Below are 266,455 nucleotides of genomic sequence, written 5' to 3' on the forward strand. Positions count from 1 at the left end.
TGTATAGTAAGCTGTTTTTAGCCGAAAAAAACGACCATGTGTAGTAAGGCGTTTTCAGCCGAAAAAAACCACCATGTATATAGTCAGCCGTTTTTAGCCAAAAAACATGACCATGTATATTAAGGCGTTTTAACCCGAAAAAAAGACTATGTATAGTAAGGCGTTTTTAGCCGGAAAAAAAACGACCATGGACAGTAAGGCGTTTGAACCGCAAAAAACGACCATGTATAGTAAGGCGTTTTTCAACGAAAAAAAACATGTATAGAAAGACGTTTTTAGCCGAAAAAACGACCATGTGTAGTAAGGCATCTTGAGCCCAAAAAAATGACCATGTATAGTAAGGCGTTTTTAGCCGAAAAAAACGACCATGTATAGTAAGGCGTTTTAACCCGCGAAAAAAACGATCATGTATAGAAAGGCGTTTTTAGACGTAAAAAATGACCATGTGTAGTAAGGTGTTTTGAGCCGAAAGAAAACGACCATGAATAGTAAGGCGTTTTAACAAAATAAAACAAAACGACCATGAATAGTAGGTGTTTGTAGCCGAAAACCCCCCAACCATGGATAGTAAGGTGTTTTTAATTGAAAAAGAAAACCGACCATGTATCGACCATACATGGGCATTTTTGGGGCTAAAAATGCCTTACTATACATGGTCTTTTTTTCAGCTAAAAACGCCGTGCTATACATGGTCGTTTTTTTCGGCTAAACGCGCCTTACTATACATGGTCGTTTTTTTTTCTGCCAAAAATGCCTGACTATACATGGTCTTTTTTTTCGGCTTAAAACGCCTGACTATAAATGGTCTTTTTTTTAGGTTAATAATGCCTGACTATACATGGTCGTTTTTGACGCTAAACATTCCTTACTATACACGGTCGTTTTCTGGGGGCTAAAAATGCCTTACTATACGTGGTCGTTTTCTTCGACTAAAAACGACTTACGATACACGGTCGTTTTTTTGGGGGGCCAAAAACGCAAAAATCCTGTTGTGACTTAGATGGCTGATGACATTTCAGGAAATGTCCTGTTGTGATTGAGATGGTCAGATGACATATCCTCTTTCTCCGACAGGAACAGGTGGAGAAGATCGAAGCCAAGAAAGCTGCACAAGAGCAAGAAACGACAACACAGAGAATTAAGAGTATCATGACTTTTAATGTGTTGTATTGAAATATATTTTTAAAGTGTTTTATGCTTTCACTTATACATTTGAGTGTAACGTTGGGCTGGCTCCGTGGCCCATTGGTTCGTGCGTTGGAGTGCGAAAGCAGAGGTCAAGGGTTCAAATCCAGCTCCGGCCTGTTGCTCTTTTGTGTTCTCTTCTTGCTGGCATGGCCGTTATCCGTCCACCCTCCCATCCAATTGCTCATCCCCTTATACTCACAAGGGCCGGGGTCAGGCTGTCTTCGGGCCATCGGCAGAGGGGAGGGGGCACCCTCAATCAAGAAAACCATTTCCACCGGGGGGGGGGGGGGGGGGGGGGGGGGGGGGGGGGTTTCGGCTCAAAACGCCGTACGATACATGGTCTTTTTTTTCGGCTAAAAACGCCTTACTATCCCTGGTCTTTTTTTTTTCCGGCCAAAATCACCTAACTATACATGGTCGTTTTTTCCGGCCAAAAATGCCTTACTGTATACATGGTCGTTTTTTTCAGCTAAAAACGCCTTACTATACATGGTCATTTTTTTCCGGCTAAAAACGCCTTAAGTTTCTCAAGTTCTTGGCCTTGGCCTCGGGTTGCCGATCCTTGGACACAACACTGGTGTACAGTACGTGTATATACGCCTGAGCTTGCTTCCTTACAGTGCGTTGTTTGGTATGCATCGTCATGAAATCTACCACCATTTTTTTTAATCAGCCGACTCACAGATGAAATAAACGAGTGGAAATTTCTCTTTGGTTTGTGTTTCTGAGTCACTCCGAATGGTGTTAATATTAATGTTTGAATCTTAAAATAATTTCGAAATGTCCAGCTGAGAGGTGCAAAGCTAAGGTCGGCAATCACAAAACAAGCCTACAGACATTTATTGGCTCCCCGCTTGATGAATGCCACATTTCATTGTACTGCTAGTAGACAGCTTCTACACAACGCTGCTTTACAAAAGAATCACTTGATAAAAATTAAATATTTTCCATATTCCTCTGTACACGTAAAAATAAAAAAAGGGGGGGGGAAGAAGAAAGCCATCTAACATACATAAACACATAGATATTTACAAGGAGGTGAAGAAGTAAATGCTAATGTGCTTGTGGATGACGAGCTGCCGGTTTGGCCAACAGGCCGAGGATGGTGGAGAGGCAGTGCAGCTTCTCCTTGACATGCTCAGGAAGTTTATCGTTCTCCTTGTACCTAGAATCAACACACACATGCGGTTAAGTAGTTTTACTTTGTCCGTGTGTATTTAGCACATACTGCAGTCTAAGTACACGTGCATCTCAATCAAAGTTCATGTTAGTTGATGTCAGTTACATAACATCGATGAGTCCTTGGCCCACCCCTCAAACATTTATAAGGAAACCAGTTGTGATGTTTCTACTCCACTAAAATGGGAAAGAAACAACTTCCTTGGCAGAGGTAATTAATAATGCTCAGTTTGAGAGACACTGTCACAGATGTACTGTGCAGTGGGGACCTCCAAAGTGGGATGCCCCGAAAGTGGTACCGTTTAGAATTCAAACCGACGTGCAAGCCTGTGAGGTTTCAGCACGCCACATTTGGTTTTATTTCATCGAGATATCAGACAGAGGGGCCAGACCCGAAATGGCCCTTATTTTAAAATACATACATAAAATAACAAGTTATTCTTATAATTCATTCATTCATCTACCCAACCGCTTGATCCTCACTAGGGTCGCGGGGGGTGCTGGAGCCTATCCCAGCTGTCTCCGGGCAGTAGGCGGGGGACACCCTGAATCGGTTGCCAGCCAATCGCAGGGCACACAGAAACGAACAACCATTCGCACTCACACTCACACCTAGGGACAATTTAGAGTGTTCAATCAGCCTGCCATGCATATTTTTGGAATGTGGGAGGAAACCGGAGCACCCGGAGAAAACCCACGCAGGCCCGGGGAGAACATGCAAACTGCACACAGGGAGGCCGGAGCTGGAATCGAACCTCTGCACTGTGAAGCCGACGTGCTAACCACTGGACTACCGGGCCGCCCCTATTCTTATAATTATAATAAATTATAATTTATAATAAAAATTATTATATTATAATTAATTCAAAATAACCAATTACTTAGCGTGATGGTGTTTTTTTTTGTTTTCACATAGACTAAATCAACCATAAAAATGATATGATGAGATAAATTGATTACCAAAAAAATGCATTCATATATTTAGCTTTATGATTGTGTACATGCAAGAAGGATGTTGGTTTTTTTTGCCTTACAATGCTGCCTGTTTGATCATCTCCGCCAAGAGCGGTGGTTCACGATTTTAGTTGGTGGTGAAATAGAGAAAATGCCGTTTATCACCTGGTGACGCATCCCTCAGGAGAAGTGTAAAAGATCCAGGAAACTCCGGCCTGGACCACCAGCTGAGAGCCATCGTTGAACTGCACCCACACTTCGCCACCCGTCAGCTGAGGTGACAACACGGAGCATCTGGATGACCGGCTCTGACGCATAGTCCATTCTAACGGCTCGGGGCGTCAATTACCTGCGAGGCCCAGCCCACGTTGGGCACAAAAATGGACTTGACCACTTTGCTGGTGTTCTGCAGCTCTTCCTGACACGCGGGGGAGCTTTTTTTACTCAGGCTGGGCGAGTTGAAATCAGAGCCGTCGTAGGAGATCATCTGCTCAAACGGCGTTTTATCTTTAGAGATACGGTTGTTCGGGATAAAACGCGATTGGATAGAAATGCTATCGGAGACTCACCGGAGGAGTGATTTTTGGAGGCCGAGGAGGCGAAACATGATCGGGAGGAGCAGGTTGCGAGGGAGGCGATGTCAAGATTGGAGAGTCGGGGATGACGGGCCTCCTAAAAATGATTATATGTATGCGTGTGTAGATTTGTATGAGCGTATATCCGTGCGTATGCGCCTACACGCACACATAAAACGATCGATCACGCATCGGTCCGTGACATGAACTAGTCTCCAAAGTTTACCTTCCAATGATGATGGGGAAGAAGGGCCCTTTCTGTGTGTTTCGTTCCTCCACCTCGATGGCGGCCTCCAGCGACAGACACACGCGGTGGCCCTCGTCCGACAGCTCGGCGTACATGCGGCTCTCGGCGCTCAGGCCGCTCAGGCCCACCTCGCCCTTCACCGTGTACGACTTGCCGCTCTTCTCCACGACTCGCAACAGCTCTGACGTCTTGTGGCTCTTTGCCCCTGTGATGCGCATATTTTTTTAAAAATGTTATTTGTAATATTTAGTGAGATACGATTCTGAATGCTCAATCACACACAATAATGTTGCACATGAGGCCACATTAAAATGCCATCAGACAGTTTAAGTGAGCCAGAGTGGAGCGCTGATGCCTTACCATCATAGAAGCAGACCTCCAGGTCAGCGTTGGGTGAGTTCTCCATCAACATGACCTTTGCATACTTGGTGTAAAGGGTCACTTTGGGGGTCTTGGACTTGACCAGCTGCACAAACTTGGAGGCATACTGGTACTTCTTCCAGTATTTTTCTGACGCAACACAATGGATGGGATTGAGTTTAAAATCCCAGTCAGGTGGTGGTTAACGTGCGCCGAGAGCAGGTTTCTCACCCGGAAGATCGTCATAGCTGCAAATGAGGATATCTTCAGGGGGCGCAGGCGGGCAGTCCAGCACAGGAAAGCCTTTGCCACCATTGGGCTGGTAGATCGTCACCTGCAAGAAATAACACATGACACCAGTGAGTGATTGACATTTCTGGGGAGTTTTTTTTGTTTAACTTTGTGCCATGCAATGTTTGTGCCAGGGAAAACTGCCTCGATCATCAAAAGAATTTTGCGCATGATCTGAAGGGCTCACCATTGAACCGTCAGAGGAAATCCGAAGGACTTCCTTGACCCTCTCTTGTCCATTTTGGCACTTTAAGAGCTCCATGCACACCTCGCCCGTATCCAAGATGCTCACCTGTGAAGAAGACGCGCTTCCTTTCAATAAGTCAACTCAGCTAAATCTGGCGCCGTGATGCCTGGAAGCACATACAACAGTGTTTTTGGTTTTCTGTCTGATGGGCTTCAGCCTGGAGGCGCACAGAGGCGGGACGAGATCTCTCAGCGTCTTCTTCTCCTTGTCAACGGCGGCTTTGGCTGAGGGCTGCTGTGAGGAGGAGGAGGAGGAGGAGGAGAAGGACGGCGAGCAATGAGGAGGCTGGAGGTGGGGTCCAGGTATATTCTCTCTCTGGTAGACGTCCAAGCCGGAGGGGTGGGGGCAATGCAGGCCACGGTGGGGGTCGGCGGACCGGTTTACGGGCTTTTCCGTCCAAGAGCCGTGTCCTCTGTCGCTGTGGAAACTGCCGCCGCTGCTGTGAGCGCTTCTGTCGAGGGGCCTCAGACCACATCCTGAGAAGAGAAAAAGACAATATTTGTCAGGATCTACTTGAGCCGCGGCTTTCATCCGTGTTTGGAGTATTTCAAGCGATTGTTTTGCGATACCTTCTGTCATGCCGCAGGCTTAAGGTGAGCGGAGCTCAGATTATGCCGCTAGCAAAAGGGCAATGGAAGCAAAACATTAGCGGGCTAACGTGACGTTCAGAACACACAAACCGCACTGAGGATAGTGTGACGTGTCAAAAATGCTCTCCGTTCCTCATTTGTTTCGTGCCCGTTATCATGACTCCATTCCCAAAAACATTTTTTTTCCAAAGTGTAATGGAACATTGATAATTAATTGGTTGATTTCGCCAGGCTTGTGGTCGTCAGGGTGGCTGACACATCGTTATTCGCTTCCTAGCCTGGCAAAATTACATGTTTGTTCATGTAATATTAAAGCTTTTAATATTATAGGACTTCATTCAGGTGAGATTAGTATCATTCTCGGACATTTGGTCGTAAACAACAACTTCATTCTAATTCTATTTGACGTTACGATTTTACGGTACTTACAATATGATTTATTTGTTGTTTTAACACTTTCACAGGCAGTGGTTACTGCAATGGACACCTTATCGAGTTAGCATTATTAGTGCATGAAAGGGTTCAATTGCAGCTTTCTTTGGCCATAATATGAGAACACTTTGTCAGAATTGTTCAGAGAGTCAACCTAATCTTGCAATTACTGTCACATTTTCAAATCGAAATAGAATATATTACCATCATTGTTGAGCCAGTTAGTGACTCCTCCCTCCATGTCTTGATATTGAAGGTTTGGTGGATGTGCCGTGTGAGTGGAGAACAAGTACTCCGAGCTAGAAAACAAAAGGAGTCGAATGAAAAAAAGAAACCCGAGTGCTTCGGGTCAATAAGAACTCATCGAAAGCAAGAGCTTACTTTGAAGACTGCTTGACAGGAGGTGAAGGAAACTGCCCATGTTCCGAGAATGGATGAGGAGTCGAGGACGAGGGAAAAGGTGCTCTTCCGATAACTGGCAGCGATTCTTCTGAGTAACACCGACCTTGCTCGGCTTGATCGGGCCCATGGAGTGGTCCGGAGGAGCCGAAGCGATCGGAGGAGTGAGCTCGACGTAGGTAGTGGGGGTTGTCACTCCCTCCCCCGTGAGGCGGCCTGCCCCTTCCATCGTGGTAAAACCTGTCCGGTGGATGCTGCTGCCGCCGCCACTGGTCTGTGTCCTCAAAACAGGCCCGACTGGGTTGGAGCGGGTGACTGGGCACGGCCGCCATGCGGTTGGGCAGGGCCAAGCCAACGACGTGCCTCGTCCTCCTCTGGAGGCGGCTCCCGCCGCTGCCCGACGTGGAAGAGGCGCAGCCCGTGAAGGTGGTGGCGATCCCGCTGTCCATGGAGATGTCGTCACCCGGGCCCAGCTCCTTGGTCCTGCCTGGCTGGCTCCGGGTCATAAAAGGATGGTCCAGCACGGCGGACAGGCTGGGCCGATGGGCGGGATCCCTTTGCAGTAGCTGATGGATCAGATCCTTGGCTTGTGGAGAAATGTGGTCGGGCATCTCGTAATCCCCCAGTACCACCTTGGAGAGCGTGTGCTTGACCGTGTCCGTGTCAAACGGGGGGCGGCCCATCAGGAAGGCGAAGAACATGCAGCCCAGGGACCAGACGTCCGACTCCAGGCCGTGAGCGCTGCGGGTGGCCACCTCGGGGGAGATGTAGTTGGGTGTCCCGCACATGGTGAAGTGTTTCTCGTTGGGGAGCTTGAGCTGGGTGGCCAGGCCGAAGTCTGCGATCTTAATGTTCATGTTGCTGGTGAGCAGCAGGTTGGGCAAGGTGAGATCCCGATGCAAGATGCCGTGCGTGTGCAAGTAGAGCATCCCTTTCACGATTTGATGCATGAAGTTTCTCGCTGTAGACAAGCATATAAGACACATTTGAAGTACAGTGAAACTCCTCTACAATGAAACCTACATGGGCGAAAGTGTGAAAAAATCTTCATGCATTAACACCATTCCCACTTTCCTGCCCCCCATACAATGAAAAAAAAAAACCCTGTTGCGTTATACGAAATCTTTTTCTCTGCTCTTGCCTCACGATGAGAATAACTACAACAAAGTCTAATCCAACAGTGACCTCAACTGCTTCATTCGGAAACCACAACAGCAACCACCACACTGGTTTACACATGCGCAATAGTCCAGGAAGTATTTGTTATTGTTAGTTTCTGACGTAGCAAGAATGTTGCATTGCTAAAATGGCTAAAACACGGGCCTTTGGATGTCAAGCAGTTGTCTACACTTAATCTTGAAACACCAAATATAAAACAGCAATCCACAACAGCATTCGGAACCTTCCAAACGTGCACCATTTGCCCTGCTTATTCTCACACAGCTGCGCAAACTGTTCACAGCAATCAATGCGTATCCCATGTCCTGTTGTGAACCAAATATGGATGCATGATATAAAATGAAATCTTCTGACCTTCCTCCTCAGAAAAGGGCACCTTGCGCTCTTTCAGGTAGCGCCCCATCTCCCCGTTATGGCACATCTCCAACACCAGGTACACGTAGTTCTTGTCTTCAAAGTAATTGTACAGCTGAGAAACAGATAGCAAGTGCAATTGAGCTAAAATGATTGAGCACAGGAAAAAGTGAGCACATGAAATGAAAACTGAAAAGAGAGGGATTGGACCTCTACTGCAATCATGTAAGCTCGAAAGATTTTGAAAATGCTTCTTTGACACCATTGCTATTTTTATAAATGTATTTATTTATTTTGTGTCATGACGCAACACCGAGAATGCCTGCCGGTCAAAAACATAATCATCATAAGGAAGTCTTTGAAAGAAAAAAAAAGTCAACTGTTGAAAAGAAGACAATAGTGACTGAGCATTAAGCAGCCTAGAGGGCAGTTTGTGTGATGTAACCATGGCGACACTAAGAAAAGGCACTGTGTGTTTTGTGGGTGTGTGTGTGTGGGGGGGGGGGGTGTCCTCTGTGTTTACCTCGAGTATCGAAGGGTGCTTTAAGCGGCAGTGAATCTCGACCTCGTTTGTCACACGCTGGACCATCCCAGCTTTGTGCATCATTTTCTTGTCAATCTGAAAAGGGAGACCGAAGAAGATGAGGTTGCTACCGAACATGTGTTATGGGAGTCAATCTGTCGCATGGAAAGACAATGAAGCACCGAGTCCCGCGGGGAGCCAGAATGTCCTAATTGTACCTCAGCAGTCTCTGATGACAGCTGTGTGGGCGGGACTTATTGTCGGCTCCACTTTCCCTGGCAGGTAACGCCAATTACCTGTCATTAGCCAGGTCGTGCTTACCGTTTTGATGGCAACCTCCAGACCTGTCTTGATGGATTTTGCCCGGTAAACACAGGCAAAGGAGCCTTTGCCGAGGAGGGTGAGGACTTTAAAATCCTGAATAGAAAACAAACAGGAGGGAGGAAAAACAGGTAGATGATTTAAAAGGGCGCTTCTTCAGAACTTCTTGCCAAACAATTTAGGCAAAAGAAAAATCCAACACTTTTTCCATATCCTCATTAAGGCCGCAAGTGAGCTTGAGCCAATCACAGCCGCCTTTGGTTGAAAGACGGGAAAAGATTCAAACCCGTCAGCACTGAAAAGAAGACACGCTAAACCTACCTCCTGGCCCTCCTCAAGAACCACATGACTAAAATGCAGCGTGTATTGGCAAAAGGGTGTTACTGTGCATATCCAATTATCATGATGAATGACAATGGCCAAAAGTCAATGAAATTGTGTGCCCGTTGATTAGAGCTGTCAAAATGAACCAAATCATCAGACACTAATCCATCCATCCATTCCATCCTCTAATCCACTTTATCCTCACAAGGGTCACGGGGGGTGCTGGAGCCTATCTCAGCTGTCTTCCGGCAGTAGGCAGGGGGACACCCTGAACCGGTTACCAGTCAATCGCAGGGCACAAATTGACAAACAACCAATCACACTCTCAATCACACCTCGGGACAATTTTGAGTGTTCCGTTAACATCCCACGCATGTTTTTAGAAGGTGGAAGGAAACCGGAATACCCAGAGAAAACCCACACTAGCGCGGGGTGAACATGCAATGGGCACTAAGGAAGGCCGGAGCCGGGCTCGAACCCTGCACCGCTGCACTGTGAGGCGGATGTGCTAACCAGCCAACCAGGTTGCATCTCTACAACTAATCAATTATCAAATTAAACAACAGCTATTTTGATCATTGAGCTGTCATTTGGAGGCACTCTGTGATTTCGGTCGCCCTTCATGAAAGCAGATTTTTTTGTTGTTGATCAAAACAAGACATTTGTTCTGCCTTGACTTTGGAAACTATGGCCAAACCAGTAACTGAATCAAAATTGTAATTGCTTTTTTACTTCAGGTTCCAGGGGAGTAATTCAGAATGTTTTTTGGGATGCAAGAGGAACATGCATAATTCACACAGGAAGGTCAAATCTGGGATTTGGGATCCCTCCCAAACACAGACATGAAGGGTTAATGAGCACAAATAATAAACACACTGTAAAACAAATACCGGCGCCTCTCTGACAGTGTCAATCAAGACAGCTTCCACTTTAGTACAAATTGAACTTTGATCCGGAGTAGATCACAAACATGGTACCTCAATGGTGAGCTCCCGAGTATAACACAATATCTCCTCTTCATCTTCACTCCAGCTGAGATTTCGGAAGTAATTGAGTACACTGTGGTACATGCTGCTTCCGTTAAGAACGGGAGGTGAGATCAGACGCCAACAAGTGTTGTCAGCCGAGACAAACGCTTAACGGCCGCACAAGCCAAGAACACCTGACGTCCGTCAGATGGCCAACCACAACCTGTAATTATCCCGGCGCGCTTCCCGCGAACCAAGCCACTTGGAGCCGTCTCCAAGCAGCAGACGCAGTGTCAACACACTCAGACAACAACAAAGCAGAGAATAATAAAAGCCATCATAACAATTATTTTATAAAATAAACTTATTATTGACCCATCTATAAAGAAACTTTTTTTTACATTACACGCCAAAATTCTATATTCGGGATGTACAAATAATAGTATCAAAATACACTCATAAAATAGTTATAATGTTAATATGTATAAGTAAGTGAACACGTACTGTAATTTCACAAATAACTAAAAGAGTGTAATCAGTAGCCTTTTTTGGACAGCCAATTCGTGGATATATTAGGCATAAAAGATAAATAGTTGTATCATTTAACAACAATAAAACATACAAATTTCATATAATAATTAAGAGTGTATTTGTATGTTTAAACACTGACAATAATAAAGTCGGTTTAAGTACGGTCAGAAGAAATAGCAAAAGTAAAATTCATGACTACTTTTCTGTGCATACCGTATCAAATATTGAGAAAAAAACGCATAGCAAAAAATAAAAAAAACAACACACTAATTGGAATTAGAATGCAACCCGATTTTACGTCACGTTAGGTTTACAACTAAACAACGACACAATGATCGTGAACAACAGTGCAGTAGTTCCGTTTCCAAAATCATTTTGGATTGGAAGAGGCAAGCATTTTTGGTGGTGGATGTTGAAAACTCTACGAACAATAATTGTCTCCAAGTCAAACCTAATAGTCGGAATATACGTGTTAGCACAAATGTGATTTTAGTATGCGTCTTTTTGACACGGTAAACAACAAGGAACAACAAAAGCATTTCGGTTACCGAATGCCCCTGCTAGCTATAGCCAGTCTATGCTCGCGTGAACACTCACCTCAATTCTTTCGCCGATTGAAACACTCATCGTGAGTTCTTTCGTCGTTGTCGATGCATGTAGAAAATGTGCAAAAGTAATCCGTTCATCGATATCCGTCCAAGCGGTTCTCAGAGGGCAAACGCTGGGTGTTGTTGTATTCCCTTCCAAAACGTTGCCATCGACTCCATTTTTGAAAATAAGCGCCCTTTAGTCTGCGTGCTTACGTCAGGTTTCGTCATTCAGACGCGCCAGTGACCACACCCCCAAGCGACACAGCGAAATAGGTTGCAGTCATTTTGCATCTCGTCAGCCTAAATCATTTTCACTGTTTTGTCATTTTCAAACAATATAATTCCTACCTTTTTGAAAGAAAAGCATAAAATATTTTTAGAAAATTGTTGACGAAACCGTCAACTCTGCTAAACGTTATTTAAATGTTGAGCTCCGGTCAAAGAGAAATTGCATATATCGTTATGCCAAAAATGTAATTTTGGAACATAATGGAAAACATATTATTTCGTATAGAATGGAGCACATATGAAACATCACCATCTTAAATCTTTTTAGGAAAAGTTTGTGGTATTTTAGGTAACACAAACAATCGTTTGAACAATATGAATTATTTTGCCAGTAAAAATAAATAAAAACTATGATGGCATTTGTTCTGCTTCGTCTCCACTTGATGAGGCCATAAGATTAAATTCCACTGGACAATGCATTAGTGTCACACCACTTTTTTTCTGAACTGCACTGTGTTGGTTATTCATGTGGTTTAAGCATGTTACATTTCTTGTCCCTTCCACAATGTGTTCGACATGGGAACTCCAATAATCGCCCCTGCAAGCCTTTGCACACCACGTGAGATGACTAGAAGGCACAGACCTGGCACATAGGCCTTGAGTTTGACATTCCACCTCATAACTTTTTCTTAGTAGAAAATGTTTGACAGATATTTAGCAGACTTAACACTTTGGAATATTTCATACAATTTGCCATAATAATAATAAATGCCATAAGTGTCAGCAACAGCTTGTATTTTCTTTACAACATAATATATATTTGTTAAGAATATGCACAAAAGATGACTCTTGTTTTTACAGCTGAATGTGTTTATTTTCCAACTAAAATCCTAAATGGAAACTTGCATGAAAATCAACATGGAAATAGGGAAATCCCATCATCTCCAACAGTGACTCGAGGTTAGGCGATGGGAATCTGTCCTTATGTACCTTAAATATGATGGCTTGTATTAAATATTAAAATAGATTTGATGTCCCAAATGTATTACATACAAATATATACCGTAGAATTACTACTACTGCATACAAACTAACAGTTTGGTAGAAGCTGTTGTCTACTGTAGCTCTCTGGGTCTCTGGAGGAGGGGGGTTCACACGTTACAAATAGATGACACAGAAGGCAAATGCTTCCTTTAAGGGAATGTTGAAACATTTCAATCTATTGGGTCTCTTTTAATAGTCAAACGCGTTTGAGAGCAGGAGCACACCACAGTCACACTTGAGGATGGACAGAAGAGTGCAAACTGACAAAATGGAAATGAGCAAAGCCACTAAATCCACCTGTGTGGCTGGTGAGGATTGAGAAGTGGTCCCAGTTACTGTAACGCTATCCTTACTGTCTACATGGTCGCTGATGGTCGTCATGGAGATGGAGGCATAGAGATCAGACAATCTTCTTAGTCTACTTCCATTTCCTTTGCCGAATGTTTTGATTGTTGGTTTCCCTTGGCGTCGCCAGCCCCCTCTTGGCCTTGCTTAGCGGTCGGGCCGTTATTAGGAGCGTCGTTGTTATGTTCAATCACCTCCTGCGTCTCTTCCACTATGGGCTTGGACCTGTTGATCACTGCAGCACACACATCCTGCAGCTCCTGCATGAGTGTCACAAGTTTTGAGTGCGTTGAAGTCCGAGCATATATAGCAAGACTCAGAATTGGGGGCGGGGGGCAACATGGCATACCTGGATTTTGGAAATGATATCCGTTACTTTGACAACGGGATCTTGAGTGACGGCCAGTTTACTCTGCGCATTAATCTTGCTGTTCATCCACACCATGCTGTCATTCAAGCATTTCTCCACGGTGTTGACATCCTCTGCAGCCACATGGAGATAACGCTCATCCTGTAGAGAATTTGCAATCACATTCATCATCCTGGAATGCACGTTTTAGGTTATTGACATCCATCCGTCCAATTTCTGAGCCGCTTTATCCTCACAAGGGTCGCGGGGCGTGCTGGAGCCCATCGCAGCCGTCTTCGGGCAGTAACCAATCGCAGGTCACACAGAGACGAAGAACCATTCACACTCACACCTCGGGACAATTTTGTGTATTCAATGAGCCTGCCCTGCATGTTTTTGGAATGTGGGAGGAAACCGGAGTCCCCGGAGAAAACCCACACAGGCCCGTGGAGAACTCTCCACCGGGAGGCCAGAGCTGAGATCGAACCCACAACTGCTGCATTGTGAGGTTGACGCGCTAGGTTATTTACACTCTAGCTAAAAATTATGAATACCCTGACAAAATATGAGTTCCCAACTATATAAGACACAAAACTGTTGCAAACAAAATAAAATATCTTTCAGAGACAGCGGTTACTACAGTGGACAGCTTATCATGTGATCAGGTTACAGGGTGCAGGGTGCATAAAAGTGTTCATGACTAACATGAGATATTCCACAGGATCAACCTATTTTGCCACACGGCACTTTCACATTGAGATAGTAAATGCAGTGAATCGTCCGTTTTGAAGAAATGCTCACCTTCTGTTTGTAAGAGTCCACAAACTTCATGTAGAATTGTAGCCTCTTGCCAAGCTCCTCAAAAGCCTTTGGCCGGTCCTCGTGCTCTCTGTACCGGTCTTGAATAGGCTGACCCAGACTCTAAGCATGCATATACACATCAGCACCACACGATCAAATTCCGATTGTATGTCAAATGCAAAGTGATAGAAAACAAACCCTGAGTGCATCCAGCTTTTCCACATAGATGTCTTTGGATTGGTCCTCCCCTTCCTCATACAGCCAGTTTTCAGTGTCCTCCAGGAGCAACGTCAAACGGTTGCTGTCCTATTCATCACAAATGTTAAAAATCAACATCCATCAGCTGATTCTTCCAAAAATGCAACACAATAAAATAAAAACAACACTTACTTCCTCCGTGATATACTTTCCATAGATACCACACAGTTTGTTACGGAGATCATAAACATATTCTTCCACAGCGTTTTTAGCATCATTTGCCTCTTTCACTTGTTTGTCTTGCACGATCATTTGATGCTGTGACCCAGGAAAAAAAAGAAAAGATTACAGTTTTTCAAGGAAAGAGTTGAAAGGTTGATTTGATTTGTGATGCGAGCTACAAATATGTCATTGCTTGAGTGAAGTAAAAAAATAAAATAAATTGAGCAACTAAGGTACTTTAATGCCTTGCTTGTGGGCAAGAAAAGCCTCACTCTCGGCTACTTATTAAACGGCTCAAACACACAACATGAGATCACTCTCAAGGAGCTGATGTCTCACGCCAAGACGCTTACATGCACTGCACCAAAGCCCAACACCAGTTACTGGTGTCACTCACTAGGCCGCGTTTCTAAAACGCAACATACGAATACTAAAGTATGCACAGTAATTACACTTTATCAAATCAGCTTCTTGCTTTACCTTGACTTTTATGACGCTGATTTGACATTCAAGTAAATTGACAGTGAAATGTCCTCAATGTCTCGTAAATAACTGAAACCAGGAGCGATCAAGAATACTTAGTGGACAAATGTTGACCGTTTTAGAGGCTCACCTCAAACTGGATAAAGTTGCAGAGCACCTCGCTGTCAAGCTGTCTGATATTTTTGGCCACAATGGGCAGGTCGGCGCTCTTCACCTTCACTTTGGCCTTGCTCACTGCTACTGCTGCTGGGTCCTGCTTGTCACCTGCACCACCAGTACCCCCCTGCACCACAAAACACACTTAGCTGCTCTCGTGACAATATATCCTATCGGACTCATTACGACATCCATCCATCCATTTTCTGATCCGCTTATCCTCACGAGGATCGCGGGGCGTGCTGGAGCACATCCCAGGTGAATTCGGGCATGAGGCTGGGGAACACTCTGAACTGGTTGCCAGCCAATCGCAGGTCAAACAGAGACAAACAACCATCTGCGCTCACACTCACACCGTGGGACAATTTAGAGTGCTCCATTAACCTGCCATGCATGTTTTTGGAATGTGGGAGAAAACCAGAGTACCCAAAGAAAACCCACGCAGGCAAGGGGGGGGACATGCAAGCTCCAAACAGGAAGGCCGCAGCCGGTATCGAACCCTGCAATTCTGCAATGCGAGGCCGAACGTGCTGACCAGTCGCCCATAGGGCCGCTCATTTCGACATAAAGAAGCAAATGTCATTTTTTATACAAGGGAGGGGTGATTTTGGTCAATCTGTTCGATGCTTTCTTTTTGTTTTGGTCTCCTTCTATAAGAGCTATATTAATCATGATATACCAAAATAGAACTAAAAAAAAAAAGGGTGTGTGCAAAGGTGCATGAAAAATAAGGTAATTGTGTTTTTTGTTGTTGTTTTTTTTAAGGAAGAATTGATCCGTTTCTTATTCGCTGGGAATATTTAATCAAGAGTAGAATTGAGGGACTTTATCGGCATGGTTGTGTTTATTATGAGGAAAGGACAACACAGGACATGGTGATCTGTCCCACTGACCTTAGTGGTGCAAGTGTTGTCTTCATTTGGCTGCTCGCTCTGGCTTTGGACTTCCTGGTCAACCTGCATTTTGGTCTGACAAATATTTACAGTGAAATGAAAAATATTGTCGATGCCTGATAAATCACATTTGGTAGCTGCGTTAAAATCTGAAATTCAAATGCCTCTACCTGCTCCTCTGCTCTGCCTTCATTTTGCACAAGTGGCTCTGCGTCGATCTGCATGTCCTCCACCTCTCCTTTCTGGTTCTCAATCAAAGACGCACTGGACACACTGAAGATGCCATGGACATTAAAGCGCACCTTGACCTTCACTTTGGAGCTTTCTCCATCTGGCTGGGGCACCACATTCTGGACTGAAAAGCACCCTGGCAACAGAAGAGGGGAAAACAGATTCTGATCATTAAATCGAGAGCCTCAAAACTGAAAGTTTCAGGACTGACTGGTTCATTATCCTTCAGCGTGATCTTCCCGGATGGACATGAAGCAGAGAATAAAACCTTACCTATCCTACAATCTGGATGAGGAAGCTCTTGAGGGCAGCTGTAAAAGGCTTCAAGGTCAAAAGGCTCTTTCTTATGGAAGGTGATGACTTTGGAAAAAGGAGCAGCATGATTCTTACTGAACACCTCACACTCTCTAAAACAAAAAAGAAAAGGGAATGACAGTTAGAATTTGGACATTTGAGTTGAAGACCGATACTGTCGTGGCAAATATGAGAAGTGCGATGATAGCCAGACATCCGGAAATTGATCTTGGTGTGACGACTCCGGCATGTATTAAAACATCAATGTAAACAAACCGCTTCATATACTGTATCTGAATATGATTCAACATTCTCTTTTGTGGAACAAAAAAATAATATTCAAAAAAATAATAAAATAAAATATAATATTAAAAAAATATATTCAGCATGAAACTTGTATATTTTAACAACCTGATGCTGAATTTGTTCTCATAAAGAACAACTGCATGTACAAATAAAGAGTTTTGCCCAAGGCTTAAAAATTCTTTGTCAAAAATATCAGCCGGTCTACATGCTGTGTGGCAGCAAGAGGCAGTTCTGTGCGTGCTCTCAAGCGACCTCTTTCAATAACAACGCATGCACATCCATTTGTGCGCAAAACGTGCATAAGAATAATAAGTCATTCTTTGAGCATGAGGAGATTTATGATAAAATGTTTGAATAAATTAAGCAGCAACACCGCTTTGGTCTGTCCCACTACCTTGCATGGCAGCCACCTCTGTTGATTTCGTTCATGATATCGATTCAATCGATCATTAACTTATAAATGTGTGGCCAGCATCAATGTAAACTAGTCCAGCGCCGATCAATGTATTGTATGGCAGGGCAGACACATCGATACATCAATTAAATGTATGATGAATCGTTCCACCCCAATAGATGCCATCACTCGTATGTGATAACTGTCAATAGATTTTCTAAATGGACTTGTATTAAAACAAAGCGAAAACAGCAACTCATCATTATTTATGCGAATTATCCGACAATTTTACCGGTCCAGTTCGCTTGAGATCAAATTAGACTGTGTCGCCCCTGAACGAAATGAGTTCCGACACCCCTAGACTGGACTGTAAGATGTGACGTGCCCTGACCCGAGGCCATCTTCTGTTGCTGATTTCCAGCGCAGAGTAATCGGGAAGGGAACAGCATCGGTGATCGAGAATTCACGCACTTTAAACGCCGGAGACAAGATTGCACACTACAAAAGAATGAGACAAATATCAAAACATTATTGACACAGAGCAGGTTGTAGTCCAAAGAGAAGGAAAGACAGAAAGAAAATGGGAACCTGAAGAGCAGCGCCTCTGGCGACAGCCTCGTCAGCGTTGAGCGTGGTGCTAACGTCTTTGCCAAAAAACATGGCGATCCGGTCTTTGACGGCCGGCATTCTCGTCGCTCCTCCCACGATCTCCACGGAGTAGATGTCGTCCCGGCTCAGCTCTGCCACACAACAAGTTAACTTTACATTACCCGACATACCCGAGTGAATTAAATTATAGGGACGTACTTGAATGTTCGAGGGCGGCCTTCAGCGGCATCTCTACCCGCATTAAATACCGCGCACACAACTCTTCGAAATGGGCCCTGCGGGTTGGAGAACAAAAATCGAAATCTTGTTCCATGCTATACACACACACATGTGTCTTTATTCGGACCTGTTCATCCTGCTGGAAACGTCAATGTCATTCATGAAGCACTCGATGTTGAGAGGCAGGTCTGAAGAGTTGGCACTCATGAGCTTCTTGAGCTTCTCGCACTCCTGATGCAGACAGAGCACAGCCCTGGGGTTGTCTCGCACGTGCAGCTTGTACTTCACTTTGAACTCTTCGCAGAAATAATTCACCAAGGCCTCGTCAAAATTACGCCCGCCCAGATTGGGGTCAAACGCTGTGGCGAGGACCTGGAGACCAAGCACGACACCGACGGAGCTCAGTGAGAAAAAGGTTCAGCGTGAGAATTGAAAGGAGACCAAAAAAAATAAAAAATTGGAAGGCAACTGACCTTGAGTTTGCCTTTGTTGAAAGACGTGATTGCAACTTGGTAAGATGAATGTCCCATGTCCACAAAGACAACATTGCGCGGTTTCTCCTCTGGAGTGGGAAGGTCCTGTTTGTAGATTCCATAGGCTAATGCCACTGTCAAATTGAAATGGAATTGGTTTTGAACCTTTATGCATTTTTAAATACTGAAGAATTATCCAATCTTATGTGCCTGCCTTTAGAAATGATTATATTACAAACATGTTTGCATTCCAATTCATATAGAATACTTACAAAACTGCAGCCTACGGTGGCATCCATAATTAGCAGCAACAATGGTTCAGATGGGTAAAAAGCCTTAAAATAGGGTTGTCAAATTCATTTGTATCGCGGGTCACATTGCGATGTCGGGGAATTGTTCTTCACGGCGACCATTTTTCGGCACATATTACAATGGTATTTTCTAACCCAGAATCATTTCCAGGTGAGGGACGTGAACTTGCTATTAAATTACGTCGCTGAGATGGGACACTCCTCCATATTTGAGACAATCTTGTTTTCCCTTGGCCGAGTCACATGACTGAATTCTAGCCGCAGATTCACAGAATGAATAAGAATATTCACAGAGTATCAATCAGACAACTTTATATCTGCTCTGGCCTTTCTATGAGGAGTTTCCATGTTCTCAAATTTGATTTCCGCTCCCATGAATGGCTGCACAACCGAACAACGTAACCTTGAGCAGGAAGGTAGCGGACTTATCTTACAATTCTACTGACCTGCAGTGGTGTCATTTATGAGCCGTAAACAGTTGAGCCCTGCTATTTGCGTAGCCTGCAACACGGAGCGTCGCTCAGCATCAGTAAAAAAGCACGGCACCTGTGGAATACAGAGCGCAAACATTCATGGTTGAGTTTGGGAAGGCTCGGCAGTAAAACCAGCAGAAACGTTTGCATCGCGCACAGACACCACACAGTCCACCACGGGCTTCTTCAGCGCGCCCTCTGACGTCTCCTTCAGCTTGCTGAGCAGCATGCCTGTGATCTGCTGCACGGTGAACACCTTGTCCTCATCCAAATAGCGCACCTGGAAAACACAGTTTGCCATTAATCTAAGAGGTTACGTGTTGCTTTCTCAATCAGGAATTTCTTTTGAAAGTAGGTGAGACATTGTAGCTTCTGACCCCTGCATACACAAAGGAATTAGGATTTCTTTAAATAGCATTCTGGGAAGAATGGACAATGTGATTGTTTTTGAGGCCATTGCAGGAGATGTGGACTGCTTTTTTATTTTTATTTTTTTTGAATGAATCCTCCTTGGAAGAATGAATGCACCCTTTTAAAATTGGTGATAACAGTAACAATGTCATGCTATTCAGGGACAAATGTTTAGTACATAGGCTGAGATACTGTAGATATATAAAATGATGGATGAAAATGCACCTCCCCACCCCGAAAAAAAAACCAATCAGAATTAAATTTTGTAGACAATTCACCTTCAGCCCAGTGGTTTCATCAGGTAGTTTATGCAAACTGTAAGGTAGTTTGTTTTTTTCTGCTTGCACAAAGGGGTCATCAAATGCTCTGCCATGGAACCTTTTGAAGCTATGGACTGTATTTTTGAAGTTTGTTATCATCTGGAGGGGGAAAAAAAAGCATCATGTGCACATTTAAGTCATTTCAGTTGAGAGTCACTTTCAATACGGTAAGTGGACAGTATGGGAGTGTCCTTACTTGACTCTTGGCTGCATTTCCAATGATGCGGTTTTTGGCGGCAAAAGACACACAAGCCCTTGATGAAGATGAGGAGAGACAAATGCATCAGCAGATAAAGTAAACTACGGAGAAATAATCAAGACAAGATAAGTGACCACCAGAGAGAAAATATAATTTGACTGTGAGTGAGAGCAGAAAGTCACTTTTCAATTATGGAATTTTCACAAGGTGGTCTGATGACACATATGCAGGCGGGTTTGTTCACCTTCAAAAACCTCTGTTCATTTTCAGCCATTTGTCATCATTATCCTTTACAGGATTAAGAAGATATTTAGAGAAGGAGGGGTGAGCTTTAGACTGCGTGTCGCAACTGACTTTGGCGGGATACTCCTTGAACTGTTCGCTAGCCAATGCACAGGGCACAACCATTCACACTCACATTTACAACTTTAATGAATCCTAACATGCATGCATGTTTTTGGAATGTGGGTTAAAGCTGGAGAAAACCCATGCAAACTCTACACAGGAAAACGGTGATTCAAACCCAGACCTCAAACTTGTGAGTGACACATACTCACCACGAGGTTACCGCATTGCCTCGTTTTGCTATTTTTATGCAAAATTTTTATGCATCCGAGATGACAGCGTGCATGCAAGGCTGCACCTCGTGAGCTATGTGATGGCTCAAAGGTACATCGACAGGTGTCAAGAAAGAGGCTAGAATCTATCCAACAACTAGTTGCCATTTCACATTCGGTCACAATGGGACTCAAACTGTCACCCTCCAGTTCCAAAGCCCAAGTTCATCCAGATGACATACCCCCCAGCAAACATTTTTGTGCCTGACTGGCGGGCTGTACAACTTTCTTCCTTTGTAGTGCCATTTCAGTATTATAGTTGTAGGTTTCCCACTCTTGTTTGACAGCATGTGGGAAGTAACACACCACGTTAACAAATAGAGGGCAAGTTGCTTTCTAGATGTTTTCGTGCACATTTTAACAGAAGCACACAACGCAACACGATGATGCAAATTATCATGTCACTTTTACTGCTAAGTTTTTTTAAATTGATTGTGAAATTGTGAGTAAATTTGACCTTTGCTGAGGTGAAAAGGCCTTCCTCCCATCCAGAGCCAGCAGCATCCCTGGCTGCAGTTTGCACCAGCATCGCTCGTCAAAGCGTCACAATAGCGGCACACATTGCGTAATAAACTCGCAACGGGACCGCTTTTCCCCGCGATGACGCCTGTCTTTTATTCCTGTATTCATTTCATTAGGTTTATACTTACGGCGTGCATCGGTCACTGTATTCGTTGGCGACGGTTTCAATGCCACCGCTCCTGGCTACGGCGATGTAGCAGTTTAGGAAACCCACGTCAATGCCGACCACTGACATGATGAAATCTCTTTTTTACCCTCCTGAGAAACTTATCCTTTTGCACTTGTCACCTTGTGAAGAAAAGAGTATTACACAATTCTATTCGAATAAAGAGAAATTTTGTACTCCTCTGGAAATCAACACGTCCCCTAACTACAGGTGCAATTACGCGCTGTTATGTAATTCGGGTTGTTTATAGCCAACTCATCCGGCGTAATCCCGAGGACAACGATGACCAGAGTGGATTCTCCTACTCCCAGGCGACCGTAAACATCACCAAAGGATCCTGATGCATTTAAGACCCGCCTCCACGCGTCACTGATTGGTATGTCATCCTCACAACCTTTACGTGATTGGCGCGTGCAGCGGTCGATCGCAGAACGATCTAGAACTCGCTGGAAATGTGAACCTTTGAAAACGTCATAACAGCGCTACGATGACGTAGACAATTAGTGATGTTAAATGTAATATACATATATATCTCCCCCCAATATATTATACGTATATTTTCTCACTTGGAGCGCAGGACCAGTGTTTGTTGATTTCATTATAAATGTTATTCATTATAAATGGAGCTTGGTATGTCGGTACTGTTTGACTTGTAACCGACAGGTGTGGTCTCCTTGACAAACCTCATTAAAATAAACCTAAAATTAAATCAGTGAATACGTTTAATCATTGTAAATGAAATACATTAGCAACGCAATTGATAAATTCATATACTACCATGAAAATGCACATTGGCCTCTGGTTACATTCGTTCATTCAGATTAATTAAGTTCGTTTTTTTTCCTGTGCTGACCTGTAGGCGGATAAACAACCCTAAGAGTACCAACGTCATTATAATTCTGTATTTATTCGCTAGCTTTGGATTGAACGGGAACCCTCTGCAAAATTGCTCGATTAAAGCACAGACTGTTCCTTCTAATAAGCGCACAGAGCAGACCGAACGAAAACAGGAAGTGTAAATCGTGTATTGTTTCCAGGTAGCCATCTACTTTCAGCAAGTAAGTCAGATATCAACTTGATTTTCAAGATATTTTGGCACAATGGGACTGTTCGGTCGAACACCGGAGAAACCGCCAAAAGAGCTGGTAAGCACCGATCACTCGAAAACCTGCCGACAGTCTTAAACAGCCTCTGATAAAAGTCAAACGTGATAGCGCTAACTTTGCTAACGTTAGCATTCAGTAAACCACGGTGACAGCCTTTTCGCACACATTGATGGCTGAATAGCGACCCCACGTCTGCTTGAATTCATTTGTAATTTGCGTTTGTGTCCCAATGAACGGACCCGCTGGTCATAAATAACGCGGTTTAGATGGAGCACAAGTTAGCCAAGCTAACATCGAAGCTCTCTGCTGTCAATCACCTCTATGTAAACATGTCATACACTGGTCGAAAGGGGCTACGAGGTCAACACCCCCTCACTTGAAACCCCGACATCGGCCTTAAAACTAATCAGAAACCTTAACCGTTGGCGACAACCCTAACCCTGGCTAGAAACCAGGATTTGAAACCTTGAATACCAATCCAAACCCTGGATTGAACTCGAACCCGAGCTAGAAAACCCTACTTCGAAACCCTAATACTGTCTTGAAACCCCAACAAAACTGTAATCGATGCTTGATCCAACAATAAGATAAGAAAAGATGAGAAACCCTTTATTTGTCTCACAATGGAGAAATTCCCAATTTACAGCAGTAAAAATTATGAAAGGGAGAAGCATAAGAACAAAAACTATATAAGTAAATATAAATGCTAAAATATAAATATAAGCATATTCAGAATGGGTGAGTCTTGGTCTCGGGAAGTTTTTATTGGAAGTCAAGTTTAATTTTATTTTTTTTACAATAATAAAGAATTATCTAAGGGCGGCCCGGTAGTCCAGTGGTTAGCATGTCGGCTTCACAGTGCAGAGGTACCGGGTTCGATTCCAGCTCCGGCCTCCCTGTGTGGAGTTTGCATGTTCTCCCCGGGCCTGCGTGGGTTTTCTCCGGGTGCTCCGGTTTCCTCCCACATTCCAAAAATATGCATGGCAGGCTGATTGAACACTCTAAATTGTCCCTAGGTGTGAGTGTGAGTGCGAATGGTTGTTCGTCTCTGTGTGCCCTGCAATTGGCTGGCAACCGATTCAGGGTGTCCCCCGCCTACTGCCCGGAGACAGCTGGGATAGGCTCCAGCACCCCCCGCGACCCTAGTGAGGATCAAGCGGTGAGGAAGATGAATGAATGAATGAATAATTATCTATACGCTCTTACTGGTCTAAACACCCAACTGTATTTATAGAGCACTTTAAAACTGCCATCGCTGTACATGGAGAAAATATATATAGAACAGTAAAACAAGAATTTAATAACGAAGACAGTAGAAAGCACAAAACAGTAAATCTAAGATCAAGTCTGAGTCATGCCGAGTCAAATGCCAAAGAAATACAAATGAGTTTTGAGACAAGTTTTAAAGATGGGCAGCGAGGGGGCTTGCCAAATGTTCAGTGGGATGTCATTCCAAAGAGAAACAAGACATTCCCATTAATAATGTGTTTGTTGAATATGAATTAAGACGCAAAATCCACGCATTTTTAATTCATCTCGGGAGGCCATTTTGCCACCTGCTGTCGACTGAAAATGACATCACAGTTGGTCAAGGGCTCAGGCAATGACCAATCAGAGCTCACCTGTTGACTGCGTTTGGTCTTGTTTTGCAATCTGACCCCTTAGGTACAGCGATGCCATTTTTAGTCGACAGTAAGTGGGAAAATGGCCACCTCCTTAAATGGATGAACACGGATTGGTTTTGCTGCTTAACTCATGTTCCACAAATACAATATTAATCCAAATACCCTGTTCAGACTTGTAGGGCTGCATGAGAACATAGAATTGTAAAGAACATTTTTGGCTTGACTTCCATTTTAAAGGTGAACGGTTGTATAATTGTAACAAATAGAGGTGTAATAAAATGAATCCAATTTAAAGTGCATACCTACTTTTTAGATAACTGAGTGGACCCAGAAAATCAGGAAGGAATCAAGAGCAATCGACAGGCAAATTAGAGGTAAGTAAATGGCACCACTTACCCACTATTAATCCTGTATTACAACATTATTTTGATTGTTTGTAGAATGTAGATGTACACAAGGGGGGAAATTCTTGGAACCCATCGTTGAATGAAACACAAAAACACTGTTGTCACTGAAATAACTTGAATCTGACAAAAATATTAGCAAATCAAAATGCATTAAAATTACCAATAAAAATCAGACGTTGGTTTTGAACAGATTCAACAGAATTATAAAAAACAAACAAAAACACAACCATGAAACAGGTCTGGACAAAAATGTTGATGCCTTTGAAAAGATTGAAAATAATTTGACAATAGGGATTATGTTCAAACAAGGTGTGTTCTCTAATTAGCGTCGTAGGTATCTTCAAACTTATGGTCAGTCGGCCTATTTAAAGGGTGACAAGTAGTCACTGCTGTTTTGTGTCACGGTGTGTACCACACGTGGACCAGAAGAAGCAAAGGAGAGACTCGTCTCAGGAGATTAGAAAGAAAATTATGAACACACAAGAGCAAAACATTGGACTATTCCTTAAATTTGTATCTCACTGAGCAGTGACTGTTTGCAAGTGTGTGTGTGCATAGTGAATGTTGCTGTTATTTTATTTATTTATTTATTTATTTATTTATTTATTTATTTATTTATTTATTTGAACATTTTTGGAAGGAACCGTAGCATGCCTTTTGGAGAAAACACCCTTCAAACATGAGACGACCCAATCAGTTCGCCTATGTAGACATGTATTTTTTTTCTTCTTTCTTCTTCCGACCCACAATCTTGCTGCTGTAGACTGTAAATTTCCCCAGTGTGGGACAAATAAAGGATGTCTTAGACTAAGCCAAATAAGCTCTGAGTGGTGCAGAAATCTCTTTGAAAGTGACCAAAATCGTTTGATTAGAATGTGAGATTTTCATTGGTACATTTCCTTTAAATGTTTTGTCACGGTCCAAGTTATTTCTGTGATCACTCTGGGTTTTTCTTTCATTAACAGGGGTACCAACTACATTGTCCACGTTTGCAATCACATGGATAATTTGTCATCTCACTATGAAACGACAAGCAAATGAGGTCATGGCAGTTTTTTTTTTCTTGCTTGACCCAAAATTGAATTGGACGATTTGCAGAGTCACAGTAATATATGATGATCTAGTTCAACGACTTAAAAATTAGAGTTAACACACATCTCACATCTCATGTTGTTTACAGTGGGTGTTAATAAGTCACCGGTCAGTGCCTGTCGATGATGTAAAGCTTGCATTCATGAGATACATCTATATGTTTTACACTGTATTCGCATCGGAAGATTTTAATGCACAACAGGAAGTGACCCGATTTCGATCTGAAGATATCTGATTCCATTTACGCTGCCATAAGATGTTTTTTTTGTATCAGATATACAAAGGGAACAGGAAAAAGTGAAGAAATCCATCAAAGATGCTGCCAAAAAGGGCCAGAGGGATGTTTGTGTGATTCTCGCAAAGGAGATGGTTCAGTCAAAACGAGCAGTCACAAAGCTCTACTCCTCCAAAGCCCACCTCAACTCGGTGACACTCAGCATGAAGAATCAGCTTTGTGAGTTGTGCATCGCAATTCAACTTTATTTAGATTGTATTAATGACTGCATCTAGGATTTATTTTCTCGTTTATTTTTTTCTTTTTTAATAGCTTTACTCCGTGTGGCCGGTTCCATGCAGAAGAGCACAGAGGTGATGAAAGCCATGCAGAATCTGATCAAGGTCCCGGAGATACAGGCCACCATGCGAGAGCTATCAAAGGAGATGATGAAGGTCTACAGCCATATTTACTAAGACGTGCAGTGGCTTGGCAAACTGCCAGTATTCAGACATTGAACCCTTTGACCTTTTTGCCACGTTTAGCATTTCAAACATAAAGATATCCATCCATTCGTTATCTGATCCGCTTTATCCTCACAAGGGTCGCAGGCATGCTGGAGCCTCTCTCAGCTGTCTTTCGGCAGTAGTACACCATTGCCTGGGAGAACATTGAAACTCTACACAGGAAGATCGGGGCTGGAATTGAACCCCTGACCTGTGCACTATGAGGTCGATATGCTAACCAGTGGACCACCGTGCCACCTCTAATTGACCCACTTGTCTAAATTATTTGCCTACTTTACTCATTCAGTACCAGCCAATTCTGGACTAAGTCTGAAAAGACGTTTAAAAAACGTCTTTGGGAGTGAATGAGTCAATAAACACATTTCCCCTAAAAGGATAGCTCCACCGATACACAAGCATTTTTACAAGATGCCTTAGCAAATAAATACCCAGTGCCTTCTTGCGCCGCATGACGACATTCTTGAAAGCGCTTGCGTCACGAGCATCGTAAATAACCGAGGGCCCTCTTGTATTTGAGTGGAACTCCCTGTTGATGAGTGAGAAAGTTTGTCAAATAGAACGGCGTATGTCTTACGTTTCCAGGCCGGGATCATTGAAGAAATGCTAGAGGACACGTTTGAGAGCATGGAAGATGGAGAGGACATGGAAGAGGCGGTTGAGGAGGAAGTTGACAAGATTCTCTTTGAGATCACAGCAGGTGATGACATGTCTGGTCTTCACATGTACTTTTTTGGAGTAGCAGCGTGACATACACGTGACAAAGGTCTGATTTACAAACGTAGTTCAAGTGACAGGTGTGCTAGCTTAGTGCTAATCAGTAAAGTAAAATGTCATAGTGGTTGATAGCGCAGTGTTGAGGTAATGTTAAACGTTCAAAAACTGCGAGTGCAGCACACATGCAGGAACAACACGTACAAATAGACCATCCAACAATACTCACATGCATGTATTCTCTGCTGTAGAACGACATTTACATTCGTGATATGACAAGGATGCAAACCATAACAGATATGTACCTCTTGAATTATACATGGAAATTAAAAAAACATGGTTATTAAATAAGATAAATCAAATAGTTCAACTAGAAGTAAAAAGTGACATAAAAGGACCGGTGAAAGTTCTAATCAAGACTTTTCAATGAACTTGTACCTGAAGTGTCAATCCAACCTAAATCTTCTGTTTGGATGCTTGACTTTGTGTCTAGGTGCCCTCGGCAAAGCGCCCAGCAAAGTCACAGACGCCCTGCCCGAGATGCCATCGGGAGCCACCGCGGCCTCAGATGATGAGTCCGAGGAAGACATTGAAGAAATGCAGTCCAGACTGGCCGCTCTTCGGAGCTAAGTTGGTGTTTGTTTGAGGCAATACAGGTTGAGCTGTCGAAGTACTGAACTCCTGTCCACGACTTGCTCTAACTTCGCTTGCGCGCAATCATCTGGGGTTGTATTTGGGCTCGGGGTCATTCATGTCACTTTTAATGTGGTCTTTTTTTTTCTTTTTTTAAATCAGTGGTAATCTTGGTATGTTTACTATCCAAAGTCAAAGAGAAAGTTTGAGAAAGTGTAAATATTGTAAGTATGAAAAGCCTACTGTGCCTATAGTGCTTCATCTTACTCCTCTTGTGTCTTATGTTATGGAAACCACGGTATTTAAGACTATTTGTTTTCAACTCCCCATTGACAAACTGGTCACTAAAATATTCGCATCACTAACAAGTCCTTGTTAACTAAAACACTACAGTTGTTGTGTGCATTTCTTTTGAAAAAGACTTCTGTACAGTTGGTGTGTCTTCTGTACAATATGAATTATGCTTACATCATCAAAATGCACGCATACTCCCCCCAACTAATTTGTTGAGTGTTAACACTCCACCTGTCCAAATTTTGTGTCATGAATGAGTAAGAAACTAAGTGCAAAGGCACAGCAATGAGTGGCTGGTTAGTTGTGAGAATCTGTATTGTGGAAGTGCAATTGGTGTATATTTTTTCTATATACATAGGGTGAAATGATAAAAAAATAAAATTTTAAGGACACCAGGACTGTTTGTGAAATGAGCAATATTTTATCCCTTTTCTATTTCCTCAATGATAATTTACAGCAGAACGTTTTGCAGCTCACATACAGTAGAAACTACAGATTTGAGTGTCTTACACAACTTAACCTGCGTTTTATCGTGTTTTGCTTCAAACAGCAACAAGTAAATCCGATCAAATTTCATTTTCGGTGCCCTTGTGTGTTTTTTAAAGCTAATCCTTTGCCTCTTATTGTGGACAGGATACTCTTTCCAGTCACTGCTTTTGTTTGAGTGTAACAAAACCTTGCCTGTTTTGTGGCTCCTCCTGTCAGCTGGAGGGCCAGCAGAGCAATGGCAGCAACTCTCAAAGCATACTGTAGGCACCATTTAAAATAAAATGCTTGAAGAATGTGTTTTGAACAGGCGTAGACATACGAGTGCAGTATACTACAAAATGAAAAATGTTTGTTTATAATTGCACCTGTACGGGCAAAGAACTTTTTTTCCCAAACTATATTCAATGAAGTATTATTGTAGTTTTATGGGGTGTTAACAAAAAAAATCAAACTATTGTAGTTTGCAGTGCTGTAAAAACAAGTCACATTAATTACAGAATTTTAATTGTAGTTTGCAATGATTTTTCATTACATCCGATCAAGTTAGGAGGTTTTTGTAATATTTTGGTTACCTTCTTTAGCAATGAAAATACGAAGATGGCATTGACTGTTTGAGAAGCCGTGCCTCATGTTGTCGTGCGTTGCAGCAGTGCCTCTTGCGGCCACTTGTGGCATTGCGTGACGTCGCGTCGTTGTGTGCTGGTGCTGGGCGCCTTGACTCGCCTGTCACCATCAGCAACAGCAGGAGGAACCTCCTCCTTAGCAGCAAGACAGTCCGTTCTGTCGCCTCTCCGGCGCAATGGTCTCTTGGATTATCTCCAGACTTGTGGTGTGAGTCATTAATTTGTTATTCATCATTTCAAACGTGAGCGTGACGATAATTGCGAAACTGCTTCATTTTGTCGCTTTTTTTGAAGGCGTCGCTCGATAGGCGTTTTTCTCCCTCGGTTCTTCCAGCACAGGACGGCATGTATTGTGTGTGTGACAAAATGTAACACGAATGTCACTAAATAGTATGAACCAGCTTGAAAGGAATGCTTGAGGTGGGCCTGTTTATTTTTACCAGGCGTTTAGTTGCTGCCTAGCGCTCTGCCTGACGCGTTTTGTTATTGTTATCATTAGGATACATTTGCCAAATAAGCGAAGCACCAATGTGACTGGGCGTTTACTCAATAATAATGTGGAGATGTCATACATTGGAGGGTGGGAAAACAAACAAAAAAGGGATGGGTCAGCCTTCTCAGGTTACAAGGAGTCATGTTATTGAAAGCACTAAAAGAATAAAAAAAACAGACATGTTCATAAAAAATACACACCCTTCACTAACCCCCACAAATTAAATAAGATCTCTATTCTTACAAGTGAAGCTTATTTTTTTTTCCTGCTGTGAGTGAACGCCATGACACAGTGCTGCCTGGGCCAAGCCTGACACAACAAGCCAATTAAATTTACATGAGTTTTCATTCACAATGGCCGAGCCCAAACTAAAGATCATGTGTATGTACAGTACACGAAATGGTGATCATTCCATTTGTGCTGAGTGCATTCGGGTCCGTAACTTGATCGGCTCGCCCTCAGCTGTTGGCCGGGCCACGGTGCTCCTTTAGCCGGGCCGCAGGTGTCTGCACGCAGGCTAACTTTGTCTCACTCGGATGGGTGAGGGGGGAGAAAAAAACCCGACACGCCTACAGAAGTCTGACTAATATTGGGACCTTTATCATAAGCAGTGATAGCTAAGGTGACATCATTATGACATAGAGACATTGTCATGAATAATGCCTCATAAAGTCAAAATATTGAGATGTCAATGTAAATAGTTCCTCTTTAGGTTTTACTCCGGTGGGATAAACGCTAACTACAATGTTCACCTTTGCACAGTTAATACATGTTTCGTTCACGTATGTGGTTTCATATCTTATCAATATTGTCCTAATGAAAATTTCCCACATTAACATTGATAACATGTTCTTTCAGACTTGTGTTTGGTACGCTGTATCCTGCCTACTCATCTTATAAAGCCGTCAAGTCCAAAGACGTAAAGGAATATGTAAGTGCATTATGGTTTTACTTGGCAATCCCTTGCTTATTGAGAGTTCAGTATACACAGATTCACCGATGTTTTTGTGCTCTCTCTTAAATGAAACAAGATGGCGCCAAAGACCGGTCTCATAGGAAAGTAAGAATAACGATAATAATGCATTTATTAATTGTAAGTAGTTATACGTATTAGTCGTATTATTCAAAGTAGTACATTGGTGTCAAAAAACGTATGTTTAAATCCTGGCTCTTGATTGAGACCAGCTTCGTATGCTGGATCTATAGGACAAAGTATCAATATGATGATATACGCCAGTGGTCACCAACATGGTGCCCGCGGGCACCAGGTAGCCCGTGAAGACCACTTGAGTAGCCCGCCAGTGCCTGGACATTGTGATTTGCTAGTAGAAATTATGATTTAAAAATGCAAACATTGGCAGTACTGTGAGACATTTCGAAACACGATCAAAGTCTGACAATTTAAATCATCAAGTATTAAAAATAACACATCCTCATATTATTGAAGGTATTTTGGACAAATATGTTATTTCAGACGTGTATCAATTTGGTAGCCCTTCACACAATCGGTACACATGAAGTTGCTCTCACCCTCAAAAATGTTGGTGACACCTGATATACGCCATTGTTTTTTCCAAATCGCCCCTAGTGACTGTAAATGTGAGCATGAGTATTAATATCCACGTGAGCTCCAAATTTTATCTATCTATCTATCTATCTATCTATCTATCTATCTATCTATCTATCTATCTATCTATCTATCTATCTATCTATCTATCTATCTATCTATCTATCTATCTATCTATCTATCTATCTATCTATCTATCTATCTATCTATCTATCTATCTATCTATCTATCTATCTATCTATCTATCTATCTATCTATCTATCTATCTATCTATCTATCTATCTATCTATCTATCGTTTTCCCTGTGTTGTAGGTGAAATGGATGATGTACTGGATAATATTTGCCCTATTTACATCAGTGGAAGTATTCACCGATATGTTTCTTTGCTGGTAAGTAGTTTTATGCTGGAATTTAAATCAAAGCATGTTCATTGGTTACACCTACAGACTAATGTTAATAGTGTGGCTTGATGCCCACCCAACCACATTTATAAACGTGTTGTTAAATCAATACAATTGAAAGCGATTGTGACCAGTAAGCCCCTCGACTGTGTTTGTTTGTCATCACCTTCACTCCAGGCTTCCTTTCTACTATGAACTGAAGATAGCCTTTGTGGTGTGGTTATTGTCGCCTTACACTAAAGGCTCCAGTGTGCTCTACAGGAAGTTTGTCCACCCCACTCTTTCCTCTAAAGAAAAGGTGAACATTCCCCACTTATTTTTCCACTTCCTCTTGTGCAGTCCAAGCAAACGCAAAAGGGGAAAACACCATCCTTGGATTTAATATGTGCTGTTGATTCCTTTAATCAATAACATTTGAGCTTCTCGGCTGTGCAGGGAACAAGATTGGTTTTGTGGCATTTCGCGTTCGCTGTGTTGCTATGTGTCCTTTTCCCTGCATCTGTGATGGAATGAATTGGGTGTGATCAGAGTTGACTCAGTCACGAAGCTACAGTCGTCTCTCAAAAGAGCCACAACATGTTTTTGTTTTGTGGCTTGTCCCAGGATATTGATGACTATATCTGCCAAGCCAAGGACAAAAGCTATGACACGCTGGTGCATTATGGGAGAAAGGGGCTAAATGTGGCCGCCACCGCTGCTGTCATGGCTGCAACAAAGGTATTGCCGACGCTGAACATTTTTTTTCTGTTTTGTTCTGACCCAAGAAGTTAAGTCAGGGTATCACCCATTTGCGGTGGGAGAAAATATTGATATCGCTGATATCGCTTACAACACTTATACACTTGAATCCAGTATTAATACTGTTGTCTGTATTGCAGTGTGTCGCACACTTTATGTCAGGGGTGGACAAACATTTGGGCCAGGTTATTTGTAGGGAAAAACAGTCACGAGTAATCAATTTGTTGATTCTTTTGTTGATGAATCGGATAAAAAAACAACAACATTCTTTTCTTTTACTGTCATTGCAGAAAATGCACAAACATATTCAGTCCCTGATTTGGTCCGTATCATGTCAGAAAATATTGATTGTTGCTCCCCAAAGTAAAGGCAAATGTTGTTGTTGTTTAGTTTTTTTTTCAACTCAGAGATAATCAGTCTGCATTAATGTAGGACTACAGAAATCGGAGAATATGTAGTGTTGAGAAGCTGAAATTTTGAGCATTTAGTTGAATTCAAGGGGAATATAAAGGATTTTTTTAGTTTAACCAATTAAAAGCTTTCGCAATGTGGATTTTACCATGCGTTGTAATTTATAGCGACAATATTTTAAAAATTCTACTTGTTGCTGAATCTAACCCCTAATTCATAAATATTGCTTATTATTATTATTAAAAAATCTGTTTAGAGCACTTTCCTCCTTTGGGTCGTGAGTGTGATGGAGCCTGGAGACGAATGTTTGAGTCTTCAATAAACCTAACATGCATGTTTTTGGAATGTTAAAGGAGCCCAGAATATATGAAGATTAACCACGCAAGCACATGGAACACCATATTAACACCACAGGAGGGACAGTGTCAAGATTTGGTTTTGAACTTAGAACCAGGGTTGTAATCGTTATGGATTTTCTTTAAAGTTAGTTTTTAATTTGTTTTGACCTTTGATTTTTAAATTCAGCAGGTTTTAATTCGTTTTGAGAGCAGTTTTTTTTATTAATTGTTTTTTTCTGTCATGCTCTGTTTTAGTTTCGTTTTTAGTCATTTTAGTTTTAGTATTAGTTTTTTTTTTTAAATATGTGGTGTATTTGTTGAGTGCAAGGTAAAAGAAAAGCCCACTAAGTATTGTGCAATAAAGTAAACACAATTTTCAAACAACTGTTTGACCTTCCTTCCTCTGAACAGACGTATAGCAATATGAATAAGAACTAATGATGTTTTCGCTGTAATTATTGGTACTTTTATAGATTTTATAGATCTTTTTTTAAAGACTTTTTTTCAGTTTGTTTCTACTAGGTATGCCAAGGATTGTACAACCCATTACTAGGGTCAGGGGGCAATTACTTTTTCACATAGGGACAGGCAGTTTGGGATTTTATTTATTTATTTATTTATTTATTTGTGCGCCTTTATAAATTAAATTTGAAACTGCATTTTGCATTTCCGTGGGTAGTCTCTGTGATAGTAATCCTTTCATGCAGCCTGTAACCTGATAACACGATAAGCTGTCCACTGGTGTGACCGCTGTCCCTGAAAGGGTTCAAATTGGTTTGATGAACTGAAACCTTAGTATGTGAGGAATATGCAAAGGACACAGAAATCAGTAAGGGGGAGTAAATACTTTAAATAATTTGGATTGATTTTCCTTTAAATTTTATGGCTGTTTCAGCTCAACTTTCAAGGTTCCATTGGATTTTCCTGGCAACTCAAATGAAACAAATTGCACACACATTTTGGATAGACGTTCCGGTGTCCTGAAGTACACATGATGTATGTGTCTCCAACTACTTCCTATTGAATAGCTGCTCTGTCGTGTCTCAGGGCCAAGGAGTTCTGACGGACAGATTGAGGAGCTTCAGCATGCAAGATCTGTCGGGATACGACTCGGACACGGCCAGCTCTACCCAGCCAACGAGAACGGAAGCAGCAGCTCAGCACCGGGCTCGCACCATGATGCGGAGCAAGTCTGAAAGCTACAACAAAGGTGAGCGCTGACACTTGGATCACTAAATGTCACTAAATGCAAGGGTAGGTAACCTGTGGCCTGTGGGACTTTCATGACCCGAAAGAGCATTTCAACTAATTCTGTAAACTAATAAACGTTCAGAGGAACTGTTATTCAAATCTCAGAAAATATGCAACCCATTGATGCACATAATATTAAGCCTACGTTACATTGTTACGTCATATTCTTTTTCATAAGTTTTATATGGTCATTGGAGGACTTCAATGCATTTAAGCTTAAATGGCCCCCGATAGGAATAAGATTCCCCACGCCTAAAGAAACATTAAAATAGTACAAAATGTAATATAGAGAATCTCCATTTATCACAGGGCCCTATCCACAATAGGTGAAAATCTGCAATATCAAAAGCAAACTTTTTATTTTTGTAGTTTATTTATTTATTCAAGCACACAAACCTATTAAAACACCTTAGAAAAAAGACTAATATAACTAAAATTAGCATCCTGTGCGGGCTAGTGTAAATTAGCATCGATTTTAAAGGTTTATTATTATTTTATTTTATCAGGTGGAATCCTCATACCTTCAAAATCCTCATTCAAGAAAGCATTTTTCCAACCACTGACTTTGCATCATCAAAAGAGCAAGCCTATTCAAACACTTTAGCTTGGTCAATAAATCGTAAAAGTAACACGCGTCTATATGTGTGTGTGTGTGTGTGTGTGTGTGTGTCCTGACCAATAGTCAAGATTTGTGCAAAAATATTACATTTAGCAGAAATTCACATTGGAGGTGCTTCGGCCGATGTCAGTGATGAGCGGGATAGGTCTGCCTCTTCTTCGTGTTTTCCTTCTACTATTTGGCTATGCTCAATGTCTTCCAGTAGACCTCAGTGCTGCCCGGTATGTTGCCGAACAACTCTTTGGACTTGCCTGTATACTGTGAAAGCCATCCACACAGTCACCTACAAATTGGTGATACAGCAGAGGCACGAAACGTGAACCGCAAAGTAGCAGGGCTGTACTGTGTTGTGTGCCTGCTCTATGATAGCGGTCCCAAAACAATGTGGCTAATTATCATGTCAATTTCTTGCTCAAAGAGGCTGAAGGCCGTAGATATTGTTCAGTTCACTCTTCTTTCCTGAATTCCCCCTTTGCGATTTCCCTGACACCCCCGTCCTGTCTTCCTGTTTGGAATGGACATAGCTACTTTTTACACCTTGGCAAAACATTAGCTACCTCATCATAAAGGTCCTTCACTCTCACCTACCTGTGTAGACTTTGTATGTTCGCTTCTCCCTGGGCTTGTATGTTTTGCTTTTTTTCCCCCTGCGGGCTAAAATTAGCTCCTTCTTGGCATACATAGTTTTCTCTCTCATCTGAGATGTATCAATTCAACATACTGTTTATACTTGACACCCATTACTACATTCAGAGCTTTAGCTGTATTGTTGTTATTGGAGCAAACCTGCGGTTGTGTTACACGGATTGCTGGAAGAGTTTTATAACATCTGGCTTGTCTTTGTTTTGTCGTTTAGGCTGTTTGTAAGCTAGCGTTCCCAATGCCCTTTCAAATGGACGAGCGAGCACTTTTGCTTTTCGTGTCGTTGGGGATAGCGTATTTTGCGAGTGACTGTACTATTGCTCTCATTTTGAGTCAAATATTTTTTAACGTTTGACGCAGCGCTGCTAGTTTTCTGCGCCAACCGGGCCGACCAGCTGTTAAATGTACTTTGTGGTTGTCTTCTGGCCTCTCTAGTTGACTTTGTATTGCTCTTGTGCTTATTTACATGAGATGAAGCAAGCGTACAAATTGGAGACATTTTGGAAAATTGTTTTTTTTTTTTCAGGAAGCATTTCAGTGTCCATGCTGACAGGATATTTTTATGGGATTAGCTGTCCATCAGAAAGTTACTTCCACACGTCCTCAAAGGCTATTCTTAGTTTGCCATAAATGTCAGCAGTGGGTTCACTGCTTGAGCTCAATGTCATGCATATTGAAAATCATTTACACTGCCGCTTTTTGATATTCACTTGTCATAACTTTCTATCTGGCCTGTGCTTTGTTGTTTCAACGGAATATAATATCCATTTTTGTCCCTAATGGCTAAAATTAGATCAAGCAATTACACACATCAGTATCCTTAGTCAGCCAGTCACGGGAAAGTCGATGGCAGAGTTGATGATTCACTTCCGCCCCTTTTATAGATTTTGACATGACTGACTATGAGGTGTTGGCACTAGACCAAAGGGTACCAGAGGAGTCGCTGACACCTGATTCCTCGCCACCCTCCACGCCTTCTCCCACTCCTCCAGCTCTGGGGGAGCCAGAGGAGGGAACGAAGGTTGTACGGGGGGCTCAGCTCGGGTTCGTGAAAAGAAAACCTCCCGAGGTACCCAACTCTGCCTGGTTGCGATGAGTGCTCAGCTGCTGCCTGCCTCTAACTTGCTCCTCTGTCCCCCCCCCAAGAGTGCTCATTCACTCAACCAGTGGCTCTTTTTTTAATTGTTTTAAAAGGCCGTCACTAAATGATCTTCATGCTTGAGTGAACCCGCAGCTGTTGACACTTTTATCGCTTGTCGTGAATGAGGTCAAATTGGCCTTGTTGTGTGTCTGCCTTTGGAAATGTGGCATGTCAAGGCCAAAAAAAGAAAGAATGCATTGATGTGGATCGACTAAGCGCATATCACCACTTCATTGCTTCAAGCATTGTGTTTTTTTTAAACAATTCTACAGAATGAATTACCTGTAAAGCAAACCACTTGTAAGTATCTTCGCTTGTAAAAGATTCAAGAGTCATCTGGCAATTTATAAATAAAAATGTTAACCCTATAATTTAGAACAGGGGTGCCCGTTAGGTAGATCATCAGCCACTCGAGAAGGGAGTGTCTGAAAATGCAAATACAATAAAATTGGTCAAATCAAATACAACTTGATTGGTTGAAGGTTGAAGAGGGAATTTGCGTGTTCTTAATTTTGGGAGAAAACACATTGATGGATACTACTTGTGTGCGTGTATATAGGATTTTCTAAAAAGCAATTTTACCCATCAGAACTATTGATGAAGATGTGCCATTGAAGGAAATGTGGGGCCTTAAGTTTATTTAATGCTCTTTTTGGAAATGTACATCACTACATGGTAAGAATAAGCTTTGTGAGCTGAAGTGAAAACAATACTGTGGATAAAAAATGAAAAAGAATCATAAAGTGATCATGTGGATGATGTTCGAACTTTCTCCCCCGTAGCCTCCTCTTAGAGTCTTAAGGCCTCTCACGAGATCCAGGAGCGCTGTGTGTTCCAACAGCGAAGCCATGTGAAGCGCGTGGGCCGTGCACATCGACGCCTCCAGCTGCCTCCAGCTTGCTGCAACACGTAATTTTTCTTTTTTTTTTTTTGAAAGGAACCTTACGTGTCTGAAGCGGCACTGCTTTGGAATTCTGTATTACCAAAGTGACCTGTGACAACCTGTCTAGATGATATCTTATGATACAGCAAGGACAAGTGAGAGCCCTGTGCTGATCAGATGTGTTAGACGTAATTATATGTACAGTGTTTTGGTTTTTGTTTTTTCCTCTGTCAGGTTTGGTGGGACACTTGCATGTGTGTCTGGCCATGCATTTTTAGTTGTTTGTGCTACAGAATGTACTGCTGCTCGCTTGTCAATAGTATGTGTAAGTCGCCATGGTTCAAATGCATGGCTGCTGGAGTGAACGTTTTAAAAAAAAAAGGGGGGGGGGGGTCTGATGTGAATCCTAAAACAGCAGGTCTTGAAAAGTCAAGCAGCTGTGGCTGAATTATTTACCTCTAGTAAAGCCTTAATGAGGGACACATCTCACACGGCACTAAGTACAGTTAGACCACAAGTATTAGGACAATTTTCAGCGTGATTGAAGTGTCTGAAGGCTTTGTCGAGTCAGATTTTTAGCTTTGACAGGTTTCAGGAAAATATGGTATTTTACCATTAAGGAATTCGCCCTTCTATGCAGGGAAAACAAAAGTGATTGTCCTAATATTTCTGGACCTAACTATTTCTAAATATTGTGTTCATATTAATTTATCTTGCACCATGTAGTGAATATCAATCACTGCCTCCAATTGTAGATATTGACCCCACAAAAGTATCATGCAAAGATGCATCTTAATAACTTAGAATATTGTTTCAAAAAATAATCTCTGGTTACAGTCAAAGCCACATACACTTTTTGCCTTTTCGTTTCAAGTATCAATAGGTAGATATCAGACCATTCGAATTTGATAGGGTTTGCAAATTTATCTAGAGGGCTGCACCGGAACCCTGCAGTAACAAAACCTCAATTCAGTGGATGTTACAGGATCGAAAAAGCTTCACCTGTACCAACTTCAGGCTGTTGAGGATCATAATCTCAAATGAAGGGGGAATCGTTGCCGACAAAAGCTGCAATGCCCAAGATGTTAAACGCCGATGGCCTTGCATCTATCCGATTCCTGAAACTAAATAGGTATTACTTAATATCAAGTGGCCATCTGAAGTGTTTTCAATGAACCTATGACTACTTTCCTATGACATGGTGATTCATTGAGATGCACCTGTACAATATCTTCTGAGCAGCCCAGCGTCTTCCATAGTGAGCGTCATGGTTGTAATAGTCACTTTCACAGAACGGTTCCTGATTTTGACAATCTACTCACCGCAACCGATTATTTGGTCCTTTATTAGCCCATTTGATGCAAACCAAAATATCACGTATGTTATAGCGTAAAGGTTGTATTTTTAATTCCTGAGCTTCTCGACTGTGGAATTCTTGAGGGAGATTTTGCAGATTCCCAAAGTCGTCATGTATCCTGTGCGTTTCATGAGGGGCTGCCCGGGACAGAGTCCTGTATTACTGATCACATTATTAAAAGCTCACACAAGTGAAATTCTTAAACCACTTATTCATTATATTAGCGTGCTCTAAGAAATTCTACTGAAATAAGCATTTCAAGAGTGAGAGAGCATTTCCCGTATGCCGGAGGTAATGTTGAATTATGACCCCGTTGGGCCCTTACAAGTGTTTTGTCTTCATTTTCTTCACGTTACTGAGCCTTGAGCAGCATTTGAGTATCACTCGGTTTTTGATGGGTGTGCACTGTAGTGTCATCACAGCATCATTTATGCTGAAACAATTAGCTTCTCAGGTACAATTGTCTTGTTTACACACCGTTCACAAGGAGGTTGTAGATACACTCGCTGTACACATTGAGTATCCTTTTAATGGACGCGATTTTAAAAAAAAGAATCGTGTTTCAGCATTAGAGATAATTTATTTCCTCCTATAGGAAGTGGGGATTTATCACATGCCTTGATCACAAAAGTCACCATTGCATAATTATTATTCTAGGTCAGGTTTAGGAAATGTAACATACGCCGCCCACTCAAGCTTTTCATCTGTCCGACCACTTAGATCAAAAACAAATAAAACCTCAGAGGAACTCTTTAAAAAAAAAGGCCAAAACATTTAACCCACAAATGCTGAAATTATACAATAAATGTCTTTCATCCTTAGATTATACTTGTAAGTCAGACATCCCTGGGAAAACCTAATAAGACCGGAAATGGCCACCGATTGGAAGGTTCCCCAGCCCTGCTTTAGATGGAATTCTGAAGTGAATTAATGTGAATCTGTCAATGATTTTTAAATGCTTCCACTATGTAGGGCTACCATAAGACTTTGTTCTGGCAGGCCAGAATGATTTCAAATTGATGTGCGCTACATGTAAAAGTAGCAGCGATGACATGATCCCATGGTTTATTGTTGTTTAAAAATCACTTTACAGTCATTAAACATCAAGCAAACATTTTCTGTGACTGACTACTGTTTCTGCTTGCGTATTTAAAATGGAACACTCCAAATGGTCCTTAGGTGTGATTGAGAGCGCGAATGGTTGTTGCTTTGTATGCCCCGCGATTGACTGACTACCCTGCCTACATCCTGAAGATTGCTGGGATCGTCTCCCAAACATTCATGACCCGTGTGAGGCTAAGCGGCTGCGATAATGGATGGATGGATGGATGCAATGCCGATCTTGTTTGCAGGCTTATATTATCACAAGACGTCAATACATCAATTACAACTTGAGGTTAACTCTGTCGTGATACTTCAGGTATGGATCGTCCACAAACCAGTTCCTCCTTTTCCAAAACGATGATGTCATTTTATCTAACAGTTTACACTGTGTTTTATTACAAAAGACGTGCTCCCTCAGTCGCTTTCGTCTGGCAGGTTTCTTCTTCCACAGTTTCTTCTTGTATCCAGCCTGTGTACAGGAGAGTGGGGGAAACAAGATTAACACCTTTTATTGAATTAAAACAAAAAATAGAATCATACCTTGCGTCGAATCCAAAGACCGCAATGCAGCCTCATGAACCGCTGTGTCACAGACTTTACAGACTTTTTCTTTCCCTTCCTTAAACTGCAGTATGTCAGAGTTCTGCTGGGCTGCTGACTCCCAGGGGGGATAAGAGCCGATACCCTGCAAAAGGGGATTTGGAAACCATTTTATACTCCCTGTATAAAGATCTTTATATGGTGGACTATATAGTTCACATCAGACAAATCTAAAATTCTTTTCAGGCAAAAAGTTAATGTCATTGCTGCTTCCGTAATAAAAAGTTAACAAACAAAATGACATTGCTGAGTGCAAATTATTTCAAACAAAGCACTTTGTTGGCCTCTGGTGTTGTATTTATACTGTATTAAAGATATTTTCGCGCCACAACACATGCATTGGTCTTGTATCGAAAATCAAGCCTCATCCCGGTAAATGCTACACCAAGTCATATTAGCAATATTTGCCCAAGACTACTACTGGATTCAGACATCCTTTTTCTGTAGCACCAAGTTGGATCCTATCCCAGCTGAAGGGGTGAGAAAAGCGGGACTGTATATAAGCCACCATTCACAATTCTGCCTCCACCACCTGAAGAATTTTGTTCGGTATCGTTTTCAATAAGGGCCAGTACTTTTTTAATTACCACTGTGCTGCCAAAAATGCATTAAATGTAGTGCTCCGCTGTTGTTTTGGAGAGACAGGTGCCACAAATGACAAAAATCCTTGAGTAATTATACACTGACCCAAAAGATGTTTACAATTACCTAGAGTCCATCTTGTGGATGTTTGCCTGCTAAGGAACAGGGACCGTTAGGGTTATATGTACCTTGAGGTACATCAGGCTAATGACAACTCTGCATACAAAAGAAGGCGAGGGCAGAGCTGGCAACCTGTATATTATTTTCATAATTGTATTTAAATTCTGCCAGGAAATTGTGATCATGATAACCGTTCCCCGAGTGACTTGTCTGCAAGCAACAGTGGTTCGATAATTTTTACCTTTGGAGGAGGCCGCACCGGGATAATTGACAGAATGCAGCAGGCGCCGGAGCAAGTTTGGCCGGGGCCGAACCGACATAAAAGGAGTGACCAGCTTGGATGACGCCGGACAGCCGAGCCACGTTCGTGGTCCGGGTGCACAGAGACACGGATAGCGGCGACCTCAGCAACCCTGTTCGAGCACAAGGACAGTGTAGTGTGCATAAGGGAAAGACAACTCGCTCCGGCAATATAGCGCAAATTCAATTTCCTTTCAAAGACAGGTATTGCCTCACTCACATTTCGAGACAGCATGATTAAGTAATATATCTCGTGAAATTTATAAGATTTAAGAAGAAAAAACGCATACCCGACAGGGTCCTCGTCAGGAAAGCCGCCATGTTTTCCTCTGATGAAATACGTCACTACTGGGTTCTCTATGGACAAAAGTCAATCTGAAGCTACAATGCTACCATCTAGCGGTAGATGTTTTGCTCGATCTAGTGTCGTGCTTCTTGGTTATCAAAACGTTTCGATATCGGGCCATCGATACAAAAAAGAAAGGATGCAAGGTTTCCACTTTATTACACCCGCTAAAATATCAAGAAAGAATCTTGCAGTCAATAATTAATTTTGGTGTACCTGTATTGGGTTTATATTATTTTATTAATATTTAAGCTTTTTACAATGCTTGTGTCAGGTTGAAGCAATTCTGATATATGCTGCTGATCTGTGGGAAACTAAAAATATTAAGCCAGGCATGTCCAAAGTCCGGCCCGCGGGCCAAATCCGGCCCGCGGTCGAATTTCATCCGGCCCTCGGCCCCTGTCATAAAATCAGTGCCGTCTGGCCCGCAGGTTGGGCGCAATGGAACACGTGTTGCATTGACTGAGGTCTCGTAGACTGGTGAGTGATGTTTCATAGAGTACTGCTTCCCTCTAGTGGCCAAATGAGTAATAGCATTCACTAAATGAGTAATAGCATTTAGACACTAGAGGGCATCACTCACGAGTTAACAAGACATCACTCCGTGTTTATATTGACTGATATGTCATATTTCAAATGATCCTTGCAGTTGTGGATATGTGTATTGCTTGTTTATTTCCCTGTTGTTCGAGTCAAAGGTTTTGTGACTATTGAAAAGTCATGGTGATACATTTTATGTTTCAAATCAATCAATTTGCACTCAGGAGACTTCTGTTTAAGAAAAAGTCAAGTGAATAAGCAGTTGCATGTGATATACCTGTTTCAAATGAACCAAAAGAAATTCTTAAGATTGTTGAAATTAAAATAAAAATGGAAATGTGAAACAGACTGGCTTACTAAAATTTGTTGAACAATATTGTTGTTCAATGTAAAGAATGTCAGCCAAGGCCGGCCCCCCGACATTTTACCACATAAAATCTGGCCCCCTTGGCAAAAAGTTTGGACACCCCTGTATTAAGCGGTAGATGCTAGACAAATGTAGTCTTTTTAATTTGCCTGGAGTACAGTAAAATACTACTCTAGTACTCTATGAAAGTGACTGTGTGCCAGTGTGACGGTGCTACACTGGCACTAAGGGGTGCGATAGCCCTGTCAGAAATTGGTGAACTAGCCTCAGTTAAACCTTTCAAGCATGTCATTTGATATTCTGAAATGTATTTTAAATTATTATGTCAACTCCTCACATGTATTGGTCAAGCCCGCCTTTTAGAAACGGGAGAAAAAAAATCCTGAAGGCGTGCTTGTAGATATGCCGGCAACATACAGTACTGTCACAGCCAGGCTGAACAATTAAATGCTTTTCCACTAGATGGCAGAAGGTGCAAAAGACTTGTGTATGCACCTGTTGCCCTTCATACTTGGTACAACAAAGTGGCTTCCTGCATATGTATCTTCTTTGCGCTCAATTAAACAGACACAGGTTTCAAACTGGGTTAGTAAATTGAGAGTTTGACCATTATTCCAACATATTGTCTGGTGGTGTGCCATGAGATTTTATTTTAATGCAAAACGGTGTGCTTTGACTCATTATTGTCGGGGAAATACAGTAATGACCTCGCCACTAAATTCTCGTGGTGCAAATACAATGTGTTCTTGTAACTAATGGGAGTAATAAATATCACGCTGTTGAGGCTTTAACACGATCATGTCGGAATCAATTTTATCAGCAGTCACATGGGATTAAAAAAATCTGCCATGAAAAAAAACAACATTGCAGTAAAACTGTGTGCTGCCACTGAAATGGTTGCAATTACAAAATCCTTAGTTAATCTGGATCAAATGTATGTGTTTCAAGCATCACATTATCACTTCTCGACATTTTGCAAAAAATTTAGATGCAGTTGTTCTGGCCATGAGCCATCCATCAATTCTGTATACTGCTTATCATCTTTAGGGTTGAACCTTGCAGGTGAGTTGGAGCAGATCCCAGCTGACTGGGCAAGGGGCATGTACAAGGTGAGAAGAATTGATCTTTGATGCATGCTTTTGGAATGTGGGGAAGAAGGCGGTGAAAACCCACACAAGCACAAGGAGCACATGCAAATTCCACAGGAAAGCCAGGACCCGAGTTCATGCTCCCAAAGTCTGAGCAGTTAGGTAGATGTATTCACTTGTCCACCATATTGCTGCAATCTTTTTAAGCAACATGAAAGATCATGAAAATATATATTTTGATTAGGCTAAAGATAATGCCTTACATTCATGAGGACCTTTACCATTGGTAACCCTCCCGACTAGATAAACAGACTTAAATGTTCGGTTGTAAGTTATTTATTTTTCTTTAAAACATACAAACATAAATTGACATGTATTAAAAATGAGCCATCATGTTTCATGTGCTGTCTTTCGGCATCTAGCTGGTGATTGCACCTACAAGTCTACAAACACATGACTGCAAAAGAAGGCAATTATTTCATTAAAAAGTTTTTTGTTTTTTTTTTAACTAAGAAATGTTCCCAACAAGTCATGCATCTGCTTTTGCAGCATGACGCTCCTAATCCAATAATCTCACTCACAAAAGGACAGTGTTCGACAACTGTGAATGTATCCAACAAGAATGCCTCACACGAGTGCCAACACGTGTTTCAGGAACTTCAGTATGTCCACTTTTGTTTTCTCCTTTTGGTTCACCAGCCAGCATACACAGGCTCTGCATCACAGGGAATTCCATAATAGCGACCTTGAGGCCTCTCTTTGCGTAACAGCGGCGCACGGGACACACTCAGCTCCCCATCGGTGTCTCTCATTTTGCGTATGGCCATTACAATAATGAAGAGTAGAGCCACTAGAAGCGAAAAAGAAAAAAAAAAGATGCAATGAAAATCCATTAAAGGCTAATGAGGGCTTGATGCACATACTGTACAGTACACATGAAAGTGATTTAGGAATATCAGATGACTGGATGCCTTATAAGGCATCTGCCTTGTTACTTTCAGGGTGATTCCTTACCCCCTCCCACAATTACTAATAAAGCAATGGTGACTGGGGCCAGTTCACAGGTGTCTCCCGCTTTGCGAAAGAAAGTCTCCATGCAGTAGCCTGGAGCTGAGCTGCCCTCTGGACAGAAGGCATCGCTGGGACAATGAATGGGGTTCACGTCTGGACTCTGGACACAGGACAAAGCCTTTCAGTAAACCTTCATTCGTACACATCCTTAGGACCACTAGTTCAGTTTCTGAGACCGAATTTCTGGGACAGCTGTCGTATTGGTTCTCGTTAAAGTGTGCAAGTGGTCATCATATTTTGGTGTGTCTGTGCGTAGTCAATGATTTTGTGGTAATTCCAAAGGGAGAATGAGAAGTACTGACTGGACAGTAGTGGTTTTCTGGGCAGATATCGCAGCTCTCTTGGCCCCAGTTGATCTGGAAGGAGCCACTACTGCAGATCTGACACATTGTGTGATGAGGAGCCTTATACATGCCTGTCCAAAATCAGAAAATCATGTCAACTATTAAAGCTACCTATTGTCTATACTGGAAAAAAAATCTGTGGGGTTTAGACTTTACACAATTTTATTTTGTCCAGTGGTTGCACAAAATAATCATCTGGATCCAGATACATTTTTAAGTCGATGTATACTTGGATTAAAATATGTTTCTGTATGCAGATAATTACATTTGACTAAATAAAATTGAGTAAATTCAACAAAACTTTTTTTCAATGTATTGAAATGTATTGCAATTCTCATAGACACAACCAAACCTGGTCGACACGGAGTGCAATCTTTTGCCGCAGACTGCAGTGCCTCTGACCCCCCGGGACACGTCTGGCATTGGGAGCAACCAGAGGAGCTTTCAGAGAAAAATATGTTTTGACTGAAGTTTGACTGAATTCTACAGTTGACTGAGCTGTGAGCAGAACTCAAGCCACCTTTGCATGATTCCCAGAGAAGCTACTGCACATTAGAAGCATGTGATGTCACGTTGTGCCCGAAGCGATAGAATGATCGCTCCGTGCACAACAAAATAAGGAAGAGGATCCCGAAATAGCAGACACAGAAATATGTTTGTCAAAGAACAAAAGGAGTCTTTAATATGAACACAAAATAACCCAACAGGGAGAATAACAAAAAACGCTGGTCAAAATAGGGACCAGGGATCAAATAAAAGGACAACAGAAAACGCTTGCGGAAAAAGATAGCAAGGAGGGTCAGATTAGACAATGAATATAAATTTCATTCGCAAGAGGAACAACAACGCGTAATAACAGCCACAAGGCTAAGAGGCAACGAATCAAATGCAAGTAGAAATAGGGCGAGAGAAATTTTGGCACGGCGTGGAATTCTCCGGCAGTGAGTAGACTGCCAGAGCGTTCAAATAAAGGCTGAGCAATTACTCCGCAATGGGTGACAGGTGTGTAAACGGCGGGCAGAAAGCCCGCCCCTGCTGGCAACCCCGGGACGTGACATGTGATGCTCCAAATAATTTGTCAAAGACTAACAATGGGAGCAAATCTTCACATCGTTGAAACCGTAAATGTCTTGCATTTATAAGGCAGGTGTTTCATGCAAGAGACTTACTTGCAAAAACTCCCTCGTGAACACGGCGCACACGACGTGGAACTGTGCAGAGAGGAGAAGAAACCTGCAAGCAGCACAATCACGCAAATTTCTTCACATTACAGTTCCTCTAATGCATGGGCCAAGGAAGAAATCTTTTCAAAATCCTTCATTTGAAGTAGGCGGCTGTCTGTCTAAACAATTTGGTGGTGATCCAAATGAAAAGATTTTAACTTGAGCGAGTACTGAGTCTCATTCTTGTTAATAAACGATTCACATCAGATCTGATATAATTTGGAACTTTATGAGTGCAAATCTAGATATTGACTGTGATTTCAATATAATGCTCGAGGTCCTAATGTGTGTGCACAAAAAATAGCTAATTAATAGTTCTGTAGTGATTTTAACTATGTGGCTTTCGTTCCAAAAACCCACCTGGAGAGCAACTTGCACAGCTGTCTTCACCAGTGTTGTTGTTGAAGGAACCAGATGGGCACGGCTGACACAATGGGCTCCCAGTAAAACTGACATAAAATGAATCAGGTCACTTGTATTTATTTTGTTTTCCTTACTTAGGTAAAAATTCATCCTATTCAACAGTGTTTTTATATGAAAAAAGGTAGATTACAGACACCCTCAACAATTCCGGCAAAGTGAAGAAAAATGGCACAATCAAGGGGCAAGTTTGCTTCTCTAAAAAATAAAATCCCTTTACATGCCCCCCCCCCCCCAACATATACTAATTGGGTTCGCAAACTAAGCTTTACGACATCCACACGGAACACTCACTTGTGCTACTGTAAGCCTGGGCCCAAAAATTGGGTCACTGACCCGTTTTGGGTAAATCGTGATCAGCTCGTAAAAAAAAAAAAAGACAATACATGTATTTTTTTTTGTATTTGTCCTTTTTATCAGTGCAATAGGGAAACTGTGGGTTAATGTGACAATGAAAAATGTCAACAATAATCATTTTATTTAGATGATGTTGTCAGAGAGATTCAAGTCATTTATTTGATTGTGCTTTGAATAACAGATGTCCTGCTCTGCTTGTTTTGTATCATTACTCTGGATTGAAAACAAATAGTGAATTGAAAAGAAAGCAAAACCACACCATCATGCTCGTCGCCGATGATCTTACTTTGCGTAGAAGCCTCGTCCACAGGGCAGGCACTGCTGTTGTCCAGCCAGTGGCTGGTAAAAGCCAACGGTGCAGGGCAGACAAGCTCCAGGAAATAGACACGACCCAAGCTCCGAGCAGCACGCGCAAAGCAGGGTGCCTAGGCAAAGAAAGTCAAATAGCATTAATCAGCTCTTCAAAACCCAATCCCCCCAAAAAAAGAGTTCAACTGTTAGACTCACCATTGTCGTACTGCGATCCGGGTGCACAAGGCTCACAGTTGGAAATGTTGAACGCAGAGCAGCTGGGAGTGGTGCTGCTGACAGGAGCAGAAGTTGGCGTCAAAAGAGTTGCGTTCTCAACGGGAATGGCGGTGAGGACAGCAGGCGCGGGTGTGGTCTGACTCATCACCATGCCTGCAACACAAATATGCTGGGAATGTGATTTTGTGTGTGTAAGAGCTTGACTCAGTGCCATAACAAGCCAAAGTACTAAATTGGGGATGTCACTTGTTTTCATCGCCAGCCAGTTTGTTGTCATGCTAGCCCTTAGGGCCGGTCAAATATTTAGAAAAATATATTACAAAAAATTGTATTTGCTAGGGGAGTAATGATAAGCCAAAATAATAATTTGGTATTCTGCCTATTTAGGTCCACACTGGTTACAATACACAAGCAACACGCAACTGGAACTTTTTTTGTGCAAACAAACACACGCGAGCCTTTCTTTAAAATGAAACATCAGCATCTCAAATCTTTTATTTTTAAGAATGAGCATAAATATTGATTTCCCGGAGAGGCTATTTAAATTCTACTGCAAGTTGTCTGTGTAGCACCCAAGTTGATCTTGTTCATTTCCCCCCAAAAAACTAAAACAAAAACACAGTTGTTACACGTTCAGAATGACTTGGCATTGTCTTGCTGAAATAAAAAAGGTATCGCTAGGATTGGGGTACATCAATGGTCAAAATGCAAATCCCCCTATCTGACAGAGGTGTGAAATCTAGGTCCAGAATGTAAACGCTGCCAGTTTGTCTTTAGCTACAGGTGCTTCTACTCAACCGGCAGGTAAATGAAGATGTGCCAGGTGTTACCATGAGCACATGTGCACCTGTCTACAAAAAGAGGACCCAATGAACAGGTATGCTTAAAACGCAGTTTCGTCACATTCTTGTCCGAAACGTGTCGTTTTCTGTTTATAGCTTTATCTGTGCGAGAAGTGGGGCCAGCAGGTATAAGATTAAGATTAAGATATCCTTTATTTGTCCCGCAATGGGGAAATTACGATCAGAATTCCAAAAGGAATACGCTGGTTAGGGAGAGGGGGAAAAAAACCACGCTCGAACTATCCTCTTCTGAGGATAATTTCAAAATGAATCAAATGAATCCGGTTTAAATTGGGGGTTGAATGTACAGGTGCTTCTCAATCAAATCAGAATATTGTGGAAAACTTAGTATATTTCAATAGCTCAATCGAAGCGCATCAGCGAGACAAGAAGGCACATTGTGTGAGTAATCACATTAGCCATGTGCTTGAGTGGGAGCCATCTTCCTCAAGAAAAGCAGAGCAGTTATTCAGAGGAGAGGGGGCGGGGGATCATGTGATTTTGAGCAGCCAGAACAGGATTGGCAACAATTCCCAAAATATGAATATATATTCATTATAAACAGAAAGAAATTAGCCAATTTAAAAGAACATCAAAGTATTTCACTTTTCATTGTTTGACTGTTCCTAAGTACGGTATATCATAAGGATGTAAGAAATTGTAAAGCCTTAAACGTTTACTGATTTCCATAGCAAGAACTTTAACTAAATCAACAAAGCAGTATGGAACGATCATGCCCTGGAAATAGAAACAAAAACAAGTATGCAGTTTTGCATTGCACATGTTTACAATTCTTGCATATACAACTCACCAATGAAGCAAAAGGTGGAGATCAGGGGCAGAGGTGCCCAACGGTCCATCCTCCCCCTCTTGATGGTCCACAACTCTTCTCCTCTTCAAAGTTCATCTAAAGCATCATCTGCCCCCTAACAAATCACTGACAACTGTTTTTCCCCCTAGTGAAGCTCAATTGAGGTGGGAGTAGTCTCATTGGCGTCATATGACGAAATACACATCATGTGATTTTGCTTTAGAAGGGAAAAAGGGGGGAGGAGACCCGGTTGAATGTTTTTTCCACGAGGCTTCCAGAAGGAGCGCTAATGTGCAAGATAAATCCATTTGAGGCGCCTTCACAACACCTCATTCTTTCTTAGCAGTTGAACGATCATCTAAGAATATTCAAGATCTCATTCGATCCAAACAACACATACAGGCGTGATTTATTTTGTGTGGAAAACATGACGCATGGATGATGGTGAAACAAGTGGTGACAAACTTTCTGTTTATGGTTAAGCAATCCTGATACAAACCCATTAAATAGCCCGACTGTTTTTTTTTTCAGAGCACTCAGAATGCTTCATCTTCCATTGTAAATGACGTGCAAAATGTAGACGGCCGTGTTTGCTGAGATATTGAAAAAAAGTTCTTGTTTTCTTGGTTCATTGCAAACCACTTGGAAGTTTGTCAAGGTTGCAAATGAATCCGATTTACATTGGGGGTTGAACGTACAGGTGCTTCTCAATCAAATCAGAATATTATAATTTCATCCATCCATCCATCCATTTTCCGAACCGCTTGATCCTCATTAGGGTCGCGGGGGGTGCTGTAGCCTATCCCAGCTGTCTCCGGGCAGAAGGCGGGGGACACCCTGAATCAGTTGCCAGCCAATCGCAGGACACACAGAAACGAACAACCATTCACACTCACGCCCACACCTAGGGACAATTTAGAGAGTTCAATCAGCCTGCCACGCATGTTTTTGGAATGTGGGAGGAAACCGGTGCACCCGGAGAAAACCCATGCAGGCCCGGGGAGAACATGCAAACTCCACACAGGGATCGCGGAGCTGGAATCAAACCCAGTACCTCTGCACCGTGAAGCCGATGTGCTAACCACTGGACTACCGGGCCGCCCCTTAGTATATTTCAATAGTTCAATTTAGAAAAGTATAGCTCATCTATAGAGTCAACGCAGAAGACAATATGAGATGACTTTGTATAATTTTGCTGAATGAATTTTACAGCTAGAGAAAACCTTTAAGATAGAAATTTGGTAGGAATTTACCTTACGTAAAGTATTTTACTATGCGTTTAATGTGTCACACATTAGCACAGTAATAAACACTTGAAAATTGATAACTTGAACAGTAGAAACAGTCAGAAACATTTTATTTTCTTTTTTAAGTGGCTTCTTATGCAGTAACTAGTGTGATAAGGCTCTATACCTGGGGCGTCAAACTCATTTTTGTCGTGGGCCACATTATAATTACTAATTCTCTTGGAGGGCCGTGAATACTGAAACTATGTAAAGAAGTCAAGAATAATGTTTGATTCAACGATTGTTTAAGTAACCATTATGAGAGATTTGGTAACAAAAAAAAATGCGAACAATATGTCACTGATTTATTGCATGAAAATTTGCATATGAAAATGTGAACTTTTGGTACAGATCATAGCAAGCATCATGGAAGTTGTCATTTTTGATTTGCTTTCGCGGGCCACTCAAAATGATGTGGTGGGCCACATCTGGCCAATGGCCCTTGAGTTTGACACCTGTGTTCTATACATATAAAATTCAGTTGAATACATTTCTTGAGGAACCTCCTCTCTGACAATTAATATGAGCTTCTTTCCTCTGGATGTGCTGCTCTAAGCACTGCTCCATGTCCTCCCAATTGATTTTCTTCAATCCATCCTTTCAAAACATAACAAAGAAAAAAAGGCATTATTTGCAGTGACCATGACAATCTTAACACCAACACCAAGCAATGACAAGACCTCATTTATTGTTGTGGATTTCACACTCACTTTGCTGTGAGTCTGTATTATTCCATCGGGGTGTGTAGCTGCCTGCTTGGATGGTTTGGCCTTGTTGCTGTCATTTCTCTTCAGTTTTTGATAGTCCTTCTTCACCTCTTCAATCTTCTTTTGCAAAGCCAAAACCTTTTTGTTCTGTACTACCGTCTTCTGCAATTCCAGCTCGGCTTTCTTTTCTTCTTCTTTCCTGCAGCACACCAAATGTGCCTTGTTTTCCATCAACAAGCCATTTATTTACTCAACCGCAGAGAGCATGAAGCGTTTATATATTTTATTTTGTGTTTATTATTTGTTTAACTGATATTACATCTATTCCAATCATCAAGAAGCAATCATAAAAATAAAACTGTCAGTAGAACCTGAAAGCATAGTACAAGAGTGTAATGAGCTGTCGGAAAAAAATATCAGCCCTCTCTGGCACCTCTAATTTGATTTTGATTATCGCACCTGAAGAAAAACAACAAATCAGAGACAGCACTAACTAGTTACCTTGGTCTTCAAGAGCTTGGCTGAAACTATGGCGGAAAATCCACCTTAGAAAAAACCCAACTCTTTTTGGTTTGCCAACAATTCACAAATGCAATATTAATCAGAACGCCGTGTTTAAACGAGTGGAGCCGCGCAGAACATATTTTTGACAAGAACATTTTTGACCTGACTTTCCCTTGAATTAAGAAGGATGGGAGAAGGCGTCACATTTAGCTGACCTGAGCAAAGTGGCCATTGCCATGGCTCTGCTGTGGAGGTTGATATTCTCCATGTCCTCCAACAGTACTTTCTTCTTCTTCTGCTTCTCCCTCTGGATGTAGTCTCGTTTCTTCTGCTGCTCAATCACCGCTGCTTCTTTCATGAGGAAGAGACGCTCCTTCAGCTCGGCGTGAGACATCTCAGCCAGCAGCTCATGACCTGCAATCTGACACGAGAGGTCAACTGTGACACGTTTAGAATCAATCTTCGCTCTGACTTACCTCTGTGTTATCAAACATGTTGCAACGAACGTGAGGGAAGCATTCCATGGCGTGGATTTCACTGATGATTTCCAACTTCTTGGTAAGCGCTACCTTTGCTTCCTCTTGTGCTTGGCGAACAATCTCTTGATTGTGCGCTACAAAATCTTTGACTATGGTGTCACAATAAGAAGGATCCGTTATCAGCGGAAATCAGGAATAAATGGTGTGATGTGAAGGTGCGTACCAGAACTCTGCTTGGATTTCTTCACCCTCTCTGTAGCTCTTTGTGAGTTGCTGTGACTCTCTGCCACTTGTTGCACTAAGTCTTTCTTTTCTTTTTCTTCTTCCAGCCTTTTCTGGGCATTTTGCTGAGTCCGCTTAACTGTCTACAAGAAGCGAAAAATGTTCACTGCAAAATTGGAATCTACGATTTTTTTTTATACCTTTACTGACCAAGCATTTAAGAACAATCACACTGCATGTACAAACAAAAATATCATCAGTTGTATCTAATTTAAATCTCATTTCAATCAAATATGGATTTATGCCAGTGTGAAATCTGGGCCTGTTTATATACAACGCAATAATGCTGTTATCTGAATGGCAACACGTTGATACACAGATATGTACCTTCTTCCATCTTGTTAAAGAGAGTTCAATAGCTCTACATATCATGATACATCGCTAGTACATACATTACATACAGTACATACATTATTTTTCCCCATTCTTTAAAAAAAAAGGCTCAATGGTTTTGCTTCTACCGAGTGTACAATGAAAAGAACACTGTACCTATGCTATGAAAAACATAGTGGGCTCAGTTATGTTCCAGGACACCTTGGATCAATCTGGCACAATGTTTGAAAACCGTGGAGGCTCCAATAAAATTTCAAGACGGGCAAGGTAATGTGGATTGAAATGATGCTGCACAGTGTCAGAAGGCTTGGTTGCAGTTGCATGTCATGGTTCCTCCAACAGCATAAAGACCCAATCCCACGGCGAATAAAAAGTAGTACGTTTTTATTCCCCTTTGACAGTGTGTATTGCTGTTCTTCGACTGCTTGTTTACCCACCTCATCTCTTTTGACTCGAGCAGCCTTCTTGTTACGTTCTAATGTTTGAGCGCGGGCCAAAACGGCCTCCCAATGGCTAAGAATGACACTGGCGTGCTTCTGCTCGATCTTTGCCAATGTCTCCTGATGGTCTTTCTCTCGCATTTCCCTCTCCTTCTGTAGAAAAACTGAAGGCTCATTTGCCCCTTCCACCAGATTCTCTATTCTATATAAACCAATATAAATAACAAGTTATTCCTGACAAAAATTGAACGTCGGATGAAATAATACGTGAGACAACTGGTATGATATGATGTTGCGCTTAATTCATCTAGCGATAACCCGTGTTCCCAACTCACCTCTGCAGCTTATCCTCCACGTGACGGTCGTGTAGCACTCGCCGCCTCAGCATCGCTGCCGTATTGAGTTTGACAGGGTGGGCGTCCTGAGAAGGTGGGAAATGTGTGAAGCAAATTAATATTGCACTGAATCCTTCCACAAATACTTCAAAATGCTGAAAAACTATAAAAATGACAACCAACTTCTAACCTGAGGAATGGGAGGGGGAGGTGGCTTTGTATGAAAAGAGTCGAATCGCAGTGTTGAGTCCAAACCTTCTGTTAACTGGTACATCAGTCGCTGCATTCCACATGTACATATTGAGAATGATGAATAATGCAAAAAAAAAAAAAGCATTGAGACTTGTTCAGGAATACTTTTACTGTCATTAAATGGACATGTATTTTATAATATTCCCAACATGGAAATGGGCCCATACCTGTGTGCATTCAGTTTTTCTCGGCCTTGCAAATCCAAACTGTTTTGTATTAACCTCATGCAGCAGCTCCTTCAGCCAACCACAGACAGGGTCAGTACAATGAATGAATGAATGCCTTAAATGTTTCTATATTTTATACATTTTTAGTGGTTGTACCTCAGCCATTTGATGGTTCCTTTGCTTTATTTCTTCTAAGATCTGGATCAATTTGGGAGTCCTGTAAGTGCTGCTGGGTATCTGCATGGAACACAGATCACAAAATATCACTATGAAACTCAGTAACATGTCCTAGTTGGTTTATAGACAATGTACATGTACTATACAGCCATGGAAGTTTACACAAATTAAATTGTATTAATAACTGCAAATGGTGTTGACTTGTTTGTGTTTGTCCGGCAGAGGGCTGAGTTGAGGCTGACGTGAAGATGATGGTTTTTGTTTGACAAAGGAGAACTCCATAAGGTCGGTAGTTTTGGGTGGAGCTTTCCGTAACCGCATCCCTTCAGACACTTTGGCAGCAAGCTTCCCCATGAGGGACTCAATCTCAGAGCGCTTCCTACAGAAAAAAAAAGAAGTTCTAAACAGTTTTGCCTGTAATGCCTCGAAACATTCCCAAAATGTTTTCACTGATTCTTTTTATCACCTGAGCAGAGGGTCAATCCAGTGGTCTTTCACATAAGCAACATCATAGACACGATTCCACTCATCTTGAATCCAAGTGGTGAGGTTCATAAAGAAGAAACTCAGGAACTATCATCAAGGACATTACAAAATAACCCACTGTACATATTGGGATACACCAGATTATCATTTCAATGCAATTTTTCTTACGTTGTGCATGCTTTTAATATCCAGAGATCTGACAATGTTGCTGAAAGCCTTAAGTCCAAGGTCATCAAAGTGGAATATGGTGAGATAACAGATGACTACAAACAACATAAATATACCAACAATGAGGTTAAAAAAAAATTAAACTGTAAAAATAAGTAAATGCATAGTTGTTTAGAAAACTTACCAACAAAGTGGTTGTGATAACGTTTGGATATAAGTTTGCCACCCTGGCCAAAGAAAGGATTGATGACTATGTCCAGTAACTTCTTGTACTCGATGCATCCGGAGACGAGATCAAGAATGTATTTCATAGAATCGGGTTCCATGTCCTATAAAATGTATCCAGCAAAAATGATATCAATAGCTCAATAGTGTTACAGCCTTTTTGTACTTCATGTTTATGAGTATGTTTATGGCAGCCACGATTAATGACGATGTGTTGTTGTTACTTGATTGCAGTATCATATTTCTTTACCTGGAGATCCTTAGCTGCCTCTTCCATAAAGTCATCCAAACTCATTCTCCCTGCAGTGAACTTGTCAAGGAGAAAAATTGCCTCCTTGACAAGTTCTCCATAGCTTTTCGCCATTTCACATAATCAGCACAGCATCAACACAAACTTGTGATGAATTCCCCAACAGTTAGAACGGCACACAATGTCGAAACATACAGTATATATTTGACATGAAACACGTAACGACGAAACGAGAAAAAAAATGCGGGTCATATTACGTATTAATTGTGACGTATTCGTAAAACTTTGCGCTGGTTTCGTGTTCAATTCGAAATTCGTCTACTCGCCATCGCTAATGTTTGAACATTTGTTACAGTCGGGGCAACATAAAAATTTCAAACGGAGTATATGTGTTTGCCATTGTCAAAACTTGGGGTTTTGTTTTATTTTTGTTAAATAATCCGGAGTGCAGGGGCCGGACGCCATCGTAACAGCACCACGCGAATGCGTCATCATCAAGACATTAGAAAGTTGGACGTGCATGTCGTCAACTATACAAGTGCCCGGTCGGTGGTCGTTTTAGACAGGTAGAAGCAGTAAAGATATGAATGCGTCACTATGAACAGTAAAATCTAACAGCTATATTGAGAGACGTTTTAGGACAACTGTTCATCGTGCGCATCCAATCTACGAGTTAGCAGACAGTTCCGTCTGAAGGTAAATGCATCCAAAGCAGATTTTCTTGGTCATATTTTTGGCACGGCGATCGACTGTTTAGCACGTCGGCCTCACAGTGCAGAGGTGCAGGTTTCGATTCTGGCTGCGACTTTCCTGTGTGGAGTTTGCATGTTCTCTCCGTGCCTGCGTTTCATCCCCACCCCCCTCCCCAAAAAAGCATGGTGGGTGAACGGAACACTTTAAATGGGCCCTAAGTGTGATTGTGGTTGAATGGTTGTTCGTCTATGTCAGGATGTCAAACTCAAGGTGTGGGGGCCAGATCTGGCCCGTCATATCATTTTTGTGGCCCATCATAGCAAACCAAGCATGTCAACTTTTCCATGATGCTTACTAAAGTCTGAACCAAACATTTTAATTGTCATATGTAATATTAGATATTGCAAGCATTACGTAATTACGTACTTATTACATTAATGTAAACAATGGCTGAACTTTTTTCTCTTTCTCCTTTCTTCTTTCTACATACATTCTTGCTGCTGGAGGCTGTAAATTTCCCCATTATGGGACGAATAAAGGATATCTTATCTTAACTAACAATTATTCTTGACTTCTGATTTCAAAAGTAGTTATCCACCAAATTGTTGTGCACTGTATATGTATATGTCGGGTTTCCTCCCACATTCCAAAAACATGCGTGGCAGGCTGATTGAACACTCTAAATTGTCCCTAGGTGTGAGTGTGAGTGCGAATGGTTGTTTGTTTCTGTGTGCCCTGCGATTGGCTGGCAACCGATTCAGGGTGTCCCCCGCCTACTGCCCGGAGACGGCTGGGATGGGCTCCGGCACCCCCCGCGACCCTAGTGAGGATCAAGCGGTACGGAAGATGAATGAATGAATGAATGTATATGTAATCTATGGAGGTGATCAAACATTGATAGTTTCACAAATTTCACAAGTCATAAATCAAAATGGCCTGCTCAGGTAAACCGTACCTACAATGTGGCCCACGACAAAAATGAGTTTGAGACCCTGGTCTATGTGTTCCAATTAGCCAGCAACCAGTTGAGCGTGTATCCCGCCTCCTTGTCAGGTTCTGAAACGAACCTAATGGTTTGGATTCCAGAAAAACAAGGTCAAACAGAGAGCCATAACAAAAATATAAGCGCACTGACAAAGTACAAACTGAAATCGCTGGTCGCATGGAGCCACTGATGTAGTTAAATTATTTTTATTTTCAGGTGACTGTGGTTCAATTACTGTCCAGTACTGTTGTATGTTTGTATTCATAAAATGACACAAGGCACAATAACAGTGTAATCCTTTCACGGCCAGCGCTCCCAGTTACAATGTATTATTGACACCTATAATAATAATAATAATAATAATACATTTTATTTATAAGCGCCTTTCAAGACACCCAAGGACACTTTACAATAACAAAAAACACAAAACAATACGGGTTGAGCAGCGGCAACCAAAACGTGCCAGCGTTCACTCAACCCGCTATATGCATCAATAGCAGTGAATTATTTTAATGACAATAGAATTTTGCTCACATCAAATCCATTGGAACATAAAACATCCAGTCGTTACATTTCCATCTCTTTTCCCAGTTGTGAATGATGACCACAGAGCTTATACTGTTCGTCGTGTATGTTCATTGAACAGTCCAGAGGGAATAAAGAAGACTGAGATGTCAGTTGGAGGCCGATAGTTTTCAAAGTAGAAAAAAAAAATCTGTCCAACCTAATGGCTTTGAGAATGAATTAGTCTAGGTTGGAGCTGAAGACCCAAATATTGAATTTGCATTTTGCACACATTTACTTTTTGATTATTTTTCTCTGAGATACATCTTAAGACCCTTTCCTCTCGATGTATTCTTCTAAACTCTGCTCCATATCCTCCCAGTGTACCTCCTTCAATCTAGCCTAGCAAAACAAGATACACAAAAACAATCAGAAGATCGTAGGAAACAACGAGAACTAGCCATTTGCTGATGGGGATGTTTTATACTCACTTTCCTGTGGATTTTGAAGTTTTTAAGAGTGTTTTCTGCTGCCTGCTTTGATGGTGTGGCCTCGTGGCCTAGCTTTTTCTTCAGTTTTTGATATTCTTGCTTTTTTTCTTCCAACTTCTTTTGTAGTGCTACGACTGTCTCCTCTCGAGTCTGCTGCAGTCTGAGCTTGGCTTCTCTTTCTTCTTCTTTTCTGGAACATAACAAATCTACACTTTAAGCATACATCTCTAGTAGTGACCATTCTGTATGTCCATGTCCGAGTGTGCCCACTTTTCCTCAAAATCTGTCTTTTTAAGTGGGGTGGCTCAGTCAAAGCGTCCCAGTTGGCTGACCTGAGGGTTGAGGCCATTTCCATGACTTGACTGTGGAGGTTGATGTTGTCCATTTCCTCCAAAAGCAGCTGGTGCTTTTTCTGTTTCCCCTCGAGGATGCAGTCTCGCTTCTTCTGCTGCTCAATCATGTGTGCTTCCCTCATGAAGAACAGACGCTCCTTCAGCTCGGCGTGGGACATCTCATCAAGTAGCTTATGACCTGCAGTCTGATACAAGAGGTGACCTGTGACACATGATTGACTTTGATTGACTTTTTTAGCCTGTTTCACACAGAATTCCTACAAAATCACCACATTGCAGTTGTAATGATTCATCGGGCATTTACTCTACTCGGCTCTATGTTTACAACCCCTCCTGCCCCCAAAATATGGTTGCCAGGTGCCAGGCCAGATAAGTGACTTTTGTTTATTTTCAATTTTTTTTCAGGAATCTTTTCAGAATTACCCTATTTTCCATAGGGAACGTATAATTGATGTTTATCTGCATTTTCCGTAGAATTTTAATGTTTGTTAAATAATTTTTGGTGGGTGGGAGATTACTCAAAGGTCCTGCGATAGCGTTGGCCACCCCATAGCCCATCCCAAGGGTGTAAAAGTCTAGGTCCGCCACTGCTCACACTCACCTCTGTGTCATCAAAATATTTGAGCCGAACGAGAGGACAGTATTCAATCGTGTGGAGTTCACTGATGGCTTTAGACTTCCTGTCAAGCTCGGCTTGTGCCTCCTCTTGGGCTTGACGAAGGAGCTCTTGACAATGTTCTGAGACTTGCTTCACTGTTGTGAGGGAATAAAATAGGTTGTCTTGAATCGGAAATACTATTCAATTGATCAATGTGCTTTGCACTTTATGTGAAGGTGCTTACCAACAGTTTGCTTGAATTTCTTCACCTTCTCTTTTGCTTTTTGGGGGTTCTTCTTACAGTTCTCTGACACTTGCTGAACCAAGTCTTTCTTTTCATTTATCTCTTGCATTCTTTTCTGTGCAGTTTTCAGTTTCATTTGAGACGCCTGCAAGAAAGCCATGAGAATAGAGATGGAAACATTGACAATATAAAAGCATCGTGTAATCTTGAATCTTTTGTGATGTACATCCACCTCATCTTTTTTGAGTCGAGCAGCCTTCTTTTTACTCTCTGTTCCTTTTGTGCGGTTCATTGCAATCTCAAGACGATTGATTAGTGTGTCCGCATGCCTCTGATCACTCATTGCGATCTTCTCTTGATGGTCTTTGTCACGCATTTCTTTTTGCCACTGAAGAAAATAAAGGGACTCATAACCCCCTTCCACCAGATTCTCGACTCTGCCAACAAAGAGAGAAGTATGTAGTTTTTTTGTAATTAATATAATGAATAAAATGATTTATCATTGTACTGTTGCCTTGGAATGTGCGACGTAAATCCAGTTTAAAAGCCTTTTTTCCAACTCTTTTTCCAACTTTTTTTTCCAGCTTTTGTGGAGTCCATTGTATGAAAATGAATGTAAATATCTGTTTCTCTATTAGGGCCCTGTGATTGATATTACGGCATGTGCCCAGCCTCTTGCTCAGAGTCAGCTGGTATAGGCAAAAGCTCGACTGTAACTCTGATGACGACGTGTAATTAAAAAAAAAAAAAAAAAGAGTGGTGGGTTGCGGAGTTTTTGTTCAAGTTGACCACACGTCCTGCAGTTCTTGAGCCATGGCATGTTTTTGAGTTGAGGTCTCGATTAGAAGCGCAGTGTTTTTAATAGGTTAATTTGGTACCAGATATCAGTAAAGGCAAAGCTTTGTTTTGTATTGTGATGTTTACTTCGTTTGCAACCACATTGGTAACTCTGCTTGATCCAAACAAATCAAATCATAACCTTGGGAAGTTGGAGGGGGGCGGGGGGGAATGCCTACCGTTGAAACTCTTCCTCCACTTTGCGGTCATAGAGCGCCCTCTGTCGTAGGATTGTGGCACTGTTGAGTTTCACAGGCCACGTTTTCTAACAAGTGTACAAAGTAGAGAAAATATTCATTATTTAGATTCGATTTTTAACCACTAATGCAGCCGTTCCCAGTTCTCACCTTATTATTTGGAGAAGGCTGACCTTTAAAAACTGAATTGAACTTGAGTTTCGAGTCTAGCTCTTCTTTTATCTTGGCCATCATCCTCTGCATTAAATATTTTAATGTAAGTTATACTCGGTAGTTCCACACACACACAAACTTCTGAAATCAGAAGCTAGTCCATACCTTTGTCTGTTCCGACTTTTGTGGTTTTGCACATTTGAATGCTGTCAAATTAGCCTCGTGCAGCTGCTCCTTTAGTGACGAACAAAACAGATTTGAAGACAATATGTGTCAATGACTGAATGCATTCTTATGATATTATCAAAATGTGTATTACCTCTGTCATTTGATGGTTCCTTTGCTTGAGTTCATCTAATATCTGAACTTCTTTTGGAATTGTGTATGTGCTGTTTGGTACCTACAAAAGTCACAGGACTGGTTAATACATCACAAAGTCATCCCTGTGAAATTCAAAAAGCTGTTTTAATTGTTTTTATTTGTTAATTGTTATTATAAAAACCTACAAGTGAATACAGTGAATTCAGTCATACACTTCTTACTGGTATATATTTTTCTGGCACAGAGCTGGGCTCAGAGTGAGGTCGAGGTGGTGGTTTGCGATTATAAAAAGAGAACTCTACAGGCTCAGTGGTTCTGGATGGAGTCTTCGGCATATCCCCAGCTCCAAGCTTCTTTATGAACATCTCAATCTCGGAGCGCCTCCTAAACGACAAAATACTTTCAAAAACTGCCTAAATACTGTATTTTTTTTAATTAAGTTTTAATCGACTGCTTTTAGCACCTCAGCAGTGGGTCAATCCAGTGATCCTTCACATATGGAGCATCATAGATGCTATTCAACTCATCTTCTATCCAAGTGGTGAGGTTTCTAAAGAAGAAATTCAGGAACTACAAACACAGTACATGTTACGAAATACACATTGGTGATTGGATGTAGCTCTGGTATCATATTCTTACATTGTGCATGTTCTCATCATTGTTCAGAGATCTGACAATGTTGTTGAAAGCCTGAAGTCCAAGGTCATCAAAGTGGAATACAGTGAGATAACAGATCACTGAAGACAAAACACACACACACACACACACACACATTTTATTTATATATATTTTTTTGTAATTTCAAACACAAACAAATCACTACTTGAATGAACTTACCAACAAACTGGGTGCGAAAATATTTTGGTAGGTGTTTCCCATCATGGCCATAGAAGGTATTGACGATTATATCCAGTATCTTCTTTTGCTCAATACAACCCGAAAAAACAACAATCACAAACTCCTGATGCTGAGGTGCCATATCCTGGAAAACATGATCAGTGAAATGATCATTTTAAAGTCAATTCTGTGACATTGTACTGTCAATCCTTTGTAAAAAAAAAACATTGGCGTCTTGATTTGCATTTTTATCCATCTTCTATAACCATTAATAATGCATCATCAATTAGATCGATTTGTAAAAATAGCGCGCACACACGTGTGGCCGGGCCAATATTATAGATTTGTGAACAAAATTGCCGATAATTCATTATGATCATGTTGGCTGACCTTTAGACTTTTGAAAGCATCTTCAATAAAGTTGTCCAGAGTATTTTTGCTCGCAGGGAACTGATCAATCAGCACAACAGCCTTCTTGACAAGTGGTCCATAGCGTTTTGCCATTTTACTCCACCCCAAAGAACTGGAAAGAACGTAACGATTGGGAGGTTCACTAAATCACGAGATGTCAATGCATTCATTCATTGTCCGAATATTTCCATTAAATACAACCGCGCCTTAAAAACTAGCACTGGGTTTGAAAGCAGTTCATTATGCTTGTTTTCCTCTCGTTGACATGGTGACGGGTTGCATAGCGACAAACATGTAAACAGATGAACCTCAGAAAACACGTGAAAGACATTTTATTTTATTATACAAAAAAAGACCGGTTGAAGTGGTTATAATATATGATGGTCATTTCACAAGTTTAATGTTTCAGTTTTTGAATTTGCAAGATGTGAATATTCTGATCCTTTGTTAGCTGCATAATAAAAATGACGTCAATTGTTGTGACGTATGTCGTAAGTCATGTGTTGCCTTCACTTTCCATGGAATTTACGACGCCCGAATTAACCTCAAACACGCCACATAGCCCCATTTAAACAAAGGAATTAATGAGCAAGTGGATACAATATTATTCCAATTTGATTTTTAAAAACGCCAAATTACTAAGGTTTACTGGGTCTTTATGAGAGAAAATCTGATTACTTATAACACATGCAACCGGGTTTTGACCACAAAGTCTCACAATGTGTCGTCTGTCGAACTAAATCTGATTAAACTAATCAGATTTGCTTTAAGACTATCCTGTAAACAAAACACTGTGGCGTTGTAGTGTTGTTATATCGTATAAAATATATATTTAATTCACTTATTTTAAAAAGGTATGGATTTCACCACACTTCACCAAATTTTAACCTCCTTCCATGGGCTATTGTTCGCACAAACATGCATTTGAATTGTTTTTCAAATCAAGAATGATTTCCCCTGTCGAAATTAAAAGCATATAAAATAGATTAGAACAGGGACGTTTGTGAGTTCCGATATTTGGACAGAAGTACATGAACGCATCACTTGCTGAGAAAGTGGGAGGTGAATGTTGTCAACGTGACTGTCGTCAAATAACGTCGGACGTGCAGCGAGCGGCGCAGACGTCGGACTGTGCATTCGAGACTTTGGAAGTGGCAGGACGGGACGAGACAGGCGGCAAACCCCGCAGGACAACAACATGCGGAAATAAGTCGTTGTCTCATTTTGTAGCATTTAGGACAACTTACCTTATGTTGTCTTATTTGATTTCTTTTAGCGTATTTTAAGCCACCACCGCGAGCTAGCTTAGCAGCCGAACGAGGCTGTCAGGCACACAGGTACCGCCGGAGAACGGACTAGAGCTTGGTGACAAAAAGAAGGTGGCGAGGTAACGATGAACCGCTTTCGGAAGTGGCTCTACAAGCCCAAGGTAAGTTACCTGGAATCCACACATAATGTCAGCCTATCGTTGAGTCATTTTGTTTTGTATTTCCCGGGCGGGGGTGAGCGGCGTCAGTGGGGCTGCTTCGGTTCGGTTCGGCTCGGCTAGCCCGCAACCAACGTCACACAGCTGCTAATGTTAGCCGGCCGGCCGGCTTTTGGGTCTTCACGTTGTCATATGTATCCCAAGCTGAGCCCCCCCTCCCCCTCCCCTTTGTTTTTGTTGACCCCTTTTGTTCAAGAGCCACACTGGGAAAAACATGTTTGCTTGAATGCCCAATCCCCACCTATACGTGCGCGCGCGCGCACCCACACGTTTTATTGTCACACGCATTACTGCACTGTGATAAATAACATCCATGCTTTGAAAACCTTTAGCACAGGGCTGGGAAAATGGTGCATTGTACCACTTAAACATCAAGTTGATAACTTCTTCCTCTATGGTACAATGAGTAATGTTTAAGCTTTGGTAGATTTAAATCCTGTGTTGGTGGCTGAACTCTCGTGACATCTCTCTTTGTGAGAAGCGAGTGCTGAGATAATTTTGCCGTTCTCAGGACCAGTCATTTCTTTTGGAGTTGGGGGGGGGGGGGTTTATTGGATTTGCTGCAATTCTTCAGATCAAGCAAGCGGATCAGGTCACGGGTAACCTGTTAAATATTCCTTTTTGGTAAGTGAAGGAACATTTCAACTGTTTTTGTATTTAAACCCTTTAGGTGTAGGGAATGCGAAATACTTAATGCAACTTTTTGACTCTATAGGCATGTAGTAGTTGTATCAATAATACAATATATTGTTTTTCCCAGAGTGAAAGCAGCGTGTTTCTTCGCCAGAAGTCGTAGAATGATGCATGTGTTCTACTGCTTGGCAGTAATTCTGTACTTGTTCTATTTATAGTGACCATTGTGAGTAACTGTTCTATTGAAAGTGTTGTGCAACACTTGTATTGTACAATATTGTAATGTGTCTTCTTTTGAACCACCGATGAACATTTGTATGAAACGATTAAATCAAACTAATTAATTGGTTATGTTTAGCTATCTAGCTGTGTGTGTGTAATATTCAGTCAACACTATCATTTGTGACTGCTACTGTAGCCTGCAAGTCGAAGGAGTGAGGGCAGACGAAGCAATTAGCAGCCGCTCTCTGCTCTGCAGAGCAGCTTCTGTTGGCACACAATCGCTGGAGGAGGCAATCGCAAACTGCTGAGCAGTGGCTAGCTTGGCTTCATATTTAGGCCTCTTTCTGTGGATGTCTCATTCTGCTTAGTCACTAATTGATTTGGTGTCACTTTCCTGGATTTAGGGTGCTCACCTTTGGTCAGAGGCGATGAGACTTAAAAAAAATCATCCCAGGTTCTGAACTAGGTGTGGATAGAAAAAAATAAGGGAAGTGGCCATGACAGATGTGACATTTAAAGGTAGAACACAGATGCTGCTTTCCACCAGGGAGGCCGCTCTCATTAGCAGTAATTAGGTAGAACCCCTAATCAAAAGATTTTTAAAAATTATACTATTCAATGTCATGAGCAACAAGACGTGTTCCCTTTTCTAATTCTAGTTTCTTTCTAATAGCAATTTTAGCGGTGGGGAGTTGACATCGCCGAGGTCATGCTCTTCTTCAGACTGCGAATTAGATGTGACTGAATTAACCAAGTATTCATGATGCACTTAATACAAAGACGAGACAGATAACCTGTGAATAACCAGAAATCCACAACTGAAATTCTCTTATTAGTTACATCAGAATCAACTGATTTGTTGCCAGGCAGAGTTTCATCAATACTGCACTCTAGGCCACAGAGAACATTTTTAAATGCCATGTGAAGGCTTAACACTAACTTTTCCACTGATAGCACTGGTGATACCAACTTTCTCATTTGGTCGAACAGGCACATGACACTGTTTTATTTGTTTGTTTTTTTCTTCTGAATTGATGTTTAACCTCAATGTAGCTTGTGAGAATATTAGAACATCTTTCACCCACAATAGTTGGGCCATAGACAATTTCACACTCTTTTGCAGAGACGTGGGTGTCTCCATCGATCATAAAAAATATGTAGGTGGAGGAAGTGATTTTTAAACACTCCTGTTCATTCTGCGTGGACTCAATGCAATTCACGGAGCGTGTTTATGGTCAGGGATGTGTAAACCAATGCGCATGCATGGAACCAATACTGATGTAAATCTTGACATCTTGTATGAATATGAATGGAACTGCACATCTGCGGTCTATGAGCAAGTCCACAGGGGTCGGCCTACGCACTGTGCGAAAACTTTCTGAGACTGAAAGAGAGGGAAATTTATTTATTTATAACCACAATTTCCAATACGGTGCTTGTGTTAGAGGAGCATTAAAGCATATACACGCGCACAAACAAGACCAGATAACATTCTTACTTGCACACAGGAAAAGAATGTTGCATATGCGACCATTTTGGTCACAGTCTCGAACCCTGCATGTCCTGCTCATGCAGCAGATTTTCAAAAACAAACTTTGAGTTAATGACGCTGTGCCCCCAAACAGACACGAACAAACACACGAAAAAAACAAGTACTGTAGCAAGCCAGTTAGTCAGAAAGTTGTTGTCTACTGTCGTCTTTAAAGAAACCTGAGCTGGGCTTCTCCTGGCCAGTTTGAATCAAATAGATCTTATGCCGCTGCAAGCTCTTGGGTCACGGCTGTTGTCATGTGTCATTTGCAGCAGCTTGTTTTAGTGTCTTCACTCTGTCACGGTTTATAAGGGTGAGAGGAATTTGAATAGATTTGGCCTCAATGTGAGCTATGCACATCCTCTAAGATGGCAGAGTGGCTGTTGGTCATTCACACCCATAGTAATCATTGCAGCATAAAAGTGCATTTGGCGGAGTTATTATTATACGCAGAATGCTACGAAGGTAATTAATGTCTTTTCATTGTCAGCCTGGATAGTGGTGATTTTGGAAATTTACTTTGCAGGGCCGAGCTCCTAGCCTCCAGCAGAAATGGGGAGTTTGGTGCGTTGTTTATAACTCCAGAACAGGCCCATAGATATATCAATTCAGTGTGTCGTCATCTGCTCCAACTGATAAGTGGCAACACGAGAGGCAGTTTATCAGATTTCTTACCACTCGCCGAAGCAACAGAAAGGCTTAGAAAAATTTTAAGATCTGTAAATACGAATTTGATATCTAATTCCACACAAGTTGTCACTTATTTTAGGTTGGCACTTTTCCTACTTTTGGAGGGAACCTGCAATCGCGACGATTCATATTCACAGGACTTGTGACTACATACAGTATGTCTAAAATGTAGCTTCTCCATTGTCGCTGCAAATCAGACAAAGCAGTCAGTTCTGGATTGTATAACCAGATTATTTGTTGTATAAGAGGTTCCAGTCGGATGCTGGCAAACAGGATGTCTCCACGTGACACGAGTGAACTGACAGGGGGCCCGGGACATGAACCAAATCCTCTCCCCTATGTCTGCTGTCCCGATAGAGGTTAGTGCCAAACACATTCAGAGGTCACGGCCTAGTCCAAATGTCACATCAGGGCGATCTGCGTTGAAGTAGCACACATGAAGCCATCATTCCAAATGAGTCAGTGGACTGAGATAAGTCTAGTCGTCTGATGTGGATCCAAATCTTCATCCTCCCGATAAGAATAGATTTGAACGGTGGTGATATTCCTCAGCGTTCTATAGTTGGACAACGCCAATGTGAATCATGCAGCAGCTCAGAGGCAATCAACCAACACGACTGAATCCAGTTAGCCCACCACGACATTCCACTAAAGTATTTTTTTTAGTTTGTGTCTAGAACCATAGGCTCACTCTTGCTTTCGAGTCGTAAATAATAAATGAGTTGATGAACCAATGTCCCCCTAAAACATTTGCATGGGATCTTTGGATGGCCTCAGAAGCCAGCAAATGGGGCTTTAAATAGAATACGGAGGGTAAAAGTAAGGTCTCTTTTCAAGTCCTTAAGTGGGTTCCGTGTGCACACGCCGGTGGCATTGATCACATTCGAGTGTCTGGGTAGCTCTTCATCAGCTGCATGCTTTGAATGGAAATGAAGTGTCGAGTTTGAAGACCTTGGAGAGTGCAGAAATGACAAAAATGCTGATGCTGTGCAGTGGCAGCCACTCAATTGGAACAGAACCTAACGTTGACTAATTTATGTTTCACAAAGTACACAATCCTTGTATTGGTCTGAAATAATTGTTGCGCCACTGTGGACCGCATCAACATCAGAGCAGTTGAGAGAGGCTGATAGTGGGAGTATCACTTGCGTATGTCACACCACATGGGATGAGAGTCTGCTGAATCATGTCCGTACTTGACGCAAGGTAGAGCTGTCATTGGTGGTGATAACGTAATTTTGACGTCATATACATGAACACAGCCTCACTGTATGTGGTCCAAAGATTGTCTGGCTCGTAATGACAGGGAATATCTAATGTGTGACGTTTGCGATGTGTTTCCTCTGAAATGATCAAGTACGGCTTCAGATATGTGGATATCTAATTCCCTGCATTTTTTCTTTACATTGTCATCACGGAATAGTGTCACTCGAATCGTGAAGTGTGAATCCAGCCTAAATGAAGCCGATATCTTGGCTGTCCAAATGACTTTGTATTTTGGCAACAGCAGAAATGCGTCGGCTAGAGGGCAATAGCTCTGTCAGCTACTTGAATATAGTGACGCCAATCTAATGCAACCCACAAAGATTCCCACACAGAAGAATGTAACAATGAGCCAGCCTCATTTTATTTAGTCTTTGTCTAGTTTTCCTGGCATGTGGCTGTTTCCTCCAAGAATTGACTTTCTTTGTGGAGATTAAAAATATGGATCAACGTAATTCATATCTTCGTATTGTCCAAATGTTCTGCTGCGTGATTGACACGCGTTTATTGCCAATCCATGGCAGAAGTCAAAGACATGGTTGCCCTCTCACATTCCTTATTATTTTATGCTATTTTATTGATGCAACAGCTTAACTGTTTTTAAGTAACAGTGCCTGCCTCTTACTTCGTTTCTGCCATGGTGGTGTGCTGCAGGAATCTTCCCTCTTGTATGAGGAATGTAGAAGGAGGAGGCTTCAGAATGACATCCATTTTAGACACCTCTTTTCTTTCTGGCTGCACACAGGCTCACATGCTTCAGAAAAAAAATCTTTCAGTTTCTCCTGTTCGTTCCTTTGTGGTCATGTTGACATTTGTGTCACAGACCACCACGTTATTCTCAAGTGTCGTCAACTAAAGCCTGTCTAGTGGTAGCTGGCGTCATAACTGGCAAATATTAGATTGGCATAATGAACCCCAATCTGCCCTTTAAGCACATATATTTTACCAAATGCAAGACTTTTGAACAGCTTTTCATTAAAAAAAAAATACTGTATATATATTTCTTCTCACAGTACGGATGCGACAAGCATCCCCACTGCAGCTTATATCTCTGTACACTTGCTGTTTGTTTCATTATTAATGAGCGTGAGTGAGGGAACAGCGTTGTGTATCATATTCAGCGAGAAAGGTCCACAAGGGAGCGGATCACGCACCAGGAAGAGCACTGCAAACTTGAGGGGGAAAGCACCTGTGAGAGATTTCTCCATTAGAGAAAACCTCCATTACAGGAACACTAATGTTCCATTTGATATCATAAAAAACACTTTGACTTACACCGCAGGCAAAAAGACAAGTGGCTCTCCCAGTCCGCCCAGTCCCGCCGCCCTATTAGCGCCTGCGCCGCTGCACGCTCATTTGGTTTCTCGCGGTGAGTGTGAGATGATGCGTGTCGGCATGTGGTCGAAATTTTCAAATCCATTAACCTTTCGATCTATCTGAGCCCCTTCCTTGACTCTGAGCCTGTGTGCGCTTAGTTTATTTTGTATTCAGAATTTGAGCATATCTATGTATATTTTCTTTTAAAGTACAAGCACAGTTAAGTGATTATATTATTTCGTTTTTTTCTTTTCTTGAGCCATACCTTGTGCATTGTGTTTTCACTCAACCGATACGTGCTTTGCTTCCACTGTGCTGTTGGTCCCAACACCTCCAGTGCATGGTTGGAGATAATGACACAAATGCTCTTCCAGGGAGATAATGAGACAAATGCTCTTCCAGGGTTAGGCTCACTAATTACGCCTACTCTTCTGGGAGCTTTCACTGTATTAAAGCCTTTGTTAACTCTCCTAGTGACAATGAATACTAAATATGTCATTTCCGTCACCCTAGAAAACCTCAAAATACATTCACTTGTGTTGTCTAGAATTTGCACATCAGCGACAAAATGACTGGTGATCAATGTGTCCTATATAACCGGTTTTAATTTAACTCCCAGACATCAGTTTTATTCAGCCGATGTGTGGAATCAAAGCATAGAATTAGCCCATAATAGCCAATGCGTCATTTGTAAATTAGCATATTGCCCAGTTCTGCTGAAGAATGGGGATGAGTGTGGCTCTATCTGACTGACAGTGTCATTATTTTTGTGGCAAACCTCTTAATGGTGGTGGAGGAAGACAGCAGCCATGAGCTCTTCCATGCGGACTCAATAGTGTAGTTGTGGTGTATGAACGCCGCCGCAATCCCTGTGTTGTATAAGAAAAATGTTGATATTGATATGCACCGGATGGAAAATCATGGTTTTAATTGGGTGGAAAGAAAGAATGCCCCAAAATGTTTTTGTCAGTTTGTTGTTGTGCTTCTTTTCAGAGGACGGACCCACAACTTCTGGCCCAGTTCTACTATGCAGACGATGAGCTGAACCAGGTGGCCGCTGAGCTCGACAGCCTCGACGGAAGGAAGGACCCTCAAAGATGTACGCTGCTGGTCAACCAGTTCCGCTCCTGCCAGGTGAGCTGGGTGAAGCGCGTAGCAGCAGGATCACGCTGCATTTAATTTGAAATCGCAACATCCAACGGGAATATGTTGGATATCTGGTCCTTTTTGTGAGATTTTCTTTTCTATTCAGAGCACATTGACAGTTTAAAAAAACTAACATTTTGTATCTTTATTATTTCTCCATCGTGAGACAAATAAATGTTTTCTTATCTTGTATTTGTATGACACAAACCAGGACATTGATTTTTTTAGATGACAAGCTGAAAATAGACGCGGCGCTTATCAGCCTCGGTCTAAAAATTGGCGAGGCGGTCTCATTGTTACCTTATCTAGGTCGAATTTCCACATCAAGCACATTGAGCTGATAACATGCGATAAGTACAGAGTTTTGTAAGTGTTTAAGGATCTTTGAAAACAAGGGAAGACACTCATTTTTAGTAGTTACCAAAGGGCTTTGGGTCATGTGTTTAGTTAATGAACGTCCAACAGTGGCTTATTTGTGGAGAAATACCTTACAAGTGTGGAACACAACTGTTCTACACGCATTTCTTTCTAACTGGACGCAGTTACCGGTACTTGATTGAAGAAAAAAAAAATCACCTACCCATTTTCTATAGTGCTTGTTCTCATAAGGGTCTGGAACTTTTCCCACCTGAAGGTATACACTGGACTGGTTCCACTGAGTCAAAGAACACGACTTAAAACAAGATGCTTGCTTTTGGAACGTGGGAAGAAGCCAGAGCACCCGCGAAAACCCACCACGGGACGAACATGCAAACTCCATGCAGAAAGGCCAGAGCCAAAGTCTAAACCCTAAACCTCAGAATTGTATGTGTATAAAAAGTATTTCATTGTGTTGTCAAATGTACATGATTGTGGTAATGGTTCGAGTAGTCTGAGAGGCGCTTGGAGGGCAAAGCTGTTCATGAGTGATGGATACGAAGCTGCATCATACTGAGAAAGCTGCCGGTGGTATTGGGAGGTCGTCCTGTGGGCTGTTGCGCTCCAGCAGCCCCCCCTGAGCACCACCGCACACCGGGCAATGGTTAATAAGGTCACCACTTGACCACCAACTGTTATTTTCCCTTCTTCCTTTAGGCAGTGTGCTTGTTTTTGTTGTGCCGCAGCGCACTTTATTTTATTTTGCATGGCCTTATGTTACGATAGATGTTTTTCAAACAGTCCTCCTGAAAGATTTTGAAGTATAAATTAGGCAGTGATACCCAACAGTCTGGGGCACCAATAATAGCAGATGAGCCCACTCGGGCCAACAATTTACACTTGAACCGACTACCCCAGCCTTCAGCTACCGTTCATGGGCCTCTCTGGGGGGGCCTTCTGGCTCGCTGCTTATGTCATGTCGCCCTGAGCGTTCTATCATGGTTGTGGTTTCATATTTTGGTCAGGTTGAATTTGCATACGTGAGAGACAGGTGAGGTAGAAAGTTGAAAGATCAATAGGGACAGAAATAGCACTTGAATGAAGAATGGCAATAAAATAAAATAAATAAAATCTGGATTTGCAGCCTGTCATAAGAAACGGTTATCACCGGTGTCCCCTCTTATTAGCAGCTTCTGGATACACGAACGTCTCATAACGGTAAAAGAATTAGTGGCCCAGCTTTCCATCGCAAAGCTTTTTAATCTTCCTCTGGGTGTGCTGAGAAAGACGCAGTGCTGCGCCTGACAAGATTACAGTTAACAGTGCCGCCACAGTTGAGTGAAAAGCTTATTGTAAGTCATTGTTATGGCTCTTGTTCATGCCAGCGGCACATAAGCTCTTGATTAGCTCTCGCGGTGTGTGACACAGTATTTTCACAGCTTGAATTATGGGACTCATTTTAGTGTTTTTAATTGAATGCCGGCAACCTTAATGGTGTAATACTTTCTGGTTGAAGTGCCTTCATTCACTTCCCAATCAATAATCTCCAAAAGCTACAGCGGCTGTCTCGAAAAAGGTGTCATTTGCACTCATGTTTTTGTTCATTATGCTTTTGTGAACGCTTCATTCCGCAGGACAATGTGCTGAACATCATCAATCAGATTATGGATGAATGTATTCCCTGTGACCGAGCCAACAGAGACTTCTCTGTCAAGTTCCCAGAGGAGATTCGTCATGACAACCTGGCGGGGCAGCTCTGGTTCGGAGCGGAGGTACAGTATTCCCTCAGCATCAGTCTGGAGGAAAACAGGCCTCCGTGAAGACTGTAAAATACTGTTTAGTTCAACAAGGGCAAGCTTCCCACGTGGGATTGTTAAAAGATGCTCCCACTCTTGCGTAGTGTTTAGCTGCAGGCTCCATCATCATGAACAGGGAGATTGAGAGCATAGCGATGAGACCCTTGGCAAAAGACCTGACTCGCAGCCTTGAGGAGGTGCGCAACATAACACGAGATCAGGCCCTGCGAGACCTCAATTTCTACACAGACCGCATGAAGGACGCACTGCGACATTTCGACGGCCTTTTTGCTGAGTTTGAACTCAGGTAAATTAGGAGCAGACCTTCTTGGCAGTCATAGCGCAAATAGAAAATCACATTTGCCAACAGCAAACCTTTGACTCAACCGCAAATGTCATCGCTTCCATCTCTTTGCATTGCAGCTACGTGTCAGCCATGGTGCCTGTCAAGTCTCCCAAAGAATACTATGTGCAGCAGGAGGTGATCATTCTCTTCTGTGAGACGGTGGAAAGGTGACTCCCCCCCACCCCCACCCCAAAAACAAAAAAACTTAAGTTGTTCAACTTCATATGAAATATGCCACATGAATGTATCGTGTTGACCACTTTTTTTTCCAAATACTACCTAAATAATTCTTAGCTCTTCAAGTACCATCATCATGACAACATTAAAATACAGTAGCATAGTAGGGCTAAGTGTTCATAAGGAATGATTGTATTCCTTAGCCACTGGAACAATATGCAGTTTGAACATTAACACTGTGCTTGCATATAAAAGGAAAAACTGTCCTCATAATGATTCAATTAAATTATATTGCATACAACAATGCAAGTGATTTGCTCTAAAAAATTTAATGCAAATGAGCAGTACTCGGGCAGTGGTTCATAAACTTTTAAAAGAATGGCAATAGACTAAATACTGATCTTGTTTGTGCCTTCTGTACCAGGGCGCTCAGACTGGGCTACCTCACACAAGACATGATTGATGACTACGAGCCTGCGCTGATGTTTACAATTCCCAGACTAGCCATTGTATGGTAAGTCTTCACCACACTTCCGGCCCTCCTTCTCCTCCCGGTCCTCATAAAGGATTCTGAATCTATTTTTAGTGGGTTGGTCGTGTACTCAGAAGGACCGCTCGACCTTGACCGAAAAGCAGAGGACATGTCTGAGCTCTTCCGACCTTTTCGTACTTTACTGAAGAAAATCAGGTACAGTTAACGAGTGTCATCATGAATTTAGGTTCTTTCCCACCAAATATGTTGTGATGTTACACCGACCTTTTGTCACCTTTTCAGAGACCTGTTGCAGACTCTGACTGAGGAAGAGTTACTAATGCTGGAGAAGAACCTCTGTATTTCTCAGGATGGAGATTTCCCCACAGGTCAGGAGGAGGCCACCAGCAAGACACCAGCGCCTATCCAAGATAATCGCTCCTCCCGCAGCCCCACGGATGTCACCTCCAAGGCGGGTGGTGATGAGGAGGAAAAGCATCTGTCTCTGTTTGTCTCACCCAGCCACGAGGAGGAGTTGGCAGAAGTGGAAAAAGGCTGGGAAGAGCTGGAATCCGAGAAAGGGGAACAGGCAGAAGACATGCAGTGTGAGGAGGCAGAAGAGGCTGAACTTGCTTGTTCCATGCAATACGATGAGGAAGAACTGGAACAGCTCAACATGATGGTGTACCGCGTAGGAGATGAAATGTCAACTCTGCTGTCGCCACCTAGCCAGGGTCAGTCCCCGGCACACCGCCCCAACAGAGGTGAGGTACAGGGCGCCAGTGGCGCTTCCAGCACTGAGGCCTCCCCTCTCAGGGTATTGAGGGCCCAAGGGAGGACAGGTATCTATTTAGAGGAGGAAGACAGGGTCTTCTTCTTGGAAGATCTAGACCCAGCAGGAGACGGCATTACCAGTATTTCAAGAGAGGTACAAAGTTGCGTTGCCTCGCCTTCTAAAACTCCAAAGTCTGCTCATCCATTGCAACGTAGTCCAGGTGTGCAGTCAGACGCGGTTCGCAACAGTTGGCTCTCCGAGGGACCTTCGGAGCAGCCTCGTCCACAACTACGCAGTAAGAACGCACAGTGTCTCAATGCAATGCGACGTCCATCGCGCACATCTGCTCCCCGCTCTGAACCGCTGCCCTACACCAACGGCTGGGAGATGGGCTTAGAGGGCATGGTGAATGAAACCGCAGAGGTCATTGCCCATCGCATGGGCGGCATGAAACTCTCGGCCACGGTCATATTCAACCCTCGCTCCCCCAGCTTGACGGAGCTGGCGGTGGACAAGATGCTGCTGCCTCGGCCCTCTCCCTCTGAAATTGAAGCCTGTGGCCCGCTGGTGGCCACTCACTGCTTGCTCAACTCTTGTGTGTGCTGCGCCAGCTGTGAAGACGCCCACGAGGATGCAATCACCTCAGAGACCGCAGGGCTCGGGTTAGGCCTTACTCTAAGGACGGATAAGCAGTGTAAAAGCGTAGCCCCCGGTGCTGTCATCCAGTCCTCCGCTTGCCGGCTGGCCCCACGAGGCCGTGAGTGCTTCAGCCGAACGGAACTTTGCCAGCTGTCTCACGCTTCTTCCCGCTGCGTGAACCAGCCCCTGGAAGAGGAAGGGAGAGCTGAACTTGGCGGGAAGTGCCTGGCGGGCGATCCACAACCGGGGCATCACACTCAGAACTGTGGCAGCAACATCGGGCAGGAACCTTCGATATGTAACTTCCAGCAGAGGACTGAAACAACGCAACACACAACTGGAAGCCCGCTGAGGGACAAGGACAAGCAAGGAATTAAGGAATCCAAGAGGGGCACCAAAGAGGAGAGCAGGAAGGGCTCCAGGTAAGTTGTCCTTTTGATGTCATTCAGCAAATGTAACGTTGCCGAGCATTTGGGTTTGACTTATTTCATTATATGCAGTACTCCCATCATTTGTAAATTGGACTTGCAGTATTTGTTTTTTACTTCTTGTTCCTTGACTGCACTTTTGAGGGGGAAAAAAACTTGACACTATCAATTTGGTATTCCATTGACCTTGTATTTTTATTTTTCAATTTCACAGTTTGTGCTTTTGTTTCCTCCTTCCTAATGTTTTCAATATTTCCTCTTCTTTCTGTACTGTTGTTTTTAGTCTTCACAACTCCCCCCTCAGCTCTGTGTCAGGTAGTGACTGTGAGAGTGTGTCGGTCACCACATGTAGTCTATCCAGCAGTGTTTACACTCCCAGGTAACTATAAGTAGCATCATATGGTAGCATAATACTATCTGGGCCAAAGCCAAAGCAGAAGAAGATGATGTTTTCTTTCAGTCTTCAATTTTGGTATACAGTTGCTGTCTTAAATCTCAACATCTTCACTCAATGAAATATGGATGGAAGGTGTGAATAATGTAGGGACACTTGAGGGGTATAAACGGCGTCTCCCATTCTGTCTTCCATTACTTCCTTCAGTCCCGTCAGCAGCCTCACTCCCAGCTCAGGCACGTCAGAGGACCTGGACCATGAGGACATCCGGCTTGCTCTTCAAGATGTCAAGATGGCTGCCCGAAAAAAGATTCGCTCACGTTTCCACAGCAGCAGCGACCTCATTCACCGACTCTTTGTTTGTATATCAGGTAAGGCCTTGCACACTGTGCCTGTTTCTCCTAGTGATAGTTTCTTTTCATGATGAACACTTCACTGTTATTTGTAATTCTATTTGCAATAATTAATTATAATTAATGATAGTTAATTCATTATTGAATCCATCCATTTTCCGAACCGCTTGATCCTCACAAGGGTCGCGGGGGGTGCTGGAGCCTATCCCAGCTGTCTTTGGACAGTAGGTGAGGGACACCCTGAATCGGTTGCCAGCCAATCGCAGGGCACACAGAGACAAACAACCATCCACGCTCACAATCACACCTAGGGACAATTCAGAGTGTTCAATCCGCCTACCACGCATGTTTTTTGGAGTGTGGGAGGAAACCGGAGTACCCGGAGAAAACCCACGTAGGCCCGGGGAGAACATGCAAACTCCACACAGTGAGGCCGGAGCTGGAATTGAACCCGGTACCTCTGCACTGTGAAGTCGACGTGCTAACCCCTTGACTACCGGGCCGCCACTCACTATTGAATAAAATAATTTTTTAAAATGCATTACTATTCGGTTTTATTTTATTATTTACACCATATCATTTGCCCAATTAATTAATGATCTAAATAAATACAAAATGAATACAATTTAATCAACCTCTTTTAAGAATGAAAATAAAAATCAAGTTTTACAGCCGTCTTAAAGAATGAAGCAGGCCATACTTTGACCCTTCATTATTCAAACGCTCAACAAACATTTGTGTCTGACTGCAGTGTGAGCTTTCGAATTGGCTATCGTCCCATTTGCTTCACTGTCAATGGAGTCTGTCGCTCGGCCCAACTCGTGTTGACCTCACATATTAGCAGCCATCAAATATTGAACAATTTGAACATTTACGATTACCATCCCGACTATTTTCTGAGCACACGCAAAAGAAAAAAAAACCTTCTCAACAAAACCTACACATCAGGGTAATTGCTCCGGATACATTTTCAGTCACATCTGAGAATTGGATTGCAGGAAAACGGAAATGTTGCCCGATTCTCGAGATGCATGTACCCTACTTTACCTGCCCCGTCATCTCATTATTTCAATTTCGCCTGCCATGGGATTCAGGTGTTGCTGATCAGCTGCAGACCAACTACGCCAGTGACCTTCGCAGCATTCTCAAGACGTTGTTTGAGGTTATGGCAACAAAGTTAGAGCAGGGAGAAAACGATAAGCAAAAGAAAGGTAAGGATCAGGCGTGCTGGACAGACAGCATTCAACTGTAACGGGGTAGGGAATCAATTAATTATACAGAGCTTGGTTTTAGTTTGTTTCTCTGTGGTGCCCAGCAGGCCCTGTTCTGCGAAGTGCAGTACTAGAGGACTGCGCTCTCTGTCAGGAGACCATTTCCTCATCAGAATTGGCAGCCAAGGCCCGCGAGGGCCAGTTTGAAGGTCAGCACTAACACACTGAATGTATTTTAAATGTCAGCCCTTCCTCCTTGGATGCGTCTGTACGGGAGACCCTCTTTGTGGAAAGCTAACCACACACCCAGCGATGTGACCGAATGCCATTGAAGAGTTTAGTCACATCACCCAGCGTATGTGATTCTGCCGCTAGTTTGGATGAGTTGCAACTTTTGCCTATGATTCCAAATGTTGATTCACAAAGGAATGGCATTGCAATAGCACCGACTTTTTCAGCCAAGTTATATCGCATGATCTTTCACACCAAAATTTCCTGGTACCCTGCACCATCCAGCAAAATTTGGTGCTCATGTAACCATCATGATGTTAACATTTTGAACTCATGATGTCATCAGCACGTTGTCATCAGCAGGTTGCAACAGCGATACAAGAGTAACTGAGTCATAAAAAGCCAAGGAAATGGACTGACTGCTTTGGAAATGTATTGGTCAATTCATGGCTCAAACACCTGTAGTGATTTTGTCTGTTTCAGTTCCTTTTTTAGAAAAGTTATTTTTGCCATCTGTATAGGATCACTTTCGAAAACTGTGAAACCCAGCACTTTTATGCCATTTTTTAATGAAAATGAAAACTTTAACCCATTCCTGTTTTTTCCAGATCCTCCTGACTGGGTTCCAGATGAAGTGTGCAGCTCCTGCATCGCCTGCAAGGCTCCTTTCACCGTCATCCGCAGGAAGCATCACTGCAGGAGCTGTGGAAAGGTACAATTCCTCTCTTCAATGTGTTGATCCCACAAACCCCTAACGTATGTCACGCTTCCTCCTCTCAGATCTTCTGCTCCCGCTGCTCCTCCCACTCAGCCCCATTACCTCGATACGGGCAGATGAAACCCGTACGAGTGTGCACGCACTGCTACATGTTTCACGTCACGCCTTTCTACAGCGACAAGGCCAACATTTGAAGCACAGGTCGCCATTGCGAGAGCAAAGACCATGCGAAAATGCCTTCGCAGTTCACACGTACCTGCTTGGAGAGTGACAGGATGGGGCAGAATCCAAGGGAAGGTCTGACCTGTTTCTGCTGTAGTTTGCAGGAACAGGAGGCAAATGCGCACTGTATTCTAACACATGACTGTGAAGGTGTAAAAGAGGGAGGATGATGAGGCAATGGCAGACTTTGAACCGCACAACATGAAAACAGGCCACTGTAGGAGTTTTATTGCTTCTCATGTACAAAAGAATGGATTTCCTATTCTACAGCGAGCTTCCAACCTTTGTGCCAGAGCTCCCACGGGACTCGGATTAGTCAAAGAATGTAAGTCACGATTAGTATGTAAATAAGGATCATTCTGGTCATAATCATCCACAATGTCGGCTGTTGCTATTCACTCGGGAACTGGTCAGAAATCCTCTCCATGCTTCCACTCGCATTTACACGAAAGTGGTAAGAGAGAGTTTTTGTATTGGGATTTTGTCACACTTTCGATGGTCGTGAATGTTAAGGGGGAAAAACTTTATGGGCTGTGCTCATTGTGCACTGCGGGTGCTTCTTTGCTTATTCTATGGATAAAAGGGAGCTCATAGGCTGTGTACAAATTCACAGGCTGGGTTCCTCCGAAGGCTGCATTTTCAGCCGCATGACGTCACTTCTGGCGCAACTCGACCCAAGCGGCATCCGAATTCTGATTCACCCTGTCCAAATTCACCACAGTTTATGCGGTCCTCTGAGGCAACATGAGGTGCAGGACCCCAGCCTGTGAACTGTCTTTTATCAAATTTGGGAACCACGTGCGGTCGAGTCGAGACGGAAGTGACTGCCAAGCGGCTGAAAATGCGGCCTTCTGACACAGCCTGTGAATTTGGACACAACCTTAGTTATCACCGTCTGGTCTTGAAGGCCCTCTAGTGGAGAGTTGACCTCTCTACAAAGTGACGCGGAAGCCTTCTTCACAGGTGCTGACTTGCAGACTGCAGGGTCATTCATTGCTTTTCCTCTCATTGTGGTGCAATATTCTGACTACTCTGATCAAACAAGCCATTTTATGTAAGTACGTTGCTGTTGATTAGCTAAGTGATTTACATTACGACTTTAGCTTAAGGTACGTCACACTGGACACCCACTGGTCTCATTTGCATATGAAGTGCTCTGTACTAAATATCCTTGCTTCCTTTTGCAGTGACAAACAATCTTCCACTCTGAACATCATCGTCATGTCGTTCTAGAACATTGAGGACATGAGAGTGGGCATTGTGTCATTCCGCTGTAACTCAAAGCAGCTTCTCAGGCATTTCATAATCAGGAACACACTCTACTGTTGGATCGGGCTTATGGTCCCTAATATTCAACCTCACTTTGGAAGAGTTGCTTTTTCTTTTATAAAGAATAAAAATGGCATATAGAACTACAGTATATCAATTTTATGTATACAACAGGGAATCATGCAGTAATTTAAAGGAGGAATAATCTATGATTTCAAACCTTTGTCTTATTTTGTAAAATGACACTACATTTCCTTGATAGGAGTGGTGTGATTTTTTTATGTATAGTTTTAAATGCAATGTCAATTGAAATAAATGATTTTTTCGGTTTAAATCTGTTGATCCTTTGTGCTTGTTTGTTTTTCTCGGATAACAGTTTGAAGATAGATTACTACAATAATAGATATAGCTCTTGCTATATCTTTTATTTTAGTGATCTCTGTTGCTCCCATATCTTTATAAAACGGACCATATTGGTACTAATTTGCGTGAAACTTCAAACATGCACGTGTGGAGAGCAGTAACAGGTTTCATTCAAAGTGGATAATGTCGCCTGTTTTTGTGCAGGGCGAACTTTTCAAACACACGCAGCGTCAGCGGGTAAGTGGAGATGCTGACACTTATCATTACCTAATACAAAAAAGTTGGATGTCAACACAAACGTTTCAATTCCACATGTTGGTTGACACAATCCCCTTCTAAGGAAGTAGTTTATACTTTCAACCACATTTGAATTTGAAACATTTTCATCGCCACTGCTGCTTTGAACGAACCACATTAAGTTCCTTAATTGCAAGAGGAAGCAGGAATACATAACCCTGCCTTCTGAACAATTGCTGAGAACACTAGCTCAGCAAATAAACTTAACGCATGACCCGGCTCCCAATAACATTGGGGATATCAGATGTCACTAGTATAATCACTAACTTTCTGCATATGCCTGCAGAATAATAAACAGCTATGTTATGTTGGGATGGAATTTTCATCAAACGCTATATAAATCAGCATGTATTATATTGTATTGTAAATGCGATAACAAGCTATGAATGGAGTGTTCATATATGGACAAGAGGTGGCAGCATTTCGTTGATTGATCGAAAGCATTTCCCAACAGCATCGTACGTTTAGCCAGCTGGTCAATCCTTCGCGAATTGTATATGGACAGTAAGTGCTTCAACTTTAATATAAATATTGTGCTACGCGTGTAAAGACTAGTTGCCCCTCTCGGGTGGATACGCACGCTCTTGCCCGCACCCTCTGCACGTCCCTGATTTGGAACTTTTTTTTTTGGAAACATCTTAATTTGAAAACCTAACCCAAGTTTGAAACTCTACTATGGCAAACTTTACGACCTTAACCCTAGTTTTATACCATACTTTGGAGACCCACCCCGAGTTTTAAAAACCCTACTTTGTAATCCTAACCCAGGTTTGAAATCCTACTTGGAAACCCGAACCCTAGTTTAAAATCATACTTTTAAACATTAACCCTAGATTTAAAACCCAAACTTGGAAATCTTAACCCATGTTTAAAACCCTGCTTCGAACCCCGAGCCTTAGATTTTAAAGCCACCATTATTGTGACCAATGACCTGTACAACACAGTTGAATAAAAAAAAGAGGTCTTTTCATGAGAGAAGCGAACTATGAACACTTGTGAGGTCTTTTCATGAGAGAAGCGAACTATGAACACTTGTAAATAGAAGTCAATGTGTGTCGAATTTTAATACATCAAATCAAACTTTAAACTTCTAGAGCACTTTTCATACATGATGTCACGTTCTGCCCGAAGCGATAACGATCGCTCCGTGCAGAACAAGAAAATAAAGAGTTGGATCCCCGGAAAACAGACAACGAAAGAATCTTGTCAAAGCAAAGAGTGTCTTTAATGACAAAAACAGAAAGAGCCCGACAGGGAAAAAACGGTAACACGAAACGCTGGTCAAATAAGGACCAGGAATGACAAAGAAGGAGACTACAACTGAAAACGCTCGCGGAAAACAAGACGACGCGAGGAGGGCCTGAAATGGCGGAAATACGATTAATACAAAATCTTAGAAGCTAAACGCGAATAACAAGAGTAATCGGCCGTAAGGCAAAAAGGCAATGGGTCAAATGACAAATAGCGAAATCGAGCGCGAGAGCAATATGGCACGGCGTGGAATTCTCCGGCAGCGAGATGACTGTCGGAGTCTCTTAATAAAAGAGGGTAATCAGCCCGAAATTACGGACAGGTGTGCAGATGGCGGGGGAGAAAACCCGCCACCTGCTGGCGGACACGCGACGTGACACATGATCATGTAACTCAAATGTGCTTCACATTGTTAAACACCCAGAGGAGAAGGCTCAATGACTTGCTAAAATATGATAAACAATTAAAAAAGTATGAAACATTATGAACACAAAAGACCTATTACTCAATCTATCCATCCATTTTCTAATCCGTTTATCCTCACAAGGGTCGCGGGCGTGCTGGAGTTCATCCCAGCTGTCTTCAGGCAGTAGACGAGGACACCCTCAACCAGTTGCCAGCCAATCGCAGGGCTCGCACATAGATGAACAACGATCCACACTCACACCTCGGGACAATTGTGAGTATTCCATTAACATGCCATCCATGTTTTTGGAATGTGGAAGGAAAACAGTTTACCCGGAGAAAACCTACGCAGGCACGGGGCGAACATGCAAACTCCACACAGGGAGGCCGGAGACGGAATCGAACCATGGACCTCTGCACTGTGAAGTTGAAGCACTAACCACTGGACCCACCAAGCCTTAAAAAAAAGAAAAAAACAAACAAACAAATACATACAATTTAAATATAAACTCCATAAAATAAACACTAATCAACGATTGAAACTGCTCAATATAAGTAAAAGCAAGTAAATAAATATTAAAAGCGCTTTACAACAGGATACCCCGCGAGAAACGGGGGCTTACTTGACTGCAATTGTGCGCGAGGGTGGTGGGAATTAACGGGTTAACGCATACGTGGCCACTGATTGGTCAGAAGCCTCTGCGCGCGCACACGTTGGCCGAGCTCGCGCACGGCACGAGTCACTCGTCACTTGTTGGTCAGGGGCAGAGAGGCACGAAAGAGGCACGCTGGGTTCGCTCTACATATTGGCGCACGGTGCCCTTTTGGGGGTGGGGGCGAGGGGTTGGCGAGACTTGTGTTTCCTTCTGAGTTCTTCTGCGATGTTTTTTGAATGTCAACGACAAGGCTGAGTGTGTTACGTGAGTGTTAAAAAAGTACGAGAAGTGGCATTTTTGATTCATGGACTCGGCGCGGACTTTCGCTGAAACTGTCAGGAGGCTGGTTGGAGCTTGACGTGATTCAGTCAGGTTTGTCATCGACATTTTTAAAAAAATAATTACTTATATCTTTCTATCAGGTTAACTCTGGGGTAATGGTGGCAGTTTAACTGTAGTCGGGACTGCATGAGTGAAAACCTCACTGCGAAGATGTAACTGTATTATCACTGGAAATTCATTGTGGAAAGTATTTAACCACGTTTATATACGAGAAGACTAACACTGATAGATTCCTGCACTTAAATTCAGGAGGTAAAAAGTCTGAAAAGTTGCTCTAAGATTGAAGATGATGATTCATTTGATGAATACAGTCTTTTATGACCATTGTCTACAGGAAAAATGGGACTAATTTCCCCCAAAACATACATCACAGTAAATCAGTGTTTCCCTGTCTTTACCGAGCTGAAAAGTACGTTATGTATTTTATGGCCTCCCCATAAAAGTCACAAAAGGGCATATCACTTTTGTCATCTAATGGAAAAGTATACATCATGATACATTACTGGCATGGATATATTATCACCACTACATGATTTGTAGTCAATAAACAATAATTTTCGAGCCATTAAATTGTACTGGAGAACTTCCCGCGGCACAGTCGGTGATCTCTCATAACACTCTAATGTGCCGTGACACAGCAGTTGGGAATCATGAGTCGAGCATCTTTTTGCACTCGTAGTAATATTTTCCATTTACAATGTCACATTGTGTCCATGTGTGTTTCAGTTTGAGAGCGCATGAAGTTGTATTTGGATGCTATGGCGGCACTGAAGATTGTGCTGTTCTTCTTGGAGGCTGTCTTACTGGTCCACTGTGCGCGAGGTGAGATGAACGTGAACTGTCTTTTGTTTATTGTGGGACTGGAACTTTTGTGTTCATGGCTCATTATAACTCAAGCGCGGGAGGGGGGGGGGTGAAAAAGTCTCGGTTAATGTTTTCACACAGAGTAGTAAGAGACGGAAAAGTAAGTAAAAAAAAACTAAAAGGAGCCCAAAATCAACATGGGCTGGGGAATGAGAGAAGGGCAAACTTGCTTCTACTCAAATGTGTGCGTGTGTGTGCGCACATTCTCCAGAGCTAAACCAAACAAACATCATCCATCAGCTTCCCAGAGTGAAAGAACACAAGTCTGTGTAGAGAAGGCAGCTCTCCTGCGGCTGGCTGGCCGAGGAATTGACCACAATTCACAGTTTCCAGTGCCAGGGTCAGTACATTGCTTTTAAGAGAACACGCTGGGCGCTTGTCAACGGATCCCCCAATAACACGCGGATGCCATTTCTGTGATTTCACCCAGCATCACTGGCCCGCTCAAGCATGTCTGATGCAACCCGAGGGCCACCAGAAAAGGCCGATGCAAAAAAAAAAAAAAGATGTAGGGATGAGTGAGATTTGAGATCCAGACATATCAACTCCATTTGAGGACATCCAGACGCTAGCAAAACAAACTCCAGAGGGACGTCTGATAGGTACAATACCTGCATGTGGCAGATATGCAGGAAAGGGAGTCGCTTTGGTTTAGAAGGTTAGAGGTGGGCGGACTAGATCTGACAATGCCTCATTCACAGCGAGGCAGCCGTGCCTTCACGGCACGACTAAACCAAAAGTAAACAAGTCGTGAAGGCTAAATACGATTAGAGGCCATTTTGTGTGTTTACAGATGAACAGATGGGAGACGTACAATAAATCCCGGTCCTCATCATTTTTCTGTCAAAGCTCCTCGTGCAGATGTGCCGACTGATAGGGAGTTGGCAGACACTCCTCGATGATCCTGAATGATCATGTGGAAGCAAAGTAAATACAAGTTCCTGCGGTTCTGACACACTGAGCTGCGTGTTACAGTCCAACTACAACAGCACCGCTCTGACAGCATGTGAAATACTGGCTGCGGCTCCGACTCAAACCCGCTTTTGCAGCGAGGCGAAGCTCACAGAGACTGTAAAACGGCCCCTGTAAAATTTAACAATGCATGATGACATTTGTGACAAATGTAAATTAAATCATGAAGGCCGGGGCTCCGTCTCAACCCCCCCCCCGCCCTTTCACCCTCCACCTCTTTTGACTTTTGCACGGAAACAGCCAAACCGCGTCGGACGTGTCGCTTTCCCGCTGTTAGCCCAACAATGCAGCCAAGGAGGAGGCAGTAAGTTTGAGCGAAAACATTTTAAGCCTGTTGCTGTCAGTCATCAGGTGACATCTGATCCCCGCACACCCCCTGTCCTTGTGGCACACAAACATATGGAACCCACCCCGCTCCCTCTCCCCAACCCCCTCCCTCTACATCGGAAAGACTTTGCGCCTGGCCAAGCGAGAATTGGCCCCCCTCGCACTTCCTCCTCTCTGGTGCCCCAACCACCCCCAGCAGTCAGAGGAGGTGCCCAGTGATGTGTCCCAGCGCAGTCTCTAATGTGGTGACAGGATCAGAGACCACTGGAACTTTTTGGGCCCCGTTTTTTTGCATCAACAAAAGCTGGTCCGCCGGAATTCCAGGCATGCACAAACGATGTTGTACAAGGATGATGTAAATTATGGATAGGCATTTTATTGACTTTGTTGATGGTGTGAAATTGATTGACGAATGGCGTCTTGAAGCCGTTGAGGCAAACTGGAGTCTGTTGCTCGGCCACAAGCAGAAAGAGGCGCCGCTAATTCCGTCTCAACGAGTTTACCACTGAGAGTGGTCTTTCTTAGTCGGCACGTTTTACATTCGAAAAATCTCCCGACGCACCACCAAACCCATCACATGTCACAAAAGTTATAGTTGGCCTGTATATACGCAATATTCACAATATTCACCGAAAATGGTGATGATGATGATGATGATGACGAAGGCTGTTTCAATTCCAACTCCATTTGAATCTGGAAAACCATTGTTTTGGCGACACCTGTTTTACAAAAAGTGCTAAAACCATGAACAGTTGGACACACGACCATTGAAAAGTTGACAAAAGGTCAAGTAAATATTAACTGTTAAGCTTAGAGTGAATTTTAGATTCATCCTGTCATTTCATCTGAAAGCCCAATACCCCTAATTTTTCTGGAAGTAGTGCATACAGAATATTTTACAAATGATTGGTAGACTGGGGATACATTGCACCTTAAATGTTCCTTCTGCTGTCTTCTAGAAGCGTATTTAATCGCTGAACAAAGAATAATTTTTCAACCAATCGTGTTCAATTGGATCATGACGATCTCTCAGTATAAATTCATGTGCCGCTGCACGTGGGTGGGGAATCGCTGGTCGAGCGAATGCCACTGTGCTCATCAGCAATGTTGTTAGCATGATTTAGTTCTTAGTATCGTCATAGAAACAGGAGTCCAGAACATTCTGAGCGATCTTTTTCTAAACCGTTGAAAATAACAGTTGAAGTATTGCGTCTCCACTTTGCTCCAGCAGTCCATTTTCTTTTGTCCCTCAATCTCCTCTCCCAAAAATGTTTATCTCTCATTGCCCACGATGCTATTTTGAATTGGGACGACGGGCCTCTCTGAAGCCAAGCGAGCTGGAAAAAGTAGCCGCGGTGTTCTGTACAAATTAGAATAAAAGGAAAACCAGGTGTCTCCTCTGGCAAACAACACAACGCATCGTTTCCTTGCATTTCAGCAATCAACAGACAATTTGCTGCATCACAACCATGTGCGCACACGCACACACACACACACCCACACGCACGCACGCACGCCCGCTCACATTTGTTCTACCTTTTTAGCCATCTGGACAAACTTAGCGCACACTCTGCAACCCTGATGGAAAAATATACATTTTACAGCACCGTTACATCACGCTCTCATAACAAGGAGGTATTGTGATGCACGGTGCGCCAGTGGCTGTTAAAATCACGAGGCCATTTGGCAGCATCCGCAGAGTTTTCCATTTCCTTTTGCGCATAATGAAGTGAGATTCAAAAGTAACTCAATGCCCCAAAGTCTTTGTCGTTTCGGAATATCTCCTGACCAGCAAGGGCCAAGGTAGAGACTCTCCGGAGGGGTTGGTTGGACAGAAAGAATACCTTGCCTTGTGTATTATTTTTAAATATTCCATTTGAGGATTCGGGAAGGTCAACATCGTTAATTTTCTGGTTGAGCTCCATCTGTAGGACTGAGAGATCATCGCACTAAGCAGACAGTCAGTCCTGCCTGCGAGTCACTGCATTTCCTCCCCTTTATTACCGCCGTAAAGCTGGAGGAAGTAAGTTAACTTAATGTGCTGTTGTTCAAACAAGGCATGGACTGACCTTTACTCACCCCATCGCCTTCAGTCTTTCTCGGATCATCTTAGCTCCTATTTACTGAGCCGAGGCCCATTTGCGACAAACAATAGGTGGATTATGATGTGGCCGTCCCCCTCCCAGGTTGGAACGGGGCAGATTAATTTTAAACACTCGTAGTAGACCGCGCCGATTGCTCCAAGCTCCTGAGGCGCCGCGGTTGAGGTGTGCGTGAGAACTCAGCATTGGACGTCTGCTGTTTTGTTTTAGTTTTTGGTCTTATTAAGCAAATTACCCATTGAAAAAGAGACGACCGGGGCGATTTTTCAAGCCCACCCGACATCACCCGGAGGTGGGAATAATGCACGTGTTTTCCCTCCGCTTCACCACGAAAACAATCCGCGCACCCTACCGACCCCGGCAGTTGGCAGGGGGAGGAATGTGTCAGACTTCACCCCTCGGGGGGGGGGAAGAAAGGAAAGGGCTGTAGCTGTGATAAGTAGTCGTAATGGAGGTCACTTGGTGTTTACTTAAGAGGGGTCATATAATCCCCGTTAGCAACAGTCCCTCATTGACTGATTTAAATGACCACTCCAATTAGCATTCATGTGGAGTTTCAACAAGGCATTGTCCACTCTTCATGTTTATCTCTGTCAGCTGTATGCTAATGCTTCCAAATGTGTATTTTGGGGAGTCCAGAGGCTGCATCCACAGCTCATTAGTTTGTTTGGGTTTTGGGATGCTTTCGGACCACACACGCTCCTCCCGTTGTGAATCTGAAAACCTCCAGTTAACCCCACACAATCACATGTCAGACGATCACAATTCAGATGCTAACCGTGTTTACGCGCTTCCCCGCTTCAACTTCCATGAGCTACCAGATGTAGTGTACGCACGAAGTGTGTTCTTTGGCAGCCGCTTGGTTTGGCGTCAGATGACAGCGGACTTGACCGTGCGTCAGGCCAACGGGAGAGCGGTCCGAGTGGCTGGAGGCGAACCTGGATGTGGGAGCAGGGGTCGACCCGTACATGGGACTTGACAATAACTCTGCAGCTCCACAGCGGGAAATGTTTGTCTTGCTCAACCCCTCTTGCTGTGCCTCCTCCACTGGCCCAAAACCCCATTTGTTTTTTTTTCTTCTTTCTCTTGCTGTGGCAGGGCCTTCTCTTGCCCACCACTTCTCCTTCTCCAAGTTTTGAGGGTTCCCGACATTGTTGGATTGGAAACCCATTGAACGACAAAAGCAGTCGTTGTGTTGATTCATTTCACAGTTTCAATTTACTCTGGTTTAGTTTTGTTGGAGCATTTAAGAAATCGGTCAAATGTGTAAATTATTAAATCAACAAAGAAAGAATTAGTCATTATCTCATCTCAAGGCTCAAAATAAGTGGATATGCTTTGCAGCTCGCAAGTCCAAATTTGGATTTTATGCCTCATTTAAACAAACAGAAAAATCTGTTTTTCTCTCACACTGTAACAGGACTGGAACCAGAAATGACTTGGTGTACGTTATAACGTATGTCAGCTGGGAGGTGCGGCCTATCAGGTTTATTAATTAATACAATATATTGAATTTGTATTATGCCAGTAATATCATTTGTTATTTGTATTTTTCAATAAAACTTTTGCATCAAGTCCCTGGGACTAAACTGCCAAAAAAAAAAAAATTGCCCTGAAAATTAGAAAGTTGCTCCACAGATGAAGTCATTGATTAGCAAAACTGTTCCGCAAAGAAAAAAAGTTATTTTGATAATAAGTCAAATGTATTTCATAATTTTCCTTCTTTAATATGCACTGGTATTTTGAGGTTTTCTTTCTTTCTTTCTTTTTTTTTTTTTGGGGGGGGGGGGGTTTTGCTTTGTGTTGCAAGCCCAAATCGGACCCATAACCAAGCTTCAGATACGTCGTCACCTGAGTTAATTGAAAAATATGGGGCAATTAACTCATTCAGTGCCAGCCAATTCTGGACCAAGTCTGAAAAGACGTTTAAAAACGTCTTTGGGAGTGAATGAATTAAAGTACTGCACTGTGATGCCCTTGCATGTGGCAAGGAAAGCCGCAGTCGTCTGGGCTTTCAGCCGTTTATTGAATGGGACAAACATGCTCACGCGCAGACTAACCGGCCAACCTGACTACGGGTCTGGATGTCACTTACTAGGCCATGTCTTTTTAAGGTACACAAACAAAAATAGGAGCACATGAACACACGGGTAGGGCCAAACTGGATTAATGGATGAATTAAATTTCACTTCTTTTCAGGTTGGGAGAATTGATTTGATATGTGAATAAATGGAGTTCCGAGCTTGGTTGCAGAACAAATTCAACTTGTAAGTCAAGGTACCACAATAACTATATTGAGTAGAAAAACGTATAGTCCGCCATAATATACGGTTAGCTCTGAGTGAACACATTTAAGGAATGTGCAAGACATCAAAACTTTTTTGGGGGGGCGGAGAAATACATTCAACAGATTTCTCTCAAGGTTGCTTTTTCATGCATGGTTTATTTAATGACTTCAGATGCACAATATGTTTGGTTTGGGGGTTTCTTTACCACAGTAGCCTTCAGACACTTGTAAAGGGGTTTTTGCCATGCCGCAAAAGGCGCATGTCCCCCAAAGTGATCTGTTTCACCCATCAAGAAGAGGATCTGCTATTTCAAAATTTGTTTTACAGATTCAACTGTGTCTTTGACTTGGCTTTTTCTCACAATGTTTTGCCAGCATACAACCCCCCCCCCCCCCCCAAAAAAAAGAAAAAACAAACCATGACAACCTTTTGTTTTCTTGAGAAAAGATGCCCATGTTGAATGATGGCAGCCTTCAGGACGTCGCCTCTGCTCCGCAGGTTCTGTCCTGCAGTCATTGTGCTGCTATTCAGCGCGGTTGATTTGAAGTGCAGAATCATCGGTTGCCAACTCCTGTGGTTGTTTGTTTGCTGGACTTGGCATTGCCAGCTGTGCCACTTTATCGTCTCATGATCAATCTTGATCTACATCAGGCTTAGAAAATATCCTAAAAGTGTTTCTTGCCGGGTGCAGTTTGCCTCTTCGCTTTGACGCTTTCATCACTTGTTGCCCGAGCAACTATTTCACACATTTGTCCTCTGTGTCTTGAACACACACTCGCACACACACAAACCCCTGTTGTGCAGTTAATGGTTGATTGAAAGTTATGGCCGTGGAATCAGCGATGGCTTGGCCTGAAGAAAGCCGCGGCGAGCTAACGTTCGGGATAAGAAGGTTTGAATGAGGCCTCGACAGACTTCCACACAGCCTCCTCCCAGTTTGCTTCCTCCTCTGCAAACTCCTTTCGGTTCACCTCTGATGGGCTTCAATGAAACCCCACATAGCTTTTTGGGGCTTTTTCTTTTCCAATCCCATTTTCTTCTTCATTAGCGATTCTTTTGAGTGACCTCAGAAAGTCTTGACTGCATTGTTCCCCTTTGATTGAGTTTCTATGCGGTTCGGGCCAATGCTTGTCACACTTCATCAAAACAGGAGTTTTTCACCGCTGAAGCGCAAGCTGTCACGCTGACTCCCATTTCCCCCCTAAAACACTCCGGCGAGGACGGGACCGATTCATCTGCGATGAATGGAAAATGTGTCCTTGCTCTCACTTGGAACGGCGCGGAATAGGATGACAAGGAATAATCATTTCAGGAGCAAAGAGCATAATCTTTTATCCTTCACAGTGAGGCAGCGGCACAATCCCAGACTGCACCATGCGGTGATATAGATTGCATTTCCTCATGTACAAGGATATGACTTTTTGGAGCGGCCCCGGTTTCGATGTATTTGGCGCATGTGGCCTCCATTCATACTCGATCAACATATGTACATGATTCATGTGTCTGTTTAAAGGCATTTAAGCATGGATGATGAATAGAAGAGATGAGCATGTCACGATGTTTACAGTGGCGCATCTGTTATGATCTTTAGCTGCCTGTTTTTCGGCAGGCCAAAAGACCGCTATAATATGAAGAAAAGTATTTTTCTTTGTTTTGTCCTTCTCTTTTTCAACACATACAAGACCGTTACAGCTTAGCTCTTTATCTGACCAAGACAATTTGGACAACTTTCCGGGAACAGTTTGAAGAGGGGCCTATTCGTTTCCATCTTGACCAAGTAAGGTTCAGGAGGACGTGCTTAGAAGAATTTGGCGTGTAAGCAAAAAGAACCCAAGTCTCAAATGCATCAAACACCTTTAGGATAAACTAAAACGCATATGCGCCAGGGTCTTGAATCGACACTTAAGAGTAGAAGCTCTGTTAGTTGCAAAAAAGAGGTGAGGATGTTTTCCATATCCATCGAGTCTAACATTAAGTTGATAAATGTGGTAAAAACACCGAGCACATGTTTTTTCAATAATGAACAGAGCTTCTGTGTGCAAAGGCAAAACAGTCATCTTAGACGGTGCCTTGCTGACGTCGTTTCGATACAGTTTAGTGATCTCCGGTACCTCGCAACGTTCCACTGGGTCAGTTCAAGTGAGCAGATGTGACTTCTAAGGTTCAACTCTGTTCCTTTTATTCTCAGTTCGGCCGATACTCTTGTCCATATTGTGAATATCACACCGGAACTGATATACAGTGGACCCTCTTCAATTTGAACTCTTTGTTAACCCAACTCTCGAATGAACCTTAAAATGTCAATGAAAATATTGCCATGATATCGAATTGAACCAACAAATTGAAAAGATGAGACAAAAAGTATTTGTCCTAAGCTAATTGCAGTTGCTCCGTTACCATCCTTTCTTGTTTTGTACATCCTTTCACTAAGATATCAATAATGATAAACCAAACGGGGTCACCTACAAAATAAGTGTTGTAAGTGGAACTATGGTCAAACGTTGAGGGTCCACTCTACAACAAAATAATACAGCCATAACTCGGTTTTCGACCATAATCCGTTCCAGAAGGCTGTTTGAAAACCGATTTGTTCAAAAACCAAAACCACCCTTAAAAAAATACAAAACTTTATTGAACGCGTCTGCTCACAATGGAACGCTACACGAGGAAGCGTCACTTCCTCGTGTAAGGAAGGCGAGAGGAGTCAAGTGGCGCATTCAAGAGCGCTCAGTTTGGTCGAGAACCGATTTTCGGTCGTAATCCGAGGCATAAAACAATCGAAATTTTTGGTCGAAAACCGATTTGGTGGAGAACAGAGACGTTCGAAAACCAAGGTTTGACTGTAGTTTCTTGTTCGGTTTGTCTCTCTGGCCGACCAACCAAAAAAAGATTGTCCTTACCGCTTATCCTGTGCAGGGTCGTGAGTGAGTCGGGGCCTTTCCCGGCTGATTAAGAAGCAACTCGCAAACATCTTCATGGGTATCTGTATTGCGGACGGTTGACGAATAAAGAGGGAGACATCAAAAGATTAAAAAGTGGGTAGTGAACTTGGATTTCTTGGAGTGGCAAGTGAAACCGGGTAACAAATTGTCACAGTGACAGGGTGAGCGGCACATGCTCACGACAGGCTCAGCAGCGCCACGATGACGGATTAATTCGACGCGATATTCCTGGATTGTGGGGAGGCCCCATTGCTGTCAGTGGGAGCTTTGCCGGTGCGCCAGCAACTTGCCTCTCGTCTGAATCTCACAATACTACTGGCGCGTTCTCCTGGAAAGTTCTAGTGCTCCCCAGTATCCTGGAGTATGGCTGCCCTTCAATTTCTAAACTTGGAGACAACGCTGATGGAAATCTCAAAAGCGTTGCGCTGCCATCCTGTGATCACACGAACGTGGCCATCTCAACACAAACCGTGTCTGGCCACTCTCCGGCATCACATCAAAGCGGCGTGACAGCGACCAAACTATGCGGACCATCTGCAGCTCATTGCGTCTCCGTACTGTACCCCCGACTGTGACCGGAGTGCTGATGAAAAGTCTGCTTCGCCTTGTGGAATGCAGCAAAAAGATGGGAGAAGGGAGCGGCAGGATGCACCTCGCTGTTGATGGCCCTCTTAAAATGGGGCGCATGTTTTTACATGATGTGGCTTGGAAGGAAGAGGTGGGCAGAAATGTACAGAATTTACGCAACCCCATTTTCAAAAGAAAGCCGGAAGTTCCACCAGAGTTTGTCTTATTCTTTGATTTAGTTCCTAAGCTCTTTCGGAGTCTGAAACAACAACAGATTTGGAAAACATGTTTCATCTGTTCAAAGAATATGATTCCCACGACATGACATAATATGGCATGCTTTTTATCAGCATTTTCTGGCGAAGTCTTATCTGGTATTCTTGATTTCACTTGATGCGGTCATGAGCTTTTTCTTCCTCAAGGAGCGGATACTTGACTTGCTCTGCGCGCTTTTGGGCCTTTTGCTGGTGTTCCTTTCTGTCTTCAGATGAATGTACGAATAATAATCACTCCAGAGTTGAACGGTGTTGTTTTTAGGGTCCTCTTTCATTTGCATTCCGAGCTGCTTAAAGTTCATATACTGTCGATTACTGCGGTCAAACATGCTGAAAAATGACCACGTAATATCCGATATCCACTTCTTATTTTTTTTTCCTGTATCTTTGCATTTTGTCTTGAAAGAACAGTAGGGTGGTCTGCACCTTTATAGTTAACGTCTTGCGAGTCATTGGTTAAACGGGACCCTTGAACTCATTCACTCCCAAAGACGTTTCTGAACGTCTTTTCAGACTTGGTCCAGAATTGGCTAGTACTGAATGAGTTTTAAGTGAAAGCTTTTGAATTCAAGCTGAAAGGACACACTCATCACAGACTTTTATTTCAAAACCATTGTGGCGTGTTTAAAGGCCGACGATTAAAACTGTACCTTATTTTTCTCTGTTATAACCCGAGGTCCGAACAGCTGCATCGGCATACGTAGTCTTAAAGTCTCTCCACCTTGTATGTTAATAAATCTGATTTGAGCGGGACGATGCTCCAAACTGATGAGCTCCCACACGATGTCCCACTCCGAGTTGTCCATCCATCATCAAATTGAGAGATGGACACTCATAAACAGGTGCTGGTCTGTAGCCTCCACTGGGCTACAGAAAGAAAGCCGTCTGTTAGAGAGGGTCATGTGGCTGCGCCCAGGCCCAGGATCTGGGTGTGAGATTGTTGAGATTCCTGGTTACCGCCGCCTCAGCCAGCCTAATCCTCTTTCACCGGCCCATGCGGCCCGCGTCTCCCTATGAGCGGTGTTAAAGGAGACCACTTTGCCATCTTAGCTCCTGTGCCTCCCTGGAACCACCCCTCTTTGGCTTCAAGTTCATTTATCCACCCTGACCCCCCCGGCCCCAACCTCACTGCCGGGACCCCTCGCCCTGTCCTTCAGTCTGTTTGTCACTCTATCTGGCCTTTCTCTCCATTCCCAGACGCCCCGCACCCTCGCCCTCCCTGTGCCTCTTCCCAGATAAGTAGCCCAAAGCACACACTCAGTCCTGGTGTGCACAACAGTCCTCAGCCTAATGGAGTGAGATAAAGCCTGCAGAGTGCTACTCACTGTGGCCCCTTTGTGACAGAGCATGTCTGGCCAAAGGCAGGCCTACATTTCAAAGGTATGCCCTATGTACATTCATGGGCTCCTGTTTCAAATTTAAGACTTAACATTTAAGATCAACAATATTTTTTTTCTTTTAATGCTGACGATAGGAATCTTGACAGCAAATTGTGTCCTATGAACGATTTGTCTGTGAGCTGCTATTTGCATTTGTTTGTCAATGATGATACAATACAGGAGAGGCCCTTTTAGCGTGTGATCAGATCATATGAGATCAGTTTTAAATCCACATGCTCTGCTCCTGGTCACTGTCATATTTTCAAGTGCATATTTTTATTTTATTTTTTTTTCTTAGCTAAGACAGCTTTTGATTGGCATGAAATACAAAAAGTATATCATACTGTCATTGTCACGCTCCTCCCATTTGGATCTGTTGCAGTTCATTAGCAATTGTGACACGTTCATTTTTGGGGACGTGAGGAAATGAGCGAACGGGATAACATAATACGAGAGTTAAAAAAATAGTTTAATCTATATTGAGTTCTTTAGTTCATTTAAGTTTGAAAATAAAACGGGCACTTTCCTAAAGATGTGCTTTAATGTTGTCGTATGTCATAACAGATTAGAAAAAGTTGAATCTGAACTAATGCATCTCAACATAAACTTCTAACATAGAGGAAAGACCTCCTTTAATTACGGTCTAGGAATTTCCAAAAAGGACTCTGCAGTATACTTCCAAGGCAGCAAAACAACTTCTACCCTGCATTAAAAGAAGCCTTTCATATCATCAGAAGTGCTGCTCTGAGGTAGCAGCCGGCCTCGACTTGTGATCATTTTGAATGGTGGACGATACTTTCAAGAGGCTCCTTTTCCCCAAGAATGCTCTCAATGGTGTGTGGAGTTGCACCTCTGCTTGTTTCCACGGCCAAAACGGTTTAAAAGTGTCATTATGATGTAAACAGAGGTGGTCTTTGTTGAAACACTGCGGGGACCCCAACCCGATAAAGCCGTTTATGTCTCGTTGATTTATTGTGGAGGGTGGATTTGGGCCTTGTCGTAACTTCAGACGACAGTCGTGCTCGCTGCCTTTTGCCAAAAAAACAAAAAAAAAACACATACCTACTCACACACACATGCTGGGGTCCACCGACGACGGCAGCCCGGGCCGGCAGAGGGCCGTCAAGTTTAATGAAATATAGCAGCTTAGAGTTCAAAGGCGCCACAGTAGGCCCCGTTATGGGCAGGCCGCGTGATGGAGATGTTTCTAGAAGCTTTATGACGCCATCGTCATTTCTTCTTTTTCTTTTTCTTTTTCTTTTGATGGAGGCTGCCCCGTTGTTTTGGAGAAAGGTTTGACTGAGAACAAGAAGGCGATGTTCTTCCAGGGAGCATCTGCCTACCTCTTTCTCGGCGTTTGGCCCTCTCCTCCTGCTGCTGCTGCTGCTCAAGTCACCTAATCGCTCGGTGGCGAGTATTCCCAACGCGGATGCTGTTGCTATTGAGCCCGCATCAAGATGGTGCTGCAGAAAGAACCATTGTCTCGGCTGGTCTTACTCAAGCTCTTACCTATTGATTGGAAAGCAAAGTGAGGGAGAATAAACGGGTTTTGATTTTCTCTCGGTCTTTGGGTTGGTGAAGAAAAAGCGGCATTCTTTCAGCCTCCCGGGCCGCCTCGCTGCTGTCAGAAGAGCTTCCAATCCCCACACCGCCATCACCTCCTATCTTTCTCCCACTCGCTTTTTTTTTTTAATGCTGATTCGTATCTGCACTTGTGAAATGTATAGCCAGCTCCTCACAAAAAAACTTGTGGCCTTTCACACACTCCCCAAGCTGCAACCTTCTCCTCACCTTTTCACTTTCCAGTCTCAGACCGTGGATTTGGTTTCTAGCTCGCATTGCTCGCCCTGAACTTCCTGCTCTCCGTTTCATTTTGTTGATGTGCATTATACAATTGAGCCCGAGGTTGGAAGAGAAGCAAAATGGAATAGGGCCCTGACAGACTAGGCTCCATTAGCCCGTGCTCCTCTGTGCTGTCTGTCTGCATTTGTACGGTCCGTTGGCCTAACACAGTGCGACTGAGAAGGAGGACGAAGAGGAGGAAGCACTCTCTAGTTAACTGTCTCTGCTTCTTCGCCTTAAACTACCTACGGTGGTACCTTGACTTGAGCTTTTAAGGTTAAAAGATATTCGTGGTTCCATTTTTTTTTTGTCCTACAAGTAACCTTCAGATATGCCACTGGTCAAGTGAGGTGGAAAAGAATAAAAAAGAGCCAGTCGCCAATGCACTTGAGGTGTTTATTGAAGCGATAAGCAGTCCAAAACACAGATGTAAAATTAAAACGCTTGCTGGGAACTACAGTTAAACCAAAAACTCAAGTCCAGATCCTCACAAGGGGTCTCACCGCCCACGTTGCTGATGTCACTTGGTTGGCTGAAGTGGTCAAGGACTTGCCATGACCAGTTCTGTACTTCAGGGGGAAGTGCTTCTCCTTCATCTTCTTTAAAATGTGTTAGCCTTTTCATACATATCTAATGTTTCAGTGATTTAATTGATTCCAGGCTCTAACTGTGACCATCGTGAAATGTTGATTAACTGTCCGGGCTACCTTTGATGTCGCATTTTAACTTTAACTGTCACTGTAAAAATAAGTTGCCTAGTTTTTGGTCTACATTCTTCTCTTCTTTTTTTTCTTTTTTTTGGCCAATGTTTACTGACAGCAATTTGTGTACCATTTTCCTAACTTTCATTTTCTTTTCAGTTCTATCGTGTTTTTCCTGTTTGCCAACGCTGTTACCATTTTGCGGTGTTAAACAGAAATAATCAGTGAGGCAGAGAACTCACCCATGTTGGTTTGCCAATGTTTTGTGAGACTTTGAGAGTCGTATCTTTTTTGTTTGAATTTCATATTGCACAACTTCGGAAACATTCGACATTGGAGGTTCCACCGCACTTTGTCTTAGCGAAATCGCTCACGCATACCGTAGCAGTATTCATCATCGTAATGAATCACCGCGGCTTGTGTGTGGATACAAAGCGCTTGGATGCACAACAAATTCTTGCGCTTGGCTGCAGATTAAGGAGCAAATTGTTTTTTGTTTTTTTACGAGACAATGTTTACAGATGTTGTTTGAGTAACCACGTCCTGGATGGTGCAAGCAGTTTTGCAAGTCTTATATCAGTTGTTGACGCTCCAGGTGTTAGTTATTAAAGTGGTTGTCATCGGCCAAGCCTACCCTTTATTGACATGTTTGCAGTGATTAGAAGAACGATTTGGGAGGTGGCATCTGCCCGTCATTACAGATCCACACGTGTTCATAAATAAGAATCCTCTATAATGTTGACTTCCCCCCCCCCCCTCCCTCTTTTATTTGCATTTCCGAACACGCTTCCTATGACATGTTCCCGGACTTCCAATCTCTGCATGTCATGAGCCCTTCGTGACTCTATTTTTAGTCTGTCACAAAAATGCAACTTATTGAATGTGGACCTTTCTCTTAAAATAATCTATCAGCAAACTGAGCAAAGACAAACAGCTAATTCTGTGAATCGTGAGGCCTCTTCCTCCTCCTCCTCCTTCTCCTCTTCCTGCACTATGAAAGATTCCATTCAGACATGGAGCCCGGCTATAATAAGGCGCTCCATACCAGCGCCGCCAGACGGGGAAGCCCATATGTTCGCGTGTATCGTTTTCGATACAGAGAGTGGCGAGTAATTCTAACAATTTGAGCGAGCAGCCACTTTTGACATGAAGCTGGCACGTTGTCAATCATTACAACTTCAGTGCGTGGTTTGCCGTATGCTCAGGAGGCAGCCTGGTGACACAGGAAGGAGAGTGCGGCTCCGGTTCATTTTTCAGCAAAATGGTACGATTAAATGTTGCATCTTTCAATCATGCAGATAAAGAAGTTATTCCATTCTGCACAGAGAGCCTCTGTGGTCTCGGCGCTTTCAACTTCAGGGTTAAGAGAACCTGTCCTTGAGAGGGAGGAGGCGGAGGAGAGACCCTGCTGAAGAAAGGATAGCGGTCATGCAGACAAGCGCAAATTCTTATTACATGATGCAGACCACGTCCTTGATTTCGGCACCTCTCTTTTCAGAAGAGAGTTCAAAAGATTTTTTTTTTTTTAGAGCACAGATTGAGGGAGGAAATAATTTGTTGCACATTCCAAACACTTGGAGCAGCAGCCAAAAAGCTTCTCGTGCATTAGGCTCATTTATAAACGTCTGGAGCCAGAGGGGTCCCAAATAACATTCCATATCATTTACCATATCTTCGCCACAGTAAGGATGACAGTGATGAAATACAGTAAATGAAAGTGGAAACACATGTTTAAGAAATATTACAGTGTGCTACAGTAGTCACAATGTATCAGTGAGGATTAGATGCCAGATTTGTGTTGGATGATTGCAGTGTAGCATTGCTTTAGCATTGGTTAAACTCACAGATTTTGATAGATAAGATAAGTAAACCTTTATTTGCCTCACAATGGAGAAATTCCCAATTTACAGCAGCAAAATTATGAAAGGGAGAAAGTAGAAGAAAAAAAGTATATCAATAAATATAAATTTAAAAATATTAAAATAGGGGGCGGTTTCAAAGCAGTACTGTATTTCCTCAAAGAATTTATCCTTCCATCACTATTCTATGCCACTTATCCTCATTGGGGTCGCGGGTGAGCTGGAGCCACGTGTAGACAGGCAGCCTTTCACACTCATATTGACACCTATAGACAATTTGGCACCCAATGAACCTAACATGTATGTTTCTGGAGTGTGGGAAGAAGCTGGAGTACGTGGAGAAAACCCTGGCAAGCACGCACGGGCAAACATGAAAACTCCACACAGGAAGGCCGGAGCTGACGTTCAAATCACAATTCTCAGAATTGTGAGTCTGATCAACCGTGCAGGCCACATTTAATAATAAATATAATAAAATAATTGGGATAGGCTCCAGCACCCCCCGCGACCCTAGTGAGGATCAAGCGGTTCGGAAGATGAATGAATGAATATATATCTATAATTAATAATAATAGTTTTTATTTAGAGCACACTTAACATACTGTAAATAACAATCTTAGACTATACTAACTTCTGTACTTATACCAGTGTAAAAATGCTGAAGCTATGATAACATTTTATTATAGCACGGTGTTTTAATGGTTTTGTGTCGCAGTTGTGGCATCTCATTTTATGGACAAATGAACAAGTGTAAAACATTAATCCAAATAAATATTCAACCTTTGATTAGTGGTGGGATAAAAAGATCTTGCTTGTGGTTAGCTTAGCAGGCGGAATTCAGATGCTCAACAATCACTTTTTTTTTCTTACCTTCGCTTTACTCATTTCTGGGTATATTTGTCGCAAAAAACCCCCCCACAAAAAGTCCAAGAAAAAAAAAGTTTCATGTTGACCCCCAGAGATTTGATGAAGTCTCGCGTGATGTCACATGAGATGATTTGTGGAACTGTTCAAGGGACGCTTGACTAATTTGACAATTTTCAGCAAAAGTTCAGATTGAATTTGATCACTTCATTATTTTGTGTGTATAGTTAACAGCGCTTTAAAAACTAATTTTGCCACTTGCTGTCAACTGAAAATGACATCAAATGTACTCAGGGGTCATGTAAACATCCATCACGGCTTTGCTAGCGAACGTCACACAAGTTGTTTTCCAACTTTTAGAAACAAATGTGCTTTGATTAGACTTGGCGCAATGATCAGTCACTGTGCATTGGTGCATTAATCAGAGGTTTTTTTTTTTTGCTCTTTCACGCCCTGTCATTAATCGGCACCGAACACCGACTCTAGTGGCCTCCTGGTTTGAGAAAACGTGAGTCCCATTTGCTGAGATTTGGAAAGAATTGTATATTTAGTTTTTTTTTTTAATGGACTTCTAACTCATTCATTTAGGATCAAATCATGAACTGCCTAAGTTCAGTTCACCGACACTGTGACCCAATTGTGGTTTTAAAGAAGACAGCAGCGCATCTGTTCTGTTGTGGTAAAAAAAGGGTGAGATATGGGCCAACTGACGACAGCCCAAAAAAACTGTGGTTGCATTCTCTCCACAGACGTAAACAAATGACATTTCCAATTTCCTGTATACCGGCGCGATAGAGTGCGTGGCTGCAAATGAACATGCTTTTCAGTTTAGTGTCTATACGGTACAGTATGTGACTCACCGCTGGGGCGGAAAAAAAAAAATCCACAACCCAGCTCACCCAGATGTACGCGAAGCTCCTATCCATCTGTCGGCAATGTGACGGATGAAACAACCAGATGGAGTTACCTGGCTCGCCTCCCCCCTTTTTTGTAGCCCCATCAATAAAGTTCTTGTTTACCATTATGTGTGAAATGCACCAGAGGAATGTGACTGTGTGTTTGTTTGAGCGTGTGTGTGTGTGTGTGTGTGTGTATGCATTGGGAGAAGCCATGTGTACATACCCTCGCCATTGTTTTTACTGCAACTAGAGCGGGCCATTTGTTCAGAGGCCCAGACTTGCGATAGGGTTTGGTTGCATTTGATTGGCTGTCTGGTCCGCTCAGTGTTTCAGGGCTTTGTTTAGCTTTCAGGAGGCGGGGTTGGGGATCGGGGCTCGCTGAGTGCCCGGTGTTGTGCGAGCAGTGGTGCGAGCCTCCTAACACTATCACAGGGTGTTTCAGACCGCTTCACTACACCAGATCTGAGGGAGCAGACCCTAGCCAATTAAGAGCCGCTGCTGTCCGCAGAAGTGCGACCCGCCCCGCGCGCCCCGCCGTTGCACCCACCCAACCGCCCCCCCAACAGCTTTGATCTCTTGCACGCTACACAAAAAGTTGAGCCAGAACACTTTGCCCTCTCTGTGCTGGCTGCGGACGACAGGCCCTGTCCAATTATTACAATCTGGTTTCAGCATTTCTGGGTAATCAGACAAGAAAATGACAAATTACCTCGTTCTCTTTCCATCTGCCCCTGCCCAACGTGTTATTTTTTTTCATTTGCTCAACTTGTGTTTCAACAGTGAACTTTTGTACTCAAGCAAATCTGTAAAGCTGAGGGGGGTTTTCGGTTAAGAAAATAAATTTCATAAATTGAATGATTTTCCGAAACGAAAGCCTTAATTATCCATAAATGTGTCCTTATTAAATCTGTCAACTGTCTTAAAAAAATACGACAGATGCAATAAAAGGTGCTATGTCATGTTGAATTTGCAAGTCGCATTTTCCATTTCACTAAAGTTGTGGTCATAAAAGTTTTACAGCCGCGGCAGAATTTGTGAAATGTTGACTTTTTGGGGGGCTATGACAAAAGACTGAGTCATGACCATCCATTTTCTGATCTGCTTATCCTCACAAGGGTGGTGCTGGGGGGTGCTGAAGCCTATCCCAGCCATCTTCAGGCAGTAGGCGGGGCACATAATCTCAGACAAACAATCATTTGCGCTCACAGTCAGACCCAGGGACAATTTAGAGTGTTCCGTTAACCTGCCATGCATGTTTTTGGAATGTGGCAATCGAACCTTGCACTTCTGCACTGCGAGGCCGGCGTGCTAACTGGTCGCCCGGCGTGCTAACCGGTCGCTCGGCGTGCTAACCGGTCGCCCACCTTGCCGCTTAGTTTAATCACGTTTTAGAAAAATAAGCAGTTTTTGCCATATGCCTAGTGTTTGTCACGCCTTTCAAGAATGGTACACATCCTACAGAAACCTTGTCTTTCAAAAGTGAAGATAAATGCAACTTTGGTCATATTTTCTGCCAAAATGAAAAGGGCAAATCCCTGTCTTAAACTAATTTTTGATTTGCGGTAGTGGGCCACAAATGCTTTGGCGGGCCAGATCTTGCCCTGATGTGGATATTGAGAAACAAACAGTCACCCTCAGATTTATATCAATGGACAATATAGAGTTTTTAATTATCCTAACAGGGTTGTCTTTGAAATGCGGGTGCGAGCCTTGTGTTGTGTGTCCTATGGCATCTCAGCTTGTCATTTTGATGCCTCGGTGCAGCTTGTGGAACTTGGTCAGATCTGAAGTTATGTAAACTTGTAATTAAAAGTCACTGCTTTGTTTGAAGGGGGCATAGGTGAAAAAAAAAAGATCCATCTGCGATGCTTTTAATTTCAGCTCATATGACGTGCAAAGTTTTATGCTGCATATCTAAGCATGTAAGTTGTTGTGCTTATTTGAAGCTATGTTTATTTTGCAGAGCAAGCCTTCAAGCATTACTTTTGGTTAATGTGTGCGTGTGTGTGTTTGTGTCCATCCTCAGGACCTCCGCGGGTGTCTGAAAAAGTTGCTCACCGTCAGACGGTCCGCCTTGGGAGTGCCATCAAGCTGCCTTGCCCGGTGGAAGGAGACCCTCCGCCACTCATTATGTGGACCAAAGATGGACGCAACATCCACAGCGGCTGGATCCGTTTTCGTATCCTCCGCATAGGCCTGAAGATCAAGGAGGTGGAGGCAGACGACACGGGCACGTACATCTGTAAAGCCACCAACGGTTTTGGCAGCGTTAACGTCAACTACACCCTCATCGTCATCGGTAAGTACGGCACATGAAGCGAAACCTGCACTGGTCCAGATCATGTTTTTAAAAATGCTGATTGTACATTTCGATTGTTGGATCACATGTTGAAAGACAACAATCCCCCCCCCCCTGAGGTGATGGTCGAAAGCAAGGGGAGTTACAGAGGTTTAGTGGTGAATCCATTCCCAGTTGAGTGTGTTACAGCCGCGACCTCTCATTGCCCAAAGTCAACAGCAGCCCGGGATATTGTTTCATACTACTTCATCCTTGATGAATCAAATGGATCTGGAGCGTTTCCTCCTCCGTAGGCTACTCTCTTTGGCAACAGGAGGGCCACCGAAAGAAACGCAATCCCTTTAAATGGGTGTCTTGCTTTTGAGACTGTCACACAGCTCATCAATGAGGCAGAATGGGTGAAATGTGGCCGGTAACTGCCTTTTTTGTGTGTGTGTGTGTGTGTGTGTGTGTGTGTGTGTGTGTGCATGTGTGTGTGTGCGTATTTCCTCTTGGGCTGGAGAGGGAGCTTGATGAATGAGCGAAGCTGAGCGTGAAGGCTATGTTTAGTCTAATTACTCTAAGATGCCTAATTAGGGCCAGAGAATGTGCACTGTCGCTCGCCTCCGAAGAAGAACCATAATCAGGCAGACGTGGAAGCGTGTCAGAAAAAAAAGGTGCTTTTACTGTAATAAAGAGGCTTGTGTGTTGGGAATAGTGGGGACGCATTTTATTTCCAGTCTCCCTCAGGAGTTCAAAGGGGTGTCTGCTGATTGTGCTAAAATGAAAGGTTGCGGTGGAGGCATGCAGCCAGCTTTAATGCCAAGGTTCGATGCGCACTTGCGCTACGCCGCATATCATCAAAGTTGCCCGTGTTTCCGTCATCACATCAAGGCCATTCAGTTTTTTTGCAAACACTTTTAAGTGGAGCTCATTCTAGAATCGCTCACACGACACCGGCGGGGTGGCATTTTAAGCCTACTTGAAGTTGCCTCTGGTTGGCCCGCGACAATTTTTGGCTTTTTTTTTTTTGTTGTTTATCTTTTTTTTAAATGTGAGGGCAACCTTTCCAGGGTTAATATAGATGCTTTCTAATGGTGCGCTAATCTTCAGGAGAAACCCCAGTGGAGTCGATGCACTTTTATAGGGCTTTATCTGCACCATATGGTACCTTAAAAAAAAAAAGAAAAAAAAGAGAGTAGTCATAGATCAAGATGTAGCGTCTATTAGTCATTTGTTTGATGTTTTTGGAATAAATGGATCGCTTGGTATTACTCCTATAGTCATATATATGGATAGTATGGCAATATATCATGACCTGGATATTTTTCACGTTGAGCTGAGTCCTACGATTTCTCCCACCCACCATTCAGTGCCCGCTGTCTCTGCTCCATTCGCATTCTTTGAAATTGAATTGTTTCTTATGGGTTGCACGCCATTACACACAGCAGGTTTCATTCATGTCGAGGAAAAAAATACGGGCTTTGAATCAGATCATTGTGAACCCTTTTAATTCATCAGCATGCATTTAGCAACAGTTGTAGAATATAGTTGACCATCTATGGTTGAACCAAGTCCATTTACAATCAATTACTTTCTTCCCCCCCACTGAACCCCCCCAAAACTGATTTTTTTCATAGTAGCTTTCATAACATTTTTTGTAAAATGTATAAAAGGAAGAATAACTACTTTACAATAACACTAAATACTTAAATGAAACAGAAACGTGTTTGACTTTTTAGGACGTCCCTGAAAATATTGATTGAATTCCAAATTGTACGATTTGCCGTTTCAGGTTGCCCAGTCAGTAGCCGATGTATCAGTTTGTTATCATCACAGGATAAAACAACTAAGAGTGAATGAAATCCTAGCAGCTGCTCGATGACCTAAAAAATACATTCAAGCGATCCTGCGTCAAAACCATGCAAGGGTAAATGAAGATGCTGTACATTGGCTCATCGTTATGGATGTTTGAGGGGAGATGTGAGCGGTGGATGGTGGGGGGTGGTGAGGTGGGTCCGTTCCCCATCTGCCGCGGACAGCCTGTCCTCCCTAAAGCTATCTGAAGAATCTGGTCAGTCGGTGCAACATGGCGCCTCCTCAATCCTTCCAGCTGGCTGTTTAGGCCTGTTTAGGGTGGTCTCCTGACAACTGGCCCCATCGCTTCCAGGCTCCCCCTCCAGGCTCAAGCCATGCCTGCGGCAACCTCCAGGAAGACACATAAACATTGGACCGTCGTGTTTATGTGTGGATTTTATTAGCAATAAACTTGGGAATAATTGCGAACTGATAGTGTTCCTATTGTCTGCTCCGGCCGGGGTGATGATTTCAGGCTAAACGGCGTGTCCCGCGTGTCTCCGATCACCTGAGGAAGCGGAGAGTGATGAACTTTCCCCTTACATTATATTGTCGCCGTCAACATCTGGAGCTCATTGTGGCCCCAAATCATTCGGGCTTTTTCCTGTGATTCAGCTGGCACAGGAGGCCAGGGACCTGTTTCCTGTAGCTGGATTTGTGAATGAAGTGGGAGCGGATGGCGTCAGCCCCCCCAAACACTGTAACAAGAGCATGCAAGGATTTGGGGCGGATTGCATTTTAAGCTTTTTTTTTTCCCTACGCGTACTCATGTTCTTGATTCATGACTCCTGGACTTTCACATATTATCTAGCGCTTATAGTGTAAACCTATTTGTCGGCTCCTTAAATTCAAGTTACGGCTTGTCTTCACTTTGCCGTTTGTTTTCGATTTGCCGTATACAAGCTATTGCTATTAAATTAGATGCATCTTTGCTAAAATAACAATGAATGGGGAGCCGTGTCATGTCCAACCTCACCCCTGTCTACAGCCTGCATTGTATCAAAACAATAATGGCATGGTTAGCGACAAACCGTGCATGAAGGGCACCGTTGTGTCCGAAAATCCGCCAAAACGTTGAAAGGAAATGGAATCGTATTGCGGGGGACGGTCAAAAGAAACCCCGGCAATGAGGGTGCACGGTCTGTTTGGATTGGGAGGTTCAAGAACCGTGAGGAATGTCGAGTGCCTAAGTGAGCGACAGAGGGAGATTTCTTCCAGTGCAGAATGTTTTTTAAAGGAATGGGTTATTATAGTTGGCCAGTTGAGGGCCCTTCAAATAGCCGTGACATCATGGCTAGGCCTGGTGCTGCCGGGGACAAACAAAGGAGGGTTTGTACCTAGAACCCTCCGGAGCTTTCAGGGTTTTAGGGGGTGGAGGGACGAGGGGGGTTAGAAGTCACATCTGCTCTCTTTACCTGACCCGGTGGAACCTTGCAAGGTACTGCAGCCTGCCAAACTGTATCTAAACAATTTCAGCATGTGGCGAAACGACGTCGGAAATGTTTGTAAAGCACGGACTGTGCCGATCGTTTTGCCTTGACAGGCAGTTCATGTGTGGTGCAAAAACCTGAGCTCCAAATGCTATCGCCTCAGGGTTGCACAAAATGGTTGATAAAATGGTTGAAAATGGTTGATGGTTGTTAAAGAAAAAAAATGTCCTTCGGAAAGATGATAGAAAACTGGAGCTTTTTGGCAAGTCACAGAGGCGGTCTGTTTTCAGATGCAAAAATAAAGCATACGAAAGAAAAGCGTCATCTACTGTGGAACAATGAAAGAGTCTCTGTTATGTTCTGGGGCTGCTTTGCTACGTCCGGCATAGCGTGTCGTCAATCTGTGAAAAATCTCAAAACCTTTAAGGCATTCTTGAGCAACGTATGCCTGTAGTGCCTTGTCAGAAATCTTGGTCGCAGGATAAAGAAGACCTTGAACCGGCCTCAAAAAACACCCGAGAAAAGTTAAGAACAAAACATCGGACATTTCCAAAGTGGCATTTGAATGAGCCAAGATTGAAATCTTAGTCTGTGGAATGAACTGGAACTGGCAGTTTTAAACCTGAGACAGCTAAAGTAGTTTTCTCCAAGCAAAATACTGAACTGGCGCACAAGTTTCTCCGAGAGAGGGCAAATCAAATCCAACAAGTTGGAAGCGTAAAATTGTGCAAAAGGTTTCTGTAAGCATTGCGCGTATCTCAATCCTCTCCTTTCCTTGAACAATCATCTACTTAGCATCCATTTCAGATGGAGATTGTCGACGGCCCTCTCCTTTTAATTCATCACCGCCTAATTTAAAAGGTCGATACGCATCACAAACGCTCGATTGGGTTTCAGTCATTATACTTTGCGTAAGCTGCGTCTTAACTGCGCCGCATGATGTCACTCGGTGACATAAACTCCACAGCTGTCTCTCCTGGAATTGTGCTCATGAAAAAAGGCATCATATTGCTTCCAAATGCTTCACAGTCTGACCCGAGCGTGCTCCTCGCTATCTGATTAAATGCTGAATTTACAGAGATGGCGCCGAGAACATGCTTTTGAGTGATATTGCTGGAGCGTCATTTTTATGGCAAATGTGGCGCCTTCTTGACTTTCACGGTACTCCGCTTTCCGGAGTTGCCTCATTAACGGGCCGATGGCGGGGCAGGGGGGGAGGTTGCCATGTGAGGTGCCAACAGGCTCCTTGGGGGGGAAAACTTCGAGGTCTTGCTCAAGGTCACGCAGGGCCTCTTTTTCCATCTCATGCAAAGCGGACTCAGATTTTGTGTGTCTTGGATGTTTGTAAATGCACATACAGCTTCGCTATTTGTGGTGGGTCCAAGCGCCGATGGAAATTGACATTTGCAAATGTTTCGAATGACCTGCATAAATCGTTTAAACCCTTAATATGCCGCCAAACCAGAATCCCCGAGCACTTTTTTAACCCTTTCATGTACCCAGTAACTTGATAACATGATAAACTGTCCACTGTAGTGACCGCTGTGCCTGAAAGGGTTTCAGTCATCTTAAAACATTACCACATTAAAAAATAAAAATAAAAATTCTACATGATTTTAATTGGGGAATTTTTTTTTCCAGTGTCAGGATAGTCGCATGAACTTTCCTAATTCATTTCATTTCGATTTTTTCAACCGCACTCAAGTATTTCTTCAGTACACTCACCACAACTGCAGCTGTAACAAAGTTCTGAAACATCCAACATGAAAGAATTAAAATCATATAAGAGCAATCATAAATAGTTGAATTCATAAATGGTTTGAGTCCCTCTTGTTGCACATTTTGTGTGAAATGGTTTGTCGATGAGAGCGAGGAGCAAGACCAAAGTCTCCATTGGCCAATATTGATACGCGGCAATTTCCGTTTTTCGGAAATCTCCCAAATTTCCTGATGGTGTCCACGTTCCTGAATCTAGTTAGCCCTATGGGGCCCCTGTGGGATGAAAAATTGGATCCCCCTCCATCATTTAGGTTGTCCATCTATTGTATAAAACACAAAAAGGTTTACTGCAAATTGACTGTCTACTGTCATCAAATCAAACTCGCCCATAATCTGCGCCTTCACTTCATGCTTTCTTGTCGTTTCACCAGATGACTCGGGTTCTGACAGGACTAGACTCGCCGTTTTTGATGGCGCACATTCAGAGCAGGGTTCTGATGGCTTGACGGAAAAGCTCGGTAAGTCTTGCGCCATGCCAACTCAATGGCAGCGGCACTGGCTGCAATGACAGGATAAGTTGTGATTAATTGGACAAATGAGAAATTCCTTTTATTTTGTGGTCACTAGTGCGCCCCCGCTTTACCCAGCCCGCTAAAATGAGGAAGAGGGTGATCGCCCGACCGGTGGGCAGCTCGGTGCGACTCAAATGCACGGCCAGCGGGACGCCGCGGCCGGACATCGTATGGCTGAAGGACGACCAGCCTCTGACCGAGCGGGAGGTCGGCGAGGGCCGGCAGAACAGGTGGACCCTGACCCTGAAGAACCTGACGCCTGCGCACAGCGGCAGATACACCTGCAGGGTGTCCAATCAGGCGGGGGAAATCAACGCCACGTATAAAGTGGAGGTCATACGTGAGTACTGCAGCAAAGTTGAAACGGCATGAACTTCTCAATGTTTTAATTTCTTTTTGGGAACTTTACAGAGTTTCTCAAAGGGCTGTTTTAAACAGTGCATTCATATCAAACTTATTTAGTTGCAATCCGACAAATTTGTGACAATATCTCATCTCCTTAGAGCGCAGATCCCCGCCAAGGTTTAACGGTTCACACCAGTTTATAAAAAAAAAAAAAAAGTGAAGTAACGCGTTATATTTATTAGAGAACGTTGTTCTGATTTGTGCTTTGATCTTGTCATGCAAAATAAACATCCTTATATGAGGGCATGTTGACAGAATAATTACAGATGTGCCAAGCGCCCATTAAGCACTTCAATATGACAAGGAAGTCAATGTTGCTCAGTTGGAAGCTACCATTTTCAGTATGATGAGAGAAGGGGGCGGCTCCACTCAAAAATAGAAAACCAATCCCTTTATCCACAGTTTTTTTTTCAAGATGTGCCAAGCCCACCCGAAAAATGTCACGAGCGCGTTGTGGATTTTTTGTGTGTGTGTGTGCAAAGATGAACGTAAATCGTATACACGAGCACTTCATGCTCATAATTGCTCTAATGGCAGGTCTGATTTTTTTTTTTTTTTTTAAACGGCGGAAGTACTATAACATTTCAAACATTCTCTGATCTACCGTACCCACTCCTGACTTGTGATCACATCTTTGCCCCATGCTGGATGAATGTGCGTAATCACATCTATGAGAAGCACATTGAGGAAGCAGGCAGGGAGAGCGAGGCCTTGTCCCACGGCGCTCGCTCAGAGGACTTGGGGGGGGGGGGGGGTACAAGAGCCACTTTAACTCAAAGGCCCTCCACCCAATCTGGATCTGATTAAAGGCCAGCTGCTTGCACTGTACAACCGGGAGCAGAGAAAGAGAGGAAACTAATCATCCTTATGGTGTTACACGTGCTTCTCCATCCTCCCTGTCTGTTAGAGTTGTGAGCCCGAGGCCAAGCGCCGTGTGGACAGCCTCTCCCATCCACAGAAGCGCTGTCGCAATAAAAGCATGTCTCTATTTCTGGTGTCTGCAGAGAGGACCAACTCCAAGCCCGTTCTGACCGGCACTCACCCTCTCAACACGACGGTGGACTACGGAGGCACCACGTCCTTCCAGTGCAAAGTGAGGAGCGACGTCAAGCCGGTTATCCAGTGGCTGAAGCGCGTGGAGACGAATGAGGAGAGCCGCTACAACTCCACCATTGAAGTGGGAGACCACCGCTTCGTGGTGCTGCCCACAGGGGACGTGTGGTCGCGACCCGACGGCTCCTACCTCAACAAGCTGCTCATTACCCGGGCTAAGGAGGAAGACGCCGGCATGTACATCTGCTTAGGTGCCAACACCATGGGATACAGCTTCCGCAGCGCCTTCCTCACGGTGCTGCCAGGTGAGGGAGCGGAAATGCCTCTTTCGAGCAGCTTCATTCTTCTTCACTCAATGAAGTACACTTATATCAATACAAAGGAAGTATCTACATGTACAAAAACGGCTTCGTCAGAGAGGTATTTCTAGGTTACTGTACTTTGCACTTAGGCCCCCCGCCCACACAGTGAACCATGAGACCCAATGCGACTAAACTGGACCATCGCAAATAAATTACTGTCGGTGACTCACACTCGCACACCTGGTGATTGACCCTCGCACACAAACCAACTTGCTGCAAAGGAAAAATGTGTTCTTATCGGGGAAACACATTTTGAGGTGCCACATACGGCGCCATGAGAAAGCGTTGCCCCCTTTTGAAATACTGTACTCATTTATTTGCCTACAATGCCCATTTTAAGGTTTAATATGATCAAACAAATATAAATATAAGGTTAAGATAACCCAAGTAAACAAAATGTAGTTTTTAAAAATTGATCTGATTCATGAGGGAAAAAAAAAAATCAAAGCTACCTGGCCTTTTGTGAAAATGTACCGGTACTTGAAATTAATTTACTGTGTCAAATCACATTTTCCCAAATTGACCACATCCAAGCCATATTACATCCAGATAGGTTGACTCAGGAAATGGCCTAAATAGAACCTGTCTGACAAAACGAGGTCGTCCGAAAGAGCTCAAAAAGCTGTAACAAAAAGCCATGATCCACAGAAATTCAAGAACAAATGACAAATAAAGTAATTGATATGTGTCAGTCTGAAAAGGCTTACGAAAGTATTCCTAAAGACAACTTCAGCGAATCACAGTGAGATCCATTATCCACAAATTGAGAAAGCACGAAACAGGCTCCCTTGCCCCAATCAAGGTCAGTGTTCTTGAAAGACCAAGAGACTCGGCAAAAAAGACATCCAAGCCAAATGCAAAATACACTGCTGACCAAAAAGAACATTAAGGCTCGTCTTACTTTTGCAAAACACATCTAAGTGATTCCTGAGGGTTTTGGGAGAATATTCTATGGGCTCTTGGGTTGCAAGTGGAACTTTTTGGAATGTGTGTGTTGGCGTAAGTGTAACAGAAAATTAACATCATCATCAATCAACATGGTGGTAGTGTGATGGTCTGGGGTTACTTTGCTACAAGACGACATATACCCAATGAAACCTAATTTGTATGTTGTCTTAAAACAACTCATACAGGTACGATTTATCCAAAACGTTACTTAAAATAGCTTACGGTAGGTCTTTATTGATCAATCAGCGTTTTCTGTGTGATGGCCTCTTTTGTAGACACCAAGCCCCCCATCATGCCTGTCTTTCCGGCGGCCTCCAGCTCCCTGCCCTGGCCCGTCATCATCGGCATCCCCGCCGGAATCGTCTTCATCTTTGGCACCGTGCTGCTCTGGTTCTGCCAGAGTAGAAAGCAATGCCCCCCTCCCGGCAGCCCCGCCGCCGCCATCCCCCACCGGGTCCCGCCGTGTCGCGAGCGGGAGCGAAGCTGCGCCGCGCCGTCGTCTGGCTCGTCCAGCCCGGACAAAGACTGCGTGAGTGCACTGAACTACGAGGAGTATCTGGCACAGCAGCAGCAGCTACTTCTCAACCACGGAGGCGCTGCCATGTCGGCCAAGATCTATCCCAAAATCTACACTGACATTCACACGCACACACACTCCCACGTGGACGGGAAAGTTCATCAACATCAACACATTCATTTCCAGTGTTAGCGGAGCAGAAAAGGAATTTAAAAACAACGCTTCATGGTGGGACGTTGTCAGGGGGCGGTGGGAGGACAACCCCAAATTGGCCAGTCATAAGACACCATGATGACATCACAACATTTGGTGCTGTCACTTTTATTTTGAATTTTTTTGCGTGTGTCCAAGTTGTCAGACTCTCACGCCACTAAAGAGCCGCCAGTCCTTGCCTGTGCACTTAATTTAAAAAAGGACGAGGAGTTGTGGTTGGTGGGAGTGTGAATGCAGCTGTTGCAGCCTCATGAAAAAGGTCTTTGCAACGAAACGGTCGGAGCTCCCGTTTCGCCTTCTGGTTCCTCAGCTGTTCAAAATGGTACTGGAGGTGTACAAAAGGGCTTGACACGTCCTACTCAGGTTGACGCTTTGTGTTTTAGAAAGCTGACCACTATCTTATTTTTAATCACATGAAGTAGCCAAAATATTAGGTACACCAGCACAATCTAAGAAATTCCAAATAAACATTTCTGTCTGTGAGGGCAATAATGCTCAGTTAATTGACACTGTCAGAGAAATATTCAATTCACAGTTGAACACTTCCCGGTCTAATTCAATGTAGAGGACAAGTAACAAATGTCACTTGGTATGTCATGTCGAGATGAAGATTAGAAATCACAAAAATAATTTGTGGATTAAAAAAAAACAAAATGTCTTTTGGTTCTCATGTAAGGCCATAATGCCATGAATAATTCCAAATCTAGCCCACATGAAAACGTTTTGTTTCAAGTGTGACTTGGCAGGCTAATGTGTGACCTGGTCAACTTTGGCACGTGGTGCTGACCCTACAGGTCAAGTCCGATAGCTGAGTGGTGTCAATCAATACTGCCAAGGCAATAAATAAATAAATCAATAAACATTGAAAAATAATACATTTATTGTGCCATAATGTGTACCTAGTGAAGTGTCTGACAAGTGTACCATCGCTGTCCAAGACTGCAAGGGATAAGCGGAGTATGTTTCAGTGTTACATGATGGTGGTGGTAGGGGGTGTTCTAGCCAAATTGCTACCGTTAGTTTGAGTTTGAGTTCTCAACCAATAACAGTTTGTGAAGCTCCGTTCATTTTGAATCAAACTGAGTCATGAATACTTAATTTATTTTGATTTTTTTTAATGTATCAAAAGAAGTTTATTTTTCTGGATAAGGCATTTTGCATTTCTGTCGTGTAATTATAAGTATTCTTTGTGTTGTTGTGTTTAGTATATTTGAAATGCAGTTTATTCACATGTAGTTGATTTAGTTAATAGTGTATGCAAATGGTTCTATTTTTGACAATCCCAGATGTTCTCTTATGAAATCATCTCATTTGGTGGTTTGAATAAATGAACGAAACGTGTTATCGTGTGTGTTTCATGTGTGATAGAGTATGTTTGTGTTCGCATGTTCATGTGTGTTCAGCACAGTGTTGAGCAAACTAGAGAAACATAGTAGGCTCAGGTAGTTACTCTACTTTAAAGTCAAACTTACGAACGTTGTATGGCCAAAACCAGAAAACAGGTGAGCCCTGATGGTCCGTCACCTGAGTCCTTACTGTGATGTTACATCAAAGTCTCAATACTTTTGGCCAACTCTGATGTCATTTTCAGAGAACAACAAGTGGGTGTGCAAAACAAAATGGCTGTCCCCTGACATGATAAAACCAGATTGACGTCATCCCTAATTTACACACATGCGCGCAAACACCCACACACTTCCAAAACATTGGCAATACCACTTACAAATATACAGAGAAAATATTTAACAGCTACAATGTAAATAATAATAACAATAATCAAATATATTGTTTTTTTATCGTTAGAAACCACTCCGAATGTCTGTTATCTGTTAGCATGTGCGTGTGTGTATCTTTTGATGGGTGACGAGGAGGGCAGCCAATAACACACACTTTTCTTTTTCCTCCTTTGCTTTTTTTTCTAGTCGAGTGATGGGCTCAGCTTAGAGAGCGCGAGACGACCATTTGAGCGAGTCTAATGTTCCCTTTGGAGCTAAGATTTCCTTTCAGTATTTTGGAAGCGCATTGTCCCGCTGTGGGAGTGAAGTGAGCAGAATTTGCGGTGACTCCAAGAAGAAGGGCCGCATTGTAGACCTGCTTTTGTCCTGAGTGTTTGCACGATGACTACGAGGACGGCGATGAGGAGGGTTGTCTCCCTCGGCCACAGGTGCATTCAAAGGTTGTTTTGTAATTTACTTTTGAATACATGTATGGAGGTAAATAGTTGGGTCTCCGATACAGTGCGACCTTAATTGACAGCCGACCTCATCAAACTGTATTGTTTCTTTCATGAACTATTTGGTATTTAATTCTGTCATTGAGGTCTTAAAGTGTTTGTCTCATTGCGCTATTTTAGAACCATCCCTTGGGACTACGTTCTGAAAACTAGCATTTATGCTAAATCCGGAACATTTACATTTCATTCTTGTGTTGATTAATGTGCACTGTCCCAAAGAAATAAATAACATAAAAATAAATAATAATGAAAAGAGATGTAAAGCGCTCGCTTTAGAAATGTGCATGTGCCCTTGTCCCAGCAGTTTTTGCGGCATGATGAGTGCTGGCAAAATTGCACCAGATGACAAGAAGTAGGCTGGAAAAACGTCTCATTCCTGACCCTTGGGATATTTATTATTGTTTTACAAAAGAATCCAGAATATATATTAAGACACTCAGATTCAGTTTGAAAACGATGACGTCTCTGTTAAGTAGAACATAAAGTATTTTACACGAAGGCATTGGAAAAACCTTAAATTGGAAACGAATGTTAGCACATACTGCCTTCTAGTGCGTTGTTCTGTAAATTACAAGCAGACGAAAACGCGTTCATTCATTAAAAAATGTAGGTTGATCTAAAGTTGATTCAATATATTTTATCCATACGTTTATTGAATCCAACACAAATATGATTGTTCGGATTTGTTTGTTTTTAACGTGTTCATCATGTCTGAAAATATTAGACGAGCCACGTATTTTTCTGTTGGAATTACGGAATTACGAATGACGATACAAAATACGGAATTATATTAAATTAACTTTTAATTTATGTCCATAAATGCAAGACAATATAGTGTATTTGTTTAACTTGAATTACATTAACTGAAATAAATGCAGTTTGAATTTAATGCAAGTCTTCTTTGTGATCGATAAATAAAGCAATAAACTATGTAACTGAATTTAATGTAAGTCATCTTTGTGATCGATAAATAAAGCAATAAACTATGTTGCGTAAAACAAGGGGTCATATCCTACCTGATCTAGTTGATACACACCAAATTGCCTTTTATTAGTTTGATGTTGCTAATTTGGCCTTTAAATTTAAGCAACTGGAAGATTTTGCGCTTTGGCGAGATTTTACGTTACTTTTTAATTCTCTTGACCACAGCTACCGCCGTACCAAATCAAATTCACTCGTAATCCCGCTGACTCAAACCAAATCTTGCCACTTAAAAATGATCCTTTTTGAGTCGGTTCATACTCCATCGGATATACAGAACACATCGAATCATCTTTTAATGGAGAGAGGCACATCCCTTACTGTTGAATTGGATTATTTTATTAACATTACAGCATTTTTTCCCACTCATTCGTAATCTAGAGAAAATACAAGTTTTTCAAATCGAGATGTTTTTCAAAAAGTTTTAACAAAAATACAAACACAACGACACATTTCTCTCACACTCCTCAGTGTTTCCCCCAATCAAAGCGAAGGCCCATTTTGCTTTTGAGAAAACTATCACAGCACACCACCGAGCAAAATGTCAGAAAAAAAGTGGAATGTACATGTGTCTTGTACTTTCTGCCACAAGTTGAAGGCAGTTTGATGAACAAAAATACAGTTTGAGGAATTACATAATTCCCATTGGGACACCTGATTTTGCCTGAGACAAAGTGCCAGTGCATCTCTAATGCAGTATACGGCAAAAACATTTTACACTGTGGCGGCCATTTGCAGCCCACTGGTCAGCAATACAAACAAACAAAAAAAAAAAAGGTCAAAAGTGCAGCAGGTGAGGAGTATCTTTTTCTATTATTACATTTCAATAATGTTGTGCTGTCGTTAAATTAAGCCTCATGCATGAAGAACACAGATTTTCTGTCTTGTACTATAATTTCTTCTGGGTTGACAAAAATTAGCACACTTTGTACAAGTTAATCGTCTTTATTACTATTTTAAAGTATTGTAAAAACATTGACAAAAGAACAAATTGTACCCAAACAAGAGAATGAAAGTGATGAGACCAAAAGGGGACAGACAACGAAATATGTACAAGTGCAAGTCAATCAACCCTTCTGGACGTTGCTGATGAGCTCATCACAGAGTTTGGTCAGCTCTTCAGCCTCCTTCACCTACGACAATAAATAGAAGCATTTTTGAGTCACTTGCCATGAAAAATAATAAAAATAGCTCATCAGTGATTGGACATTGTGATTTCCTTGGAATGTTGTCGAAATGATCATTTGAAAATCAACACTTGCAGAGATGTTTAGAGATAAAAGGTGCATATTGATATTGCATTTCCTACCATGTTCAATCTATGAGAAATCAACAACACGATCATTGTCTTCATATTGAGGAATATTAATTATTAACATAAAGGTGGAAGGATGCTTCAATGTTGGAGGACATTGAATTGAATATTTGGAAATGTAAATAGGGTAAAAAAGTAATCAACGCATTTGGCCCAGGCTGTATATTTTATTCAAATGTGTTCGAGTGCATTCACCTTCTGCTCCAGGTTCTTCTCCAGTGAGTGCACCTTCATCTGCTCGCGCCGTAGCTGGACTTGCAGCGCCGACATCTCTGCCTTGTTCTTGGAGCGCACCTCAGCGATTTCCTCATTGGCCCTATTGGACAGGACAAGTGTTGAGGTGAGCGAGGAAAGCTTCATGTAGATTTACTCTAACTACACAAGCGTGTTTTTTAAAATATTTTTTACTGGCTAATTTTTTCCTCGGCGTGGGCTTTAAGGGTCTGGTAGCGCTTCTCGTCCTTCTTGATCCTCTCCAGGTAGTCCTGAGCACAAGCCTTCAGGGTTTCCTCATTCTGCAAGGGGTAATGCAATCGGTCCACTGTCAAATTGCACCAACGCTGTGAATGTTATTCACCTGAGAAAGCGGTTTGGACCTTTTTGTAACCCTCGACGATTTCCTTGTACTTCTCCAGTCGTCTAAAAAGGTCAGAGAGTGATCTCTCCATGGCGTTGAGGTCACTGGAGACCTGCTCCTTCTCCAGCAGGACCTCGTTCAGCTTGGCCAGCGAAGCCTCGCGCTCCTTCTCTTGGTCCGCTAAACAACAGCCGTAGAGTCTTACATATTAGCGACAATGCTTGATAACATGGCAATTTATTTTAAAACTCACCCATCATTTTTGCAATGATGAGCTCAAATTCTGCAATTATTTTCCTGTTGGAAAAGGGGAAATGTCAGCTTATATTTATAAACAGCGCTATGTCTTGAAAAAGATGCCCCCCCCACCCCGCCCCCGACCTCCTACCTCATTTCTTGACCATCGCCTTGTAACTGGTTGTACTTTGCGCACATTTGGTCCTCTTTTGTCTTGGCCTGTAGAAAAAGACATATTTACTACACTGACAACAGCACTCTTGCTAGGTACTAAAATATACACATTTTATTGCTGGCGTCGTCGTACAGACGACATAAATCTGTTTCCAATTAGGAGCAGCACAACACAATTTGGCCATAATGGTAAATTAGGATTAAAGTGTTAAATTTTTGAAAAAAATATTTAATTTGGTGTTCACTGAACATATAGGAGTCATTTAATGTACAAGTCATCGTTTTCCAAAGAAGAAAAGGGTTATTGGGTTCTCCAGGGATAATTTTTTTTCTTTGTTTCTTTCGGGAAGACACTGCAGCATGCCTTTTCACAGGTGGACATGGACCACAGTAGACTTGAAGGCTGCTTCAAATAATCTCTGGTTGTCTCAAACAAAAGTGGCCCCACCACACATGCGATGATCCCATCATTCTTCTATGCAAGTTTTAATAAATGAATGCTTTAACATGAGAATAGTCATGTTCTTATTGGAACTCTTACAGTATGTTTCTTATAAAAGAAAGCGAGTCTGTTGAATTTATAGAACACGTGTGCCATGACGCACGATCAGGATGGTACTACCTCTGCCTCAATTCGAGCCAGGAAAAAGATAAGAAAACCTCGATTATGATTGGTAAAAGACGGTGATGCTCCTTTTGGTTATTGGTTTTAGTTTGGTTCAAAAAAATTTTTAAAAAGGTGCAGGTCATACCTCAGCCTGGATTTTGGCAATGGCTTCATCCATGTCTTTCTGACTGTACTTGAGCACGTCAATGATGTCTTCTGTGTTTGCAGGCTGCGAGAAAGCTGGGGTGAGGCTCTCGAGTATTTGGGGAGTCTGCAAGACAAGTCACCAAAACACAGTAAGCATTTGATCACCACTTCCCAATGGAAAAGGAAAGAATCCATCTTTTTTAAATGTTCTCAACCCCTGTTCGTTAGCATTACAAAAACATTTTCCCGCGCTTCTTCGAGTTGCTGCCACCATTGGCTTGCTATCAGAAGCCCTCCAGTGGCTGCCCCCAAGCCGCCACACTCGAAGGTGGTGGCAACTATCTTTATGTTTCATTATCAGATGTTTGAGCCAACCCTTATTCCAGTACAACCAACAATTGGTAACAGTCAGTGGATGGACTAAACAACAAACAAACGGTGACTCACGGGAGCTGCGGTAGAGTCTTCAGCCATCGGTAGAGTTTCAAACCTAAATCGGACAGAACAAAATGCCATCGTTGAGATTTTAAAACGTGACATTATTATTTGCCGTCCGGGAGGTGCACGCCAATATTCATACCGTGAAACGAGAGAAGTCGTGCAAGGACCCTGTGGTGGAAACCCAGGACCTCCTCCACAATTTTTCGGGCTCTCCCTCAGCAGGGGGTCGAACTTGAGGTACAAGGACTGTTTGCGCAATGCAGACTCCTTGAACTTTTTGCATAAAAAAAAAACAAAAAAGTCCAATATTTAAACAAATAAAACGTTTGAGATTGTGTATTATTGCTCACAGAAATACTAAACCACTCACACTGCTTGAGCCAAACTGTTCAAGGTAGTCGATTTGCCCCTCAAAGTTGTTGGACATGACTAAGGAAAATTAAAACACATAAATGAGCTAGCTTGAACTAGAAAAAGGTCTTTATAAGACCAATGTGAAAATAGAATGAAAGTAAACTTTACAGGAGGTGGTTGTGATCCCCCCCCCCCAAAAAAAAAGAAGAAAAAAAGAATCAAAGTAACAAAATTCCTGCATACACATACACAATGAGACACCAAAGAACTCCTTCCATATAATTTCATTACTTTTAGCATTTTTGTTCTTGAATTTCAATTATTTTCTCAGAATATTATACATACGGGATATATCTTAAGTGAGGCCCTCCTTACTCAATCATCCCAATGAATTTCAAATCATGGTAAAAATACCAATTGAAAAAAAAAAGCTCAATGGAAAGTAGCTACATATGGTACCAAGTTGAAATAAAAGATGATAAAACAATCTGACCATTATAGAAAAATCTACTTACACTCAGTGCCAGGCACAAACACTTCAGTAAAGTTTGACAGGCTAGTCTGTGGTTGTTCGGCTAAATTGTCTGCAGCCTTGTCAGCTTTAGGGGGAGAACCCTGCTCATCGACACAAGCCGACTCCTCAACTTTCTGTGAGTCAAAGAAAGAAAATGTAATTAAAGAAGAAATAACACAGTATCGTCCTTCATATGACTGGCTTGTGTACTGTAGCTCCCACTAAACTATGGAAGAGAACCATTTCCCAAACAATTCAAATTCAGTTGGGTTTTTTTTATACCTCAAACTAGCACAGACAAAAATCCTTTGTGTGTGTGTGTTTTTTTTAAAGATTCTTCACCATAAAAAAAAAGATGATTGTTGCGATTACAATAAATCCTTGCTATTCACAGGCGATAGGAACCAAGACACAATGTGACTTCTTGCGTCAGGAGAGATCTCGTCACTACACGATAGTAGCTAATCAAATATTCATTTGTAAAAGCAAACCACAACTAGGCAATGGTTCATGGTACCTGCTCTTGTAGCACTTCAGTGGTGGCTTCCACTGTGGATGCGCTCTCATTGGCCCTACAAACGACAAAGACGCATATTTCAAGGTCAACCGCATGACAAAACACCAAGGGAGATTCCTTTCGGTGTTGGCATACTGAGCAGGTGTCTCGTGTGTAGAGTTGTGCTCGGGGCTGGTGTGCAGACTGCTCTTGGGAGAGTTGCTGATGTCGGATTTTGTGCCAAAGGGGTTAAAGTTGGGGTCATCCAACTTTTCAAAGTCAAAAGAGTACAAGGCTTTGGGGGCACTCGCATCTGCATCGTCACTGGCCGATGACTTGTCCGCGTCGCTTGCTGGCGCCTTGGTGTCGGGCAAAGACTTTCCCTCTTTGGGCTTGTGGGCAGGTGGTTTTCTGCCAAACCTCTTGGGCGGGGGTTTCTGTTTGACCTCGCCACCATCCAAGTTGAACTCCAGCTTGATCGGACCTGCCGCGGTGGGCGGGGCCGCCAACAGGGTCCCCGAATCAACCCCTTGAGCACACGATGGAGTAGGGGTCACGGTGGCGATGAGGTCGACGTCAACTTGTACGGGGACCCCCTGGAGCACCTCTTCATCTGCAGGCTTAATCGGGGCTTCCTCTGTGGGGGTGTTACTATCTGGTGCCTTCCTCGACAGGACAGGGGAATTCTGGATTTTGGAGCCCCTGGTTATAAATGGATCCACCATGTCACAACTGTCAAAATCAAAGTTGTAAGTTCCTTTTGCCAAAAGGGGCGCCTCTTCACCAAAATCCGGTGAGGGTTTGTTTTCGTCGCCTCTGGTGGGCGTCTTCGCGGGGACATGGTCAGGCGTTGCGCTGCACGACTCTTGCTCCACGGTTGCAACCTTCAGCACTGTGACCACGCTGCTGTCTGCAGAGCTGACCTCGGCGGAGACGTTGACGAGGGAGTTCTCCACAGAGCGGGTGAACGGAAGAGTCTCATCCAATGCCAAATCCGACTTGTTGGTGGGCTCCTCACACCGACTGTCTGGTTGTTTGGGAGAAGGGTTCTCAACCACAGTCCTCGGGGGAGAGAGAACCATCTTATTAGACCCCTCGAAAGGGTTCATGTTGTCCAGATTGTCAAAGTCCAACTGATAACCTCCTTTGCTTTGGATCGGCATATCATCATCAGGATAGGAAGACAGTTCTGTGGCAAAATAAAGAAAATTATCCTCTTTATGATCTGCTTTTGTATTTGGAAATCAACCAAACCATTTTGAAAAAAAAGGAAAAAAACCCCAAAAAACTTCAGCTCAGTGAGCACCCAAATTAAATCAACAAATGTGACCGCCACAGGGCATTACTCAAGATGTGAAACTTTAACACAAGCTTCTGCATTAAGACGCCACAATAGAGCTCCGAAGCCTTATCGGCTAGAAAAGTAGGCCTAGTACTCAATTTAGGCACGGTGCTATCAGTAAAGCTGCACCCATTTGATAAGAAACATTTGTAAGTTTGTCCAAAATGAGAACAAGTGAGAGCCAGATAGTTCGCTTGAGAAGATGACCCCCAAAAAAGGCTAAAAATGATAATTTTTAAAGAATAACAAGACCACTTTTCCACTAGACAGGGCTTCGGGGGCATCTGAGAGTGGTTAAATGCATACATTGTTTTTGTCACATGGTATGTTGTTACGTCGTGTGGACCTGATGTGGATTGTTTTCAGCATTTTTGGCCACAACATTCGTCAAAGAAGAATCTGTGCTTGGTGGTTGCGCCTTATTGGCGACACGCGTGAACCGGCACTGATTTTGATCGTGAGGAATGTCGGCGCCATTTGACTGTCGCTGCCGGACAGTTCTGGGGCGCTTGTCTCTTGCGCCTGAAGTAGGCAGCATTTTTCACAGCCAGGCTTTGTTTAGCGGAAAGGTTGGTGCTGATGGACAGACTACGGCTGGATGGATGCATGGCTTGAGGAGCCGACGACGAGAAGAAAGGAACGTCAGCGCGGAGCGCCAATGCGGATGTGGAACTGGGAGTCGCGGCTTGGAATTGTAGCGGATTTACATGGGACAGGAGAAGAGTGAAAAGGATACTTTCATTCGCTCATCTTTCATCTATAACTGCTTCAGACAACCAAGTGTATGCAGGCAAGTGGTTAAGATTGCACGATTGTCTGTGTCTAATCTGTTTTCTTTTATTATTTTGTCATTTTATGTTAACTTTATTTTTGATGGCGCCATGGGCATCCACAGCGGCTCCTCTTGTTGTATGTTGTGAGAGGGAAGAAATTTCATCTGTGTTGCACAGCACATTTGACAATAAAGTTGTACTTGAATACAACAAAACTGCAAATAGTTGACTTCTTAACCAAATAACACAGGATAGTATTCGAAAAGTGCTCTGTTTTACTGTTTATTGTATATGTTGAATTGCTCCATGTACAGCACTTTGCATGCAGCGATGGCTGTTTGAAAGTGCTCTATAAATACAGTTGAGTTGAGAAAAACTACCTTGTGCGGGACCATCTTGTTGCTTTGACGTCTCTTGTGGCATAGTGCTGTAAGGAAGAGCACATTTTTTTCTTTTAAATGGTTCATTACACCATAGACGCATTGTAACCAAGTGACTGCACATACTTTGTCATGTTCAAATTCAGGGACTCCATAGCTTTTATGCACTTATCCACACTTGTCATTTTAAGCAAATTTGGAGGAGATAGAATCCTTTTAGTAACTGGATCCCTTCGCGGCGTCTGGAAACAAACCTAAACAGCAAAAAAAGGTTTGGTGATAAGTAGAAAGTAGAAAAAAAAACCTAAAGAGAAGAGATTGTGATGGGGTGATTGGGTACCTTCACGTCCTTCGGCATTGTCTTGTTGGGGAGGTTCTCCATCTGCCGCAGGATGGACGGCCTCCCGGTCGGCTGGTCTAGCTCAAAAATGTCCCCACTTGTGCTGCTGTGCTTTCCTCTGGGGCAGATGCCACGGTTCTCATCATTCACCTCAACAGAGCTCATCCTGTGTACACAGAGGAACACGGTTATCCACAACTCACTGGCAGCCCTCAAAAACAAACCGAGGGGAGGGGGGCTTTGGTAAGGCTGCATCCAGTTGATAAGAAAAATGTCAAACGTGGTACCAAAATGAGGATGAGTGAAAGCCAAAGCTTCTGCTTCAGAAGTTGAGATTTTGTTGTCTGAACTCCACTTTTCTGAATAAAATGGCACAAAGAAAGGGCTAAAATTTTGACTATTGGCACAAGAATGGGGGCCCAAAATAACACGCTTTCGTGTGCACATTATCATTGCGTTTAAAATTTTATACAGTACTTAAAAAATGTTTTGAGCAGCCCGCCCCTATGTGGCCAATATTATTACATACACTAGAAAAAGACGCCCTTAAGAAATTGTACATCACGTGACATTCTCGCGAGTTGAACCCTGTCAAATTTTCACACAGCATTGTCACCGACAAAACAAAACAACGTCATTTGGTCATCATTTGAGACCGAAATATACGTCTTTGTCACATTACGAAATTTGGACACCCATGTCGTTTCAATTTATTGCAGTCGACGCACGATGAAACGCAAGGAAAAGCTAAGTGCTCGATTGTACATGAAAAGAGATTCAAACGTCAAAAAGCTAATTTATGTGATCCTGGAACCTTTTTAACGCTCACGTTCGTTTGTGCACACATTTTAGAATAACGGAACGGCAACGGTCAATGGTAGACAACTTTCGTTAAACTGTCCCGATAAAATAGCCAAACAATGATACCAAACAGTAATTAGTTAATAAAAACAATAACTCACAAACCTGTTCTGGTAGGTACCTCAGATCAAACTCCCAAAAGGAAAATCCAGAATGTAAAAAGACAAGAATGGCGTGCTTTCGTAAACCGTTCGCCTTCCCGGTGAGAGAAGACGGTTTGGATTTTAAACGCATTGGAATGGACCAGTACGGCCCTTTGGAACATTCGAAGGAGCCAATCACGTGAAACCCGGAAATGACACATCTACGACTGTCCCCCATGAAATACTGTGTAACAATGTCCAAATTATTCATAGTTCAGACCAGGGTATATAATTAAAAAAAATATGTATTGAAAATTGGTTAATTGATTCTTTGTATACTTTGTACAATCAACAATTGTAGTTTATTACAGAATGACATTTTTAAAATGCTGATTCTTATACAGCGTTCTCTTTAAGATTAATTCATTTACATGGTCATTGTTTTGTTTTCTCTGTATTTAATTAAAGAAGTGGTTAATTGTTATGACTTGGATTATAGATTTATATGATAAGAATACCAAACAATATAACACGAGGACTTTATTATGCTATCATTAAAATAAGCTATTTCACATATTTTTAAATTGACATTCGAACTTTTTTCTTAATTATTATTTTATTATTAAACCTCACCAATTTCGAATATACCAGTTATAATTAAAAAAAAAATCTAATTTGGCCACTGAGTACAATCCTGCGAAGCCCCTCCAGAGGGTGGCAGTACGCAACGATACCGAGACCAGCTCGCTAAATTATCAACGAAGAAAAACAGCAGGACGAACAGGCGAGCTACCCGCCAAATTTGCTTGTAAACAAAGTCGGACCCGTTTCAGTCCAACAAACTATGACGAATTTGGACTTTTCCACATAACATCGAATTATTTTAGCCGGTCAACAATGAATTTAGTCGGAAAAGGTAATACATATTAACTCCTTAAAGTTAGGATGGACTGAATGGACTCTGCCAGTTAAGCGACTGACGTTACTTAAATGCCACTACGATTTTTGGAATAGAGTTTTTCTGGCACGTGAATTGTCAACTTCTGTGTGTCGTCGTAAAGATTAATAATTATCTCAAATGCATTTAACTCGTTAAGTTTGATCGTGAACGTTATACACAATAAATTCATGTGCTTCATTTCCAGGAGGTGGAGATTCCAACCAGTTCGCTGGCAGGTAACGAATGGCACGAGACGCGGCACTAAACCATAGCCTTATTCCTTGTCACAGTCAAATCAAACATATTGTCAACCACATCGATAGCCATAAAAACATATAATGGTCATTATTATTTACAAATTTCACGTCCACGCATCGACAACGAGGTTACAGTTTAAAGCAAACGTCAGGATGTAAATATACAGTACAGTTACACCAATATAAGCACAAGAAAAACACATATTTACCCCGCCCCCCCCCCCCCCCCAAAAAAAACACACACACACACAAAAGGCAACTACAACAAATATTACATTGTGGTCTTCTAGTGGTGACAGCGATTCAATCAAAGTTTTCGTCCGAGTACGACCTCTGACCAAGGGCAGCGGACTAACCACAGATGGAGATCAGCGCTTGTGTCTCAAAGTCACCTCACCAAACACCATACGTCTGCTTGCCAAACCGGAACCGCGAACCTTCACCTATGACCATGTTGCTGACATGGACACGTCACAGGTTTGGGGGAATTTTTGTGATGTTACTGTTCCCATACTGGACTGTCTTTGTGTAGTGAACCTTGTACGATATTCTTCAACAGGACTCTGTTTTCTCCAGCGTGGCCAAGAATATTGTGGAGTCATGTATGAATGGATACAATGGAACCATTTTTGCCTAGTAAGTTGATGAAATTGTCAAATGGATAGATTACACTGTGGTTCATCGCTGATGTGTTTAAAGGACACTTTTTTTCTTTTTAAAACAGTGGACAGGTGTCTTAGAAAGATGTCTGTCACATTCTTTTGTCAAAAATACCAGAGGGATTCAGAAAAAAAAATCCTGCACGCTTCAAACTGCATATATTGTACCGTTGATATTAGCTCCATTAAAGTGGATTTCCTTCCCATATTGAGCGCATGGACACATAATTATTAAACTCAAGCAACCCACTAACTCAACAACTTCACTGTTCAAGTCAAGTCAACTTTATCGTCAAATGTGCTCTATGTGCAACATACAGCACAGATGAAATTTCTTTCCTCAATCACAGGAGAGATGTTCTGCTGCGGGTACCCACGCCGCCATCAACAGAACAGTTGCCAAAATAATAACACATAACACATAACACATAAAACACAGACAGTCATTCAATCCTACCCACTTTTTCTGCATACACTGCAAATCCCAGTTCCACATACGCATCTGCGCTCTGCGCTGATGCTCCTTTCTTCTCATCATCGGTACAACAGAAAAGAACAACAACAAAAGCAAGGCTCTTGAAGAGCACTTGCTGACGACTGCTTGATTGGGGACCATCCTGGAGGGAAAAAAGGAGGGAGATGTGCCACTTACAGTATGACATATCTAACACTGTTAGCTAATGCCAATCTGTACCTCCCATGATAGCACTGGTGTTAGATCCTTGGGGGATGTGATGTATCTGTATGTTAGTGGCGCTGCATGATCGTATTTCAGACAATGTAGTCCGACTGCCAACGGAAAGTGGTTCTAGGTCTTTGCACAACTTCGATGATCAGGTCACGGGCAATTATGTGAATAGAGCAAAGGGTTCGCTCACTGGCACATTTTCAGAAATGGGCAGATAACTAAGCATGAAGTACATTATGGCTGACACTCCAGAGAGTCCCAATTGTTTGGCCTAGTTTGCTCATTACCTATTCTATTTCTTCTGCAGCGGGCAAACAGGATCAGGAAAAACGTTCACAATGCTCGGTGAGAATTCAGGTTCAATTCAGTGTACTGTTGGTGTTGTACACATGGTAATAAAGCCAATATATTCCACTACTAGGGCCCTCGGAGTTGGACAACTTTACAGATGAATTGCGGGGTGTTATTCCTCGCAGTTTTGAGTACCTTTTCTTTCTCATCAACAATGAAATGGTAAAGTTGAGCGGCGCCATTTCATCACCATAAACAGAAAGTCCAGACCTTGGCTTGTTACATGTTTCTTCAATCATTTTCCCTTTCAGTCTCAGTCCAAAAGTTTTCTCTGTAAATGTTCATTCATCGAGATTTACAATGAACAAATCTTTGACCTCCTGGACACGGCCTCCGCCAGCCTCTTTGTCAGAGAGAACATCAAGAAGGGTGTGTTTGTGGAGGGGGCGCTGGAGAGGTTTGTCAGCTCTGCTGCTGAAGCGTACCAGGTAGGAATTTGTAATCAGAGGAAAATGAACCTCATAATTGCCTGTTTTGTGTGTTAGGTTATTATGGTCTGTGACTTGTAGGTGTTGTCTCATGGCTGGCGTAATCGAAGAGTGGCCTCCACTTCCATGAACCGCGAGTCTTCCAGGTCCCATGCTGTGTTCACCATGACTCTGGAGTCCAAGGAATCCATCAATGAGGTGGTGAACATTCGAACGTCTCAGCTGAACCTTGTTGACCTGGCTGGCTCAGAGAGGCAGAAAGACACACACACTGAAGGCTCCAGGCTCAAGGTGACAATTCTTGTTTGTTTCTACAATTGATTAGTTGAACAATTATCCCCTCGATTAATTTAATAATTGGATAAGAACAATGTCATTGAAGTTCACAGAAAAATATTTTTTACCCTTTATGATTTATTAAATTATTATCCTGGTTAATGATTAAAGACAACATTTTACCAACATAATACTGGTTCAACTGATAGTTTCAAATGAAAAACATTTTCAGACACTGATGTACATTGCTGTATCAAATGGCCTACGGGCCGATAGCGGTCCACATCTCTGTGAAAGGGGGCCGCTATCGTAACCGAATGCTTTTTTGTGGTCCGCTTCGATTACAGGAGGCCAGCAGCATCAATCGCTCCCTCATGTGCCTTGGTCAGGTGATCATGGCTTTGGTCGATGTCTCCAATGGGAAGAACCGCCACATTTGCTATCGAGATTCCAAATTAACTTTCCTGTTGCGAGTGAGTCGCTTAAGAAGCAAAACACAGTTTAGGAACAATTATTGTAGCTGTGTGTTTTCAAACATTGGGAAGATGTATTGAAATATGTACAATGGGTCTTTGGTTTATGACAGAATTCATTTCTTTCAGCGGTGACATCATCCAAATTTGTACATAAATTAAAATGGGCTGCAGACTGTCACTAAGCTACACTCACATCGTGGTAAAGTCATAATTACGGCAAATGTTTGTATAAAATACATTTTTAGGCCCTAAAAACAAAGCAAACCAACCAACCTTCTTGTGCCATGTTTAGTTCTACTTGCACAGACGTTACATGCCATCTCTAACATGTAAAATGTTCTATCCTGTATCTGAGCTCTCATCATCATGACATGACATAGCGTTCAAGACTTTCTGACATTTCAGGATTCTCTTGGAGGAAATGCAAAGACTTACATCATAGCCAATGTTCACCCTGGATCGAAATGTTTTGGAGAAACATTATCAACGTTACAATTTGCCCAGAGAGCAAAGCTGATCAAGAACAAGGTATGGCTGTTATTTAAAAAAAAAAAAGACCATCTTGTCGGGTTATTTTGCAATTACTTTATAGTACTTTGTAGCATATTGTTATGATTTTTACAGGCCATTGTCAACGAGGACACCCAAGGAAATGTAAGACAGCTGCAGGCTGAGGTGAAGAAGCTGAAGGAGCAGCTTATGCAGGTTCTCTCATCTCAGCAAGTGGATTATGGGAAAGATGTTGCACCTGGAGGACAACTCAACTCAAGTAATACTCACGGCACACTTGTGCACAATGCAATTCATAATTTTGTGGTGTTTGTGTCAAAATATTAAATGTTCTTGTCTCACCAGAGGTCTTCGTGGATGCTAAACATGGCTCCTTGTACAAAACCAAGTTTATGGCTGCTGTTCGTTTGTGGAAGAAACGAGAGGAAGAGAAGAAGGTATTGCACATTTTCTCTTATTTTTTTTTTTTAAAGCTTCATGTTGTTTCAGGGATACTGTTATGACTGGGGTAGCTTTATACAATCAACATAACCAATTTTCATCAAGCTTTGTGAAGGGGTTGCACATATGGGTGAAGTTTTGGATAAAGGTGGGGATGTATGAAATGTTGGTGCTGTTTATTGTGTTGAGAGAGTTTGGGAATTTTGTCCTTGAAAAAAAAATTAAGCCACCAAAGAGTCAACAAAACTGCCCACAGTGTCCGCAATGAAAAATTACATCGGTCTATACTTTTTGTAAAAAAAAAAAAAAAAAAAACCTCCATCAAAAACGTGCAATATCAGAACCGCAAACCTGAAACCTGCGATGGAGGGGGAAGTTTACTGTGTTTGTGTGACTGTGCATGCAGGTTCTGCTTAAGAAGGCATCTCAGCTGGAGGAGGCCTGGACTCAGAAGGACAAGTTCATCCACTCCAGTCGCCTGATCATCAAATTCCGAGAGGATCATATTAGTCGCCTGGAGAAAAAAATCAAGGCAGAATGTGGCACAGTTGCAGACGTGGAGTCGCAGGCTCTCATTGACCAGCTAAAAGAAGAGATTAGTATTTTACGATACCAGGTAGAACTTTATCTCGAACGTAACGAGTACATTCCACTCCATAGTCACATCTACCCACACTACATCTTTCTGTACGTTTGCCCTCAAGATTGAACATCACCCCAAGATGACCCGCTATGCAGCAGAGAACTACGGCCTCAGAGAGGAGAATCGTCAGCTCCGTTCTCTTGAGTCAGTGAAGAAAGCCGAAGAGGATGAAGCACAAGTTGCACAAGAGCTCGAAGAAGATTTCCAGAGGGCCATGGAGGTGGAGAGGAACATGGAAAGTAAGTTGTAAAATATAAAATATTTTATATTTTTGTAAGTATATAAAATATAGATCAGAGCCTATTTTCAGTGTTGGTGACAAATCTCTCGCCGTGTCACAGCTCCAGCCGGTGCTTCAGCCTCCTCGGCGACGGATCCTCTTGGTACACCTGCAGTGGAGAAGCTGAAAGCTCGGCTGCTTCAAAAACAGTCAGACCTTACAGCAGTTCTACAGGCCTTTGAGGAGTACAAGGAAATCACTACGTAAGATGTCAATTTTATTATACAAACTAAAGCACTCCCTGTGTCTATGATGATAAAAGCTAAGCGTTTTGTGAATAATGCCTTCACATAGGACAGAAACCGTAGTGAACAGCAGTTCATCAACATTAATCGTTATTTAGTGGATGTCGGGACTGAGGCGTGCAGCAAATAATAAAAACGTGCAAGTAATTAATGCCACCGCTCCTCACCGTACTCCTCGACCCTATCCCCCCAATTGTTTTGCAATGGCTTATATTCAGTTTAAACCCTAAATATTCCTCAAAATATGATGGCTAACAATTTAGCATAATCTTAAACTCATTACATTGCCCTTAATAATTATTGTTTATTAATTTAACTAATTAATTTAATTTACTTAATAATTTTGACAATCCTGTACAAAAACGTGAATGTAGACTTTTTTTATTCGTGTTTTTTTTTTCTCAGGAAGCAGATGTCTCAGTTAGAGTCAGACAAACGATACCTTGATAAGTCCAACAGGCATTTGGAGAACATTTTGGAAGCCACAAATGCCTACAAAAAGCAAGAAGTCTCTGAATTGAACAGAATTCATGTTGAAACTCTCAAGGTGAGGTGTGGATCCTTTAAGTCATCAGTAGTATTTTCTGCTGCCACAATAATTTTTCTTATATATCGCCTTCTTCAAACACCAGATTCTCACTACACCCACCAAAGCATACAACCTGCGCTCCCGTCTCATACCAATGTCCAGCCCAGAACATTTGAACAGCAGCATCAACGATCCAAATGACATTTTGGCCGACCCATCCCCTTCACACACAACCGAGATGGCTCTGACTGAAGAACTGCGTCAAGTGCAGGTAATCAAAATTGATGCGTGGACTAGTATGCTTATTTTGAAATTCACCACGTTGTTTTGTGTTTCCTCAGGAGCAAGCGAGTCGGGTTCGGGCCCAGCTGGGGGAGGAGGAACTGAAGAACAGCAAGCTGATGCAGAAAATTGCAAAACTAGAGGAGCAGATCCACGTCATGTCACTGGAGTCTGGGCAAAAGGAAGAGGTGAGGCATTTCCTCAGTTTTGGGTACGACGTGATTTTTATCCAATTTGGCTGGATTCCAATTTTTATTGGTCCTATTTCCCTGTATACTGCAGAGACATATATCCAGTATGGCTGTTTTGCATTGATAAAACACATGTGCAGACACTCAAACTTCATGTACCGGTACTTATAACAATCCTTCTCAAATAGGGGGGCGCGGCGTGATGCCATTTGGGCCCGTGTGATCTCAGGAAATGTTTTATTTTTTTCGTACTAGAATTAAGCGCCACACATTTACAGTGAGTGTTAGTTCCTCTGCTGAGGTGTACTTACAGTAATTTTATAAACGAAAAGGATTTATAGTTGTGCCGGAAAGTTGGGGCGGTGGCAAAATATTTTGTTCTTTCTGGAGGGCGTAACAAAAAATAACAAAGAAGCACTGACCTATAAGCAATACAGAACAGCATGGACCTGTCTCAGATTTGGACGTTATGATCACCTCGAGCAAAAATGTTGGGGTTTCACAGGACAGTGTTGCAATTACAACTCTAAAATATATTATTTTGAAATGTTTTGGAAAATGACTTTTTTTTCAATGGAATGTAACCAATTGTATTTTGAAACAACATATGGAATAATTGGTAGATTAGTAAGCATGAAAACAAAATAGGCAATTGAATGTTTTTGAATGAAATCAAAAAGTAGTACAATAATAATAAATATTGGATCTACATTTGGAAGAAGCCTCAGTCTAATCTTCCTCATTTCTGTTTCCATTCGTTTTTATCCATTTCTGCTTCAAAAACACATCCCAATTGTGCGACTTGAGAATAAATATTCATAATTGTGTCACTTCAACGAGTTTTAATATTGGCTTACTTTTGTCCTGATGCAGCAACTTTCAACTGAGCGCACTAACAAGAACAGAGATCATCTCAAACTACAGGAGATGATCAACAGCCTGCAACAGAAACATCATTGCGAACAGGAGACTGCAGAAGGTGCCGTTTCGGCCAAGTGTTTTCAAAACATTTTCGAAATGGTGATTGAAAGTGTGCTTTCCGACTTTCAGTATTAAAAAGTGAGATCCGAGATCTACGTCTGGTGCTGCAGTCATCCGACAAAGAACTGGCCATCGTGAAGGAGGAGCTCAGAGACAAGCAAAGTGAGCAGCAGAGACAGGCGAGCCAGCTCTCCAGCAGTCTGATCACCACGCAGCTCCAGCTTGACAAAGTCCAGTAAGGAGCCATCGGTGTTGATGTGTTGTCCAATACTGTTGCCCAACAATCTCCGGTTGAGCAATGTTGTCATGTCAGGCTGGATTGGGAGCAGCTTCTGGAGCAGCACCACACTTTGCAGGATTCTTTCGACCAGCTGCAAGCCGAGGCAAAGTTTGATGCGGATCATGCGAGACAGCAGATGCAGGACAGACAGCAGGAGATCAGCCAACTGAGAGCTCAGATTGCCGTCAGTGAACTTGTAAACTGCAACCATGTCTTCCCGACTGAAGCTGTCATATAAGTTACATCATGCAGATGTTTGTTTGTTTGTTTGCGATAGGAGTTAAACAACTCTCTGGAAACAGAGCAAGAGCACACTCGCACCCTGACCTACCAGTTAAGCGAGAGCAGAGAAAATACATCGAAGTGAGTTCTAGCTGTTGTCTTGATTCGAACATTATTTGGAAAAACCCTTCAAATATTTTCTGGTATACTTTCAGAGAACTTAGTGAAACGGCTGAGGAGAACGCACGGCTGAGCAAGCAAGTCTTGGACATGACCGTGCAAATCCAACAGCAGGTCAGCCCATGACTGTATTGTGATGTCTCGAGAACACCCACCACCCCCAATTCTTCCAAGTTGTTCTAATTTCAAAACAGTTTTTTCCAAAACAGAAAATAATATAAATTAGTTTTTTTTTTTTACCGGCACAACTGAATGCATCATATATTCAGCAAACAAAGTTATATTTTACCGTCATTAACTTTTATAATAGTACAAGAGTAATTAAAATTTTAAATAAAACTCGAAGTAGAACGACTCAAAGCTGCTTGAGTGAACGGGGAGTTTGTAAGACAACACTGCCAACTAGTGGCACTTAGGGTTATTGCTGGAATTGGTATTGCATTTACTTACTTATTTTTTTAATATGATTGATATTTTGTTTTAATTGACCACTCCGACTGCTCATTATACTGTATTGTCAACCTTTCATATGTCGTTAGTTCCACAAAAGCGTTCACAAAAAAGCCAAAGACAAGGCAAAACGCAACATCCATTTTGATGCGCAATTAGCTGAAGATATTTAGATTCTGAGTTGTCTTTGTATACTGTATTGCCTTTCACCGTGTCATTTTCATTTCAAAGGTCTCCAAACTTGATCACCAAGAGCAAAATCTCTGTACTGCCAATGAAACCATAAAAGGCCTGGAGCAGAAGGTTGAACAGGACAAAGTAGGACCCAGTGAATTATAGTCCTTTTCTACATGCTTCCAGCTCATCTGTCTAAATAAAATCTCTTTTCTTTTTTTGTCAGGGTGTCGTCCTAGATCTGATCAACCAAACCCGAGACCTCCGCAGTGAGCTCAATCACAAGGAACAGACCATTGCACATCTATCAGGAGACATCAGCGATATCACTGTACTTGAAACCTTACTCTATTTCACCTTTTATGTCTACAACTATGTCAGAGTATTGCTTTGATCACAACTAGTTAATGGGTTGTGCTAAAAAGTGGTGGGTTTGATACCTTACTGTACCATTGCGTTTGTCATATATGAATCAAGAAGTGGTTTGCATTCAATTTCCAGTTATTGAAAACATTTTTTGGAGCACTGCAACCAAAATTTCCCCACGTTTTGTTTCCAAGGTGGTGACGTATACCTGATTTTTATGTAGTCCATCACTAACCTAGGCTTACGCAGCTTTTAAGTCCTAATACTGGAGACATTTATTTGACAAACACTTTTAGCTCATACAGTTGTTATAAAACAATCCCCTTAATGCCCCCCCACCCCCATAAAAATTAGTATGACGGTAATCGAGCCTGACCATTATATTATTACGCCACTGCATTCCTTGCTTGCAGACAGATTTCTGGTTTGATCCCATGCTAGTGGAATTTTTAAATTATGAGGTGAAGAAATTAACACAAGTATTGACACAACCTTGATTTCCCTTCCGTAACTCACAATGCTCAAAATTTAATATACCGCGTCTTGATATTGCTCCTCCAGGCCAAGTACAATGCTGCCAGCTTGGAACTAAAAGGCGTCGGACAGCAAAACACCAAGATGCAAGCTGAAATCACAGACCTAAAAGAAGCCCTGGAAAGGAGTAGTGCATCTAACAAAATGGAGGTTAGTGTGACTGTATTTCACACCACTGCCATCATGTGTAAGAGATAATTTAAAAAAACAACAAAAAAACATGTGTGTGTGTGTGTGTGTGTCAGATTGAAATACTGCAGGACGAGCTCATTTACGCAAACGAGGAGGTTGAAAGACTAACAAAGGTTTTAGATGAGCACAACAACCTCCTCGAAGCTGCTCAAGAGCAAGCTGCTCAGAAGGACATTGTGATCCAGAATCTTCAGCAGAAGGTAATAGATCCCCATGGTGGCATTGACCCTAACATTCAAATTTCACTTCATAATTCAGATACACATTGAAAACAAAACTGTGTGTGGCCCAGGTCCAACAGCAGCATGAAGCTGTGGAAAAAACAATAAGAAACGGAGCTCTCAAAAACATCGAGTCAACTTGCACTCCTAAAGCAATACCGAAGGTAACAGTACTTTCTTTAATGCTCTCTACATGGACATGGCTTCATAATTTGTTGTGACTATTTTCTGCCCGTTCAAGAGCCCCTGCACACCAGGAAGCTTCAGCCGGGACTTAACCCAGGTCCTCGAGAGTCAGGAGAAGGAATTGGAGAATCGCCGGTCCTCAATGATGACCATGGAGATTCTCTTGGCAGAGCTCAATGCTGAGAGAGCTGCCAAGAATGAGGAGATTCAACGGCTCAAAGTATGTACAGTAGAGATGTAACGATTAATCAACAACCAAATCATTATCACATTGATAATACAGTACTTTAAACTTATTCTTCTTGCAAACGTTTGAACTTTGAATGTGTTTAAACAAGAGAGAAATGTGTAAAAATGTTAATGGTGAAGTTTATAGCCTCAACACATATAGTATCATGTATCCTAAATTTTAAAAAAAAGTTTCCTACTTCGTGGATTTCACCTACTTCGGGTTATTTTTGGAATGTAAACCCTGCGATAAACGCTGGAGTGAAAGATTCTTCACAAATAGGTTTTAAGCTGTTTAATGCTGCACTCTGTTGATGTGTACTAATTCCGATTCTGATTCCAATTTAGGCAACGACATTTTAACACGCACTGTGGAGTAACTCATGTAGACAGACTACAACAATACTCACAGGCATATATTTTCATATTATTTTATCTTCATCTGTGGTAAAGTGACCATTACCAAAGCCCATGAGGAGTTTTATAAGTGCCATAATAGTGTTATTTTCCTAATTATGAAACACCGTACAAAGACTTTTGGAGGGTTTTCCTAGGAGGGTGGAACGGATTATGGCACTTTCATTTATTTCAGTGGGGAAGGATGATTTGAGTGCAAGTTTTTGAAACGGCATGAAAGTGGTCACTTCAGAAATTAGACTCGTATCTCAAGGCACTACTGTAGTTTTTTTTTTTTTTTTTTTTGCCTGCAAGAATTCTAATGTGTTTTCTTTGCCCTCAGACCCAGCTGACTGAGAAAGAGGTAGTCCGCATGGAGATTCAGGGCTTGCTTGACCAGTTTTATAATAAAAAGCCCCAGGGTGGAACTACAAACAGGTTGAGTTGAATCAGCCATACAGCACACAGTGGCAGAGCGACATGAATAGGGCCGTTCACACGGCACACATTTGCTCCGGTGCTGCACCGAGATATTTTGTTGCGGGATATTTTGCACCGCAGCAAATTGTGTGGAGCGTTCACACGTACAAAGCCGCTGAGCGGGGCAGCCCCGGTACAGTGTCGGGGCTGCCCCACTTTTGTTCACACGGCAGTTTCTGCAGCGGGGCAAAACGACAGAAAACAAACGAGCTGTCGTGTTGGTTCTTTTTAAAACGTACTGTATATACACAACTCAAGCGACTACTGTACCGGCACGTCCTTCTCCTTCTCGGTTTCCGTGCCTTCTGCTCGAGTGACCGCCCAAGAAAACGTAAATGAACGATGACTTCAATGACACTCAGAAAAGCAAACACTAATGCGCCAAACAGAAAATCAAGAGAGGAAATCACAAAATAAATTCTATGGGGGCGGGGGGTTGTGAACAAACAACAAAGGAACAAACAACTCCGAGACAGTCCAGTCTCCTACAAAAGGAAAGATGTTACTAGCCAAGTCTTGTGTCGTTATGAATCAACACATTACGGAAGTCCGACAGAGCACGAAAGCAACGCATTCTCGCCATACGTACTCTTCACAAGCATTTGCTCTGGAGCTAATTTAACCCAGTTGCGTTCACACGTGCAAATTTACACCGGTGCTGCTTCGCAAACGAGCATTTGCTGCGGAGCAAATATTTGACCCACCGGTCAAATTTGGTCCGGTATAAGCTCTTTTCCGGGGCTACGCTGAGCTAATTTGCACGTGTGAACGCTCTACTGGGGCAGCCCCGGTGCAGCACCGGACCAAATCTTGCCATGTGAACAGCCCTAATGATGTTTTATTTTCCAACTTTCAGTGAGGAGCTCATTGAAAGCATCAAACAGTCTCTTCTGAAGGAGCTGCAAGAGGAACGAGAAGAGAAGGTTTGCATTTTTTGTTCTTCTTGATGTGAAAGTTTTTAAATGTCTTCACTGTTGCTTTGTTTGTCTTGTACAGGAAAAAGTGATACAAAGGCTCTCTGACACTCAAAAAAAGTAAGCCCTCAACGGTGTACATGTACATGACTCATTGACTTCGCGATATGTGCTCAAGATTGAACAAGTTTATTCCATCTGTTGCTTAGAATGCAGACCCAGGAGTCCATGTTGGCACGGTCTCAGACTTGTGTCCAGGAGCTGACCACAGAACTGAGAAATCGCTGTCTCGAACTGAGAGAGTTGAGTCACAGGGTTCAGGATGAGGACAGACTCGTCAAGGTCAGAGCCCCTCAGTGATTTATGTATTTATTTAGCTCAAAATGATGTGAATATTATTTAGCACATTGCTCTCATAATTGAAAGTGACTCCTCTTCCAGGAGAATGAGCTTCTCCGTAAACAGAATGTTCAGCTGTCTGAGGAGAATGGAAAACTGGTGGGGCACAAGAACCACAAACAGAGGATTGAATATTTGGTCAAGTTAAAGAAGGACAACACCAGACTGCAGGCGGTGAGTATCATTTGTGTCCGGAATGTTAAACACTAATGTTAACATTAATGTGTTTTATTTTGGGTATATTTTTCAGGAAAATGAAAAGCTTCGATCAGAGATGAGCATTATGCAAGACAACAGTGAACCTTTGCTGTGATGCTTTTTATACTTGCCCCTGTAAAAAATTTCAGTGGTCAAGTGTCTTTACAGTCATTTGAAGTGATTTTTTTTTCAATTACCTTTTTTTAAATCATTTTTGTATGTTTGTTTACATGTGAAAAATAGAATAAAACAAAACTATTTTAGAGCAAATGAAGGAGTTACTGGCCTTTCTTTTTCACAAGTCCTAAAATTATTATAATCTATGCTAATATACAGTACAGACTAGTGAAAGGTGTGTGGTTTGACTTCAGAAATGTGGAAAAATAACATGACTTTGCAGCTAGCAAATGGGCCGTGTGTTTTTTCTAACTGCAACAGAAAAAAAGAGAAACGCGTGCACTTCAACCTTCGAGTAACTTCTAAAATAAAGTTTCCAAACAAACAGCTAAATATTTGCGACGTGCTTTTCCACGGAGAAATTGCTAACAGTAGCTGCCATTTTTAATTTGCATCCACCCAGTTCGCCCCTCGACACCTCGCGGCTACTTGGAGTCAAAGCCACAGTAACCAATTGCACCTGACAACTTAGGACAGACAACAGGCCGCACCATGGCGGAGGGATTCACGGCCGAGCAAATTTCTAATTGGTTCATCTCTGGGTCCGCGTTTGCCAACATTAAGCTCACAGAAGAAGCTGTCGAAAATAAATTGTCTGGGCCGTCGAAAGAGACGAGGTAGGATCATTTTTCAGAATCGAAAAGGTGAACTTGAGCATAGCAAGCTCGGTTAGCCTTTACACCCGCACGTGTGCTCGTTTTGGTTTATCAGTATTGTGTGACACGTTTTTTGTAACAAACGCATGAAAAATAAAAACGAAATATGAATCGCAGACACTGCTTTTTGCCGTCACGTTGTCGAGCTATGAGCTGGTGGCAAACTAGTAGCCCCTCCGAACATGGGGCCGTACACGGAGCAGCACGTTTGGGCGCCAACTTAAAAGTAAAAGAAAGTCGCGACACAAAAATACACGACAAGCCACGAATATGTGCAAGTTTTAGAGTACAATTTATGATGTAAAGGAAGTTTTATAAATGATTTTCAAATCAAATTTACTGAATCTTTGGAGTGGCACATATATAGAGCTTTTGCCACTGATGTACCTGTACATGGTGGTGGCTTTTTTTTTTTGCCATGATTATTTTTCTGTTTATTTAGTATAAATATATACAACCAACTTGAATCAACGTGCATATATTTGAAATGGATGTAAAGGAAGTTTTATAAATGATTTTCAAATCAAATTTACTGAATCTTTGGAGTGGCACATATATAGAGCTTTTGCCACTGATGTACCTGTACATGGTGGTGGCTTTTTTTTTTTGCCATGATTATTTTTCTGTTTATTTAGTATAAATATATACAACCAACTTGAATCAACGTGCATATATTTGAAATGGATGTAAAGGAAGTTTTATAAATGATTTTCAAATCAAATTTACTGAATCTTTGGAGTGGCACATATATAGAGCTTTTGCCACTGATGTACCTGTACATGGTGGTCATTTTTTTTTTGCCATGATTATTTTTCTGTTTATTTAGTATAAATATATACAACCAACTTGAATCAACGTGCATATATTTGAAATGAAGTGCAGTTTGTATTTTGTACTTTGAAGATATAAATTACAAATTAATGGTGGATTCATTGACAACAGCGTCCTCTCGGTGTGTTACATGCCTCCGTTGACCTCATGGGAACTGGACAGTAATATGGAAGTTCCCACTCCCTTTTTGCCGTGAGGCAGTTGGTGTACCGCACGACTCTGTCCACATATCCAGAAACAGTTGGGATCTCCTCCCTGAGCCTTTCATCACTACTGCTTGCTTTGACAATGTTATGCTCCAATTTATTGCGGCTTGTCCAAAACCCCATTTTTGGGAACTCCTTCACCTTCCCTGAGGGGCTGTGCTCTTCACCACACCTTTGGTCGACGTCTCTCAGGACCAACTTGAAGACAGAGACTAGCTCCCATGGCATCACTTTGCTGGCTGCAAGCACCTCACGAAACCTGTGGAATCGCACAACCAACAAGTCGTTACTGAAATTTCAAGTTCTTTCAACTTTATCATTAAGTCGTACTTTAAGTTGACAGGTTTGAAGAGTAGGTTTGTTAATATCCTGCTAAATATGTCATTATATCTTTTCCGCATTGAAGTTTGATTTGTATTGGAAAAAATGCTAATGCGAGTGAAGTGTAAACGCACGAATGAGATGTACAGTACCATGTGAATGACATTTGAACTGCTCCGAAGTCACGCAGCCGTGCAAATGATTTTTTAATGGACAATTTTCAACTGTACAAAAATATTGGCTCAATGAGTACTGGATCAAAATTTGGGTGGAAACTTTTTTTAAAATGATAAATTTGCTGTAACATTGTTGACCGATGACTCCGATTTTGAATCGCAGCAAAACTAGTGGCCGACTGTTGGCCACTCATGAAAAGTATTTACTGAACTCGGCCCAACGCGTTACAGTTCAGTTGATTTCAGTTGCCTCGCTTGTTACACGGCGGGCTTTCTGAATGTAAATGTAAAAAGTCAATTGGATGTTGGCTTTAATTTAGGGGTCAAACATTGCCATAGATAATTGCTCAGAGAAATGCTATTGAATCTGTTCTCATGTCATTAAGGCAATTTTTCACCTTCACCTCATATTCACGTGACCTGACAGTGTGATATTAACACGCAGTGGCTTTGTTGGCAGCGAGCTCTGCCTTCCTTCTTGCTCTTTGGCCTGTGTGCGCTTTCCTGCTGTCAGGTTTCATTTTGATGGCGAAGCTATGTGCTGCTGACTGCATGCTAATGTGAGGATCTGAGAAGATGGTATGGTGTCTACAAAACACCTGGAGAGCACTGCTGCAGAGTGGACAGGCGGGATGCCAGCGCACAGTAGTTCCAGTTGGTCTAGCTCTGTTGTGGGGATGAGGGTCCTCCATCTTGGGTAGCTCTGAAAACATGGGTGATCCACGGTGCTGTGGACAAGCCTGTGCTCCAGGTCCAGGACCCTGGCTGTGCACTCGCGCTCCTGCACATGCCATAGAAGCTCTCGGATCAACTCGTGCTGTGGTCGGTCCCTAGGGCATCTCAGAGATGAGTTTTTAGCCTGCGCGGATGTGTCATGGATCCATTTCGGCCAGCTGAAGAGTGGCATGGCAAGGATAGCCCACAGGCACTGAAGAATATGAGAGGATTAGCCTGTCATGTCATTTGTAAAAAACGCAGTATTCTACCGTTTAGACATCCTTGAATGTCAATCCTTTCAAAATAGAGGTGTGAAAATTCATCAGCAACACGTCAATGATCAAATTAATCAACAACTATATTAATAATCCAGTGATTATATAAGAGCCAATGTTTTTTACACTTGACTTAACCAACCTAAAATTGTCCAAATCCACCCAATCTCAGGCTCTCAGCAGTACGTATTATCTGATTTCTGTAGTCTTTTATGAAGGCAGACTGATTATTATTTTGTTTAATAAAAATCAGACATAAGCAAACATATGCCTTTACGTTGGAAAACAGAGTAGTAACCGAATCATTTTCGAAATGTTTGCTAAGTACAACGTCGGTCTCTCTCGGATAATATTGTTCTTGATTTGATTGTTATCACTAAACAATGCCAAATAAATAATTGAAAATGGTTCTGTAATAGACTTCAATGCAAAATCAAATTGTATCAGATTAATTGATGGAATAATTAATCGAATAGTCAAATCTAAAAATATGCTTTAATGACAGCCATACTTTTAAACCGAACTTCAACAGAGTCAAAGAATGCTTCAAACATTGACATAGAACTTAGAAAGTTGGGCTTAATGTATAAAACAACTGCTTTCTTACAACATACAATAAAAAGAAGGGAAGATCAACACTTACAAACCACGCTTGATGCAAACCAGTTCTCGCAGAATAAAAGCTCCTCGATCAGTCCATTACATATTTTGGTGGTCGAGTACGGTCCGAGCTTTTATGTGGTGGTATCTGGTCTTTGTGTTGTAGTTGTGTTCTTGCCATCATCAATGTTGTCTTGTAGTCTTCCAGGAGAATTACTCACACTGCAGCTTGTGAGAGCTGTCACCTCTCTTCTTCTTCTTCTCTGCTCGGTCAGCTGCTTTGTGCTCGCACCGGCGAGGAAAGAAAGAGGGCGAATGTGTGGCGTGTGCATGTTGTGGTACCATCAGGATTTGTACCTCCCCTTGCTTGGGGCAAGTGAGGGCAAAGGCCACAGCTCTGGCTAAAGCAAAGAGATTCAGCTGATCTTTCGAATATCTTTCGCATTTTGATTGTTGGCTGGCTTTTACTATTGGATTGCTTCACACAGCAATGGAGTGGACAGTAGACTGGTGCACGTCCAACTGCCCCACAGCGCAATTCTTTTTTTCTGGGGGGGGGGGGGGTGCTAAATGCCAATGTGATTTTGCTTTGTTCCGTCACTTCCCAAATGTCATGACCACAAGTGTGCGCTGGAGCATTAAATGGCGTTTAAATTCCTGTGCCACGCTAAAGCATGTTTTCTGGGCATGCTAATCATGGATTCACTCGCGACACAATGTTTCCGATATTTTGCTCAGGACCAACATCAAGGTTATGCAACATTGGCCTCTTCATACTCAAGACTTTTAACTTTAGGGTAATGTGGCATCTAAACTCGGCAACGATGACAGCATAAAACTTATCAAAGCTTATTTGCTGTCTGATAATGTAATTTCTACATTTATTCAAGTTATGGTAACGTGATCGAAGAATCCATGAGCTATGACAGAAGTAAAGTATGACAGAAAATAAATACAGAAAATAATATATCTAGTATATTCACTCCCTCGGCTGTCGACAATAATGCTCAAGCATCCATCATTTGACTTGTGCAATTATAATCACAATTACAGGTAACTGCCAAGTGCTTCTGAACATGGCAGATTTCCAGTATGTGAGTGTACCCTAAGAAACTAAAGTGAAAGTCTGTAAAGATGACATTGTCTTAAATGTTTTGTAGCAGCCCAGTAAAAGTTCCTGATGAAGACGACTTGGAAAGTGTGAACAAGACAAAAGATGACCGGTCAAGTGAGTATGAAAATTTCAATGCAGTTGTCAATTCACATTATTCAATGCGCCATTTTTTTCACTTCAGCATAAGTAATAACAAGTGCCCTGCTCTAGTTTCTGAATCCTTAGGAAGCAGCCGTGCTCCACTTGCAAGCTCCAAGTATCCCACCTTCCCCATTACCAAAAGCAGACAGGAGGTAAAAGTCCATTTTCTGATAGCACAGAGCTGCTGCTCGTGCGTGCGTGAATGCGTATGCGTGACCTCATTCATGTTTGCAGTTTTTATCCTCTGGATTTAAGCGTCGCTAAAGAATAAAAGATGTTGTTTGCGACAGCAATTCAAATTCCTTGGTTTAATACTGCAATTTCTTTAGTGGCCTGGCATTTCCAGAATAAGCGCACCAATTTGCTTTGCAATATGACTTTTTCAATTGAGTCTACTGAAGCCTTGTGTGTGCATGCTTGTGTGCCCCTCCAGCTGATTTCTCTGATAGAAAACAACTCTGTCGTGATTATTCGAGGAGCCACAGGCAGTGGCAAGACCACCCAGCTGCCACAATACATTCTGGACCACTACAATGACAAAAATGCCCCTTGCAACATTGCAGTCACGCAACCACGCAAAATTGGTGCTACCAGTATTGCTCGCTGGGTTGCCAGTCAGAGAAACTGTACCTGCGGGAGTATAGTTGGATATCAGGTTGGTTCAGCTTTTATAGAGACTTTTTTCTGCTATAATCTGATCTACAAGGGGGAATGATTCCACTCAGGGCTGGAGAACTACGTTTTTTACTAGTGCACCTGATTTTTTTAGTTTTTATTTTTTTTTCTCCAGTGCACCAACACAAAACATAGGCGCAACCCACATGTTTGACTTGAAGTTTTGGTCTTAGCCTTATCTGACTGAAGCACACGCTTCTCCAAATGCACACACACAGACTTCCTCGCCCCTTCCCTCAAAAGGTTGATTGTACCGGTGCATCCATTTTATTTTATTTTTGTAGATGTACCTTTGAGAAATTAGGCTGCCTGGGTGCCCAAATTCTACAGTGCTGCCACTAGGCATCGTGATCTCAAGACACGAATGTTCAATTTGTGCACTCCTCCAACAAAATAATTTGGCTTGAAGGAGTTTTCCCTCCATTCCTTCCTTTTTTTGTTTGGTTCAAGTCATGCTTTTTCTTGAATGGAAAGCACTCTTTCCCTGCAGCGGTGGATTTGTTCTCAAGTCACTCTGACATTTATTTCATCCCAGTTTGTGTGCCGAGCACAAAAGTTTCCTCTGTGCGTCACTTTGGGCTGGCGTATGTACTGTACGCCTGGTTAAATTAACGCCACAATCTATGATATAGGAATTATTTATTATAGATATCCCATAGTGCCGTATTATATAATAGTCCCTTCATTCTGTTTGTTGATTCCATATTTCTGTGCAGTGTTTTACTGTATTGCTTTGCTATTTGCGCTTGGATCATGACCATTTTTACCTGCATTGTGATCAATATAAACTTGTTGAGTGACCATCGTTGGTCACTATTTTTCCATGTGCATTGTGGGCAATTTTGAGTGCCGTGCATTCTTTTTTTTTTCTTTTCAACATTCGGACACCCCCACAAAATGGCGTACCCCTTTAATAGTGCAGTACAGGAATATATGGAATAAATTGCACACTTGGGCACAGCCATTGTGTCTATAGCTGCTGTTGAGGAAGTTGAATGAAACCTTATTGATAAGCAATGTCTGTGATTTCATATTTTCATTTTAGGTTGGACTGGAGAAGATGGCTACTGAGCACACCCGGCTAATCTACATGACAACAGGAGTGCTGCTGGAAAAACTGGTTGTTGCCAAGACCCTCACAGAGTACTCACATATTTTTATTGATGAGGTGCATAAACGTAGCGTTTCAAAATTGAAATGAGTAGAATCTTTGAAAATATCGGTTGACTACATTTAATTTGGACAAATAACACTTGCTCAAGGTTCATGAACGTACTGTGGAGATGGACTTTGTCTTGCTGATTGTGAAGAGACTTCTTAACAGCAACTCTCGTTATGTGAAGGTAAAAAAAAAGACGTCTGTGGTATTCTGTCCTGATTGAGTGTTCCTTAACAGTAGCCATGTTGTCCTAGGTAATTCTCATGTCAGCCACCATTAACTGCAGACAATTTGCAGAGTATTTCAGCACCCTTGTTCGTGGAAAGATAAGTCCAGCCTATGTGTTTGAGGTGGAGGGTGCACCTTATACCATTGAGGACTTTTACCTGGATGACCTTCAGGACATCTGTCAATATAATGTACAGTACATAATGAGTTATTTGCTGCTGCTTTTAGTGGATATTGTTTCCTATCATGTTTTCATGTTTGTCCTTCCCAGCTGGATTCAGTACATTTAGATGATGCTTACATCTCAACTGCGATGTACAAACTTGCTATCTGCCTCATTGAGAGCTTTGACAAAATGGAGGGTGATAGGAGCAGGTGAAGACTCTTTGTGCAAGCATTACAAACTGCATTTTGGTAGCATTATATAACAAATTAAGTGGTGGAGTCTGTTTGTGTGTTAACAGTGATGCAGTAACAGAAGGCTGTGGGAACCTCTCGGAGAGGGGCAGCGTCCTTGTTTTCCTCCCTGGACTATATGAGATAAGATATATGCAACAAGCCCTGTCCACGCTGGTCCACAAGAGGTCTTTTTTTTTTTACATGGTCAAATGAAGTATTATGTTCTAATTTCATTTTATGTTCTACAAGTTAATCACTTTTTGAGATGATCACGTGCACCAAATTAATGGTCTTTCAAGACCTTTTTGTCTTGTCAACCCAGACCATGGCTAAGTACGACCCATGGGCCACATCAGGTCCGCCCACAAACTCTGACCGGCCGTCTCCGTGACCACGACAAATTTCTTATCTAATGAAAGAAATAATTTGTTTCATACTGGAAAATATAAATGCATTCTTATCTAATTAAGTTTAGTTTTAGTGATGCCTCTAGATACCGTTCTCCAAATGTGATAGTGATGCGCTTTTTAAGGTTGCATCTGATTGGTCAAAGTTAGATTAAAACATATTCTCAGTCCACTGACTTCAACCACAATGGTGAAATAGAGAGGAAAGAACAGAATGTCGGATTGCTTGCTCATTCACCCGGGGCTTTATTCCATCCCTTTTCAGCAGCAAACAGTTGGCACTCACGCTTGTACCTGAGCGCACCTGCTCCATACACTTATTCTAACTGGCGCTAATTGCCTTCTCTTCGGAATTCTACCTGCCCAGCCAGTGTTCTTATCCCACACACCAATAACTGGGCACTGCCCGTCTCATTTGGAAAGGGGAAAAAAAAAAAACTTAGTTTGTCGTGCAAAACATCAGTCCAATTAAACATGTGCTAATTGGTCCCGTGAAAACCAAATAAAGCCAGAAATGTTAATCAATTTATATAAACCCTCCCGGATAGGCCGATAGGGTGTAAAAAAAAATTTGGACATGTCCAAAAGAGAATGTTTGTTCACCTTACTTTAACCCAATTTAAGAAGCTTTGATGCCCTTTTCCTTTTAGGTTGCAGGTTTTTGCCCTCCACTCCACTGTAACAATGGAGGAACAATATGGTGTTTTCTTGTCTCCTGTGCCCGGATACAGGAAGGTAAAAGTTTCATGCTTCTTATTTCTTGACAGTTAATTATTCTAATGTTGTTCTAACCATTTCAGGTCATTCTTTCAACGAACATTGCAGAAAGTTCAGTGACTGTACCCGATGTCAAATATGGCAGGTTATCTTATTTCTCTTCCCCACTTTGGTCTCACCCTCAAAATGTGTATCTAATCTCCCTTTATCTTTGATACAACCACAAGGATTCCTTTATAAAATTAATTTCCATACCTCTTTTCCCTTTTTGTGCAGTTATTGATTTCTGCTTGGCCCGTCAGCTGATTTGTGACAAAGAAACCAATTATCAATCTCTGCATCTCACATGGGCGTCAAAGAACAACTGCAACCAACGTAGAGGTACCGCACAAATATTTCAAATACTGTACAGCAAAGTATGTCATCACTTCCGCTGACACTCACCTTCTACTCTGCCAGGAAGGGCAGGTCGAGTTTCCAAGGGCTACTGCTACCGCCTAGTCACCAAAGCCTTCTGGCGGAATGAAATCCCAGACTACATGATCCCTGAAATGTTGGTATGTGCCTACATTGAATCAGTCATGACGCCTTCATGGTATTCATTTTAATTCCCCCTGTGTGTCCTCTCAGCTTTCCCCACTGTCCAACATAGTGTTGAAGGTGAAGCTGCTGGGCATGGGAGACCCTCGATCCCTCCTTTCGACAGCTCCCTCACCTCCCAACCTCAAGGATATTATGAGAACCGTGCTCCAACTGAAAGAGGTGGGTGCTGGTGAATAACTACGGTGAGCACACTGTGATCCAAAGTATTACGCATATAAGATTGAAGTCAAGTCAAGGTTTGGGTTTTCATTCGTCCTGACCACTTGGGATAATATTCTCTTTTGTTCTGTAGATGGGGGCCCTGTCTGCTAAACAGAATGATGAATATGAAATTGATGGTGAGCTGACATTCCTGGGTCGAGTGCTGGCCCACTTACCTGTGGACCTTTACCGTGGCAAGATGATTGTCCTGGGCCACATCTTCGGTTGTCTCGATGAGTGTCTCATCATAGGTCGGCTTTCTACATTACAGTATTAGCGATATCAATTATCAGTAGTAAGTCTGCTTTTTGACTTACTTTTTACACAAGCTACATTAATTAACAACCACTTCAATCTTCAGCTGCCTGCAACTCGATGAAGAGTTTCTTTGCCATACCTTCAATGCAACAGCTTGCCGGTCACAGGTGAGTCACATCCGAAGGCTGTTTTCGTCGTCTTTGGTGCCCCTATGTTGCCCTGTATGTTTAAAAAAACAAAAACAAAACAAACAGCTAAATGAATAAAGTTCGTGAAGATGGTCTAATTCAGGGTGTCGCCGACCCACGGCTCTTTTATCCTAATGTTGCGGCTCTGCGTGCCTCAAGATAATAAATTATGAGTGCCCAATTGTATGTTATTTGTCTCAAAAACCAAAACATGTATCACTTCTGTTATGTTCTCTGACTGTACGCTAGGTGACAGTGTTGCTATAAAAATACTGTCGGGATGAAAAAGGAAGGAGAGGAATTCTGTAATGGCGACTATCGTGAGTTGTACGAACTCGTGTTGTGCTGTTAATAGCTTGTTAAGAAAATAGTGTTTGGCTACACTCTGGCCTTGTTATTTTGTCTCCCAACACCACAACTTATTTCTTCAGACCGTGTGCAATTTCGGTGATCAGCGTTCGCCTTCTTCTACCTATGCAAGTTTTGTGGTCGATCTGGAAATAGCCAGATTTATTGTATTTAATTGAAAGATGTTTGTTGTTTTTCTTTTCACTTTCTCCTTTCTTCTTTCTACATACATTCTTGCTGCTGGAGGCTGTAAATTTCCCCATTGTGGGACGAATAAAGGATATCTTATCTTATGAGAATCCGTTCACAGAAGGAGAACATATGAAAGATTTCATAAGAAACGCACTGTTTTACAAGCTAACATTGTCTTTTTAGATGTGATAAAGTATTTGCAGCTCCCGGTGTTGTCTTTTCTGTGGAAAACGGGTCGAAATATTTTTTTGTGTAGAAAGGGTTGTCGACCCCCGGTCTAATTCATACATGCAGGTTAACCCTTTCTGATCACACTTTTGTCCACATAAGGCGAAACCACGTTTCCATTTCCACCAAAAGGTTTGAAATGTTCAGGCAGCCAAATAGCCCCAAACAAATGACCACATAATAAGAAATCAGATAGAAATCTTAGTGTCACTTCACTTTATTTTTTCTTTTAAATCTGAAAAACATTCCTTCCGCCACAGATTGAGCCTGAATTTAATATTTTGTCTTCTGAATATTTGCTTTCTAGGAGCAAGATGGCATTTGCCCAAGGCAGCCAAAGTGATTCCATTGCATCTGTCAACACCTTTAAGGTAATGCTAAGCCCCCCCAACCCCCCACCTGCAAAAAAAACATATTTTAAGGGATTTGCTCAGTGCAACTCTTTTCACTTTCCTTCCCTGTTGTTAGGCATGGCTCTCCTTCAAAAAGCAAGGACAGCTGAGAAGCATGAAGGTGCCCGAAACAACTGAACATGAACCAACATCTATCATTGTCGATTTTTTTATTTTAACTGAGGTCACCTGTTTTCTCCATTGTATAACTATGGAACAGTTGTCAGAAGTTATCCTTTGTTCACATACTGTGATGACAAGGTGTCCTTGACTATGCAGACTTGTAAAAACATTAAGAAAACTGTCTGTTTTTCTCGATCTTAGGATGAACTGGTTTGGGGCAAAGAGAACTTCATTCAGGTCAAGAGGATCCGAGAGGTACCTTTTTGAAAGGATTCACTTCTTCGGAGTGTAATCTTATCCCGACGTACAAGGCAGAGTGCTGCGACATCACAGTTGCCAGCAACTGGCCGTAACAGAGACAGGCATTTCAGAATTAATTGATCAAGTGACAACTAATCGATTATCAAATTAATCACATATTTTGATAATCGATTAATCATTTAAAGACCCTTTTTAATACCTAAAATGAATTCTAATACGTTTTGTTTGCTGGCATGCATAAAAACTGTGGTAAATCACGTGAGAGTTTCCCTGTTGCAACCTTTGATGGGATAAGCTGTAAGTCTCAACAAATTGGCCATTCTCTCTCTATCCAGGTTGCAGAATTGTATTTAGATCTGAAAGAACGTGTGAAACAGTTCAACATGTGTGTGCCAGAAAATACCCAACCCTCAGACTACAAAAGCATCCACACACAGAAGTTCATTCTTCAGGTTTGTGATGAATTTGATCGCTTGGGCCTGTATTCTCCCCTGTACGGAAGTGGTTACATGCATTCTCCCGTCAATTCATTCTCCCGTCATTTATACACCTTTTTGCCTGGTTGGCCCTTTCAACACATTCTTTGAACGTCAAAGTATCATATGCTAAAAAAATACCAGTGCCAACTTTCTTTCTACCTGCGAGGAGCTGCTTAGTGTTACAAGTAATTAACGGCTCAATGGTGAGTTAGATTCTGAATCATTTGTTGGTTATACGTTTTACGTGACGCGCTGCGGTCTGTGGCACTGCTGATTTTAAATATAAATAAACAAATATTTAGATACATGGCAGACTCACCTTTTTTCTATTGATAAACCTCCAAACATACATTCAGTCATAAGCACAGTATTCTGATTAAATTTCTTTTATGGTATTTATTCCATCCAGAATTGGAAAAAACCAAAGGCAAAACAGACATGCTCCTTAAAAGGAGTATGTTGGATGACGATGGTGAAGAAATATCCGTTATGGAAGTTCATTCCAGATTTATAGTGTGTTACATTTTCCAAATACATTTCCATGGCACACTTAAGTCACACGAAAGCTCCATGATTTAAAATCGACCTCAAACTTCAGTGAGTCAGGCCTTCTTGGTGATTGCGCTCACATGAGCCGCTAATGTACACAAGGTAGGCCAGAAGTCATTACGAGGGAATGCGCGTACATCGAAGGTCTGCGGGGGTCCAGACCTGCACACAAATGATAGAGTATGACCCTTACTGTCTGGTGTAAAAGCTTTCACTTATTCACGGACCTCTCTTCCACAGGTAGTCATTGCTGGTGCCTACTACCCTAACTACTTTGTACAGGGAGAGATTGATGATGATCTGGCTTCCAGAGAGTTGAGTGGCTTCAACCCGAACACAACAGTCATGGTAGGTAATCAACTATTATTTACTTCTTGAGCAGACCAATATTCCAGCTATTAATGTATGAAGTGTCAGTGGTCAATGTGTCGTGCTATTCACACATTCTCATGGATATTTGTTGCTTTATTTACCGATGCACAAGCCACAAATCACACTTGGGTATGCGAGTTGACTGGTGACGTCGCTGGCTCAGGCGAGGGTCATTGCTGGTAATTTGCGGCCCAAGGCAAACACAGCAGAAATATAGAAGAAAAAAAAAGGTTTCATACTTATAGCATGAACCTCAGTTATCACAAAGGCTCGAGATGAAACCCCTGATATACCATTTACAAACATTTGTGAATGACAAACTGGATCTGTTCCAGTTTTCATATAAAACAGATGACTTCAACACAGATGATTGCCGTTCATTCTCAGATAATCAATTTGTAATAAAGGAAATGGGCGGACCTGTAAATTGTCAAAATCTGCATATAATTGACAATTGTTCTGGATTACATCGATCACAGTTCTCAAGTTCGGGGAAATCACCTCGGTACTCAGGTTATTATGAAAGCATGGTCTATCATAGAGACGGGTGTTTTACTGTTGTGATATTTTTTAAATGTGAGTTAGTTGTTTTTTCCCCAGCAATTACAGTCTCTGATACAGCAAAGTTTAGCTGAATGTGCTGTATGTTACATAAGGTTAATACCAAGACATGTCCTTCCCAGATGAGAAACCTCCCCGCCTACAGTTTTCTTTATTACAAGCAGCTGCTGTCTCTCTTCCGCCAATGTGGACAGGTCAAAGCCATTGCCTTTGAGAGCTCCAGGTAGTGAACTATAACATTTCTTCCTCATGCAGACGAGCCAAAACTATCACGACAGATATTGTGTATTTTTCGTGTGCGCAGAGCATATGTGGAATTCTACAAGACATCACAGGACTCTGAAACCCTGCCTGAGGTCTCACTCGCCCTCCTCCTGAACCAGCAGAAACCTGCCCTGGAGCTTTCCATCTACTCAACAGAACAAATAGAAGCCTGTGCCGGGGGCCGACAAATAGCTCATTTGAAATATGCACGGTATAGTTCTGTTCATGTGTTTGAGGAAATAACCTCTCCTCAAATGTACCATACTGCACCTTTGAGGAAATAACCTCTTTGTATTGATGAAATTGTGATTATAACAAAAGCAATGCATGTTTGGCAGTTTTACAACAGACATTTTGTGCAAGTAACAGCATATTGACACAGTTTGTGTGATGCTGCTGTGTAGGGTGAATGTTGACTTACAAAGCCAGTCAGTCCTTCCAGTGGGAGTGGTGAGCAGTACCCTTGACCCAGACAAACTGCCTCCCAACCTCTTTTTTGTGGTGAACATCACAACGGTCTGCATTCTACCTAATCCTGATATTTCAACCACGCTGCGTTGTCTCAATACATTGATGCGTTTGCTGCAGGTGGTGGACGTGGGTCATTTCTGGGGATTCCAGGCAGATGAAGCCAGTTTGGAGAAGCAGCGGCAATTGACAGGAGAGATCAACATGCGCACCCTTGAGCCTGTGACTGTGTCGCTCTATCCCAATTTTCTTTGCCTGGCACCTTACTCCGATGGAGATGGACAGGGCCTCTACTACCGGGCCAAGATCCTGCACATCTGTGGAGACACAGTGGAGGTGGCTGCGGGTGATATTTTCTCCTCAGGCAGTGGCCGAGTGGCATTGCACCCTCCGTGCCCACACAGGCTTCCGCTCCCATTTCAAAAGCATGCATCTTAGGTTCATTGAATTGTACAAATTGTCTACAGGCGTGAATGTGGCTACGAAAGAATGCTTGTCTGTCTATGTGTGCCATGCGGTTGGTTGGTGACCGCTCACCAGTGACCTTAATGAGTATAAGTGGCATAGAAAATGGATTTATGGCTCGCCTCATCATATCACACTTATATCGTTTTAAGTTGACTTATTTTAGATTGTGGTCATGTAATATACAGTTTATCATGCTAATCCGTGAAGTAGTCAAATCAATCTTTTACACGCTCCACATGAAATTATACCCAAGCAAAGGATGTTTTTATTCTGCAGGTGTTCTTCTTGGACTTTGGTAACACAGTGTCTGTCCAGTGCAACAGCCTGAGGGAGCTCCCATCTGACCTCCAGTCTCACCCCTTCCAGGTACCAACAGTTTGATTTTCCACTCAACTCCTTCTCACTTTCTATTGTGTCAATTAACAGACAAATGCACTTCTCCTTTTCCAAGGCTCGGGAGTTTAAAGTGATTGAAATGCGTCCGTCAGCAGAGTCCATCATATTTGGCAACCGCTGGAGCAGCCGTGCCCGTCATCGATTCATGGCACTGGTGAAAGGCCACTCTGTCATTGTGTCGCTGTACTCTGTTCTCCACAATGTGATGCGTGTGCAGCTGCTCATCAGCAGTGATACCACAAACAGAAGCATAGTCGACATCTTTGTGGAAGAGGGCCACGCCATCCATGCTGAAGAAAGCTTTGACTCCAAGGTAACCCGTCAATTAGAAGTCAACTAGAAAGCACATATTGCTTTCTATTCATTCAAACAACATGATTAATAAAATAATGTGGTGCTTGTTCACTGAAATATATTCACACATGGACAAAATGATTGGTACTCCTGTTAAAAACCCACAATGTTGACAAAAATAAGTTGAACAAGGTAAAAAAGTAATAAATACTAAAAAACACAAACAAATTTAAATCCGACATTACTTTTGCATCAACAAAATGATGGTACTCTTAACTTAATATTTTTGTTGCACAACTTTCTCTGCTTTCTGCGGCTCAGTGTGATATCACTACATTCAAATTATTCCTGTAACGGCCAGTGGGACCTCTACAACAGTATCAACAGTACCGGTATTTTGACTCAGTCCTTACGAGCAAACTTCTCCAGTTTGAAGGATGTCTTCTCGGTATGTTTTAGAGGCTAAATGGATTTTTATATACATTTTATTCTTCATGGGTCATCTTTGCCCTGCAGCAAAACCATGAGGTGCTGGTTTCTCTGTACAAAGACATCGAAACAGGCATGTATGTCCCCAATGCTGCCAGCAACTCCTGGACGGATCGCAAGAAAGAGGAGAAGCAGCTCATCGACTGCCTCCTCTCCCAGTTTTCCAAGAGCTGCCCGCCTTATTCCAGGACAAAGGCAAGATACAGTATGATTAAAGGGCAACTAAAACTAAAATGTCATAACATTTATTTTATTAAGTCAGTTCCATGGCTATAGTTCATGTATTTGATCATTTTAATGCAACCCCCCCCCCCAGAGTTTCAGTTAAAAAATAATTACCGGTACATGAAAAAAACGAGTTTGAGATGGACCAGTACACATTTTGAGTTGTCTTGTATATGTATCACGGAATGTGCTGAAAAAAAGAAAGGAAAACATGTAGAACCATGAGTTTATTTGGAATGTTAGAGAGAGCAGTTGCCACTGATTTGGTGTCGTGCAATTTGGGTGAGGGTTTGCAAGTAGGATTAGGGTTTTGGGTTTGCAAGTTGGGTCAGTTTTCCAAGTTATTTATTGTTTATAATGCTGTAATACTGTTCTCCGATTGGATGATGATGTACACAGGTTCGTTTGCATGGACCAAGCAGTCCTTATAAAATCCAATTCCACTGCTTGTTCCATGATGCGTACATCAAGTAAGTCGCTCATATCGCTGGGCACAATACTACTGATAGTCAAGAGGTCTTTGCCTTTGCTCATCAATGCATTGTGTCTTTTCCCCAGGCACGTGTACATAGATCAATACAGCATCAATACCATGGCTGTGAATGAAAATCCTCACTACAAGCACCAGAGAATGCTGGTGGCGGGGAGTGTGTTCATCAATTCTTCAGGTGCCAGGGAACTGCAAGCATGCCTCAAAAATACAGTGACGGTGATCAGTTATTCCCAAACAGTTTGCCATGAACTTTTGCATGCTATTAGAGATTAGCATGTGTGATGCGTGAAATTATCTAGTTTCAATTAATTTGACTGAAAATCATTTGGTTACAACAAATTGAAAATTATCTTTCTTTATGCGAGTGGCGGCATGGTGGGTGACTGGTTAGCACGTCGACCTCACTGTGCAGAGATGCAGGGTTGGATTTTGACTCCGGCCTTTCTGGGTGCATGTTCTTCCCATACCTGTGTGGAATTTCTCCGGGTACTCCCGTTTCCTCCCTCATTCCAAAAACATGCATGGCAGGTGAATGGAACACTCTAACTTGTCCCTAAGTGTGAGTGTGAGCGCATTGTTCGTCTATGTGTGCCCTGCCATTGGCTGGCAACCAGTTCAGGGTGTCCCCCGCCTACTGCCCGAAGACAGCTGGGATAGGCTCCAGCAAACCCCCGACCCTTGTGAGGATAAGCGGATTAGAAAATCAATGAATGGATGGATGTTAATGCGAGTGACTTGTAGCGACAGACAGAGGAATTAAATCCTTATCCACTTGAAGACGCACGGTACAATTTTTTTTTTCTCATGTAAAATACGTGCCTCAGCCGACTAATGTTTGGGAAACACTGTTCGACCACCAGATCATATGGCAGATTGAATGTGAAGTTTCATCCTTGAGTAAGGCGCTTCATGACTATAGATGAACTAAAATTATCGCCCCCAAATTTTTTTTTTTAAACTTTCATACCTCCTTTGGCAAGAAATGTACATCATGCCACCTAAATAATGTACGGGATGCAAATGTGTACGTCATGGCTTTAAAACTGCCTTTTGTTTAAGAAAGTAATTGCAGTGTTGTGTTGCAGGCAACATTCTTCCAAAGGACACCTCACTAATGCCAGACATACCTGGACTCCCTGCCATTGTTACCATGCTCTTCACCCCCATTATGGAATTACGGTTAGTGTCACATGGACATAACCATGACACAGACAGCAATATATCTGTGATCGCCCTCCATTGCGGCGGTTACGTTCCACACCACCCCTGCAATGGGTGAAAGCCACAACCCAGAAAAATCATAGTGAAATACTCCCTCTGCATGTTTTCATACCATTTATGTACCTGTGGTGGTCAGAAGCAAAATGTTATCCATAAAAACTGCATCCAAATGTGTCTTTGGTTACACTGGTTGTAGTAACGCAAGCTTATCGTCAGTATCTAGTGAAAAACACTGCTGTAAATTTTTCTCTTTTGTATATATGAGTTATGTGCCACCATCTAGTGGGTTAGAAAAGAATTACACCCAGGATATAGTAGATTCGGAATGACGTAAGCGCTATTAACTGACAAAAAGATTTCCACAAAATAGCTGGGTCACAAACCCTGAAACCCGCGTGGAGGGGGGTTTACTGTACCTGTTTTTTTTCTTCCTCTCTTTGTTTCAGCACCAACGAAGAGAAAACTCGCTACATCGGTGCACTCTGTGGTTTGGGCTGGAACAGCGAAACACAAAAAGGCGTCCTTCCGGACCATGACATTGAACTGGTCTTTGATGTCAAGTTTGATTTTGAAGACATCACTGAGGTAATGGCAAAGATTTATGAGGCCTATGTAATGAAATCCAATTCAAAATCTGTATCAAAAAATCTGCCTTTGCAAAGGCAACAATGCTCAGTTTTTGTTGGCACACAGAAAAAGTTTTGCTCCTCCGGTGTAGTCTAATAATAGTAATTATTATTATCATCATTATTATTACAGTTGTGCAGATAGCACTGGGGATGGATGGAGTCATGTAAGGCTACTATATATAGAGAGAAAGGTATAAAATGCTTGTTGTATGCTTGGTACACATCCCTCAGTGTAACCCTGACAGCCGTGATAGATGAAATTAAAAAAAATTTACGGACTTGAATCTTACTTGCAAGAGGTAGTGATTATGTTCGTACTATAGAAACCTTCTACAGTGGTGTCCCCTTGTCAGCTCTCTGACTGCTTTGTCTTCAGATAAATGCTTTGCGAGTGGCAATCAACCACCTGGTGTGTGAAGGGCCGAGGGGCACCGTGCACTTGCCGTCTGACAAGATCGCGAAGTTCCAGGAGGACTGTCGTGAACGTCTCATTAGGTTACACCCACATTCCTGCAGACTTGTTAGAAGCTTATTTGAATGAAAATAGAGATTGATTATGTTTTCTACAGATTGTTCACAAAGTCTCCTCCAAGGGAAAATGTCGCTTCAGTGTACTTTGATAAAGCAGGGAAATGGAACCAGGTATTGTGGCCATGACGTATTCATTTAACTTTTGAGATGGATTGTTTAGCCTGTTGTCTTGCTCTATTCGTGCTTTGCGTGCTCTGTTTCGACAGGTTGAGCCTTCACTCAAGATGGACGTCACCGAGGCTGGAACTGGAAAACCAAGAGGACATCTCTTTGAGCTGCATCCGCTCATCCTCCTCAACAACTAAGATACGTTCCGCAATTGAACACATTTTTTGTTTTATGTTTTAATTCAACTTAATTCAGCGTTTGATTTATTTTATCCTCCAGTGGGACTGTGGCTTTCACGTTGCCTTAAAAAAATTCACTCGAATTTCTTGGGTGGTACATGTTTGTTGTAACCTACATTTTGTCCTGTAAAAGTATGTGGGTTCATCTCTGTTTGGGTTTATTTTAGAAATATGTTGTGAAAATATGTTATCTTGTTGAAAGAGTTCCTCGGCAGTGGGACAATAAAAATAATCCGTTGCAACAGATGACACTTGACAGTCATTCTCAGCCCTGTCACCCACTTGTCACCATGCACAGACTCACGCACACACACAGTATTATCTTGGATGATTTGTTTGTATTCAGAGCCCTCTGCTGTCAATAACTAAACATATAGGTTCCCTGTACACTGTTAAGATATTGTCTTCACCGATGAGAAAATGCGACCTAATCACTCAGTCAACTAAGGAAATGTTATACATCACAGTACATTTATTTTGTCATGTTCTTGTAATTAAATACATAGTGTAAGTGCAAAGAGTTAAGAGTCCAGGGTCTAGAGAACTACACAGTATAGTAGAACATAGTACAAAGTTGGACAGTTATTCAAACAAGCTCGATATCACCAGATACTCCTTGTCTTCATAGTAGTTGTACAACAGTACCCACAACATTACCGTGTGTATTGTTCCTTATTGGGATACAAAAGCAAAAACCTACAAATACCACATCTAAGACGCATATTTTTAAATTACTTTGCGCTTGGAAACACCAAAAGGAAATTGTGTGAGAGAAGCCCCATCTGCTTACTTGAACATGAAGTAGCGAACATTGGCAGCAGAGCAAGACTGGCCACTGAGCTGTATGTTTTTTGTGTTTTGTTTTTTTTTTTGGTGCCACATCATACAGTTTGTGGTAATGTGGTAAGCACTGCAAAAGCAAAAATGTAGCGTGGTATTCAAAACGGCACCAAAGATATCAAATATTTACTCATGGCTCCACTTCATGCTTTTTACTTTAGAATAATAGACACAAAAAAGTCCTGTCTCTTTAGCTTTTTGAGTTGTGAACTTGTCTATCTAGAGGCATTATGAATGTGTGGTTGTGTGTTGTTCGTGTTTACACTGCTCTAGACAGGGTGAAGGCTTCTCTAGTGGATGCTTTTTGAGAATGCCAAGATGACAAAGCGTGACGCCCCTCTGATGATGACCGGGCTCTTTTAAGGGTGAGTGAGCCTCCTGTGTGAGATGTGCAGATCTACTCCTCCTTTCTCTTCGCCCCGGGGATCTTTGCTTGGATCCTGGATACAGAGAACAAGTAGGAGTTGCATGTTTCCAATAGGATTAAGTCGCTGTTGGACAGCAAAGCACCTGCTGCTCCTTTCTCTCTTTTTATGGTGCTCAATTGAGATATCTTAGCTTTTACCAAATAAGGAGACTGCTGTCGGTCAGTCACAAAAGAGCTCTTGTAACTATTGTCTTTTTTTTTTTTTTTTTTTTTTTTTGGGACACCTGCACATTGTCCAATGGATCACAGTTATTTAAAATTATGTTTTAATACAAAAGAGACTGTTCTTTAATGCAAAGATAATGTACTGTAAGAAATGTCTGAATGAGCACTCACTTTCCCACCACAGAGTTGACATGGGTCCGTATTAGTCCCACATATTGATCTATCTGTGCCTACAAGCAGGGGGGTGGGGACAACAACAAATGATGTAAAAACTTATTTTTGTTTAATTAACTTTTTGATGGTTTAAGTTGGAAAATCTTTACCTGGTGTTTCTCATAGACCACAGGCATAGTGAACATGGAAACCACAGCTGCAGGAACAGAGAATAAAGAGGAGTCAAAATATTCTCACTCAATGCAGGAACAAAACCACTTGTCTTGGGCAAACTGTGTAAATACCTAGACAACACAATTATAGCTCCTAACACGCTGACACAGACATGCTGCCCCACTTGCGATTACATAAAAGCTAAGAATAACCTGAGTATATCCAGTACACACCAACATGTATTGCTCTCAATGTGTAATGTTAAAGAAAGGTCTCTAAAGTCAACATCGAGTGGAGTTGGGTAAGTTCGGGTGACCTCACCTAGGATGAGCAGTGTCAAGCCGTTGAAGAGAGCGCCCACATAGGTCAGAAGCCACATCAGCACAGCAAACTGAACAGAAAATCCAGTTTTAACAGTTGTCCTTTCAAAGTTGATCATGGATGAGATGTTTCCACCAAACATGGTCTGCTCGTCACGGTACAGTGAGGAATGGTACAATCTCGCTAACCGGTGTGGAACATTAAATGCAGACCTTGGGGGTGGAACAGCTCACAAAATGCATCCCTTTTTTTTTTTTTTTTTTTTTTTGCTTTGATATTCATTAACTCAAAAAGATATACCGGTATATACATCAATTGCCTTGCATAGGAGATGTAAAGACTTGAACAGTGTCCAAGTTCAGGCTATGTCCTCTGAAGGATTTCGCAGACAACCTTTCCTTTGGACAGATTTGAGGGCTGGATTCAAATGTTGCATGCATTTGGACACCAGCATGTAGTGAAGGCGTGCCAGAAGTTACATCATGTGGCCTTCACATTAGGCCTTTGGAAGATGCAGCCCTGGTCGCCGGACTTAAGATGGTGAGGCTAGCGATGTACTGCCCTGGAATATTTTTGACCGCATAACTGTTTGGAGAAGACACGCTTGTAGTGTCCTGCCAAGCAGTCAATTGTGAACCAGATGTGCTGCCCATCTTCTTTTTTTATTGATTTTATTTGGCTTTTATATCCTTTATAACTTCACTGGCATGTTATGTCAATTTGTTGAAGATGTAGACTACTGTTATAAGCATTTTTTTTATATGCATGTACACATCCATCCATTTTCAACAACTATCCCAGCTGACTTCCAGCGGAAGGCAGACTACACCCTGAACTGGTTGCCAGTCAGTCACCGGGCACATAGAGACGGAAGTAACTTTCACACCCACATTCACACAGTTTCTATGTGGGAATTGATCCCACGCTGCCCGCACACAAGTCCGGCATGTGCACCACTTCACTATCACTGTCTCGATGTGTATATTGTTTAGTTAGTTTAAAATAATCTCTTGATGCGTCTTGGTTTAGTGCTCACGAGGGGGTTGGGGCAAAGTTGCTCGAATGGAACGCAGACGAACCAAACTAAAACCGTTGAACTGAGGAGTTTAGTCTGGATGGTTTTCAAGCACCTTTCCACCACAGGTAGGCCTACACAAAAAAATCATTGGAGCACATACTGTACATTGTTCTTTTGTTGTCTTATAGCTTTCAATTTCTTTGTTGCACCGGTAATTTAGTTAGCAAACTACAATATGTCTAGCACCAGCTTTTTTTTTTTTTTTTTTTTTGCACATGGTACCAAAGCTGTTGATATTTAAATGGGAAGATGCCAAAATGTATGGCAGTTCACATTTGTAATTTTAGCACACAAAGCCACTTTTCCATTGGAAATCCTAAACAATTGTATATGGTTAGCAAACGGTCTTGCTCGGTGGAAACGGATCAGATACAAACCTTCAAAGAGTCGATTAGATCTTGAACGAGGAAAAGCCTGCGCAGCTCCCTCATGCAGGTGTTGGTGTAGATGAGGATTTTGTCAGCATATTTGCTAATTTGGTCCTGGGATAGAGAAATTTCCATCTCCAGGTAGCCTCTGTATGAATGCAAGTACAGAAATGGAGTTGATCAATATGCAGTGGATTGTAATATTTAGTGAGGTCATGGTTAACTCACTTGAAAGGATGCCCCTCATCAGTTTTCTGAACAGCCTGGAGCACAGATTTGTAGATACGGTAGCTGATGGTGGCAGAGAGAGCAGCCAGGGCTAAGTAGGCTCCAACGCTGACCACGCTGAACTGGGTCAGGGAGAAGAGGAGCAGAAGCACACTGCTGAACACGGCCCCCGACTGCTTCACATTCCTCCAGTAGAGCAGGTCAATAGCTGGCGAGTGAGGACAGAGACGAACACGGTTACGACCCACAAAAAGCGTTCAGCCGCTACACTTTTTGTTAGTTTCTTTAGGTACCCGAAGGAATCATGAAAGACGTTTTTGCAACCCCTTACAAGAGTAAACCAATATGCTGCTTTGGTCGTGGAAGCTTCATCGCACAGCTGGAATAGTTAGCTTCAGCACCCCCTTGGTTTTTATTCTAACCTAGCTTCTTCATCCAGCTATGCATCCTAGTGCCAGGTGGATATGTCGCTGTACATCCATAGAGACCCCGTTGCTGGGCTGAGGGCATTTATCAGCGCTAACACCTGGTTCGCTCTCATACGTACACACATACATCCCGTCCAAAATAACCAAACAGCAGGTCCCATACTGTAGAAGTTCCCTGAGGAGAATTAATGATTGACAAAAATGGGAGCACAATCAGCATTTTTAGAGATAACGGTTCTGTGTGACATGGTCATGCTGATAAGCAGTGATGAAAGATGGCGATGATTCATGGAGAAACTTACTCCAACACTGACCATGCCTTTCTGTGGCTTTTCTGGGCAAGCTCCAGATTTGGTCAAGTTGCCCTTCTCTGCCGGTCACCTGGAAACCCAAACCCGTTTCCATGGTAACAGTTTCCCTTTAATACCATCATTTCTATCCCTGCTGAGCTGCTATTGATGCCCAACCAGACCTTATCATGCTTGTCTGCTGGGACTAGTAGAATCGCTCCTGAGAAGGATCCCTCTGGTGCCTTTCTCTTCCCTGAATAGTCCAACTGCTTTTTTGTCGGCTCTAATTTTAGCCATAGAGCTGTGAATGGCACAGTGATTACGGCCATCTTTGCTTGACTCTGACTCGGCATCTGTGGAGTCCTTAGAAGAGGCCTGGATAACCCTCGGACCTCTTTGAACTCATTTTAATAACGTCAGCGTGTGCTGTAACTGTCATCCTTATTTTCTAATGTAAATTTATGCATGGTCTCTTGTCAGGAAGCAACCATGCGTCACATCTATCAAGCGAATGTCATCAGGGGGAGTTTAAAACCCGATCGACATGCTTTGCCATCCCTCTCTGTGACGACAGCTGGATCAGTTGGAGATGCTGTGAGAATAACCCACACATGCACTGGTGTGTAGCTCAGTTGTATGCACACACACACACCCACGCGCACACAGAAGCCAAAGCAGCTTGACTTTAGAGATGGGGTCAGTGCCGCGCAGCCGTACTGTAGGGGTTAGAGCATTAACTTAGTGCAGTAGAAGCGGATACTGACCTGCGGGTCCCATGGCTGAACAGAGAAAGAGGCAGCTGCTTTATTCACAACAAAAGGAGAGCGTTGGTGGGTGTTCCCTCCCCCACCACAACCACCACACACACACACTGCACAGGAAAGGAGTGACTACAGCCACACTAGCCAATCAGCAGCTGTCTGATGAGTGACGGGACTTTAAGGGGGGCCTCTATTTAGTACGGTTGGCAAAGAAGCACAGTGCAATCCAGCACACACTCAGAGCTTATATGATGTTCAAAGCTAGGGGCAGCATCACGGTTTCGTGGCTTGATGCGTTTGCATTTAAATGGTATCACTTCCACAGATGCATATACGGTGGCCATTTTCAGGTGCTCTATCACAATGGCCTGGTCGCAAGAGTCTGCTGAATACCTGCCTGATGCAGTTGCCATAGCTACGGCGAATGCTCCCTTTTATCACCGAGAGATTGGAGGAAGGGAGGGGAAAGAGTGTTCCTCTGGGAACAGGGAGAGATTAATTTGGTCCAATTTGGGGACGCACGGGAACATAAGGAGTGTGTGCACCCCTGTAAAGATCAAGACTGCCACTCCCTTTTTACCGTGGAAAACAAAGAGACAAAAGCGTGTCAACAGCGGCCTCTAAGCCGTCAAATGGCTAAGCAGACGTGCACACAGTTTCAACATGACGTATCAGGCATGTATGGAAGGTTGGATGAAAAGTAGTCACCCTTGGATTCGGTCTGATTTATTATGTACAAACAACCGAATTGCATAGACATCAGTTTCATTCCGTCAAGAATGTTGTGTTTCAGAGTCGGTGGCTGTTTATTGTGAGGTCCTTCCATCCACAATATACATTAAAAAAAGCAGTGCTAATGATTATCATCTGTGACAAGAAAATGGTTCTCGCTCTCCCTCCTCTTTTTTTCTGCAGTGAAACTAGTTTAGCATGACCTCATTAAATCACTGAAGACATCCTTGTGGCCTCAAACCAGTCACCAGCCCGTGTGCGCAAACATGCAATGGGAATTCTGCTTCAAAGAAGTTTCAAATGTAAGACTTGAGCACTAGTGCATGTTACCATTTTAAAACCACTTTTTTAATGACATACAGTAGGTCTATGAGCAAATAAAGTCTTAAAATAATCTTTGCCGTACGATGTTCTAAAACACTGTTAATTCATTTTTTAATATTGTGTTTTAGCTGCTGTGTTTGGTTAGCTTTCTTAACATTGACAATACAACTAAAAAATTTCGTCACTGATGGAACAGATGGCAAGCAGTGTGCACAGAAAGGCCAGCGATGCACAACAGCAGGTAATCTGTGTTTTCACATTTTTGTGTCATCTATCGTTATTCCCTCCTGCCATCTTGGCATCATTTCTGACTTGTCAGGAGTGGCTGCACCATGTCATGTCATTATATCTAAACATCTTAATTATAAATACACAATCCCTGAATACTTTGGATACATCCTGCACGGAGGCAGCAAAAACAATCGAGATTTCACTCCCATATTTAAGGCAATAATATATGTATGTATATGTATATATGCACACACACGTGACCCACAGTGCATGTACAGTATGTTAAATCCCATCATTATGTAAAAGTGGCTGTAGCTCTTTCACTTTTAACATTTGCTCGATTTGATATCAGTGAGTCCATTGCAGCACGTCAGTGATGTAACGTCATCATCGAGATTGATTTCCCCAACTGCTGTGATTAACTGAGGCACCGTTTCTATTGGAGCAGAGGCGACTATTTGAAATGCAGAAATCAACCTTTTCTACGGTTGTGACTGCATCCTATCAGATAACAGCACATAGACATCTATGTGGTTACATAATCAAATAGCTCACGCAGCCAGAGGGCAAATGACAAAGTTGTATTCTGACATTGGAACCACCAAAAATCTCAGGCCAGCCGGAAGGTGACATGAAAGGAAGGAGGAAAGGGCGCCATTTTCTTTCCACAAGCTCCCCCGGCTGGATGCAGACAGACAGAGGATGCTCCCTCTCCCCTCCGAGCATTTTCTCTACAAGGTACCATCGCGGTAGAGCAGATAGGGCTGACGTAATCAAGATGGGTGTGCCCTGGTCACCATGGCGACACTCTGTCAGTGCTGGCAGGATGCTTGTCGCATACAATAAAAACCATCATACGCCATGTAAAATCAGCACCATTGCACGCTTTCTAAATATTAGATGTCTTTGCATGCATGTCCACAAGAGCGGCATTCCTCCATGTATGCAAGTTATTCTCATCACTCCTCCATGCTCCTCCCTGTTTTGTCCCCGCACATGTAACACAATTGATTGTGCCATCTGGGTGTGTCTGTGGAAAAGGAAGCGAGGTGATGTTGTTCTGTTCCCCAACATTTCACTGATACAGTGACTAAGACGCATACACAAGTCACGCTCAAGAATACACATTTAAATATATTTGAGATATTGAGGTACATTCAAGTTAGACCTATAACATCTCCGCATGCACACACACAACACAAATCCAAGCAAGTACCCTGGCCCTTCCAGCCGCTCCAGGAGCTTTCCTTCTTCGTCACGGCCGCAGTGGTCTGCATGCTGTTGATCGTTTTATCCCTTTTCTTTCGCTTGCTCTCTCTCTCTTAAAAAAAAAATCCTTGTCTTCTTTGTGCACCTCTTCTGCCGCTCGTGCTCATGCGCTCATCGCCAAGAATGCATGAATGGTTGAAAAAAAATGATGTAGGCGCGTGGCACAGATAACAGTGAGGGAGGGAGGGAGTATTGGGGAGAGGGGAGCGAGGATGGATGGAGAGGCTTCCTAGATGCTGCGGGCTGGCGGAGCTCACACTGATGCTGTGGATCGTCAAATGTGTGTGTTTGTTGGTTGGAAAAGGGGGGAGGGGTGCATTTTGTAAACATCACAGTTGCTCTTGCAGCAAGCCAGCCATGCGATGATTAGTAGCTAACGGGGAAGATGGGGTCGGGAGGCTTTTGTCGTGAAAGGAGTGGTAGTTTAGCTTTTCATAACAAAAGCCTAACCAGTGCCGCCAACTGACTGTGGGAGGCAAAGCAGGCTGATCCATCATGAGACAGTAACGTCGACTTTTAAGTTTTAGTTTGTCCAGTAGTTCTGTTTATGTTGTCATACCAATTCTTTCCATTTAAATAAATTGATAAAAAAAAAAAAACTCATGTAGATTGGGGGCACTAAGGCAAGGGTGTACTTGTACTTTCAAATAATTATAGTAAATGTATAATGTTAATATATTTGAGATTATTATTGTCTTGACAGACCACTTTTGCTGATAGTATTTATGGTTGCGCTAGATTATTATAATAGCCAGTTTCCACTATGACTCACTGAGTGCTTCTACTTTAATAATACATATGGAGACGCATGCAATGTGCATGCGAGCTTAAGCACAATATTCCTTGATTATTGCCTCGAGGAGGTGTCTGTGTTCCTGACTTTCTCTCCCCGAATGAGTGCAACTGCAAATGCAAACGGAACAAGACCAGTGTACCCGAATACAAGCGAAACTGCACAGTCACCATGATGTCAGCAGTGAGAGAAAAACACTCCTTGATGGAGACTAAGTAATTCTCAAAGAGCCCACCCCTGCAGGCGACCACACCTCACACATTCTGTTCACTGCAGCCTCCACACTGCCATCACCCACTATCAAGTAGGGGAGAAAAAAAAAGATTCTCTGAGCCAGACGGAACAAACGTGCTGCCCATCAGTGTTTCCATGGAAACTGGGGTTGAAGCACCAGCCTCCCCTAGCCGAAAAAGGACTCATAGCGCCTCCAAGTGGTGTACAAACAGACATGTGACCTGTTTTTTTGTATGTTTTGTTTTGTGCAGTATTTCCAGAACCTTCTCACAGTAAATAAAAAGAATGCGCTATATCAGAAGGAATAACCTTGAATTGGCCCTTCATGTATTGTTAGCACCCATTCCTGACACATATTCACCATTTGTTTGAAGATGATGATGCATCCAAATAAAACATTTCCTTCACCGTCAAACAATATGACGTGCAGATGCAATCCCTCAAGGCACCTTAAATCTGCTCCTCTTTTCAGATCATCAGATTATGTAAACGGGGAGAGAGAGAAAGACCACAAGCAGGCAAAATACACATTGTACACTTCACTCTGGCTGCCATGTCTGTTTTACTTAATCCCAGGATTTAAAATAGCCACACAAACAAGGATCCAGACGCTGCTCAATGTACCATCTCTGCAAGTCTAAATTACACTTGATGCAGTCTAACAGCCACATTACCGGTTGAGTAGTCTGACACGTACAGTTTGATATCTTCTCTCTTTTTTTTTTTTGCATCGTCAAGATTTGAATTGATGCAGTGCCACTCTGCTTTTTCTATTTTAAATTCACCACTAGAGGGAAGCAGACTCACAACAAGGACTTCACACACTTGGCACAGACAAGGAGAGCATCTGGGTAAAATTGTACCTCTGTAAACAAACCTGTTTAATTTGTGGCCTTTTTTTAACAAAACAACACAACATGCAGCAGCTTGCACTACACAAACCAAGTCAGGGAAAATATTCCTCGTACTAACAGGGCTGTTTAAATGGCTGTCTATTTGACTGAAAAATTGATCAACTTTGTATCAAGGTGGAGGTTTTTGAAAATATGATTGATTAGGAATGCACGCTAAAAACACTGGCTGTGTTCTGTTTTTATTTAGGTCCAACCCATAAAAATAAATTCCCTGCATTTTGGCATTACATTTAAGCTGAGTCATGTCTGTACAATCAGTTGTTTTGTTCAAAGAAAGAGACAAATTTTGCTTCTCCTAAATTTTTCAAAAGCTTTCCCGCAACAACCTTTGCAAGGAGTTTCATGCTTCAAATTCTTTTGGATTATTAATTTTTTACTGAGAGGCACAGTTTTTTTAAATAGCTTCAAGTGAGAAGCTGCTTAGTTTTATTGTCAACAATCACTTCATCAATGACAGCAAGCATAAATTTTTTTTATGACTCTGTAAATGGTCTCTTCTGTCTGGTTAGCATCCATGCTCCATGCAGAAACGCTATGGAGCATGGTGGCTGTCTCCTTCACTGTACAAGAGCGACTAATGGGCATCTGACTTAGTTGAAGATGCAAACAGGCTTTTGTGGTTTACTTTCCCAAACTCGCAAGCTCTCAGGAAAAGTGTGTAGATCATTGGTATGAAAAAGGTGGTTTGAAACAAATTTCTAACAACATTCATTCTGGGTAGCTAATCCTCCATCTTGTGGCATATTCGCAAAATTGAAGCCACCGTGACTATGAGAAAAAACTAGCTTTGGTAAATCACAACTCAGCAAAGAGAAAGTAAAGTTTGAGGTTGAAGATGATGAAGAAGAAATACGCAATAATCATACTCACCTTTTTGTTTGTTCAAACCTTCCAGTAGGAAGGCAGCAGTCGATTTCCCAAGATCCACTTTGCCCTCGTTGAGCTTCTTATCCTCCAGACTGAACTTGTCCAGACGCACCTCTGGGGGCACAGTAGCAGTTGGAGGCTTGGGCCTGCTCAGGCGCTCCTCTTCGGCGTTGACCTTCTCCATGGGCGAGGGCTCGGCTGATGAAGCTTGAGGCGTGCTGCGGGCAATAGGGACACTGGAAACCAAGGGAGAGCGAGGGCCAGGTCCCACATTAGGGCCTCCGACGCCTTGCTCTCTTTTGGGACTTTCTTCCGATGCGGACTCAATGAAGAGGTCACTGTCGAGCTCCGCCTCTCTCTCCTCACGCAGAATGCTGTAGGCTGCAGGTGGGGCGTGGTTGCCAGCCAGCCCGCTACCAACCTTGGAAACAACTGGGGGACTGTCAAAGGGGCTGCTGGACTGATTGAAGGGGCCCTTACTTTTAGGTGGCTCGGCAAATGGGTTGCTACTGGCCTTGGGGGGCTCCTCGGACACCAGCTCAATCTCGGAGTCTCCAGACTCTGCACTGCTGCCATCTTGGTCTCTGCTCCCAAATTGTGGGCCTGGACTATATTTGGGAGCTGCAGACTTAACTTCGTCAGCCTTGAACACATCACGGGAAGGGAAATCTCTCTCTGGGAAAAAGGAAATAAATCATAATTTACCAATTTAGTAAAATGTAGTCATAAAATACTGCAAATATTTTTTCATTTGAAGTAAAGTATTTTTTGTGGAACAAAAAACATAATGTGGAAGTTTGGAGGCCAGATTAGACTGAAACCTGTCACCTTTTGCCCACCATTACAGTTTATGGACAGAAGGATTGAAACACTTGGTCATTGTCAACAACCGGAACAAACAATTTTTCAGATATAAAAGCTTCCCATCTTGATGGAAGACTTTCTACATTTACCGAGTGTGTTTTGTTCATGTAATAGAACATTTGTGTGGTCAGAGGTCCTGAGAAGGTCTTTATCGCAATCTGTTATACCAAAAGGTATTACCGGTACTATGTTTTCTTCCACATCAAAGTCATCCAAGTACTTCATGATGAATGTTGCTTTCTGCATTGGTGAACAGACAAACCGGGACGCATTCCTGGACGTGTCCGTTTTGTGACCACCGATCAATTTAACATTTGTGCGCTGTGCTTACGTGTAGGTGAAGCGTTGGGAGTGGAGGTGGGGCTCTCATCCTCCGGTTCTGACAGGGTGACAGTGGGGACGCCCTGCAGGCCCACACTGAGCACATTTTCACGGTCACACCCTGTGGCTGGAAGGGGACGCTGCTGAGGTTCGGCCTTGGCTGCCGGAGCCTGCGACTCGGTCAGGGTGATCTTCACAGGGCTGGCTGACTGTGGAGTGCCACCGAGGTTTCGGTAGGAGCGGTAGTCTGGCAGCTCCTCATCAGAGGGCTCCTCCACGTAGGGGAAGGAGTGGGAGCCCAGGGCTGGACCTAGATTCTCATCTTCATCCTCGTCTTCTATTCCAGGGTTCTTATCAATAAAACTACCCAGTGAGTCACGACCGGTCAACCCTGTGTCCACCAGGCTGTTCAGCGCTCTCTGCTGTTGATCATGGTGATCATCCCCATGGCTTATGTCCATGTAGTTGTAGGATTCTGTCTTTTCTAAGCCCATCAGGGACTTGGGCATGTCGTTGGACAGGTCAGACAGGGTCTTGGTGCTGGAGCTCAAGCCATACGGGTCAGTGGAGAAGTGGTCCAAGCCGGAGGATGCAGAGGAAGCCTCCATGCTGTCAGACAGGTAGGAAGATTCTTGACCTGATGTAAAGCTCTGATTGGACAGCAAGGAGGTGTACACGTCACCATCATCATTCATAGGCTTCCTAAATAGGCCTGTCATTGGGTCACCTTTGTGTCCAACGTGAACATGTGGGAGAAAAAGAAGTGAATATACTGTAATTAGAGTTAGAGCGACTAAAATGAAGATGGCAAAAAAAAAAGACAAATCTGACAGCACTCTTTGTCACATGGTTCTTAATGTCATAATGCGCTCTCGTCAGGCTGGATGCATGGAGCCACGCTTTTGCAGCCCAGCGAGGCGGCACTAACAGAGGCTACTTGTGTCCATGCAATAGACAAAGGCAGATTGTTCAACCACCAGAGCCACAAATAGGGTCTGTTCTAAATCATGCTGCATCTCCTCTGCCACAAAAATAAGTGCGTGGCTCCCAAAAGTTGTGGACCTGATAAGTGAGGGTAAGAATGTACAAAACTCTTTGAAAGACTTAAAAATCGATGCCGGAAATGCCACGTGTTCCGAGGTCCCTGTATTTTGTTATGAGTAGTTACCATGTGTACCACAGTTAAGAACAAGTAAAAGATGTTTTCCGGAGAGGAAAATTTGCATGCCAAGTTCACTACTTTGGCCCATTAAGATTGTGTTCCAAATTAGAAAATATTCATCATGTTCCTGAGATGTGATGATAAGGTGTTGGCATCTCTCCAAATCAACAGTTAGAAATGGAAAAGAAGACTGGTTACCTGATTGTATCTTTTACAAAAATAAATGTGTATAAACAGTATAGGTCATATATCAACAGTACTAAAGCAATACATCTCTGGGTACCACACCACTGACAAGTCACTGTATCCCTTCATGGTCAGTGGGTTTCTTTTTGCATCTACTGTAAATTGATGTTGATTAGTGTTCGGATCAAGGCAGGTGACACACACAATCCTGCCACCGAGACTTCTTTGTACATGTGCTTAATAATTAGAATTGTTAAAATGTTCCATTGAAAACCATTGTTTATACTTGGTAAAGGTGTCATGATGTGACATTTTGACAGTTTTTTTTCCCTGATGTATTGAAATGCTTCAGGTGTTCAGAAAGTGACGGTGCACTTAGTTTGTTTTATTAACATACATGTTTGATTAATAAGATTCAATGCCTCCTGTATTCTATTATGTAGGTGCACAGTGACTTTCCCTATTACCCTGTATTATGTCCAATACTTGACTGGTTATGCACAGGAACAACAGGCACTAGCCATGCTCATAGCATATACAAACCCAGCACCCACACATAATAATAATATTTGTGTTGTCCTGTGCACAATTCTCAATGGCCCCTCCTTCTGTCCTCTAGCCCCCGTTTCTACCCGTGCAGGGGTGGCACTATAAATAGCCTGGCTCCAGCTGCTGGGCTTGGATGAGGGGGGAAAAGATTTAAAACTGTAGCCTTTGGGTGCGCACTGGAGGAAGGATGGAGACTGAAATGACATAGGAGACAACAATTCAAGACGTCCCTCCTTTTGCTTCCTCTCCAAATGCCTCTCCGCCCTTCCTTTCTTCCTTTGTCATGAACAATCCACCACGGCGCGTGCAGCACAGTCATAAGTCACGCTATAGGTGCCCAAGCTAAGACGCAAAGGAGGCAGTAGAGAATAGACCGTATCATCAAAATATGAGACAATTACACAACTTTCGATCAAAAGTCGACCATGGTAATCTTTTCCTGCACAATTATAGTTACCACTCTCTTGACTCTCATTAACTGTGTTAATGTACATGATGTTGTGTCTGGTCATCGTCAACTCGATGCCGTTTGTTCAAATTGAGCCCAGTGACATGAACATCCTTGATATGATGCTAAAGTGAATCAACACATAATCCCCTTTATTCCAGTACTAGCGTATAGATCCCCTCAGCCATCACCCTGGCAACGCCTTCATAATCCAGCAATCACTGATTCAAAACACTGACAAATTCCTCCTCCTCCTTGTTGGCAGATGTTGGAAGCACTTGGGGCCGCTACACTGCGAGAAGAGACGTAATTCTGTGATGCTCTGAACGGCCACAAATCTAAGTCAGGATAACTGGGGGTAAGACACGCACCTCCTCCCCCTCTGCTGTTCGCAACACCTAGCACAACAGATCAGCGGGTGTTGCATAAGTGATCTGCATCAGTGACGAGGTAGAATGTTGGTCTTCACCGGCCATGAGGACAGCAGCTTAGTTGACAACTTTGCAGTGTCGAGTCTGGGAGCATTTTTGGTCTGTAGGGACCCACAAGGCTCTGACAAAAGCTTTGCCACACTCACATGGGATTAGAAGCGACAACAGAGGAATTCTCAAACCGATGCCAACACAATTATGTCACTGAAAGGACGACAGGGTGAGATAAAATAAAAAACAAAGTCCTGGCGGATGCTCGGTGAAGGGGCTTTTGTCATCCTGAATTGAATGCAGCCTGACAATCTGTGCTAGGTCATACTCGGGCATCTCATATGCAAAGTAGAGAGCATAGCAAAAGTCCCCTGTTGTAAATTTAATGCAGGGGAACTTTTCAACGCGACCCCAAATTTCCCCACAGGGTTTTAACTTTCCAAAGAGCAGTAAGTGTGCTGCTCAGGGACGATTCAATTACTCCTTCTCAACTATGGTGTTGGCTTTCAGCAGTTTGATTTCACTCAACGACCTTGTGGAAAGTAATCTATCCAGCCCCTGTTCAATCTCATGGAGGCTGTCAGCTAATATGCCAGGAATTTGTGACTCTTGTTTACATGGCTTTCAATGAAAAATGTAGAAAATGTGTCATTTTGGCATTTAAACCTTTGAAATTCAACCTCAAATGCCACTGCGCGAGCCCCCGTTCAACAAAGTTCTATTCACCACCACCATGCTCTTTTATTGACAAAAGCAAGCACTATTTCCAGTACCTAGTCAACTACCCTGCCAAGTGCAAAGATGTAATCCAGTACAGTACAGTACAGTACAGTACAGTGCAGACCACCTAATGGTCAGTGAGATGACTTTAGTTGACCGTGTTACTGAACCGTGCTGTGTAGAGTTCAGTCACAGGTCACATGTTTTCTGAACCCGAGCTGCGATTGGTCATTACCCGAGCCCTGAGCAACTGTGATGTCATTTTCTGTCGACGGCAAGTGGCAAAATGGCCAACCCTTGAGATGGATAAAAATGGGTGAATTTTGCTGCTTAACTCATCTACTACAAACACAATATGAATCAAAACGCTGTGTTTAGACTGTGGCCTGTATGTGACATATTGTAAATTACATTTCTAATTTGGCTTCTCCTTAAAACAAGTTTTAACACTTAAAAGTCAAAGAAAATCATACAGTAAAAATAGGACAAGATGAGCTATGATGTGATTGTGCCAGGAGGTGATGGAGTATAGGATTCCCATACAGTCATCGTGTTATTTGTAATTATTTCTTGTTTAGCATGATGTGACCACTTACTATCACGAATAAATGTCTATTGAAGGAACAGAAAATGGCGATGACAAAGGTGGTATAAGGGGGAGAGCAAGTACATGGTACAAAAAGGACTTGTAGAGGTCAATAGGGGCCTTGGGGGGTACAATGCTGAAAATCATGGACTGCTCTGAGTTGTATCGATTCAAAACAACAGAAGCATACAATTATCGCAAGAAGCAACATTGCATCCCGCGCAAGTGTTATTATTCCATTGGCTTAAGGTAAATCAATGATGAGGCAGTTTGAATAAAAGCTATTTGGAGTCTGTGGCTGTGATGCTATATTGATTTTTATGGGTGGTGGTGGGGGGGGGGGGGGGGGGCGGGGATGTAGGAGACTGTCTGCTCCAAGCTGTCAATTTAGTGTTGCTTATGATTTCGCTTGCATCACAAAGTAAAATATGGATAAAAGTGGACAGATTCCTGCATTCACTGAAATAACCACCATGACGAGCAATGCAGATGTAGTTTTGTGTGCAATAATCAATCTAATCCCATGAAAAGTGTTGCACTACGCTGCTCTGGGATCATACATTGGCCACCGGAATGAGAGATGATGGACACAGACAGAAGTGTCGTATTTCACATCCTGGCTCTTAACCATTCTTGGAGTAAACACAAGGGACAGTAGCACATCCAATAGTCAGACAAGGATTTACTGACACAAACAAAGCAGCAACACTCACTGATTGTCCGCCGCAAGAGTAAACTGAAACAGAAACAAAGTGATTGAAATCTATGTCAGTCTTAAAAAGGTTACCAATCCATTTCCAAGGCTGAGGGACTCCAGTGAAGCATGGTCACAATACTTTCACAAATGGAAACAACTGGGTGGTGGACCATCTTAGGAGTGGTCAGCCAGAATTGTAGAAATATTCTGGTGATTGACGAGACCAAAGTAACTTTATGGATGTTGTGCTGTCCATCACATCTGGCATAATAGCACACAGCATAATGCTTTTTTTCCTATTTACATATTGCACAGGCTTTTAAAGACAAGGTAAAAAAAAATCGTTTAGACAATGAAGACCAATAACTCTCAGTCGGGAAATTGACTTACAAGTTGTAAAAGTAGTCTTTGATTTTGCGCCACAAAAAAGTGTTATTTTTTTTCACCGATTCCCCCAAGCCACTTGTACATGGCCATATGCTAACACCAAATATTCAACAAACTTCAAGTCTCTTTTTAAGCAGTGCGAAATGGATGATTAGAACTGTCTTGCTAAATGCTTGCATCACTCACCAAATTCCCACCCCACCTGATGACTTGCACTGTTCTTTGTTTCATCTTCAAAACAAAGATTGAGGAGACCTCACACTGTCCCCCTTGGGAGGATGAGCCAAGATCTTGAAGTACAGCTAAAAAGCACAGTGTTGCCTCATGCGAGACCACTAAGTGCTTTGTGCACCCGGGACATACAGAAAGGAGCCAGAGAGACGTGCAACAGCCTCACCTTTGTTGTCCCTGTTGGCATGCTGACACCAATGTCTGATTCATGGAGTCGGCTGATGTGTTGTATATTTTATAGTTGATACAGAGCAATAGTTATATTGTGTAATATGTATGCACGGTCTCACAAATAGTACTCACAGTCCTGTTTGAACATGACTGTAATTTTCTGTTTGTGTTTTCCTCGGCCTGTGTCACTTACGCCTGACGCTGTCAGCCGTCAGTACTAGCAAATATTCAAGGGACCAGGGATTGTAGAGTGAACCCTATGAACCCTGCCTCGGAACATCCATTTTCTGATCCACTTATCCTCACAAGGGTCGCGGGGCCTGCTGTAGCCTATCCCAGCTGTCTTCCGGCAGTAGGCAGGGTACACCCTGAACTGGTTGCCAGCCAATCGCAGGGCACACATAGACAAACAACCATCCGCGCTCACACTCACACCTTGGGACAATTTAGAGTGTTCAGTCAGCCTGCCATGCATGTTTTTGGAATGTGGGAGGAACCGGAGTACCTGGAGAAAACCCACACAGGCACAGGGGGAACATGCAAACTCCACACAGGGAGGCCGGAGCCGAATTCGAACCCTGCACCTTCTGCGCTGTGAAGGCGACGGGCTAACCATTCGACCACTGCATATGTATTTTTCTTTTTTTTTATCATTCATGTAAGTTAAGGAGAGAACAACCACAACTCGCTCTTGGCATGAAGAGGCATTCAACATGCTACTTGTTTTAGATGGCTTTTAGCTCGTCATTAAGATCATGTTGGCAAATAGATTTCATGATTGTTGGGGTGGACTGAAGATTTGGGTCAGGCATGGATCAATTATTTAGATGGCCAATTCCAGACATCTGGAAAGGATAAAGTTCCATTTAGGCCAACCTTCTTCACCCTGACATGTTATTTGAACCTAAAGTAATTCTCTGGACACGTAGGTAACAAAAACTTGAACTCCTGACCATTTGTTTGCTCTATTTATCACTTACCAATGATCCAGGTCATCATTTCTCTGTATTTTACTTTTATTCCAAATACTGAATGGCAATGTATGCACCTTAAATGATCATATAAATTTGACAAAACCCGTCCTTGTATTTGATGAATATGAAGCACGACATGTCTGTTTGGTCTTTGCGACAGCCAGTGAAATGAAAGTGACAGGAGCAGCAGAGGCAAGAAGCCAGTCTTTTTTTTAACTTCTCATGAATTTTTCAGTGAATTCGTGAATGAAAAGTGCCCGGCACCAGTTTCACTTGCCAGCCCTGACAATGAGTCCCGGATTGAAAATAGAATACGCAATGGGCTGAGGAGAAGGATAAACTTAGAAGGAACATCTTGATGTGCAACTATAATATGGCATTTATTTCTTTATTACTTTGCCTTTGATAAAAAGTTAGGTTTTTTTTAACTGACAATGTCAGGTAATGATTTTCTCAGCGATGTTGTTGTTGTTTACTTTCTCAAAAAGCTTGAATGTCTTGTGCTAGCACCGATTGCTGTTTTTAACTGACCATAATCCCTCCTCATTGATAAAGGTTCCAGCTGATGAAAAACATATTCAAGTTACCCATCACCACCTTTACCCATGCTTATGTTTGCACCAAATGTACCTTTTGGAATTACGGCCAAAAAGTTCAATCCTGCTTTCAAATGACTATAACAAAATGTCAAGAAAATCCTACAAAAACATCAGAACTTTATTTAGCATTACTCAGATGCATTTTAAATCGTGTCTTAGGTATTGTGACTCTCATTTAACATGAATTTGAGTGTGAATTGTTAATTCTGAAGACAGCCACACCCCAGTTACAGCATTCACACCACCGTATTATTTCAGCTATTCATTTTTATGTCCCCTCTCAAAGCTTTTTTTCAGTTGAGTTGTATAGGTTATACCTCACATTAATGGTAGAAAAAGTTTTGAAATGATTTATCTTGGTTTCATGTTTTTTTTAACGGGGCTATGTACACTATAAATATTCATTGTACAGTTAATAACCAGCACCTCTTCTGGGTATAATGCATTTTATTGAATGTTTTTTGTTTTGTCATGTAGTGCCTGCTGTTATATGGCATATTTGTATCCTGTGGGTGGTTTCTATAATTGAGGTGATGGTGGTATTAATTCTGAGATGGATTAAGTCCTTACTAGAGGCCTAGGTGGCAAATGCTTGGCCCACTACTGTTTTTTAAGGCAGACTTTGCAGCTTGTCTGCTGTCATTAAGTTGTGATTGTGTACCCATTAAAGTGTCTTTAATTTCCGCACAGTAAGTCATGGGCAATGTTACGTCCAGTGATAGTATGTGCAGGCCTACAGCAGTGATGTCAGTGGTAATGCATGCTGCCAAGTGTTCCAACTCCTCTTGGTTTAACAGAAGAAAGCGTTGTGAACAAGGATTGTTCTTATGGAGGGCGGCTACTTAGCACTGAATGAACCTTATGTTAGATTGTTTATGAATTCATTTGATGATTATGTAGGTATGGAGGCTGCACCAACTCCCGGCCTTACCTGTAGATGCAGTTTCCATAGCAACAGGGGGCCTTTTCCCATCGTCCTGGTACGGGTGAAATTGTGGATCCAGGTCGTCGGACGTCTCGCCGCCTTTCGGCTTCACTTCGTCTCCTAGCGCCGCCGCGTTGCCAAACATGCGGCCGTAGTCTTCACTGAACCACTTGGCCTCCGAGCCGAGCTCGTCGCCGGACTGCGCGGACATGCTCGTGTCGAGTGCGCGTGTGTGTCGTGTGTGCTGAGTTGGCTTGTATGTGTGAGGCAAACACGCAGCAATGCGGCGTATGTCCACCGGAGTATTCGTGGACGCGTCCTGGGATGAGGCGGTGCGCGCGGTCGAGGAGCAACAGAGAAGCCGGCGGGATTCTTTTCGTTCACTGCTCGCTCTGGCGGTGACGTCATGGTAGCCAGGAGGCTCAAGGTAGCCGTGCTCAAATAGGACCTGCCTTTATTATGGTGTCGGGAAATGGCAAGTTTTCAGTATTGATAAAAATACTACAAACATCAAAAACAAAACAAAAATCCAATATATAATTGTCAGTCAAGTGATAAATTGTAGCCACGTGGCGCCCTCGCGTGGCGTACAAGCCTATGACAGCTTTCAAAATGGCTCCCTAGCAACCAGACAGGAGGCCAAACATGATACAAGTGAGCAGGACGACCAAAGTTTCGTTGGGAAGGTACGCAACTGCCAAACGATTTCCTCCTGTACGACTTCCCTGTGTCGTCTTAAATTAATATCTACAATATTACGTTGCAGTGGGTTCCTGATAGTTTTAATAGAAATATTCGGTAAGATAACAAATGTGCTTTTCACAGTGACATTGCGCCATTGCAGCAAGGCAGGCTCTGCCGTACATTTGCAACCTATATTTAAATATATGTTTTTTAAGTTGCTTTAATTTCCCCTCAGGAGCCTCTTCATTTTTGAGCGTTTCTCTTGGCTGCAATACTTCAAGTTCGACTTATTAGTTACGGGGCCCCATCAAATCCCGATCAGGATAGGCGGTTTTGAGAATGGATGGATGGTTTGTCATGGTATTAGAGCAATATTAATTCTGAACTGCTCCAGATCTACGTGGTGTTATAGTATTGATGGTTTCTGTACATGTGACATGATAGTGGTTGTATTTAGAAGTGGATTAAGTTCGGAAAGGCCCAGGTACGAGCAAATGAAATGGAGTCAACCTACCCACACGCGTTATTCTCCCCGCGGTGGGATTCACTGCAACGTCACGCTACAGTTTTAACAACGCTGACGTCATGACACTTTCTTTTCCGTTGCCACGGGCACCGTGTGCACGTTTCACTGACGCGTTGAGTATAAGTATAAGCGCTTAGGCCTGTTTATTATTTGGGGATGACGTGATGTTAAATAGAGAAAGCCGGGAGCGACCATCTTATGATGTTTGACGCCAAACGGCTAAGTAATCTGTCTTTTTTTTTATATTCTTTCTGTTAGCATGCTTAAGTCAGTTCAATTTACTTCTATTAATTATTGTTAGGTTTAATTGGATGGCCCCAGAAAGCTATCGTAAAATGATAAACTGTATGACGTGCATCAAGAGTATTTGCATTATTACATGATCAGATGCATTCATTTAGTTGGGATGTGTGACGGGAAAAGTGTATTGGACTAAAATATTTGGAATGTGAAGTACCAAAGCGCTTGTAACGGGTTATTTTTAGATAGGAATTGTTTTGTTTTTTTGTTTGTTTGACATTGTACTCTCAAATGAAACCGCATTGTCAACTTTTTATTGTCAGATGCAGTCAACGCAGAAGGGTGCGGTACGACAATATGAAAAACCATACTGTGATGAGGAGGTGGTCAGAGAGCTGGTCAGTATAACAATACACTACTTCAAAATGTTGTTTGTTCCATTATAAATGTATCAGAAGCAATCTAATGTTCCCACTCAGAAGACGGTGTGGATGTGGGTTGTTCGTTTTCTATATGGGCCCTGCGACTGACTGTCTCAGGTCTAGTCCACAATTTGCCTGCTCATAGGCTCCAACTCTATGCAACCCTTAACTAAAAAAGGGGTACAAAAAATGGATACATGAATTATGTATACCAGGGAGAGGCAGGACAATTAAATGCTTTTCCACTAGATGGGAAATGGTACAATACACATTTCTCCACCTGGTGTCATGGCTTCCTGCAAGTACATCAGCTGTTGTACTGGATTGTGCGTGTGTACCTCATTTTGTGACGGCATAAACATTAGCTCCATTCCCCAACAGTGCATGGCCAATGGACTTTCCTGTGATGACCTAGCTGAAGAGGTATCCAATGTTACCTACCTGGAGATCATCTTGAGTGGTTTTCCTCGGATGGTTGGCCTTTCCTTTTTCCCAATGCTCCGCCAGCTTCAAATACTGGGCCAGGACATAAAGCGCATCGAGGGACTGGAAAGCTGCCCCTTACTGCAAGAGCTTTGGGTCGTCGAGTGTAAGCTGACTGTGAGTTTCTTCTCTTTCCAACACGTGACATACGAATATTTGACTGCAAAAAGAAATGTTACTCTGCTGTCATCCGGTGCACATTCCCTCTAATTCTCATTGTTTCGCACAGAAAATATCTGGACTGCAGCATTGTCCCGATTTGAAGAAGCTCTACTTGTATGATAATAAAATAACTGAAATAAAGAATTTAAAATTCCTTGTCAACATAGAAGTCCTGTGGCTCAACAACAACTACATATCTCAAATACAGGTTTGCAGAACTTTTCACTTTTACGTAAATCATCTTTTTGATCACAAATTTTCTCGATAAAATCACATTTCTTTTCCCATCCTCCTCACAGGGCTTGAACGCTCTTCAGAACCTGCAAGAACTAAATCTTGCTAACAATAACATTCACAAAATTGGTATGCTACTTCCTTTCTTTTGCAAAGTTGAAATATTCGTGAAATGAAATAGATCACCTTTTTTTTCTTGGGCCATTTTTTTCAGGGGACAGCCTTGTTGACAATGTCAACCTTCACACACTCAATCTGTCCGGCAACAAGATAAGCTCCTTCAACGTGAGACAACTACAGAGTTATTAAAATCCTTCCTTTTAAAAAACATTGTTGTTGTCCGCACGTGGGCTTGGTCTTTGCTTGTTTGACGTCTTTTCTGCCATGATTTGGGTGCATTTCGTTGAAAGGGATCCATTTTATTTCTTTGATTTTCTACTTATGTTTGATGTCAAGGACTTAATCCTCTTACATAGTCGTCACAAGTTTTAATTCTTACACTGGTACTTGGTTCATCAGAGGAAGACAAACAAAAGTGTTTTTGATGTAAGACTTGTATAAACCTATCAAAAATGTTGTGAAATCTTAAGGTTTTTATGTTTAGCCCATAAGTATTCATCCACAAGCCAAATTTGGAGTTAAAGCGAGTTTGGTTTAAGACGAGCGTGTTGTTTTGACAGCCCGATTCTCATTCTTCGTTTTTGTCAATTTTGCTTTTGTCAGTTCACTCGTGTTTATGTCTTACCCAAATTGTTACACTTTCCTCTTAGGAACTCACCCATCTAACCTGTCTGTCCCAACTGAGAGATCTAGCGCTGAGTGACTTCACGTCCACCCCAAACCCGCTGTGTCTGCTGTGTAACTATGCTACACACGTGATGTTCCACTTGCCCTTTCTCTTGTTTCTTGACACCTACGACGTCTCCAGCACGCAAATCAATGAAGTAGCTGAGGTAGTGAGAAGACCACTCCGAAACAAATTTTGTCTCAACATAAATGACCAATGATGCGCACCCGAGATTATTTTAATTTCATGCACCCTGCAACCTGCTGTCCACTGTCGTAATCGCTGTCCCTGAGAGGGTTCAATTTCCAATGACTTGTTTTCTGAGTTTTAAATCAAGCGTTCTGTACTTCATATTTTCATGCTTGTACTTCAAAGCCCCCAGCATAACATGTGTTTTCTTTTAGTCCGCTGTAATGAAGAAGATGATGTTTTACAACATGCGCGCACGCATCCCTCGGAGGAATCTCAAAGAGACGTTGCTGCGCCTTCTCAAGAAGAAAAACGCCTCGTTGGAGTCACCGAAAGAAAGCATTCGGTCACTCAATTACACCTTAAAAAATGTCGGTACGCCTCCAGAAAGTGCTTCACGGATGTCATAAGTTAGGTTATTGACTTGCGGTCCCCGTGGTTTCTCCTCAGCTTGAACGTTGGCTTTGTAAGAAGTCTTTCGACGATGCATACGGTCACCCGAAGGAAGATGTAAGCACGAAAGGTGACAGCTGCGACCCCTCCGCAGAGCAAATACTGAGAAAGATTGAAGTACTACAGCAGAGACTGGCTATTTGGACCAGGAGACTGCATGAGTTAGTTTGTGTAGTCATATAATTCACAAGATGTCAACCTTTGGTACATTTTCTCTTCCTACTGTGTGACATGTTTTTAAAGTGGAAAAATTGTCATGCTTTTTCTTCAGCATTGAAAGCTGGCATCAACACAATGTGTCCCAAGCGACAGAAACGATGGAGGACTCTGTGCACTTTATGTCGACGGAACTCCAGAGTGTCGGAAATATTCGAATGGAGGAGGGCAGCTCCACGGACCCGTGGTACTGTACTTTTGTGTCGCACTATTGTTCACACGTGCCCCGTTTTACCAGGCTGGTATTTTTATTTTATTTTTTGTCTCGAGCAGGTTCACTTCCTGTTGTGACCTCCTGCTCTCTCGTTTTTCTCTCTCGGATTTCATGAGTCACGGCATCACTGGCATCAAGATCAACAGAGTTGTCCGTATCCACAATAGCGGGCTGAGGCTTCGCTTTAAGGATAAACTTCAATCCCTGCTGGCCAGGGAAGATTCGGTCACTTTGGCACAGTAAATCAACCAGCACTTGGATCAAAAGCAAACCTGTGTTGTTGTTTTTTTGTTTTGTTTTTTAATACACACATTAATGCAGCACTTTCACACAGGAATTATAAGCAGCAGCTTGAGCACTTGTTCTACGTCAGTGACTCGGACCAAACCCGTGAGGACGTGTTAAGCATCCTGGAGGAAGGCTTCAAATCAGCAAAAGAATATAAGGTGCCCTGCATTTCACTTTTTTAATCCCTAATTAAAAAAAAATACAGCATGCCAAATTTCTGTTGGTGTTTTCTGCTCAAAACAGGCCCTTGGAAAAGAAGCAGCGGTGCCCTTATCCAACAGTCTGATTGTGAGCGAACAGCCAAGAATTGAGTATTTACTACGTCGTGCTGAGCAAGGGTGCTACAATATCAGAACGGATAAAATCCCGTTCAGATCCGGTGGGTGAATTTGGTTCAGAATGCGGAAAAATAAAACCGTAGCTATAAGTAACTATGGGTAAATGTTACATGTTCATACTGTAGGCCGAGTTATCGTTTCCAAAGTTTTTCTGGGCCACAGCGTTCCAATCAAAGAGGGAGAACTGGTCAACAGAAGGGTCTATCCCCGCGCTGCTTCTGTATATCGCAGTGTGCACACCAAGCATCGAGGTACATCACATACTCAAGATTTTTTTTATTTCAGTATGCTCATTTTTTTTTCTCTCCTTTCATCTAGATGGACTACACACTACCATTCCTAAAGGAAGAAAGTGGTTTGTCTTTGACAATGAACTCGTCTTGCCCGAGTACATGATTTGTTTTGAATACCTCACTGGAGTAAGTGGCAGTATCGGCATTGCTTCTTTGTTTCTATCGGATCCAGTAATCAATACAATTTGGTACAATTGAATGCTTCCAATAGTGGGGAAAGGTCCTTTTCTTTTCCAGTAGCCCTCCATTAAAAAAATGCTTGGAATAGTTTTGTGTGGAAGAACTGGACTTCAACCCCATCAAACACCTCTCGGCTGAACTTCAACAGAAATTGTTAGTCGTGGACAATGAAGGCCACGTCCCCGCTCGGCCTGCATTTTAGAGCCACCTAGGAGGAGATTCTGAAAAACGATTCCATTGTAACCGCACGTACCCCCCAAAAAAGTGTAGTGGAAAAGCGACCGCATGGCGCAGTGCCAGGCCATTTTGCGGTGGAACCGATGCAATGGAAAAGCGGCTTTTAGGTGACAGTCACCAAACCGTGCTGGCGTATTTCATGCGGCACTGACTGATGAATGGGACATTTTTTGGTTGGTTGTATGGTTATCCATCCGATAGTTATCATGCATCCCTTAAATCAGTGTGAATATTGATTTGAAGGAAAAAAAACTAGGCTATGAATACAAAACAATGAAACGTAAAAGATGATGTCAACATTACAGTGGACTAAAAACCCATTCACTGTGGATTTTTCTGGATGGACATCGCTTGGTTTCACTTTGCAAATACTGTAGTTGATAATATTGTGTACCTTTCGAAGGGCAGTGAACGGCTTACATCACTAGATGACTGCATGCACGTGCTCGACCCCCCGACCTATGACACCTCATTGGACAAGCAAGCCGTCAACATGGAACCCGTCTTGGAGCCACAGCCCAAGTTGGCGAATTTGAACGAGACGGTGCTCTTAAATGTGTCCGGTGCTAGTCTCCTCCGCGACATCACTGTAAGATTGACTTTTTAAGTGAAGTTAACCCTTTCGTGCACCCTGTAACCCGATAACATGATAAGCTGTCCACTGTAGTAGCCCCTGAAAGGTTTAATACAGTCACGCTGAGCTATTGTTGACTCTCATGTCCACTGTTAAGGTGCTGAACCTTCACAACAATGGTCTGAGCAGCCTCAAGGGGATTCCCCCCCTTCCGGCTCTTCGCCATCTCACCCTCAGTTTCAACGAGCTCACGAGCCTCAATCACTTCGCTCACATGGTAGTCTTGAATCAATCAAGTGATGTTTGAAATCTTGAGAGTCTTGTGAACTGTAGTTCAGTTTGAATTGTTTTCTAATTATGTCTCCCTTACTAGCCTAACCTGGAGTTTTTAGACGTCAGCTTCAACCAGCTTTTGAGCCTTGAGGGTCTGCAGGAGTTGAAACAACTGACTCATCTTGATCTTAGTTGGAACCAGTTAACCAATGCTGGCGATGTTTCCACTGCTCTCAAAATACACACACCTGCACTAAAGATACTGGAAACGCAGCACAACCCATGGAATAAGGTGCTTCCAGTAATATTATAATAGGAAAAAAACTTCCCAAGTTTTAGAACTTGTATATATATAAAGAGTGTATGCTGAAGATTGCTTTGTTCCTGGCAGCCAGAGGATGTCCGCACGACTATATTGAGCTCTGTGACGAAGCTCAGAAAACTGGACAACACACTGGTTGGAGAGGAAGAAGTTGCTGATGCCGTTCACGAGACTACCAGAACCGTTCTCACCCAGGTCAACATTTCCGACTTGACTAAATGTTTTTCAGTGCCCAACTTCCAACATGTAATATGGGAGACACATTTCAACGTAGGGAAATAGTCCAAATTTGATATTTCCCAGGGATCTCATGAGAGAGTTGTTTGAATGTTGGTTCTTTTGTCAATAGTTCTGCAACAGTTGCTTCAATGTACAGTTATTACCATGGAACATGTTAGAAATTGTCTAAATCTGCATACTGGTAATATCTCAAGTGAAATTTTAGCCAAGTTTATGCTATAATTGTTTATTTTTTCACAAACATTCAGCATTGCTCTTGAAATCTAACCTAAATTTACTGTTTATTTGTGTTAATTCCCTTGGAAATTTACAGCAACTTCATATAGTAATTCAAAGAGTGAATTGGATTGGATTGGATAAAACTCTATTGTCAAATGTACTGTATGTACATTACATACAGTTACATAACATGTAACATACAGCACAGATGAAATTTCTTCCCTCTCAACATATAACAAGAGCGCTAAGGGAATAGCTAAAAGGAAGTACATTATCATCCAGACCTTCAATAAAATATAATGACATCATACACACTAATCACTACTTAAATGATCCTTTTCATAATTGTTGCCAAAGGTGCAGTCTTGTTTAGATGTCAATGTAACAAATGCAGCATCATTTTAAAATGGATAAACGTTTGTTTTTACGTGGGGTCATCAGTTCGCTGTGAGCAACGTGGAAAACTACTGAGCAGTGATTACTTTTTAAAAATACACATGAATAATAATGCTAATTGATTCATTCAAAAACCTGCCAGTCAGAATGTCGGGGGGGAAAAAATAGGCAGAGTTTATTTTTTTAATTTATTAACACTGTCAAGACATGAGATTTCTTTCTACTAGTTTGCAAACATAGACAACTGCAAGCACCGTAAAGAGATTTTTTTTTAATGTTTTGCTTACAAACGTACTATGATACTGACAGTGGCAATCAAAGCTGAGCATTGTCTGTGCAGACATTGGGATCAAGCTCTCGTAACAGGTGACATGCAATTGTGATCCCAGCGTGTAGAACTGAATGATCAACATCCACATTTGAAGCAGCTCCGTTTAATAATGACGACGCTTGTTATTTCTGCGCTTGGCAGGAAATTCTCATCGCTTGCTCACATACCAACGACGATCGTCCCCGTAGTCTCAGCCTGGTGTCAACAACCCAGCTCCTCTCTGAGCTCATTCCACCCCCCAGAGATCTAAGCCCAGACCTGCAGCCAGACTGGGCCTCAAAGGTCAGTCAATCAGTCAAGGAAATCCTCCGCGTTACATGCATTCATTCTCCGAGTGCTAACGGTGGCGGAATTTGCAACAGATAACCTCTCTGAACCTTGACAACCAGAAGATTTGTCAGCTGAGCCATCTGGATGCCCTCGTCAACCTGCGCTGGGCTTCTTTTAATAATAATTACATCTCTGAAGTGGAAGGTCTTGATTTCTGCACTAATCTGGAAGAACTCTCCCTGAATGACAACAACATCAGCACATTCAGCGGTCAGTCACACAGAGGAATTTGATGATAAAACAATACTTCCTCTCTCAAAATACTACAGCACGACTTTTCCGTTTGTTTGTTTGTTTGTTTTCATCCTCTAGGTCTGTCACACCTACAGAATTTGAGCAAACTCAGCATGGATGGAAATCAGCTGTCCAATTTCGACGCCGTAGTCCTCGACCAGCTACACAGTTTGACCTTTCTGTCTGTGGAGAGCAATCGCATCACTTCCCTGCATGGCATCCACAGATGCAGTGCGCTTCTGGAGCTGTATGTTGGCAATAATCATATTTCTGTGTCGAGGGATATCTACTATCTCAAGGTGAACTTGTCATTTAAACAACCGTACACACTGTATCTCATCAAATCAATGCAAAAGCTAGGTCGTGACATTTCATATCATTATCCTGACCCAAATGATCACAATTGACCCTTGCAGGGACAGCGGTGACTACAGTGGACAGCTTCTCATGTTACCAGGTTAGAGGGTGCATGGAAGGGTTAAAATATGATCGTGGTCTTGCTAAAAGAAATGAGAAATCGCAAAAACACCCTTTACAATACAGTCTAAAATCAATCCGATACTCTTTTGACAGAGAGCGTAAACATCAACACCCAAAGTGAATCAAATAAGTCATGTGAACATAAACAACTAAGTCTTTGTTTTTTATTTTTTTCTTAGCACCCATACAGATTACTGCCAACCCTTTCATGCACCCTGTAACCTGATAAAAGCTGTCCACTGCAGTAACCGCTGGCCGTGACAGGGTCCATTGCATTTTATAGATTTAATGTGATTTGATGCTGATTTGAATGGACCCGACACATTTTTTTAATCCTACTTTTAAAAATCAATTTTTGTTAATTTGAGGCCTTTCATCCAGGTCTTCACCGATTTCTACTCCAAGACTGAGTAGAGACCCTTATTGTGTTTTTACTCCGTGAATCCATCCTTTTTATAGTTTATTTCCAACACGCCACACACACATTGTCTAGTTCCACTCGCTTCCTACATCACTCGCTCCCAAATATATAGGCGAGAAATATAGAATGCAGAATATTTTTTTTCAACAACTTTCTCAAATTGAGCATCTTCTAAGAAAAAATAAAAAATATTGTAAATATTTCCAGGTGTTGGAACACCTCATCATCTTGGATCTGTACGGGAATCCATTGGCAGAGAACCTCAAGAACTATCGTATTTATGTGGTGTTCCATTTGCCAACTCTGAAGGCCCTGGATGGATGTGCAGTAGTAGGTGGCAACAAAAATAATGGTGGATAGTGGAGTCGCTGGCATAAATGCCATAAAGTGCATTGTTTTATGCCCTCAGGATGCAGCTGAATGTGAAAATGCAAAGGCTATGTTCGGAGGACGACTCACACCAGACCTGGTTGCAGAGAAATTGGGCCATTCGCACTATTCCAGTATCACCTACCTCACGGTGAACTCCTGCTCCATCAGGTGGTCTTTTCAACTCAGCTGCATTTGTAGTTAATTGATTTTTTTTTAAAGACAAGGTTTATTTGGGAAAAAAAATGTTGTTTTTTTTCCAACAGGAGTGTGGACCTGTCTCCAATAGACCTGTTCTTCAACGTACACACTATCAACTTAGATCACAACAACCTCACATGCTTCTCAGGCCTCATCCACCTACCCAATGTCAAAGTACAAACAAGAGCAATTGACATGAATGATAGTCTTGAGTGGAGCGCAAGGTGAAAAACAATTAAGTTTTTTTTCCCCCCTTTATTGCAGGTCCTGTGTTTAAGCTACAACCGTATTGAGTCCATCCTCCCGAGGCAGAAGACATTTCTAACGAACAGACAGATGTTACACAACAAAGTGCACTCAAGTGGCTACGGGCAGCAGAGCTTATGCAAAGGGAGCAGGTAATGTGGCAATTAGGTTATATAGTCAGGACAGTGAATTGACAGACAAGACTGTCTCACACACGGGGTTTGAAGGTATTGTGATTGAGTGGCACTCAGTCCAGGATGTCTTCTGCCTTCCACCTGCGTTGTTTTGTAATTGATAAAGCTGCTCATTCACTTGTTTCACATTTTGTTGGCCTTTGTAACCGTTAGGGGGCAGCACGTACCAGCAAATAATATTTTTACTACGCTACAGGCCGATCAACACTTCGGTTTTTTTCTTGTTTTTTTTAATCTAAAAAAACGGGTACTTTAGCAAAAATCCTTTATATTAAAGCGTTTTGTGTTCTATTGTGAGTGGGTGTTGTGTAAAAAGTCATAACATCCGACCTGCTGTGATTTTTCTGGAGGCATTCCATTCTTCCCTATTGGTGAAATAAGGCAGCAGGAGGGAGAGGTGTGTATTTAAGTGGAGTAGTTACAAAAACATGTTTCCTTTGTGAAGGCACCTTACACCGACAATCATCCTGGAACCTCTGATGAGCAGCCTGGAAGTGCTGCATTTGAGTCACAACGGCATCTCCAATATGGCCAATCTGGAACTCAGCAGGCTCACCAATCTTAAAACGCTCTTCCTTCAAGGTAGGTAAAAGTGTACTGGCTCCCACCTGTGAAAAGGTAAACACTGAAACGCTAAACTCAAAGCCAGGTGCTTGGTGGGCCTCGAACAAAAGAGCCTGTGACTTTCTTTACAACGGCTTTTGATAGGCTTTCATTGAGAAGCACTCCGGTGCATGCTGATTGGTGCCACAAAGGCCGCTTTGCCTGTCCCCCAAACACTCGATTTTCTTGACAAACTCTCACTTATCACTTATTTTACACTTGTTAAACACCAAAATTGCAGTGAATGTTTTATCATCTTATATAGCTGTATATATATGTATATATTTTTTACTTGGGTTGGGGGTGGCCATTTGATGACATCAAGTATGTGGTTGGTGGCAGTTTTGTATTCAGCAGAATAATGTTGCCATTGCGGAGGTGTAGGTCATAACTGATGTTATGATGTCCTCCTCGATAGCAAACTAGTTTATTGTGAATCAACAGTCACTCAACTGGTTGTGTTGTTTTTCATATTCTTTCTTGGAAATGGTGTAATGTATGACGCATGCTCTGCCCATTCTTTCCAGGGAATGAGATCAGCCAGGTGGAAGGTTTGGAGGGTCTGCATCAGCTCAAGGAGCTGGTGTTAGACAGGAACCGGATCAGGGCTCTGTACGAGAACTCTTTTGTTTCCCAGAATGCCCTGCTAGAACTGCACCTTACAGAGAATCGCATCCGGGAGCTCAATCATCTCTATCCACTCATCGAGCTACGCAAACTATACCTCGGCATGAACAAGCTTCAGGTCTGATTTAGCCTCACACTCACAGTCAATGTCAATGTGAATTCGTCTTTGTGTGTCTTTGTATTTATGCCCTATGATTGACTGACACCCAGTACAGGGTCTCATCCTCATTTTTCGCCTGAAGTCAGCTGGGATCGGCTCCAATTCCCTTTGGCCTAGAACAGGTTAAATATTTTCAAAACAGACAGATGGGACCACTGAAACACATTTTTATTATGAACTGTTTTTTGGTCGTAAACAACTCGGGTGATTGATTGTGATTTCCACTACCTCTGATGAGCTGTTAACCTTTTCATTCACCCTGTAACCTGATCACACTGTAGTAACCGCTGTCCCCGAAAGGGTTAATGATTGGTCGATATGTACAAGATGGCAAACAGAATGCATTTTTCCCCCCATGTGCGGCAAAGTTATGTATGAAGCATAGTCATCATGACTCATTATCCCCCCACTGCGCAATGTGTGGGTGAGCATTCAAGGGGGCTCCAGGTGATTGAAGGTCACGGCAGTGTGTAAGAAGACAGAGGGGACAATCAGTGAAACATGTAATCAGCTTCTCAGTCTCGATCTCCTTCTCACCGAGGGGGAGTGATTTGCACACTTTAGTCTGCCAATCCCTCTTTACTTTCATGTATTTAATTCAGATGTAAAGTATGGCAGTTGTTCCAGCACATGAGTCCCGGTCGTGAGGGCATCTCTGAATTCCAGCCAAGCCCAACTATCAACCTGGCAAATCATGGAAAATCTCCTCCTACCCTCCCATTGCTCTATTGCGTGCCCAAACTCTCATGCGATTAAACATGTAATCTCTCACAATCAGCTGCTTCTATCCTGCCTGCACCAAAAATTATGAAAGGTTTCAGCCCAGATACATATGCCTCTATTATCCCAAACACATCCGGCTTCAATCGGAGGGGGACTAAATAAAATGTATTTTCTTTTTTCTTTTTTTTTTTTTCTCCCATGTTTGTAGGACATCTCAGAGCTTGATAAACTTGACGTTCTTCCCGCACTGACGGAACTCTCTGTTGTTGGCAATCCGGTGAGTTTGTCCATTTGGTCCATGTGTTGTTACATTCACAGTGACATGTCACTAGGCACACAAGAGATGAATGAAAACAGGAATGTCAAACGCTTTTTATTTATGGTTTTCCTCGGAGGGCCATGATGACTGCAAACAAATATAAATATCGTCTTCATCGGATCATATACTGTATACCCAACAAATTGCTTTTGAAAACTTAACGTATTTTGGTTTGCCTTTGTGGGCCATATAAAATGAGGTAGTGGGTCAAATCTTGCCCCCGGGCCTTTGATTTGACATTGGTGAATTCAAACATTCGATTTACAAAGACACATCATTCTTCGAGGCGTTTTGACATGAGTTCAATGACAGACTAAAGACACCTGTCACTACACTGCTCTGTATTTCTACAATTGTTAAAAAATTGCATGTGTAAGGGCAATCGCAATATTGACGGGGGGAAAAAAGTTGCAACCAGATTATTTTCCAAAAATCGTTCAGCCCAAATTAACATTCCTGTTCTTTCAGCTGTCTCAAGTTACACTTCCACTCTGGTGAAGCAGCATGATCAAAAGCATGTTTTCAGGCTCACTTCCTCACTGAAACGATCCACAACAGTGACCCAATCTGCGCGCCCAAATTAAGCGATTACATGATGGGCCGTCTGCTGTTCCTCAAACTGGCCGGCATCACAGACAAATCCGTTGACCAAATGGCGAGTGCTGTTTGGCCCGCTTACATCACCCATCTGGAGCTCGTGGATCCGGCGTCAGCCGAGCATATATGCGCCGGAGCCCAAGGACGATGGAGGAGGCCGCGGGGCCACGCTCAGCTGTGACAGCCTTGTTCCCTCTGGATCCCATCCCCTCTTTCTCTTCCCATCGGGTTTAATCCTGCCAAGGGGTTCAGGCCAACAACCACTCTTGAGACGCTACCTCGTGCTGTTGACCACATGAGATCACTGCTTTGCCCGTACTCCCGTGCCAAAATCTTGTCTCCTTGCTTTTGGACTTTCACTGGCACTCACTCAGAGTTGAAATACAGTGGCCTGTAGGAATAGAAAGTTGTATGAGTGGACAAGCGGGATATTTAACCCTTTTGGGACTCGTCGTGGTATCACAAATATCTCAAGGCGAGCAAATTCGGGAAAAAGTGATGTCTTATTACTTGCTTTGTGACTTCTTCCTTTCAGGTGGCTCGCAACTCGCTCCACAGGCCTGCGGTCATGCGCAGTCTGTCTCAGTTGCAGGTCCTGGATGGCATGACGGTTACCATGGAGGAGAGAACCAGAGCCGAAATTACAGATGCAACAGTGAGGACTGCACACGTCACAAATAAGTGCATAGAAACACACACATTTTTGATTATTTGAACCAATTTCTATGTTAAAGAAGGACCAACCCACACTTGGCTAAATTTGATCCCCAAAATTGGGTTGTGCAGTTTTGACCTATCTCTATCTATCTATCTATCTATCTATCTATCTATCTATCTATCTATCTATCTATCTATCTATCTATCTATCTATCTATCTATCTATCTATCTATCTATCTATCTATCTATCTATCTATCTATCTATCTATCTATCTATCTATCTATCTATCTATCTATCTATCTATCTATCTATCTATCTATCTATCTATCTATCTATCTATCTATCTATCTATCTATCTATCTATCTATCTATCTATCTATCTATCTATCTATCTATCTATCTATCTATATATCTATCTATATATCTATATCTATAAGCCAAAAGAGAAGCGCAGAAACATTTAAATAGTCCCACTGATTAATTGTTACAAACTGTTAGAATTTAATTTCCACGCACACCATTAAAAGTACAGCATATTTTAGGATTGCTATCATTTCACCACTGTCCTTGGACGTGCATCTAGATGTGCATTAAATGTGGTTGTTTGAGCCATAATTATGCAGTGCAGCTCTTATGCGCTCTTCCATCCTGTTTTCAGTTGACTTCATGTAATTGCAGCAAAATTTGATATACTCCTGTAAATGTCCATAATTTTGCGATCCTAATGGGCCTTCTCATACACGACTTAGTCCAGCATGACGCACACATGAACAGCATCGACACAAACAAGGGAAAAGCACAGATCAAATTCTCTCCATCTGAGCAAAAGGCTGGCCATGTAATGAGTGGAATGCCCAGTGCAGTAATTCTCTCGTAGTAGTTCTGAATTAAAAGCAGCCTAAGCCTGCTGGCATCATCCTGCTGATTAGATGAAATGTGCCCGTCCGATCATGCAGCAGCGGATTTACTTCCTATTAGCCAGGTCAACGCGACCCCTCTGCCCGCTAATCGGACATATGGAAATGCCAGAGATGGGATCCTGAGTTCTCATTAAAGCAAAACCCCCATAAATGCCTTCTGAGTGGCTCCTGCATTTGCTTTTATTTTAATTGTAAACATTGCCATTGATGAGAAGTAATGAATGTCCCCTTAAAATGCGGAACAACAAGCAATCTAACCCCCAATCGCGTGCCCAAAGTGTGGATGAAGTGGACACACCGTGGTGACAGTAGTGGAGAAAGATAAGCAGTTAGGTTTCATAGAGAAGCCCTTATTCTTCGACTGACCCCTAATGTCAGACTCTGCTTGAATGCGCTGAGAATTTCCCTTTAGCCTGCTCGCCTGATACTGATGTGATATTTCTGTCAAGCAATGTGAGGAGTGTTGTGCAGCTTCCGCCCTTGAAGCGAACCAGCCTGGACTGATGACCTACATGCCTGTCAAAGGGATGTCCATGACAGGACTACAGAGCCTCATTCACGGACACGACATGCTCCCAAGTAACAAGGATGAACCCCAAGTTCAGTACACCTCCAAAAGTAAGCATCAGTATCCGCTATCATTACACTTCATGTGAGCTTGTAAGGTTTTGGTTCACTCAATGTGAGGGCTGTGTTTTCTTCAATCCCAGACAAGAAGTCCACAGAGAAAAATCCTTCAAGCTCTCAAGGTGACGTGAGCTCCAGACAGGCCCGAAAAGCAAGAACCAACTTGATAGCAACATGTCCTCTTCCCCAGGGGAAGTGAGAACAACAATTCTGCAGCACAGGAACAGAGTACCAGGTTGATTCAATTCTGCAAGTGTGTTTTTTTTTCACATTGTGATGAAGTCTTTTAAATATATGTAGTCTCATCCTCAGTTATTTAAGGCCAATTTCTTATAAATTTGCCTTTATACACCACCACAATGAAAAAAAGCTAAATAAACAATGATGTGATCAAGGGGTCAAGGTTCAGATTCATTTAGGTTCCAATAAAATACGCCAATTATCATGTATGTACATTTAAGAAGTGCACCTTCAGTTAGTAGACAGATCGGATAATATAAAAAAAACAATGAAACAGATGACGGCTGTACTACACAACAGATATTAATTTAGCATTTTGCAGTTTGACTTGGGATACAAATATGAAGTCCACGGAGCTCTCAGTGCGAGTGAAGACGGCTTCCATCAAGTTGAAAAATGAATGCTTTTTAAATTTTTTAAGAAAGCAACAGCTTTGGCCTTCGTGTGGCCAAAGCACAGAAGAGAAGAAAATAAATAGTTGGTAGTCCAAAGCATACCACATCGTCGGTCCAAACAGCTTTACGGAACTGGCAAATCCAAAAACACAAACAACCAACGTAGACAATTAGCCGGCTTTAGATGGCCATGTAGTGCATCAATTTTAAAAGTATTCCTAATGATATTTTCGGACCACACATTTGAATCACTTACCAGGGTAATCTGGGGATGAGCGTTTTTTGGTGTCACTTTTACTGTTATCCCAAACAAGCAGGGGGAGGGCATCGCCCCGCCAGGGACCCCGCCCCAGATGTAAAGGGCCTATGAGGTTGGCACACACACATCCGTTGGGTCAGATGCATTCCCAACAAGTGGATAATCCATCTTTAGCACACCTCTCTGTGGACAGTAATCTGCAATCACTCAGATAAAGATGTAATCTTGAGCGAGATCCAAATGGATTTCAGAGATTGTCAGTTTCATCATGTTAGCCTCTTTTCAACCCCCAAAAAAGAAAAAAGCCATCCGCAATGTCCGCAGTGAACCTTGCCCTTTTCGGATGTTACTTCTCTTGCACACAAGATTGTACATTTTCCCGCTTACCTTTGATTTGTGTCCTGTAATGAAGGACGCAAAACAGAAATAGACATGCACATCCATTCATCCATTTTCAGTACCGCTTCTCATTGCTGGAGCCTAGCCCATCTGAATTCAGGCAAGGAAAATATTTTTGTATAGCACGTTTCATACACAAGCCAACTCGACGTGCTTCACACAACCAAAAGCACCCAAGAACATTGACAAGCAGAAGAGATGAAGACATTCAAAGGCCAAGCAAAGAGAACAAAAGTAGCTTACTAAAACTACAAAAATACATTTCCTGATTGTATTCGGGACCCAAACCATTCACTGGACCAGTAGTAGAATCTTAAAACCTATTCTACAGTTTACTGGGAGACATTCACTCTGCTATACAATTGCTGAAATAGTCTATACCCGTGAAGCAACCATATACCGGTACCCTTATTCAACATTTTTACCATATGTTAACACTTATTAATTCCAGCAATAACTACCGCAAGGTGACAGTATCGCTGTCCACCACATGTCTATAAGTCATCTTCAAAACGGGAGTAGTTTTCCTTTTTATGAAGTCAAATTGAACAGTTGAAGAAATTAATTCATTTGACAATATATTTATCTAGCCGTTTTCTCTTGCACGATTGAGCAGGTTACGACATGTTCGCCAACAAATACTTGCATACATTCTAAGTTCTGCGAAAAAAAATTAAGTAAAGCAACTTTGACCAGCATCACAGAATGATTGTGTTGGACAGTATGGACTGTGTAGGCGGGACAAGCATGCAGCTTGCAGTTGCAGGCGGCAAAAAGGGCAAAGCTCTCTGAAACAAGCTCCTCTAATGCATGTACAGTACTTAACTTCACTTAATTTGCGTTAACTCCCGGCATTCAGCACGGCTAATGACTGCAAGTGAGTGAAATGTCATTACCTTGCTCTGCCCGCCTGACGTGAAAATGGCAGCTGATGGGACTTATAGGCACAGATTTGGGGGCTCAGCCCGGGCGCTCTAATGCATGAGGTATTACAAAGGATAATTACACAGGTCATATTTGTGTAGCGCGTGCGCAGTATGGATATGTGTGTAAGTTTAAATGTGGTTTTGTGCAGTGTGGCCTCCGGGAGGCGGTTTTAACGGTGAAGCCACATAAATGCCATTTGTTGCTCAGTGTGTACCTCGGTTTGTAAATATTTATCTTTTGCTTAAACAGGAACACATTTAATGACACGTAAAATTAAACAGCAACAGCTAGAATCATTTTTATGAAAGTGCAATGTTCATACTTTTGTTTTTAAAGAAATGAAGGACGCAAACAGTGCAACAGTCACGGTTCAAATGTGATGAAAACATTTTTCATGGCATTTGCTCATGCTTTGGCTTGAAGAGCCTCTGGATAGGTTGTTTAATTGAAGCTCGATGTTGTGTTTATACTTCACTACTTTGGTTATTTGCCAATTGCCAACCTCACATTTTTAACCCATTCAGGGACAACGGTTACTACAGTGGACAGTTTACCATGTTATCCGATTACAGGGTGCATGAAAGGGTTAAACACGCTAATACCAATCCATCAAGCAATTGTGTGCGGGTATATATATATATTTATTTTTATTTTTTTTACCCGCATCATAATTTTCTGTTAAAAGTGATAAGGCTACATTCACACTATGTTCCCCAGCAGGCATAGTCACCCTGAGCAAAATGGAGGATATGCAACTATGGCTGTCAACATGTGACAGTACAAGACGACCAAGGGGGATGTGGGTGCAGCAACTACTTTTCACAGGCCAGACGCGGTCCTCGGGCACCTGCGCTCCACAATTGATCTCCCTTTTGTATATCTGTCAGAGTTTTAACATTAAAATAAAATTAGCCCAAAGATGGTGAATAATTCATGGGTGCCGAGTGAACACAGATGCACTGTTCCTGCCTTTCTCTGTGCAGTTTGACCACATGGTTCATAGTTGATTTAATGGGATGGAATGTGACAGGTTATGTTTTCATCCGCCTGATATGGAGCCGGGCTGAGGCAAGAGAGTGGAGAGGGATAGAGGCCTGCGCGGATATGATCTGGATTCATAATTAGACATGTTTGTGCTCATCGTGAATCAGTTGTAGAAGATGCACTTTCCAACCCCCACCAATACACACACACACACACAAACACAGAAGAAAGAACACATGCTTCGTATGGGGTCCATTACTGCTGGTCCACCGACTTCCTACATTTGCTGTGTGTGTGTGCATCCACAGCACCATTAGTCCAAGACTCTGTGAATAATTGCTGAATGGACCATGTTTTCACCGCTATCTACTCAGGGTGCAGTGTTGTGGGGGGTTGACATTACAGATATGACGACATTGATTGATGTTTTATTCTGAAGATAACAGCAAGCACATTGCTTGGAGCGGCTTGAATCTCGACACACATTACATATTTATCAGCCTGTATTAACTTTAAATGTAGTGTGTGGTTGGAAGTCACAATTACGCTCACAACAAGCTTTAAATAGAAAGGACTCTTGCAGATGCTGGTCATCAGCACAATAGGAATCATTTTTCTTCAGAAGGTTCATATCGTGCTTGTCATGTTTGATTTTCATCCCATTTCGTTTTATTTTTCCTGTGAGTTTCCCAGGAATAAAGGGGGGAAAATATAGATTCAAGTCATGGATGGAAGGACACAATTAAGATTTGCGATGAGGGATGATTTGGGTTTGTTTCTTTTTTCATTTTTCAACTTGTGCGGCATTTGTCACAAAAGCAGGTGGTGTGTATAAAAAAAAAAGTATCTCCGAACAGATCCATCTTTTTGTTACTAATGATTCTCATATCTCATAATCAAAGCAGCTTTTGTTAAATAAATAAACAAACAAACAAATAAATAAATAAATAAATAGCAACAATCGTTTCTAACAAATGATGCACTGGAAGGGATTATAGGCTACAATAGATGTTGTCGGCTAACCCTAACAACGTCTTTAGTTGTTATGCATTATTTTCCCGCACAAAAATAGAAATAGTTTTTTTTCTAAAGATGGCCAAAAAAAACATCCAGTTTCCTTTGCACAGTCGTATACTTTTAAGCAAAATGGAGAAAAACAACAAAAATGTAATCTCCTGTACGCCAGATGATTGTCTTTCTTTGTGTTGATATCGTGGCCATTTAGTAGATCACTTTATGATCCCCTTTTGAGGTTAAAGTCACTTTCATTTTATGGAAATAGAATTGTCTTTTTTTGTTGTTGCAAAAAACCCCACAAAAACAAGGATTAAGAATACAACATTAATATTCTTGGCATGTCAGTTTTGAGGTCAAATAAGCGCATTACAGCCAAGTCTTGAATATCTTGATGTACTCTCTTACATATTAAGAATGCTATGTTGATAAATTATTCAGGATAAGAATGTGGAATTGTAAATGCAAGAGGGTGTGCGCCTTTCATTGTTACAACCAAATGAATCATATTTGATGCTGCTTAACTGAGCATGCCTTTGTCTTCATAACCAGATGTTAATTTTGTGTATTAACAGTAAAATTGGCATGACTTATTTATCCATCCAGCCATTTTTTATGGCACTTATCCTCATTGCGGTTACAGGTGAGCTGGACCATTTCTTTTTGTGATTTTGAAATTCTGTGAAAACCAAGCAAGCACGTGGAGAATAAAAGTACACAAAGGAAGTCCAAAGTCAAGATTCAAACATGGAACCTCTTAACTGTGAGACAGACATGCTGACCACTAGTGCTCCGTGCTGCCATGCGTTTATTGCTTCTATTTTATTGAGATGAGCAGGTGCATCTTGCAGGGATGGCAATTTTCCGCGGATAGGCGGAAATCCGCAGTTTTATTTCTCAAATTGATCATTTTTGTGAATCGTCTAAATCCGTTGAGAAAATTTTAGGGGTGTGGGGGGTCAGGTACCTCATCGTCGAGTTTTCACGAACTCTCCCGATCAGTCTTTCCATCTTCCGATTGTAAACAGCCCTGCGATTGGACGTGTATGAAGTCTTACTTGTTGTGATTGGTCGCCCCGTCCAGGCCACGCTCCTTTCCGCTTTTTTCATCCCTACCAATTGCCATCCCTGATCTTGTAGAAGTGATGGAGACTTTCCACAAATCTATGTTCCAGTTATTTATAGTCTTTATTTCTTTCGAATATAATGGACATTATATAATCAATAAAAACATACCCAAGCAGAAAGTTGAAACACAAGATAAGAGAAACGAGATCACACGTGCTCACCAGACGTCACTATGCTGCACCAAACGTTTTTCCCCCCTGAAAATGATGTTAAATGAAAATCTGTGTGTTTAGCTGTGTCTGCCAAATAACTATCGTTAACATTCCTATCCTGTCAACACTTTAAAGCTTTGTCATAAATTCTTGGAGTCCATGTTTTGCTGATTCAAGGAAGGTGGTCGTATTAGAGGCGTGGTTATATGCGCTCATGTCCAATCAGAAAGCTAGCACTATCCTTTCCATCACGCTCATTGGCCCATATCTTGTGTTGGGCATGATTGTCGCTGTTGCTTGGCTTTGTAGCATTCGGCTAGCGGCTAATTCTCACGATTTTCGCAATTTTGTCGACGTTATCATCAAATCAGCTGAATACAACAAAGTTTCGCCTCGGCGGAGTATTACTGGGTTCACGGTAAGCTTAAAACGTATCAGCGACATTGTAACTCGCCGTATTGTCGCAATGTATGTCAGGAACATCAAGCTATTGCTCAGCCTTTCGTGGAGACTGGCTAACGATAGACTAGGAAAGCACAAAGGGGATTGATATCACGTGGCTTTGTATTTTAAAGTCGACTTTGTGTAATTGCTCGTTTCCAAACGTTGCTTGGACAAGTTAGCGCGTCCCGTGCTGCCTGTGTGTTGTGTTTTAAGCAATTCCGTAGCTGTTGCTATACAGATTACAGCAGTTTTCCAACCCAGAGTGAGCCAAAGCACATTATACATAAGAAAGTCTGACAGCACGCCACTAAGCAAAAAGCAACGTGTGTTTAAAAAAGCATGAATACAGAGGTTAATTTTATCATATACCATCTGACTCGTGGAAGAGCATTTGTTGTTTTTCCTGTTCACTATACGTTACTCGCGTTGACAGTTCAATCATTTAATTAAAACGTTTCTTTAACCAGAAAATAAAAAGCCTTTTATCCCAAGGACGCTTTTTTTATGACGGGCCATTATGGACATAATTCACCATCAGTGAATTATGTCCATAATTATCACTTGGTACTGATGTCATTTAAATGACACGGACTAACACACAATGACACATTTTGTAGATAATAAATTTTGAGTTGCAGTAAGTACTGTACTGGTCTACCGTTGCCAAGTACGACAGCAATGAGAATTAAAAAAACTTTGACATGTCGGGATTTGTGCCACAATGTCACCCTGGAATATGTAATGTGTGGACAGTCCTTAAAACAGACGGTAAGAGAAATACAGCTGTTAGCACCATTATTGCATGTACTAAATTTGAAGTTGTAAAAAAATGCAGCCACAATCTTTTTACAGTCTCTATAATGTTCCTACACATACTACACATGATCACTAATGTCTCTATGATGCGGAGTATGAGAATGTAAGAATTGATGAATATTGAACATCTGGCAAACTTTTAACTGCTCGCTTAAAGTAAAGTAGATCATGGTGGTGTTAATGATGTCTCACCAACATTTACTTGCTTTTTTCAATGGTACAGTGCGGTTGCTCAACTTGCCAAGGGTTTCATGACTCACGATGAGTGTGTTGCTCAGCTTTACTTTGTATTTTCTTCAGTGGTAGTTATGATGGAGTTGTTGGTGGAACAGAAGTGTCAGTGATCATTTTTAGGCACATTGGCACAATGTTATTTTGACAATGTCAGTCTTGTCAAAACCTAAATCAGTTCCAGGCTTGGGACGTGGACTTAAGTCTTGCTGTTAAATTACTCACTGACATGGGGCACTTCTCTAAATTTGAGGCAAAAGTTGTTTTTCCTCGAATGAGTCACAAGTCTGAATCCTCACCGCTGATTTGCAGAATGAACACTTATACTATCACTTTGTCTTCTTTTGACCATCTATGCACACTGATTCGCAGAATGAGAATTTTTTTGAGAATCTCATCCCACTTTAGGAGTCGTCTCGCTTCATTACTTTGACTGGAGGAGGACTGCAAAATCAGCTACATACGTCAAATGGCTGTACGTCAGTAACTGACGGGACCTTCTGTTGGGACTGATTAATAAGTGTAAATGCCTAACTCTGCAAATCGTCATATCATACAAACTGGAAGCGACTTTCGAATTAAAATCACCCATATTAACTCAATGAGCAAAATCATTATTGTAAGACAATAATCAAGAATTGTATGATAATTGATTATTACGTGTATATTTAATATACAGTATGTCACCAAGTTACGGTTCTGCTTGAATGAGACTACTTCAAGGCTTTTGAGCATCCCCTTATTTTGAAATGGGAAAGTAAGAAGTTCTTGCTCAAAGTTATATATAAACCGTATACACATAAAACAATGAAATGCGCATATAAATGTCTGTCAGATTGTTTCCACACACCACACTGGAATGCGCTCACAAAGTACACCCAAACCTTTCCACGCATCCTTATGAAAGGCTCTCGTGCACACTATTGATTTTTTTTGTGCACATTTTTTAGATTTAGATTTTAGTGCAGATTCTGACCTATTGAAGGTGGGTGCGATAAACAGGGGCTCACTGTACATTCACATGACACTGACCTATGGATTTCTGTGTCCTTTGCTTCATTAAAGGTGGGATTCATCAACGCTTCCCAACATGGACATGATGACTGGAAATGCTTCTTCAGCTGCCAGGAGATGACCTGCCACCCTTTTGGGAATGGTCAGAATGGGGCCAGATGTGCCCCTTCTCAATGAGTACAAGCAGGAGTTCTTCTGGAAGCGCTTCCCCCAAACGGTGTTGGGTGGTCCGCGCTTCAAATTGGGCTACTGCGCTCCACCGTACGTCTATGTCAATCAGGCCGTGCTTTTCCTGACGCCATGGCTTTTCGGGGGCGTCAGCACGCTCCTCTGCCAGTTGCAGCTTCTCCAGGAGCTGCATGCCGCCATGCTTTCCGGCGCACTGATGTTTGCGGCAGCGGCCGCCGTCCAGGCAGTGGCGTTGTATGCCGGGCGACGGAGCGGCGCCGTGGAACGGCTTGGAGCACCCAACACCCTCGTGGATGAAGAGGAAGTGGAGTTCACTCACTGCGTCAGCCCAGAGACGGTCCGATTCATCGCTCCCGGGAAGATATTTGGGCTGAATGTTGTGATTCATACGGTACTGGCTGGACTTCTCTGTGCTTTCGGGACATGGTATGTGCTACTTGGCAGACTGACCGCTCTGTACGGTAGCATAAGTGTCTCCTTGGTCGTTTTTGTCCTAAGTTGGGTGACTGTGTGCATTGCGGAGTATTCCCTGGTTGTGAATACAGCCACAGAGACTGCTACTTTCCAGGCGCAGGACACTTATGAGATTACCCCACTCACTCGGCCCATCTACATTTTCATTTTCATTGTTGTGGACTTGACTGATAGGTAAGTAAGTCGGAACGAGCTAATGGCGTTGAGTCGCTCAAATCCATTGGTGACATTTTGCTGTACTCGATCATTTTTAGGTTCTCTGGCCCAGTTCCGGAGCTCCAACTTGCCAGCCAGGTTCTTCATGTGCTTTTCCTCTTCTTACCTCTGCTGTGGGCACTGGGAATACTACCTCCCCTCGATGCCTTGTTCCTCTGGGGCATGGAGCAGGTGCTTGTGTTTGGATTAGGAGGCTCCCCCATGTCCAGTAACTTCAGGTTTGTGTTGAAAAAATGAACCACAGTGGAGTGAACTCCAATTTAGCGTCGGGGATAGATTTTAGACCCCATAAAATGGTCAAATCCATTATATGCAGATTGTATTTTAAAAGAAAACAAGTTTTGCCCACTTTCGACACATTTAATCCCATTGAAAGACACTGAACACGTTTTTTTAAATGTGTCACTTCCAAGTAATAACTATTAAATATCAATAACACAGACCCCCCATTAGCCCCTATATGGATCCGCGATCGACTTGGGACCAGCCCTGGCTACCGCTCGATCGCGCTCGACTGGTTGGTCGCCCCTACTGTAGGTGGTACCACAAGATAAATTTCAGTACCTTCACTTAACTTTGTGCACGTGTTTTTGTGCCCTCCCTCATCATAGGTTGCTTTTGATGTTTGGCGTTTCTACTGGTGTCGCTGTGTGCAATTACTTTATCTCATCAACACTGGGAGTCGTCCTCTTCTCCACCGCAACGGGATTCCTGCTGAGCCTGGACCTCAGCCAGGTTGGCGCCCTCTGCAATGCTCCCAAGGCCCACTGCAAGGACTGCGGCCCGCGCAGAGGCAGGTCACCGCCGCCGCCTCTTTCCAACACCTTTGGCTGGAATCTGGGCTGCAGGGAGGTGGTGATGTATGCGTGCCTGTTGTTGGCGGCACTGGCAGAAGCTGGCCTGTTGCATCATTTCCACAGTTCAGCTCAGTCCCACAGTTTGGTCAGGGGACCCCAGGCTCCTGTCAGCTACCTCCTCTTGGTCCTCTTCTCCCTCTGCTGGCTTCTCAGAGAGATCCAGGGCGCCTATGTGTGTGCCGGCTTATTTCTCAATCCGGTGTACCCTAAAGACATGTCCAGTGTGCAGACTTTCGAACAGAAGAACAAAGGCTTATTCATTGCAGCAGCCATCAGAAGAGTCCTTCTTTATCTTGGTGAGATCACGTCTCTTGCATCTATTGTCCTCCAGAGCAAAGCTCGGGAATTAATGACGCTTTTCTATGTGTAACCGTTTATATGTGTGCGTTCCCAGTGTCTCCGTTTGCATTGATTGCTTTCCTGTCTATGGACAAATCCCTGCAACAGCTCCATGGGGTTCCTCTCAGTGTGGGATTTGCACGAGCTTTCAGAGTGGTAGGCACACAAAAACAAGAGAAATATTTCTTACTTAGGTTGACTTTTTATTCATAATGAGCAGAGATGTGTTTTTCAAAGCAAAACTGAGAAGAATTCCGTTTGGTGTGGTTGTTTTTTTTCACCAAAAGCAATTCTTCTTTGCCTTAGTATGTCTAGTCTACATGGTATTTGTTGCATGCTCACTTGCAGGCATGGCAGAGCTCAGAGGATGCTTTGCTGCAAATGGTCGTGGTCGTCATTGTGCGTCTTGCAGCTGGAAACAATAGGCTGCCTGGCTGGGACAGCCTCGGCACGGGGGTTCAGCTTTTACTGGTGAGGACAAGTTGTTATTTACGCATGTAGATAGGACGCTACGAGCTGCATGAGTACTATAGACAGTCATCTTATTTATGTTAATTAGCTGGCATCAAAATTGGGTTTACGCTAAAAATACTGTCGGCGACTCGGAATCAGTGCATACCTCAGGTGATCATGCGACCTCTACAGGTTGGCCTTCTGATGGATCGACTCACCCAGTTCCTGGCCAAGTTAAAGTTCACCCTCACCGTGTTGGTGACATCTTGGACTGAGAAGAAGCAGCGGCGCCAGTCGGCCGGAACCCTCCTTGCGCTCAACGCCTCCCTCTGCCCGCTGCTGTTGGCTGTGGTGACCCTGTCTGCCCTGCTCTCTGCCCCCTTGCTGCCCCTCTTCACGCTACCCATCTTCCTGGTGGGCTTCCCCAGGCCTCAGCGCAGTTGGCCGGGGCCCGTCGGTACTGCCTGTCCGTGCCCAGACTCCATCTTCTACCAGCAGATGAGTGGAAGTCTTGCCTCTGCCCTGAGGACGGCCTTTGCAAGAGGGTCGCTGGGTTAGTAATGCATGCCTCCTATCCACATTTAAAGGGGGGGGGGGGGGACATCCATCCATTATCCAAACTGCTGATGCTCACCAGGGTCGCATCCAGTGAATTATTCATCGTCGGCATTTGCTCAGTGAGTGCTACAAAATGTTCATTGGCAACACTTTAGCTCAAACTGATTTGACTGCCAATTATTAGTTATTGTCATTTAGAATACAGTTTATCAATCCAAAATCAAGTGCCCAGGACAAATGCTACTTCTGTCCAAGGCTTAAAAGCTTTAGGCATTAGCAAACGAGTTTGGACATGCAGTCTGATGACTTGAGTCATTTAAAATGAATATTGGGAGCGTACAAGACATCAGTCACAAAAGGTACACTTGCACAATCAAATGAAATATCTGAACACTGATTTGCCATATGTGAAGGTATTTAAAAATATTTTGGATACCTTATTTGGTCCACAAGTGGGGCACAGCAGACTGTCGAATTTCTGCACCACAGCAAACTACCCAACATCCCCTCACACTCATATTTGCACCTATGCATTTATAGACAAGGGTGCATGTAAAGGTTTTGGCATTGGTCTCAGATGAGCACCGGCAGTTATTTGGTGCTCACTACAATCTGGCGGCCCGGTAGTCCAGTGGTTAGCACGTCGGCTTCACAGTGCAGAGGTACCGGGTTCGATTCCAGCTCCGGCCTCCCTGTGTGGAGTTTGCATGTTCTCCCCAGGCCTGCGTGGGTTTTCTCCGGGTGCTCCGGTTTCCTCCCACATTCCAAAAACATGCGTGGCAGGCTGATTGGACGCTCTAAATTGTCCCTAGGTGTGAGTGTGAGTGCGAGTGGTTGTTCGTTTCTGTGTGCCCTGCGATTGGCTGGCGACCGATTCGGAATGTCCCCCGCCTACTGCCCGGAGACTACTGGGATAGGCTCCAGCACCCCCCGCGACCCTAGTGAGGATCAAGCGGCTCGGAAGATGAATGAATGATACAATCTGCTATTGAAAATTCAAGGACAAGCAAAGAGACGAAAACCATTTCTAACAATCTATATTGGATTTGGCGTGCAAGTTTCTGTTCTAGTTTGGTTTTGGTTCCCCGCTTCTGTCAATGGTTGTGCTCATTGTCTTGTAGGTTCTTTGGCACCAGGCTCTCACTTTCTTGGCCGCTTTCAGGACCGCATGGTTTGGATCATGATTTTGGAGAGAGGATACGGCTACTGCACCGTCAATATTAAGGTACATTTTCTGCTTGTTTGAGTGTCGGTCATACAGTTCATATAATTAAGTCTAGAATGATTTATATTTGTGTCTTAATACGCCAACACAATGAATCGCTGAAATTAAAGTGTAGCCCTTCAAGTTGAATTTTAAGAGCTTTCTAAAAAAAACTAAACACAAAAAAAACATCTAGGAATTGCTGCCATGATGATATTCTACCACCATTTTCAAGGGTGCTAAAGTATTTGGACAAGGTGACATAATTGAAAATGTAGCCATCATTTTTAATACCACAATGTTTTCAATAGTTATTGAGAACTTGAAGTCCTTGGATTTCACTAAATTCCCAAATTTCCTTCTAGAAACAAAGACTTTGCCTCTCTTTCCTTGAAGTAAACGAAAAGAAGGCAGAAGTGATATTGTTTGGTCCCAGTGGCCCTTGTACATTCCGTCCTGGAGACTTGGGCGCCCTGTATCCTTATCTTAAGTCAACAGTCTCTAACTTGGGCCTTAAACTGGACAGTGATTTCAAACTCGATCGGCAAATTGGTGGCATTGTTAAATCCAGCTTCTTTCACCTTAGACAGCCGGCCAAAATAAAACCTCTCCTCTCCCATGAACACTTTGAGACAGTAATTCATGCCTTTGTCACATCCCGGCTCGATTACTGCAATGCACTTTACATTGGAGTCAGCCAGTCCTCCATGAAGCGCCTTCAGCTGGTCCAGAATGCCGCTGCTCGCCTCTTGACTGGTACTCGTAAGAGGGAGCACATAACTCCTACTCTGGCATCCCTTCACTGGCTCCCCATTCATTTTAGAGTTATTTTCAAGATCCACCTCTTTGTTTTCGAATCTCTGAATAATCTCGCGTCACCTTACCTCTCTGAGCTCATCCGCCCCTACACACCAGCCCGGCGCCTCAGGTCTGTGGACCAGACATTATTAGAAGTACCAAGAACTAAACTGAGGCTCAGAGGGGATCGAGCCTTTTCTGTTGCTGTTCCCTCTCTCTGGAATGACCTCCCGCTGAACATTCGGCAAGCCTCCTCGCTGCCCATCTTCAAAGCCCTCCTCAAGACTCACTTGTATTCTTTGGCATTCGACTCGGCATGACTTAGATTTGTTCTTGGTTTTACTGTTTTATTTCAGGGTTTGGAGCTACAGGAGACATCTTGCCACACGGTAGAAGCACGTAGGGTGGATGAGGTTTTCGAGGCTGCTTTCGAGCGGCCGGAGCGTCTTGGTTTGACTCAAGGCTTGAACCTGCATTGGGCCAACGCTCTCACACCTTGCACAGCGCTGGCGGTGCGCGTCTACTCGGACGCCCGCAACGTCCTCTCAGGCATCATTGACTCTCACGACAACCTGAGGAAGCTTCAGGATGACTTTCTGAAAGCCTTGGTGTGGTTGCTCCTGCGTTATTGTGTCAAGAAGCATAAAGGCTCTATGTGGAGCTGTGAAGACGGGGCGGGAATCGGGGGCCGAAAGTCGCAATCTTCCCAGCAGGCGCAGACTGCATGCAACCAACCGCCTGAGGCTATCGTGGTGGAATCCAAAGTATCTTCCCTTAGATTCAGACAGGACAGCTCTAGCATGACATCTTTTGGAGACTGGTCAGACGAAGATGATCTTTTTGGACCTCAACCGGCCAGGCGGACGGTTGCCCTGGTGACGGCAGAGGCCCAGTCCGGACACACGGTGCTGCAGACGGGAGCCTCTCTTCCAGGGTCTGTCGAGATGGACAGTCTGTTTGAAAACATGGCCCTCTCGGCCCTGCAGCCATTACAGCCTTTGGGTCTGGGCATCGGGATGCCAGCGGTCGACAAAGGTCACAACACGGAGATCTTCAAAGAGAGTCCCGGCTCGCTCCACCAGCTGACGTTCAGCTGCCCTCAGTCCGAGGTGTTCAACCTACCGACGGGATGGAGGACGGCGCCGATGTTGGCGAGCAGGCTGCTGCAACTCAGGCCGTTATTCCCCGAGGACTGGTTCAGGTTTGCCCTGAGCAGGTTTGGACCGGTCTTGCAGAGCGACACTTCCGAGGACATGACCAAAGCTCTAAAGGAAGACGAAACCTTGAAGGACCTCCACGCCCAGGTGGCGCTCTCATGTCTGGTGTCGCTCGGCGCCGAGTCGGCCTTCAGCAGTCCCAGTTATATCTACAGGCTTTACTGTGGAGACGTGCCATGGTCAGAGGGCCTCGAATGGCTCTCCTCCAGCAAAGAACTTTATCAGCTTGCTCTTAGGGCTTTCAGGTAAAAGCCTCCTATATTGCTTTTTTTTAAGCTATACGTTTTATGGAGTTTTCCCAAAATGAACCCTTGTTTAGTGGGAAAGGTTCCAGACCCACCTACAATAGCTGAACAGAAAGTCTACGACACTGTAGAGCAGGGGTCACCAACCTTTTAGAAACTGAAAGGTACTTATTTGGTGCTTAAAAATGGATGGATATTGTTAAGGGCAAGTGTGACCCAGACTATTAAAATAATGTATTTGCTGAAATGACCTTTATATGTTACTATTAATAATTCATAATATTCATTTATGCAAATACACTGATCATGTTCATGATTTCTCACAATAATTAGGAAACCGATGTTCCATTTTTCGAAATACCAGTAAACTAGTCATGTGGTGTTTGGGACTGGGGGGGGGGGGGGCAACATAGTACCCACAGGGTCCACATTCGTGAACCTTGTGTAGAGAGTGAGACCATAAACTTTTTGTTCTAGTCTTTACATGCACACTTGAAACACATTTAAAGTCATTAAATTACACTTATATTTTTGAACACTTTTTAAAAAGTATTTCTTTGCACCAAGTGTGATTGCCTCAAGCGATTTGTCACTTGTAGTTTACTGTAAAACTAACACACAAAATGAGAATTAGAAATGAGGACTGAAAGAGGCACACCAACATACTGTACAGACCGTAAACTGCACAGTATTTTCTATTTAATGTTTGCTATTTTTGTGAATGTTCAGTGTTTCTGCGAAGTCCAATGGTTTGAAGCATGTGAGTGGTATTTTGGGGGATTTTCAGGGTGCGTTTGGACTGTATCGCCTGGTTACTCTGTATGTATAGTATTTCTTTTGCTATTTATTCTCTAATGTGACGAACCCGCTGCCATCCTTCTGTTGTATGGTTTGCATCAGGTTTAGTTTTAAGCTCCTGTTCGATCAAGCCAGCCTTGGGCCGATGGAGTCCCCCGAGGAGATGTTCAGTACTTTGGAGGAATATGAAAGGGACTGGTACATTGGATTGGTGTCCGAGAAAGGCTGGCATGACAGCGTCCTTCAGGAGAAGCCATTCCTCTTCTCTTTAGGTCATGACCTCTCCATGGTAAGCACTCTTAATGTTTCCAGCATGACGCCATACAGATCAGTAGTTGAGATAGTTGTCATCCGCAGGGTACGTACACTGGCCGAGTGCTGTCCTTGCAGGAGCAGTTGGTGCAGGTGGGCCGACTGAATGGCGAAGGGGTGCGAGGCCAGTGGGCCAACCTCTCTTGGGAGCTCCTGTATGCCACTAACGACGATGAGGAGCGTTACAGCATCCAGGCTCACCCCTTCATGTTAAGGAACCTGACTGTCCAGGCGGCAGACCCCCCTCTGGGGTATCCCATTTACTCATCAGCACCCCTTCACTTCCCCTGCCTCTGACCACTGAGGTGAGGAGCGCTTTTTTTTTTTTTTTTTTCTTACTCCACCACAAGGTTTCAAGTTTTAACAATGAGGATGAAAAATAGACAACAGGGATCTTTTCCCTAGAATGATGGAATGTTGACAACTTTTTTATGCATATATCATGGTGCTTTAGTGCATTACCACAGAGAAATACACATAAAGCTGAGAAATGCACTTTTGTACTGACGCAAGCCAGTTTAGATACATGAATCACAATACAGTACATGAAAATCATGATTGGAGGTTAAATTTAAACTCACAGTGGTTTGGGAGTTGATTTTAAAGCTTTTTTATTTGTTACAATATTTAATGACCCAACCTTTCTGTTAAAAAGGGAAACGATACAATTATTGTCAATATATCAAGAATGTGCCTTGGGTGTGTCATGCTGTATGCTTTCAGTGGAATTTGTTTACAGTTAACTTGTTTACAACTTTTAAAATAATTGTTCAACAATGATCATAGTATTGTACATATTGCTCATTTTATATGTATATCTGTATATAATAAAATGACTTGTAAGAAGCTGAGATTTCACTTTGCACCAAACAAGCTTTGTAAAGTAAAAAAAGAATCTGAAGTCATTGGTTCAGAAACCATTTTTATAAGGTCTTGGGCTTGGTAAAGTAGGCATCTGCATCCTAGAGAAAAAAAAAATCCAATGAGCAGATTTGTCAACATACATGATGTCCCCCAAAAATGTTTTCACGGCAGCATTTAAAACTGACCATGGCATGTATATTTTGTTTGGTATAATTCTGGGTAAAATAAATAAATTATCTTTAATGAATTATTTTAAACAGCCAGAAAAGTATTCTATATTAAACAAAATAAATAAATAGTACATTGTGCCATAAGCCTGAATAGGTCAAACTTTGAGGAATGCGATGTTTGGGCATGGCCCTCTGCTGTTCCTGCCCAGCAGAGGCCACTAAACACTCTTGTCAATCACTCAGCACTGGTGGGTTGTGTGTGCGTAGTTGGCGAGATTTCATCCACTTTTTTTTTTTTATAGAATTAGCAAGGTCACAAACAGCTCAGGTCCCCCATCTGACAGCTCAGAATTTGTTCACGGCATGAAAAATTCTCCATTCATGGTTGTGCTAATGCAAGGTCAGCCGTACAGACTGTGGAGCAGTGCACAGTAGCAGCATGCTGATCCTTTCACGTCAAGGTCTTTTCACACAAGTAAACAGACTCAACATTGGAGTTTGAGGCGAACGCGAGGGAAGAGCAGAATGGGTGCCTCTTTTTGAAGGGAGATGTTTAACAGAATTGAAGTTCAGAGATTTGCAAAATACAGAAAAAAATATATGAACCCTTTGGAATAACCTGGATTTCTGCATAGATAGGTCATAAAATGTGTTCTGATTTTCATGTAAGTCACACCAATGGACAAACGCAGTCTGCTTGAACTAATACCGCACAAACAAGTAGATGTTCTCATGTTGTTGTTGTTTTTTTAATCAAACACAATGTAAACAGTCACAGTGCAGGGTGGAAAATATATGTGATCACTTAGGGTAGTTTGGAAACAGAAGTCAGCAACGAGGAGTCCAATCAATGAGATGAGATTGAAAATATTGGGTGAAGCTGCCCTGCTGCATATAAAACACACCAATTTGGAGTTTGCTATTCACAAGACGCATTGTCTGATGTGAACCTTGCCTCGCACAAAAGAGCTCTCTAAATGGAAAATGTTCAGCACTGTTGCTACTCCAACTAGGAGTGGGCGTCCTGTAAAGATGACTGCAAGAGATCAGCAGAATTCTCATTGAGGTAAAGAAGAATCCGAAAGTCTCAGCTAAAGACTGACAAAAATCTCTGGCACATGCCAACATCTCCGTGGACGAATCTACAATACGCAACGGAATGGCACTGTTCAAAACACTGAACAAGAATGGAATTCGTGGGAGGTCACCATGGAGGTAGCCACTGCTGTCCAAAAGAAACAAGTTTGCAAAAAACTGCATGTTCCTCAGCACTACTAGCAAAATATTCTGAGGAGAGGTGAAAGATGAGTTGTTTGGAAGAAACACACAAATTTATGTGTCGAGAAAAAAAACTGCAAACCTTCATCCAAACTGTGAACTTTGGTGGAGGGGCCATCATGGTTTGGGGCTGCTTGGCTACCTCAAGGCCTGGACATATTGCTATTATCGACGGAAAAATTAATTCCCAAGTTTAGGAAGACATTTTACAGGAGAACTTAAGGCCATCTGTCCACCATTTGAAGCTCAACAGAAGATGGGTGATGGGCAACAGGACAATAACCCAAAGCACAGAAGTAAATCTGCAATAGCATGGCGTCAACAGAAGAAAATACGCCTTCTGGAGTGTCCCAGTCAGAATCCTGACCTCAACCCTCTAGACATGCTGTGGCATGACCTCAAGGGAGTGATTCACACCAGTCATCACAAGAACATACAGTAGCTGAACTCAAACAATTTTGTCAAGAGGAATGGTCCAAAATTCTTCCTGACCATTGTGCAGGTCTGATCTGCAACTACAGGAAACATTTGGGTTGAGGTTATTGCTGTCAAAGGTGTGTCAGCCAGTTATTAAATCCAAGGGATCACTTTTTCCACCACGCGCGGTGAATGTTTACATGGTGTGTTCAATAAAAACACACTCGGAACATATTGTTTGTTTGATATGAGGTCAAGCAGACTGTGGTTGTCTGTTGTTGAGACTTAGATGATGATCAGAGCACATTTTACTACCATTCATTCATTCATCTTCCAAGCCGCTTGATCCTCACTAGGGTCGCGGGGGGTGCTGGAGCCTATCCCAGCTGTCTTCGGGCAGTAGGCGGAGGACACCCTGAATCGGTTGCCAGCCAATCGCAGGGCACACAGAAACGAACAACCATTCGCACTCACACTCACACCTAGGGACAATTTAGAGCGTCCAATCAGCCTGCCATGCATATTTTTGGAATGTGGGAGGAAACCGGAGCACCCGGAGAAAACCCACGCAGGCCCAGGGAGAACATGCAAACTCCACACAGGGAGGCCGGAGCTGGAATCGAACCCGATACCTCTGCACTGTGAAGCTGACGTGCTAACCACTGGGCTACTGGGCCGCCTCATTTTACTACCAATTTACGCAAAATCCAGGAAATTCCAAAGGGTTCACATACTTACTTTCCTTGCAATTGTATTTATGCCGGAGCTTATGCAAGTTGCTAAAGTGGCTGCTGGGTTGGATCAAGGACTTGCCCTACAACTAAACCAGCTAGATTGAAAAAGGGACATATGTTCCACATGTTATTTAAAGATACTTACCACACCAGATTTGAAATTCTGCACCCTTTTCTTGCCTAGGAGGTTTGTGACGAACCAAGCGAATGTGGGGGTGTACTGCCAGGCGTAGTAGAAAGCCAAGAAGGGTTGCTGTGCAATCCACATTTCCTTGACGTTGTTGGCAATCCCCGCCAGTATTAAAGATGCACAGCGGCTAGTGGGCATCTTGTGTTCCTGGTAACCAGCTGAAGTCATAGGCTGAAGAATGAATACCAGTTAGTAAAATCAAAACATTGCCAAAAAATGTTGGATTTCTGATACTTTTTTTTTTTTTAACCTTGTGCAGATCTTCAGTGAAGGCATTTTGTGTTATGAATGACTGCACAGGCCCTGGACACACCGTGCTGATGAGTATATTTGGATAGTCATAGAGCTCGGTCCGAAGGGAATTAAAAAAGCCCTGGGGAAAGAAAGTTAGATAACATTTAATCAACCGGCAGGTATCTACGTTGTTCAAAGCAGTTGAATGAGCTATTCTACTCTGACATTTACTGTACTTCCTCATTCAGCGGCCTGCAAATAGTGCAAGGAGTTTATTTGAGAGCAAATTTCTTTCGATAGCCCTTAATCACAAAAGAGTCTCAAAGGAGCTTCACAAGCCCGCAGTTGACTAATATTAACATCCCCTTAAGACCAAACAAAAACATTTTTTTAACCCATTAGTGGAAAAAAATACAAAGCATTTGGTTGTATATGAGCAAATAAACGCTTGAAACGCCACATGCCTGAAACACTAAGAGCTCGTTGTGCTGCTTTTGTCAATCGTCACATCAAGAAATACAAGGAAACCAGTTCCATTATCAGCAAAGAAATTGAAACAGCACTTCTACTTTTATCAGATTTTTTTTATACCTTGTACTATTATTATTTGTATCCGAGTACAGCGCATGAACACTTTTGCCTCCACTATGTGCATTAGCATGAGCGCTTTGGTGACCCCTCAGACAACATTTACTTCTCCATGGCACGAAACAGGTAAGTATGTATTTACAAGCATTGTTTCAGTTAAAATGTGACCCGTACTGTGATATCTCTGTTCAACTTGGAACTCACTGCACGGCATACCTGCGAAACAGGGTTGATGTGTATTTTGCCTCTGAAGAATATTTATTCAGGTCGATGACATAACATGCCGACAAATTGGTTCACAGCTATACCATTAGAACCAGAATTTACATTTCATTTCTGCACATGTGTAAACATCACCTGAAGAGCATGTTTGCTGGCAGCGTATCCTGTCGCCAGGGGCGCCCCGGCAAGGCCCAGCACGCTGCTGACGGTCACGATGCCGCCGGTGCCGCGCTGCGTCATGTGAGGCAGCACCTGCTTGGTGAGTGACACAGTGCCCAGGAAGTTGAGCTCCATCAAAGCTTGGTACACATCAACGCTTGTGTCCAAGAACAAAGATCGCTGGCTTCGGCCTCCGTTGTTTACCAGGATGTCAATCTGGAAGATGAGTGTACTGTATAGACAACTGGGACAAGGCATCTTTACATGTTAGGGAATTAAATTACATTTAAGCTACTGGTAAATAGTTAGAAAATTGGCAGTGTACTTCATGAGGCTGTTATAAGAGGGTGACCATTTGACTCCGGAAGAGATCATTTTAGCAATTCTTTCCTCTTGGAAAAAAAGGACTGTCATAGACTTGTGAGATTACAATGAAGCATACTAATGCACGTTTCATTATGATAAAACAAAAATGGTGGTCTTACATGTCCAAAGTACTCAATTGCAGCTTGGGTTTTGGCCTCATGAGTTGTCCTCTCCAACAAATCCAGCGGAAGAACAAGAATATCCTCATCCTTCAGACTCGAGGATTCTGGAAGTGTACACAAAAAGGGAATCCAATGACAAGGACAAAGAATATATAAAATTTCCACTAAAGTCAAACAAACCATTAGGGCTGCTGCAGTTATTGAAATATTTTGGGATTCAAATAGCCTACGGAAAATTTAAATTTTTTACACACACACACACAGTATATGAATGTTGTCAACCGATTACTATTTTTTAACTAATTGCACAATTTTGATGGATGGATGGATAATTGACATTAATCACATTTATCTAATGTAACTACTTTCTATGAAGCCTGTGTCACATATTGAATCAAATCTTGGAATAAATCTAAAATCATCAAATAGAATATTTAAAAGGCCCCGTGGCAATAACTTGAGCAGGGTGTTTTGCTCTGAGATATACCAAAGATATGCAACTAATATGGTATTTGAATTTGGATTTACAAAGATGTGTTTACACTTGTCTAACAAACCTCAAGCAAGTACAACAGAAAGTAAAGCTATTAAAAATCTGTTTGTTCATCTCCTCTACGTTTGGCTGCACATGTGAGCAGAGGTTACCTGCCGAATCATATCGAAGTAAGTGTCATCTCACCTAAGCATTGGCGTTTCACCCTCCTCAGCTCATCCTCACGGCGTGCAGACAAAATGAGGCGTGAGCCACACCGAGCCAGCTGGTAGGCCAGCTCCTCTCCAATGCCACTGGATGCTCCGGTGACCCACACCACCTGACCCTTCAACTTCACCTCTGATTTGTCAAAACAAATACAAAACGTCAAGGACTACACGGTACAATTGGTTAGTACGTCTGACTCAAGAATGCAAAGGTTTGTGGTTCGAGTCTTTGCTCTGGCCTTTCCTGTGTGTTCATTCTCAAACCGAAGAAACGTAAGGAGAGCGTGCTAACCACTGGAGCCCCTCCCCCAGCAACATTTATATAAATTGCACTACCATGCATAGTTTTACAGCTCAGTCGCAGGAGAGCCTAAAGTAAACAATGGCCACATGGGATCACGGGGGTTGTGTAATGATTCATCAAAGCAATTTAGTGCCAAGTTACGCAGTCTCGACATTTTAATATGCACGCATGCTAACAGTAACACCCGTCAAACAATGCAACTGTTTGCCTGGTGTCCTCACCTGACTTGCGTCCGAGCAGACTTGCCCACAGCAACGTGAAATCTGCATCGGTGAAAAAGAATGCCAGCAAGTGAATGAATATATAAAGTAATATTAAGTAGTACAGCATAGCTACGACGCAGAAATCCATAGCTACAGATGTGCTCGATGTGCAGTTGATAAAGAGAGCGTTGTTTTAGATGTTCGGTCACGCGGGCTGCTTGCAAAATAAGTTTCCAAATCAACCCAGTGGGGGAACTTTGTGTCACTTCCGGTTGGGAGCTGTTGTTGCAGTCGATGATAGGAAGTCGTAGTTTTTCGACTTCCGACTAGGTAATGTGCACCTGAATGCCCCTTTGAACTAGGCGGTCCGAGTTGCGAAGTTGGAAAAAATGGACCCAGAAGTCACCAACATATTCATACGTGACGTCACTCAACAGTGGCGACGCCGCGGAGAAACCGACCGTGAAGAGCAAATACATAATTTACACGAATAGAAATATAAATTTAGTTTTATTCATTTTCCATTACATTAATTTAGTGAATCGGAATAACATCACGATACACAACGTAATTTGTACTGACTGCATGAAGAAATTGCGTTATCTCCCCGCATTATTTGGTGAAATGAATTCACTTCTTTTAAGATATTTCTTTTAATCAATTAAAGAAATTATGAAGAAGGTTTGCTGGAGGCCAAAATGTGTTGTCATGATCCAGAACAACAAACAATTAGTCGGAATCAGACATACAGTATTTGTTATTTACATTCGTCTGAAACGCTTTGAGGTTGGAATTTGGACAATCTGAGTGAACATTGAACGTTCAACATTGACTCTTGCGAGTCAGTGTTCTAAGTGACTGGGAATGAGTTTTGGCCGACAGCATCTTGTTTCCTTCCTTCCTTTTTCATACATCATTTTTTGTTTCTATCTTCCCCCTTTTATTATTGCTTTCATATACTGTATCTTTGTTTCATTCATTCCATCCATCCATTTTCTAATCCGTTTATCCTCACAAGGGTCGCCGGCATGCTGGAGACTATCCCAGCTGTCTCCGGGCAGTGCATGTGTGGGTTTTCTCTGTGTTCCCCAGTTTCCTCCCACGTTCCAAAAACATGCATGGCAGATTGATTGGGCACTCCAAATTGTTCCTAGTTGTGATTGTGAGCGCAAATGGTTGTTTGTCTGTGTGCCCTTCCTACATCCTCGTTTCCATCATTCTTTCCGTGCTTCCTCTTTCTTTCTTCTGGTCCATCCCAGACCATCCTAGTTCATTCCTTCAGTCCACTTTCCCACCGTTCATTATTTCCTGTCTTCCCTCCATACCTCTTTCCTTCCTTTCTTTAATACATCCTCGTTTGCTACCTTGCTTGCTTCCTCCTCATTCATTCAAGCTTCTTTGTGTCATTCATATCTTCTGTGCTTCCAGCCTTTCTTCCTTCTTGGTTCCTTCCATTCATTTAAGCACCGTACCTCTCTCCCTTCCTTCGCTCCTCTCTTCTCCAATTAAAAAAATGTTTTCTGAACCTAACTTGCATATACAATATAAAACGTAAATAACGGGGTCGGTGGCGTTCAAAAATGCCCTGCAATGCATCCGAATCCGGCTGCGCAAATGACGCTCGCAACCTACGCGCTGTTGAGCGTCTCTTCGCTGTCCAGGGATGATGTCATGTTTTCGAAGGCAACCTGCAACATCCGGGTCCTCCCCGAGTGCCTCTTCTCACCAACAGCTAACGGTAGCTAGCAAGCTGTCAAGTGGAGAGGCTGGGGCAGACGTTTCTGCTCCCCCTGGCTTGGCTTCCCAGAGCCTCACGAAAACAAAAACGCTAATCTATTCCTCGCGATCGCCTCCTGAGATAATGTAACGCATCAAGGTCGTACCCAAAGAGAAACCTCCGCTCAAACGCAATTTCTATGCACTGGGTCTTGTGTGACGATTGCTCTTTGCTAGTCGGCTAAGCTACCCGAGCCTAAACCCAGTCAAAGCTCACTTTCGTCGCTGGACGTGAGACTTCCCGTCCCGGTGTGAACACGAGCGTTGGTCATCGCCTCGACGTCTGTTGCTAGTAACCACTATTTTGGACATTCGGTAAGTCATGAAATGACTGTCGTTGAGCTGGTAACTTGAAGACTTGGCTAAAGCTAGTTAGCAAGGCCGAGGGGCTCTCCTTGCCTCGCGCTATGATAGCATACCTTAGCTTAGCACAAGTTAGCTGTAAGGGACAAGGGTCAAGGCCCGCAAGTAAGCGAGGGTGTTTATTTGTTTCGCTGTCTTAGAGGCGCTAATTAGCTTTCGTATCTCGTTCATTAAACAACAATTGTTTCACACTCTCAACAGGTTCGCAATTGCAATGAGTGAACCGTAGCATGCACTGTTGGTGGCGCGATATCTGCCCAAATCGCAGTCATCGTTTAACTGGACAGTCTGTTAGTGACGCCAGCCTTAGCTCTGCGTGCTAGTAACGAATGCTTTGACTACTTTTACATGGTCTTTCCAACGCTGGTCGCTACGAAGGTCGGTGATATGTTTCGTTGTTTTAATTAAAATGTGCTTCCCAGAGTCGAGCCTTGGCCCCACTTTCCTAGTTGAACCTGGCCAGGCAGCGGTGAAAGGGCGTTTCAATTTAGTCCACACTAACAGTGTACCTAATATGTAGCCAAAATATCTACGCAGGCCTTCTATTTTTAGAGCAGAGGATGCTGTTTGAACGCCAAGTTGCGAGTCTATGGAAGTAAATATGTTTGGATATTAAATGAAGTTTTTTACACGTTATTCAATTTAATCCCTTAAACGAAATTCGACTTGCACACTGCTGTTTATTTGTGTGTAACCCCACAGATAAGCAACGTTCACACTAAAAGTCAACTGCATTTTTTTCGTTGCCCATATGTGACTTGTATTTGTTATTGTTTCTTTTAGCTCATGCAATGTGAGCAGTACAATTCAGATTTGAATGTATTTTTTTATTCAAAGCTGACTTTTATATTTAACTTTAATACCACCTGAAACAAATCACACAGTCGGTATTTGTGGTATTTGGAGTAATTCAGGCGCGCAGACGGTTCAATTGTAACATGTAACAAAGGGTTATGTTATCTGGAGTAGATGTCTCCATGAAATGACATAATCGAAGAACAAATGTCTCATTTCACCCAAGACACTACCTCATCCAATCTCCCTCTGTCAGTCTTCAGTAGAATCTCTGGGGCTAGATGCTCTCATGTAAAAAGGGGTAGGACCGCGGAATTTGTGAATAGAGAAATTAGATGAGGCCTCACATCCGGACCATATTTAAGTCAGTTAAGCCTGAGACACGCCGTGTCATGTTTTGTGTGCATGTGTATGAATGACTAAATAAAAAGATAACACACATGGAAGGAGCTCACGGGCACCTCGGTAGTAGTTAGGATTTTATTTCTTTATTTTTTTTTGCTGCCATAGTACTCAAATTGTGACCCACCAGTTCCAAAGTCCAAGTCCTTACATATGAGATACTGCTACATCTGTACACAGTGCTGCTTGATTTAAATATCAAAACACATGCCATATGTCTTTCCACAGGTTTCAAGAGGGACATAATGGGGGCATTTCTGGACAAACCAAAGATGGAAAAATACAATTCCCATGGTGAGGGTAACAGCCTGCGTTTTGGGCTGAGCAGTATGCAGGGCTGGCGGGTAGAAATGGAAGATGCGCACACGGCAGTAATTGGCTTGCCTCACGGTCTCGACCCCTGGTCATTTTTTGCTGTTTATGACGGGCATGCCGGCTCTCAGGTGGCCAAGTATTGCTGCGAGCACCTGTTGGAGCACATCACCAGCAACTCAGACTTCCAGAGTGCTCTGCAGGAGGATCCCTCTGTGGAAAGTGTGAAGAACGGCATTCGCACAGGTTTCCTCGAGATCGACGATCACATGCGAACCATCTCAGAGAAAAAGCACGGCGTGGACCGAAGTGGCTCTACCGCAGTTGGCGTGATGATATCACCGAGCCACGTCTACTTTATTAACTGTGGCGACTCGCGAGGACTCCTTAGCCGTGGGGGTGCTGTGCACTTCTTCACGCAGGATCACAAACCCAGCAACCCTCTGGAGAAGGAGAGGATCCTGAATGCCGGTGGCTCAGTCATGATACAGCGAGTTAACGGCTCCCTGGCTGTCTCTCGGGCCCTCGGAGATTTCGACTACAAGTGTGTGCATGGGAAAGGCCCGACAGAGCAGCTCGTCTCTCCTGAGCCTGAAGTTTATGCAATCGAGAGATGCGAAGGGGATGATGAATTTATAATTCTTGCTTGTGATGGCATCTGGGATGTCATGGCCAATGAAGAACTCTGTGACTTTGTCCGGTCACGGCTAGAAGTCACGGATGATCTTGAAAGAGTCAGCAATGAAATTGTTGACACTTGCCTGTACAAGGTATGCCATGTTGACCAAAAAAAACAATACACCGGTGGGTTCTCGCAGTCAGTCTAACCACTCTGACCTTTTTTGTGTTTATTTCACAGGGTAGTCGAGACAACATGAGTGTTGTTTTAATCTGTTTTCCTGGTGCTCCAAAAGTTTCTTCAGAAGCAGTAAAACGAGAAGCCGAATTGGATAAATATCTGGAGTCAAGAGTAGAAGGTAAGCACAAGAAACCAGGAAAATGTTGACTCGGGATAAATGTTTCGGTGGATGAAATTAATTTGTGCTCCATTTGAAATGTTACCTCAAATATTGTATCTTTCTGTTTACACTCTGGATTGAGTGGAATGAAGGCATGTCTATTACTGTTTGGCTTTAAGTAGGGCCTCAGATCTATCTAACATGGTGCTTTAGTTATTGCCAGGGAAATGTGCCCTCCTGGTACAATAATACAGCTGTGAATGTTCCCAGTTGTCTTTATATTCTCTGAAAATATTTTATTGTATTCTCTGAAAAGCTTTTGTCCAAATATCCCATGCATCATACATTACAATATTCTTTACACCTTCTGTTTCTAGCCTGGCTCTTATGACAGGGCGGTTCAGTGTCATGAAATGAGCTCCCTCCAAACCACCAAAGCGGTTAGGGGTGGAACTACTTGTTGGGCCCTGCAATGTCCATGCGAGACTCCATTAATACAGTAAAAGAATCAATTGCATTTTCACTAGCGACAGAACTTCATCACCAAATCCCAGGAAGTGCACCATATGAAAACTACATCAAAAAGAAATATGAATTTGATAAAACAGGACAAACAAAATGCATGTCAGCATGGTCTAACAGCCAAGCAGCCAGTGGAAACTTGGACAGAAGTAACTTCAGAAGATCTTTTACTCTTGTCACCCTGTCTAGGCTAATTTGTCAATGATAAGTGACACAAGGGAACCCACAAACTGAAAACCCGTAACGTACGACACTTAGATATTCCATTCACATTGTAAAAAGGGAGAAACGGTTTCATTTAATGAATCAGCAGACATTGTGCCTCCTTCAAATGAACTCCTGCTATGGTAAAGTAAATAAATGGGGTATTTTACAATAACACATAAGACGGATTGTTTTGTGTTTTACAACAGGTGGTTTAAATTAATCAAATTAAGATGCGGTTTAATTCTGTCTTTGGGTCTCTGGAGTGGCATTAAAGTGTGAAATTACACGACGACACTCTTGGCGAGCGGCCTAGTTCTCAAAATGCTCCTGTCAGGATTAGATTTTGACCCGACTCTCTGACATTGCATATGGCGGCTGATCTGTACAATCATTGGCAAGTTAGTGTAAATTGGCAAAGCAGTTATTATACCGCATATCATGCACAGCGATATGTGTTCCCGTCACTGTATTTTAATTCAGCGTGATATATCGCTGTCAATCATAACATACCACACTCATTGTAAGTGTAATGCTGTAGAACAATTAAATTATTTTACGACTTACCAGAACAGTATTTTTTTTTTTATAATATTCATTCATTCATTCATTCGTCCTCTGATCTGCTTACTGTATTACCTTAATCACACTTCATTGCTGCTCTTTGCTTTTACAGTACTTTCTTCCCTTGTTGGGTTGCAACAAAATTAATAATACTTATCTTAAATCATCCTCCCCTCCCCCTTTGAAATTAATGCAAATGCCATGAATTCATCCCAAGCATCTTCCCCCCCCAAAATTAAATTTTAATCATGAAAATAGCACTTTATAATATTTATCAAAACATAGAATAATAACATACTTAAATAGAACATAGAGGAGGAGAATGGACTTCTACCACTACTGTTGGTAAGATGCTGTAAACTAAAGCAAAAAATAAATTGGCAGAGTCTTGAAAAATTCGTATTTCAGAGTGCCACTATACTATTGTTCTGAGAATTGAATATTCCTCATGGGATGAATTTCTAATTAACCTAAACTAGCTGTCAACTTTGCGAAAGAGGCTATATCTGTGTTTTTAAGACGGAACTTAACGCTTTTTTTTCTGACAGAATGATCTAAATCTTGTGCACACAAGTTAATATTTCTTGCAGTTGGCAGCTCTAGCTGTTTATTAATCAGTCCACTAAATTACACTGTTTGCAACGTCACCAGGATGCAACCATTTGTTTCGGGGAGTAAATGTCATGCCTCCCAAAAAAGTGAATGTCAAATTCTAAACGTCTCCCACGCAGTCCCCACTTGTAAGGGATGGTATCATCTACACAGAGTTTGAAGCTGGAATTCACTCAAATACAATAATGACGAGGCAGCTTTCTTTTTCCTTTAATAACACAAAGAAAGCGTACAAACATTAGACTTAATATTCTATACACGATGCCATCATCTTTTAAACTCCTGTAATGATAAAGAAGTACACCAAAATGCAGCCTAAATAAAAATGCATTGTGTGAAACCCAACCTGTTTTCATGAAATCTTCATGAAATCGGGTGTGATGTCAATTATTTAAGCATATTTATCAAGTAAAACTTTTAAAATCTATTTTTAATTTGTTCCTTGAAGTTACCCAAATTTACCTATTTAAACGAGCTCTATTTTAACATGAATTACGGTACTTTAAACTCCAAATCACATTTTACTCGTCAAATCAAATTTCAGTGACATTGATACACATTATGATTTGCTTACCCTTCAAATCAGTGAAATGCTTGACTAGGAAGTTAAAATCATGCTACAATTCAATTACTGAATTTATCCCGCAAAAACCAAGATTTAACAGACCGCACGTAGCTCGGCAACCAACCCCGTGGCTAAAGTAGCACAAGCACAAACATTGAATTTGAACTCCAAGAGACTCGTCAGCGTTTTACCAACCGCTTTTTTTGTGTTTGCAGATGAGTTTATTTTGCGTACCCTTTGGAGTACTGACAAGAGGGTGAATGTCCTTTTTGTCTGCCTGCCGCTGTCTGCTATTCTATTTTAATTACTTCCACCTGCAACGTGCAACGTTATTTTATAGAGTTCAGCCAACAGCTATGCAGTATTTGTCCTTCCGGTTTGCTGTAGCTCTTTGGCCATTTTTGTAGTTGTTTTAATAATAGTAATACATTTTACTTGAAAGCGCTTTTCATCACACTCAAAGACACTTTACAAGAGCTTAAAACACAGGATAAAATGTGCACTTAAAACAAGCATACATAATTTACAAAAGCACATTTAGATGAACAAAAAGTAAAATGGGTAAAAGGTATTAAAAGCATTGCGGAACAGATGAGTTTTAAGGGATGATTTGAAGGATTGGAGATCAGTACAGTTGCGGATGTGTTGTGGTAGAGCGTTCCAGAGGGTGGGGGCGGCGACAGAGAAGGCTCGGTTTTGACAGCGAAGGAATAGTTCCTTGAGAGACTATTTCTTTTCAAATGTGCACAACACACATTTGAGTCATTTAGGAGCCCAATATTCTCGAGCCATCTGTTAGTTTCCATTTGCAAATATTTGTTTGACCTTCCTCTATGTCCAGGAGTCTTACTTGTTATTTGTGGGGTTTTTTTTCCATCAGACATCCTCAAAAAGCAAGGAGATGAAGGCGTACCAGACTTGGTCCACGTTATGAGGACGTTGGCATCTGAGAGCATCCCCAACCTCCCTCCCGGGGGAGAGCTTGCAAGCAAGTATGTGACCTTTTATACTTGGAATGAACAGGAGTGCTGACTCACCGTTTACCATTTTTAAAAAAGTTATCCTTCTCCTCTCCAGACGAAGTGTTATTGAAGCTGTGTACAACAAACTCAACCCCTACCGAAGTGATGACACAGTAAGTATCCCAGTTTGTCTCTCTAAAAGTCTTTTTACTCATAGAGGCGTTGGGTTTGGTTGAAGTATGCATGCTTTTTGAACGTGACCATAAACGTTAACTACCGTTGTGCATGTTAGGTAACACTTTTTTCCCAAGTAATGGATCTGAAATGTTATTGCAAAAAATATTAACTGTATGTACAAATGTAGAATATATAACTCATTTGTTATAATTGCATTCACCGTTATGCAAGAAAATGGGCAATAATCCATCCTTCCAAGGGGAAGCTAACCCAAAAATGCTCCTTACAGTAATTGTCTGTTTTTTTAAACTGAGCCAATGATTGGTTGGTACCTGAGCCGTGAGCAACTGTGATGTAATTTTCAGTCCACAGTAGCTGGCAAAATGGTCGCCCAATGAGATGGACAAAAATGTGTGTATTTTACCACTCGCCTCATATTTCCCAAACAAAATATTCCATCAGAAATTCATGTTTGGGCGAGTGGGGCGACATAGAACATATTGTTGTCAAGAACAAGTTTGGGTTGACTTCTCCTTTAAATCATTTTGAAGAGCAAATAGGTGAATTTCTTTGCACATACAGCATTGGTGCATTACCACCACCTTCAGGCCACCAGCGGTAACGCACCAAAAGTATTTTCCGACCACTAAAAGTCAGCATAAATGGGCAACAGGGATTTGGGGTGTCAGTCCAATCTCTAAAATTAATATATACAAGTTGCGCCTGAGTCAAAGTGGCAGAACCAGCAAAACTATGAAAAAAGTGTGACTTATTCAGAAAAATGCATCTTGACTTTAATTCGAGCTGCAACTGCAGGTGCTATTGCCAGGCTGAGGTATTACACATGGAAAAAAAAGAAACCGTCTTTGATGAGCAATTATTGTTAAAGAATCATGGTTGCATTGTCATTGAACGGTATGGATAAATATTTTTTTCCTATTATATAATGGAGTACAATAACTGTCCCACAGTAATGTTCTTGATAGCATTTTTGAAATGCGGAAATTCAGGCAAATTGTTCCGGAAGGGAATTTCAGTCAGTTGGCAGCTCTGCCACCTGTGCAATCACATTTTGTCAGTTTTTTGTTGTTGTTTTGCTCCTCTCTCAATAATTTCCTTTTGTTTCAATTGAGTTTTACAGGTTTTAGTTCCCATGGTAGAAAGGGTTCTAAACAGATTTATTTTTATTTTGTTTCTTTTTTTTAATCACAAAGGCCATACCTTTGAACAGGTGTGTGGTCTTGAAGATAGCCACTATAACCACATATCTTTTCTCGGCACTCCTTTCAGTCAAATATCACACAACCAGTTGATACTTAAATGCATAGCCACATTATATCCAAATGAGATTCATTTTTTCCTCAAAATGTTAGTCAATACTGACTGAATTTTAGTCCTATCACGCTTGCCGATCAACGCCAACTATCATGGCACTGAAACACGCACTAATTTTGGACACGGGTATTATATATTAATAATATTTTTACTGAGATAAGGAATTTGAACAGGTATATTTTTGAGATTCCCTGTGTTATGTCCATTGAAGAAGTCAAGTTGTATTATCTTTTATCATTCAGACATTGCAAAGATGTCTCTTTGCGCTTATAGCATTTGAATGAATGACAATTTCGCTGATTGTATGAACGCCGATATTCAGTGCGCGAATCAAGTCAAAAGTCTGAAAGTCCTTGTTTACCATTTGCAGACTTTCTTTATGATAAGGTGGTGTATTGAGTCTCGCGAGCTGCATACCCTGTGGCTCTTAACCACAAGAAAACACTAAATACCACATTTGGTCATATTGATCGGAGTTGAAGAAAAAGCGTAGACTCGTATGTACTGAACTAGACTCAACAAAGTCTACTTTCCTCTCAATTTTCTGTCTTTTTATTTTATTCCAAAGTTCACATAAATGTGCCTTCTTCTCATGTTTTTCTCTGTTCTGGTTAGTAGAAAAAACATTTGAGTTCCGTATCACCATGTGGCGTCCACATCCACAAATGCTACACGATCACATACTGAAGGGCCATTTCCAAAATCCCGGCGAAAGATTTTTCCATCCAAATATATCAAGTTGACTTTCCGTTGGCTGCCTCGTGCATTTTTCTTTTTTTTTATTTTTTGGCTGAAGAGAGCAAGTAAATCATCAAAAAGTGTGCTGTTTTTGAACTTTGGTTTTTCATCTAATTTGAGCAAACTGGTCCCTTTGAGGTCATCAGTCAGTTTGATATTTGAAACAAATGAGGAGTCCAAAGTGCACCAGCAACTTGTAGGTTTTAATTTTCGCAGAGATTTTCAAGGCTTACAACATAAAGCGCCTTGCTGTTTTCTAAAGCGGAGCAGATTGATTGCTTGGCCCTGCCTTGGCTTTAAAAAAAATCACATTTTTGACCGTTCCGATGTTTGCTTCAATCTCACCACTCCCATCGTGTCATCATCCTTCCGGAAAAAAAGCTTTGACGGTAGCCAAACGTTTAATGTTGAGTGCAGCAAAAACTGGTAATGTTCCACTCCAGCCCTCTATGGCAGTGGTTCCTGATCATTTTATTTTATTGCATTTATTTATTTTATCCCCGGAAGCTTTTTGTCATACATTCCCCAGAAGTAGAACATAACACAACCGATGATTGAATGAAAGTTTTATTTTGTCCCCTTAATTTTCACATTTATTTTTCAGGCATTGAATACAAATTCATTATAATAAAAATAAATATGTAATAATAAAAAAACAAAATCAAGTTAAATAAGAAAATTGCAATTGTTCCATATTTTCCACACAAAGCTGGAACTCATTTGAATAAGTAACAAAACAAATTGTGACTGAATTGAGTGGACACATACCATTTTATGAATGGGCTGAGAAGATATACTCCCCATCTTGGAAATAAAATAGTTCATGGTTCCATGTACCCCATGAAATGTGTCCAAGTACCCTTGGTTGGTAAAATTGTATCCAATTAATCGATCCTAAAAATATAAGATAAGATATCCTTTATTTGTCCCACAATGGGGAAATTTACAGCCTCCAGCAGCAAGAATGTATGTAGAAAGAAGAAGAGAAAAAAAACAACAACAAACATCTTTCAATCGTGAGAGCCCTCAAGAGCTGTATCAAATTTTTTGCCTTGACAAAGACAACAGGGAACTGTTTTGGTCGGTGCATATATCATATTAGAACCTGAACACCACCAAAATGCAGTGGAACTTCTAAAATGGAACACAATCCGTTCCTAAGGACATCAAGTTCCAAAAGCAATTTTCTCATTGGAAAGAATGTCACTTGTCACCACTTGTCTTGCAAGTTTAACTGCAATTCAGTAAAACACAAGGCCAACGAACAATGAAGGCACCTTAGCCCCGACATCACCTGGAAGATGATGCGGGTGATTATGGCATGCGTCTCGAAAGGTGATTGTCTTCACGTTAAACTGACTTTGCCGTCTACATTGCATTCATTTTTAAAATTAAAAATATTATTGTCGTTTTGGGCACATTTTGCTGAACGACAAGGACAGAAATGTGTGTACTGTTTTCCTCCGTCATTACAAAAATCATCTCATTAATTAGAGGCTTGGTTATTAATCCAAGTTAATTTAATTTCAGGTGAATCTGAATATTTGCCCGAGTAAGTCATGTTTTTCAAATTGAGTAGCTTTTGCTCAGCGAATAGACATAAACTAAAATGTGAATTTTCCATCAGGCTTCGACGTGCACAAACAAAGTACTGCCATTTTCAACCAAGGGCAATCACTACGATTTCCAGCTACCTTTCCGAGGGCTCCAACTCTTAAATTCAATTAACACGTCTTGAAACATTTCACACAGCACAAAGAAGTGAATTGATAACAACTCTGCCAATTTTGAATGGAAACCACGCCTTCTTCAGTGCTCAATCAAATATCGCACATGTCTTTCATATGGTTAGAGTGGCCTACATGTCTGAGCCTCAGAAGCTAGCTAGCTAACTCCACGCTGTAAATGGTAGAAGTGGGTCAGGTACCCGCTAATGCGAACAAAGGGTTAATGCTGTATCTCCATTAATGGGTAGCGGGCCACGGCTGCGATAAGTGAAAAACCGTGAAGGAGGGTTTGCGCCCCCCCCTCAGAATTTTTGTGTTCGTATATGTGGGTACCAGCATGTTTAAAATATATCAACAGTGATTATACTTTACATATTTGAGACAAATACTACAGCAGTACACATATTTACTTAAATCTTGAATGATAAAACCCTGTGCAGTAATTAATATTCATCAGCTTTGCCTTCTGAGAGAGGCGAAGAGACTTGTTTTGGTGGCGTAGAAGGCAGCTCTCACTTTACACTCTCGCGGAGTAGCCGCCGTTAGCCTCCAGCTAGCTCCTGGCCTGCTATCCCCGCGAGGCCGACTTGTTTATGATAAGACAATTTATCGGCATTGATGAGGGGGAGGCGAAGAGAGAAGCCCAATCACCCCCTCTCTCTTGCTCGTGCGCGCTCTCTCACGCTCTCTCTCTCTCTCTCTCTCCTGCCACGTAACAAACAAGAGACAGTATGCCAGAGGGAGGCAGGCAAACGATCAGAGAGTCCACAGTGTGATGAGACACAAGCGAAAATGATGCACTATCTCAATGGCATCAAAAGTGACCATGCGTTGCAATGATGGTATTGATATTACCAAGAAACATGAAGTCGTTGCTTTAGGAGGCCACAAAATAATGTGTCTTTAAACGCTCACTGTTAAAAAGTCACTGTTGCTGATACATGAGTTTTCCTTCATAAAACGTGAGCAGTGCCATGTTGGGGCCTCCTAGTCAGTAAACGTGCGCATTACCCTTCAAGTATGTTTTTTTTTTAAAAATTGTGTATACTGATGGAATTGGGACCTGCGTCTCAAGAGTGTTGTCCTTCCTCTCCTCTCTTGTCAAGGACTCGGCGTCCACAGATGACATGTGGTAACGCAGCGTCGTGCCATTAACCAAGCATACCGTTTACAAACCACCATCCTCTTCAAGACCCACAGCAGCTCAGCCCAGCTCAGCAGTCTGTCTTGTCGTCACTCTGAGCTTTTGGTTTCTAAGAAGGGAATTTCATGGGAGGAGAAGGAGGAAGAGGAAGAGGAGTTGCATGCACACAAACGTGGAGATAGTGCAGCGCCAGTCCACTCTGGAGTTAAGGACCACCCCGCCCCCTCCAACTTCCCCACCTAACGTTGTGTCTCCCCTTTATGTTCACCCATCCTAATACTTCCCTTCTAAAGTCAAACATAACAAATTAATCCACATGGCTTTCTTACTAGAGGTAAGATCGGGCCAAAAAAATCCAGCCCGGCCCGCTGGTATTTAAGCCCGACCCGTCCCGAGCCCGAAGCAAACCCGCAATTTCCTATTTTATTTGTGGTGACTTTGGAGGAGGAGGGGTGATTTGTGATTACATATTAAAGCCCGTCTTTTGTCAGGAAATCTAAGATAAACAAGTCTGTATAAATATTTACATCTTTTAAACATGTATTTCTGTTTCTGCAGAGAGTACATTAACCGGCAATTTTCCATCATTGAGGGAATTTTTTTTAAGAGTTGTAGGACAAATTTTTAGTCCGTCCATCATTTTGACGGTTTGAAAATTGGGCCATTAACCACAGCAGCAGTACATCCTTAAGAATCTAGCGTGGCACTTTAGGAGAGAGAAGCAGAGAGACAAAGAAAAACAATGACGGCTGGATATTAGACGGAGACAGGAAGGAGTTCTTTGAATTGTCATTGCAAGAGTTTAGTTCAGTTCGCGTTGTGATGAGGCCACTTTTATTATTTTTTTTTTTTTTGCGAACCCCGGTCTCATGGCCAAAACTATTGACAGCCTCGAAACAAACAAAAAAAAAAAAGTCAGCGAGAGAGAAGCCCAGCCCGACCCGAACCCGAAGCAATGATTGACATTTTAGGACTGTCGGGGCTCGCACCGCCCGATCTTACCTCTATTTCTTACCCCCCAATAATCAGTTTATGTAGTAGGTTTGTTTGGGTTTTTTTCTGTTGTTGTTGCTGTAATTAATTTGATTCACATTTCCTTGTGTGCGTTTGTATATTTCTGTTTTTGTGAAGTGCAATTGTCCTGTACAAACAGCCTGTATTTAATGCAGCTTGATTAAGTTAAAAAAGAAAAAGAAAAAGAAAACCTTTTTATGCACTATTTGCCTTTTCCTGCTCTTCTGGAATTTTAACCCATTTCTACATAGTGAATATTACTGCTTGTTCTCCGGGCACGATGCCTCCACGCTTTTACTTTTCCTCTCTCCTCAGTTGGTCTATGCTCCTTAAAGAAACGGGTAAATTGTATAGTTGACAGCACAGTAAGCTCTATATCAAAACCATTTACCTACCACCCTAATTATCCCCTCCACGTGCTTTTTGGAAAAAAAACAAAAAATGCATTTTATTTTTGTATGCATTTTTTTCTGTACATGCTCCAATAATAACGGCAAAGTGTCATTTTAAAACAAAAGCCACCTGTTTGACTAGATACTTGCAAGTGTGCTTGGGTGCTCGTGTGTATGTACGCGCACGCGCATCCTTGTTCGTCACACGCTTCACACACACTAGGCTGTTTTTTGGGGGGTAGGTGGGGGGGGGGGTTACAAAGCTTTGGTGTGCCCTTTCCATATCACATTCGTATTCAGAGTGTGATTTGTGCATGCTCTTTCTGAACAATTTGACATTTATTAAACCAAGTTTTATTGTTTGTCCCAAGGACACAATCCGTCTGTTTCGTGGATGTCTTTCACAAGTCGTACAGTGGTTAGATTTTTTTTTTCCTAACCACGTTCTTTCAGCTTTATGCCAACCGTGTGTGCGCGCGTGTGCGCGCAAGCTGTTCTCTTTCTAACTTTTGTGTGGCACAACCGTTGACATCCCAACTTTTTAAAGATGTGTCCTCTCCCACTGACCTGGTGAGTGGGGGCGTATCTTAAAGATGATATTGTAATTGGACTGATGTAAACACTTGAGCACTGATTATTTTATGGTGTGACCTCATAGGATCAACTGTTGGCTCAAATACTTTAAAGGCTGTCTTTTTTTTCCTCCTTTTTTTGGTGGGGGTGGGGGATTGGGGGGGCATTCATACCAAGAACAAATCCGCTGATTGTAAAGTGTCGCTATGGTTGTGGACAGCATCTTTTTTTTCTGTTTGTTTTTCTGTGCGCCCAAGCCAGGCAGGCCACACGGTCTAGTTTGCTGCTAGCGCCAATGATTTGTGTGTGTTAACCTCTTGTATCACACCCCCAGCGACCTGCTTCGTCATTGACTATTTTGTTTTCCCCACTCACAAGGCAGATACATTTCTTCAAGAGGAAAGGTCTTTATTTCTCCTTCATTTTCTGCTATTTTATGCTCTAAAATTGCATTGTGGAAATTAATGTATGTATATATTTTTGACTATTAACATTCAAGGAATAAATATGTTGTTTGAGTTAGATTTTTTTCTTTTCTCTGCGGACAAAATGGAATTCTGCTTTGTCTTGGGGTCCTTTTTAGTTTCGTTTGTAAAACTACTATTGGAATCCTTCCTTTCATACGGTGATCTCCGGTTTTCAGGCAGTTCCAGTGTCATAGTAATAAGATACAAAAAATTTCTTTCAAAATGACAATCCTAACTCCACCTTGCTTGTCGTGGGTCGCATATTCTTTGACTCAATTCCTACCCGACCCACTTTCTAACCTGCTGTGGTGGCATTATGGCCCCCCCCCCCCCAAAAAGCCCATGTGACGGAAATCTCACCATATTTTTTTGCCCACTAGTGGTGCTGTAGAGTCCATGTTGAAGCAGCTACGTAGCTTACCGTCATGTGCATCGATGTCAACAACCACACAGGGTACAATTTTAAGGTTCAACAACAACAACAACAACAACAACAACAAAGACTAATGCAGCAAGCTATTGTGGATGTTAAATACTGTAGTGTGATGAACTATGGCTGGAAGTGAATTGACCTGAAAGACAAAGATGATGATGAAAACAATTGTTGCACGTAAGCAACATGGTTTAAAGTTTGTGAATAATTCTGATCAAGTGGTGGCTCAGTAAACTATAAATATCCTATTGCGTGTGTGTACGCGTGTGAGCAAATAACACACATTTTAAAAAGATGGAGTAAAAGAATTAAAGACTTACAATCATGACTTTGGGTGTTTGAATGCAATGTTTTCAGATTTACACGAGAATATCCATTTATTTGGTAGCTCCTCATTGACATTTCATTGAGAAACGTTCATGACATTTGTGTTGTCTGGGGGGTTTTTTTGTTTTTGTTTTTGTTTTTCACCTGATATAAGTTGGGAAGAAAAAAAAAGAATTCCACCTCCTTTTCTGTCCGCTCTTGCCACTGAGAAACCTTTGGGTTTGCTGATTTGTAATGAAAGAATAACAAAGTGACTGTATTCAGTATCGCTCGTGTTGGAATTAGTTTTGAAGAGACTTGGCCATGATACCTTTAACAAAAAAAAAAGTGTTTAGCTTCATTACGCTTGTCAACTTTCCATCACATGGCTTTCACTCCCAAAGCCCCATCACAATTTTACCCCCACCCCCCCCAAACTAAATCCCGTTTCATTGACCAGAAACTGAAAATACCTCATTTACCTTCATTCATTGTTTTTGTATTTTATTCTCTTGCAAAAAGCATTTGATGTGTGTAGTTACGAAAAAAAAAAGATTTGGATGACGAGTAAAACTTTCAAACAAGTCCAGATATAAGAACACGAATGATGTTAATTTGAAACCACCTGAGCAGGGTTCCCAAGGGTCCTTAAAGTTCATAAAAAAGAAGTTGTAAAATTATGTTCTTAAATGTCCTTAATTTTCAGGAAAAGCTTCTAAAATCAATTAAAATCCTTACAAATTAACCCGTGGTGTTCATTTCATTTGTGTATGTCATTTTCCCCATCCTTCCAATTAATAGTCAGAAAATGCGCCTTTGCCCTCAAACCCCGCTGTCGGGCTACATGCCTTCCTGGTTCCTGCCCTGCTTGTACCGCCGTCTCCCGATCACTTCCAGTGACGATCACGTGATCACTTTGGGTCATTTCGCGCCAATAGCTGATTGCCCCTAAAAATAAAAATGTGCCCTTCCTTTGGCAGCAATGATTTGAACATCAGCTCAGTGATATGTGGCTTTCTGTTCATTAAATCCACCGTGAATCCCCTGCTTAATGGAGAAAAAAAATCCTTAAAAATGGCTAAATTAGCCCTCAAAAGTCCTTAAACGGCCCATAAATAAAGCATGTGGAAGCGTGGGAACCCTGCTAAGTGACATTAATCTCCGATGTTGGGACACTCACAAATTTTCAGTAGTATCCAGCGTTAGAGGTTCAACTTCATACCAAAGTGTTCGGGTCACACTGAAAACAGAGTACTTGACAGAAGAATATTACAAAAGGAAACATAGGTGGAAAAAGATTTATTACGATTTGTAAAGAGCCCCCCCCCCCCACCCCAAAAAAACCCATCTGGAAATAAAAACACAAGATTACAAATATAAAACTTGGATTATAAGAATTAATTGTGAGAAGCTGACAATTTTAGTAGGTGACTTTATTCTTAAAATTTAGGTTACATAAAACTGTTAATACTGCAACTTTTTGTGCTGATAAAATTTCGCCATTTTCTTTGATTTTCCAATTTTTTAATTTGCACTATTATGTCTATTGTTGCAACAATATAATTGCTGACTGTTCTTGTAACTTAACATCCTTTTTTCATAATGCGTCAATTTTCTAATTATATCACAATTAGTTTGTCATCTAATAGATATTCATTGAATTTTTGTCGTAATATTACGGCATTTTTACCCGAATATCATGACTTTGTTGCAGCAATATGAGTATTGTAAAATGACTGTTCTGGTAATATATCATGATTTTTTTTTTGTCATTTTCTCATTTTTCTCACGACTTTCTTGTAACATTAAATTTTTATGCATAGCTATGTAAATGTATTCATAACGTTACGTTTGAGTCATTCATTCGTTTGCAAAACATTTGGCATTTTGCCACGATTCTTATTAAAGTACATTGGGGGAGGCAGGGCGGGGTGAGGGGAGACTTTCTATTTAAAAGATGTGAGCGAATCGAACCGAAACGTATCAAATTGTCCCAGTAAAATATATTGAGATGCATATGGAATAGTCTCTTATTGGAGAGATGCACACCTCCTATGTATGTGTGTGTGTGTGTATGTGTGTGTGTGTGTATATATATATATATATATATATATATATATATATATATATATATAAAATATGCTGTATATGTAATTTGACTTTGATTTTTCAGTGTGTCCCTAATACTACTCTGTAACCAAATGTTATAAATGAGGTACAGGTGTGAGTCACTGCCATAGTCGTAACCACTGTTGCTCTGTGTGTCTAATCACCTTTACTCAGACAGAAAATGTCAACCCCCCCCCCCCAAAAAAAGTGGTTAAAAGGTATCGACAGTTCCCATTGTCGGCCTCGGCTGATGTGCCCTCTGTGTCGTCGTAAGGTCGATCAGATATTTGAATCGTACTTGCTGGCACCTTATTGTACATAGATGTACCTTGTTTGTAGTGTTTGCAATGAGGTTCATTTGCACCCCACTCCCCCCATCCTCCGCCCCTATCTCCCCAGCCTCACTGTCCAGCTCATAATAAGCTCACCAATTTGCCTTACCCGCTCTCATTATGTCGCCCTTCTAGTTACTTGTTGAACAAAGCCCAATGAGGAAGACAAACGCTGCTCATGTTCACGCTAAGGTACTTAAGCTATCGGGAGGGAAAATAAAGTGACACTTTTTGAAAAACAACGTTGAAATCTTTATTTAATTCTTTTTTTTTTCTTTTTCATTCTGGAGTGTCAAACAAACACTAGTGTGTTCACAAGGTGACCTCGAGAGCATTGCAAGTGTCTGCTGTGCTATATATGAATACATTCAAGAATAGCTTTGGCGTGTTGTAGATAAGTATTGTCAAGATTGATTCAAATGCTTCTTGGAGGGCCCCCCCCCCCCAAATCCCCGAGTTCTTTTATGACTACTGTATATTTTCTATGATGTTTCAACTCCAAAGGAAAGACAAAAAAATAGGAAATTGTTGGGGGAGGGGGGTGTACTGTTTGTGTTGTCAGTTGAACAAATTGCATTCCTTGCTTGTAGATTGATGCGTTTCTTTCCTTGCTCCTGACATTTTCTACCCTACTTTTTTTTTAGCCTTTAAAGTTTGAATAAAGTTTCTAGTTTGCAGAATGTATTACCAAATAAATTGGTTGTCATCTTGTATCTGTCATTTGATTTGTTGAACACGGAGGAGGACATGCTTGCATAGAAGACAGAAGTGAACATGCGAAAGCCTGAGTATTATCCACACGTGCATCTCAGTAAACTAGAATATTGTAGAAAACCTCATTTTTTTCAGTAATTCAATTTCAGAAGTAAAACTGATATCATTAGCCTAATAGCAAACTTGCCGAACCCGGTACAATACAACAGTTTTTAGCACCATGCACCGCTATTTTTTTTTTTATTGGTAGTTATAAGAGATTAAAAATGAATTAACCGCTTATGCTGTTGGGCTAACAGTTCTTTATACATTGAATGAAATATTTCATCGGCTATAAAATACAGTGAATGAAAACCACCTGAGAATATTACAAAAGAAAACATTATTTTAACCCTTTCAGGGACAACAGTTACTACAGTGGACACCTTATGTTATTTGTACCTGAAAGGGTTAAATGCAAAAACCTTTTACACCTTTGAAAAAAAAAATAGGCTAGTCTGCATAAAATGGTTGTCGTTCCTGAATGAGAAATGCTCGATTTTTAGCGAACGGTTTTAAAATTAAATGTGAAACGTCACCACTTCAATCATACCTTTGTGTGGTGGAGAATTAAAGACATTGCAAGACTTATATTGTCCTAATGGTAACATAAGCAGAAAACTGATGTATGTGTGGACAGTATGACTCAGAAAAGATCATGATGCAAAAGCGTTTATTGTGTGTACCAGGGAAAAAAAGCATTTTTCCAACTCAAAACAGTAAAAAAAATATAGATACTAAACAAGAGGCTCATCTCCCAAATACTTCACCGGAGCTTTTTGAGTTATTACAAACCTTTTTCTCCCTCCCATCTTCTTGGCGCCTCTTTTGTAATTTAATGTTCCAGTCTACTAACGATTCCACCATTTTACTTCTACATGCTTTGAGCCCCTCCGTCTCTCCCTCTCCCCTCCCTGCTCCAAACGCATGATGGTGTTGTCTCATCAGGAGTGGCACTTGTCTCGCCTCGGTGCTGAGAGCGCGGGTCAGACCAGTCCACTGCCAGCGGGATTAAGAAGCATGGGAGGGCTTATGGCTGAAAATGTCAGCATAATGTCACGAGGCCTGTTAAAAGGTCAAATATTCAAATGGTGCTCAGTGGTGAACAGTTAACACATCAGGTTGTACAGTTACTTTTGGCGGAAATGCCACCATCACACACTCCCAATCACAAATCGAACAGCGCCCAACAAGTTGATTTATAGAAATGTTTGACGGACTATGGGTTAGAAACACATGTAAACAAGAGTGATTAACGACCTAAGCAACTTGCTATTGAAAGGATAATGAATTCTTCTGTGCACCAATCGAGACGCTGTGGTGTGACCTTAAATGGGCACTTTATGCTGGAAAACGCTCCAATATGGCGGACTAAAAGCAATTCTGCGAAGAAGAGTTGGCCCTCCGCAGCGATGTGAGCGACTCATCACCAATTATCGCAAATGTTTGACAATAGTTATTGCTGCCAAGGGTGGCAAAACCATTATTAGGTTCAGGGGGCAATTACTTTTTCACATAGGGACAGGTAGGGTTGGATTTTTTTGTGTGTGTGTGTGCGTGTGTGAGAGAAAGAAACATAAATCGGCATTTCAAAACTGCATTTTCTTGGATTCTCTCTGTGTGATCTTAAAATTGGTTTTGAAACGTGTGTGATAAATATGCAAAGAACACAGAAATCAGGACGTGGGCAAATACTTTTTCACTGCACTACATATTTGGTGCATGGACAGGTAACCCCCCCAAAAAAGACCAACCGATACAACTGCTTTCCTGCTGGCGTGGCATCTCCCCCCCCCCCCCCCCCCGTCCCCCCAAACAAAAAAAGCACACATGAACGGCGATTTCAGAAGCACCTGATGCTTCACATGTTTCTCTCTTTGTTTGCATAATCGCGTTGCCAAACTCCCACTGCCACCTGTGCACCTTGAATAAACCTCAAACCACCGGATCCGGGCATCATCAAATGGGGCTGACTCCTCATCCATCTGCCATTGTTGAAGCGCATGTCATGCTCTGTTTGTCGCGAATAGGAAAAAAAAACCCCAACAACAACAAAAATTCAGCTCGCCTAATTCATCTTCTCCGCATCAGTATGAGTAGGGGGCTGTCAGGACACACATCCTCTGTGAACTTTGTTGCACCAAGAGCTGTAATATGTTTAGTAATGACTTTGAAATGAGGGTTTGATTCAGCAACAGGTGAATTTTTTTTCTGAAACATAAAAGCTCAAAATTACAGCACATTTAAATTGTGTAAGCTTTTATTGTGAAAACTTCAAAACCAAAAAATGAAAATATCTCAAAAATCCAATCAGATAGAAAATGAGAAAATAATTAATGAGGGTACAGTATGCTAGCAGCAAGCTAGCAGACTAGTCTTAAGTCAGTGTTGTTTGGTTGTTTTCAATACACGTACCGTATTTTCCGCACTAGAAAGCGTTTTGGGGTATAAGGCGCACCTTCAATGAATGGCCTATTTTAAAACGGGTTTCATATATAGGGCGCACCACATTATGAGGCGCATTAAATATAAGTGACAGTAGTGGCTGCCAATGCATTATGCATCCACTAGATGGAGCTACACTAATGGGAATACGATAACAAAAAAATACAGCTTTATTTATGTAGAGCCTTCACAACCGGTGCAGCTGTAGCAAAGCGCTTTACACAATATTTAAAATACCACATCCAAGACATCAAAATATTGATCCATATGTATGACGCACCAGATTATAAAACGCACTGTCAGCTTTCGAGAAAATTCAACGCTTTTAGCTGCGCCTTATAGTGCAAAAGTATTGGTAATTCTCTGTTTTCGTATGACAGTGAACTTAAACTGGGAACCATATTAAACTGCCTCAAGGGTCTTTTTGATGAATTGTTCACTATTTGCCCAACTGATGATGTGAGTGAAGCGAGTTCCTGTGAGTTGTTGCCTGAAGTGCATTTGTCAGGGGGAGCCCAAGTTTTTCTCACTTGGTTGCAGTGATTCGATGATTAGTGTACAAACAAGCATATCAAGCATGGCTGACATGCTCCCACCCCCAAACCTCTCAAAAGATACTGACCACCATGTCCCCCCCCCCCCCCCCCTCAGCTCGTCGCGTCCCCTCATGTGTGACCTGCATGAGGTGGCTTACACAAGCCGCTGCCCTGGGAATCCTCATTATCCTTCACCTCTGAGACACGGCTCACTGTAAATGAGGACGTCAAATGATGCAGGCTCATTAAGGAGCCGCAGATCCGCTCATTAGCATCGGCACCTTGGTCCGTTTGAGCCTCGATCAGCATTGGCTCCCAGCACCGCATTGTGTCCTCTCATTGCCTTCGCGCCGACTGGAAGATTTAGGATTAATGTCAACTCCCGCCAGAGGGTCATCTCGGCTTTGGCGCCGAAGCTGTGGAATTTGTTGACAGCTGCCCGCCATCACCACCACTCGTGTTTTGTTGCTCGCGGCTTTTGGTTCCAACCGATAGGCAAGATGCTGAGCCGGTACAATCGGGGTGAAGTAAATCGCTGCCGGTCTCTCGATTGCTCCAGCTTTCTTTGTCATAACCGAGTCGGTCTAACAACTTTAAAACAAGGCTAGAAATGAGAAAAATAGACATGCGCGAATATTACAAACCCATTTCCCAATCAAGTTCTAAGTTTATGATTATTTGCTCAAAACGATCAAGCTTACCAGTTTGAATATGTTTTATCTTTGCAGTGTATTCAATTAAACACGATGACTTGCAAATCATTGTGTTCTGTTTTTATTTATGCTTCACAAATTGCCCCAACATCACCGCAATTGGGTTTGTAGCTTTCCCACTTGCAGAATTTGACTTCACTATCGGCCACCTTGCCGCAGCGGCAGTTGTTTTCTGTCCTTCGTTTTCTTTAATAACTTGTGTCTCCTGAGAGTGGTTGTTATTGTCTGATTCTGACTTGCATCATTACTGTTGTTCGGAGATGACCCTGAGGTGAACCAAGCCGATACCGTCTGTGCTTTACTTTCTTAATAACCACTTACTGGCTGGCTGTGAATTTGGCCCTTCAGTGGGGACATGTAATACCGCAACGATCACATAGCAGTTATAGAAACCATCAAAACCATATTAAAATGCAATACAATAACACACGTGCCCAACATATAGACAATATCATAGAATGAATATTTATCAAATAAAAGAGACCTACGTTTTTTGTTTTTGATTTAGTTTTTTTGAACTAGCTCGCACTCATTCGACATGCTGGTGATTAAATGTACTAATTTGTGCAGACACTTACATATATATAGACATGTTTTGCTAGTTGGCTGACGTCTTCAATGGCCAGATCGCTCGCCTTATGAGGTCCAATTTTAAATCTGATTGGTTAAAGAAACAGTCTCATTGCTAAGATAGTTGAAGTGACATCACTGATTTTGGCCTGCTCATCCGACATCATCTGTTCGTCATTATTTCAGGACGGCCAAGTCCCATCTGTTGTCAGGCTCACACTTTGCCATTATTTTAACTGTGCTTCTGTCATTGCTAAAATACAGTTTGTCACACTATTTTAGGAGCCTCAGTTTAAAAAAAATGCTCACAAGAGTACCAGCACACAACTTGATTTCTTGAGGAACATTATTGGACCAAAAATCGAAACACGTAATTGTACTATTTTCAGAATATTGAAGCCCTGTCCACATTGCATTTCGTTTGTAACAAGTTGAAGAGTTTGAACAAGTTAAAACTGCACCGCACAAGTGGGCAACTCGCGACAACCTTTCTTGATGAAAGCCAGCAGCAGCCTACGGATAGAGATTATCAATCAAGATAAAATAGGGTAGAATATCCAAATAAAAAAAAATTTAAAAATCAAATTAGCATTCATTGGCAACATATCTTTATTCATTTTTGAACACAATTAACTGCAATACAAATATCAAGACATTAACCTAATGTATAGGGTGTGGCGGTGTGTGACACTAAAGGCAGATGGGGGGGACAGTAAGCTATTGTCAGAGTGATACGGTCGCTTTGGGGGGTATTTCAGGTATGGCCGTAGTTGGTGATCTTTATTTTAAAAAGTTTTTGGATTCAACTGCACTAAGCCGCTTTTCAATATGAGGGTCTGTTGTTTTGAGCACTTTCTGTGGTGAAAAAAAACAGACAAACCTGCCCCCAAAAGTCAAAACTGTTCCACATTTGGGGCTCTGACTTTGAAGGGTTCCGCTGTACAACAAACTATGTTTATCATTATTGAAGTCTTGTGATGGATTGTGACATTTTGGATTGTGCCGCCTGCACAAAAGCTACCGAGGGCCTCACAAAAGAAGGTGGCATTGTCTGCCGAAGGGCAAGAATGAGATGAAATGCAATTATATGCTGAATGACATTTTTCTAACAACCTCGTCATCTCTCGACAGTATAGGTGTTATTGTCTGGAGGCGCTCCGAAAGGCGCCGCACTATTTCTGTACCTTTGTGACCATCTTCTGTCAATCTATTGAAGGAATTTTCTTCATCTCTTTGTGCAAGACCACGTATTGTCGTCTACTGTATTGATGTCACTCTTGGGAAAATGGTTTGTTTTTGGTACATACGCAGCCTTTTCTCATATCCAGCCCGCTCAAGTGTCTTGTCACGGCTCTGTGGTGTTTTTTTTTAAATACAGTGATCCCTCGCTGCTTCACCGTTCACTTATCGCGGTTTCAGTGCATCGCCGATTTTTCGAAAGTATTCATCCCCCCGCACCCCCCAAAAAATAGCAGAAATGCCACAAAAAGTCCACGAGAGGCAGAGCAAAAGTCAGCAAAACAACAGTGAGTCACATAGAGCAACATATACAGTACTACATGTATATTTGTTTACTGTATTTTGTTATTTATACACTAACCTAACCTAACTTGTACTCCATCTTATACAATACATGTACTGTATGTAAATATATCACTAAATAAATATATATACATGTAATGTTAATTATTATAAATATTTACTTCTCCGTGGATGTATACCATTAAATTTGGCCTTATAAATATTATATATATTCATACACATGTGCATATACCTGTACAGGGGGTGTACCTACTTTGCGGATTTTCCTCTGTCGCGGGAGGTCTCGGTTCCCATTAACTGCGATAAGTGAGGGATTAATGTTTGTATTTGTGTATTCATTGGGCCTCTTCAACACTTGATGCGTTTCAGTTAGGTTTTTATGTAAAGTACAGCGTACACCTCCGTGGCGGGTGGTGCATTTGGCCCTTGAGTGAGGATTTACCCCACTAAATCCGCCGCTACCACTGCCACCACGTCATGAATACACAAAACGGCAATACTAAAACAAAAACGCTAATCTCCTTGAGCCACGTCCATCATCTGAAGCAGTTCAGAATCAATATTTGCAAGCCAGCCAGGTCCCCGTCGGCTGCCAATTGCGGGGTTTCGCCGTATAGTTTGAACTCGTAATGTGTGTTCAGGCCTTGCTCTCCTTCGCCTACTCCGCCAACCAGACTCTTGCGCATGATGTCTGCGACGTGCCAGCATGCATCCAAGTGCTGGTTGAATCATTCCTCAAGCATGCTTCCACTTGGCTTCATCTCCCATCGCCAGAATTCACTTCCACCCTGCTCTTCTCCTCCCCAGGATTCCGACATCCTCATCTTCCGTGGTTTCAGCTAAAAAAAACAACAGCTAATCGGAGCGTTTTATCAAGCCTCCATTGCCGTCACTTCCTCCTGTGTGAAGTGTGAGTGTGGCTCATTTTTACATCTGCCATGACTGACCGGTCATTCAACATTTCATTCTTGTACTGCATCTTTTTTTTTATTATTATTAATTATACCCTGTGACTGACACGGGACTGGACTCGTCCAGGTTGTACTGTACTCTCACGGACCAGACAAACACACTAGAAAATCGATGACTGGAGATTGATGTTCATCACCGGGGTTGTAATTTGCAGCAAGGTATTGATCATATCATATATGGGGGGGGGGGGGGTGAATATCTTCCTAATGAAGTTGAATTACATTATAGTGCAAGTGTACCTAATGTTGTGGCCAGTGAATTGTATTGTCCTGCAGCTGTGTTTGCCACTGCTTAACAACATTCCAAATAGTGGCTTCAATTCTGGCTCCAGTACTGTGTGCGCTATTATAATTCTATTGTTCTCCTTTATCAAATGACAACTTCTTGGAAGGGGGTGCTTTTAACCCTTTCAGGGGCAGCGGTCACTACAGTGGACAGCTTATCATGTTATCAGGTTACAGGGCACATGAAAGAGTTAAGATGGCACATTCCGGCCAGACAGACTCGAGCCGTTAAAATATTCCATGCTCATTTATTAAACTCTACATGACTGATATTTTTCCTCGTGAGATGATTTTATGTTTTATGTCACCCACTAAGTAAATGAATTAGTAACCATTATATACAGTAAAGTAGTTGGAGTTGAAATTAAATTTTACCTAAGAGCTATAGTATCCAGACTAAGCTACTTTCCACCCCCACTGCAATGTAAACCCCCCCCCCCCCCCACACACACACACACACTTCAGCAAGATGGTTTTGTATCCGTGGAGGATTGATGGGAACGTCTTCTTCAAGTGTTTGTGTCCGCAAGTAAACCTTGAAATCAATCTGTGCAAACGTGTGTATTTTATGTTTACTTTCTGTGTGTGAGATTTCAGCGGCGAAAGAATTGAGAGAGAACTCTTGAAACAATTTCAAGTGGTTACGCTTTTTCCGCACAAGCTCTGTCCGCTCATAAAATTAATTTGCAGGCATCACATTGTGCGCACACATTGGTGATCAGTTGTCATTGTTTTGGCCATACATCCATGGAAATAATTATTAGACACCTTGTTTTCTTCACTTTTTTGTTCATTTGAATACCTTGTCCCATAAAAGCTGTACTATGTGACAGACAGAAAAGAATACCGGTACATGGAATTAGGCACCATTTTTGACAGTCCAATGCCATAGCTATTTAAGCAAGAATTTGTGAATTTGTGAAATGATTATTATAATGACAACTTTTGGAAATTGTCTCGAGAGTCTCTGAAATTCAACTCTTATTAGCTGTTTTTCTCTGTCATCATATTTGTCCTAGCAAATGAACCTTTAAGTTGTGCCAGGCTTTTAACATGAAACAGAAATAAATAAATGGTCTATAAATAAAGGATGGTCTAATATACAGTATATATACTGTATATTTTGTAACTGTGCATTATATTGCCTCCAATGAGTGCAAATACCTTTTTGTTTTAAAGATAATTTAAATGGAAAGTGACCGATAAATACCGTGTATGAATGAGCAGATAGGTCATATAGCAGAGAGCTATTTAAAATTGGTGAAGTACCATACAGTGTACACGTATGGAATGTATTACATTGGATTTATATGTATGACATAATTACATTAGTGTACGAGAAAGCACATATTTGTATATTTATTTACTACAGTACCTTCAAAAAATAGCAAGTTGCCTGATGTGTTGTTTGTTTAAGCAGCATGTGAGCCGACTAATTCATTTATCCATCCATCCATTTTCTAAACTGCTTTATCCTCACAAGGGTCGCGAGGCGTGCTGGAGTCAATCGCAGCTGTCTTCGGGCAATAGACAGGGGATACCCTGAACCCGTTGCCAGCCAATCGCAGAGCCAAACAACCACGCACGCTCACACTCACAATTAGGGACAATTTAGAGTTTAATCAGTCTGCCATGCATGTTTTTGGAATGTGGGAGGAAACCAGAGCACCCGGAAAAAACCCACGCAGGCCCGGGGAGAAAATGCAAATTCCACACAGGAAGGTCGAAGCCGGGATCGACCTCTGCACTGTGAGAACGACACGCAAACCACCGGGCCACCCTTAATTAATTTATTCATAAAAAAAAAACGAGAGCACATCTTCTTTATCTGACATTGGTTTGTTGCTTTGCAAATATAATCTGAACCTGAAATGCTTTGATATGCTATGTGGATGATATGAAACTCATTTAAGTGTGCTACCTTTTTGGTTTTCTGCATTTTGTTCCTGATCAAGCGTATAAATAAGAAAATGACAACGTTGTGATAACCTTCGTGATTCACAGAGTGCAGCATGCATTGGTGAGGAATTCATCAGCATTCAACATGCAGCCACAAAGAACAAGAGGGCCTTTTCTCCACTAGCAGCAGTCATTAAGACATCTATGACTTCCCTTCCCGAGCTGGCAACGCTTTTCTGTTTGCAGAGGGAAAATTACTATAATTTGGCCGCGAGCTTCTCTGCCCTTTTTTTGTGACCTCCATTCACCACTATACCCATGTGAGGAAACTAGTGTTTTGCATAAAGACGCATGCTATTGCCCCCATCCTAGCTTTGCACACAGCAACACAATTCATCAACAGGTGGGAAGGAAATATGCTGTCTCGCAGCAGAAGGATGTTGGAGAGACAGGGACAAGTGTGTGGGAACAAAAAAGTCGCTGGTGAGAGGGCATTCAGCCCACAGGAGGACTTCCTCACTCAGGACAGAGGAGAGGGAAGTCTTCCAACAGCTGCAGCAGCATTTAGAAAGCTTCATTAATGTCTGCCCTTTTTTTTTCAATCATATTTTTTTTTAACCTTTTTCAATTTAGCTGAAGCCAATTTAGCTGCTACCGAGAAGCAAACCGGGCTACTGTTATGAAATGAATGCTGGCTGCAGGCTCGGATAAATCATTCATCTTTGAAATGTATATTGAGCAAAGATGAATGTTAGTTTGCTTAAGTGTGAATCCAATTGGGAAGAAGGGTAATGGGAAGGCAGATGAAGCCATTTAAGTGCTATGTTTTATTCCTTTAATTTCTTTGATACTTTTCATTTAAGAGTCGGGATACTTGGCCTTGCCATCAGCAATATTTTATATATAAAAATTTTAACATCAAGCCTGGATTCCCTTTGAATGATGTTTTATGTTAAATATGCTTTTTGTGGCATGAAAGGTATTTAATCAAGATTAACCTTGGTATTTTCGTAGCCATTGGCCCTCTATGGGAGGTTTCATTATATACGGCAGTCCCACATTGCTATTTGTGCCCCGGTGGAATTTTTTTTTTTTAACGAGTTGCAGAGGAATTCTTTTTTTTTATTTATTCATTTTCATCCACTGCAATGTATGGAATGTTAAACACCACGACATGTATACGAATGGTTCTTTTAGAAAGTACTTTATAATTATTTTATGTCCCCTATTAGCAAATTTTGGTTTAAACAACCTAAAAATGTAGTTGTTGAACTTCGTTAGACTGAAATAGCATTGAAACGTGTGTTTAATTATGAAATACACAAAATAGTCAAGGTATGCCATCTTTGTTGAAAAGAAGGTGCCTTTCATTAAGATCTTAATTAAAAAAAAAAAGATTAACACGATGTTTATTGTCATGGCCCAAAATACTTAATTTATTTTCAAACTCCTTTGCTCGTTTGGGATTGCTTTTGTTAATGTTCATTCGTGGCTTTCAGAGCGCAGCATACTCGAGGATGCGCACATTGTCTGTGGCGAAAGTGCGGACAAAGTACTACTTTTCTTGGGTGGTCCCACTCGTTATAATACACTCCGCACTTGTTGATTTACGGCTCACGGTTCAACTGCTGCCAATTAACGTGAAAGGACGCCAGGAAGGAGAAAGAGGTGGCCGGGAAAGGGAAAAGGGAGGAGGCACTGCAGAAAGTGGACCAGCAACAGGCCGCCTTCCGGAACCAGGTACAGTAGCATCGAACCCAACTCGGGTGACACGACGTCATTTAGCGTGTAGTTTCATTTACCGGTACTCACGTTAAGACTAATGAACTACACTTAACACCGTTAACTTGCGTTTTGGATCGCCAGCTCGGTTTTTACGTATTTGTCATGAAACCCCTAATTTCAGACCTAATCAATTTCAGGTTGAGCATTTTAGACGAAAACGCGTGAAAATGTTGGAAGCTACACAGTCAGTTCAGATTTTAACAGCAAGGATCCATTATCAACCAAACAATATTGGAAATGCACTAAAAATGTGTATTTCTTCATAACAGTCAAGCTATCGCCTCATGATCAGATGCCATTGATAAGGATTTTACAAAAAATGTGGCGGGGGGCTGCACCAAAGTGGCACGTTCAAGTGATAAGTGTACATGACTAGCACCAGAGTAAAAAAATCAGCCATAGAAACAACTTGTGAATTTGCCTTGTGGCAAAAATCAAACAATATCTTGGAAGCAGAAAATTGTTTTTCTCTATCGGCGCGATACATCATGGGATTAAATTGCTTTTCTGATCAATTATTTGCTACTTTTCAAGATACTGTATATTTCACTTTGTCGTGTCAAGAAAGTGATTTTAAACACAGCTGAAGGCGATGAAGTTGTTCGCCTTGTTAAGTAGCATCGAGTTGGTTCTATGCTCCCGTTAAGCGATTGTGTTGCTTGCATTTTCATGCAAGTGGAATCAGCAGCTGCCTGTTGAGGTCGTGCACTGTTGCACGGTTCTCTGTGACCTTGTCAAAAGCAATCCCTGCGGTAACACACGACTAGAGTTTTCTCCTTCTCATGTTGAGACATAATCTCTCTAATTGCTGTCGGAGGTGGGCTCCTTATGGTGAAAGTTCTGAGGATACCCAAAGACTGACGCTCTCTACTTGTGTTGACACTTGAGGAAAACAAATAAATGGAGCGGGGGGGGGGGGGGGGGGGGGTGGAGAGTATTGTTAATCTCTTTTGTGTGTCTTTGGGGGGGGGGGGGGGGGGGGGAGTATTAGTGTGTTAGTCCGGCCTTCGAACCACTTCAGGTTGACGGGATCCTTGGATTTAAGTCAATCCCATTTGAGCCGATTTATTAAAACGTCCTTTTTACACCTGCTTGATTCCAACAATGATGACCCAATAAAGGAAATATGATCTCCTTTTTGTCGTCGCTAAATCCTGAATTGAAGGTTTTATAGAGACCACTGATAGAGTAGAAGTAATTGTGTGTGCTTTTGTTGTACTTTCTGCTTTGGAGTGCTTTTTTTTTTAATGGAGTTGGGGTTTTTTTTTTGTGTCAGTTAACATCAGCACTTTGATTTGTTTGGTATTTAATTCAGAAAGCAAGCAACCTAGATGTTCTCATGTGCTGATCTCACCTATAAATGCTCTCTAAATTGAAGTGAAGCAAAAATTATTATTTCGTCACATTCAGCAGTAACGTTTATTTCATTTTGAATGCATCTTGATATTACTTTGATGCCCATAGTGATGAGGATTAACACTAATTCTATCATCTCTTCAAATCTGTGGATTTTTTTGTCAACTGGATCATATTTATGTACCTGTCACTCAGGGAAAAATCTGACATAGCGTATGGTTGGAGTTTATTACTGCATTTTAGGGAGAGCTACTTTCTAATATTCTGACTGGGGAGTAGTTGAATGAGGAAACTACAATATTACAGACTGCCCTCAGACAGTCTGAAATATTGGAGGAAAATAAATACTTTAATTTGATCCAAAACTGAACACTATTCTCTTCATGAAGGCACAATGGTTTGACCTGATTCCGCTCTTGTATTGGAACTCATTTGATTGTGCGAGTCATAATGTTGTTGCCAGTAGGTGTGTGTTGTTGAAATTTCAGAAGGGTTGACAGTACATTTCTCCATGAAGAAAATAAATGAATAACATTTAATAATGCCTACGACGAACTGCTGACATTTGCGACGTATAGTGGCAGGTAGACAATTACACGCTCTTCCACTAAATGGCAATGAACTTTTTTTTTATCCACTTGACGAGATGTGACATTATTTCAAAAGTAAAAGTATAAGCCCCGCAGTCGAGGTGGGAAACGCTGATCAGGGTCGCATTCCTTTTTTTAACATTTTATTTTTTAAAATGCAGGCATATTTCTAAAACATGAGCCAAGATCGTCCGTGACTCCAGCATGAAAGGCCCCCACTGAGCGTCGGGGTCGCATAAAGCCGACTTAATCAGGCCTCGACCCACAAATGCACCTGAATATCAGTGCACTGATGTCCGCCCTCTGCCCTCTCACCTGCGACCTCTCGGCAGACGTGCGCTTTGTCCGCGGACTTCCCCGACGAGAACTGCGCACCCTGACTTCAAGCAATTAAAGCTGTGAATAGCAATCCATAGGGAGCGTGACAAGAAAGCCTTGGAGAATTCAAAAGAGACGGCAGCTTTGGGCCCACGTGATTTGCAGGCATTGCTGGGAGATTAGCAAAAGTTCAGGAAAGACATAGACGGACAGTTTTCAGTGGATGCTAAATACACATTTGGCAGGGTCGCGCACTCCTTTCAAGCTGATGAGGTAGTTAAGATTTTCGCTTGCGCGGTTAGACGATCACCTGGGCGCTCCTCACCTTTTCACTGGGAGGAGGAAAAAAAAAAAGACCAAACGTAATGAATGCAGAGCATCGATGTTAATAAAACAGTAAATAAAGGTCTAAAAAGTGCAAGCAATCGCTGCAAGTGAATGGGCCAACGGGCGCCCATTGAGGTATTCTTTTGGGTGCTAGCCCGTTGCTCCCACTAATGGTCTGTTTCACTGAAGTAGCACCAGGAATGCCTCACCCTCTCAATGCTTCCCAACTTGGGGCACGCATGGCAGCGCTCCCATTTTGCGGACGTGTTTGCTTGGCCGTCATTATACTTTTGCAGAGAGGAAAGAAAGGAAAACTCATTCTAGCACACTCGCCCATCCTGTAATGAACAGGGACGACATATTTATGTTTTTGCCAGAGAACACTTGAAACACAAGAGGTTGTTTAAGTAAAGAGAGCGTCGGTCTTTTGGGCCATTTTCAATATTTCCCCCCTTCGTGCCCCACAGGGCAAGTGAGGGGTTGCTTCTTTACAATAATCAGGTGACCGGGGGAAAATAGTGTGGCCTTAACAAGCCCAAATTAAAAAAGAACATCATTTTCATTATGCAGTCAAACACAATTACAAGCAAATGTTTTCCCTGTGGAGCTGCCCCTGCTTTCAGGGTCTTTGTCCGCGTTCCTTAGTGTGTGCAGAGAAAGGACCCGCTGGTCAATGGGCAGCTGAGTGGCGTGTTCAGTGGAGGCCCACATCCTTAGCCCCCAGCACAGAATGCGTTTTGTTCCAAGAGCAGCCATACATTGGGAGCAGATTTGTTGAATTAGAGAGCGCAGCGGGAGATGGGGAAGCGGGAGGGTAAGTGATGAGGACGACTTGTTGCTAGGTGACTGACGTACAACTGCAGGATGCCACTTTTCAGAGCTTGGCACTGCTCGTCCGTTTCCCTTGTTTGACACCCTCCGCTAGACAAAACGCACGCAAACGCTCACTTTGCATATTTTTTATTTGTCTACTTGATGAAAGCTCAAATGTTGGGGAAATAAATAAATAAAGACTCGACGGAGATTGCTGCGGACAATCTTACGGTATCTCTCGCGCTTGCTCGCAGTCCGCGTTTCGACTTTGGAAATCTTCTGTCCTAAGTGATATCGAGGAGGAAAAAAATGCTTCCATGGGCAAAATAAAGGTGCTTTACCTTTTTCGCTGTATCTGATATACTGGTCTGACATAAAACATTAGTGTCATACAGACACCCTGCGCTATCAGCAAAAAAAAAAACGGGGGAGGGGGGCGGAGAGAAAAAAAAGTCTTTTCCTGAGGCTTTTAAGTGACACACAAGGTCAGCCAGGATTTCTGTAAACCCCCACACCCTTATAGGCAATGCTGCCAGAAAATGTTGCCATTTGAAATGTCTGCGTGTATAAAATGTAATGTTAATCTATGTGTGTGTGGGTGGATATATACTGTGTGTGTGTGTGTGTGTGCTCTCACCCCATTGAGTGTGTTCCGTCTCTCGTAATATTCGAAATCATTCGCAATAAAACCATTGTCAGTCCATTGCTAGGCCGCACATGCAGGTGCGTACTGTTTATGGATTGTCATTTATAGCTATCAGTCGCCATATCTCTTTTCTCCGTGAAAAGAAACTACAGCGCAACGGCCGATACCGCAGCGTAAAACGGTTACCGTATGACTCTCGCCTCTAACAAGTTTCACACCGAGACGTTTATTCCCCCCCCCCCCCCCCCCCGCCCCTGTCGTCCTGCACCGCCTCACCTTCCAAGCTTGCCGAAATAGACAGTAGAGATTCAGGGATGGTGTCGCTCCCGTTCCGAAGCTGCGCCAGAAGGTCAAAACCACATCCACCTCGGTGAAAAATCCATTGTTGATTAGAATCCCCACCTTGTGTCGCTCTAATCCTTTTCACCAAGGAAGCATCTTTATTTCTTTGTGCTGCCTCTGGCTTCTGAGAATATCAGGGCACACCTGTGCCCTGAGAAAAATTCCCCTGGCCTCTGTAAAGCTGTATTATTCAGTGCAAGGCCGTGATAGTCAGTGTTTCTAAAAGCATTTGGAAGATTGCAAATGGTCCTTCAGCAAGGCACACAAAGAATAAAGATACTGTTTATAATATTCTCTATTCACGTGCGAAACCTTCAAATGGTTGCAAACACAGTTTCTGCTTTACGTTTGATAAACCAACCTGAGATTTGCTGTCGCTTCGGTAATGAATGAAGCGGTATACGTTGCGTCCTCTGGAAATGCGCAGATGACGATATTTCATATGAATATTATAGCCTTGTGGGCAGTCGTTCATTTGGAGTCTGTTTTGCTCTCTTTCTTTTTTACGGCTGTAGAGCTTGCTCTTCAGTCCCTGGAAATTCAGTTGGCTGGGGCGGTTATTTTGGCCCAGAATAATAAATAAATGAATTGTAGGGACGTACGCATTTGGACCCTTCCCCCTCCCCCCTCCACTCTGTTTCTGCGCAAAGTGATATTTAGATCAGTTAAGAAGAATTAAAGGCTGCTCATATCGGTGAAACATTACTTGGACGCCTTGTGCGCTATCCGATTGGGTCCGCTGCCACGTCGCATTGGCTGGCTTCCATACGGCTGCCAAGATAAGACGGTATTAACGCCGTCTCATCCTCCGCTTTAAGTGGTGCAAAGTCTTTTGCTGGACTAAAATAACTCTGGAATCAACCAGGTGTCATTTTGCGGTCAGGCGAACCTCTTTTGAAACGCGTATTTTGTTTCGGGGAACATTTTTGTCAAAGATTTTCAACCATTTCAATATTTTCCTGGCTTGAAAATAATTTTATTCATTCATTCATTCATCTTCCTAGCCGCTTGATCCTCACTAGGGTCGCGGTGGTGCTGGAGCCTATCCCAGCTGTCTTTGGGCAGTAGGCGGGGGACACCCTGAATCGGTTGCCAGCCAATCGCAGGGCACACAGAAACAAACAACCATTCGCACTCACACTCACACCTAGGGATAATTTAGAGTGTTCAATCAGCCTGCCATGCATATTTTTGGAATGCAATTTTAGTCTTGACAAATTCTGCCTGGTCTGGTTTCAATATCGCAATGAGCACATAGCATCATCCCCGCTGCTGGCCTGCATTGAAAATCGGAATGAAAAATTATATTGAACACACCATCCTTTTAACTGAGCAGATTTTATATATTTTTTTTTAATACATTGCCGAAAGAAATCATGTGCTTGGGTGTCATACAGCTTGCTCCTTTACACTGACCCCAATCCTCGGCACATCCAATGATTTAATCTTCCCTGGCAGGAGCACCCAGAGCACCCCTCTGCTTACCCTCTGAACATGCATTTTTAATCAGTATATTAAGATGTCACTTAACAGTCTGAGCTCATCATCCCTGCCACTGGTCATAGCACATGGGGGTGTGCCTATTTAGAACCTGATTAGACCTGCTTGCTGATTATCAAAAGTTGAGAATAATAACGTGAAAAATGGAGGCCTTCGTCGAGCGTCAGACTGATGCGCAACCTGATGTACGAGTCTCTTTCGATGCTATCAATAGACACCGCATGGGGAAAAAGAGACGAGACCATTTCACTCATCCTCTCAAGGTCTCTGAAGTCACGTCCAGAGTTCCCGTCCTTGTCGCACAAGACTGCTGATGCCACGCGGCGCGCTGCGAAGCCTGCGCGCGGATAAATATTTCAAGATGTGTGAGTGGCGAAAGCGAGATGACTCTCAGCCTGTCAGTTGTGCTTTGGAGTCGCGGCATCAAGCGAGGACCTGCTCAGTGACATCGGGTAACTCAAGCAATGACACGAGCGCACATATACACCCGCCGTCCTCCTTTGCCCGCACAGATAGCCCCCGTCAGCTATCTCCTGTCACACGCATCGCCCTCCGGGTCCGGTGGTGAGCTATACGTGCACACAGTGATCAGGCAGCTCACCAGCTCTGCCTTCCCCCTGCCCGTACCTCGACAGCTCCCTTCATCCTAATGAGCTCTGTCAGAATGGCATTTGACATAAGCCGTCAATAAAGCACAGCTGACACGCAGTCAGACTCTCGCAGGTCTCTGCCCCCTGACGGGGCAAGCCACTCGCCAACCTGAGTTGTACTTTTGATGAAGTGGAGGATTCTTACTATTTCGTTATGATGCAATCCGAGGTCACTTCTGTTGCACCCTTTTTGCTTGGGTGTTTTATTTGTGGCTTGCTTTGCTTTTAGTTGGCGGGATTACGCAGAATTTGGGGTACCTTATTGTGATTGACTGTAAAATATGTCAATGGTATCATAGTGTAACTTACCGTATTGGCCCGGATATAAAACTGTTTTTTTTGCATTGAAATAAGAAATTGGGGGTCGTCTTATGTTCGGGGTTTCGACATTATACCCATTCACGACGCTAGATGGCGCCAGATATCATTGAAGCAAATGCTGAACTTGACTCTCCAGGCCAAAGTGAACCCCTGTCACGAAGAATACAAATAAAAATAGCGGTAACATGATGAAGAAAAATAAAAAATAGTGGTACGAAAGAAAAGAGAAGAAAATAATAGAAGAGACGACTGAAAATATAGAAACGTAGCGACAATCTGGAGAAAATCTGGGCCGGAGATCGCCCAGGTTAACCGGCAGCTGAGGAGAAGTTCTGATGTAATTTACATTTCAAAAACCAGAAGCCATTCATTTACGAATGTGATTGCACTTCAGTTTACATATTTAGATGTTCACATATTAAGATTTGAATGAGGCAAAAAATGCTTTTTCTCTCAAATATATTGTTATAATCATTTGTTCCAGATGTACTGTAATTATTTTCTGTATAAAAATTAATTTGGTGTTCAAAAAGTCTTTTTTTTTTTTTAACTTGAGTCTTGAAAAAGAGGGCGTGGTCTTATAATCAGGGCCGTCTTATATTTGGGCCAATACGGTATTAGCTGTGCGAGGTTGGTTATTTTTCTCTCTATGTACTATTCTAAAACAACCGCATGCAAAGAAAGTGAGGAGGCGGATTAGACACTTTTGGATTGACGCACTTCACCGTGTGTTTCCGATCGCCGCTCGGCGCTGATCAAATGAGGATACAATCGAGTTTTATCAAAACAGATGGACTTACGAGAACCATTCCTCATCCTGCTCGTGGCAAGGGTGTAATGCGGCGCTCGGTTTAGCATTTAATATCAAGTCGTATGAAGTCACCGCACCAGGAGGCGCTTCGTATGATTCATTCTCTGCGAGTGGATCCGTTCCACGCTCCCGTTAATTTATTTTTTTTCTGCACGCCTGAAGTTCAGACGCGTGACGTAAACGCATTATGTGAGAGACGATCAAAAAGGAGGTGATACCACTTCTGCTATTCTGTTTTCCAGACCAGCACATACTACGCATGCTAAAGAGACTGCGTGTAAAGGTCACAGAAAAAAAGAGCTACTCTGCACCAGACAAAAGAGCAAGTCTGTCAGAAGAGACATTTATTGACAGTCGTGTGTGTAGAAGAAGGCAGAGGCTGTAGACAATGTGAAGTGGAGGTGAGGCCCGGTTGGCACGGCTGTGGCGTTGTGACCTGTGGCCCGACTCGCGCATCATCTAGCTAGCTACCAGGCGCCAGAGGACCTCCTGATTGTGATGAGTTTTGACTCCTGTCACCTTTGTGTGTTGTCAAGATCCTCTGACGTGGCCATGGAGTTTTATTTTTTATGGGGTTTTTTTTTCCTTTGACTTTTTCTTTCTTTCTTTTCTTCTTTCAGTTTTTCTGTCACACAGAAATGGGTAAATCTGGTCCTTTGAACTTTCATCAAAACAGGCCTACAGGTTGTCATATTTAAATTTTTCTTTTTTTGGGGTGGGGGATGTGTTCGTGACTTATGTTTTGTGGGAGAGGAGGAGCTCGTGCACTCTGGGAGCCGGTGAATAAAAGAGACTTGGAGTGTGTGGGTGGCTTTCGAGGGAGGTCTAAAGACAGAGCATTCAATCAACCCCCCTATTCGACTGTTGCTTCTGTAGATGTGGCACGGCAGCATGTTGACTGGAAAGGTGTTCTTCAGTTTGTTGAGAATCTCTTGTTTGACTTCCGCTGCCAAACTTTGAGACATTAAAAAAAAATTGAGATCAAGTTCACTACGCCTCAAAATGATGCAGCCATTGAAAAGAAAAGTCCACTGCAGGATTCTTATTTTCTGTATGTCGTCCCAGATAAAAGCCACCTATTGTTGCTGTACTTCCAATTTGCCATTTTCTGTCCATCGCCGAGTACCGTCGTGGATTTACTTCTAATGACCGGCTTGCCATTTCAGCTCTAATGGCGAAATACCGCCTCAGGCACACAATCACGATTGTTGTGTAAGTTGTATCGGCTTTTGTTATTAACTTTCTCTGAGGCATATGTCTCTCTCAAATGCAGTATATGGCGGTGTTGTCAAGTGCTTCCCCCCTCCCAGTTTCATTTAGCCACTCTCTGGACAGAAATTGACTGCATTCAAGAGTGGAATGGATGTAATAATTGCCTTCACTCTATAACATACTTGGTAAATGCACCCACTCTTAAAAAAAGGAAAGGAAAAGAGGACTAGATTCAATGTATCTCTAATGGATTTTTGCCGAGCATTTGCAGTTCAATCGCAACGTATTGTTTGCTAGCAACAGGTGAATGTCCTTTGGCTTCCAAGTGGGCCTCGCAGAGGAGACGGAATATAGAGATTATGAGAAACCTTCAGTGTAGCATTGCACTTTTATGCTGCTTTGCACCCGCAGACATCAACAAATGCATATTTACAGCCTTTAGATATGGATTGAAGCTCTGTAATTAAGTGCAGAAATGCAGATGGATGGAAACCATAGAGGAAGTTGCAAAGATAAAAACAATCCATTGTGTAACTCTGATTCGCGTCAAACTCGTTCTAATTTCAACCCATTATTTGGGGAGAGCGAATTATACTGGCGCGGGATCAGACTTGCCGCCATAAAAATTTTGACCTGCCAAAAGAGTTTCCGTGCAAAAGGGGTCATCATACACTCGCCTCCAAATATATTGGAACAATGAGGCGAATTCCTTTAGTTTTACTGGAGACTGAAACCATTTGGGCTTGACACCGAAAGTGACGCGATTGATCACGACTTCTGCTTTATTTATCTGTGCATTTACATCATTTTTCACAAGCCAACTATTTGTAATTGCCGCAATAGTATTGGAAGGTGTGACTATCAGCTCATCGGCAAGCTCTGTTAAAGCGGGATAACGATCCTGATCGTTTGAATCCGGCGTGTTGGAGGAGGGAGACATTTAAAACAAGCCGGATAGCGATGCTCGAGGACCGGGGTTGGACACCCGCCGGTTGAAGTCATTGGATGCGCAACATGCCATCTGCTCAGCAAAATGAATTTATATCCTCGATATTGAAGTCCTTGTCTTCCTCATATTGTACCGAGTAGCCACTGCCTTCCCTTTCACTGTAAATACCATTTCCTCTTCGATGGTTTTCATCACCGTTTTTCTTCATTGCCATCGCTGGTACTCGACCACCATGTGACATTCGAAAATGTCAAAGGAAAGTTGAAGGCACTTATTGATTTCATCCTCTAAATGAAGTTTTCTTCAGATTTGACGACAGGATCGTTTGAAATCCTCCTTTTTGGTATCCTTTTTTTTTCTTCTACTTTTTGTTTGACCTCCACATTTCAGCCACTAGTTTTGAGGCATGGCGCTGCATTGACACACTGGTAAAATGATCAAATCGCATTGTCTTGTTTGGCCTTGGCGTGGGAGTGATGCACTCGCGACTTATGTCGAAGAATTCATTTGAGAGCAGTGCTGTCAATGTGCATTGCACTTGGGTTATTCTGCGCTGCGCTCGCTATCATATTTGCCACATTTCTCGAGCCTCGGCGCCAATGGGCTCATCGGAGGTGAGGCCAAATATCACGCGCGCTCCAATGACGGTGTTCTTGTGTGCTGTGTGAACACAAAAGCATGGGGGGAGGAGTATGTGTGTCAGGCAGGGCTTTGGCATGTGCACCCCCCCCCCCCCCCCCACACACACACACACACACATTGGCTGTTGTGGCCCATCGGCTTCCCTCCATCTATATGACTGAAGAACGTTGGATTACATACACCAGAGGCCAACAGGTCAACCGATAAGAAGTCTTCTCTGTTACCGCAAATCCACAGATTAAACGTAGCGTCAAGAGCTCGTACTGCCCGGGGGGGCAAATGGCTCTGAAAATACGCCTCTCTGAGAGCTTGAGCTTAACCCTTCTGTCACCGCGGTACAAGCAGCCAACCTTTGCACAGAGCGAGTGTTAATTCTCCACACATGAGCCAGACTTTCAAATACACTGCGGTCACGTTGAGGTTAAGGGGAGGGGGTGGAGGGGGGGGGGGGGTGTTCCTGCTATGATATCTTTAATTGGAAAGTTAATCTCGCGCGGGGATGGATGAGTTAATGCGAAAGTCAAATGCTGAAGCCTGGCTGCAGCTTTCTGCTTTGCCCCAGCATACATTAGCAACGTATAATGCTTGTTTCACATCACCGATTGCACCCTCTTGATGGGGGGTTAGGCATTTGAAATATAGGGCTCTCACAAATATTCATCTAGAAAGAGAGCATATACCCCCCCCCCCACCCCACCCAAAAAAAAAACAACAATAAGAAATAGACCAATGAGGTTTGGTGCGTACAAATGCTTTGGTGTGCTCGTTTGCGGGCGAGGCGGCGGCGTGGGGGCAGGGCAGATGGCGAGCCCAAGGTACTGTATAGGTCCGCATGGGACTGTGGCAGGATGGCTGTTGGTGACAGGCTCTTGTAGCGTCTCGTCTGCTCCAGTGATCCTCGGGAATCTGGGTCATTTCCAGCCGGTTCTCATGGAACTATTCCCCCACTCCTTCCCTCCTGCTTGCTGCCAAGGGCGAGCTATGACCCAGCTACATTCAAATAATGATGACGAGGACACAAAGTAAATGTCTCCTTATTGTCATTTGGAAGGTGAAGTGAGAGTTGGTCCCCACCCCTCCTATTAGTGTCATTGCATTAGCACCCTGTTTTTGTCATGATCGCCTCCCCTCATAGAAAAACTTTTTTTTTTTCTTCTCTAAAGCTATAGGGGAGTTGCTAGTTTGAATTCATTTAGAAAATAGATCACTGGATTTGGCAAAAAATATATAGATGTACAGTTTGTCAAATTTTCCATCTTTACATACATTTTATACTCTTCGGATTTCATTTTTGTCTTTATCTGATTAACTCAACTGTATTTATAGAGCAATTTTTAAAAACCGCCGCTGTATACAAAATGGCATGGAGCAAATATATACAACAATAAAAAAATAATAACAAAGACAGTAGAAAGCACAAAACAGTAAAACTAAGAGCAAGTCTGAGTCATGCCGAGTCAAATGCCAAAGAATACAAATGAGACGATTAATTGGGTCAAAATGCAAGGTTTTGTCCAATGTTTTCTTTTCTGACCGTCACCTTTTATTTTATTTTTATTTGTTTTGCATTTGCTTAATATGAAAGCCGATGAGTATCTAAATTAAATGTTCAACCGAAACACTATTCATCTCTCTGTCGAGTATTTTCGTTGCCACCACATTGCAGAAAAACAAAAACAAGTGCGATTATCTTCAGGCTTGATGTCATTTTGATCTATAATCTTTAAATAATTTCTTTCTGTAGTTTCTTTTCAAAATGATGTAGGGGGAAATATATTGTAAGTTACTTGTGGTCTTTTGTTCCTTTGATTAAAATGTGATCATTTCCGGGTTTATATCTGTATATGAAAATCATGAGCAATTGGTCAAAATTGTCCAGGAGATTTAACATGCAAGGCGATTGCAATAAGTCACATTTTGTGTTGCAGACAAGCGTCTGCTGAGATGAGGATGCATGAAAGAAACAGACTGGGGGGGTGGGGGGGGGGTGTTTGAATGAGATCCACTGTATTGTTGTGCTCACTGTGTGGAGATATTGGTGTCAGGAGGCCTCACAGTGACATAGGCCTGGACTCAGACTTCTCTCAACCTTCACATTGTGGACTGTAAAATAATAATGGACAAAATGGACTTGCTTGTAATTGAGACACTTTTTTTTTAATGACCAAAATCCTTTTCCTTGCTGTTTCTTTTTCAAAGGCATCAATGTTTAAAGAGTGTCTACAAAGCAGACACGTCACCGCAGACTACAATTGTTATTTGCAGCCCTCCGTTTAGGGGATCAAAAACAGCCTGGTGTTTTATTGATGGGCTCTTCCTAGAAAAAAAAAAGTACTTGTAAATTTAGTTGGGGCAGGCAGTCTGTGGGGATGAAATATTTACAGGCAACTAAATATTTCAGAACAGCACCATGTCAATATACCTTCAGTGCAGCATCCCGTGGAGGTTTTATCCCTTATTTACTGCGGCTGCTGTGATAATACGTGTTGACCTTGATCAACAAAACCTCCCGGTTGGCAGTCTGACTTAAATAAACTCGGCCTAATAGGCTTTATTTGCTCGTCGACGCGAGCGGGCTTTTTGCGGTTGATGCAAATTGTGAGCTTCTTGAACGGCACAGTTTTTTTTTTTACTTTTTAATCCAAGACGACGCGCCTGCAGTAAACCAGCAAGAGAATGAACAGCTTCCTGCGCAGAAGGCATTTCATAACCCCCGCATCAAGCGTCTATAATTCATGCACAAAGAGCCCGAAGGGGCTACAGCACCGCGCGCACTCACTAGGACTAACGTGTGTGTGTGAGTGTGCGTGTGTGCGCGCGCGCGCGCGGCACTGTGAAAATAATATCAGGCCTTTCCGTTAGAATGAACTTTACTACTGTATCCAGCCATGAAATAATCTGACCCGACACTTCAAACCATCTGCGCTATCTATCCGCCCTCTTATTTACCAAATCAGCCTGAGCACAAAACGGAGTGTGGATGATACGAAAGCCTGCCAGGGACGTGATCACCGTACATATACTGTACACACACACACACGCGCGCGTTTCGAGTGTACTTCAAGGTAGCATCGATCATCCACATATTGATAGATGTACTTTAGTGTGAAGCATCCGAATACAAAAAAAACACGTTTTCAAAGGTACTGCTTTGAGATAGAAGATGCACGTTGTAATTAGAACAGGAAATTCAATGTCATGATGATCCTCTAATTTGCGGTCTGCACTGTGTTTTCGGTTCTGTAAAATAAGATAAGATATCTTTGTGGTTGTGAATTACAAAGTATCGCTTTTATTGTAAAAAAAAAAACATCCACCGCGTACAAAGAGCTCGTTTGGAATCCGCACGGCTCAACGTCAAAGGACACCCCTGCAAAAAGGTCAAAATGTTTATATACAGTATTAGCTTTTGAGAAGGGAGGCGCTGTGATGTATCTTCGCCGCCCGATTGGGCCAACTTGACAGTGATTGACGTGCAGCCATGGCAACCGGGCAGCCAATCTGCCAAGTCCAATAGGAAATTATCAGAGGGGCTTGACTATCTTTTTCTCCCCCTTAAAAAAATACACCTCCGCTTCGGCTCGAATCCTCTCCTTCTCTCGATCCCAGCCCACGTTGATAAATACGTCGCCGCGTCGCCGTTCGTTCTCAGGTCCTTCCGAGCCTTTTGCCCACTAAGTTTAGCCAAAGCGAGGATGCGGTAGATTGCCCCCCACCCTTTCGGCGACATCGTTCCTCGTCATCCTCCTCGGTTCGCTTCAACTTTGGGGATTGCCTTGTTTTTGTGTTTGAGTGGGGGTGTGTGTGCGTGCGTGCGTGCACGCGCGCGTCTCGCCTTGCCTTGGCGCGCGTCAAGAAGCCGACGGAGACGACGCGGAGGAGAGAGAGGAGCTCTGAGGGGGAGACCCGGGAGAAGCCTCCATGTTTCAGCTGCCCATCTTGAATTTCAGCCCCCAGCAGGTCGCCGGGGTGTGCGAGACTCTGGAGGAGAGCGGCGACGTGGGCCGCCTCGGCCGCTTCCTTTGGTCGCTGCCCGTCGCCCCGGCGGCCTGCGAGGTGCTCAACAAGAACGAGTCGGTGCTGCGGGCCCGGGCCGTGGTCGCCTTCCACACGGGCAATTTCCGCGAACTCTACCACATCCTGGAGAACAACAAGTTCACCAAGGAGTCGCACACCAAACTGCAGGCGCTGTGGCTGGAGGCGCACTACCAGGAAGCCGAGAAGCTGCGGGGACGCCCGCTGGGGCCGGTGGACAAATACAGGGTGCGGAAGAAGTTCCCGCTGCCCAGAACCATTTGGGATGGCGAGCAGAAAACCCACTGCTTCAAGGAGAGGACCAGGCACTTGTTAAGAGAATGGTACTTGCAGGACCCCTACCCGAATCCCAGCAAAAAACGGGAGCTTGCGCAGGCTACCGGACTTACACCCACACAAGTAGGAAACTGGTTCAAAAACCGAAGACAAAGAGACAGAGCCGCGGCTGCCAAAAACAGGTGAGATCTTTTCTTTCTACAATTTTAGCTCGATTGCTATTTAAGTAGAACCGAAATCTGTATTAATTTCATTTTAGGCTCCTTCATAAGATTAGGATTTGTATCATATGCGATTCTAGTATTGAAACAGCGTAACTGAGAACGTAGTTTCATTCTTAATTCTTGTCAAATCCCGGAAGACATGGTGAGCCGTGCTTTCGTTACAATAATGACGATATTTATTTTGTTAAAAGATAACGCGAGACTGTTGCATTTTATTTGTATCCTGGCGTGCTGCTGTCACTTAATGCACAATAATAAGAGCCCGACTAAAGTGGCCGATCTCTGATTAATTGTAAGGATTTAGTGTATGTATGTGATTCCGTCATGATGATCCTTTTACTGCAATCAAATCAAAAGATACTCTATCGTCAATTTGTTTTCCGGCAAAAAAAAGGGACAAGTGCATTTTTTTTAGAAGAGGAAAATGCGATGATTTGTTTTTGCCGTGCTATAGGTTAGTGATTCTTTGTGACGTTCTCTTGTCCAGGCTTCAGCAGCAGGTCCTATCCGGGGGCTCTGTTCGCTCCCTGGCCGACGAGGACGGCACCGTGGACCGTCTGGGTAACGCGTCCAGTCCGGAGGCGAGCCTGTCCAGCAAAGCGGCGGCCTCGGCCATCTCCATCACCTCCAGCGACAGCGAATGTGACATCTGAGCGCTCACCGGCTCAACTCTCCATGAATGGAAGCGGCGAAAGAAAAAAAAAACAAAATAAATTAGTGGGCGATTAACGAGGGAAAGACAATCAAATACAACGACTCATAGTGCCTGCGTTGAGTTACACACATGCACACACACACAAGTACGCGTGGCTATTTGACGCCTGCCAAATACATGGATCTGTGAGGCCTATACTTTTATTTGCATTTGACCCACGGAGGACTGATAACTTCCCCATTGAGATGGAAAAAAAGCGGTATAGCGAGCGCCTATAAAACCTACTGTTTATCCGTGGGTATTTCATGTCGAAAAGAACTGTGCTATTTTTACGTTTCTTTGAAAAGTTTTTATAAATAATGCTTATTTGCTTATTTAAAATCATCTGCTCTGTCTTTTTGGATTTCATCTTCATTCGCTTGGTGTTTTTAATACTTTACCTTGTGCACAGGTGAACCTGTTGAGCATGCGCGCTTTAGTGACATTGTGTTTCAAATCAAAGAGGGGAAAAAAAGTAACTTAATAAAATAATTGTGAGAGAGGGTTTTTTTCTGATTGGTGTTTGAGAAGGCAACATGACTCGATATTGAAACGCAGATCAAATGAATCCACGTCTTGATTGTAATGGCTGCCTCTCTATTCGTCCACCCCATCCGCTGTTCACGGAGAGTCCTAATTGACCAACATGCTGTGCGGGGTGTAATGCAGGGTGACAGTGAGAGGTCAGCGAGAGGCCGGCTCACTAACCCGGATGATGCGCGGGGAGAGATCATCGCGCACATGAAAACACAGCAGACTGTCGACGTGCACGAGCCTCGCGTTGCCGGCACGGGCGAGTCGTCGTCGTCGTCGATGAGTAATTTTGCACGCTTTTCCTTTTTGCGCGCTGCAAATGGACTATTTCTGAAAGACAGCCTCACGTGACGTTACATTTGTGCGAACACAATTCTTCTATTCACATGGGTCATGCGTGAAGGGTAAATGATTGAAGCATTTTGAGATTTCTTGTCAAAATGACGTATGTAAGGGGGGGGGGAATGTATAGTATTTCTCAACATTAAAATTTCACCTCAGTGACAATAATATTAATAATAAATACACTTACACCGTCCCCCCTTTCTTGTGATTATTTTGAAAATATTCTCCCATCAACAAGCGTCAGGTATTTCTTGCAAAAAAAATTGTGATTATTTTGAAAATATTCCCCCATCAACAAGCGTCAGGTATTTCTTGCAAAAAAAAATTCTGCAGCAGAAAATGCCCCCAAGGATGAATCATGAACTGTACTACTGGTTGTCCATATATTAACATGGACGTGTTGTGTTTAAAAAAAAATCGAGATGCGCAATGTCCGCCTTATCCGACAACAACTCTTGATGACATCTATTTTTTGTTCGTGCTTTTACTGTAACAAAAAAGAGAAAACGCAAATGTCCAAAATGTAGATTTTTTTTCACATAAAAATATGATGGTCATCTTTTCAAAATCTACATTTACTGCATCCTCTTTAATATGGGACTGTGTGAATATTGTTCCATGCATGCAATGAAAGCAGTTAATTTTTCGTGCTATTACGACTAAAGAAACCACGGAAGCACAATTTGAACTCATCTTATGTTCTCAGTGTCTAAAAATGTCCTCATATCGATGTATGCTCTTTAAATTTGGATTATTCTGAAATTATTGCCCAAAGTGCGGCAACGTTTTTTTTCGTACTATATGACAGCAAAATAAACCAGTAAAGGAATAAGCACGAGTTCCAGGTCGACGTTTGAAAAAAAAAAGGTCTTATGTTGGCCATGATTTCAAAATGTCCACATTATCGCTTCTATTTCTATTGTACGCTATTTTGACTTTAAAAGAGAACGTTTGGCCCCTCGGCGGGAGTGGTAGTCCAGGTTTACCATTTGCTATATTTATATATTGGCCATATGTTTTAATACATTTGCAGCAGCATCCTTGATAGCGACTATTTTTTCCTGCCCGTGTGTGTGTTTTTTTTTAACCTGCATCTGCAGCATCCACGGCATCGCCCTATCAAGGGCAGCTAATTTTGGGTATCACTGAAAAAATGCCCGACGAGCATCGTTCTTGTTCTGAGATGACTGCAGCATTTTTGTGTTTTCGTTTCGCCCCCCATTGTTACCACAGAAATCGAACAAATGCCCCCACCACCCCACAGCCCAAGTACGAGTTCAAGTTGAGTTTTTCCAAGTGATAGCGCGGACACCTGGCTGCCTTCTGTTTGCTGTGAATTAGCCCACAGTAACTTGTGAGCTACACAAAAGGCTTTCAAACACAAGGCAAACGTGTGTGAAGAGAGCGGCAGGAAACGGGGTGAGCCCACATGAAAGTGGGGGTCGCGAGGCTTTTTGCTCTTCATTTTTGGTGGCTTCTCTTTTGGGACAGAATGTCGGAATATTTCCGTTTCCATTGAAAGGAATGGGGGGGGGGTGCGGGATTTGGGGTGTTTCGCTCGGTCAATAAGGTTGTCAAACTGGTCAGCGGTAATCACTGCTAATGATGGCTCTGAGGTCCCCCTCTTGGACAAAGGGGCCCTGCCGCTGCTTTGTGAGAGGTCCCAAGCCAAAGAAAAGCCTCCTAGTGTGATGTATGTCTGCACTGTGGTCTAGTAGTGCATTAAAAAGGTTTTAATTACCATTTAAGGGTTTTTTTCTGCCTTGGTTTCCCAACCTCCCGAATGTCCATGCACTTACGTTCTTCAATTTATGTTTGTGGATCACGCCTGACTTTCCACACGTGGTGCACTTGACCGTTTAGACCGGCGAATGGTTGCTTGATCACTCTTTTTGCCCCGGTTGTATGCTGAAGGTCAGCCTGCACCATCGACTATCTGTATGTCGCGTCTGCATGCTCTTGACGATATAGCATTGACGGTATTGATGTCAAAAGCCGCTCTAAGTACTCCGGATGCACGTGATGGATGCACAACCTCCACCTGCACTTGTGAAAGTATAGTTGCACGAGAAGCGTTTGTTGGATTTAAATACGACATTTAAAGCACTTGTGATTGTATTTATTTAACAATGACAAAATAACAAAAAAAGAGTAAATGTAATGAAAATACATACATTGTAATTCAAGATAAAATGCTACATAAATCGAGATATCTCTGAAACATATTCACTCAAAAACCTCGGCTACCTCTTTGGCGTTGAAACATTTACTCAACATGAGGTGAGAACATTCACACGTGAGGAGTGAATCTTTCGTGATCTTGTCAGATCCTGACCTGTTTATCGAAAATATTGCAAGAAATGAAATGTTGCTTTCTGGAGACAAATTGATTTTTCAGCGACATATTCGGTGTAAAAGTGGCCTTGTCAACTAAACATTTTTTTTAAATAGGAACATTTATTTTGGGCCAATTTCACGCCATCCGTAACGTCATAGAGATTTGCTAATTTTGTTCTTCCTCGCCATAATTATGTTGCCTGCAGGGGGCGCACTTGGGTGCTTATGCCACAGATGCTCGCGTTATTATTGTGACGTATCCTATTGTCCTGTAGTCATCCGAGAAAACGCCTTCCATTCTCCCACATAAAATATGTTTCAGATAATCAGGTTCAGGGAAAAGCAAACAAACAAAAACGAACCGCCCAATGGAATTGCAAATTGAATCACTCGAGCATACAGTGGATACAAGGTGCCAAAGAGACGTCACCAATGTCATGCTTAAGAATACTGTGGCACAGTCAGCCATGCTTTGAAACATTGTGAATACGAGAACATCACTTCTCACTGCCATAATCAAGGTCAGTTTTTATGCAGGAGGAAAAATATATTGTAAACATTGCACGCAGAAGTAAACTGGGAACAAAATTTTATTAATACTGCGGTTACGTAACGCGCGATTGGAGAGAGATAATTTCCATTGAAGCAAATTCCTCTCTCATTGTCCCAAGCATCAAAATGAGCCATCATTAGTGTTACTGCATTTTCCATGCACGTGCCACTTCAGCCGGAACCAATTAAAGGCTCACTTTTATGCGATTGTGTGTGATATGCCATATTGCGGCACTATTTTAAACACGCATCAATGTTCAGAAAGCCTCGAGATGCTGAGATACTAATTAATCACAAATGTTAAAAAACAAACTGAAAATTAATTAATTCTGGAGCTCGACGCTGTGGGAGTTTTCTGATGCATACATACAGAGCAAGAAGTAACATTGTTGCTTTTAAAGATATGTTCCAACGAGGGTTGTGATATTATTAGAATAAAGACGTCACTTTTTTCGCAACCGATCAAAATTCTCACACAGCCTCGATCTCTTTATACGCTTGCATGAAATATTTGTTCGACATATGCTTCGCCTACATAACCGAATAAACCGTTTAACTGGTTGTACTGAACACACGTTTCTTTCTCATCACATTATTGTAAGTATCATGTCAGTATATATTTTCTAGTCACTTCGTTGTTTGTCGTATCAAATCTTTTCCCCGACAAAAGTAAACAATCTTCCTTGTTTAGTTTTGGCGACATTGGCGATTTACGTCACGCGGTATTACCACCTTATTAAATAAATATAAGTAAATAAATCAATAAAAGCAAAGAAACAATGACATTTTAAAAATGACCCAATTTCCGTCAACTTAATGCTGTTTTCTTGGAATATTACAACTTTATTTTTATATTTTGCTTTTCTCTTTTTACATTCTCCTTGTAGTGTATGTTTTCTCCCGTAAAACGAGGACTTTTCGTGTTAATACAGTATCTTATAAAATGTTCACATTACATTGCGCAAAATGCAATCATGGAGAGGTTTCAGATTGTTAAATGAAAGTGTCACCATCTGAACTCGGTTGAGGTAGTTAAGTGAGTTTGTTATTTCAATGTATTGGTTGTGCTTCAATAGGAAACACGGTGTTCAAGTACGTCTACAGTGCATGGTATAAGTTGGATTGTGACTTTTATTATTATTA

The 266,455-nt window shown here is 42.5% G+C and overlaps 20 protein-coding genes across 34 annotated transcripts; 10 read left to right on the plus strand and 10 right to left on the minus strand.

Annotated features, from left to right (window-relative positions):
* Positions 1 to 2,004: 2,004 nt before the first annotated feature.
* plk4 (polo-like kinase 4 (Drosophila)) lies at positions 2,005 to 11,464 on the minus strand. 2 transcript variants are annotated; one of them, XM_052086967.1, is made up of 15 exons: positions 11,260 to 11,464; positions 8,840 to 8,935; positions 8,519 to 8,614; positions 7,996 to 8,110; positions 6,445 to 7,423; positions 6,268 to 6,362; positions 5,162 to 5,517; positions 4,982 to 5,086; positions 4,735 to 4,837; positions 4,504 to 4,653; positions 4,123 to 4,348; positions 3,891 to 3,993; positions 3,671 to 3,808; positions 3,487 to 3,593; positions 2,005 to 2,353 (listed from the first exon to the last, which is right to left on the minus strand). In XM_052086967.1, the coding sequence occupies exons 1-15, from the start codon at positions 11,287 to 11,289 to the stop codon at positions 2,242 to 2,244; spliced, it is 2,811 nt and encodes a 936-aa protein (XP_051942927.1). In that variant the 5' UTR covers positions 11,290 to 11,464; the 3' UTR covers positions 2,005 to 2,241. The 2 variants fall into 2 exon arrangements, with proteins under 2 accessions (XP_051942927.1, XP_051942926.1); XM_052086966.1 differs by lacking the exon at positions 11,260 to 11,464 and adding an exon at positions 10,141 to 10,441.
* An 863-nt stretch (positions 11,465 to 12,327) lies between these two features.
* Positions 12,328 to 21,844, minus strand: hspa4l (heat shock protein 4 like). Its single transcript, XM_052087011.1, has 19 exons — positions 21,479 to 21,844; positions 20,209 to 20,266; positions 19,971 to 20,111; positions 19,439 to 19,561; positions 19,255 to 19,354; positions 18,498 to 18,631; positions 18,152 to 18,396; positions 18,004 to 18,080; positions 17,785 to 17,936; positions 17,588 to 17,694; positions 16,476 to 16,609; positions 16,142 to 16,338; positions 15,972 to 16,046; positions 15,053 to 15,205; positions 14,410 to 14,535; positions 14,218 to 14,325; positions 14,020 to 14,139; positions 13,219 to 13,380; positions 12,328 to 13,129 (listed from the first exon to the last, which is right to left on the minus strand). The coding sequence occupies exons 1-19, from the start codon at positions 21,583 to 21,585 to the stop codon at positions 12,938 to 12,940; spliced, it is 2,511 nt and encodes an 836-aa protein (XP_051942971.1). The 5' UTR covers positions 21,586 to 21,844; the 3' UTR covers positions 12,328 to 12,937.
* A 497-nt stretch (positions 21,845 to 22,341) lies between these two features.
* chmp3 (charged multivesicular body protein 3) lies at positions 22,342 to 28,523 on the plus strand. The gene is made up of 6 exons (XM_052087014.1): positions 22,342 to 22,661; positions 24,561 to 24,621; positions 26,021 to 26,200; positions 26,294 to 26,415; positions 27,070 to 27,184; positions 27,692 to 28,523. Exons 1-6 carry the CDS (start codon positions 22,617 to 22,619, stop codon positions 27,826 to 27,828), a joined length of 660 nt encoding a protein of 219 aa, XP_051942974.1. The 5' UTR covers positions 22,342 to 22,616; the 3' UTR covers positions 27,829 to 28,523.
* A 755-nt stretch (positions 28,524 to 29,278) lies between these two features.
* reep1 (receptor accessory protein 1) lies at positions 29,279 to 37,769 on the plus strand. Of its 2 annotated transcripts, XM_052087012.1 has the most exons (8): positions 29,279 to 29,445; positions 30,589 to 30,661; positions 31,611 to 31,687; positions 31,877 to 31,997; positions 32,303 to 32,416; positions 34,234 to 34,396; positions 36,583 to 36,767; positions 37,622 to 37,769. In XM_052087012.1, exons 1-8 carry the CDS (start codon positions 29,414 to 29,416, stop codon positions 37,691 to 37,693), a joined length of 837 nt encoding a protein of 278 aa, XP_051942972.1. In that variant the 5' UTR covers positions 29,279 to 29,413; the 3' UTR covers positions 37,694 to 37,769. The 2 variants fall into 2 exon arrangements, with proteins under 2 accessions (XP_051942972.1, XP_051942973.1); XM_052087013.1 differs by lacking the exon at positions 36,583 to 36,767.
* Positions 37,770 to 39,053: 1,284 nt separating this feature from the next.
* On the minus strand, positions 39,054 to 42,166 carry mrpl35 (mitochondrial ribosomal protein L35). The gene is made up of 4 exons (XM_052087015.1): positions 42,076 to 42,166; positions 41,727 to 41,898; positions 40,724 to 40,868; positions 39,054 to 40,652 (listed from the first exon to the last, which is right to left on the minus strand). Exons 1-4 carry the CDS (start codon positions 42,104 to 42,106, stop codon positions 40,464 to 40,466), a joined length of 537 nt encoding a protein of 178 aa, XP_051942975.1. The 5' UTR covers positions 42,107 to 42,166; the 3' UTR covers positions 39,054 to 40,463.
* A 2,280-nt stretch (positions 42,167 to 44,446) lies between these two features.
* On the minus strand, positions 44,447 to 49,935 carry si:dkey-21a6.5 (signal peptide, CUB and EGF-like domain-containing protein 1). The gene is made up of 9 exons (XM_052085455.1): positions 49,723 to 49,935; positions 48,049 to 48,222; positions 47,828 to 47,966; positions 47,125 to 47,213; positions 46,711 to 46,774; positions 45,894 to 45,982; positions 45,500 to 45,612; positions 45,141 to 45,297; positions 44,447 to 44,976 (listed from the first exon to the last, which is right to left on the minus strand). The coding sequence occupies exons 1-9, from the start codon at positions 49,769 to 49,771 to the stop codon at positions 44,819 to 44,821; spliced, it is 1,032 nt and encodes a 343-aa protein (XP_051941415.1). The 5' UTR covers positions 49,772 to 49,935; the 3' UTR covers positions 44,447 to 44,818.
* Positions 49,936 to 50,831: 896 nt separating this feature from the next.
* Positions 50,832 to 56,272, minus strand: LOC127614122 (cilia- and flagella-associated protein 99-like). The gene is made up of 15 exons (XM_052085273.1): positions 55,814 to 56,272; positions 55,523 to 55,667; positions 55,339 to 55,433; positions 55,151 to 55,257; positions 54,886 to 55,063; positions 54,664 to 54,744; positions 54,508 to 54,576; positions 54,279 to 54,368; positions 54,089 to 54,174; positions 53,751 to 53,955; positions 52,922 to 53,063; positions 52,696 to 52,847; positions 52,435 to 52,640; positions 51,719 to 51,914; positions 50,832 to 51,605 (listed from the first exon to the last, which is right to left on the minus strand). Exons 1-15 carry the CDS (start codon positions 55,925 to 55,927, stop codon positions 51,486 to 51,488), a joined length of 1,986 nt encoding a protein of 661 aa, XP_051941233.1. The 5' UTR covers positions 55,928 to 56,272; the 3' UTR covers positions 50,832 to 51,485.
* Positions 56,273 to 56,421: 149 nt separating this feature from the next.
* On the plus strand, positions 56,422 to 80,447 carry zfyve28 (zinc finger, FYVE domain containing 28). Of its 4 annotated transcripts, none has more exons than XM_052085272.1 (14): positions 56,422 to 56,509; positions 70,573 to 70,713; positions 72,717 to 72,854; positions 72,983 to 73,185; positions 73,302 to 73,391; positions 73,826 to 73,915; positions 73,988 to 74,089; positions 74,177 to 75,709; positions 75,999 to 76,094; positions 76,317 to 76,480; positions 77,557 to 77,673; positions 77,778 to 77,882; positions 78,513 to 78,616; positions 78,685 to 80,447. In XM_052085272.1, the coding sequence occupies exons 3-14, from the start codon at positions 72,747 to 72,749 to the stop codon at positions 78,814 to 78,816; spliced, it is 2,844 nt and encodes a 947-aa protein (XP_051941232.1). In that variant the 5' UTR covers positions 56,422 to 56,509; positions 70,573 to 70,713; positions 72,717 to 72,746; the 3' UTR covers positions 78,817 to 80,447. The 4 variants fall into 4 exon arrangements, with proteins under 4 accessions (XP_051941232.1, XP_051941229.1, XP_051941230.1 ...); XM_052085269.1 differs by lacking the exon at positions 56,422 to 56,509 and adding an exon at positions 63,514 to 63,866; XM_052085270.1 differs by lacking the exon at positions 56,422 to 56,509 and adding an exon at positions 63,514 to 63,866 and having other exon boundaries at positions 77,781 to 77,882.
* LOC127614123 (cilia- and flagella-associated protein 99-like) lies at positions 58,025 to 62,710 on the minus strand. Its single transcript, XM_052085274.1, has 15 exons — positions 62,417 to 62,710; positions 62,027 to 62,171; positions 61,829 to 61,926; positions 61,653 to 61,759; positions 61,411 to 61,573; positions 61,188 to 61,268; positions 61,034 to 61,102; positions 60,866 to 60,952; positions 60,698 to 60,783; positions 59,914 to 60,118; positions 59,682 to 59,826; positions 59,441 to 59,592; positions 58,819 to 59,024; positions 58,487 to 58,676; positions 58,025 to 58,397 (listed from the first exon to the last, which is right to left on the minus strand). Exons 1-15 carry the CDS (start codon positions 62,528 to 62,530, stop codon positions 58,323 to 58,325), a joined length of 1,923 nt encoding a protein of 640 aa, XP_051941234.1. The 5' UTR covers positions 62,531 to 62,710; the 3' UTR covers positions 58,025 to 58,322.
* Positions 80,448 to 83,163: 2,716 nt separating the features above from the next.
* On the plus strand, positions 83,164 to 114,003 carry LOC127614175 (fibroblast growth factor receptor-like 1). The gene is made up of 7 exons (XM_052085341.1): positions 83,164 to 83,457; positions 84,154 to 84,249; positions 103,335 to 103,607; positions 109,024 to 109,110; positions 109,220 to 109,504; positions 110,574 to 110,927; positions 112,208 to 114,003. The coding sequence occupies exons 2-7, from the start codon at positions 84,165 to 84,167 to the stop codon at positions 112,639 to 112,641; spliced, it is 1,518 nt and encodes a 505-aa protein (XP_051941301.1). The 5' UTR covers positions 83,164 to 83,457; positions 84,154 to 84,164; the 3' UTR covers positions 112,642 to 114,003.
* Positions 114,004 to 116,199: 2,196 nt separating this feature from the next.
* tacc3 (transforming, acidic coiled-coil containing protein 3) lies at positions 116,200 to 124,708 on the minus strand. 2 transcript variants are annotated; one of them, XM_052085335.1, is made up of 17 exons: positions 124,540 to 124,708; positions 123,574 to 123,739; positions 123,360 to 123,487; positions 123,234 to 123,280; positions 120,895 to 121,927; positions 120,760 to 120,814; positions 120,244 to 120,376; positions 119,745 to 119,803; positions 119,514 to 119,647; positions 119,381 to 119,423; positions 118,932 to 119,057; positions 118,157 to 118,224; positions 118,022 to 118,065; positions 117,788 to 117,948; positions 117,600 to 117,706; positions 117,387 to 117,507; positions 116,200 to 117,009 (listed from the first exon to the last, which is right to left on the minus strand). In XM_052085335.1, the coding sequence occupies exons 2-17, from the start codon at positions 123,736 to 123,738 to the stop codon at positions 116,944 to 116,946; spliced, it is 2,490 nt and encodes an 829-aa protein (XP_051941295.1). In that variant the 5' UTR covers position 123,739; positions 124,540 to 124,708; the 3' UTR covers positions 116,200 to 116,943. The 2 variants fall into 2 exon arrangements, with proteins under 2 accessions (XP_051941295.1, XP_051941296.1); XM_052085336.1 differs by lacking the exon at positions 124,540 to 124,708 and adding an exon at positions 123,861 to 124,118.
* Positions 124,709 to 125,268: 560 nt separating this feature from the next.
* kif15 (kinesin family member 15) lies at positions 125,269 to 138,384 on the plus strand. 3 transcript variants are annotated; one of them, XM_052085946.1, is made up of 35 exons: positions 125,269 to 125,433; positions 125,663 to 125,693; positions 126,005 to 126,191; positions 126,274 to 126,350; positions 127,369 to 127,406; positions 127,483 to 127,574; positions 127,664 to 127,840; positions 127,922 to 128,131; positions 128,464 to 128,589; positions 128,998 to 129,120; positions 129,217 to 129,361; positions 129,448 to 129,539; positions 129,950 to 130,159; positions 130,248 to 130,425; positions 130,528 to 130,669; positions 131,117 to 131,258; positions 131,344 to 131,511; positions 131,582 to 131,710; positions 132,587 to 132,692; positions 132,764 to 132,929; positions 133,008 to 133,170; positions 133,252 to 133,337; positions 133,412 to 133,490; positions 134,058 to 134,144; positions 134,227 to 134,331; positions 134,928 to 135,050; positions 135,146 to 135,292; positions 135,385 to 135,477; positions 135,555 to 135,719; positions 136,467 to 136,561; positions 137,460 to 137,526; positions 137,600 to 137,637; positions 137,727 to 137,859; positions 137,959 to 138,090; positions 138,167 to 138,384. In XM_052085946.1, exons 1-35 carry the CDS (start codon positions 125,415 to 125,417, stop codon positions 138,227 to 138,229), a joined length of 4,134 nt encoding a protein of 1,377 aa, XP_051941906.1. In that variant the 5' UTR covers positions 125,269 to 125,414; the 3' UTR covers positions 138,230 to 138,384. The 3 variants fall into 3 exon arrangements, 2 of the variants coding, with proteins under 2 accessions (XP_051941906.1, XP_051941907.1); XM_052085947.1 differs by having other exon boundaries at positions 133,008 to 133,158; XR_007966650.1 differs by lacking the exons at positions 137,727 to 137,859; positions 137,959 to 138,090; positions 138,167 to 138,384 and having other exon boundaries at positions 136,467 to 136,606; positions 137,433 to 137,526; positions 137,600 to 137,643.
* Positions 138,385 to 138,428: 44 nt separating this feature from the next.
* tdrd9 (tudor domain containing 9) lies at positions 138,429 to 157,739 on the plus strand. The gene is made up of 35 exons (XM_052085948.1): positions 138,429 to 138,908; positions 143,234 to 143,301; positions 143,398 to 143,480; positions 143,762 to 143,983; positions 145,049 to 145,171; positions 145,266 to 145,346; positions 145,417 to 145,581; positions 145,662 to 145,765; positions 145,855 to 145,974; positions 146,847 to 146,931; positions 146,997 to 147,054; positions 147,190 to 147,294; positions 147,373 to 147,470; positions 147,544 to 147,675; positions 147,809 to 147,968; positions 148,079 to 148,142; positions 149,239 to 149,302; positions 149,400 to 149,444; positions 149,648 to 149,701; positions 150,043 to 150,159; positions 150,976 to 151,083; positions 151,791 to 151,891; positions 151,973 to 152,143; positions 152,337 to 152,448; positions 152,521 to 152,736; positions 153,145 to 153,234; positions 153,320 to 153,577; positions 154,075 to 154,242; positions 154,672 to 154,742; positions 154,831 to 154,940; positions 155,851 to 155,944; positions 156,433 to 156,571; positions 156,992 to 157,110; positions 157,185 to 157,257; positions 157,353 to 157,739. The coding sequence occupies exons 1-35, from the start codon at positions 138,784 to 138,786 to the stop codon at positions 157,449 to 157,451; spliced, it is 4,002 nt and encodes a 1,333-aa protein (XP_051941908.1). The 5' UTR covers positions 138,429 to 138,783; the 3' UTR covers positions 157,452 to 157,739.
* rd3l (RD3 like) lies at positions 139,728 to 142,375 on the minus strand. The gene is made up of 3 exons (XM_052085983.1): positions 142,117 to 142,375; positions 141,081 to 141,409; positions 139,728 to 140,243 (listed from the first exon to the last, which is right to left on the minus strand). Exons 2-3 carry the CDS (start codon positions 141,386 to 141,388, stop codon positions 139,877 to 139,879), a joined length of 675 nt encoding a protein of 224 aa, XP_051941943.1. The 5' UTR covers positions 141,389 to 141,409; positions 142,117 to 142,375; the 3' UTR covers positions 139,728 to 139,876.
* Positions 157,740 to 157,945: 206 nt separating the features above from the next.
* rtn1a (reticulon 1a) lies at positions 157,946 to 177,715 on the minus strand. Of its 4 annotated transcripts, XM_052085955.1 has the most exons (9): positions 177,339 to 177,715; positions 169,286 to 170,002; positions 168,094 to 168,765; positions 161,248 to 161,455; positions 161,029 to 161,167; positions 159,574 to 159,643; positions 159,249 to 159,295; positions 159,097 to 159,155; positions 157,946 to 158,773 (listed from the first exon to the last, which is right to left on the minus strand). In XM_052085955.1, the coding sequence occupies exons 1-9, from the start codon at positions 177,541 to 177,543 to the stop codon at positions 158,731 to 158,733; spliced, it is 2,160 nt and encodes a 719-aa protein (XP_051941915.1). In that variant the 5' UTR covers positions 177,544 to 177,715; the 3' UTR covers positions 157,946 to 158,730. The 4 variants fall into 4 exon arrangements, with proteins under 4 accessions (XP_051941915.1, XP_051941916.1, XP_051941917.1 ...); XM_052085956.1 differs by lacking the exons at positions 168,094 to 168,765; positions 169,286 to 170,002 and having other exon boundaries at positions 177,339 to 177,710; XM_052085957.1 differs by lacking the exons at positions 168,094 to 168,765; positions 169,286 to 170,002; positions 177,339 to 177,715 and adding an exon at positions 165,230 to 165,551.
* Positions 177,716 to 177,872: 157 nt separating this feature from the next.
* On the plus strand, positions 177,873 to 193,741 carry lrrc9 (leucine rich repeat containing 9). 2 transcript variants are annotated; one of them, XM_052085944.1, is made up of 32 exons: positions 177,873 to 178,018; positions 179,106 to 179,180; positions 179,586 to 179,804; positions 179,917 to 180,057; positions 180,149 to 180,212; positions 180,298 to 180,368; positions 180,854 to 181,036; positions 181,275 to 181,430; positions 181,510 to 181,673; positions 181,784 to 181,915; positions 182,002 to 182,181; positions 182,277 to 182,388; positions 182,474 to 182,609; positions 182,694 to 182,819; positions 182,887 to 182,987; positions 183,682 to 183,867; positions 184,010 to 184,129; positions 184,226 to 184,417; positions 184,517 to 184,642; positions 185,775 to 185,915; positions 185,996 to 186,173; positions 186,276 to 186,496; positions 187,306 to 187,428; positions 187,508 to 187,638; positions 187,734 to 187,842; positions 187,933 to 188,066; positions 188,554 to 188,690; positions 189,239 to 189,456; positions 190,430 to 190,498; positions 191,673 to 191,792; positions 193,166 to 193,334; positions 193,427 to 193,741. In XM_052085944.1, exons 2-32 carry the CDS (start codon positions 179,106 to 179,108, stop codon positions 193,540 to 193,542), a joined length of 4,350 nt encoding a protein of 1,449 aa, XP_051941904.1. In that variant the 5' UTR covers positions 177,873 to 178,018; the 3' UTR covers positions 193,543 to 193,741. The 2 variants fall into 2 exon arrangements, with proteins under 2 accessions (XP_051941904.1, XP_051941905.1); XM_052085945.1 differs by lacking the exon at positions 177,873 to 178,018 and adding an exon at positions 178,664 to 178,765.
* Positions 193,742 to 199,090: 5,349 nt separating this feature from the next.
* Positions 199,091 to 209,857, plus strand: pcnx4 (pecanex 4). 2 transcript variants are annotated; one of them, XM_052085951.1, is made up of 11 exons: positions 199,091 to 199,259; positions 201,398 to 202,183; positions 202,264 to 202,443; positions 202,837 to 203,378; positions 203,477 to 203,577; positions 203,770 to 203,892; positions 204,067 to 204,427; positions 205,554 to 205,657; positions 206,791 to 207,896; positions 208,797 to 208,983; positions 209,052 to 209,857. In XM_052085951.1, exons 2-11 carry the CDS (start codon positions 201,486 to 201,488, stop codon positions 209,301 to 209,303), a joined length of 3,654 nt encoding a protein of 1,217 aa, XP_051941911.1. In that variant the 5' UTR covers positions 199,091 to 199,259; positions 201,398 to 201,485; the 3' UTR covers positions 209,304 to 209,857. The 2 variants fall into 2 exon arrangements, with proteins under 2 accessions (XP_051941911.1, XP_051941912.1); XM_052085952.1 differs by having other exon boundaries at positions 209,085 to 209,857.
* Positions 209,605 to 215,872, minus strand: dhrs7 (dehydrogenase/reductase (SDR family) member 7). The gene is made up of 7 exons (XM_052085979.1): positions 215,575 to 215,872; positions 215,030 to 215,182; positions 214,348 to 214,454; positions 213,839 to 214,078; positions 212,910 to 213,032; positions 212,615 to 212,830; positions 209,605 to 209,968 (listed from the first exon to the last, which is right to left on the minus strand). Exons 1-7 carry the CDS (start codon positions 215,702 to 215,704, stop codon positions 209,930 to 209,932), a joined length of 1,008 nt encoding a protein of 335 aa, XP_051941939.1. The 5' UTR covers positions 215,705 to 215,872; the 3' UTR covers positions 209,605 to 209,929.
* Positions 215,873 to 217,251: 1,379 nt separating this feature from the next.
* On the plus strand, positions 217,252 to 242,054 carry ppm1aa (protein phosphatase, Mg2+/Mn2+ dependent, 1Aa). Of its 2 annotated transcripts, none has more exons than XM_052085973.1 (6): positions 217,252 to 217,647; positions 219,121 to 219,974; positions 220,064 to 220,181; positions 223,511 to 223,622; positions 223,708 to 223,765; positions 241,706 to 242,054. In XM_052085973.1, exons 2-6 carry the CDS (start codon positions 219,138 to 219,140, stop codon positions 241,739 to 241,741), a joined length of 1,161 nt encoding a protein of 386 aa, XP_051941933.1. In that variant the 5' UTR covers positions 217,252 to 217,647; positions 219,121 to 219,137; the 3' UTR covers positions 241,742 to 242,054. The 2 variants fall into 2 exon arrangements, with proteins under 2 accessions (XP_051941933.1, XP_051941934.1); XM_052085974.1 differs by lacking the exon at positions 241,706 to 242,054 and adding an exon at positions 228,676 to 233,230 and having other exon boundaries at positions 217,254 to 217,647.
* Positions 242,055 to 259,679: 17,625 nt separating this feature from the next.
* six6a (SIX homeobox 6a) lies at positions 259,680 to 261,900 on the plus strand. The gene is made up of 2 exons (XM_052085982.1): positions 259,680 to 260,808; positions 261,338 to 261,900. The coding sequence occupies exons 1-2, from the start codon at positions 260,237 to 260,239 to the stop codon at positions 261,501 to 261,503; spliced, it is 738 nt and encodes a 245-aa protein (XP_051941942.1). The 5' UTR covers positions 259,680 to 260,236; the 3' UTR covers positions 261,504 to 261,900.
* Positions 261,901 to 266,455: the final 4,555 nt, after the last annotated feature.

This window comes from Hippocampus zosterae, chromosome 14, assembly GCF_025434085.1.
Source record: "Hippocampus zosterae strain Florida chromosome 14, ASM2543408v3, whole genome shotgun sequence".
NCBI classification, from domain to species: domain Eukaryota; kingdom Metazoa; phylum Chordata; class Actinopteri; order Syngnathiformes; family Syngnathidae; genus Hippocampus; species Hippocampus zosterae.

Bases quoted from the DNA above. Each gene is read 5' to 3' on its own strand.
- plk4 (XM_052086966.1), bottom strand. From the start codon at position 10,233: ATGTACCACAGTGTACTCAATTACTTCCGAAATCTCAGCTGGAGTGAA. The intron at 7,424-7,995 runs GTCAGAAGATTT...GCTTGTCTACAG, and splicing joins GCCCTTTTCTGAGGAGGAAG to CGAGAAACTTCATGCATCAA. The intron at 3,594-3,670 runs GTAATTGACGCC...TTGTCACCTCAG, and splicing joins ACGTGGGCTGGGCCTCGCAG to CTGACGGGTGGCGAAGTGTG.
- hspa4l (XM_052087011.1), bottom strand. From the start codon at position 21,585: ATGTCAGTGGTCGGCATTGACGTGGGTTTCCTAAACTGCTACATCGCC. The intron at 17,937-18,003 runs GTACGTCCCTAT...GTTGTGTGGCAG, and splicing joins GGCCGCCCTCGAACATTCAA to AGCTGAGCCGGGACGACATC. The intron at 17,695-17,784 runs GTTCCCATTTTC...ATTCTTTTGTAG, and splicing joins CCAGAGGCGCTGCTCTTCAG to TGTGCAATCTTGTCTCCGGC.
- chmp3 (XM_052087014.1), top strand. From the start codon at position 22,617: ATGGGACTGTTCGGTCGAACACCGGAGAAACCGCCAAAAGAGCTG. The intron at 26,201-26,293 runs GTGAGTTGTGCA...CTTTTTTAATAG, and splicing joins CAGCATGAAGAATCAGCTTT to CTTTACTCCGTGTGGCCGGT. The intron at 26,416-27,069 runs GTCTACAGCCAT...TTACGTTTCCAG, and splicing joins TATCAAAGGAGATGATGAAG to GCCGGGATCATTGAAGAAAT.
- reep1 (XM_052087012.1), top strand. From the start codon at position 29,414: ATGGTCTCTTGGATTATCTCCAGACTTGTGGT. The intron at 29,446-30,588 runs GTGAGTCATTAA...ATGTTCTTTCAG, and splicing joins ATTATCTCCAGACTTGTGGT to ACTTGTGTTTGGTACGCTGT. The intron at 30,662-31,610 runs GTAAGTGCATTA...CCTGTGTTGTAG, and splicing joins CCAAAGACGTAAAGGAATAT to GTGAAATGGATGATGTACTG.
- mrpl35 (XM_052087015.1), bottom strand. From the start codon at position 42,106: ATGGCGGCTTTCCTGACGAGGACCCTGTCGG. The intron at 41,899-42,075 runs GTATGCGTTTTT...GTGCTCGAACAG, and splicing joins CCTGACGAGGACCCTGTCGG to GGTTGCTGAGGTCGCCGCTA. The intron at 40,653-40,723 runs GTATGATTCTAT...TCCTGTACACAG, and splicing joins GTCTTTGGATTCGACGCAAG to GCTGGATACAAGAAGAAACT.
- si:dkey-21a6.5 (XM_052085455.1), bottom strand. From the start codon at position 49,771: ATGGACCGTTGGGCACCTCTGCCCCTGATCTCCACCTTTTGCTTCATT. The intron at 47,214-47,827 runs GTAAGATCATCG...ATTTTATGTCAG, and splicing joins GGACGAGGCTTCTACGCAAA to TTTTACTGGGAGCCCATTGT. The intron at 46,775-47,124 runs GTGGGTTTTTGG...TGCTGCTTGCAG, and splicing joins CTGTGCAAGTTGCTCTCCAG to GTTTCTTCTCCTCTCTGCAC.
- LOC127614122 (XM_052085273.1), bottom strand. From the start codon at position 55,927: ATGGCGAAAAGCTATGGAGAACTTGTCAAGGAGGCAATTTTTCTCCTT. The intron at 53,956-54,088 runs GTGAGTTGGGAA...TGGTTTATATAG, and splicing joins GTGGAGGATAAGCTGCAGAG to AATAGAGAATCTGGTGGAAG. The intron at 51,915-52,434 runs GTCAGCTAAATG...GGTGTGCTGCAG, and splicing joins GCAATGGCCACTTTGCTCAG to GAAAGAAGAAGAAAAGAAAG.
- LOC127614123 (XM_052085274.1), bottom strand. From the start codon at position 62,530: ATGGCAAAACGCTATGGACCACTTGTCAAGAAGGCTGTTGTGCTGATT. The intron at 61,927-62,026 runs GTAAGTTCATTC...TTTTGTCTTCAG, and splicing joins TTTTCGCACCCAGTTTGTTG to TGATCTGTTATCTCACTGTA. The intron at 59,025-59,440 runs GTGAGTGTGAGC...CTCTTGTATCAG, and splicing joins AATATTTTGATGACACAGAG to ACTGCAGGTCATAAGCTACT.
- zfyve28 (XM_052085269.1), top strand. From the start codon at position 63,831: ATGAACCGCTTTCGGAAGTGGCTCTACAAGCCCAAG. The intron at 73,186-73,301 runs GTAAATTAGGAG...TTTGCATTGCAG, and splicing joins TTTGCTGAGTTTGAACTCAG to CTACGTGTCAGCCATGGTGC. The intron at 77,674-77,777 runs GTAAGGATCAGG...TGTGGTGCCCAG, and splicing joins AAACGATAAGCAAAAGAAAG to CAGGCCCTGTTCTGCGAAGT.
- LOC127614175 (XM_052085341.1), top strand. From the start codon at position 84,165: ATGAAGTTGTATTTGGATGCTATGGCGGCACTGAAGATTGTGCTGTTC. The intron at 84,250-103,334 runs GTGAGATGAACG...GTCCATCCTCAG, and splicing joins ACTGGTCCACTGTGCGCGAG to GACCTCCGCGGGTGTCTGAA. The intron at 109,111-109,219 runs GTAAGTCTTGCG...TGTGGTCACTAG, and splicing joins TGGCTTGACGGAAAAGCTCG to TGCGCCCCCGCTTTACCCAG.
- tacc3 (XM_052085335.1), bottom strand. From the start codon at position 123,738: ATGAGCTCTGTTGAGGTGAATGATGAGAACCGTGGCATCTGCCCCAGA. The intron at 120,815-120,894 runs GTATGCCAACAC...TGTCGTTTGTAG, and splicing joins ACACACGAGACACCTGCTCA to GGCCAATGAGAGCGCATCCA. The intron at 117,707-117,787 runs GTCCAAACCGCT...TACCCCTTGCAG, and splicing joins TCGTCGAGGGTTACAAAAAG to AATGAGGAAACCCTGAAGGC.
- kif15 (XM_052085946.1), top strand. The intron at 130,670-131,116 runs GTAAGATGTCAA...TTTTTTTCTCAG, and splicing joins GAGTACAAGGAAATCACTAC to GAAGCAGATGTCTCAGTTAG. The intron at 136,562-137,459 runs GTTGAGTTGAAT...TCCAACTTTCAG, and splicing joins CAGGGTGGAACTACAAACAG to TGAGGAGCTCATTGAAAGCA.
- tdrd9 (XM_052085948.1), top strand. From the start codon at position 138,784: ATGGCGGAGGGATTCACGGCCGAGCAAATTTCTAATTGGTTCATCTCT. The intron at 152,144-152,336 runs GTATAGTTCTGT...GCTGCTGTGTAG, and splicing joins GCTCATTTGAAATATGCACG to GGTGAATGTTGACTTACAAA. The intron at 155,945-156,432 runs GTTAGTGTCACA...TCTTTGTTTCAG, and splicing joins ACCCCCATTATGGAATTACG to CACCAACGAAGAGAAAACTC.
- rd3l (XM_052085983.1), bottom strand. From the start codon at position 141,388: ATGCCACTCTTCAGCTGGCCGAAATGGATCCATGACACATCCGCGCAG. The intron at 140,244-141,080 runs GTGTTTTGTAGA...GCGATTCCACAG, and splicing joins TCTGCAGCAGTGCTCTCCAG to GTTTCGTGAGGTGCTTGCAG.
- rtn1a (XM_052085955.1), bottom strand. From the start codon at position 177,543: ATGTCCGCGCAGTCCGGCGACGAGCTCGGCTCGGAGGCCAAGTGGTTC. The intron at 159,644-161,028 runs GTTTGTATCTGA...TTTTCTGTTCAG, and splicing joins ATCTAATCGACTCTTTGAAG to TTTGCTGTGCTGATGTGGCT. The intron at 158,774-159,096 runs GTGAGTGCTCAT...CTCTGTATCCAG, and splicing joins GTCAACTCTGTGGTGGGAAA to GATCCAAGCAAAGATCCCCG.
- lrrc9 (XM_052085944.1), top strand. From the start codon at position 179,106: ATGCAGTCAACGCAGAAGGGTGCGGTACGACAATATGAAAAACCATAC. The intron at 181,916-182,001 runs GTACTGTACTTT...TGTCTCGAGCAG, and splicing joins GGCAGCTCCACGGACCCGTG to GTTCACTTCCTGTTGTGACC. The intron at 188,691-189,238 runs GTAGGTAAAAGT...CATTCTTTCCAG, and splicing joins TAAAACGCTCTTCCTTCAAG to GGAATGAGATCAGCCAGGTG.
- pcnx4 (XM_052085951.1), top strand. From the start codon at position 201,486: ATGGTCAGAATGGGGCCAGATGTGCCCCTTCTCAATGAGTACAAGCAG. The intron at 203,893-204,066 runs GTGAGGACAAGT...CGACCTCTACAG, and splicing joins CGGGGGTTCAGCTTTTACTG to GTTGGCCTTCTGATGGATCG. The intron at 208,984-209,051 runs GTAAGCACTCTT...TGTCATCCGCAG, and splicing joins TAGGTCATGACCTCTCCATG to GGTACGTACACTGGCCGAGT.
- dhrs7 (XM_052085979.1), bottom strand. From the start codon at position 215,704: ATGGATTTCTGCGTCGTAGCTATGCTGTACTACTTAATATTACTTTAT. The intron at 215,183-215,574 runs GTGAGGACACCA...TTGACAAATCAG, and splicing joins TCTGCTCGGACGCAAGTCAG to AGGTGAAGTTGAAGGGTCAG. The intron at 214,079-214,347 runs GTAAGACCACCA...CTCATCTTCCAG, and splicing joins CAATTGAGTACTTTGGACAT to ATTGACATCCTGGTAAACAA.
- ppm1aa (XM_052085973.1), top strand. From the start codon at position 219,138: ATGGGGGCATTTCTGGACAAACCAAAGATGGAAAAATACAATTCCCAT. The intron at 219,975-220,063 runs GTATGCCATGTT...TTTATTTCACAG, and splicing joins TTGACACTTGCCTGTACAAG to GGTAGTCGAGACAACATGAG. The intron at 223,766-241,705 runs GTAAGTATCCCA...TCTCCTCCCCAG, and splicing joins CCTACCGAAGTGATGACACA to GATTCCGACATCCTCATCTT.
- six6a (XM_052085982.1), top strand. From the start codon at position 260,237: ATGTTTCAGCTGCCCATCTTGAATTTCAGCCCCCAGCAGGTCGCCGGG. The intron at 260,809-261,337 runs GTGAGATCTTTT...TCTCTTGTCCAG, and splicing joins GCCGCGGCTGCCAAAAACAG to GCTTCAGCAGCAGGTCCTAT.